This window comes from Salmo salar, chromosome 14 (genome assembly GCF_965601325.2).
Source record: "Salmo salar chromosome 14, fSalSal1, whole genome shotgun sequence".
Taxonomy (NCBI): Eukaryota; Metazoa; Chordata; class Actinopteri; order Salmoniformes; family Salmonidae; genus Salmo; species Salmo salar.
The window spans coordinates 80253958-80513027 of NC_138304.1; the positions used below are offsets into that span (position 1 = coordinate 80253958).

Below are 259070 nucleotides of genomic sequence, written 5' to 3' on the forward strand. Positions count from 1 at the left end.
GATAGAGTTCAGTGATAGAGCCATAGTTATTCTCTGGTAGAGTATCTCTGAAGACACAGTATGCAATAATATCCAAGATTCCACAAGACAGTAGAGTACACACACTGGTAGAGTTAACAGTAATAGTAGCTTTACAGTCCTGAGTGATGCCAATAAAGAGCGAGAGAGAGGCAACAGGTGCTTTGTGCTGCAGTGTCCTCTGGCCCCACTACTTATACTCGTCACTTACCTAACCACGCCTACTGCCCATGTTGTTACACAATGATCACCGTTCAGCAACTGCCTGCCTGCCTCTCACTCTTGACACATTCCAGGCAAGAGGAAGAGAGACGGAAAAGGAATTAACTGCTATTGGGTAGTTGTTTTAACCTTTATGGAGTATGGAGGTCATTGTCATTGACAGAGACAGAGACAGGAAATCACCAGAAAAGGCTTGGAATCTGGCAATGCTTTGGAGTTTTCCGAGACGTAAGGCAGGCAGGAGAAGGAAACCTGTAGGCGGAGGGAAGACCTGGTGTCATCAGTGAAAGGAAAGGCTGTAAAGATAGTGTCTGATGATGGGGACTGTTGTTTTGCATGCTGCCACTACAGGTCCTCAGGGCTGGTGATGTTCACAGCAGAGGGAGCAGCCCCCATGGAACAGAGAGGTCAGAGCCATCAATTTGACACACGTGTGACATGACCCCTGATACAGAGATAATGTAGAACACGCCACATGACCCCCAGGGGGCCCACACAAGCACACACACATTAACATCGACAAACACACACACACACACACACACACACACACACACACACACACACACACACACACACCCTTCTGCCCATTTGCATAGTCAATCACACAGTCCTTCCACTCTCACAAGAGAGCTGTAAATCTTAATCAGCCTGAGGGAAGGGACTGCCCTCCCACAGAGTGGGGTATCAATCTAGATAGACAAAATACTAGTAAAGTCATGCAAATCGTCCTGGGTATTCCTGTTCCGATCAGTCGTGAAGGAAGACTGTGATTCAGTGGTAAATTCCAGCAACACATGATCAGGCAGTGGAAGTGAAAGCACTATGTGTATCAGATAAAGGAGTACCAAGAGATAATGCATGTAAATCCATAGTTTAAGGGATTACTGCTATGAATACTGTTGATTAGAGTGGAATATAGGTACGTTCATTCATCCACAAAGTAAAACATTATGTTGTGAGGTTCAGAGGGGTAGGCTATGTGATGCCATACTCCAATACTATAGTCTTAAGCTAAGCATCTACAAAATAAAGATTTTACAGTGTGTTGTTGAGTACAGCAAATAGCATCAGCTGCAACCAGTTCACCTGTGGTCAGTGACATTTGGATACTGACACCTCCTATATTTTCCATAAGTAGCATTTGGATATTGAAACCTCCTATCTCTGTTACCCACGCAGCCAAATGTTGAAACTATTCCCTGCAGAATGTCAACAGCAGTTCAGGCACAGTAATCAGTGTTTTATATGCTAGTGTTTTTTACTGTAAATTCCCCATATGTTCAATGTGGAAAAGCCTGCAATGCAGTAGGCTGCTGTTTGGCCAGACATGATATAGCTATACCATCAAAGGCAAGCTAAAGGTGCACTCCTCAACCTCAACTCGGAAAACAACATTCTTCAATAAGGGAAAAAACACTTTGTAGGAACATGCAGTCTTAGTAAGGGGGAGGGGGACCATGGAGGAAAGGCAAAAGTGATGTCACAATTGACAAAACAATGGCATTTCAGAAACAATTTGTTCCATTAGGAAAAAAATGTTGTCCAAAGCAAATATTTGTTCAACATTGCATGGGCTGGCAAGGTAGAACCGGTCTGGAGAAAGACCCCCCACCCTCCCATCTCCACAAACCCCGCTCTCCCTTGTTCTTTCTAGACAACACGAGGAGGGGACGCAGTCACCGTGTAAAAATGTGGCCTTATCCATTTCCACTTCCACCTGTGAGACAGAGAGAGAGAGAGAGAGAGACAGAGAGAGACAGAGAGAGACAGAGAGAGACAGAGAGAGAGACAGAGAGAGAGAGAGAGAGAGAGAGAGCGAGAGAGAGAGCGAGAGAGAGAGAGAGAGAGAGAGGAATGCAGGGCGGTGAGATGACAAACAGAGCGGATTCCTTGGAAAACCTTAGAGCAGAAAGAATGTGTTAATCAGCTGACCTTTGAAATCATAATGATGGCACAATCATCATCACCTCCCTTCATTAAAACAGGTCACAGACATAGAGAAAGAGAGAGTCGGTGACAAAACTAAGTGACTAAACAAAGTGGAATAATCCACCAGACATGGGTAGACATCGGTGGCCAGTCACTATCTTTGACACTTATTTTACTCATAAAACGAGACATCTGCATTTGAGTGCAACATATCAGTCAATACCATACAGTATCTGAGTATCTGCACCATTACTAATCTGTCTGCACCCAATAAAACCCCCCTAATATTATTTGCATGAAGGAAACCACAGACAGGGTAGCATAGACAAGCATACTGAAAGATAACAGCACGTAGACTCGAGTTAAATAATGTCTAAAATAAAAGATAGGAAATATTCCATTATAATATTAACTGAGCAATGTCATGGTCAGTTTGGGAATGTGTTTAGAATGTGGGAGGTCTGTGGCTTACTAGATGATATCACCGGCCAGATACTAGCATTGTGTCGTACTTTTCTGAGAGAGATAATGATTGCTATAAAACAAGAACAAAAGTCAACATCAGTTTCTATATTCTAAGGGTCAGAGAGGTTTAGGGGGGAAGGGGGAACAATTAAAACACACACCTGCCTTTTCCTGTCAATTCCATTGGTATGAGTGTGTCGAGATGACACAGGGTAAAGAATGTAAACATGTCTTTTAATGTGGGCCCAACACCACTTTATGAGTGGGGGTTGGGAGTGTAACCATGAGGGCTGAATCTTGAAACCATAGCAACGCCTGAATCAAGCCTGTATCAACATTATAAACCAACTCTGACCATAATAACCAACACGTCTGCTGGAACATCACATCACATACCTCTCTGTGAATTACTACACCTTCAAAGAAATAAAACAATAACAGCTTCTGACTCAAAGTTTCGGATCAACACCCACCTCCAAAAATAATTGATGGTGTTTCTATGGTGATATGTGATTCAGGGGCACTTGCTAGGAATCATATCTGCCTAGGAGCAATCCAGTGATGGCATCCTTATCACTCCAAAGGCATAAATACACTGAACAAAATTATAAATGCAACATGCAACAATTTCAAAGATTTTACTGAGTTACAGTTCAAATAAGTAAATCAGTCAATTTAAATAAATTGATTAGGCCCTGATCTATAGAGTTCACATGAATGGGAATACAGATATGCATCTGTTGGTCACAGATACCTTAAAAAAAAGGTAGGGATGTGGATCAGAAAAACAGTCAATATTTGGTGTGACCACCATTTGCCTCATGCAGCATGACACATCCTCACATAGAGTTGATCAGGTTGTTGATTGTGGCCTGTGGAATGTTGTCCCACCCCTCTTAAATGGCTGTGTGAAGTTTCTGGATATTAGCGGGAACTGGAACACGCTGTCATACAAGTTGATCCAGAGCATCCCAAACATGCTCAACGGTTGACATGTCTGGTGAGTATGCAGGCCACGAAAGAACTGGGACATTTTCAGCTTCCAGGACTTGTGTACACATCCTTGCGACATGGGGCCAAATGTCCCAGTTCTTCCGTACATTATCATGCTGAAATATGAGGTGATGGCGGCAGACGAATGGACGACAATGGGCCTCAGAATCTCAGAACGGTATCTCTGTGCATTCAAATTGCAATTGATAAAATGCAATTGTGTTTGTTGTCTGTAGCTAATGCCTGCTCATACCATAACCCCACCGCCACCATGGGACACTCTGTTCACACCCCTCACCCACACGACCCCATGTACGCGTCTGCCATTTGCCCTGTACAGTTGAAACTGGGATTAATCCGTGAATAGCACACTTCTCCAGCATGCCTGTGGCTATCGAAGGTTAACATTTGACTACTGATGTCGGTTACGACACCGAACTGCAGTCAGGTCAAGACCCTGGTAAGGACGACGAGCATGCAGATGAGCTTTCCTGAGAAGGTTTCGGACAGTTTGTGCAGAAATTCTTTGGTTGTGCAAATCCACAGTTTCATCAGCTGTCCAGGTGGCTGGTCTCAGATGATCCCACAGGTGAAGAAGCTGGGTGTGGAGGTCCTGGGTGTTATTGTCCCCAGTGTAACCGGTGTGAAATGGCTAGCTAGTTAGCTGTGTGCGAGCTAATAGCATTTCAATCGGTGACGTCACTCGCTCTGAGACCTTGAAGTAGTTGTTCCCCTTGCTCTGCAAGGGCCGTGGCCTTTGTGGAGCGATGGGTAACGATGCTTTGTGGGAGGCAGTTGTTGATGTGTGCAGAGGGTCCCTGGTTTGAGCCCAGGTAGGGGCGAGGAGAGGAATGGAAGCTATACTGTTACACCAACACAAGGTGCACCTGTGTCATGATCATGCTGTCTTGATATGCCACACATGTCAGGTGGATGGATTATCTTGACAAAGGAGAAATGCTCACTAACAGGGATGAAAACACATTTGTGCAAGAAATCTGAGAGAAATACGTTTTTTGTGCGTATGGACATTTTCTTGAATCTTGTATTTCAGCTCATAAAACTTGGAACTAACACTTTACATTTTGCGTTTATATTTTTGATCAGTGTATATGGGAATGTGTAACTAACTTCTATCTCTAGCCAGCCAGATGACTGTATTGGTACAACCGGGTTCACTGCTATTCACGAAACTTCATCAAAGATTCAATTCCAATGTCCATAAGCAAACTTAAATAGAATGTGTGCCCAATATATTACTTTACAGGTGGAATGCTAGTATGGATGTTGGAGCAGGGCCAATGCCTCACTCAACATACTCATTGACCTAATGGATATCATGGCCAATAACTAACACTTGAATCTTCCATGTTATATCTGGTAGCCGAGATATTCCATTATTTCATTTCAACATGTTCTCATCAGAATGAGACACTACTGCAATTACCAATAATACATTACATTGGGAAAATATAGATTGAAATGCAACCATGGCTGAAAAATAATTGGAAATGTATAATTATGCTTTACGTCAATTTCTGGGTGAAAATACAGTAGGGACGGATGGCCAATTTCTTAACTAGATGATGTCATTGTTTTCAGCAAACCGCAGTCCCGAGCATCGGTCTCCAGTGGCTTGATGCTAGGGACATCTAGTGGCTGACAAAGACGTTGTCCTCATAGTGAGACAAAGAAACAGCCTGAACTGCCGCAGCTACTCCAGAGCATACTGTAGATGCACCATACCAAATCACCCCATATAACCCCTATACACTAGTGTAGATCTGAGAGAAGTAGATGGGTCAGTGTAAGCAATATGGCAACAATTCCACCTGGCTGGTGGTGCTATTACTATGTTATATCTATATAATCCTCTCAGATCTCCACAAGAGGGTAGGGGATAATTATAGTTGAGCCACTATCCCAAGTCCACACCATAGCCCCTGAGAGAAATGGATAGGGCCAAGGAAAATGGCGAACGTTACACTTTGCCTGTCAAAGAAGGTGGCACTATTACCATATTGGTTACATCTCACGTCCTATAGCTAACAAAGAGGTAAAGGCTACAGGGGTCCGTTTGGGATAGAGCGATAGAATACTCAGTGGGTGACAACATTTGGAGGGTTGCAGATATGAATTACAATTCTAAAGGGTTTGAATTGCTCCATACACTCCATGGCATTGTACATGACTAGTATGTGACTAGTTCTGACTAAGATATGTGTGTTTCACCTAGCTATGTTAAGATGAATGCACTAACTGTAAGTCGTTCTGGATAAGAGCATCTGCTGAATAGCTCAAAAGTAAAAACGTACGAGACTAGTGAGGGACTAACACTAGCAGCCACAAGGTGGCGATATACAATACAAGATATACTGTAGCACTGTTGAATGATGCTGCATTGAATTGAACAGAACCAAATGTTTAGATCGAAAGAAAATATACACAGGGACACCATTTCATTATAAATCTGTAAAAACGCATTTTAATGGTAAAAGACACATGAAAATGACAAATATGGAAACCGCTTCCTTTATAAAAACGACCTGTTATTACTGTGTTTATGGCAATAAATATAGACTGCATCATGTACAGCAGATGATCACAACAAGATATATTTATATGAATATCCAGTGAGTGGAGTTAGCTTTTCTAGCCCGAATTACTTACAATCATCCAATGTTGAACAAGCTGAGGCTGGGCCTAAGTAATGCAATAAACTCTTCTTTTGGTTGGTGATGTGAAAGGTGATATGTATCATGTTAAGATGGGAACTTCATCTTAGAATGGCAAGTATTTACATAAATGGAGGACACCAAGATGAAGAATTTATGCTTTTCAAATTTGACAACTGCATTGAAGCAAATTTTATCAAAAATGTCAAAAGGGCAACTGGAAAAAAATATATTGGGCAAAGGGTTCTATAAAGACAAGACCCCGGAAGTGGGCTTTGCAGGATAACTTTTTCAAGAGAGGAGTGCAAACTGGGATATCCAAATGAAAGAGCACCTACAAAACATTGGCCAATAATAAATTGGCCAATCTATTCCAAGATTTACTCTCAATGAGATAGTAGAAAATAAGATATTATTCTAACCCTGATTCTTCAAAACAGCCAGGCAACATATAAAAAATGAACAATCTTTAAATATGGAATCCGCAGTAGGGAAAACAGTGCCACTGTCTGCCCCATGGCCGTTGTTTTTGTTTTGTTGACCAAGCGGAGGTGAGGAGCATCGGCCCAACGTTGTAAAAAAAAGCATTACATATTCTGCTGTTCTATCGCGCGTGCAATGATGTTCGAGTGAAAAACAACAGTGTTCATTGTTTGCAGTAACTTCTTTGTTGTTGTAATATCGCACACGGTCGTGGTGGTTTCACCATCAAGGATTCCAGCTTTAAAATAAACAAAAAAAATCACAGTCATTAAGAATAACATTCCAAGCCACAATCTTGACAGAAATTGCACTTCAAAATACTGGTCAGGGTGAGATGTCTAGTACCTTTCTATATTTGGTTGTACAGGAGTAGGATCTTCATTTGACCACTCTTTTGTTGCCGAGACTTTCCCTGCACCGCAGGAAATGCAGATTAGCTTTGTGATTTACATAAATTCACTGAAACCCCACACTAACACACGGTTATATTAACAGTATTGCACTCTTCATGTGGCTTACTTCTGACCAGCTAACAGCCTACCCACCGATCAAGCAACATTATAGTCTAAACGTTCAAATCCTGTTGCTGCAGGATTATTTTGCTGTGACAATATATGTCAAATGAAGACCTTACACCTGTACATCATACAGTATAAAAACAGCAAGAGTAGTATAATGTATTATAGAGTTATCAAAGGGGTCGACGGGGGAATAGATTAACTAAATAAAATCTTTATCTACATTTCATTCCAGATCTCACAGAGGATAGTACAGAATTGCATAAGAGCACATCAATAATAAATTAACAGCAATGCCATTAACCAAAGGAAGAGAGTAAAAAAAGATTACAAAACATATACTGCATATTCAACATATCTATATATTATTCATATAATTACATAATCACATTATAGTCAGAAGCCGTACGCTCCTGAGTGCTCTTCTTGGATTCCTTTTGTCTTCTTCAGTCTCAAAGACAGAATTGTTTCTAGCTCTGCGATCATGGCTGTCTCTGAAATGGCACCATAGCCCCTATGTAGGAAATACGTTGCCATATGAGATGTACCCAAGACACGTCTGTTGCACTGTTCCCTAAAGGTGCTCCTTCCTATCAGAGTTTAGTCTGGAAAGAAGGCGGCATCTTTTGGCCTTGGGTAGTCACTGGAAAAACACTTCCTTCTCTAAAGTGTGCATCTGTATCTCTTTCTGTGTGTGTGGTTCCCTTGGACAAAGTGCTCGTCCGGGTGCCTGTAGTGTGTGAACTGCCTTCTACCTCTGTCCCAGTGAACAGCAGTTTAGTCTCTTCCCTTTGACTCAAACTCCCATGATTCTCTGGTCTCATGGTGCACACGTGTACATGGGCCATATCTGCCTTGTCTGGGAGAGGTGTTGACTGTCTGCACTCGGCCCCGGCCTCTCCCTCTCCTACCCTGTTGTCCTGGTAACTGGTGTGCATGCTAGTGCTAGGCCTAGCAGCCTCTTTCAGACTGTTCTGATGGTCCTTCAATGATGAAGGCCAACTAAGTGGCACTTCGTCCAGTCCAGCTCTCCTGATCCTGGACCGGTCCATCTCTGAAGGGGTAGGGGTGTTCTGGGCTGTCATGGGCCGGTCCATCCTTGCCGGAGTAGGAGTGTCCTTTGCTGCCACAGGGCTAGTCACCAAGCTGTAGAGTGGACTGGTCCTGGGCTGTACCATGTGGATCCCCCCAATGGGGATCATCAGGTTGGTGATCCTGGCTAGCTGCTGGGAGTGGAGAGGCAGGTGGCTGAGGACACCCCCGTGGCCCCCTCGGGATGGTCTAGTCCTGGGGGACAGGAGAGGGGGACGCAGCTCGTCGTCCTCCTGAACAGAGTAGCTCTTCATCTGGGTGGGGGTGAGGGGAAGGAAGGGTGTAAAGGTTTGAACCACAACACAACCAAACCACAACATCAACACGACTTGTGAAGAAACATACCATGGTTAAATCAGGTGAGCTGACTGAGACATTGACACATATTTAGAGGCTGATGACACAGTCCCTGTGGTTACAGTCTAAGACATCTAATGATAGGCGTGTGTCTCATTTTATCACCAACTGCCCAGAACAAATCGTTTGTGTCTATTTGGGATCTCTCACATTATTTTTAGGTTTTGTGTTGTTGGTTTGGTTTGAATCATATAAAACTACCCTTCCTTCCTTTTCCTAGAAAGGTGTGACTTTAAAATAACCCTGAATGTACCCGCCTGCATATCTGTATTTGTTTTGAATGTTTATTTTACTTGAATTTGGCTGTTTAGCCCTCACAGGAACTGCTTTGTGTGCAGAAAGGGGCTTATTTTAATCTCTGAACCGAACCAAATAAACAAACATTGCAGGTGAGTGAGCAGCACTGTGGTTATCAAACCAGTCCGTCTAAGGTCGGACACAAAGTGTGTCTGTGTTGTGTTCTAGGGTTGACAGAGAGAGACTGTGAAATACTCACCGGCCGTGCCTTGGAGCTTGTAGCTGTAGCAGGTCTGTCCCTGTGGGGATTTGAAGATGGGTCTCTGGGCAGATGGGTTCTGTGTTGAGCAGGGCTGGTTGCCTGAGGGGCAGGGGATCCACCACTGGGGGACTTGGACCTGACAGGTGAGAGGCCTCTTAGGGGGGACGGATGTCTCTCTAGGGAGGGGGAGACATGACAACCTAGCAGAGACAGAGAGGAGGGTGGGGAGGGGTGACAGGGGGCAGGGGACAATTTATGACTAGGGGGCAGAGATGAGAGTGGTGGATGAGAGGGGTGGCAGGAGACAGGAGAGAGGTTATGCCTAGGGGAAGGGCAGCGAAGAGGAGACAGGTCCACTCTAGCGGATAGGGAGTGAGCAGGAGACAGGTGATGAGATGAAGATAGGGCTGGAGATGAGAACAGGCGATGAGATGGAGATGAGGACAGGCGATGAGATGGAGATGGAGATAGGGCTGGAGATGGAGATAGGGCTGGGGCTGGAGATGAGGGCAGGCAATGAGATGGAGATGAGGACAGGCGATGAGATGGAGATGAGGACAGGCGATGAGATGGAGATGGGGCTGGAGATGAGGACAGGCGATGAGATGGAGATAGGGCTGGAGATGAGGACAGGCGATGAGATGGAGATAGGGCTAGGGCTGGAGATGAGGACAGGCGATGAGAAGGAGATGGAGATAGGGTTGGTGATGGACAGTGGCGTGGGGAGCGGTGACCAGCGCAGTCCAGGTGCCTCCTCCGGGAGAACAGAGCTCTCTTCTTGCTGGGGGAACCAGCAGGGTAACAGAGGCTTGTCTCCTGGGGATTCAGCCTCTGAGGCTGGCTGGGCTGGCTTGGTCCAGATGGTCTGGTCCTGTCCCGGTCTGGTGTGGTTCTGTTCTGGTTTGGGGGTTTGGGTGGCTTCAGGTGGCTTGTGGAGGAAGGGTCTTCATGGGACCAGGACTCCTCTTCACCATCATCATCTTCATCATCATACTCGTTGTCATCGTCGTCTTCTTCAGTTTCGCTGACGTCAGAGTATTGGTGCTCGTCCTGTCCTGTCTCTGGCCAGACTGAGCAGTCTTCACTGCCTCCTGAGAGGAAGGGGGGGAGTATGAGGCAACTGCAGTGGCCTGAAGATTGAAATGGGACATGACACTTTCTAGCGGCCCAAACTAATGCACAGTACACTGTGGCCTGAGCCAGTTATCACTTTGTTTTCTATTCTCTATCAGCAAATTATTATTGGATACAGTAAGAGGTAGACACAGCAACATGACATCATCCTACCTTCCTCAGCCTCTTCCAGAGAAGAGCCAGTCATTGGCCCGTCATGGCATTTTTTCCCATGGGCCTTGGACTTCATGTGTTTAGTGAGGTTCCCTGCAATAACAGAGAACCATCACATTACCATCCCGAGACATTACTAACAACACACTGGATGAACAGAGATGTCAACTCCAAGCAGGTTGCAGTACCCTTTCCTTAAAAATATATTTTATAAGAGAGACCTGATTCCAATAAGGCAGCAATTCCAGTACCTATCCACCTATCCATAACCACTAGAAAGTTGCAGTCCTGTGACTATCTGTAACCACAACAAAAGCAGCAGTCCTGTGTCTATCTGTAACCACAACAAGGCAGCAGTCCTGTGTCTATCTGTAACCACAACAAGGCAGCAGTCCTGTGACTATCTGTAACCACAACAAGGCAGCAGTCCTGTGACTATCTGTAACCACAACAAGGCAGCAGTCCTGTGACTATCTGTAACCACAACAAGGCAGCAGTCCTGTGACGATCTGTAACCACAACAAAGCAGCAGTCCTGTGACTATCTGTAACCACAACAAGGCAGAAGTCCTGTGTCTATCTGTAACCACAACAAGGCAGCAGTCCTGTGACTATCTGTAACCACAACAAGGCAGCAGTCCTGTGACTATCTGTAACCACAAGGCACCAGTCCTGTGACTATCTGTAACCACAACAAGGCAGCAGTCCTGTGACTATCTGTAACCACAACAAGGCAGCACCCCTGTGACTATCTGTAACCACAACAAAGCAGCAGTCCTGTGACTATCTGTAACCACAACAAGGCAGAAGTCCTGTGTCTATCTGTAACCACAAGGCAGCAGTCCTGTGACTATCTGTAACCACAACAAGGCAGCAGTCCTGTGACTATCTGTAACCACAACAAGGCAGAAGTCCTGTGACTATCTGTAACCACAACAAGGCAGCAGTCCTGTGACTATCTGTAACCACAACAAAGCAGCAGTCCTGTGACTATCTGTAACCACAACAAGGCAGAAGTCCTGTGTCTATCTGTAACCACAACAAGGCAGAAGTCCTGTGTCTATCTGTAACCACAACAAGGCAGCAGTCCTGTGACTATCTGTAACCACAACAAGGCAGCAGTCCTGTGACTATCTGTAACCACAACAAAGCAGCAGTCCTGTGTCTATCTGTAACCACAACAAGGCAGCAGTCCTGTGTCTATCTGTAACCACAACAAGGCAGCAGTCCTGTGACTATCTGTAACCACAACAAGGCAGCAGTCCTGTGACTATCTGTAACCACAACAAGGCAGTAGTCCTGTGACTATCTGTAACCACAACAAGGCAGCAGTCCTGTGACTATCTGTAGCCACAACAAGGCAGCAGTCCTGTGACTATCTGTAACCACAACAAGGCAGCAGTCCTGTGACTATCTGTAACCACAACAAGGCAGCAGTCCTGTGTCTATCTGTAACCACAACAAGGCAGCAGTCCTGTGACTATCTGTAACCACAACAAGGCAGCAGTCCTGTGACTATCTGTAACCACAACATGGCAGCAGTCCTGTCTATCCATAGCTCACCTTTGGTTTTGAAGGCAAAGTTGCAATGCTTGCAGACGTAGGGTCGTGAGTCTGTGTGCAGGCGGATGTGTTTACGCAGCATACTAGGCTTCTTACAGCGGATCCCACACTCCTCACATACATATCTGCCTCTGCCTCGACCCCGCACGTACACATACTCCTCACTAGACCTGTAGCTAAAGGGACAAGAGAGAGAGAGGTCATTTGTATTTATTCAGTGTAGTGTGGTTTTATTATGTATAGGTAATGCTACCACCATAAACCTTGTGATTTGATGCTAGTGTTCTTTCAATAACATCTAGGAATGGAGAGGAACCTGAGTGAACAGAGTTACGAAAGTTCTGATCTTTTGATCTGAATCCCGGGTCCACTTTTTAGTGGTGAGTTCATTTCCACCCCTGATGAAACCACATTTCATATGTCTGTAATAAGCATTGGTTCTTTATACAGCACCTGCAACCTGCTATAATGTTTATATTTATCACTGTATCATTTTGGCACACACCCTTCTTACATAGTGAACACACTGGTAGCTGGTTAGGGGGTCCACCCGTGTGTGTGTGTGTGTGTGTGTGTGTGTGTGTGTGTGTGTGTGTGTGTGTGTGTGTGTGTGTGTGTGTGTGTGTGTGTGTGTGTGTGTGTGTGTGTGTGTGTGTGTGTGTGTGTGTCGTGTGTGTGTGTGTGCGTGTGTGTGCGTGTGTGTGTGTGTGTGTGTGTGTGAGTGCTTCTGGGCTGGAAGGTGTTCTGGTTTGGGATATAAAAGCCACTCTGTGTGAAGCTGAAGTGGGGGCCCTGCAGTGGCACTCTAACACCCTTCACCACCCTCTCACACCACGATCACCCAACCCCAGTCCAAACACAGAGAGCCTGCGACATCAGCCGGGGTTTGGAATAGCCAGCCAATAAAAACACAGGGTTTGGAACAGCCAGCCAATAAAAACAGACCAGAGAGGGAGGGAAACCCTGGGCTCAGACCAGCTGCTCCAAATAAACAGAAAATAAAACACCGTTCTATTAATAGGAACGGTAATTACAATGATAGCTAACATGCTTAATGTTGTGTGTGTGTGTGTGTGTGTGTGTGTGTGTGTGTGTGTGTGTGTGTGTGTGTGTGTGTGTGTGTGTGTGTGTGTGTGTGTGTCGATAGTTACATGGCGCACGCCTTTTCTGAAAAGCTCCTTAAATACCAGCCCCTCATATCACGCTTGGACAGCCTGGGTGGCATTGATATTTGGCAGTCTGGGCCGTGTACATAGGCTTACGGTTTGTGGCTTTCAGATTGCAGGCCTGCCTAAGAGTAGAGCAAAACCACTGTCTAGGTACTGCTCTGTTTTAGACATTATGGGCAGCCTAGCTGTGTGGCGGAGAATGAGCTTTTTGTTTCCTTATTAAGTGTCCTTGTATCAACAACCTTTGACATGTTTGAATCGTTTATGATGTAATGTGATTCGTGGATTCAAATAAAGTATTTCAAATGTGAGTGTGTGTGTGTTTGTGTGTTGATGCATGAGTGTGCATGTGCCCACTGACAAAAAATCCCACATGTCGAACTGATATACAGCATGTAGGCACATTGAGGGCCACCAACCCACTCGCAATTCATAGTTTACTCTGACACCCATTCATAGATCCTGCCCCTAGCTTTATCTTCAGCGAGACAGCCTACACTAAATCCTCCCTCACTCAGCCCTCACTCCCCCATAATGTAGCCATACGGAAAGTTCATTGTTTGACTTCCTCTGTCTTTCACTGCTTTGTTTTATCATCCCTCACACACACCGGCCCGAACAGATGGAGTTGGTGGGCTCAGAGCTCCACACAGCGCAGCCGGGAAGAGAAATGAGTCATTCCCAGCTAGCACATTGGGTTTCTTGGAAGTTGTGGGAACGTATGTTTTTGGTTTCACATTGGTTGTGGGAACGAAGCCATACGTCTCCTGACCGGTAAAACTGAACGATTTTAAAACGTTCTGAGAACAGAAGTGAAAATTTCACCTGTTCTGAGAACATTTTACTCTGGTTCCTTGAAGTATTCCTTGGAGGTTTCATGAACACTGATAACGGAAGTTATAGGTTATTTGGAGGTTTTTGAATAACATCTTTCACTGAATGTTACAATAAGATTTAATAACACACACTGCTAGTTAACTTTTTTAAACTCCAAGCACAGATAGGACACATGGAAATTAATTTCTTCAGGCATTAATCATGCAAACACATACATTTTTTATTGTGACACAGCATCAGTGAGATTGGAACCCATAATCATGTTTTTTCCAACCATGGAAAGAGTCCACTGCGCCACCAGGATGGAGCGAGCATGCCATGTATTTTTTACGGAAACATATCTGTTCATTTTATTCTATTCAAACAGACCCCATTACAAAGGAAACAAGCACTCATTAAGATCAGGTTTGGCAAATTAGTGGGCGTGGCCAACACACCTGACACTTAACAAGATAGAGGATAGAGATAGTTTTGATGATGCTGAGAACGGAATGGATGAATTTCTAAATAACATGCTAAGAACATTCTCTGAACGTTACTTAAGTTTTCTAGTGATTTTTAAGGAACGTTTTCTCAACATTCTGAGCAGGGACGTCAAGCACCCATTATTTCAGAGGGGGCACGAAGTACATTAGGATGAAATGGGAGAGGTGTTCATTATGCCGTATTATCATTATGCCTAATTCTATGTCGCAAATGTCTATTTTTCCGCATAGGTTATCTAAGCATACCTCTTGACCTTTTCAATTGTAATTTTAATGAATGATGCACATTTATTAATTTAAGAAGGTTTATGCCTTATGAGTTTAGTACAACTGCCACACTGATATATAGTATCATACCAATTTTGTATTATATTGTGGAGTAACTACAATGTTGTTGATCCATCCTCAGTTTTCTCCTATCACAGCTATTAAACTAACTGTTTTAAATTCACCATTGGCCTCAACGTGAAATCCCTGAGTGGTTTCCTTCCTCTCCGGCAACTGAGTTAGGAAGGACGCCTGTATCTTTGATGTGACTGGGTGTACTGATACACCATCCAACGTGTAATTAATAACTTTACCATGCTCAGAGGGATATTTAATGTCTGTTTTTTTACACATCTACCAATAGGTGCCCTTCTTTGCGATGCATTGGAAAACCTCCCTGCTCTTTGTGGTTGAATCTGTGTTTAAATGCAATGTTCAACAGAGGGACCTTACAGTTAATTGTATGTGTGGTGTACAGAGATGAGGTAGTCATTAAAAAATCATGATAAACACTATTATTGCATACAGAGCCCATGCAACTTATTATGTGAGCACATTCTTACTCCTGAACTTATTTAGGCTTGCCATAACAAAGGGGTTGAATACTTATTGGCTCAAGACATTTCAGCTTTTCATTTTCTGTTCATTTGTAAACATTTCGAAAAACAATTCAATTTTGACATTATGGGGTTTCGAATCAATTTAACACAACAAACAAAATGTTGGAAAAGTCAAGGGGTGTGAATACTTTCTGAAAGTTCTGTTCTTATGCATAATCAATGAATATGGGACAGTAGGTGGAAATAGAATAAAGACACTCTTCCCCTCTGTTCCTCTCAGCTCTCAAAACAACTCACTCTGTGTAGGAGGTAGAACGTCCAAATTAACACGACGCTGATGGCAAAGCAATGCTTATAGTGGAGCTGAGGTGTAAAATAGACAAGCTACTCTAACTTGATTGATTGCCTGTAATGGCTTGGTAGCTATTTATGAGGTTGGGAGATAGGTTCCCAATCTATCTAGCTAGCTAAAGCCAACTTCATAAAGTTGCTTTATTATGGAGAAAAAATACCACTGATATAATTATTTGATAAAACGTGGGCTTAAAAATGAAGTTTAGTCACTAAATACCTGTAGGTCTAAGCACTTAGATCACAATATCTACTAAGCTAACATATGGAATTGTTTTAGGATGGTCATAAAATGTATCATTTAGCTATTTGATTTGGAATTTTAGGACCGCTGTAGGTATATTAGTTAGCTCAAATGGTTCGATCTGGACAATCGGTTTTGTGGTAAAACCTCTTAGAAATTAGGACGTCTGTGATAAAGAGTCCAGACGGCTGCCGTAAAGCTTGTGGATGCCGTAGAGCAAAACAGATGACTGTGTCATGTTCGTGTCGTCTCATCTTTCATCGTATTAGTTTGTAGCTCAAACGAGTTGAGGTTCTACAGGCGATTGTGACGATTTTCTAGTCCGGATCCTCTCAAGTGTAGAAAAACACAGCTTTTACAAGCCCCCTATTATGGAATAGACACAAACTTTATATCAACGGAAAGAGGGGATTAAGCTGTAGCCTCTGCAATACATTTTATAATCAAAATGCTATCACGGTGTGAGGCACAGGTGCATCAATAGACTCTAGGGGTTTTAATTAATCTGAAAGAAAAACTAAAAAGGACAGTGCTGGCGGGTCACATGCCCTTGTGCCCCCTATGGGAATCTGGTTCTGAGACGGAATGTATGTTTTTAAATAACATTCTTAGGACATTCTATGAACGTTACTAAACCCTTAACAATGAAGATCTGTGAAGTTATTTACGAATTATCTTTGAAAGACAGGGTCCTGAAAAAGGGGCGTTTCTTTTTTGCTGAGTTAAATTCAGAGAATGTAAAGGAACAATGTTCTTCTGTGGGAATTTCAGTACTTCAGCGTAACGTCTCTTACAGGTTTCCTCATGGTTATATTTTAAAGTCATGTTCTCAAATTGTTCCGAGAACGTTAAGGTTTTAAACACTGTTTCCCATGCTTGTTCAATGAACCATAAACAATTAATGAACATGCACCTGTGGAACGGTCGTTAAGACACTAACAGCTTACAGACAGTAGGCAATTAAGGTCACAGTTATGAAAACTTAGGACATTAAAAAGGCCTTTCTACTGACTCTGAAACACACCAAAAGAAAGATGACCAGGGTCCCTGCTCATCTGCATGAAAGTACCTTAGGCATGCTGCAAGGAGGCATGAGGACTGCAGATGTGGCCAGGGCAATAAATTGCAATGCCCGTACAGTGAGATGCCTAAGACAGCGCTACAGGGAGACAAGATGGACAGCTGATTGTCCTCGCAGTGGCAGACCACGTATAACAACACCTGCACAGGATCGGTACATCCGAACATCACACCTGCGGGACAGGTACAGGATGCAACAACAACTGCCCGAGTTACACCAGGAACGCACAATCCCTCCATCAGTGCTCAGACTGTCCGCAATAGGCTAAGAGAGGTTGGACTGAGGGCTTGTAGGCCTGTTGTAAGGCAGGTCCTCACCAGACATCACCGGCAACAACATCGCCTATGGGCACAAACCCACCGTCACTGGATCAGACAGGACTGGTAACAAGTAATATTCACTGACAAGTCGCGGTTTTGTCTCACCAGGGGTGATGGTCGGATTTGCGTTTATCATCGAAGGAATGAGCATTACACCGAGGCCTGTACTCTGGAGTGGGATCGATTTGGAGGTGGAGGGTCCGTCATGGTCTGGGCGGTGTGTCATAGCATCATCGGACTGAGCTTGTTGTCATTGCAGGCAATCTCAACACTGTGCGTTACAGGGAAGACATCCTTCTCTCTCATGTGGTACCCTTCCTGCAGGCTCATCCTGAAATGACCCTCCAGCATTACAATGCCACCAGCCATACTGCTCGTTCTGTGCGTGATTTCCTGCAAGACAGGAATGTCAGTGTTCTGCCATGGCCAGCGAAGAGCCCGGATCTCAATCCCATTGAGCACATCTGGGACCTGTTGGATCGGAGGGTGAGGGCTAGGGCCATTCCCCCCAGAAATGTCCGGGAACTTGCGGGTGCCTTGGTGGAAGAGTGGGGTAACATCTCACAACAAGAACTGGCAAATCTGGTGCAGTCCATGAGGAGGAGATGCACTCCAGTACTTAATGCAGCTGGTGGCCACACCAGATACTGACTGTTACTTTTGATTTTGACCCCCCCCCATTTGTTCAGGGACACATTATTCCATTTCTGTTAGTCACATGTCTGTGGAACTTGTTCAGTTTATGTCTCAGTTGTTGAATCTTGTTATGTTCATACAAATATTTACATATGTTAAGTTTGCTGAAAATAAACGCAGTTGACAGTGAGATGACGTTTCTTTTTTTGCTGAGTTTATTTGAGAACATTCCCAATGTCAAACCAGTAGGAGAATGTTCCTAGAACATTACTAAAATTGAAATGAAATGTAACCATGTTTAAACTTTTAGGAAACGTTCTGTTAAATTAATGAAATACCAAGAAAATATAGATTTTTGGGGGCTCAAATTCCTTAAATGTGCTGACAATGTTCCAAACCAGGCAACTGTCCTGCTCCATTCCCAGAAAGTTGTGGGATAATCACGGCCATAGGACAACCACGCTCTCACCAAGCTCTAAGAAACATATGGTTCTCAGAATGTTATGTGCTAGCTGGGTTGTGACTGATGAGAAGAATGCTGTGAACCTGAGTCATGAAAAAAACAACAGGTTCCCAGGGGTACTCGGAAAGATGCAGAGGAACGCACAGATGGCACCTCAGTGGCACAATCACAGATAAGATAGAGGAGACCAAGTGTTCTCAGAAGTTTCAGTTATGTCTGATTTATAACCCCAGTGTGATTCAATCTAGCTGTGTGGATTAACGTAAATGAATGTAGATGATTCACGGTGCTCTCAATCTCTCACAGCTCTTTCTCTTATCTGACACATCCTACATAAGTCCCATTACTAGAGAAAATTAGTATCAAACAACACTTTCTTCATCTAGGTATACACCTTCCTCTCTCTCCTCTGAAAATAGTATCCCTCTTATGTTCTCTGTCTACAAATACAGTTGAATTCGGAAGTGTACTGTGGCGTACAACAGGTCAGCCACCAGGGGGAGACTTGTCGAGGCCTGGTAACAGATGGAGAATCCATCACGAGGCGGTGGCTCCATCTGCTGGACGTGCCAGGTCTCGATGGGCTCTCCGGACAGGACTAATTGGGGCTGATTGGGAGCTGGTGAGTAATCAAGGGCGGATTTCTCACCAGCTGTGCGAGGCTCATAAAGCTGCCAGAAGGGCAGCACACAAGGAGGACTAGGGGAAGTGAGGTGACTTCCAGGTGGTTGGATACGGTTACCCGAGCTAAGACGAGGGCGTTGAGTTTGTGTGCCCGACAGGATACAGGAAGACCCGGAGCCCAGGAGAAGGTATTCCGGAGAGGGTCTCATGGGGGAGACCTGTTCTTTTCTTTTTGATTTATTATTTAATAAACACCCTTGAAACTGAGCTATGTAAACGTCTTGACCAAAAACCCTGGTCTGCCACAGTACATACACCTTAGCCAAATACATTTAATCCTAGTAAAAATTCCCTGTCTTAGGTCAGTTAGGATCACCACTTTATTTTAAGAATGTGGAATCTCAGAATAATAGTAGAGAGAATGATTTATTTCAGCTTTTTTTTCTTTCATCACATTCCCAATGGGTCAGAAGTTTACATGCACTCAATTAGTATTTGGTAGCATTGCCTTTAAATTGTTTAACTTGGGTCAAACATTTCGGGTAGACTTCCACAAGCTTCCACAATAATTTGGATGAATATTGGCCCATTCCTCCTGACAGAGCTGGTGTAACTGAGTCAGGTTTGTAGACCTCCTTGCTCGCACACGCTTTTTCAGTTCTGCCCAAAAAAATTCTATAGGATTGAGGTCAGGGCTTTGTGATGGCCCCTCCAATACCTTGACTTTGTTGTCCTTAAGCCATTTTGCCACAACTTTGGAAGTATGCTTGGGGTCATTGTCCATTTGGAAGACCCCTTTGCGACCAAGCTTTAACTTCATACATTTTTTACATTTTAGTCATTTAGCAGACGCTCTTATCCAGAGCGACTTACAGTAGTGAATGCATACATTTCATACATTTTTCCCCCCATACTGGTCCCCCGTGGGAAACGAACCCACAACCCTGGTGTTGCAAACACCATGCTCTACCAACTGAGCCACATGGACATACATGTCTTGATGTATGTCCATGTAATAATTTTCCTCCCTCGTGATTTTTGTTTCATCAGACGAGAGGACATTTCTCCAAAAAGTACGATCTTTGTCCCCATGTTCAGTTGCAAACCATAGTCTGGCGTTTTTTATGCCGGTTTTGGAGCGATGGTTTCTTCCTTGCTGAGCGGCCTTTCAGGTTATGTCGCTATAGGACTAATTTTACTGTGGATATAGATACTTTGTAACTGTTTCCTCCAGCATCTTTACAAGGTCCTTTGCTGCTGTTCTGGGATTGATTTGCACTTTTCGCACCAAAGTACGTTCATCTCTAGGAGACAGAATGCGTCTCCATCCTGAGCAGTATGACGGCTGCATGGTCCCATGGTGTTTATACTTGCATACTATTGTTTGTACAGATGAACGTGGTACCTTCAGGAGTTTGGAAATTGCTCCCAAGGATGAACCAGACAATTTTTTTTCTGAGGTCTTGGCTGATTTCTTTAGATTTTCCCATGACGTCAAGCAAAGAGGCACTGAGTTTGAAGGTAGGCCTTGAAATACATCCACAGGTACACCTCCAATTGACTCAAATTGTGTCAATTAGCCTATCAGAAGCTTCTAAAGCCATGACCTAATTTTCTGGAATTTTCCAAGCTGTCTAAAGGCACATTCAACTTAGTGTATGTAAACTTCTGACCCACTAGAATTGTGATACAGTGAATTCTAAGTGAAATAATCTTAGTAGATGTAGTAGATGTCCTAACCGACTTGCCAAAACTATATTTTGTTGACAAGAAATTTGTGGAGTGGTTGAAAAACAAGTTTTAATGACTCCAACCTAAGTGTATGTAAATTTCCAACTTCAACTGTAGACACATGATTTTTCTGTGCATCTCCGTTCATGTGTAAGTTGTCATTCATTCAATCAATCCCCATCTAAAATGGGAATGAAATCGGCCACTCCTCCCCTCTACAGCTGAATGGCCAGAACCATTGACTGTTGGGTGTAACTGAGCCTCTACAGGGTACAGTAGAGGAAGCTGTGTAGTTGTTGGTAATTTCCTTGCCAGGGCCACTCAACAGACGGGCTCTGTTGGTGTAGTCAGACAGCCAACCCTTAGCCCCTCATGTCCTGCAGAGGGGAACGACAACACTTCCCAGCACTACACAAACGACATGGAGACCAAATACCCTCACTGTCTGTGACTAGTAGCTTACAGTACACATGTACCATGGTTTGCACTGAACAGAGAGACACTTGTAAGGCTGAGGATAGTTTCTAATGTCTTTATGAATATAAAGCCAATAAAGCTTTGCATCTTTAAATTATGTAATATTGTGGAGTGTTATTTCAACTCTAAAATGTAATCAGTCATAGACTACTCACCCTCCCTCACAGATCCAGATTCGAGGTGGAGGTTCTCTACATTTGCTAGTTGACTGGGCCTCCCCTTCTTTTTCCTTCTCTTCGTTCTCTTCCTCCTCCTCTCGTTCTTTCTTTGGCACCTTGTCCTCTGCAGACTGCTCTTGCTCTGTTGTCTCAACACGGTGGCTGTCGCCGGGCAGAGTGGCATGTACCTACACTCGAGAGAGACATGTAGGGCAAATTCACCAACCCTGCTCCAGAAACATCAGGCCAAGGAGACAGGGATGGGGGGAATTCATCATAACTTATATGTTTCAGTACTTATCTACATTATACTGTGGCATTACAATTTACAATATTGACCTACACGCTTCAAATGAAAAGTAAGTCCAAAATGTAAGACTGTATTGGGTCATATACAAAATATAGTATGAAAGACTACAACACATAGTACAGTATGGGACAAGGTAAAATAACTACATACAGTACTTCCTATTTCACATTGGCCATTCTATGAGGAGGCCTCCAGTAAAGTCGACTTACCTCAGAAGGGCATGGCGTCTTCATGTCGGCAGGCTCTGGTGTGGTCTCTGCAGGGGTGGATGACATGGGAGACATGGTATAGATGGTGTAGCTGACCCTCTGCTTGCAGTCCAACAGGGACAGGGCTGTCTTGGTGGAGAGGCCTGGAGGGTTGGGGTCATACTCGCTGGTAGACCAGGAGGAGTACACTGAGGGCTGGTCAGTCAAGGTGGAGGGGTTTGGCTTGATGTAGTTCAGATAACACCAGCTGTGAGAGGTGGTGGACTGAAGGGTTGGATATGAAGGTCCTTCTGGACTTATGGGAGTACACACCCTAGGTAAACATGTTGGAATCTCAACCTTTTCTTCTTTTGTTGATGTTTCTGCGATTACGTTTCCTACACAACTCTCCTCTTCTTCCTCCTTCACTCGTTTCTGCTGCTGTTTGGACTCAGGGCTAAAATCAACACTGTTTGAAGGGGATAACATGCGCTTGTAGCTTCCTGAGCCTGAAGATCTACAGCCCTCCTCAGACCACAACTGGCTGCCTGGAGGCAGAGGCAAAGCCAAGTGGTTGCCTGGAGGTAGAGTCAACTGGCTGACTGGTAACAGAGTCTCAGACAACCTCTTGCTGCTTACAGGCAGAGTCATGACCAGGTGGCTGTTATGTTCAGACGTTGGGGTATCTCTATTCCCACTGTTTAATGCAGAACAAACAGGTTCCTGGGACCTAGATGTTGTGGTTTGGGACAGAGTGGTGTATATGGCACTGGCTAGGGTGTTGGTGTCTGCCTGTTGCCGGACTACTGCTACTGCTGGTGATATGGAGGGCCGGAGTAACTCTGGGCTGAGTGTGATGTTAGGGTGAGGGTGGAGGATCTGCGGAGGATGTGTTACAAACTCTGAATGTCCATCATGACTGTGAGTTGGGACTGGAATCTCCAGCTTCAGGCCTGTGGATATTGGAAGGTAGTGGGCCCTAGCAATCCCTAATGGGCACTGGGTGGGGAGGGGGTGGGGAGGGTAGACAGGGCGGGGTTGGGCAGGGTGGATGTAGGTGTGGACAGGACGGAGGGAGATAATTACAGGCTTCCCTGAACATAGAGGTGATGGGGCTACCCTCTGGAGGGGATCAGGAGATTCTACAGAGTTCTGAGAGGGTAGAACTTCAAAGCAATGTCCAGTCAACTGAATACTTTGGCCCAGTTTCCATTGTGAGGGAGGCTCTCCGCAAATAGTTTGCACAGGGTTACAGGATGTGGGTTCGCCTGACAGAGGGGAACCAGTGGCCGAACTAAGGTGTTGAGGACCTGGGCTTAGTCTAGAGGAGGAGCTGGGACTGACAGGGTCAGGACTGGGGATGCAGTGGGAAGGGTTGTTCACCTTTAGTGCTGTGTGTTTGGCAATAATGCAGGAACTGGGATTCAGCTTTAGTTCTACAGGTTTGGCAGGCTGCTCCTCCTCCTCTGGGTCCCTGACCGGAGTGTGTCTCATGAGGAGACATTTGCGTCTGTCTCTCCAGCCGGCCGCCGAGCGCTCAGGGGACAAACTGCTGTAGTCAAAGGACTTGCTTCGCATCTCCGACATCGCCATCAAAACAGATTGCTGCCGTGGGTCGTAAGGTGCTTGCTCTGAGGCCGACCGCCGCATCTCCCTTTTGTGATGATGCAGCCCTGGGACGGTCAACATGTTAGGGGCCCTGGATCTCCTCAATGGTATCCCAGCCAGGGTCTCCATGTCTCCGGGTCTGGTGGACTCCTCAAAGGATGCAGAGTGGCTAGATGCGTGGGATGCACAGCTGTCCTGGCTGGGGCTGCGAGGCAGGGAGATGGAGTCAAAGCTGGACATGGACTCCCCTGAAGACTGGGCGGCCTCTGCAAGGCGAATTCGTTTCTTCTTCGGGGGCAGCTTCTCGATGGGGACCCCAGACAGGGTGAGGCTCCTCTGTGGCCACTGGAACTCCTCTGTCCTCTTGGTCTGTTTAGGCATTAGGGAGGCCATTTCTGATTGTGTCTGAATAGGCTCAATAACATTGGTGTTGGAATCCTCAGTGATGAATATCTCAGGGACCTGAACATTGCGTTGGCGCACCAGTTTGCGAGGTGTTGGTTTGGACGAGTGTTCCTGCAGTTGTTTTTGAGACGCATCCTCAAGAGATGGGAATTTAATATGTGCCTCCTCTTTACCTTGACTCTCTGTAAACAAAGTGTCCTGTTTCTCAAATGAACTAGTATGTTGAATCACTGAGAAACCTTTTGATGTCCCTCCCCAATCCTGCTCTAATCGTGACCATGAGTTTCTATTGCATGCTACACTTCCTTCGTCTCTGCCTTGCACCAACGTGGACAAGGTGGGTATGGATAAAGAAACAGGAGAGGATGGATCATCAGATTCAAAACTCTCTTCTTTCCTTCTCTTGCGCATTGCCAAAACCCCTGGTCTGTTGATCGGATAGTGTATCAACTGTGAACGGTCCATCTGGCATATTGTTGTATCAAGACTCTCTTGGGGAAGTCGTGCTATACAAAGACTTCTCTTGTGTGCCTTATAACCTTCCCAGTTCTTACATCCAACGCCACAGGTCTCACACTCGTACGGCTCTGGTTGACATTGCTTATGGTCAGGAGGCACGACGGACATATTGTGATTGTAGAGCAGAGTGTTGGAGCTACTGTGTAAACTATGTTCCTCTTTATTTATTTCAGCACCTGGGGGTAGTTCGATAGCAGGCTGGCGTCGTAGCATCCCAATGCGGCGAGACTGTGTTTCAGACCGTTCATCGAAAGATTGGCTAAGGCGGAAGTTTCGTGGGCAGGCGCCAGAGGAGGCATCAGTTGAACTAGCAGCAGAGGGCATAGAGAGGCTTCTCAGAAGAGGAGCCATGGAAGTGGATGTCTGGCCTGCCGTTGAATCCACGTGTAGTGATTGGTGATGATGAAACTTCTCACACGGAACACCCATAGTGATGGAACCACTGCTCTTAAAGCCTGGGTCTCCAGGGTTGACGGTGCTGTGGTGGACTACAGGCGACTCTTTCAGAGATAAAGAAACCTTAGACTCTGTGCTACTTCTCCTAGAGAGAGAGAACCTCCTGGGCTTGACGCTGTCGATCTTACTTGTGTCCACGACAGCCTCATTGATAGTAATGAGGTTGGTGATGTGGTCAATGACCTGCTTCTTGGGCACTGTGAATGGGATGCTCTTCTCCTGCTGTCCCTGGCTTCCAGAAGGCTGCTGGTCCTGATGCCTGGACATCCTCTGGAGGTGGCCCAGACGGCCATATTTCCCTAGGATGATCTCTGCATAGCTTTTGGCACTTTTGGTTACGGTGGGTGGGCTGTCCTGTGACTGCTCAGTGCTCTCAGAACGAGAGAAATAGCCAGACTCTGTGCTGCCTCTACTCCCCATACCCATCGAGGAACTGATCGAGTCAGACGAGCCTAGAGGGCCACGTTTCCCTCGGCTCAAACGCATGGCCAGCCTCTTCTTGACGGCGTAGGAGTTGTCCATCCCACTGGACTGCTCTCTAGATCTCTCAGTGTCTTCATGGGTCTTCTCATTGGCTACGCTGCCTTGTCTCTCTGTGTTGGAAGAAGCAGCAGACAACGGCTGTCTAGTTTCGTCTTCTGACTCTGGCACCGGTTCTTCTAAAGCACTGGGCTCTCCAGAGGCGAGGCCGGCCTTCACCCTGTGGGTATGGGACTTCCGGTGCTTGTAGAGGTTGCTCTTGGTCTTGAAAGAAAATCCGCAGGGAGCACAGGGGTAGGGCCTCTCTCCGGTGTGGGAGCGGATGTGTTTCTGCAGGACGCTGGGCTTGGCACAGGCACGGCCACAGTAAGAGCACACATATTTCCCAGGTTTTCCAGGCTTACGCTCCCGTTTCTGCTTTAGGGTGCCCTCTTGGTTCTCCTCTGTGGCAGGAGCCTCTGTAGACTGGGTGGAGGTGGATGATGAGGAGGGAGTCGCCCTGGTCCCACCAGACGAGGTCCGAGCCACTCTGGTTGGTGTTGCCTCTGCCTTTGCATGCTTACCCTCCTCCGCCGGTGGGGTGTCGGAATCAACGCTTTGCCTCTGATGTCTGAGACGCTTGCGCTCCCGCTTATTAGGCAGTTTGTGATGTTGTCCATGTTGTTGTTGAGGGCCTCCTTGTTTGGAGCGAGTCTGTTGTGTCTGCGGTTCATGGTTCTGGGAGGAGAGAGATTTGGGAGGCGGAGAGTCTGGGAGAGGCAGAGCAGACTCTCCTGGGAGAGGCAGAGCAGACTCTCCTGGCTGAGGCTGGTCGTGAACTCCGGACTGCTCCCCAGTCGGCAAGCAGCTATGGCTGTGCAACGCCTCCATAAAACGGAACAACAACCTCAGGTAGACACCTGGGACCCCTCCACCTGAGCCTGAGACAGGCCACACAGGTCAAGCCTATTCATTTAACAGACTCTGGGATTGATGTATGATGAGTATTTTGTTCCTTAGTTATATCTGTCTTATACTGGCTTTCAGGCTGTCTGTACTCATACTTAGTACTTACTCAAGTCAAGCCATTCATTTAACGGATGCTGGGTAACAACTGTGATTTGTCATGCGATGATGGGGAACTTTTCCATCCTGAGCCAAAGAAGCAACCCATCCTGGAGCTCTGTTGGCTCCCAGAGTCAACAACTCTGTCCTCTGAGCTTCTGAGGCAGTCCTGTCAGATAGTCCTGTATTCAGATACTGGGTTTAACCCGTTCTTGTGTCAGGCCTTCAGGTTTTCAGATCCAGTTTTCAGGACTTTTGGTTGGATGTCTGTGTCCTCTGGTTCACTCCAGAGGATCTAAAAGAAGGAAAAAGAAAAGATCAGATTACTGACAGACCCACCTGAGGGGTAGTCTCTATCTTTCCTTCTTTCTCTCTTTCACACACACAGTGCGAACACATGGATGCACACACACACACACACACACACACACACACACACACACACACACACACACACACACACACACACACACACACACACACACACACACACACACACACAAAATTAAATTACATCATGAAGACAGATGGCAGTCTCTCTCCGCCCACTATGATCTAAAAACATTACTGTTGAAGGGAGGGAACCAAACAGCTAAAAAGCAAGGTTGTCATCACTGTTATTTCTTCAAGATGGATGATCAAGTTGGAAACAAAACTTGGGAGTTTGGTCATACAGTGGGGTGAAAAAAGTATTTGACCCCCTGCTGATTTTGTATGTTTGCCCACTGACAACGAAAGGATCCATCTATAATTTTAATGGTAGGTTTATTTAACAGTGAGAGACAGAATAACAAAAAAAATATCCAGAAAAACTCATGTCAAAAATGTTATAAATTGATTTGCATTTTAATGAGGGAAATAAGTATTTGACCCCCTCTCAATCGGAAAGATTTCTGGCTCCTAGGTATCTTTTATACAGGTAACGAGCTGAGATTAGGAGCACACTCTTAAAGGGAGTGCTCCTAACCACAGCTTGTTACCTGTAAAAAAGACACCTGTCTTCAGAAGCAATCAATCAGATTCCAAACTCTCCACCATGGCCAAGACCAAAGAGCTCTCCAAGGATGTCAGGGACAAGATTGTAGACCTACACAAGGCTGGAATGGGCTACAAGACCATCGCCAAGCAGCTTGGTGAGAAGGTGACAACATTTGGTGCGATTATTCGCAAATGGAAGAAACACAAAAGAACTGTCAATCTCCCTCGGCCTGGGGCTCCATGCAAGATCTCACCGCGTGGAGTTGCAATGATCATGAGAACGGTGTGGAATCCGCCCAGAACTACACGGGAGGATCTTGTCAGTGATCTCAAGGCAGCTGGGTCCATAGTCACCAAGAAAACAATTGGTAACACACTACGCCGTGAAGGACTGAAATCCTGCAGTGCCCGCAAGGACCCCCTGCTCAAGAACACATATACATGCCCGTCTGAAGTTTGCCAATGAACATCTGAATGATTCAGAGGACAACTGGTGAAAGGGTTGTGGTCAGATGAGACCAAAATCGAGCTCTTTGGCATCAACTCAACTCGCCGTGTTTGGAGGAGGAGGAATGCTGCCTATGACCCCAAGAACACCATCTCCACCGTCAAACATGGAGGTGGAAACATTATGCTTTGGGGGTGTTTTTCTGCTAAGGGGACAGGACAACTTCACCGCATCATTTGACGGGGCCATGTACTGTCAAATCTTGGGTGAGAACCTCCTTCCCTCAGCCAGGGCATTGAAAATGGGTCATGGATGGGTATTCCAGCATGACAATGACCTAAAACACACGGCCAAGGCAACAAAGGAGTGGCTCAAGAAGAAGCACATTAAGGTCCTGGAGTGGCCTAGCCAGTCTCCAGACCTTAATCCCATAGAAACTCTGTGGAGGGAGCTGAAAGTTTGAGTTGCCAAACGTCAGCCTCGAAACCTTAATGACTTGGAGAAGATCTGCAAAGAGGAGTGGGACAAAATCCCTCCTGAAATGTGTGCAATCCTGGTGGCCAACTACAAGAAACGTCTGACCTCTGTGATTGCCAACAAGGGTTTTGCCACCAAGTACTAAGTCATGTTTTGCAGAGGGGTCAAATACTTATTTCCCTCATTAAAATGCTAATCATTTTATAACATTTTTGACATGTGTTTTTCTGGATTTTTTTGTTGTTATTCTGTCTCTCACTGTTCAAATAAACCTACCATTAAAATTATAGACTGATCATTTCTTTGTAAGTGGGAAAACATACAAAATCAGCAGGGGATCAAATACTTTCCCCCCCCACTGTATTAAAGGGGCACATTTCTCATAGCGACCAGTTTCAGTTGCACTTTGTCAACAACAACAAAAAACATTGGCATGATATAAAAAGTCAAAAACGTACACCTAAAATGTAGGTGTTAGTTACCAACTGTGATTTGGAATCTGGTTACATAAACTAAGATCTCATTTACCTGACTATCATGAAGAAAAACACTCCAAGTCAAAGCATCCATTTTCAGATTTTGCAACTAATAACCCCTTGAATAGTTCCCAATCAGCCGTGTGCATTGCACATTGCTCAATCATAAGCTACTATGTGTTTCTCAGCGATCACACTCCCAAGACAAGGGAGACTGATTTTTTTCCTCTTGATTGCCCAACTCATGAACCCAGAAGAGCCAATAGTTTCATTCATCCAGACTCCCCCAAAGTCTCCCAAATCCCTGCTGCTTACGCTAGCTAAAAAGAATTAGGCCAAATGCAAATGTTGTAGTCTGCAGCTAGACACCGCCATAAGATAACACCAACACCTCTCCCATTGGGGAGTGGATTACGTCATTCCGCTGTGAAAAAAATATACTCCGGCATCTAGTCAAATAACCATCTACAATAACACATTTGAGTTCTTATTTCTCCTTATTCTAACTTTGCACTGTCAAACAAGCAGACTTCTCTAATGACAGCAATTCACTGAAAGCCCATTAAGTAATATACATTTCACCAAATAATGTTCTTTAATACATTTTTATTTTCAGGCATTAAATGGCTCCAACACTCTAACTGATGTAGTTAAAGATGTCTAAACCCAGGCAGCCAAATACAAACAATCTTTGTCATCTTAGCTTTGCATCATCTCTGTTTCTCATGAGGATAACATACAAGGTGACACAGTGCAGAATCAGATACGGGAGGAAATAAACTCACTACTTTCTCTGCCCCAACATACTGCACTGTAGCAACAACCCAGTCATCCCATACACTAGGTGTGTTCTAATATCCACACAACCATACCACCTAGAATGCATGCCCAATACGTTGCTTCAATCTAGGAAGTATGCTAGGATGGTATTTGAACAGAGTCACTGACCAGTTGGTTGCAGCCTGCACCAAAGTTCCTCTGGAAGAGGGCAAAATCACAGGAGGGGCTAGCTGCTGGTCAATATAAAACAACTGATAACATGTTGAGCAGTGATAAACTGAGTAAATAACTACACCGTTTTTTGGCCAGTCATTTTACTTCTGTTTCCAAATGCCCTTAAGAGAGGACAGTACATCTGTATGGACATTCAGTGTGTTAGGTGTTCCTCTGACGTGCAAATCAGTGTCCAACCTCTAAAGTGCATTTCAAGAGTGGATGATGGAATGTAGGTCAGACAGATACTGTACTGCAGGTGGACTAAGAGACTACAAAACGGTCACGTGAGGAGACACAACCATTATAGAAGCCAACACTGTATATTTACTGTAGAAGAGTAGAGCTTTCTACAGTATGATATTAATTTACACTTTGAGAAAGAGGTGACATTCTTCTGTTAAATCTGGAACAAGTGTTAACAGTGCAAATTGTCAAACAAGTGGAGTGGGTTCATTGTGTGTATACATTTTGCGTGCCGTAAAACTGTGTGTCGTCAGGTGTTGGCATCTCACAGTTATTGCCTTGGCTCAGACAAGCAGGTCATTGTCAATACGATGCTTGTTGTAGGCAGCAGCAAACATCCTGATCTACCTGATATTCAATCTACACTGAACAAAAATATAAACGCAACATGTAAAGTGTTGGTCCCATGTTTCATGACCTGAAATAAAACATCCCAGAAAGGTTCTATACGCACAAAAAGCATACATTTGTTTACATCCCTGTTAGTGAGCATTTCTCCTTTGCCAAGATAATCCATCCACCTGACAGGTGTGGCATATCAAGACAGAATTATCATGACACAGGTGCACCTTGTGCAGGGGACAACAAAAGGCCACTCTAAAATGTGTAGTTTTGTCACACAACACAATGCCACAGATGTCTCAGTTTTGAGGGAGCTGCAATTGGCATGCTGACTGCAGGAATGTCCACCAGAGCTGTTGCCAGAGAATGTAATGTTCATTTCTCTACCATAAGCCGCCTCCAACATATTTGTAGAGAATTTGGCAGTACGTCCAACCGGCCTCACAACCGCAAACCATGTGTATGGCGTTGTGTGGGAGAGCGGTGTGCTGATGTCAATGTTGTGAATAGAGTGCCCCACGGTGGCGGTGGGGTTATGGTATGAGTAGGCATAAGCAACGAAACAACAAACACAATTGCATTTTATCGATGGCAATTTGAATGCACAGAGATACCGTGACCAGATCCTGAGGCCCATTGTCGTGCCATTCATCCGCCGCCATCACCTCATGTTTCAGCATGATAATGCACAGCCCCATGCCCAAAGATCTGTACACAATTTCTGGAAGCTGAAAATGTTCCAGTTCTTCCATGGCCTGCATACTCACCAGACATGTCACCGATTGAGCATGTTTGGGATGCTCTGGATCGAAGTGTTCGACAACGTGTTTCAGCTCCCGCCAATATCCAGCAACTTCACACAGCCATTGAAGAGGAGTGGGACAACATGCCACAACTATGTGAAGGAGATGTGTCGCACTGCATGATGCAAATGGTGGTCACACCAGATACTGGCTGGGTTTCTGATCCACGCCCCTACCTTTTTTTTAAAGGAATCTGTGACTAACAGATGCATCTCTGTATTCCCAGTCATGTGAAATCCATTGATTAGGGCCAAATGGATTTATTTATTTCCTTATATGAAGTGTAACTCAGTAAAATCTTTGAAATTGTTGCATGTTAAGTTTATATTTTTGTTCAGTATAATATCTCACACAATCCTTAAACTCCATAACACACAGCCATATCTGCACGAGGGAACCAGATTTTCTGATATCTCATTCAAACACTAGAAATGGCATCTCATTCTCAAGGAGAGTAGACTTGGTTAGTACCACTACCTAGTCTCCTACATATTCAAATCATATTTCCCCCCAAAAAATGATAAAACTGAATTTGTTTTAGTTTAAAACACTTTTTTTTTTAAACACAGTAAACGTCCCTCCTCTCGTACCTATATGCACCCAGCGGTGGTTGCTATGGTGACGCCCCTAAACCACGCAGAGCGACAGCAGATGGAGGGAAGGAGAGCTAAATATATCTCCCAGCATCCTTGTTGAGAAAGGGAGAGAGATGGAAAGAGGGAGAGAAAGACAGATGGAAAGGGAGAGAGAGGGAAAATGATGGAGAGATAGATGGAGAGAGGGCGAGAGAGGGAGCTGGAAAGAGGGAGAGAGAGAGAGAGAGAGAAAGCCATTTGAGATGCTTTTCTCCCACAAAGCGTATCTTTTTGGACAAATAAATGTACAAATCCAAAAATCAATACCTGGCTTTAAATCGCCGCTCTACAGACATGTATCCCACCAGAAGAGAAACTGAGAATATGATCCAGTTCTTGAGATGACAACTAAGAACTAAGAAACAATAGTAAATACAAAATGTAATATTTAAATTTGAAAATACATTTTGACATCAAGAATTTACAACAGAATTTAACAGCATTAACAACACTGTGCACAGATACTCTGCGAAACAACCTTGTCAAAAAACATTTTGTTAATTGTGTCACCAAACTCTTTGTAACGGCTTATGTAACAATATTTTTTTCCCAATAACAACATGAAACATCTCTTTCTGTCTCTCTTTCTCTCTCCCTCCATCGCTCTCTCACATGGGGCTGGGCGGTATACTGTATTTGACTATATACCGGTATTGATGCACGGACCGGTTTGAGTTTTTACTTTACCTTCTATAAATGGTATTTGAATGTTTGGTTTGTTAAATGTGATATGCTGTGTGTACCGTCCCTTTTTATGCTACTTGAGTAATTCCTCTCTGCTCTCTCTCCATTCCGCTTTCTACACAGACCTAGCCCCGCCCCCTGTCACTCAAGGATTTGGTTTGTTGTTGCGTGACCAGGAGACACTTGTGTTCAATCTGCATGGTCAATGCAGCACATGCAACAATGTTGATGACAAAGATGTTGTTTCTACTTGCTTCTTAATATAAATATTTCTGAAGTTTTAGCTAAATCGTGTTAGCCACTAATGTTAATCGCTAGCTAGCTAATAAATATGCTGAGTCAGAGCAAACATAGCTAACTAATACAGCCTGATACCAGTGCTGGTGTGGCCTAAATCAACATGGTGTTTGTGCAACAGTATCTTCTAAATCAAAGAGGAATAGGCGAAGCATGAATATGTTGGCTACATGAAGAAACATTTAATGTAGCCAAAGATTATAGGGTCCCCTAGGAAACACTGACCATCACTTTGGTTCCTACCCTGCCACAATCAAATCAAATGCTATTAGTCACCTACGCCGAATACAACAGTGAAATGCTTCCAACCCTTAACCAACAATGCAGTTAAAGAAAAAATAAGTGTTAAGGAAGTATTTACTAAAAATAATTCCTCCATGGCATTTTAATTTATTGTCATGTCAAACACTGAATTCAAAGTGCCCACTATTATTTGTATTCTTACTATAGAATTAGAATAAGCATTGCATTTCCATGATTCCAACAGCTCACCCAAGTGTCTTAATCTAAATCGCAAGTCAAATCACAATTGCAACATTTGGTTAAAAATAAGGCCAAGTTTTTCTGCCCATGTCATGCAGCCCGACGTGGCAGTGTGGAAATTATTTCAAATGAGTGCAGGAAATGCAGGAATTTATGGAAATGCAGGAAATTATTTTAGGTTGAAGTTGAATTGAACAGTATAAAACAATCAGAATGGAGAAAGACCCATTGAAATAATTTAGAATATGTGTTGCCACCCTAGGGTCACGGACTACTCATAAAGCAAATGTAAAACTTTTATTATGCAAAAACATTAAATACCGTCAAATAATGTCATACCGTCAAAAATCTGAAAAATACTGTGATATGATATTTTGGCCACATCGCCCGGCCCTACTATCACAGACAATGTATTATTTCAAGATGAAATGTCTATTTTTTCAATCTGCCAGTTCTCTTTTTTTCTCTTTCTCGCTCTCTTTCCCCATCTTTCTTTCTCGCTCTCCCTCTCTCTTTCTCTCTCCCTCTTACATTATCTCAGGAACAGTATTAGCAGGACATTGAGTCAGAAACCGACCACAGCTTCATCAGCAGTCTGTCAGAAAGACAGAAGTAGAGCCCTGGGGCCATCACACACACACGCAATGCTGACATTCCTAGGTCTGTGTGTGTGTGTGTGTGTGTGTGTGTGTGTGTGTGTGTGTGTGTGTGTGTGTGTGTGTGTGTGTGTGTGTGTGTGTGTGTGTGTGTGTGTGTGTGTGTGTGTGTGTGTGTGTGTGTGTGTGCTTGCGCACGCAGGGTGTGTGTGTGTGTGTGTGTGTGTGTGTGTGTGTGTGTGTGTGTGTGTGTGTGTGTGTGCTTGCGCACGCAGGTGTGTGTGTGTGTGTGTGTCAATGGGCGCACACTGGTGTGTGTTTGAGGCCCAGGGGTCTCTGACAGAGTGCTGGAGTATGGACGGACAAACAACACACATGGAAATCATTCACAGAATCACCACACACACACCAATAACCAGGCAATAATCTAGTAAATGAACAATGTGGAATAAAACACAGTTATCAACAGTAAAAGGTTAGAGAATATCAATGTCCTTTACCTGGAGGCAGGTGGTTTTCCCTCCACATCTGACAGAAAGAGGGTGAGTAAAAGATGCGGCGAGAGAGAGAGAGCAAGTGTGGGAGAGAGCGAGAGAGAGAGTGAGAGCGAGAGAGAGTGAGAGAGCGAGACAGAGGAACAGAGCAAAAGTGAATGTGAATGAATGAGAGCCCGCTCTGTGACTGTGAGAAGGGTAATTGAAACACCACTCTACTCTACGTGCACTGAGACACCACTCTACTCTACGTGCACTGAGAGACACCACTCTACTGTACGTGCACTGAAAGACACCACTCTACTCTACGTGCACTGAGACACCACTCTACTCTGTGCACTGAGACACCACTCTACTGTACGTGCACTGAGACACCACTCTACTCTACGTGCACTGAGAGACACCACTCTACTCTACGTGCACTGAGACACCAGTCTACTGTACGTGCACTGAGACACCACTCTACTCTACGTGCACTGAGAGACACCACTCTACTCTACGTGCACTGAGAGACACCACTCTACTCTACGTGCACTGAGACACCACTCTACTCTACGTGCACTGAGAGACACCACTCTACTCTACGTGCACTGAGAGACACCACTCTACTGTACGTGCACTGAGAGACACCACTCTACTGTACGTGCACTGAGACACCACTCTACTCTACGTGCACTGAGAGACACCACTCTACTCTACGTGCACTGAGACACCACTCTACTCTACGTGCACTGAGACACCACTCTACTGTACGTGCACTGAGACACCACTCTACCCTACGTGCACTGAGAGACACCACTCTACTCTGTGCACTAAGGTGACAAATAGTTTATTACGCACGTCTTTCGGTCTGTGTATGAATGGGCAGGAGGGGTCTCTCTCTCCAATTTAAGGGTCTTTATTGGCAAAGCAAGTGAAAATGAAATAAATAATAAAAATGAACAGTAAACATTACACTCACAAAAGTTCCAAAGGAATAGAGATATTTCAAATGTCCTATTATGGCTATATACAGTGTTGTAACGATATGCAAATAATTCAAGTACAAAAGGGAAAATAAATAAACATAAATATGGGTTGTAATTACAATGGTATTTGTTCTTCACTGGTTGCCCTTTTTTTGTGGCAACAGGTCACAAATCTTGCTGCAGTAATTGCACACTGTAGTATTTCACCCAATAGATATGGGAGTTTATCAAAATTGGATTTGTTTTTGAATTCTTTATGGGTCTGTGTAATCTGAGGGAAGTACAGTACGCCAGTATAGAGTTTGGACACACTATTTTCTACATTGTAAAATAATAGTGAAGACATCAAAACTATGAAATAACATGGAATCATGTAACCAAAAAAAGTGTTAATCAATTCAAAATATATTTATATTTTAGATTCTTCAAAGTAGCTACCCTTTGCCTTGATGACAGCTTTGCACACTCTTGGCATTCTTTCAACCAGCTTCACCTGGAATGCTTTTCCAACAGTCTTGAAGAAGTTCCCACATATGCTGAGCAGTTGTTGGCTGCTTTTCCTTCACTCTGCGGTCCAACTCATCCCAAACCATCTCAATTGGGTTGAGGTCAGGTGATTGTGGAGGCCAGGTCATCTGATGCAGCACTCAATCACTCTCTGTCTTGGTCAAATAGCCCTTACACAGCCTAGAGGTGTGTTGGGTCATTGTCCTGTTGAAAAACAAATGATAGTCCCACTAAGCGCAAACCAGATGGGATGGCGTATCCCTGCAGAATGCTGTGGTAGCCATGCTGGTTAAGTGTGCCTTGAATTCTAAATAAATCATAGATGGTGTGGGAGTGCTTTGCTGGTGACACTATCACACCTCCTCCTCCATGCTTCACGGTGGGAACCACACATGCAGATATCATACGTTCACCTACTCTGTGTCTCACAAAGACACGGCAGTTGGAACCAAACATTTCTACAATGTAGAAAATAGTAAAAATAAAGAAAAGCCCTGGAATGAGTAGGTGTTTCCAAACTTTTGACTGGTACTGTATGTGTCTCTAATATGGTCATACATTTGGCAGGAGGTTAGGAAGTGCAGCTCAGTTTCCACCTAATTTTGTGGGCAGTGTGCACATAGACTGTCTTCTCTAAAGAGCCAGGTCTGCCTACGGCAGCCTTTCTCAATAGGAAGGCTATGCTCACTGAGTATGTACATAGTCAAAGCTTTCCTTAATTGTGGGTCAGTCACAGTGGTCATGTATCCAAATAGCATTCTAGTTTGCTCAGTTTTTTTGTTAATTCTTTGCAATGTGTCAAGTAATTATATTTTTGTTTTCTCATGATTTGGTTGGGTCTAATTGTGTTTCTGTCCTGAGGCTCTGTGGGGTCTGTTTGTGTTTGTGAACAAAGCACCAGGAACAACTTGCTTAGGGGACTCTTCTCCAGGTTAATCTCTCTGTAGGTGATGGCTTTGTTATGGATGGTTTGGGAATCACATCCTTTTAGGTGGTTGTAGAATTTAACTGCTCTTTTCTGGTTTTTGATCATTAACGGGTATCGACCTAAATCTGCTCAGCATGCATTATTTGGTGTTACGTTGTACACGGAGGATATTTTTGCAGAATTCTGCATGCACAGTCTCAATTTGGTGTTTGTCCCATTTTGTGAATTCTTGGTTGGTGAGCGGACCCAACTCTCTCTCTCGCTCATTGTAAAAGTGAAGTGGGATCTCCTTATTTGGAGGGTGACGTCAGGCCATATTAATCTTGGCAGGGATCTCAGGCTGCCCAGCTGGCAGAGGAGGAGAACAGAGAGTGGGGGTGTGTGGTGGTGAGTTTCCCCATTCAGTTCTCACTTTCAATAGGCGGGGGAAGCGAGGGTACAGTTACCTATTGCTGCTGCTGCTGCTGCATTCTGACAAAAAACTTGGTTTAGTGGACAAGCTGAAAACACAGGGACCCAGGTGTAAATAACAGGCTCACAGGGTTCCTAGGTTTTCAGAGTGGTTGTGGAGAATGTCCACACACACACACACACACACACACACACACACACACACACACACACACACACACACACACACACACACACACACACACACACACACACACACACACACACACACACACACACACACACACACACACACCGTTCCCCTCTGCATACTCATGACAGATCCAGCTGAACACAGTCCAGGCAATTCAGTGACTCTGACATCACTATTCCTCTCTTTATACCATGGGAGGGAGAAAGAGAGGGAGATTCTTTTTCCTTTTTTTCCAGTTTCACTTTTCAAAAGGCTAAAAGCGTGCTGACATGTGGAGTGTTGAAGGAATGCCATCAAGGCAGTGGGTAGCTAAAGAACGGCCACACACACACACACACACACACACACACACACACACACACACACACACACACCACACACACACACACACCACACACACACACACACACAGGCTGGCTTTCAAAGGAAAGGCAGAGGCAGTAGGAGAGTGGAGAGAGTAACAGGAGGCAGCCCTAACCAAGGTCTTCATCCCTCCACAGCAGTAGCAGGCAGTACAGAGAGAGTCCTTGTCAACATCACAGCCATAACGCCAGTGACAAAGCTGCCAGTGTGCATGTGTTGTGTTCCCTCGCCCTCCACGGGCAGTTGGGCCTTGAATGGGACGGCTATTTGCCACAACGCGATGCCAGCCTCAATCTGCCCACCAACTTGTTCCTTTAGTTGCCATATTGATTGGGGGGGGGGACTGAATAACATCACAGAGATACACCCAGCTTGTCTCAGTCTCCCTAGTCCCCACCCTGTCTCTCCTTAACCTCACTGACTCAGACACTCACTGCATTCATTGTACTGTACTGTTCCCACCTCAAAGCAAGACAGTAAATTTACTAGCAGTTAGCTAACTGGGAGAGAAGATGATGAAGGGGTGAAATAATAAACTCACACACACTCACAAGGAGAATCAATCCTGTGCAATCACATGTTGTGGCCAGTGGAGGCTGCTGAGGGGAGGACAGCTCATAATAATGGATCGAATGGAGTCAATGGAATGGTACCAAACACGTGGTTTCTATGTGGTTGATACCACTCCATTGACTCCATTCCAACCATTATTTTGAGCCATCCTCCCCTCAGCAGCCTCCACTGGTTGTGGCTATTTTTACTTTGAGAGTGTTTGAGTTTATATTTAGCTATCCTTAGGTAAAAGCAGTGTTTATATAAGCTCTTACATAAAATACAAGGCTTTAATGTCCTGTCTCTCCCGGTTGCTGCTGTCTATACCCATGCTCGAATTTCCACTCTCCATCTTCCCATTGTCCATCATATCAATCAATTAACTAGAGGCCTAATGGTCATCCACTCAATAGGCAGCAGCAGCCGTAGCAGGAGTCAACCAGGATAAAAGACAGATAACCTTCTGCCTGGCAGAACACACCCCAAGTAGCAGCTCAAAGGCTTATACTGTCTCTGTCCCCAATATCCACACTAACCCACTACTTAGAATGGATCAATGTACTGTGCATGTGTATTAAGTGGTATGTTGGTATGGACATGGCATGAAGAAAGTGTATGACCGTCTAATGTCAGCTAGCCAGGTGGTATGTATTCCGACGTACAGACACCCACACCCACACCCACACCCAAACCCACACCCAAACCCACACCCACACCCAAACCCAAACCCACACCCACACCCAAACCCACACCCAAACCCACACCCAAACCCAAACCCACACCCACACCCACACCCAAACCCACACCCAAACCCACACCCACACCCAAACCCACACCCAAACCCACACCCACACCCACACCCAAACCCACACCCACACCCACACCCACACCCAAACCCAAGCACACACAAACACAGAGCCAGACACACACACACACAGAGACCCAGGCACACACAAACACAGACCCAGACACACACACACACACACAGAGACCCAGGTACACACAAACACAGACCCAGACACACACACACAGAGACTCTCCCTCACAGCCACATGAAATGGCGACATGACCGTCATGTGGTTGCCCATCTTAAAGACCCTGTTCAGAGGAAGGCCCATATGAAGTTCTGAATAGTACCTGACCAGACAGGATCTTGTATGTTCCCCTGTGATCTAACCAATCTGACACGCCACCATATTGACATGTATAATACTGTAGGGCTATGTGTGGTGGGTGACCCATTTCTGTAGAGCCCTGTTATTAACTGTTCCAATAACAGGTTCATTACATGGATGTGGTGCATGTATTTACTCAGTCTGTACAAAGGACACTTCAGAGATTCATTTGGAAATAGAAACCCGATGGGTATACTTTGCTCACCTCATTTAGTCTAATTGATTCTGATGCTCTCTCTCTCTCTCTCTCTTCTGCGGCTATTTCTTCTAAGTATTGAGAGTGAAACAGTACAATGTTACAGTGAATTCACGTTTGAATGACCTCACTAACTACAGAACAGAAGAAATCAGAACCCTTATGCAGACCCAGAACCACACCATGTGATTCTAGTCATCTAGAACGTTCCTTTCACGTGATGAAATAATGCACCATTATGAACCACTTAGTAGAGCTACTATGACGAAGTTCCACAAGTCTAACAATAACAATCAAAGTTTATCACGTTCAATCTTGGCCAGCAGTTGGGCAAGTCTGGGCAAAAAATACACTGAACAAAAATATAAACGGAACATTTAAAGTGTTGGTCCCATGATTCATAAGCTGAAATTAAAAAGATTTTCCATACACACAAAAGGCTTATTTATCTCAAATTTTATGCACAAATATGTTTACGTCCCTGTTAGTGGTAATTTCTCTTTTGCCAAGATAATCCATCCACAGGACAGGTGTGGCATAAAAAGAAGCTGATTAAACAGCATGATAATTACACAGGGGCACCTTGTGCTGGGGACAATAAAAGACCACTCTAAAATGTGCAGTTTTGTCACACAACACAATGCCACAGATCTCTCAAGTTTTGAGGGAGCATGCAATTGGCATGCTGACTGCAGAAATGTCCACCAGAGTTGTTACCAGATAATTAAATGTACATTTCTCTTGCATAAGCCGCCTCCAAAGTCGTTTTAGAGAATTTGGCAGTACATCCAAACGGCCTCACAAACGCAGACCACGTGTAACGCCAGCCCAGGACCTCCACATCTGGCTTCTTCACCAGTGGGATCATCTGAAACCAGCCAACCGGACAGATGATGAAACTGTGGGTTTGTACAACCAAAGAATTTCACCGTCTTGGGGAAGCTCATCTGCGTGCTTGTCGTCCTCGTCAGTATCTTGACTTGACTGCAGTTTGGCGTCGTAACCGACTTTAGTAGGCAAATGCTCACCTTTGATGGCCACAGGCACGCTGGAGAAGTGTGCTCTTCATGGCTGAATTACGGTTTCAACTGTACCGGGCAGATGGCAGACTAGCGTTGTGTGGGCAAGAGGTATGCTAATGTCAAAGTTGTGAACAGAGTCCCCCATGGTTGCGGTGGGGTTATGGTATGAGTAGGCAGGCATAAGCTACGGACAACATACACAATTGCATTTTAATCAATGGAAAGTTTAATGCACAAAGATACCGTGACGAGATCCTAAGGCCCATTGTTGTGCCATTCATCCACCGCCATCACCTCATGTTTCAGCATGATAATGCATGGCCCCATGTCACAAGGATATGTACACACTTTCTGGAAGCTGAAAATGTCCCAGTTCTTCCATGGGCTGCATACTCACCAGACATGTCACCCACTGAGCATGTTTGGGACGCTCTGGATTGACACGACAGCGTGTTCCAATTCCCGTTAAAATCCAGCATCTTCGTACAGCCATTGAAGAGGCCACAATCAACAGCCTGATCAACTCTATGCAAAGGAGATGTGTCGCGCTGCATGAAGCAAATGGTGGTCACACGAGATACCGACTGGTTTTCTGATCCACACCCCTACCTTTTTTTAAGGTATCTGTGACCAAGAGATGCATATCTGTATTTGTAAGGGACAGACCAAGGCGCAGCGGGTATAGTGCTCATCTTCTTGTTTTGGGGGTGCCTCTCGCACTTGCCTCTTAGCTTATACAGCGCCTCATAGTAGCGCCGCTCTGCCTTCGATGCCTCCAGTTCCTCCTTCAGTCGATGATACTCCCCAGCCTGCCTCCAGGTTCCTTTCCCGTCTAAATTCTCCTCCCACGTCCACGACTCCATAATACCTCTCCTACTCCTTACCCCGCTGCTTGGTCTTCTTTCGGTGGGTGGTTCTGTCATAGGCGTCGTAAGGGACAGACCAAGGCGCAGCGGGAATAGTGCTCATCTTCTTACTTTATTTCGAGAGAACACTGAAACAAAATAAACAAACGACCAAACAGTTCCGTAAGGCACACGAGCTATACAGAAAACAGCCACCCACAAACCCAAAGGAAAAAAGGGCTGCCTAAGTATGGCTTCCAATCAGAGACAACGAAAGACACCTGCCTCTGATTGGAAACCATACTCGGCCACACATAGAAAACGAACATAGAAAATGAAAACTAGAACAAATCCCCTCTAAATAAACCAACCCCAAAACACACAAAAACAACACCCCCTGCCACGCCTGACCATACTACATGACAAATGACCCCTTTACTGGTCAGGACGTGACAGTCTTTCCAATCATGTGAATTCCATAGATTAGGGCCAAATGAATTTATTTCAATTGACTGGTTTCCTTATATGAAATGTAACTTTAAAATTGCTGCATGTTGCGTTTATATTTTTGTGCAGTGTACGAGTCTTACCACAGGGCAATCATTACGCAAATACAGTACGACGTCATTGATATAAACAGAACACATGGGGTTTTTGTGCAATCATAAAAATACACACACACACATAAAGAATCTGTTATGGGAAAGTGTTATAAATACAGTCAGACAGACTGAGAAGTGGACAAAAAAAGGACCATGAAGGAAATCAGAGGACACGAATGGGAGGCTTTGTGTGGTTAGAGGAAATACTGTAGAAAGAGGAACTGCTACATTTAGAAAGTGTCACTGCCCGCACTAGTTCTTTCTTTGAACCCACATGCTTCACTTAAGGTTTACTGTAGTGCATGGGTGTGAGTCTGGGAAGGAGGGGGGTTTAACACCAACTAATGTCAAGGAAACTGTGACATTATTTATACACACTCAACAGTCACCAGGAAGAAGGTGTTATGAGGATGTCAACATTATATTGTGTCTGTCTGTACCTGCACCTGTTATTACTGTCATTGACGAAAAGAAGTAGAGACAAAGAAGAGGTCATGTGATCCAGAATATAACACGCACACGCACACAAACACCAACCACTAGGAACAGAGCCAGGAAGCTGATTGCACAGAGTTGATAACAACCGTCATGCAGAAAGGCTTAACAGGCAGTCTACTCTGGATTTCGTCAATGTGAAGCAGCGTTATATGATGTAACTCTACATTACTAAAACACACTCACACAAAACACACTGGGCAGCAGTGAGAGCTATGATGTAACTACCATCAGAGGGATCGATCCAAACACAGTAGAGTGAGTAGATGTGATGCATTTAGCTGGCTGAGGGGTTCAGCAGGATGTCCAGCAGTAAACTGTTGGGAAGACAAAGCCTGCCACACAACACACTAACTCACCAGGTTGGCTCCCTCTCTTTCTCTGTATCAAGTTCACTTTGACACACATCGTTTTGACTCGGCGTGAGTTAGGAGTTCGACCGACCAGGGTTTTCGAACCCGGTTCTCCGGGAAGCGCCACAAGACTCTGTTTTTAACCCGCTGAGCTAAAGTGTAGGCATTAGTTCAACGAGAAACACGTCTTTAAGTATCTGGCAAGGTTACTCACCACAAGAGTGCGGTTCACCGAACCACCTCTGTTGCATGAGCACATTTTGGTTGAACTGAGCTCCAATAACACACTTTCAGATCCAGTGCTTTCTCCTGGTCCCTTTGCTCTCACAGAGCAGTAATGCCAAACCAATCAGCTCCCATATCAAGATGATGTAATGCAGAAAAAAAGAGAGAGGACGAGAGAGAAATAGAGACAGAGAGGAAGGGGGTGGGGATAGAAGGAGAGGGACTAACCATATGTTCTCTTGTTTCACCAACAGAGAACCAACACACTGGGGCATTCTGCCAACAAGCCCCTGTCCAGGAATCTATAGCAATTACAGGGGGGGGGGGGGGGGGTAAGAGGAGGTAAAGGATAGAAAGAAAGAAGAGAAGGGGTAAGAGGAGAGAGAGAGAGAAAACGAGAGAGAAGGGGGCTAGAAGGAGGTAGAGAGAACTGGATAAGAGGAGAGATAGAGGGTAAGATAGAGTAGGGCAGTGATACTGTGGACAGGGAAGCACTAAGGAAAATATTTTTGACGTCTATCAATGAAACCTGCCACAGATATTGATAAAAGCGGCCCTTATTGGCGGCCACAGCTACGCTTGACACGTTAACATTTTAAGACTTGATAAGACAAATTAATCCATTTTAAAAAACGATTCTCCACAAAGCTGCAACCAATCCCCCCTGTAAGAGGACACAAACAAATAAATAGGTTTGCTATAGCTACTGGCATTGGTAGCTTGACTGTAGGCCCTGTTTTAACACACTGGCAGATAGTCCTCTATCCCGACCCAGAGAACACATGACCTTCATCAACTATGAAAGCAGTATAGTGTGTGTGTGTTGTTGGTGTCTTGTGAATGAGCCCTACAGCTGATGACCGGCTGCTCTCTCCACAGGGCAAAGGGAGAGCAGAGAGAGCCTGGTCCTGCACCTCACTGCAGGCAAGCTGGACACTGAACGAGAGAGAAAGCAGAGAGAGAAAAATACCCTCCAGGGTCACATAGAACCAGCCAACCTCTCCACCTAGCTGGGAAGGCAGGCTGGGCAGAGAGAGAGAGAGAGAGAGAGAGAAAGAGAGAGAGAGGATCCCTTTGCCAAACTTCTCTCCAAGGGAGAAAGGGAGAACTGAGAAAGAGAGCTTCTCCACCTAACTGAGAAGCCAGGTTGGGTTCATACTCGGACCATACATTCTCCTCCAGGGTTGTAGAACCATCCAACCTTTGACAAGACAGGCTCTGGGCCAAACACAGCACTCCACGGGAGAGCGAGAGCAGAGAGATCTCCATCCACCCCTCCACCTAACTGAGAAACCATTTTGGGTTCATACTGGGTCCATACACTCCCCACCAAGCTCACAGTGTGATAACAGAACCATCCAAGCCCTTCACCTTGGTGAGAAGGCAGGCTGGGCAGAGAAAGTGCCCCTCCACCTCACTGTGAAAGCAGGCTGGGTCCATATGCTCCCCACCAGGGTCGCACAGTACTATCCAACCCTTGACAGGACTGGGCTACAGGCTACGTACAGGTCAGGCTCCAGGCCAAACACAGCACCCAGTCAACATGTGAGCTCATTCCCATACATAGTGTTAACATATGAACACACACACTCGCTAGCCTAGAAATGTTTATGTACATAAATGTGTGGGAGAGCACACACACACACACACATTTGTGTGCCATTTCATTAATGTGGATGATATAGAGAAAGAAAGAGAGAGGGGTGTAATTTCCACTTGTGACGCCTGTAAGCCGGTGCCAACAGGGAGGAAGTATGTTCACTTAGAGCTGTTTGAACATTTCCGCTGTCGCCGTGATGACCCAGGGAATCCCTCCTGATTAATGGCCAAGACAAGTCCCTTCTCAGATCAGGTCCTCCTCAACCTCACTGTGGCTTCTGTCTATATATTTGTAATAATGACAATTACAACAATACTGAATGAACACTTTTATTTTAACTTCATATAATACATCAATAAAATCTATTTAGTCTCAAATAAATAATGAAACATGTTCAATTTAGTTTAAATAATGCAAAAACAAAGTGTTGGAGAAGAAAGTAAAAGTGCAATATGTGCCATGTAAAAAAATCTAACGTTTAAGTTCCTTGCTCAGAACATGAGAACATATGAAAGCTGGTGGTTCCTTTTAACATGAGTCTTCAATATTCCCAGGTAAGACGTTTTAGGTTGTAGTTATTATAGGACTATTTCTCTCTATACCATTTGTATCTCAAATAACTTTGACTTTTGGATGTTCTAATAGGTACTTTAGTATTGCCAGCCTAATCTCGGGAGTTGATAGGCTTCAAGTCATAAACAGCGCAATGCTTGAAGCATTGCAAAGAGATGCTGGCAAACGCAGTAAAGTGCTCTTTGAATGAAAGCTTACGAGCCTGCTGCTGCCTACCACCGCTCAGTCAGACTGCTCTATCAAATCATAGACTTAATTATAATATAATAACACACAGAAATATGAGCCTTAGGTCATTAATATGGTCAAATCCAGAAACTATCATTTCGAAAACAAAACATTTATTCTTTCAGTGAAATATGGAACCGTTCCGTATTTTATCTAACAGGTGGCATCCATAAGTCTAAATATTGCTGTTACATTGCACAACCTTCAATGTTATGTCATAATTATGTAAAATTCTGGCAAATTAGTTCGCAACGAGCCAGGCGGCCCAAGCTGTTGCATATACCCTGACTCTGCGTGCAATGAACGCAAGAGAAGTGACACAATTTCCCTAGTTAATATTGCCTGCTAACATGCATTTCATTTAACTAAATATGCAGGTTTAAAAATATATACTTCTGTGTATTGATTTTAAGAAAGGCATTGATGTTAAGGATTAGGAACATTCGTGCAACGATTGAGCTTTTTTCGAAAATGCGTTTTCGTTAAATTATCCCCCGTTTGGCGAAGTTGGCTGTCTTTGTTAGGAAGAAATGGTCTTCACACAGTTCGCAACGAGCCAGGCGGCCCAAACTGCTGCATATAATGTTACCCTGACTCTGTTGCACAGAACGCAAGAGATGTGACAACAATTTCCCTAGTTAAAAGAAATTCATGTTAGCAGGCAATATTAACTAAATATGCAGGTTTAAAAATATATACTTGTGTATTGATTTTAAGAAAGGCGTCGATGTTTATGGTTAGGTACACATTGGTGCAACGACAGTGCTTTTTTGCGAATGGGCTTGTTAAATCACCCGTTTGGCGAAGTAGGCTGTGATTCAATGATAAATTAACAGGCACCACATCGATTATATGCAACGCAGGACAAGCTAGATAAACTAGTAATATCATCAACCATGTGTAGTTAACATAATTACTAGTTAAGATTGATTGTTTTTATGAGATAAGTTTAATGCTAGCTAGCACCTTACCATGGCTCCTTGCTGCACTCGCATAACAGGTAGTCAGCCTGCCATGCAGTCTCCTCATGGAGTGCAATGTAATCGGCCATAATCAGTGTCCAAAAATGCCGATTACCAATTGTCGGAACTAGAAGCACAAGCATTTCACTACACTCGCATTAACATATGCTAACCATGTGTATGTGACAAATAAAAAATGTATTTGATTTGTTAGTTTGTTTGAGTTTATTTTATTTTTACAGGGACAGTGCACATTAATCAACGTTTCAGTAAAAGTGCCGGTTTTAGCCAGCCGGCTAATTTTCAACCGCAGTCCCTGGGCAGGTTATTAAAAACAATTACAATATAGACAGTCATTGAACAGTGAGCACACGCAGAGTAACATAGGACAAGCAAGACATAGCATACAGACAGAGCAACATAGGACAAGCAAGATGTAGCATACAGACAGAGCAACATAGAACAAAAAGCAACAAGACACAATCCATAAAAACAACAAAGTGTTTCCACACCTCACAAGCTACAGACAACAGACAACATGGAAAGTGGCAATACACAGCTAGGGATTATGTTCACAAGTCTGATTGACCTTTAGCCATGTCTTCATGCATTTTGTGAAAGTGTGATAGGTGGTGCAGTTATGTGTGTCTGATGGCAGTGTATTCCAGACATGGGAAGCTCTCACAGAGAAAGCAGATTTACTAAAGGTGCTTTTCCTTAAGGGAACTATACAGTCACCTCTCATGGCAGACCTTGTGGATCTGCTGCCATATGTTTGGGTTTTCTGTTTTACAAAAATACTGAGTGGAGGGGGAGCTAGGCCATTTAGGATCTTGAATACAAGACATGCATCGGTGTATTGCACAAGATTTTCCCAACTCAGGAGCTCATGCTTTCTGAGGATGTAACAGTGATGATGGCTATTGGGCTTTCTATCGAGCACTTTGAGAGCCTGTTTGTAGACAGACTGAATAGGTTTTAATGTTGTATAGCAAGCTTGGGTCCAACTAGTCAAGCAGTATGTTAAGTGGGGGAGTATCATCGATTTGAAATACAGTTTTGCTACCTCTGTGGTCAAACAATTTCGTATAAATCGGAAATTAGCTAGGTTGAATTTGGTTATTTGAATTACCTTTTTCACATGCTTTTTAAAAGAGAGGTTGGAATCAAGTATGATTCCAAGGTACTTAAAATCAGATACCACCTGGAGCTTCTCCCCTGACACATAGACATCTGGCTCAGTAGCATCTGTTGCCCTCTTTGTGAAGAACATGCAAACTGTTTTTTTCACATTGAGATGCAAACACGAGTCACTGAGCCACTTTGTAACCTGGACCATTACAGTAATGAGTTCTTGTGCAGCTTGTTGTTTGCTCTTTGCATGCACATATATCACTGTATCATCTGCATACATTTGAACTTCAGACCCAGTGCAGACGGAAGGCAGATCATTAATGTACAGGCTGAACAGGAGGGGCCCCAGTATTGACCCTTGGGGCACGCCCACATCATAGCTAAGAGTGGGCGACAGCTCATTGCTCACTCTGACACACTGAGTTCTGCCTTCAAGGTATGATTTCATCCATCTTCATCCATCTATGATTTCATCCATCTTATGAAAACTTGAAATCGGCCCTAATTAATCGGCCATCTACCGGTGACTATTCATTTTGCTTCGTTTTGCTTTTAATAGTAGTGAAATGTGTGAGTTGGTTAGGACAGTGGGCAGGAATTTCAAGATACTGTATATAATGGAAACAAACAGTTGTTCTAATCAGATGGCTAGTAGAGTAATGAGTGCTGGACATAATGTAGCCTACTGGACCATATAGATCAATGGTGGACTGAACTGACTGCCATTTCCTGTAGATTATTATCAGCATTAAGCCATATGCATGGCTATAATCAGTCATCTGGTTCACTGGGCTCTCTAGAAAGATGTCTGTTCATGTACTCTTATGTCTAGGACCAAGGATTAGGAGTTTGCAGAGAATGTTTCCTCTTACTCACCTGCTCCCAAGGTCAGCGTGATGACTGACACCGCATACACCCCCACTAGTGACTGACACCTGAGGGATGAGGAAACTGACAGGGCATCCAGAAGCAAGTGTAGGATGAATATCAATGTTGTCCTCACCAGGCTGAACTAATCTTGGCTGAACAGAGCCACCTTTGACACACACACACACATGCAAAACACACACATACACACACACACGTTCAGGACCGCACTTTGGAGACTCTTCGTTCCTTCTTAAATGTTTACCATACCACCACTGTATGTGTTTTGGCTCGAGCTGGAATGACTCGTGAGACTGTGTTGTTTCTCAAAGTGTGCTCATGTTCAGTATCAAGAACAAACTGCACTCCATTCTGGTCCTAATGGCAAACATGGTAAGTGCCATTTGGGCTCTGGGCCAATCAGTGTCACAGTCACAGCATTATGCTCTTGCTTTGGCTAAATACTATAGTTCACAGTGGAAAGTGAAACTGTGGTTATTATCCACGGGGGAAATTCCCTCTATGAAGTCACACACACAGTCAGAAGAATGCCAAACATCCCACCTTGCCCTCCCTCTCCTCCCTCTGCATGCCAAACTGACACCCAATAACCCTGCACAGCATTAGGTGCCATGGGATGTCAGGACTGATCAGTTTGGGGGCACCAGATTCCTGGCCCTAAATCATCAACTTTAAATACTGTAGCAGTTAAATACCAGCAACAGCTAAACCAACTAAATCAAATCAAGCTTTATTTATACAGCACAGTTTAGACATGGAATGCAACACAATGTACTTTAAATGAAAACATTTACTACACAACATAAGAGGATAAAAAAACTGTAAAAACTAGTCAAAAAGCTTCAATGCTCTGCTACATGTTGAAAATTCCAAAACAAAAAAAAGCTTTGATGAAGAAAATAAGGTTTTGGTGTTGAGTTTGAATCCTTGGGAACCATTTATTGTCCAAGGCCTATTATTTTGGAAATGATATTTGCATTAAAAAAAATACACTCTGATATGGCCCACATATGTATTGTTCTCTCTATGAATTCAAAGCAGCAAACACCATTTCTGAAGTGTCTAAAATCGACATTTCAACAATTTGGCCTGAAATGCCCTCTGTCTTTACGACAGTCCATCGTCTTGATTACACGCAAGATGATAGTTAATACTATAGGGGCGCGTGATATTGGAAATCGAAGCACTCTTGAGCTGTTGCTGGACTCCAACTGTCACATGGGTAATACTTCTTATAATGCACTATTAACAACATCGCGGGACAATATGTATCCGTATTTCACCAAGAAAGAGGTGCTTGCAACAAACAGAAGGCTATGTGCGTGCTAGAGAATGGAGAAAGCGTCACCGGGGTTTATGGATGGACGCAGCTGTGTCGTCCACAACAGTGCCACTGACTGCGGTGCGGCAGCGTTACGCCATCGTTCATTCCAAGAAACCAACGCGGCTGGAGTCTAATATAGGCGATCTAATTCTTACCATTGTCATTTTCTGACAATTGACTTGGCGAATAGAGTAACATTTTATGAATAGGGTCCGGATCTGTGCAGACAGACAGGCACAGTGGATAGATATTGACTACTGGCATTGCATGCTTCAGTATATCCGCAGTGACATAATATTAAACCCAAACGAGCCGCAATCTGAGCCGAGCAATTGTGATTATGTATGCTAATATTTAATGATAACGATATGATTTCGTGCGCGGCTGACATTCCCGTGGACTGTACGGGATGCTCTCTCTGCCGTCGTCAGTCACATTGAATTCTAGCAGGTTAGAATTCTATGCACAGAATATGTCAATTCATAAGGCATGCTCTGCAGAATGACCACTACATTTCCGTCTATTCTAAAATGGTTATGAAATAGGCCTATGTTATTTGACCTCCATTTTATGTTCTAAATTAATTTCCCTATTCTCGCTTTCGGAGATTAGAAGAGAAAATGAAGCATGGCATCCCTGTCGTGTGGATGTTGATGTGGGATTGTGGGCTCTTGCATTCCTGAGAGAGCGACTCACATTAGTGAGATGCACGTTGGCAACATCATGACCTAATCGAATGACAAATTATTCGAAAAATCAAATGGCATAATATTTGACCAATATGTCTTTGTAAGACAAACACAACTACAGGATTTGATTATTCATACATAATTATTTCCGTTCATTTATTGATGAGTCAATAGCCTAGGCTAATGTAAAATAATGGCTGATAAAAAGATAAAAACACATGGCCGTCCGATCGCGTGTTGTTCCGTTTCCTATCTGCATAATGTAGCCTGGCGACTGTGTGGTTGGCAAGCTGAAACACTGGTTTCGCTCTTCCTTTTCTCATATCTACCTATTACACTTGAACAATGACAAACCAAGCCTTGGAATGGACCCAATACGGTGCAAAACGGAGGCAGTAGGTATAAACTACTAGCTACACATGCACACAACACGCAATCCACGAGCATCACAAGGCATTCTGCTTCATACACAAAAACATAACACATTTCTCATAGTTCGCTGTTTTGTTGGATAGAAGGTTTTATGCACGCGACCTGCAACGCACAATAGCCTATCATCATCTCCTGTGAAAAACAGTTACTGTAGCTAGCGAGCTCTTGAAGCTTTCAAACAATGATACAATGTATCCAGCATTACTGTACCTGCAGAGCCGCTGGTGGTGAACTTCACTTCGTTGCAGTGCAGTTGCCGTGTCTCCTCCACAGATCACCTCCTTGCTTATCAGACAGGGGCATACCGGTATGCAAAAGTATGGTAATAAAGCTAGATGCTAAAATGTAAATATGCTACCTGTCAACATAGCTGCACTGTTTGAGCCATGTAGGCTATTCGGAAACAGAGCAGACTTTCTCAGAATCTAGCCTGCCCTGTAAACGGACTGCCCTAGGTTGAGAAGTGTTATTTTTCTTGACGCTGGCGGGATAGGGATGGATGGTCCCCTCTTCTCTCCTCATTGTCCCTTTTCAAACTGATGCTGCGATTTCACACAGCAGCGTGCGCCAATGTCCCACACACACAGCTGGTCCTCGCGAAAAACATGCTGCTTCGATCCACGCAGTTCCAGCGCACCGCACTAGCACTCACGAGACCAGAGAAATACTCCGCCCACTTTAACAACTTGCAGTGCTGGCAGTGGCATACTGTAGTCACTACAGTGGAGAAACAGGCCTATGCCTTTTGTTTCTCATTAATGGCTCTGGTATGGTATTAGCCTTCAATGTAGTTTTAAGTAGGCCTATGATATTATATATTTCATATAATCTCAGTTTGAACAAATCCTGGTGAGTGACTGAGACAATGGATAATAGCAGGCCTACACTGTACAGGGGTTTCCATGAATTTGACAGTAATTTACAGGCAGCTTAGTGGCAAGTACAATTCTGTATTTCATATTACATTATTGCTACTGTAATATACATACAGTCTCAAAGCAAGTACTGTGTAATGGCAGTACAATATTGTAAAATGGACTATTATACTATTAAAATATATACATTTTCCCACAATGCACCATCATTTACAGTATTATGTAGTTAAACGTTTGAGTTTACTGTTGAAAGCCAAAATTACTGTATAAATTAGTTATGTTACAGTGTAACACAATAGACAATGTAAATAAATGTTGAACTACTTTTCTGTACCCTAATTCAATAATTACTATGTAATATTAATAATGACTGCCAACAAATACAAAAGGGTTTCTCGCAGCTTGAACCCTTAATTACGTGATGATCATACATCAGAATGTGAAGAGGTTCCCTATATTATTATTGTATTGTCTGAATCAAATATATAAGCCTGGACCTAAAGTATTATCACAGTGCCTTCAGAAAGTTTTCACACCACTTGACTTTGTCCACATTGTGTGTTACAGCCTGAATTTTTTTATTTTTTTGTCACTGGCCTACACACAATACCCCATGTCAGTGTTATGTTTTTCGAAATGTTTACAAATTATTTTTTTATTTTAAGCAAAAAGCTGAAATGTCAAGCCTAAATAAGTTCAGGAGTAAAAATGTGCTTAGCAAGTCACATAATAAGTTGCACGGACTCTCGGTGTGCAATAAGTGTTTGACATACTTTTTTTATGACTACCTAATCTCTTTACCCCACACAGAGATAATTGTAAGGTCCCTCAGTCAAGCAGTGAATTTCAAATCACAAATTCAAACACAGACCATGGAGGTTTTCCAATGCCTCGCAAAGAAGGGCACCTACTGGTAGATGGGTAAAGAAAACTGAAATGTAATATCCCTCTGAGCATGATGAAGTAATTAAACTTTAGATGGTGTATAAATACACCCAGTCACCACAAAAATACAGGCGTCCTTCCTAACTCAGTTGCCGGAGAGGAAGGAAACCACTCAGGGATTTCACCATGAGGCCAATGGTGACTTTAAAACAGTTAGTTTAATGGCTGTGATAGGAGAAAACCGAGGATGGATCAACAACATTGTAGTTACTCCACAATACTATTCTAAATCACACAGTGAAAAGAAGGAAGCCTGTACAGAACAAAAATATTCCAAAACATGCATCCTGTTTGCATCAAGGCACTAAAGTAATACTGCAAAAAATGTGGCAAAGCAATTAACTTTTTGTCCTGAATAAAATGTTGTTTTGGGCAAATCCAATGCAACACATTACTGGAGTACAGTTGACAGGTTAAATACTGAAGTTGCCAGGTATACTGAAAGTTGCCAGGTTATATTCTTTACCAGAGAGTTGCCAGGTTAAACTATACCAGAGAGTTGCCAGGTTTGATTCTCTACCAGGGAGTTACAAGGTTATGTTCCCTACCAGAGAGTTGCCATTTGTTCTTTTGTATGTCCTTTGTATGCCATTTTTATATTTCAGAGTTAACCAATGATATTAGGCCATGATTACAGACACCTGTGTGTCTTCTGACACTATATAAACGAGTCATCTCGCAGTGTTTGTGATGATACCCTGATGAAGACAGCTTGGCTGTCGAAACGTTGGATGGATATTACATTTTTGCATCTGAGCTCCTAGAGTGTGCGGCTCTCCCTTATTTTCAGGTTGTATACTATACCAGAGAGTTGCCAGGTTATATTCTGAAAGTTGCCAGGTTTATTCTATACCAGAGAGTTGCCATGTTGTATTCTATACCAGAGTTTCCAGGTTATATCCTATACCAAAGAGGTGCCAGGTTAGATTTAATACCAGAGAGTTGCCAGGTTATATTCTACCCCAGAGAGTTGCCAGGTTATATTCTATACCAGTGAATTAACAGGTGTCATGACGTGGCCTTTTCTGGATATAGATCGTGGCTTCCCCCGCTCTCTCACTCTCTCCTACACCCAGGTTCTGTTATCTCAGGTCGTAAATTCCTGGCGGAGACTTTCTCCTCCTGGCCATGCATTATAGAAAGTGAGAGTTTCACAGTAGAACAAAGGAACTTCTACTACATCACAGAATTTGAGAACTGAACAATATCCATGTTTCAGAGAATGTGTAAACAGTCGATGGAGAAGCCAGCTACAACCCGGTCCGGTTTGTTACATGTTTATGGCCTCATGAAAGACAGTACAGCCACATTACCGTAACTCTGTTTATATAGGTGCCTCCGTTATGAGGTTTACATCTAATTATTGTATAAAATGAATGAGTAAAGATGAAACTATTTGTGAAATGATGTAATGTGATGTTAAACCTTTAACTTCTTGTGGATTAGTGGGACGCTGCCGTCCCATTTCGACAATTTCCAATAAAAATGCAGAGCGCCAAATTCAAATTAAATTACTATAAATATTAAACTTTCATGAAATCACAAGTGCAATAGATCAAAATAAAGCTCAACTTGTTGTTAATCCAGCCGCCGTGTCAGATTTCAAAAAGGCTTTACGGCGAAAGCAAACCATGCGATTATCTGAGGACAGCGCCCAGCACACAAATGCATAACAAATCATTTTCAACCAGGGAGTTGCGACACGAAAGTCAGAAATAGCGATATAATATATGCCTTACCTTCTTCTGTTGGCTCTCCAAAAGGTCCCAGTTACATTACAAATGGTCCTTTTGTTCGATAATGTCCTTCTTTATATCCATAAATACTTCAGTCAATAATCCACTCGGTTTCCCTCCTTCAAAATGCATACAAAATGAATCCCAAACGTTACCAATAAACTTATCCAAACAAGTCAATCAACGTTTATAATCAAACAATAGGTACCCTAATACGTAAATAAACGATAAAATTTAAGATGGAGAATCGTTATTGTCTTTACCGGAGAAAAATACCAAAGAACTCGCTCTCATTCGCTCTTATCCCTACAGAATAAGAGCAAATCTAAGATACTAATTTCTAGTCTGCAGCTAGAAATGATGTAAACCTGGGATGCAAAGACTGACAACCGCCGAAACAACTATTCTATGGTAACATTTCTGAATGGTATCCATTCTAACCACAAAATACTTTGATCTTCAGGGAAGCAGAGAGAGAGAGAGAGAGAGAGAGACGTGGACGAACTGACTCTCCAACAGACGGACCAGATTGCAACAGAAAAGATCACGAAACATGGGCGTAAATATATATATTGATTGCAATTATTCCCGAATGAGTGAGTGTTCATGTGCAAAGGATTAGCATTTCAATTAATATAATTATAGTAGTACTGTGTGTCGTGATCCCTCTGGTCTTTCCCTCTCTCGCTCAGTCCACACACACTTCCCTTTGTCAACCAAGCCACCATATCGGCTTAGCCCACTAGGGAATCCCTATCATTTGTTAGTAACATACAGTTGAAGTTAGAAGTTTACATAAACTTAAGCTGGTGTCATTAAAACTCATTTTTCAACCACTCCACAAATTTCTTGTTAACAAAATATAGTTTTGACAAGTGAGTTAGGACATCTACTTTGTGCATGACACAAGTAATTTTTTCCAACAATTGTTAACAGACAGATTATTTCACTTATAATTCACTGTATCACAATTCCAGTGGGCTAGAGGTTTACATACACTAAGTTGACTGTGCCTTTAAACAGCTTGTAAAAATTGCAGAAAATGATGTCATGGCTTTAGATGCTTCTGATAGGCTAATTGACATCGTTTGAGTCAATTGGAGATGTAGTGTGGATGCATTTCAAGGCTTACCTTCAAATTCAGAGCCTCTGTGCTTGACATCATGGGAAAATCTAAAGAAATCAGCCATGAAATCTGAAAATAAATTGTAGACCTCCACAAGTTTGACTCATCCTTGGGAGCATTTTCCAAGCACCTGAAGGTACCATGTTCATCTGTACAAACAATAGTATGCAAGTATAAACACCATGGGACCACGCAGCCATCATACCACTCAGGAAGGATACGCGTTCTGTCTCCTAGAAATGAACGTACTTTGGTGCGAAAAGTGCAAATCAGTCCCAGAACAACAGCAAAGGCCCGTGTGAAGATGCTAGAGGAAACAGATACAAACGTATCTATTTCCACAGTAAACCCCCTTTTCATGGTGAAGGGGACCTTATTTTGTGCTTGGAATTGAGATTTCTGAACAGATAGGATTAGCTTAGGCAGAGGTGCTAAACTAACAAAGGTTAAACATCATTTTCTTTTTCCTGTGTCACGTTGAATTCCTCCGCCTTGCAGACGGAAGTCCCGCCCTTAGTACTTCCGTTTGAGTTCAGATTTCTGTGCTCAGTGATCCCTGGTTGTGAAGAATCGCCAGTACATTTTCTTCAAAAGGAATTAGGTAACACCCTGTTATAGTGTGGACACCATATAAATAATTACATGGTTATTATTGGCATTGACTGTGACCTTTCCCCTTTGATGATGTCATCACTAAGAGTGAGTTCTGTGCAATGTGATTCTACCACCGGTTGAGTGGGCTACATAGTTCTGCTATATTTGTACCGTTTGTACCTGGCTGTACACCTTTTAGTTATTGGGTTGAAAGTAAAGGAAAGTAATATAGAAATGTGTGTGGGCATTCCTTGTCAAGTTACTACACACCCAAACATGGATCACGTTAAGATATCCAGCCAATCGCAATTGACTGGATCTCGATGTCTCATTCAATTGAACTAATAAGTAGAATCGCCAGATTTCCCTTTTCAGGTGGATCTTTTAAATAATATCCAAATTTATTGGTTTCCTACAATGTGACAATTTAAAGTTTTGATTTATCATTTAAATTGATCAATCAGTAAAATCTCCTTTTTCAAAGCACATTTAGTAAACCCCAGTACTGACGGAAGTCCCGCATCCAGCAGGAATCCCATGTGGCTTCGGCCTTAGGGAGAGGTGAACCGAGTGGTGAATGTAACCTAACATTTAAACTACTGTTTATTTTATGATAATCCAGACAATCCTAATTGATTGGATATCATCGTCTCATTCAATTTCATAAGTTAAATTGTCGAACATACCTTTTAGGTTCTTCCAATTAAATGAAACATTTTAAACTTTGCAATTGTAACCTAGATGAAACAACTTCCCAGGTTAAGTAAAGTTTAATTCCCAGATAGCATATCCAGGTATGATTAATTATTATCATTGATTAATTACTTCAATTTACTTTTGCAAATTCATTCACGTCCAACTCCCATATTACTGGTACAGTACTGATGGTTCATTAACCTCTATAAATAGATTAAAATCGTCTTTGCAGCTTCCAACATGTTCCAAACCAAACTTTGGAAAATTAGGAAATGTGCAAGCTATCAGAGGGGGTAGTCCCCACTCACCCGCTAATTAGTGAACCTCCACCCATAAAATGATTGATCTCTGACCTCAGCAGCGATGCCAACCCTAATTATCCCATTAGTGGAAAAACATCAGACATGGTGAACAACGCTCTCCAAAATCAACAATCGGGCGCAGGCCTTGTAAAGTTCTCTCCGGTCTAGCCCGGATGTCTTGCCATCCGAGATTGGCATCAGTCCATTTCCACACTGCACAGCTGAAGCACGAGTAGGTAACGGTAGACATAAAGGGACAGGTGGAGAGAACCGGGAAACCAATGACAAATGCAGAAAAGGAAAAAATTCTGCTAGCTATGGAACTGCGTTTGAAAACGTAACAATTAAATGTAATTGCAAAAACTTATGATCATGAACAAGCACAAACTCTTCAACAAAATTGTCCTCTACAGGAACAAAATCGTATGCTTCAGGAACAACTCAATTTGGCCAAAACTAAATACGATGTCCACGCCAAACTAGATAAATCTGAAGAGTTATCTACAAACAGGAGCGCTCAACTTGATAACATGCATGCAGTTTTGTTAAACGTTACTCAAAGTAACACGGTTCTCCTCAAAAGGCTGCAGACCAAAGACGATCAGTTAATGAACACAGGTTGGTGCAGAATCCGATCCAAGGCGATATTACAATATCTCGACACAATCCATCAGCAAACCTGATTTAACATTCTTTTCATGATTTCGAGCCAGCGGTCTCTGTGAATGAGCAACTTCCCTCCTCCTTGCAGTCGTGCAATACGGTAGTTTAGATCAACTTCTCTTGCCCTTCGGACACTTCCACAAGCACTGTGGCCGTCTCAGCAATAAAAACATTGATGCACAGAGTGTACTCTGCTTCCGATGATATACCTCCCGCTTTGTGGGGGACTGCCACCCCTTACAATGACACTAATGGCGTCAGTCCAGCAACTGACCCGATGCCTCCCACTGTTGAAACACTTTGCGATATCACAGACCGATATTCTCATCTCAGTTCGCAGGTACTGAAGAGGTTGCCACACGTGGACGCTGTGGTGACTGACAGGCCTCGACAGCCACTGAGCGTTTTGAAGCATAAACCCCAGGAGATTTGGTTGAAAGGTTACAGCCATTCTTATAACAACACGGCCACTGACAACTCGTACATAGGGTCTGACCTTTTTGTTTGTGCCTCGGGTACCAACACCACCCACTGGTGGGGTGGTCCCGAGACACAAAGGAGGGGAATAGTAGGCTAGACCTATGATGAGCCTGTTTGGGGGGGACTACGTGCAACACCGTACAAGACCGCCAGAGCATAAAACAAATTTAGTTGTAAACTCCCCTATGAGAACAGTGAGGAGCAGACAGGCCCCTAGACGGGGATAATCTTAGAACACATCTAAGATATTACTGAGGTGTACCACACTGGTCGTAGAAGAAGTCCAGTGGACTTCCACCTCAAACAAATGCCAAAAATAGTCATGCCTGGCCATGTGTAGGTTCAACTACATTACAACTAGTAAAATGCTCTAATCATGTGTTCCGGTAGGATAATATTTCCCCTTGAGTACCAGTACCAATGCCAGCAACAGTCAGACCAGCTACAATCAGTAAGAAGGTTAGATACCTAACCAATCAAATTACCCTTGACAACAGCGACAGAGTAGTTAGGAGTCACTCAGTGTGCAACACGGGGAAGGGGACCTCCAGTGCACTCTTCCAATGGTTAACACACATGCCACTAATAAATAGAACCCTCCATTCAGGAGGAAAGTTATTAGAAGTCATGAACCATGATCACACCACGTACGACTGGTCCAATACTTAAAGAGTACTTCCGTCGTGAGGTTAGCTCCTCCGTGGATAACATAGCTATGAAATAGACTTCTTCATACCTATCGCCACTACAATAGTGGAAGACAGAGTGACTCGTAGTAAATTCACTAGACTCCCTCGACACCAATTCTGACTGACCTCAAGGCATTGACCTGAAAATTACCTGATTACATCAGACTCATTCTGAACAAATTGTAGTCTGCCAGGATACTTGGTTTTCTTCCCTTGACATTCGCGCTTGTGTAAGCATAAACGCACATGTACAACTGAACATCCAATTAGGATTTATGCTAGGATCCGAACAAAATACCAGCCAAAGTAAAGTTGAACATTTATTTTGAGGAATTTTACTCTGCAGCTACAGTACTCACCAGTTTTTCCCAGCGAGTTGGCACGTTATATTCTATACCAGAGAGTTGCCCGGTTGTACACTGAAAGTTGCCAGGTTATGTTCTATAACAGAGAGTTGCCATGTTATATAATATGTCAGAGAGTTGCCTGGTTATATACCATACCAGAAAGTTGCCAGGTTAAAAACTATAGCAGAGGGTTTCCAAGTTATATGCTGAGAGATGCCACGTTGAATACAGAGTTGCCAGGTTATATACTATAGCAGAGAGTTGCCAGGGGGCCTTTCTATACAAGAGTTGCCAGGTTAAATTATATTCCAGTAAATTGAAGACTATATACTAGAGAGTTGCCAGGTTATATTCTATACCAGAGAGTTGCCAGGTTATATTCTATACCAGAGAGGTGTCAGGTTATATTCTATACCAGAGAGGTGTCAGGTTATATACTAAACCAGACAGTTGCCAGGTTTATACTCTACCAGAGAGTTGCCAGGTTATATACAGAGAGTTGCCAGGTTATATTCCATACCAGTGAATTAACAGGTTATATTCTATACCAGAGAGTTGAACGTTTGTATGCTATACCAGAGTTGCCAGGTTATATACTGAAAGTTGCCAGGTTATATTCTATACCAGTGAATGAACAGGTTATTATTCTATACCAGAGAGTTGCCAGGTTGTATTCATTACCAGAGAGTTGAAAGTTTGTATGCTATACCAAAGAGTTGCAAGGTTATATGCTATAACAGAGTTGCCAGGCTATATACTGACAGTTGCCAGATATAGTCTATACCAGAGAGTGGCCAGGTTATATTCTATACCAGAGAGTTGCCAGGTTATATCGTATACCAGAGAGTTGGCAGGTTATATACTGAGATCTGCCAGGATATATTCTCTACCAAATAGTTGCCAGTTTATATTCTATATCAGAGAGTTTCCAGGTTACAAACTGAAAGTTTGCAGGTTATATTCTATACCGGAGAGGTGCCAGGTTATATACTGAAATTTGGCAGGTTATACACTATACCAGAGAGTTGCCAGGTTATATACTATACCATAGTAGGCAGGTTGTATACTATACCAGAGAGTTGCCAGGTTATATACTATACCATAGTAGGCAGGTTGTATACTATACCAGAGGGTTGCCAGGTTGTATACACTGACAGTTGGCAGGTTATATTCTATACCGGAGAGTTGCCATGTGATATAATATACCAGAATGTTGCCTGGTTATATACTATAGCAGAGGGTTTCCAAGATATATATAGATTTGCCAGGTTATATACTATACCAGAGAGTTGTCAGGTTGTATACTATACCAGATAGTTATATACACTACACTGGAGTTGCCAGGTTATATACTATACCAGAGAGTTGCCAGTTTATATTATCTTCCAGAGAGTTGCCAGGTTACGTATTGAAACTTGCCAAGTTACATTCTATACCAGACAGTTGCCTGGTTATATTCTATACCAGAGAGTTGCCAGGTTATATTCTATACCACAGAGAAGACATCTTATTTTCTATACCAGAGAGGTGCAAGGTTATAGACTGAAAGTTGGCAGATTATATTCTATACCTGAGAGGTGCCAGGTTATATACTGAGAGTTGCCATGATATATTCACTACCAGAGAGTTGCCAGGTTATATTCTATACCAGAGAGTTGGCAGGTTGTATACTATACCAGAGAGTTGGCACATTATATTCTAAACCAGAGAGTTGCCAGGTTATATACTGAAAGTTGGCAGGTTATATTCTATACCAGAGAGTTGCCAGGTTAATTCTATAACAGAGAGTTGCCATGTTATATAATATACCAGAAAGTTGCCTGGTTATATACACCGTACTAGAATGTTCGAAGGTTATATACTACAGCAGAGGGTTTCCAAGTTATTTACAGATTTGCCAGTTTATATACTACACTGGAGTTGCCAGGTTCTATTCTATACCAGAGAGTTGGCAGGTTGTATACTATACCAGGAAGTTGGCACGTTATATTCTATACCAGAGATTTGCCAGGTTATATACACTAAACCAGAGAGTTGCCAGGTTATATAAAATGTACCAGAGATTTGCCAGGTTATATACACTAAACCATAGAGTTGCCAGGTTATATAAAATGTACCAGAGAGTTGCCAGGTTATATGCTATACCAGGAGAGTTGCCAGGTTATATACTATACCAGGAGAGTTGCCAGGTTATTTACTGAGAGTTGCCAGGTTAAATACTAAAAGTTTTCAGTTTTTTCTATACGAAAGAGTTACCTGGTTATATTCTATTAATGAGAGTTGCCAGGTTGTATACTACACCAGACAGTTGCCACGTTATATTCAATTCCTGAGAGTTGCCAGGTTATATACTGAAAGTTGCCAGGTTATATACACTATACCAGAGAATTGCCATGTTATATACTATATCAGAGAGGAGCCAGGTTATTTTCTATACCAGAGATGTGCAAGGTTATTTACTGAAAGTTGCCAGGTTATATTCTATACCAGAGAGTTTCCAGGTTATATACTGAGAGTTGCCAGGATATATTCACTACCAGAGAGTTGCCAGGGTATATACACTAAACCAGAGAGTTGCCAGGTTGAATTCTATATCCCAGAGTTGCCAGATCATATTCTATACCAGATTATATACTGAGAATTGTCAGGTTATATACTATATCAGAGAGGAGCCAGGTTATTTTCTATACCAGAGAGGAGCCAGGTTATTTTCTATACCAGAGAGGAGCCAGGTTATTTTCTATACCAGAGATGTGCAAGGTTATTTACTGAAAGTTGCCAGGTTATATTCTATACCAGAGAGTTGCCAGATTTTATACTGAGAGTTAGCACGTTATATTCACTACCAGAAAGTTGACTAGTTAATTCTATACCAGAGAGGTACGAGGTTATATTCTGAGAGTTGCCAGGTGAGTTTATATTCCAGAGAATTGAAGGTTATATACCAGAGAGCTGCCAGGTTATATACTATACCGGAGTTATCAAGTTAATAATCTATACCAGAGTTACCAAATTATATTCTACACCAGAGAGGTGTATGGTTATATACTGAAAGTTGTCAGGTTATATTCTATACCAGAGTTGCCAGGTTATATATATATATATATATATATATATATATATATATATATATATATATATATATATATATATATATATATATATATTTATACTTATATATATATATATATATATATATATATATATATATATATACAGTGGGGGGAAAAAGTATTTAGTCAGCCACCAATTGTGCAAGTTCTCCCACTTCATCATAGGTACACGTCAACTATGACAGACAAAATGAGAAAAGAAAATCCAGAAAATCACATTGTAGGATTTTTTATGAATTTATTTGCAAATTATGGTGGAAAATAAGTATTTGGTCACCTACAAGCAAGCAAGATTTCTGGCTCTCACAGACCTGTAACTTCTTCTTTAAGAGGCTCCTCTGTCCTCCACTCGTTACCTGTATTAATGGCACCTGTTTGAAGTTGTTATCAGTATAAAAGTCACCTGTCCACAACCTCAAACAGTCACACTCCAAACTCCACTATGGCCAAGACCAAAGAGCTGTCAAAGGACACCAGAAACAAAATTGTAGACCTGCATCAGGCTGGTAAGACTGAATCTGCAATAGGTAAGCAGCTTGGTTTGAAGAAATCAACTGTGGGAGCAATTATTAGGAAATGGAAGACATACAAGACCACTGATAATCTCCCTCGATCTGGGGCTCCACGCCAGATCTCACCCCGTGGGGTCAAAATGATCACAAGAACGGTGAGCAAAAATCCCAGAAGCACACGGGGGGACCTAGTGAATGACCTGCAGAGAGTTGGGACCAAAGTAACAAAGCCTACCATCAGTAACACACTACGCCGCCAGGGACTCAAATCCTGCAGTGCCAGACGTGTCCCCCTGCTTAAGCCAGTACATGTCCAGGCCCGTCTGAAATTTGCTAGAGAGCATTTGGATGATCCAGAAGAGGATTGGGAGAATGTCATATGGTCAGATGAAACCAAAATATAACCTTTTGGTAAAAACTCAACTCGTCGTGTTTGGAGGACAAAGAATGCTGAGTTGCATCCAAAGAACACCATACCTACTGTGAAGCATGGGGGTGGAAACATCATGCTTTGGGGCTGTTTTTCTGCAAAGGGACCAGGACGACTGATCCGTGTAAAGGAAAGAATGAATGGGGCCATGTATCGTGAGATTTTGAGTGAAAACCTCCTTCCATCAGCAAGGGCATTGAAGATGAAACGTGGCTGGGTCTTTCAGCATGACAATGATCCCAAACACACCGCCCGGGCAACGAAGGAGTGGCTTCGTAAGAAGCATTTCTGGAGTGGCCTAGCCAGTCTCCAGATCTCAACCCCATAGAAAATCTTTGGAGGGAGTTGAAAGTCCGTGTTGCCCAGCGACAGCCCCAAAACATCACTGCTCTAGAGGAGATCTGCATGGAGGAATGGGCCAAAATACCAGCAACAGTGTGTGAAAACCTTGTGAAGACTTACAGAAAACGTTTGACCTGTGTCATTGCCAACAAAGGGTATATAACAAAGTATTGAGATAAACTTTTGTTATTGACCAAATACTTATTTTCCACCATCATTTGCAAATAAATTCATAAAAAATCCTACAATGTGATTTTCTGGATTTTTTTTCTCATTTTGTCTATCATAGTTGAAGTGTACCTATGATGAAAATTACAGGCCTCGCTCATCTTTTTAAGTGGGAGAACTTGCACAATTGGTGGCTGACTAAATACTTTTTTCCCCCACTGTATATATACACACACAGTTGAAGTCGGAAGTTTACATACACTTAGGTTGGAGTCATTAAAACTCATTTTTCAACCACTCCACAAGTTACTTGTTAACTATAGTTTTTGCAAGTCAGTTAGGACATCGACTTTGTGCATGACACAAGTAATTTTTCCAACAATTGTTAACAGATTATTTCACTGTATCACAATTCCAGTGGGTCAGAAGTTTACATACACTAAGTTGAATGTGCCTTTAAACAGCTTGGACAATTCCTGAAAATGTCATGCTTTAGAAGCTTCTGATAGGCTAATTGACATAATTTGAGTCAATTGGAGGTGTACCTGTGAATGTATTTCAAAGCCTACCTTGAAATTCACAGCCTCTTTGCTTGATATCATGTGAAAATCTAAAGACATCATTGTAGGCCTCCACAAGTCTGGTTCATCCTTGGGAGCAATTTCCAACACCTGAAGGTACCACGTTCATTTGTACAAATAATAGTATGCAAGTATAAAAACCATGGGACCACGCAGCCGTCATACCGCTCAGGAAGGAGACGTATTCTGTCTCCTAGAGATGAACATACTTTGGTGCGAAAAGTGCAAATCAATCCCAGAACAACAGCAAAGGACCTTGTGAAGATACTGGAGGTAACTGGAACAAAAGTATCTATATCCACAGTAAAACAAGTCCTATATCGACATAACCTGAAAGGTTGCTTAGCAAGGAAGAAGCCACTGCTCCAAAACCGCCATAAAAAAAGCCAGATTGCAATTCGAAAATTGATTAAATTGTTTTTTCCCCCCTCATCAAATCTACACCCAATACCCAATCAAGACAAAACAAAAACAGGTTTTTAGTAAGTTTTGCTAATGTATTTAAAATAAAAAAACAGAAATTTCACATTAGTATTCACACCCTTTACTCAGTACTTTGTTGAAGCACCTTTGGCAGCGATTACAGCCTTGAGTCTTCTTGGGTATGACCATACAAGCTTGGCACACCTGTATTTGGGGAGTTTCTCCCATTCTTCTCTGCAAATCCTCTCAAGCTCTGTCAGGTTGGATGGGGAGCATCGCTGCACAGCTATTTTCAGGTCTCTCCAATCGGGTTCAAGTCCGGGTTCTGGCTGGGTCAGTCAAGGACATTCAGAGACTTGTCCCGAAGCTACTCCTGCATTGTCTTGACTGTGTGCTTAGGGTCATTGTCCTGTTGGAAAGTGAACCTTCGTGCCAGTCTGAGATCGAGCGCTCTGGAGCAGGTTTCATCAAGGATCTCTCTGTACTTTGCTGTTAATCTTTCCCTCGATCCTGACTAGTCTCCCAGTGCCAGCCACTGAAAAACATCCTCAAAGCATGATGCTGCCACCACCATGCTTCACCGTATTGATGGTGCCAGGTTTCCTCCAGACTTGACATTTGGCATTCAGGACAAATAAAATCTTGGTTTCATCAGACCAGAGAATCTTGTTTCTCAGGGTCTGAGAGTCCTTTATTTGCCTTTTGGCAAACTCCAAGCAGGCTGTGATGTGGCTTTTACTGAGGAGTGGCTTCTGTCTGGCCACTACCTTAAAAGGCCCGATTGGTAGAGTGCTGCAGAGATGGTTTTCCTTCTGGAAGGTTTTCCCATCTCCACAGAGGAACTCTGGAGCTCTGTCAGAGTAGCCATCGGGTTCATGGTCACCTCCCTGACCAAGTCTCATAGCGAAGGGTCTGAATACTTATGTAAATAAGGTATTTCTGATTTTATTTAGAATAATGCTGTAACAAAATGTGGAAAAAGTCAAGGGGTCTGAATAATTTCCGAAAGCACTGTGTACCAGAGAGTTGCAAGGTTACATACTTAAAGCTGCCAGGTTAACCTGCCAAGCCACTGGTATAGATTATAACCTGACAGTAGCTCTCTATACTGAGAGTTGCCGGGTTATATTCTATACCAGAGTTGCCAGGTTATATTCTATCCCAGATAGTTGCCAATTAATCCTCCTCCTGGGATGCTAGTTGCTATCCTCCCTCCTGCATGAATCTGGTCTGACCCTACTACACACGTGATTCTAAAGCTATAGTAATAGATCGATGACCTTGAGTAACTGAATCTGGAGTGTCAGAGGTTCTGGTGAAAACCTACAAAACAGTAGCTCTCCAGGAACTGGATTGTACAGCCCTGCTCTAGAATATACATTTTCCCTCTACCTGTGTTCACCTGAACCTACAGGATGTATCCAGACGCATGGGAGTGCTCATCCCCAGTGAGAGCATGATCCTAACTGATTTATGCAACAGACCTTTCCCGGATTCTCTCCTCTACCGCACCACAGTGGGGGCCCCAGACAGTCATGGCGTGTTCCCCCAGCCAGGCAGTTATATAACAGCATTATGTAGGCTAGGTCTGCATGCCTGCTGTGAGGGGAACTCCACTGCTATCGAAGTTTGTCACAGAGACCCAGGATCACCACACTAAATAGGTCACCCACTCATCAAGATCATATAAATATAATTACTAGTCCACAGGACTGAAAAACACTCAGATATTTCCTATAAAAAGAGCGAAAGGAAGGATCTCAGTGATTAAATGAAAGCATGTGCACATAAGCCCAAACTAACAGACCACCATAAAGCAGTCAGCTGAAATGAATATGGCATGGCACTATTTTCCACTGTCTGTACTTCAGTGTGTGTCAGTGTTTATTCTGCTATGCGTAAACTAACACTCAAAATCGGTCTGACGGCAGTGATTTGATTCAAGGACTGGCTACAGACCCATCTCGCTGTGCTCCTCCTCCCCAGCCAAACCCATTTGGTCCTCAATAAATACACCGTTGGGCTTGTGTAAAACCCCCTCATGCCGATCTTGTGATGGGAACTCTCCCTCCTTCGAGAGAGAAATCCTGCGTCACAAGGAAATAAGAATAATCCTGTTCGAGCGTGATTGTGGTCAGGTGATCAGGGTGATGGAATGAAGCCAGAGGCTATGGGAGGTTCTGGAATCCCTGTTGGCTTAGACTGATGACATCATGTGATGACGTCTTTGGTCTGTTTCCTTTACTTCTGTTTTGGAATGTCCCACTGACGGAATGAAGTAGGAGTAGTGTTGAACAGAGTAAAGCACTTGATTGCTGCAGCCATTACATGGGAAATGGCAGAGACACAATTCTTAAATATGTCTCAAAAGAAGCACTAAGGGCACTTTCTACTTATATGAAAAGAGGTACATTGAACTAATCATCTCAAAGAGAATCTCGCAGAAATATAGAGTAATTTGAGGGCCAACAGTCCAACCTACAGGACACCATGAACACTTAAAATAGAACACGAAGACATTTCAGAGATCAGATTTATTACATTTCATTATAATAAGGAGAGGCATTATAGATACAAATCTGTTAAGGTATGACAAAACATATACACATTTGAATATAAAAGCTAGTTAGTGTAGGAAATCTATAGGTTTAAAAGGCACTTTTACATTTTAGTAGATTCGCTGACCAGATATGTTAAGAAATATTATTAAAGCATCAAACCAACCTCATTATTTTTATATGTATATAAAAAACAGAATGATAAAACCAACCTCAAGTATGACTAACAACAACCTGGACTCATAGGTAGACTTAAAATAGTAAACGGAAAACAAATTAGTATGATGTTTGGTATGGTAGGTATTCATTTGTGTATGTCAATCATCTATTTCGTATGATGTTATGAATTTCAATTTGTATATATATATATATATTTCAATTTGTGTATATGTTACCAATTGTAATGTGTACAATATGTTACGAATATGCAAGGTTACAAATTCCAATTTGTGACTAATGTTAGCCACCTAGTTAACGGTTACCCCCTACAGTAGACATCTTCACCCCCGCGGAAATCTAGTTAGCATAATAATTTCAACAAAAAACCCCACCAAAGCTGTCTGTTAAAGAAAGCTGTTTTATTTTTGCGTAGGCTAAGTCTCAATCCACCACACACCAATGGCAGCCTTCTGCATTTGTGGTGGAAGGTTGCCAAGCTAGAGGTGTTTGCCAGACCATGACACATCCATGGGAAAAAAATAAGTCTGTAGCGTCCGAACGGGTCGGCCTAGAAACTAATATGACCACCACAGAAAGATGACTCATTAACACAATCCCCACGGGACTCGTCTGAAGTCGGTACTGACGATCTGCCAACTTCAGTCTGTAGCATCTGAACAGTTTGGGCTACACACTAATATGACCCCTCGATGAAGAAGTGACTCTCCCGAACACGTCGGTTGTTTTGCTCTAGGATGCCCACAAGCCTTGTCTGAAGGTAGCTCGGTACCAGTAAAAACATTTATGGAAGTATGCAATGTGTAACTTTTTGGGCTACCCGGCCAAATTCACATAGAAAAGTGACAGATCTATACCACACTTCTGTGTGTGCCATTTCTATGTTTCCCATTCTGAAGTTTAATTTGTGTGTGTTACTTTCGGTTTTATACACCATCTTCAAAACAGCTGAAAATACAATATATTTTGTTATGGAAAAAAAAGTATATTTCACAGCGGTTTAGATGTTACATTGATTCTCTACACCAGGGTTTCCCCAAACTCGGTCCTCGGGATCCCAAGGGGTGCACGTTTTGGTTTTTGCCCAAGCACTACACACCTGATTCAAATAATTAAAGCTTGATATCATTATTTTATGTATACCGAAAGGGGTCCTAAAATTCTAAATCAAGTTGCTAAATGATCCTTGGTATGGCTATCTAGACGCTTAAGGAATAAGGTTAAAGGTAGCTAGCATGCTAAGTACTTGCAAAGTAGCTAAAAAGTATTAAGTAGTCGCAAAGTTGCCAATTAGCGAAAATTGTCTGTGATGATTCACCCACCCAGCCAACCACCCTCCTTTCGTTTTTGCCTTAAATACCGGTTTTATGTGATCATACCAAATGTTGCATATACTCATTTGAGTGTCCCAGATTCTCGTTTAATATGTTACGTCTAGTCAATGAGACAAGCCTGGACATTAAAAAAAAAAAAAAAGACAGTGGTCCCCTTCTTCAAGCAGCACAATGAAAATGTTTTTACCCAGTAGTGTGACTCAAAACATGCCAAACAGTAAAGCAAATCTGAAAAGACACCCACCCTATTCCTACTTAGGAATTAAGGTACCATTTGGGACAGCCCTGGATGGAATGTGTAGGCCTTTAGTTGAAGTCTCGGTTAGAGAGGATGAGAGGAGCTACCAAGGTCCAGAGGTAGAGAGCCAAGCCTATCCAGCTAGAGCTAATCTTCACCCACACTGCTGGCATACTGCTCTGCATGGCCTGGTAGTCTGCGTCAGGTCTGGGGAGGAATCAGGATCAATCACATTTTATTTACCATCTCAAAAACACATAGACGATGTGTTGTGTTTATATTTTTATTTTAAATCGGGTTGTCTGAGTACCACAAGACTGTTAGCCTGCTGACCTAAAGCCCTGGCATTAAATTGGGGAGCTGACGCATGTATTCAGGTCTTAAACAACGTGAATCACCTCAGTTATACCTGTACACATTCCTATTCCTCTATCCCATCACATATAACCAAAGAAAAACAGAGCTACTTACTGGTACCAGTTGGTGAGTGTCATCATGATGTATAGGGAGGCCAGGCACAGGCTGAAATGGAAGAAGGAGTAAGAGTAGGTGACCGCATCTTCCTCATTGTCCACAGCCCGTCTGACCCCGTCCTCCCCTGTGGCCGCCTCATGGTCGTCTGCAGCCAGACCCTGGTCCTCCTCTGTCTGCATCAGCCTGTTTACCTGGGTGTTGTTGGATGAACGGATACTGCAGGCGAGGAGAGGGAAAGAGCAGGAAACCCGTCAGGAAAAAAAGGTAAGTGATGTGGACAGGTTTGAAGGGTCTGGATTTTATTTGAAAGAGCTCTGAACCAGTGTTTCTCAAATCCAGTCCTGAGGATCCACAGGCTTAATCAAGCACAGTACTTCGATCAGGTGTCTCTGGTCTGGGCTGCTACAAAGAGTACCTGGTCCAGTCCTGTAAAGTAACAAAGTATTTCTACTTTGTTACTGTACTTAAGTAGTTTAGGGTATCTGTACTTTACAATTTATACACTGCTCAAAAAAATGAAGGGAACACTTAAACACCACAATGTAACTCCAAGTCAAATCACACTTCTGTGAAATCAAACTGTCCACTTAGGAAGCAACACTGATTGACAATACATTTCACATGCTGTTGTGCAAATGGAATAGACAACAGGTGGAAATTATAGGCAATTAGCAAGACACCCCCAATAAAGGAGTGGTTCTGCAGGTGGGGACCAAAGACCACTTCTCAGTTCCTATGCTTCCTGGCTGATGTTTTGGTCCCTTTTGAATGCTGGCGGTGCTTTTACTCTAGTGGTAGCATGAGACGGAGTCTACAACCCACACAAGTGGCTCAGGTAGTGCAGCTCATCCAGGATGGCACATCAATGTGAGCTGTGGCAAGAAGGTTTGCTGTGTCTGTCAGCGTAGTGTCCAGAGCATGGAGGCGCTACCAGGAGACAGGCCAGTACATCAGGAGACGTGGAGGAGGCCGTAGGAGGGCAACAACCCAGCAGCAGGACCGCTACCTCTGCCTTTGTGCAAGGAGGAGTAGGAGAAGCACTGCCAGAGCCCTGCAAAATGACCTCCAGCAGGCCACAAATGTGCATGTGTCTGCTCAAACGGTCAGAAACAGACTCCATGAGGGTGGTATGAGGGCCCGACGTCCACAGATGGGGGTTGTGCTTACAGCCCAACACCGTGCAGGACGTTTGGCATTTGCCAGAGAACACCAAGATTGGCAAATTCGCCACTGGCGCCCTGTGCTCTTCACAGATGAAAGCAGGTTCACACTGAGCACGTGACAGAGTCTGGAGACGCCGTGGAGAACGTTCTGCTGCCTGCAACATCCTCCAGCATGACCGGTTTGGCGGTGGGTCAGTCATGGTGTGGCATTTCGTTGGGAGGGGCCGCACAGCCCTCCATGTGCTCGCCAGAGGTAGCCTGACTGCCATTAGGTACCGAGATGAGATCCTCAGACCCCTTGTGAGACCATATGCTGGTGCGGTTGGCCCTGGGTTCCTCCTAATGCAAGACAATGCTAGACCTCATGTGGCTGGAGTGTGTCAGCAGTTCCTGCAAGAGGAAGGCATTGATGCTATGGACTGGCCCGCCCGTTCCCCAGACCTGAATCCAATTGAGCACATCTGGGACATCATGTCTCACTCCATCCACCAACGCCACGTTTCACCACAGACTGTCCAGGAGTTGGCGGATGCTTTAGTCCAGGTCTGGGAGGAGATCCCTCAGGAGACCATCCGCCACCTCATCAGGAGCATGCCCAGGCGTTGTAGGGAGATCATACAGGCACAGAGGCCACACACACACACTACTGAGCCTCATTTTGACTTGTTTTAAGGACATTACATCAAAGTTGGATCAGCTTGTAGTGTGGTTTTCCACTTAAAATTTTGAGTGCGACTCCAAATCCAGACCTCCATGGGTTGATAAATTGGATTTCCATTGATTATTTTTGTGTGATTTTGTTGTCAGCACATTCAACTATGTAAAGAAAAAAGTATTTAACCTGTTTAGGATAGGGGGCAGTATTTTCACGGCCGGATAAAAAAACGTACCCGATTTAATCTGGTTATTACTCCTGCCCAGAAACTAGAATATGCATATAATTGTTTGATTTGGATAGAAAACACCCTAAAGTTTCTAAAACCGTTTGAATGGTGTCTGAGTATAACAGAACTCATATGGCAGGCCAAAACCTGAGAAGATTGCATACAGGAAGTGCCCTCTGACCATTTCTTGGCCTTCTATAGCCTCTTTATGGAAAATAGAGGATCTCTGCTGTAACGTGACATTTTCTAAGGCTCCCATAGGCTCTCAGAAGGCGCCAGAACGGGGAATGATGACTCTGCAGTCCCTGGCTGAAAAACAGTAGCGCAGTTGGATAGTGGTTGATCTGAGAACAATGAAACGGGTGTGCGCGTGCACGTGAAGAGTCCATTTTACATTTTCAGTCTGAACGAAAACAACGTCGCCCGGTCGGAATATTATCGCTATTTTACGAGGAATCGCATAAAAATTGATTTTAAACAGCGTTTGACATGCTTCGAAGTACGGTAATGGAATATTTGTAATTTTTTTGTCACGATACGTGCCGGCGCGTCACCCTTCGGATAGCGTCTTGAACGCAAGAACAAAACGCCGTTATTTGGATATAACTATGGATTATTTGGAACCAAAACAACATTGGGTGTAAACTAGAAGTCCTGGGAGTGCATTCTGACGAAGAACAGCAAAGGTAATCCAATTTTTCTTATAGTAAATCTGAGTTTGGTGACTGCCAAACTTGGTGGGTGTCAAAATAGCTAGCCATGATGGCCGGGCTATCTACTCAGAATATTGCAAAATGTGCTTTCACCGAAAAGCTATTTTAAAATCTGACACCGCGATTGCATAAAGGAGTTCTGTATCTATAATTCTTAAAATAATTATGTTTTTTGTGAACGTTTATCGTGAGTAATGTAGTAAATTCACCGGAAGTTAGCGGTGGGTATGCTAGTTCTGAACGTCACATGCTAATGTAAAAAGCTGGTTTTTGATATAAATATGAACTTGATTGAAGAAAACATGCATGTATTGTATAACATAATGTCCTAGGAGTGTCATCTGATGAAGATCATCAAAGGTTAGTGCTGCATTTAGCTGTGGTTTTAGTGACATATGTTAGCTTGAAAAATGGGTGTGATTACTTCTGGCTGGGTACTCTCCTGACATAATCTAATGTTTTGCTTTCGTTGTAAAGCCTTTTTGAAATCGGACAATGTGGTTAGATAAAGGAGAGTCTTGTCTTTAAAATGGTGTAAAATAGTCATATGTTTGAAAAATTTAAGTTTTTGGATTTCTAACGTGTTTGTAATTCGCGCCACGCCCCATCATTGGATATTGGAGCGGTGTTCCGCTAGCGGAACATCTAGATGTAAGAGGTTAATGAGATTATTTCATTCATTCAGATCTAGGATGTGTTATTTTAGTGTTCCCTTTATTTTTTTGAGCAGTGTATATTTATGCACGCGCGCAGCCGGTTTCGGTTCCGTGAGGACGAACACCCTTGGCTGTATCTAAAATGTTTTATTTTCTCAGGACGAATCCTTTATTCCATTGGAGGAAATGTCTGTTATGTTTACCAAAAGTTCAGGAAATACTAGCGTCAAAGAACTCGCCACCATTAGCTAAACTAACTAACTAGCCCATATTTGCTAATGCAACAAGCAGTGTTAGTTGATGCTAGCTAATCCTATACCTAAATAGTTTAACTACCTACTTTAGCTGGCTAAAAATGTGCCCAGATTTGGGGAGCTTTGTTAACGCAATCGAACTGACATAGCCAATTCACCCCCCCCCCCCCCGCCCAACGTCAGACAGCCCACAACTTTGGACACACTAGCGATTGGAGGACTAAGTAAACTTGAGCGCAACGTTTAAATGGACTGGAAAATAACATTACGTTTTATGACTAAAGACACCCTTCTAGATTTTATTGCAATTTATGTAAGTTGAGTTTTCAAAAAAGTAATATGTATACACATTTTGTTGGACACGCTGTATATCGCAAAATTCAACTGCGCGACATACCACACATTTAATATAGAACGTTTTACCTCTGACATACAGCTAACGGATTTGCTAATGTTGGTATCAAAAAGCTGATGGTTGTATTTCCACTGAAATGTCAAACATGCTAATTGCTAACCCCTTAGCTAACATTTTTACAACACCAATAATCACAAAACATTGATGGCTTGATCACAAGATAACTGTTGGTAATGTTTCTTAAACAATGTTAAAAATACGGGGTGCTACGCTAGTCCGAATCGGGTCACATTTCCGTCAGCTAACATGGAACCCAAACCGGCTGCGCGCGTGCGCCATCATACATTAATTTGGTCCCCCCACACCAAAGGTGATCACGACACGCAGGTTTAAATATCAAAACAAACTCTGAACCAATTATATTAATTTGGGGACAGTTCGAAAAGCATTAAACATTTATGGCAATCTAGCTAGTTAGCTTGCACTTGCTAGTTAATTTGTCCTATTTAGCTAGCTTGCTGTTGCTAGCTAATTTGTTATTTTACCTGAAATGCACAAGGTCCTCTACTCTGCCAATTAATCCACATAAAACCGGCAACCGAATCGTTTCTAGTCATCCGTCTTCCTTCCAGGCCCTTAATTCTCGACTTTATATTGCGATTGGCAACTTTCATAAATTAGGTGCATTACCGCCACCGACCTCATTCGTCTTTCAGTCACCCACGTGGGTATAACCAATGAGAAGATGGCACGTGGGTACCTTTTTCTATAAACCAATGCGGAGATGGGAGAGGCAGGACTTGCAGCGCGATGTGCGTCAGAAATAGAACTGATTTCTATTTTAGCCCTTGGCAACGCAGACGCTCATTGGCGCGCGCGAGCAGTGTGGGTGCAATAATTGAATAACATAGATTTGTACATTTATTTTGCAACGCTCGAGCACGCGGCGCGAGCGGTGTGGTCAGCCTGTGACGTTAGTCAAGCCAAATACCCGTTTCTCTAAAACACTCCTGGTCAAGCTAGCTAACGTTAGGTTTCCAAATGTTTGCCAACACCCACTAGTTTAGCTAGAAATGTTATTCCTTGTGTTAGTTTATACAGTTGTTCTTCTCACCTAGCTAATTACTGTAGACTTACATTAGCTAGATCAATGAACATTGTAATATTCATATGTCAAACTCAGTTAACTAAATGTTGTTTATAGCGTTAAAATTAGGATCCTATACCTTAAGTATTTGGTGATGGTAGTTACCTAGTTAACTGTCTTTTCCTATTATTATTATTATTATTATTATTATTACAGAGAAAGCATGTACACCATCTTAGGAACTGACAGCAAACACACTGAAGAGAACATGCCTCTGACACTCCCTCCACCATCAAGCAGAGCACATTACTGAAGGCAGCATCTCAAATCCATCAACAAAGCTGTGGTGAAGTATATGGTCCAAGGGCTCCAACCATTCGCTGTAGTAGAACAAGAACCATTCCGTTTGCAGGATCTGCAGCCTAACTCAACGATAAGGTCAAGGCCCACACTGCGCTCCAGCATTAATGAAGCATCCAAGGAAATGAAGGTGACTGAGGCCATGAGGAGTTGACCACGTCGCCGCCACCACCGACTGCTGATAGACCCTGAGTCTCAGATGCTCTGCAGCCCCGGCCTGTAAACAGTTGAGAGGATCGCACACCTTTGATGTGTTGGCAGGCACCCTAAATGACATCCATTCTGAGTTCGAAATCCGGAGTAAGATTGTCTGTTCTCACAATGACTACCTTATTCAAAGCTTTCCAAGTTTTTGGAGAAGGTGAAAACAACGAGGCAGTCGAAGCAGTGGGTGGTGGTGAGGCAGCTAGCCAGGACAATGGTGAAGAGGAACAAGAGGAGATTGAAGTGAAGTTTGATGTGGCAACGATCCTGAATGAAGATGGTTGAAAGCACCAGCTGCTGAAGCACCAGTGTTGTGCTTGCCACCTACTCAACTAAGGCTCTACAGGCAATGCCCTGAAAGCAACATCCAGTGAGGCTTAAAAAATAAAGTCTTCTGTTCAACATTTGGCAAGTGCCACACACTTTAGAACAAATGCAGGAGATCTACACTTGCAGCCGAAACCACTGAAGATAATTGCGACCTCCAGCTGCTACGCCCGAATGCTACAAGGTGGAACTCCTGGTTCATGGTTGTAGAAAGACTCCCGAGGATCAAAGGAGAGGCGGCCGTCAGTTCTCTGCACAGACTTCAAGGTTCCAATGTAAGTAAGGATTGTATTTTATAAATGTAAGGTCTTGAATATCATAAATATGTTGCAGTGTTTCCTGACCCTTTGCTTGGGGACTAATAACCGTTTCACATATTGTAGCCATACACTATCATTTAGTCAACTACTCATCCAGCCATTGATTACGGTTGTTAAATCAGGCAAAATGGTTAGTGGTCCCCTTTGTAGGTTAGGAAACATTAGTAGCATTTTATTGTTTTTCTTCCGCAGGTTCAATCCAGCTGAACTCGCCTTTCTCACAGAGTATGCTGCCCCTGGGCTCATGGTGGCAAAGGCCATCAACATCCTGCAGGCTGAAACCAATGTCCAGGTGGGGTGGCTACTTCCAGCTATCAACTTGCTGATCACAAAACTTGACCGAATCAAGGTTGTCCCTGAAGTACTATAAGCCTCTAGTGGATGCGCTAAAGCTGGGACTGAAGAAGTACGTCAGCCACGTTTCAAGACCCTGAGCTGATCGCAGCTGCAATCCTTTTCCCCAAATTCACAACAACTTGGAAGAAGGATGACGCCACCATCAGAATGGATAAGACAAAAATGTGGTTAATTAACAATATTTTATTCATAAACAACTTTTGTAGTGTACATTTTGACACTTCATAGATTTGAGAAGCAGCCATTTAAACTACAATCCTGACTTTGTAGTTCAGTCCAATGGGTAGCCTACTTAGCCTTGTTGCTTGATTTATATAGATGGGGGATGGATTAATGTAGGCTCACAAAAAACATAACTGCATGATTTCTATTGTCATCTTCCTTGTATTTCAGGAATGTACTACATCAAGGACCACATGGAAGAACCATGCAGCTAGGTGATGGCACCAGTTCAACAGAAGGACTTCTCTGCCATGAAGGCATCTCAAGCACAATAAAGCTCCAAACAGCTGGACAGATACCTGGCCTGTTCAGCTAATCATTGGGAGTTGCTCAAGTCCTTCCCAGCAGTCTGTAAGCTGTCTGATGTTGAACACACCCTTACCTGCCTCAGCTGCCTGTGAAAGGCTGTTCAGCATTGCAGGACTTGTTTTCAGCCCCAGGAGAACAGGGCTGGTTTCCAGAAACTTTGAAAACCATCTTTTACTGAAGATGAACAGCAAATTCTTCAACTTCAAGTAATAACACCTTAATGCTAGCAAGCCCAAGGAAAGGGATGCCTTATGCGTTTCGTTAAGTCACATTTAAAATTCACAAGTTATAGGTGTCCATGTTAAAGGTATGACCTGACACACTGATTTCTAATACAGTTCCATCAGTGGTGGTGTCCTCATATTCCTACAGTGAGGCTGTGTGCAGATCTGTACATGTACTTTTGATGAGTTACCTTAACACAATGTATAGGGTTCTATACTTTTTTTTCCTCAAGCAAAGCGACTGATTGTAACTGCTTATGTTTAGTGGCTATATTTTGTCTGTAAGATGTATTTTTAAGTGTTATCTGAGCACTTTTTGCACCCGTAAGACTTACCTTTCAGAAAAGCTCAAACCAAATAAAAGATCTGTCTGTTCTGCTTTTCGGATTTACGGCTCTTACGTTTCATACTTAAAGTAGCCGATATTAAAATGTACTTCAAGACTTTTACTCAAGTAATAGTCTAATGAGTGACTTTTCTTCTAATGAGTCATTTTCCAGTATGGTATCTTTACTTTTACTCAAGTATGGCTTTTGGTTACCTTTTCCACCACTGCCTGTGGGAGAGAACTGGAGATCCTTACTCTAGGTTGTGATGTCATACCTGGCATACAGAGTGCAGAAGAAGAAGATGACCAGTCCTATGATGCCCTGTGCATCCCACCACTGGACCGCTTGTCCTGGGGCAGGTGTAGGGCTGGGGGTGTTGTTGACCAGACTCAGCAGGCTGGGGTTACACTTACGGTCTGTAGGAAGAAAGATAATACTGCCATACCGATGAAGGCCAAAATGTTATGCTTTTAACCGAGAGAGTCACATCTATTTTTCTATTTCTCGTGATTTTTGGCTGCAACTCATTTCATGTTGGATGAAGTGATCGCTGACCCAAACTGATCTTTCAGGTAAAATATGCTTCTTCACGTAGTCTTTGTTGCAGACTTCCCATTAAGTGAAGTCCATGAGTCAGTATGCAGCCATGTGAGTCAGGGTTACGAGCATTGTGAACCATGATTCTGAACAGGGTCATCAGTGGGGTCGTGATGAAACTTACTGGGGTTGTTGGTCATGGCAGACCATGTGACATACATTGTGTAGAGGGAGATGAGGGAGGCCTGGAGCAGGCCTGAGCTAGGCTGGGCCTCCTGGGGGAAAATAAATACATAAATAAGTAAATAAACAAGACAGACACACCACACATTAGTCTAACGCTGTTCAACAACATTCACATGAACAAATTGTTCACAGGTGCAATATGCAGAAATTGCGCCGCCATTTCCTGGTTGCTAAAATTCAAACAGTTCGCCTAATTTCTGTGTGACAATACAAGCAGTCATTGTGTAGAGAATCCTTGTATCACTACAGCTGTGAAATATAATTTCCATGACCAAAAATATTGTATTTTCAGCTGTTTGAAACTGGTGTACAAAATCGAAAGTAAAAGACAAAAACGAAACTTAAGCATAGAAATAGTGCAGATAGAACAGATCTACCACTTAAACGTGCTTTCAATGAGAAAAACAGATCTATAACTCAGATATTGTAGTTAACATTTTGATGATCTTTGCTAATTGCAAACATTGCTAATATTTACACTCCAGAATGAACTTCAGTATGTGTATGCATTTCAAAGAGTGCAGGCTGTTTCAGTCTTGTTCCTCAAAGAAACATTGTACTCGATAAAACTGTGGGAACTTTCAGTGTGCATGTTTCGATCTTTCGAGACTGAAACCTCACCTGAACTTTGGGCAGGACTGCAACAATGGAGATGATGATGCAAAAGATTAAATTAAGGCTGATGAAGATCTTGTGTTCAGTGCAGTCATCTCCCGTGGTGTAGTAGACATAGAACAACACCACAGCAGAGAAGGCCAGGGCATAGTGTAGCACCGTGAATGACAGGAGAGCTGTGGGAGGGGAAACATAAGAATAGATCACATTATAATGTTATGAAATTATTTTTCATTTGCACTAGAAAACCAGGGTCAGGGTCAATTTCACTTCAATTCAGGAATTAAACTGAAATAGCCATTTTTGTCAGGAACTTTCTCAGGGAAATGTCAGTTTACTTACTGAACTGACTGAATAAAAAAATAGAACTGACCCCAAACCTGGAGAAAACATTGACAAAATGTGAATTTAAAATGGAGGTAGACAACACCAATTTAAAATTAGCAGACTGTATTAACGATCAGTACCTGCAAACCAGCACTTGCTGTTTCCCTCCTCAGCATTCTCCAGCCAGGACTGGTTCCAGGTGTGAGAAAAATCCACCAGCAGGATCAGTTGGATGATGATGAAGATGAAGGAACCCACTACGCCAAAGTAGAACCACACTGGAACACACACGGTGAGTTGTTAAAAGACAAAATATGCAATGGGTGATTAATTGACTACACGTTATTGGCAGTGGCGTTGCGTCACTTGGGCCGGGCCCACCAATATCCAGGAGATTTGCATGCAATTCTGTTATTTCATGTCACAATAATATCATATCAGTTAGCAAACTAAATTGTTTGCTAACTGATATGATATTATTGTGACATGAAATAACAGAATTGCATGCAAATCTCCTGGATATTGGTGGGCCCGGCCCAAGTGACGCAACGCCACTGCCAATAACATTTTGTGCTATTTTAATTGTATTTAAAAAAAATTGCTTGATCTAATAAAGTATATGTGGTCGCTTTCCCATTGTATTGGTACATTTTCATTGAGTCAGGCAGCCCCAAACTGCAACTGTTCCAGCCTCGTTCAGTGCTTTCTACATTTTCCCCACCAATATTTTTGTTAAAATTGACGCTGGTTAGTGTTTAGAGGAAGCTATTTAACATTGAAGTAATATAATAGAGTATACCTGTGTTGAATGTCCCATCTGGAATGAAGAAGGCTCCTACAGTTATCCCCACCAGTATAAGGAACTTGAAGAACCAGAATCTGAGAGGACAAAGCCACAGGCATTCATTCAATACATCACTTCATACAAAAAACAAGTCCTGTGTCTGTGAGCCATTAATAACAACAAAAAACTAAAAAAAGTCATATTTTATAGGGCAATATCACAATGTTTTTTCCATGGCTAAAAAATGAATTTAGCAGACCAACCTATTTGCTCCTGTTGCATGTAAAACATTTTGTGCTATAGCTTGGAAAATAAACAAATGTGACTCTGGATGACACCACAATTTTGTTTCCAACATTTGTGTTTTTTTCCTAAAGTTAAATCCACTTTGTGTTTTGTTTCCTTGCCATGATACAAACGAGAATGCAATATTTTATACTGGTATGTAAACAAATAAGGGTGTGGGGGGGATGCTTCGCTTCACTGCCCTGGTCTGGCCAGCAGAGGGCAATGTAATCCCAAAGATCGTTATCCATTACTATAAAAGTCCGCTACATACCCGTTCTGTATTGAGGCTCGGGGGTCCTTGCTGCTGCGAACACGGATCATGATGATGGAGAACAGGAAGAAGAAGCAGGCCATGGCAAAACACATGCGGTACACAGACTTGTAGCCCACGATGACATCACAGTTCACCTTGTTTTCAATGCCTGGTATGGTTATGGAGGTTCCACCAACACAGAACCCTGGTATCTGATAGATCAGTGAAGAAACATAGTAAGAATTGAACCAACAAGCTACGTAACTAACACAGGTCAAAACGTTGTCAACCACAGGGCCTTCTACACCAGCTTGGGTTCGAACCAGAGTCTCCTGCAAGCCACAAGTCTGTGTTAGCCCACTGAGCTAAAACCTTGGCACTAGTTCAGGGAGCTAACACATGTGTAGGTTTCAGGCAAGGCTCCTCATCAAGCAACCAAGACCAGGGTTGTGTTATGTGGTGTTACCTTCTTGAGCTGAGCCTCCATGCCAGGTAGGATCATGATGACAGAGACCAGGGACCCCAGCAGCAGCAGGAAGGAGAAGGCCAGCCGGGACACAGTGGAGTTGTAGGTGGAGGGACAGCATCCTGACAGCAGACAGGGAGCGGAGCCACACAGACATGATGCCTAGATAGATTGCACGCACAAGTCACATTTTTGGTGTGCCAGAGAGAGATGGCATAATCTGGCAAATACATGCATGGTTTGTGTGTTTGCAACAAATCTACTGTGCGCCACTGCCTGTTATTCCCTTTATACAGCTCCATTCTTATTTATTTTCTTCCTCGTGTAGGTTACTATTTTATATTAAACTCTGCATCGTTGGGAAAGGCTCTTAAGCAAGAGTTTCACTGTAAAGTGACATAAAATTTGATGAACTTTTTTTTGTTGTCATGGCAACCATTGCATTTCCCATCCAAATGAGCCCGGACAACTGTTAATTGTATTGAAGGTAATCCTGCCAGTGACAATGACAGAGGCTGCCACTCATACAATTACAGTACAGCAATGAACACTAACACAGCCCCTGTCTGATGCGTGCTCTTTCTCAAGAAATATCTTTCCACGAATCCTTGTCTTCCCTCATAACATATTGGTGGAGATCCAAGGTCCTTTTCCAATGTGTTTTAAGAAGAAGCGTGGAGAGGATGGGAGCAATCAGGACAGATGAATTGAGGAAGACCCCAGTGGTGTGTATGTGTTGTATGAGGTCACAGAAGGATAATGCTCCTTGGGAGGCTTCTCTCTGCTCTGTGATGATTCATGAAGACTGTCAAGTCAAGAGATGCTGTGTGAACTATTGAGGCATAGGCTGGATCAGCCCAGAGATGGGTGAAGCATTGTTTAGTTGAGCACAGCCTATGATGTGGTAGCTGGGAAGGGTCAGCCAGCCGTCATTAAATGATTGCAAGTTACAGTGCATTCAGAAAATGTGATTATTTCCCCCATGTCATCAAGGAAGAATCTTGGTGGTTCCAAACGTCTTACATTTAAGAATGATGGAGGCCACTGTGTTCTTGGGGACCTTCATTGCTGCAGAAATGTTTTGTTACCTTTCCCCAGATCTGTGCCTCGACACAATCTTGTCTCAGAGCTGTCAACTTTGGGACCTTAGACTGGTGTATGCCTTTCCAAAACATGTCCAATCAATTGAATTGATCATAGGTGGACTCCAATCAAGTTGTAGAAACATCTCAAGGATGATCAATGGGAATAGGATGCACCTGAGCTCAAGTCTCATAGCAAAGGGTCTGAATAATTATGTAAATATGGTATGTTTTTTATTTTGAATACATTTGCAAAAATGTCTAAAAACCCGTTTTCACTTTGTCATTATGGGGTATTGTGTGTAGATTTTAGAATAAGGCTGTCACGTAACAAAATGTGGACCATGTCAAGTGTCTGAATTCTTTCCAAATGCAGGCTGTATGCACCAGGATAGGACATGAAGTGGCGCAGTAGTTACAAGCTTTTTCTCAGAGGGTGTAACCATTGTAGGTAAATCAGATACAGGGCTTTATGGTGAAGTGAGAATGTGGTATAATCTCTTCAATAGAAAGGGTCAATAGGCCTATCACCCTGTGCATGGTAATTTTAGTGGTGTGGGGGTCCCCAAAATTGGATGAAATTCAAGTTCTATTACTCAAGTAGGCTTAGAAAACGTTCAGTGACTATCAAATATACTAAACATGATTATTGAACTCGCCCGCAACACGGCATGAAACATGAAAATCAATCATTTTAGTCACACAGATGATTTGGGGTGGGAGAGGACAGCGTGACGCACTGAAACTGTATAGAAACCGGAAGTTAGCCTAACATGAAACTGCTGACTTTTTCAGCAAATAAAACCATGTTAATTGACCGACAAAACAAGTGTCTGTTTACCAAACGAAAGTATTTAAAACCACTTCTGATCAACATAACATATTAGAATATACTGGGAAAACAGTGTGTGTTTACATAAGGCCCCAAAAACAAACGTCGTTGCACACTCTCACAAAGTGAGCAAAATGACAAATAGGAAGTTAAATAATGTTTATACTTACACAGCTGGCGATTGAACACAATGCCATACACGCTCCCATTTCAGTTTAGAACGAATACCCCAGTCCTAATTAAACGTAGAAAACCCCAAAACATCAACAAGTTAGACTTGAAAACGTTGTGAACTAAAATGTGTAGTTTCCTTCAACGCTAGCCAAGCAGCAACAAGGCGTGTCTGGAGAATTAGGTACACCCTTTTGTTCGTCGGTAACTCAACACCGTCTACGGTGATAGGACCATGGGTGTCTTCAATACAACTTCTGGACTAATCAGTTGCTAATGCGTTTAATAATTTAATCATATAAATAGCTCACATTCTAACTGAGTCTTAAAGTTCAGAATTACATTTTTATATTAAAAACAACCGTATACTGTAATAAGTGGAAGACATACACATATAAATCATCTTCATGCTTGTTGATAAATCCTGGACAGTCAATGTGTAAATCACCTCTTTCCCTGATTATTCAACATCAGAAGGGAGAAGCATCAGCATTAAAACGGTCCATTTACCCCAGTTTGCACTTGACACTTGATGTTATGTTGTTAGAGTAGTTAAGAAGTCATCTGTAGCAGCTACTTACAGATTCCTTACTCAACTGAAAAATCTATCTATAGTAATTGGGCTGGCAAATGAATAGGCAGGGGCAATTTCTCAGATTGTTCTGGCAATTCTCAAAAATAGGAACATCATGAGAGTTAGGATGTTTGATATGCTTTTTACATGTATTGTAACAAAGACAATAAAATAGAAAAACATGATAAAAGTGGCCATTTTAGGCCTATACGTTCCCCCTGTAAGACCAATGATCTGTGAACTTACAGTTGAAGTCAGAAGTTTACATACACTTAGGTTGGAGTCATTGAAACTCGTTTTTCAACCACTCCACACATTTCTTGTTAACAAATTATAGTTTTGTCAAGTTGGTTAGGACATCTACTGTGTGCATGACACAAGTAATCTTTCCAACAATTGTTTACAGACAGATTAATTCACTTATAACTCACTGTATCACAATGACAGTGGGTCAGTATTTACATACAGTAAGTTGACTGTGCCTTTAAACAGCTTGGTAAATTCCAGAAAATGTCATGCTTTAGAAGCTTCTGATAGGCTAATTGACATAATTTGAGTCAATTGGAGGTGTATATGTGGATGTATTTCAAGGCCTACCTTCAAATTCAGAGCTTCTTTGCTTGAGATCATGTGAGAATCTAAAGAAATCAGCCAAGACCTCAGAAAAACAATTGTAGGCCTCCACAAGTTTGCTTCATCCTTGGGAGCAATTTCCAAACGCCTGAAGGTACCACCTTCATCTGTACAAACAATAGTACACAAATATAAACATCATGGGACCACACAGCCGTTATACCGCACAGGAAGGAGACGCATTCTGTCTCCTAGAGGTGAACATACTTTGGTGTGAAAAGTGCAAATCAATCCCAGAACAACAGCAAAGGACCTTGTGAAGATGCTGGAAGAAACGGGTACAAAAGTATCTATATCCACAATAAAACAAGTCCTATATCAACATAACCTGAAAGGCCACTCAGCAAGGAAGAAGCCCCTGCTCCAAAACCACCATAAAAAAGCCAGACTACGGTTTGCAACTACACATGGGGACAAAGATCATACTTTTCGGAGAAATCTCTGGTATGACGAAACAAAAATAGAACTGTTTGGCCATAATGACCATTATGTTTGGAGGAAAAATATGGAAGCTTGCAAGCTGAAGAACACCATCCCAACTGCGAAGTACAGGGGTGGCAGCATCATGTTGTGGGGGTGCTTTGCTGCAGGAGGGACTGGTGAACTTCACAAAATAGATGGCATCATGAGGGAGGAAAATTATGTGGATATATTGAAGCAAAATCTCAAGACATCAGTCTGGAAGTTAAAGCTTGGTCGCAAATGGGTCTTCCAAATGGACAGTGACCCCAAGCATACTTCCAAAGTTGTGGCAAAAAGGACAACAATGTCAAGATATTGGAGTGGCCATCACAAAGCCCTAACCTCAATCCTATAGAAAATTTGTGGCCAGAACTGAAAAAGCATGTGTGAGCAAGGAGGCCTACAAACCTGACTCAGTTACACCAGCTCTGTCATGAGGAATGGGCCAAAATTCACCCAACTTATTGTGGGAAGCTTGTGGAAGGCTACCTGAAATGTTTGACCCAAGTTAATCAATTTAAAGACAATGCTACCAAATACACACAATTAGTATGTCAACTTCTGACCCACTGGGAATGTGATGAAAGAAATAAAAGCTGAAATAAATCATTCTCTCTACTATTATTCTGAGATTTCACATTCTTAAAATAAAGTGGTGATCCTAACTGACCTAAGACAGGGAATTTTTACTAGGATTAAATGTCAGGAATTGTGAAAAACTGAGTTTACATACACCTTAGCAAAATACATTTCAACTCCGGACTTCAACTGTAAATGATACAGACAACACCTTGGTGTCATTATACTCCTAATTGTGTGCTCTAAATATGGAGTATGACTACATTCTGAAATACAATTTTACACATGAATTTATTCAACACGAATCCCCCTGGTGATGACATTATTATCTGGAACTTGTGAGAACACCAACTTGTTTGAGTAGACCATAGAATCTGAGGGTTCCATAAAGAGAATTGAGATCATGAGGGGTTTTGAATTCTGAGAGCCATTTTGTTCTGTGACCTAAAAATGGGTGTATTCATTAGTCGGATTCCATTGCAAAACATTGTCTGTTACTCCAAACGGAAAACGTTCCATTTGTGCTGTTTGGTTCCTAGAGTAAATGGTAAACGGTTTTCCGTTGCAAAAAGTTTTGCGACAGACAAAATGTTTAGCAACGGAATCCGACTACTGAATACAGCCCAGTTCATCCAGAGACACATGGCGGCCATTGCTGTTGAGGTACGAGTTTATCGATATGATCATAGTCATCCTCAGTATATTCTACACAGACGGTGTAAGCCCCAATTGACGGCACTCCTTGACCTTCTTCAAAATGCTTCAGTTGGGTTACTTTATTTTCTCTGTCCATGCATCTATCATCGGCCCATCTTTGCAACAAACGAATGCAGCTTTCTACACTAAATGCCAATGTTAAAATGAACACCTCAATGATGACAAGTTCATACATCCTCATACTGTTCTTCACCAGCAACATAAGCAAAAGAAAACAATAGAAAGTGATTAAGAATTAGACAGTGGTTTCTTCAAGGGAACAACACTCCTAATCTAAAGTATAAACTCTCCAGTCAATACAAAGAACAATGAGTGTCCAATTGTATTTGATGAGGGAGAAAATATTCTGATACCCTGCCACACATGAATGTTTGACGAAACCAATGCCGGTGTGGGTGAAGGCTTTTTGTTCCAGCAAGCACTAACACAACTGATACCAATCAAGTCGTGAATGATGACTATGGTTGACAGAATCCGGGGTGTTGCTGATTGGCACTCAACTGCTTACACTGTCCCTAGAGTTCAGGGCCTGTATTCACATAGCTTCTCAGATTGAAGTGACTCAAATCCTATTCTTTTGTATATCCGATTCGAATCGGTTCATTTTCCTGCAGTCTGAACAGCCAAAAAGCACATGGAATCAGATATTTCAAGCCACATTTCGAACCACCTTCGTCTATCCTTTTGTGGGCCTTAAGCGAGATTTGGTGGTGGGGCAATCTTTTTTGTGCCCACCTGTTGACAGCAGAGAGAAACATTTGTCTTTTAAAGTTTTTCCTGTAATTCTACATATTTTGCCATGGGGCGTAGAGAAAACGTTGCAGTTTTAAAGGAAGTCTTCTGCAGTTCTACACATTTTGCCATGACTTATGCCAGTTGTAAATGAGAACTTGTTCTCAACTAGCTTACCTGGTTAAATAAAGGTGAAAAAAAAAAAATAAAAAAAAATCAATATGATATCTGAGTGAGAGTGACTAACAAAATCAATGGAGCCCCATGGAAGTCAGGGCCCTGTGCACATGCCCTGCGTGCCCAGTTGGTATTAGGCCATGATTACAAGTTTAGATAACTGGGGAGACTAATTTACCAATCAATTTTAATTTGCTGATATGGCTAATTGAGTGACTGTCAGTGACTGACAAAACAAGATAAAAACTGCTGATGCACAAACAAATGTCAAACTTGCACTTTGTGTATTCTACTATTCTAACTCGCAACAGTAAATTGAGAGTCTGACTAAGTTCCCCAAAAAAGATATACAGTATCAGTCAAAAGTTTGAACACACCTACTCATTGAAGGATTTTTCTTTATTTTTACTATTTTCTGTATTGTAGAATAATATTGAAGACATCAAAACTATGAAATATGGAATCATGTAGTAACCAAAAAAGTGTTAAACAAATCAAAATCTATTTTATATTTGAGATTCTTCAAAGTAGCCACCCTTTGCCTTGATAACAGCATTGCACACTCTTGACATTCTCTCAACCAGCTTCACCTGGAATGCTTTTCCAGCAGTCTTGAAGGAGTTCCCACATATGCTGACCACTTGTTGGCTGCTTTTCCTTCACTCTGCGGTTCAACTCATCCAAAACCATCTAAATTGTGTTGAGGTCGGGTGATTGTGGAGGCCAGATCATCTGATGCAGCAATCGATCACTCGCCTTGGTCAAATAGCCCTTGCACAGCCTGGAGGTGTGTTTGGTTATTGTCCTGTTGAAAAACAAATCAAATCAAATGTTATTGGTCACATGCACGTGTTTATCAGATGTTATTGCGGGTGTAGCGAAATGCCTGTGTTTCTAGCTCCGGCAGTGCAATAATATCTAACAAGTAATATTTAACAATTTCACAACATATACCCAATACACAGAAATCTAAGTAAAGGAATGTAATTAAGAATATATAAATATATGGACGAGCAATGTCAGAGCGGCATAGACTAAGATACAGTAGAATAGAATAGAATACAGTATATACACTACCGTTCAAAAGTTTGGGGTCAGTTAGAAATGTCCTTGTTTTTGAAAGAAAAGCAAATAACATCAAATTGATCAAAAATACAGTGTAGACATTGTTAATGTTGTAAATGACTATTGTAGCTGGAAATGGCTGATTATCTATGGAATACCTACATAGGTGTACAGAGGCCCATTATCAGCAACCATCACTCCTGTGTTCCAATGGCGTGTTGTGTTAGCTAAGAAGCTAATTGATCATTAGAAAACCCTTTTGCAATTATGTTAGCACTGCTGAAAACTGTTGTGCTGATGCAATAAAACTGGCCTTTAGACTAGTTGAGTATCTGGAGCAGCAGCATTTGTGGGTTTGATTAAAGGCTCAAAATGGCCAGAAACAAAGAACTTTCTTCTGAAACTTGTCAGTCTATTCTTGTTCTGAGAAATGAAGGCTATTCCATGCGAGAAATTGCCCTAGAAACTGAAGATCTCGTTCAACGCTGTGTACTACTCCCTTCACAGAACAGAGCAAACTGGCTCTAACCAGAATAGAAAGAGGAGTGGGAGGCCCTGGTGCACAACTGAGCAAGAGGACAAGTACATTAGAGTGTCTAGTTTGAGAAACAGATGCCTCACAAGTCCTCAACTGACTGCTTCATTAAATAGTACATGCAAAACACCAGTCTCAACGTCAACAGTGAAGTGGCGACTCTGGGATGCTGGCCTTCTAGGCAGAGTTGCAAAGAAAAAGCCATATCTCAGACTGGCCAATAAAAATAAAATATTAAGATGGGCAAAAGAACACAGACACTGGACAGAGGAAGATTGGAAAAAAGTGTTATGGACAGACAAATCTAAGTTTGAGGTGTTCTAGGTCGGGTGAACAAAAGGACTTTAATTCCTGTATGTTATCACAATCACATCATGAGTCGTTAATCATGAAGCACACACCCCCGCCCTTCTTCTTCCTGGTGATATATTTATTCCTGTCTGCGCGATGAACTTAGATCACAGCTGGCTGGACAGACACAGACAGTATATCCCAAGAGAGCCATGTGTCTGTGAAACAGAGTATGTTACAATCCCTGATGTCTCTCTGGAAAGAAATTCTCGCCCTGAGCTCGGCATCTTTATTGATCAGAGACTGAACATTAGTGAATAGTATACTCGGAAACGGTGGGTGGTGTGCGCGCGTCCTAAGTCGGACTAGAAACCACTCCGAGTAACTCGTGGAATCAGTTCAATTGCCCTGGGGGGTGCGAACAAAGGATCTGATTTGGGAAAGTCGTATTCCTGGTCGTAATGGTGAGTTACCGCCTCTCTGATATCCAAAAGTTCTTCTTGGCTTTATGTAACAACAGAAAACGTTTTCTGGGCTAATAATGTAAGAAATAATACATAAAAAAATGAAATACTGCAAAGTTTCCCAAGAGCTAGAAGCATGGCAGCTCTCTGTCGGCGCCATTTTCAGGACACAAAGTGTAAACCAGATGGGAAGGCGTATCGCTGCAGAATGCTGTGGTGGCCATGCTGGTTAAGTGTGCCTTGAATTCTAAATAAATCACAGTGTAACCAGCAAAGCACCCCCACACCATCACACCTCCATGCTTCACAGTGGGAACCACACATGTGGAGATCATCCGTTCACCTACTCTGCGTCTCACAAAGACATGGCTGTTGGAACCAAAAATCTAACATTTGGATTCATCAGACCAAAGGACATATTTCCACTGGTCTAATGTCCATTGCTCGTGTTTCTTGGCAGAAGCAAGTCTCTTCTTATTATTGGTGTCCTTTAGTAGTAGTTTCTTTGCAGCAATTTGAGCATGAACGCCTGATTCACACAGCCTCCTTTGAACAGCTGATGTTGAGGTGTGTCTGTTATTTGAACTCTGAAAAATTTGTTTGGGCTGCAATCTGAGGTGCGGTTACCTCAAATGAACTTATCCTCTGCAGCAGAGGTAACTATGGGTCTTCGTTTCCTGTGGCGGTCCTCATGAGAGCCAGTTTCATCATAGCGCTTTATGGTTTTTGCAACTGCACTTGAAGAAATGTTCAACTAGCCTACCTGGTTGAAAAGGTGAAATACATTTATTTTTTAAGACATGTGAGCACTAGGCCTTGCAGTGTGGCCTAAAAGGCAAAACCGATCCATTGATAAGCTGTTCTATCCTCCGATGCGCTTTGGGAATATGGGCCTAGAACCCTAAGGCCATTGGCTGCATTTAAACAGGCAGCCCAATTCTGATCCTTTTTTCACTAATTGGCCTTTTGACATATCCGATCTGAAAAAACATTTTGCGATTGGTCTTGACCAATTAGTAGAAAAAGATCAGAATTGTGCTGCCTGTCTAAATGCAGCCATATAAATTGTGTGAATTGGCACCCGATAATTTCTCATCTCTTGTTGAAATCAGAATAGGTGCTGTGGCAATCTCGTGTGCATTTCTGACCGTAGCGCCTGCCCAACTAGATGCTTAAGCGTTGCATCCAGTGGTTGTGCCGCGTCCAACAGTGCATCAGATTGCTGTATGTGGTTACCCGAGTTAAATACATTACCAGGCATTTTAAGATCTGGCATACATCTGCAATGTAGTCAGGGAGGAACTTGACCAAAGCCTTTCCATTGACTTTGAGGCTAGGCGTACACCAGACTAAACCCAAAAACTTGGGTTTTAGCACCAAATTATCCTTGTGGTTAATAATGGAAGTCTCACAACAACCAAAAATAAAAAAATAGGGGGCGGGGTTTAAGGAAAAGGACCAGTTAGAAATGCCAGTGCCGATTTCTGGTTCCAGGCCGCCAGTGGAGGTTGAGGGAAGAACGGCGCGAATGGCAAACACGGGTTTGATACCATTCCACTGCAGTTACCACAAGCCCGGTCTCCCCAATTAAGGGGCCACCAACCTCCTGTGCAGTCCACCCCTTCCTCAGACCCTTTATAGCCGGAGTTCACATTGCAAGCCCAATTTCTCAGAATGCCCTGTAACTTACATGCTCAATCAGGAACCTTGGGACAGAGTCCCATTAATCCAGGATGTGCTGTCTGGCTATGCAAACACCAATACAGACCAAAGACTACGCTAGGAAATGTCAGTTGGCAGCAACATGCAACAGTGAAGGGGCTCCATACCAAGTGCAACATTCTTGTTGGTTGAGCCTACTACTGAATATGCCCCCTGATCATGTGTTGCCCTTCTACATTGCTGGGCACTCACTTTAACAAATGAAGGCAATATTTCAGATTACTCTAGCATGTAGTGCATAATGGTGAAGACAGAAAGTCAGTCGAAGTAGCATTAAATCATTTATTTTTCAAAGAGATTAACAGGCATCATCTCAGTGTTGTGGTAGTCTCTTCACTGGTTGAGTTCGCCAGGAGCAGATGTGGTGGTGCTTATGTCACTTTGTTGTAGGGGCATCCTCCTTGTGTGCTGGGACATCAGGACTGGCACCAACCTCAGTGAGTTGGAGTGTGCTGCTGCTTGGAGCAAGTCTATTATGGGCCACCACGACAACAGCGCCTTCCAGTTCTAGAAATAGATATGGACTGGGAACATATTCCTTCTTTATGAAACCACATCAAAAGCTCTGAAGTCAGATATTTAAAAGTGATACTGGCAAGTGCCATGTGCAGGTTGACATTTATTGAGACGGTATTGTCCTGGAGGCAGAACTTAGCGATTACCACTAGATGGAAAGTCAAAGTTGGCTACATTGTAACAATGTATGCTTTTTTGGTTTTAATTTAATGTTAAGCATTAGGGTTGGCAGTGAGGTTAATGTTTAAAAATCATATTTTATTACTTTGTGGCTGTGCCAGCTAGTGAACATTCTGCGGAGCCATCCCAATAAGTGCTAACCTGCTTGCCATGTGCAGGTTATTTCCCTCTAAAATAGCAGTACCATCATCCCATACAGGACAGCGTGCCTCTGCTATGCTACAATTGATGAAACAGAGGTAGCTTTTAACAACCAACCAGGCTGCACACCTGGGCTGGATTACGCCCTAATTGGGCCTTGCATCTGATTAGTCAAGATCTTTAATTGGCACGCATGTTCAAATCAAATCACATTTTATTTGTCACGTACACATGGTTAGCAGATGTTAATGCGAGTGTAGCGAAATGCTTGTGCTTCTGGTTCCGACAGTGCAGGAATATCTAACAAGTAATCTAACAGTTCCCCAACAACTACAACTAATACACACAAATCTAAAAGGGGTGAATGAGAATATGTACATATAAATATATGGATGAACGATGGCCAAGGTGCAATAGATGGTATAAAATACAGTACATAAATATGATATGAGTAATGTCATATTACACCATGAGTCGTTAATCATGAAGCATACACCTCCGTCCTTCCTCTTCCCAGAGAGGTGTTTATCTCTGTCGGCGCGATGCATGGAGAAATCCGATGGCTGAACCGATTCCGACAACATATCCCGAGAGAGCCATGTTTCCGTGAAACAGAGAATGTTACAATCTCTGATCTCTTTCTGAAAGGCAACCCTTTCTCGAATTTTGTCTACCTTGTTGTCAAGACACTGGACATTGGCAGGTAGTATACTCGGGAGCGGTGGGCGATGTGCACTTTTACGGAGCCTGACCAGGAGGCCGCTCCGTCTGCCCTTTCTGCGGCGCCGTTGTCTTGGGTCAGCTTCTGGGATCAGATCAATTGTCCTGGGTGGTGGTCCAAACAGAGGATCCGCTTCGGGAAAGTCATATTCCTGGTCGTAATGTTGGTAAATTGGCGTCACTCTTACATCCAGTAGTTCTTCCCGGCTGTATGTAATAAGACTTAAGACTTCCTGGGGTAAGAAATAATACATTAAAAAAACCAAATACTGCATAGTTTCCTAAGGACTCGAAGCGAGCCGACCATCTCTGTCGGCACCATCAGAGGAACGCGTTCTTGTTTGCCACGTTCCTCTGCCCAGGCGTGGCACGTGATACGTGGCAGATCTTAAAACGCCTGGATACGTATTTTACATATCAGCTAACACATCATATGTTATAGCAATCTGTAGTGACGGGAAACCAAATCTTTCTGTAGGCTTCAGCGCTTTCACCAAATTGGGCCCAAAAACGGTTAATTACTCGGAGGTCATTGTCTGTTCACAATGCACATTAGTGACATCTGCTGGTCAGCAATAAATATTTTAGATTTTAGATTCTTCAAAGTAGCCACCCTTTGCCTTGATGACACCTTTGCACACTCTTGGCATTCTCTCAACCAGCTTCACCTGGATGTTTTTTCTTGAAGAAGTCTTGAAGGAGTTCCCACATATGCTGAGCACTTGTTGGCTGCTTTTCCTTCACTCTGCGGTCCAACTCATCCCAAACCATCTCAATTGGGTTGAGGTCGGGTGATTGTTGAGGCCAGGTCATCTGATGCAGCACTCCATCACTCTCCTTCTTGTTCAAATAGCCCTTACACAGCCTGGAGGTGTGTTGGGTCATTGCCCTGTTGAAAAACAAATGATAGTCCCACTGAGCGCAAACCAGATGGGATGGCTTATTGCTGCAGAATGCTGAGTTAGCCATGCTGGTTAAGTGTGCCTTGAATTCTAAATAAATCACAGACAGTGTCACCAGCAAAGCACCATCACACCTCCTCCTCCATGCTTCACGGTGGGAACCACACGTGGAGATTTCCGTTCACCTACTCTGTGTCTGACAAAATCGCGGCGGTTGGAACCAAAAATCTCATATTTGACCCATTGCTCGTGTTTCTTGGCCCAAACAAGTCTCTTCTTCTTATTGGTGTCCTTTTGTAGTGGTTTCTTTGCAGCAATTCGACCATGAAGGCCTGATTAACGCAGTCTCCTCTGAACAGTTGATGTTGAGATGTGTCTGTTACTTGAACTCTGTGAAGCATTTATTTGGGCTGCAATTTCTAAGGCTGGTAAGTCTAATAAACTTATCCTCTGCAGCAAAGGTAACTCTGGGTCTTCCTTTCCTGTGGCGGTCCTCACGAGAGCCAGTTTCATCATAGCGCTTTATGGTTCTTGCGACTGCACTTGAAGAAATGTTCAAAGTTCTTGAAATGTTCCAGATTGACTGACCTTCATGTCTTAAAGTAATGACGTCCTTTCTCTTTGTTTATTTGAGCTGTTCTTGCCATAATATGGACTTGGTCTTTCACCAAATTGGGCTATCTTCTGTATACCACCCCTACCTTGTCACAACACAACTGATTGGCTCAAACGCATTAAGGAAAGAAATTCCACAAATGAACTTTTAACAAGGTGGCAGGTAGCCTAGTGGTTAGACCGTTGGACTTGTAACCGAAAGGTTGCAAGATCGAATCCCCGAGCTGACAAGGTAAAAATCTGTCGTTCTGCCGCTGAACAAGGCAGTTAACCCAGTGTTCCTAGGCCATCATTGAAAATAAGAATGTGTTCTTATCTGGCTTGCCTAGTTAAATAAAGGTAGAAAAAAAGGTACACCTGTTGATTGAAATGCATTCCAGGTGACTACCTCATGAAGCTAGGTGAGAGAATGCCAACAGTGTGCAATGCTATCATCAAGGTGGCTACTTTGAAGAATATAAAATATATTTGGATTTGTTTAACACCTTTTTGGTTATTCCATGTGTTATTTCATAGTTTTGCTGTCTTCAGTATGATTCTACAATGTAGAAAATAGTAAAAAATTAAGAAAAACCCTTGAATGAGTAGGTGTGTCCAAACTTTTGACTGGTACTGTATATATGTATAAACCTTTTTTGGTCGGGGGCCCCTAAGCGACCGCTTATGTCTGGAGCTGGCCCTGACCTTCCAAGGTGGTTTGAAATCAGATACAAATTTGATTCCCGGCCATGCGACTTGTGTCTAGCGATCAAATCTGATCTATTTGCCCTCGTGGTTTATAGACTGCTATTTTACATATCTTGTTGCTTGCTAGTTACTCGGTTGACAGTTTGACAAGAACATGTATTGCTTACAGACAAATTAGTGAATGTGCTAGAAAGCTACCTAGCTAGCTAGTTGACTGCTGTGGCGAGCCATAAAGGACTCGTATTGAAAATAGTTTCACTTTCCTTTGAGGCTTTAAGTGTTCTAACACTATGACTTTGAACATTCAAAGTAACTGGGAACATCCATGGTAGGCTTTGTTGTCACCTTAGCTTGGAGAGTCAGCATTCCAAAACAACACAGCAGCACCCACCCGTAGCACGTGCTCCAGCAGGTATATTTCACTGGTCACCCCCAAAGCCAATTCCTCATTTGGTCGCCTTTCGTTCCAGTTCTCTGCTGCCAATGACTGGAACGAATTGCAAAAGTCACTGAAGCTGGAGACTCATATCTCCCTCACTAACTTTAAGCACCAGCTGTCAGTGCAGCTCACAGATCACTGCACCTGTACATAGCTCATCTGTAAATAGCCCATCCAACTACCTCATCCCCATACTGTTATATTTTGTTGGTCCTTCGCACCCCAGTATCTCTACTTGCACATCTCACTCGTGTTTAATTGCTAAATTGTAATTATTTTGCCACTATGGCCTATTTATTGCCTTACCTCCCTTGCACAAATTGTATATTGACTTTTTTTCCTATTGTGTTATTGACTGCATGTTTGATTATTCCATGTGTAACTCTGTGTTGTCTCACTGCTTTGCTTTATCTTGGCCAGGTTGCAGTTGTAAATGAGAACTTGTTCTCAACTAGCCTACCTGGTTCAAAAGGTGAAATACATTTATTTTTTAAGACAGATGTGAGCACTAGGCCTTGCAGTGTGGCCTAAAAGGCAAAACCGATCCATTGATAAGCTGTTCTATCCTCCGATGCGCTTTGGGAATATGGGCCTAGAACCCTAAGGCCATTGGCTGCATTTAAACAGGCAGCCCAATTCTGATCCTTTTTTCACTAATTGGCCTTTTGACATATCCGATCTGAAAAAACATTTTGCGATTGGTCTTGACCAATTAGTAGAAAAAGATCAGAATTGTGCTGCCTGTCTAAATGCAGCCATATAAATTGTGTGAATTGGCACCCGATAATTTCTCATCTCTTGTTGAAATCAGAATAGGTGCTGTGGCAATCTCGTGTGCATTTCTGACCGTAGCGCCTGCCCAACTAGATGCTTAAGCGTTGCATCCAGTGGTTGTGCCGCGTCCAACAGTGCATCAGATTGCTGTATGTGGTTACCCGAGTTAAATACATTACCAGGCATTTTAAGATCTGGCATACATCTGCAATGTAGTCAGGGAGGAACTTGACCAAAGCCTTTCCATTGACTTTGAGGCTAGGCGTACACCAGACTAAACCCAAAAACTTGGGTTTTAGCACCAAATTATCCTTGTGGTTAATAATGGAAGTCTCACAACAACCAAAAATAAAAAAATAGGGGGCGGGGTTTAAGGAAAAGGACCAGTTAGAAATGCCAGTGCCGATTTCTGGTTCCAGGCCGCCAGTGGAGGTTGAGGGAAGAACGGCGCGAATGGCAAACACGGGTTTGATACCATTCCACTGCAGTTACCACAAGCCCGGTCTCCCCAATTAAGGGGCCACCAACCTCCTGTGCAGTCCACCCCTTCCTCAGACCCTTTATAGCCGGAGTTCACATTGCAAGCCCAATTTCTCAGAATGCCCTGTAACTTACATGCTCAATCAGGAACCTTGGGACAGAGTCCCATTAATCCAGGATGTGCTGTCTGGCTATGCAAACACCAATACAGACCAAAGACTACGCTAGGAAATGTCAGTTGGCAGCAACATGCAACAGTGAAGGGGCTCCATACCAAGTGCAACATTCTTGTTGGTTGAGCCTACTACTGAATATGCCCCCTGATCATGTGTTGCCCTTCTACATTGCTGGGCACTCACTTTAACAAATGAAGGCAATATTTCAGATTACTCTAGCATGTAGTGCATAATGGTGAAGACAGAAAGTCAGTCGAAGTAGCATTAAATCATTTATTTTTCAAAGAGATTAACAGGCATCATCTCAGTGTTGTGGTAGTCTCTTCACTGGTTGAGTTCGCCAGGAGCAGATGTGGTGGTGCTTATGTCACTTTGTTGTAGGGGCATCCTCCTTGTGTGCTGGGACATCAGGACTGGCACCAACCTCAGTGAGTTGGAGTGTGCTGCTGCTTGGAGCAAGTCTATTATGGGCCACCACGACAACAGCGCCTTCCAGTTCTAGAAATAGATATGGACTGGGAACATATTCCTTCTTTATGAAACCACATCAAAAGCTCTGAAGTCAGATATTTAAAAGTGATACTGGCAAGTGCCATGTGCAGGTTGACATTTATTGAGACGGTATTGTCCTGGAGGCAGAACTTAGCGATTACCACTAGATGGAAAGTCAAAGTTGGCTACATTGTAACAATGTATGCTTTTTTGGTTTTAATTTAATGTTAAGCATTAGGGTTGGCAGTGAGGTTAATGTTTAAAAATCATATTTTATTACTTTGTGGCTGTGCCAGCTAGTGAACATTCTGCGGAGCCATCCCAATAAGTGCTAACCTGCTTGCCATGTGCAGGTTATTTCCCTCTAAAATAGCAGTACCATCATCCCATACAGGACAGCGTGCCTCTGCTATGCTACAATTGATGAAACAGAGGTAGCTTTTAACAACCAACCAGGCTGCACACCTGGGCTGGATTACGCCCTAATTGGGCCTTGCATCTGATTAGTCAAGATCTTTAATTGGCACGCATGTTCAAATCAAATCACATTTTATTTGTCACGTACACATGGTTAGCAGATGTTAATGCGAGTGTAGCGAAATGCTTGTGCTTCTGGTTCCGACAGTGCAGGAATATCTAACAAGTAATCTAACAGTTCCCCAACAACTACAACTAATACACACAAATCTAAAAGGGGTGAATGAGAATATGTACATATAAATATATGGATGAACGATGGCCAAGGTGCAATAGATGGTATAAAATACAGTACATAAATATGATATGAGTAATGTCATATTACACCATGAGTCGTTAATCATGAAGCATACACCTCCGTCCTTCCTCTTCCCAGAGAGGTGTTTATCTCTGTCGGCGCGATGCATGGAGAAATCCGATGGCTGAACCGATTCCGACAACATATCCCGAGAGAGCCATGTTTCCGTGAAACAGAGAATGTTACAATCTCTGATCTCTTTCTGAAAGGCAACCCTTTCTCGAATTTTGTCTACCTTGTTGTCAAGACACTGGACATTGGCAGGTAGTATACTCGGGAGCGGTGGGCGATGTGCACTTTTACGGAGCCTGACCAGGAGGCCGCTCCGTCTGCCCTTTCTGCGGCGCCGTTGTCTTGGGTCAGCTTCTGGGATCAGATCAATTGTCCTGGGTGGTGGTCCAAACAGAGGATCCGCTTCGGGAAAGTCATATTCCTGGTCGTAATGTTGGTAAATTGGCGTCACTCTTACATCCAGTAGTTCTTCCCGGCTGTATGTAATAAGACTTAAGACTTCCTGGGGTAAGAAATAATACATTAAAAAAACCAAATACTGCATAGTTTCCTAAGGACTCGAAGCGAGCCGACCATCTCTGTCGGCACCATCAGAGGAACGCGTTCTTGTTTGCCACGTTCCTCTGCCCAGGCGTGGCACGTGATACGTGGCAGATCTTAAAACGCCTGGATACGTATTTTACATATCAGCTAACACATCATATGTTATAGCAATCTGTAGTGACGGGAAACCAAATCTTTCTGTAGGCTTCAGCGCTTTCACCAAATTGGGCCCAAAAACGGTTAATTACTCGGAGGTCATTGTCTGTTCACAATGCACATTAGTGACATCTGCTGGTCAGCAATAAATATTTTAGATTTTAGATTCTTCAAAGTAGCCACCCTTTGCCTTGATGACACCTTTGCACACTCTTGGCATTCTCTCAACCAGCTTCACCTGGATGTTTTTTCTTGAAGAAGTCTTGAAGGAGTTCCCACATATGCTGAGCACTTGTTGGCTGCTTTTCCTTCACTCTGCGGTCCAACTCATCCCAAACCATCTCAATTGGGTTGAGGTCGGGTGATTGTTGAGGCCAGGTCATCTGATGCAGCACTCCATCACTCTCCTTCTTGTTCAAATAGCCCTTACACAGCCTGGAGGTGTGTTGGGTCATTGCCCTGTTGAAAAACAAATGATAGTCCCACTGAGCGCAAACCAGATGGGATGGCTTATTGCTGCAGAATGCTGAGTTAGCCATGCTGGTTAAGTGTGCCTTGAATTCTAAATAAATCACAGACAGTGTCACCAGCAAAGCACCATCACACCTCCTCCTCCATGCTTCACGGTGGGAACCACACGTGGAGATTTCCGTTCACCTACTCTGTGTCTGACAAAATCGCGGCGGTTGGAACCAAAAATCTCATATTTGACCCATTGCTCGTGTTTCTTGGCCCAAACAAGTCTCTTCTTCTTATTGGTGTCCTTTTGTAGTGGTTTCTTTGCAGCAATTCGACCATGAAGGCCTGATTAACGCAGTCTCCTCTGAACAGTTGATGTTGAGATGTGTCTGTTACTTGAACTCTGTGAAGCATTTATTTGGGCTGCAATTTCTAAGGCTGGTAAGTCTAATAAACTTATCCTCTGCAGCAAAGGTAACTCTGGGTCTTCCTTTCCTGTGGCGGTCCTCACGAGAGCCAGTTTCATCATAGCGCTTTATGGTTCTTGCGACTGCACTTGAAGAAATGTTCAAAGTTCTTGAAATGTTCCAGATTGACTGACCTTCATGTCTTAAAGTAATGACGTCCTTTCTCTTTGCTTATTTGAGCTGTTCTTGCCATAATATGGACTTGGTCTTTCACCAAATTGGGCTATCTTCTGTATACCACCCCTACCTTGTCACAACACAACTGATTGGCTCAAACGCATTAAGGAAAGAAATTCCACAAATGAACTTTTAACAAGGTGGCAGGTAGCCTAGTGGTTAGAGCGTTGGACTTGTAACCGAAAGGTTGCAAGATCGAATCCCCGAGCTGACAAGGTAAAAATCTGTCGTTCTGCCGCTGAACAAGGCAGTTAACCCAGTGTTCCTAGGCCATCATTGAAAATAAGAATGTGTTCTTATCTGGCTTGCCTAGTTAAATAAAGGTAGAAAAAAAGGTACACCTGTTGATTGAAATGCATTCCAGGTGACTACCTCATGAAGCTAGGTGAGAGAATGCCAACAGTGTGCAATGCTATCATCAAGGTGGCTACTTTGAAGAATATAAAATATATTTGGATTTGTTTAACACCTTTTTGGTTATTCCATGTGTTATTTCATAGTTTTGCTGTCTTCAGTATGATTCTACAATGTAGAAAATAGTAAAAAATTAAGAAAAACCCTTGAATGAGTAGGTGTGTCCAAACTTTTGACTGGTACTGTATATATGTATAAACCTTTTTTGGTCGGGGGCCCCTAAGCGACCGCTTATGTCTGGAGCTGGCCCTGACCTTCCAAGGTGGTTTGAAATCAGATACAAATTTGATTCCCGGCCATGCGACTTGTGTCTAGCGATCAAATCTGATCTATTTGCCCTCGTGGTTTATAGACTGCTATTTTACATATCTTGTTGCTTGCTAGTTACTCGGTTGACAGTTTGACAAGAACATGTATTGCTTACAGACAAATTAGTGAATGTGCTAGAAAGCTACCTAGCTAGCTAGTTGACTGCTGTGGCGAGCCATAAAGGACTCGTATTGAAAATAGTTTCACTTTCCTTTGAGGCTTTAAGTGTTCTAACACTATGACTTTGAACATTCAAAGTAACTGGGAACATCCATGGTAGGCTTTGTTGTCACCTTAGCTTGGAGAGTCAGCATTCCAAAACAACACAGCAGCACCCACCCGTAGCACGTGCTCCAGCAGGTATATTTCACTGGTCACCCCCAAAGCCAATTCCTCATTTGGTCGCCTTTCGTTCCAGTTCTCTGCTGCCAATGACTGGAACGAATTGCAAAAGTCACTGAAGCTGGAGACTCATATCTCCCTCACTAACTTTAAGCACCAGCTGTCAGTGCAGCTCACAGATCACTGCACCTGTACATAGCTCATCTGTAAATAGCCCATCCAACTACCTCATCCCCATACTGTTATATTTTGTTGGTCCTTCGCACCCCAGTATCTCTACTTGCACATCTCACTCGTGTTTAATTGCTAAATTGTAATTATTTTGCCACTATGGCCTATTTATTGCCTTACCTCCCTTGCACAAATTGTATATTGACTTTTTTTCCTATTGTGTTATTGACTGCATGTTTGATTATTCCATGTGTAACTCTGTGTTGTCTCACTGCTTTGCTTTATCTTGGCCAGGTTGCAGTTGTAAATGAGAACTTGTTCTCAACTAGCCTACCTGGTTCAAAAGGTGAAATACATTTATTTTTTAAGACAGATGTGAGCACTAGGCCTTGCAGTGTGGCCTAAAAGGCAAAACCGATCCATTGATAAGCTGTTCTATCCTCCGATGCGCTTTGGGAATATGGGCCTAGAACCCTAAGGCCATTGGCTGCATTTAAACAGGCAGCCCAATTCTGATCCTTTTTTCACTAATTGGCCTTTTGACATATCCGATCTGAAAAAACATTTTGCGATTGGTCTTGACCAATTAGTAGAAAAAGATCAGAATTGTGCTGCCTGTCTAAATGCAGCCATATAAATTGTGTGAATTGGCACCCGATAATTTCTCATCTCTTGTTGAAATCAGAATAGGTGCTGTGGCAATCTCGTGTGCATTTCTGACCGTAGCGCCTGCCCAACTAGATGCTTAAGCGTTGCATCCAGTGGTTGTGCCGCGTCCAACAGTGCATCAGATTGCTGTATGTGGTTACCCGAGTTAAATACATTACCAGGCATTTTAAGATCTGGCATACATCTGCAATGTAGTCAGGGAGGAACTTGACCAAAGCCTTTCCATTGACTTTGAGGCTAGGCGTACACCAGACTAAACCCAAAAACTTGGGTTTTAGCACCAAATTATCCTTGTGGTTAATAATGGAAGTCTCACAACAACCAAAAATAAAAAAATAGGGGGCGGGGTTTAAGGAAAAGGACCAGTTAGAAATGCCAGTGCCGATTTCTGGTTCCAGGCCGCCAGTGGAGGTTGAGGGAAGAACGGCGCGAATGGCAAACACGGGTTTGATACCATTCCACTGCAGTTACCACAAGCCCGGTCTCCCCAATTAAGGGGCCACCAACCTCCTGTGCAGTCCACCCCTTCCTCAGACCCTTTATAGCCGGAGTTCACATTGCAAGCCCAATTTCTCAGAATGCCCTGTAACTTACATGCTCAATCAGGAACCTTGGGACAGAGTCCCATTAATCCAGGATGTGCTGTCTGGCTATGCAAACACCAATACAGACCAAAGACTACGCTAGGAAATGTCAGTTGGCAGCAACATGCAACAGTGAAGGGGCTCCATACCAAGTGCAACATTCTTGTTGGTTGAGCCTACTACTGAATATGCCCCCTGATCATGTGTTGCCCTTCTACATTGCTGGGCACTCACTTTAACAAATGAAGGCAATATTTCAGATTACTCTAGCATGTAGTGCATAATGGTGAAGACAGAAAGTCAGTCGAAGTAGCATTAAATCATTTATTTTTCAAAGAGATTAACAGGCATCATCTCAGTGTTGTGGTAGTCTCTTCACTGGTTGAGTTCGCCAGGAGCAGATGTGGTGGTGCTTATGTCACTTTGTTGTAGGGGCATCCTCCTTGTGTGCTGGGACATCAGGACTGGCACCAACCTCAGTGAGTTGGAGTGTGCTGCTGCTTGGAGCAAGTCTATTATGGGCCACCACGACAACAGCGCCTTCCAGTTCTAGAAATAGATATGGACTGGGAACATATTCCTTCTTTATGAAACCACATCAAAAGCTCTGAAGTCAGATATTTAAAAGTGATACTGGCAAGTGCCATGTGCAGGTTGACATTTATTGAGACGGTATTGTCCTGGAGGCAGAACTTAGCGATTACCACTAGATGGAAAGTCAAAGTTGGCTACATTGTAACAATGTATGCTTTTTTGGTTTTAATTTAATGTTAAGCATTAGGGTTGGCAGTGAGGTTAATGTTTAAAAATCATATTTTATTACTTTGTGGCTGTGCCAGCTAGTGAACATTCTGCGGAGCCATCCCAATAAGTGCTAACCTGCTTGCCATGTGCAGGTTATTTCCCTCTAAAATAGCAGTACCATCATCCCATACAGGACAGCGTGCCTCTGCTATGCTACAATTGATGAAACAGAGGTAGCTTTTAACAACCAACCAGGCTGCACACCTGGGCTGGATTACGCCCTAATTGGGCCTTGCATCTGATTAGTCAAGATCTTTAATTGGCACGCATGTTCAAATCAAATCACATTTTATTTGTCACGTACACATGGTTAGCAGATGTTAATGCGAGTGTAGCGAAATGCTTGTGCTTCTGGTTCCGACAGTGCAGGAATATCTAACAAGTAATCTAACAGTTCCCCAACAACTACAACTAATACACACAAATCTAAAAGGGGTGAATGAGAATATGTACATATAAATATATGGATGAACGATGGCCAAGGTGCAATAGATGGTATAAAATACAGTACATAAATATGATATGAGTAATGTCATATTACACCATGAGTCGTTAATCATGAAGCATACACCTCCGTCCTTCCTCTTCCCAGAGAGGTGTTTATCTCTGTCGGCGCGATGCATGGAGAAATCCGATGGCTGAACCGATTCCGACAACATATCCCGAGAGAGCCATGTTTCCGTGAAACAGAGAATGTTACAATCTCTGATCTCTTTCTGAAAGGCAACCCTTTCTCGAATTTTGTCTACCTTGTTGTCAAGACACTGGACATTGGCAGGTAGTATACTCGGGAGCGGTGGGCGATGTGCACTTTTACGGAGCCTGACCAGGAGGCCGCTCCGTCTGCCCTTTCTGCGGCGCCGTTGTCTTGGGTCAGCTTCTGGGATCAGATCAATTGTCCTGGGTGGTGGTCCAAACAGAGGATCCGCTTCGGGAAAGTCATATTCCTGGTCGTAATGTTGGTAAATTGGCGTCACTCTTACATCCAGTAGTTCTTCCCGGCTGTATGTAATAAGACTTAAGACTTCCTGGGGTAAGAAATAATACATTAAAAAAACCAAATACTGCATAGTTTCCTAAGGACTCGAAGCGAGCCGACCATCTCTGTCGGCACCATCAGAGGAACGCGTTCTTGTTTGCCACGTTCCTCTGCCCAGGCGTGGCACGTGATACGTGGCAGATCTTAAAACGCCTGGATACGTATTTTACATATCAGCTAACACATCATATGTTATAGCAATCTGTAGTGACGGGAAACCAAATCTTTCTGTAGGCTTCAGCGCTTTCACCAAATTGGGCCCAAAAACGGTTAATTACTCGGAGGTCATTGTCTGTTCACAATGCACATTAGTGACATCTGCTGGTCAGCAATAAATATTTTAGATTTTAGATTCTTCAAAGTAGCCACCCTTTGCCTTGATGACACCTTTGCACACTCTTGGCATTCTCTCAACCAGCTTCACCTGGATGTTTTTTCTTGAAGAAGTCTTGAAGGAGTTCCCACATATGCTGAGCACTTGTTGGCTGCTTTTCCTTCACTCTGCGGTCCAACTCATCCCAAACCATCTCAATTGGGTTGAGGTCGGGTGATTGTTGAGGCCAGGTCATCTGATGCAGCACTCCATCACTCTCCTTCTTGTTCAAATAGCCCTTACACAGCCTGGAGGTGTGTTGGGTCATTGCCCTGTTGAAAAACAAATGATAGTCCCACTGAGCGCAAACCAGATGGGATGGCTTATTGCTGCAGAATGCTGAGTTAGCCATGCTGGTTAAGTGTGCCTTGAATTCTAAATAAATCACAGACAGTGTCACCAGCACAGCACCATCACACCTCCTCCTCCATGCTTCACGGTGGGAACCACACGTGGAGATTTCCGTTCACCTACTCTGTGTCTGACAAAATCGCGGCGGTTGGAACCAAAAATCTCATATTTGACCCATTGCTCGTGTTTCTTGGCCCAAACAAGTCTCTTCTTCTTATTGGTGTCCTTTTGTAGTGGTTTCTTTGCAGCAATTCGACCATGAAGGCCTGATTAACGCAGTCTCCTCTGAACAGTTGATGTTGAGATGTGTCTGTTACTTGAACTCTGTGAAGCATTTATTTGGGCTGCAATTTCTAAGGCTGGTAAGTCTAATAAACTTATCCTCTGCAGCAAAGGTAACTCTGGGTCTTCCTTTCCTGTGGCGGTCCTCACGAGAGCCAGTTTCATCATAGCGCTTTATGGTTCTTGCGACTGCACTTGAAGAAATGTTCAAAGTTCTTGAAATGTTCCAGATTGACTGACCTTCATGTCTTAAAGTAATGACGTCCTTTCTCTTTGCTTATTTGAGCTGTTCTTGCCATAATATGGACTTGGTCTTTCACCAAATTGGGCTATCTTCTGTATACCACCCCTACCTTGTCACAACACAACTGATTGGCTCAAACGCATTAAGGAAAGAAATTCCACAAATGAACTTTTAACAAGGTGGCAGGTAGCCTAGTGGTTAGAGCGTTGGACTTGTAACCGAAAGGTTGCAAGATCGAATCCCCGAGCTGACAAGGTAAAAATCTGTCGTTCTGCCGCTGAACAAGGCAGTTAACCCAGTGTTCCTAGGCCATCATTGAAAATAAGAATGTGTTCTTATCTGGCTTGCCTAGTTAAATAAAGGTAGAAAAAAAGGTACACCTGTTGATTGAAATGCATTCCAGGTGACTGCCTCAGGAAGCTAGGTGAGAGAATGCCAACAGTGTGCAATGCTATCATCAAGGTGGCTACTTTGAAGAATATAAAATATATTTGGATTTGTTTAACACCTTTTTGGTTATTCCATGTGTTATTTCATAGTTTTGCTGTCTTCAGTATGATTCTACAATGTAGAAAATAGTAAAAAATTAAGAAAAACCCTTGAATGAGTAGGTGTGTCCAAACTTTTGACTGGTACTGTATATATGTATAAACCTTTTTTGGTCGGGGGCCCCTAAGCGACCGCTTATGTCTGGAGCTGGCCCTGACCTTCCAAGGTGGTTTGAAATCAGATACAAATTTGATTCCCGGCCATGCGACTTGTGTCTAGCGATCAAATCTGATCTATTTGCCCTCGTGGTTTATAGACTGCTATTTTACATATCTTGTTGCTTGCTAGTTACTCGGTTGACAGTTTGACAAGAACATGTATTGCTTACAGACAAATTAGTGAATGTGCTAGAAAGCTACCTAGCTAGCTAGTTGACTGCTGTGGCGAGCCATAAAGGACTCGTATTGAAAATAGTTTCACTTTCCTTTGAGGCTTTAAGTGTTCTAACACTATGACTTTGAACATTCAAAGTAACTGGGAACATCCATGGTAGGCTTTGTTGTCACCTTAGCTTGGAGAGTCAGCATTCCAAAACAACACAGCAGCACCCACCCGTAGCACGTGCTCCAGCAGGTATATTTCACTGGTCACCCCCAAAGCCAATTCCTCATTTGGTCGCCTTTCGTTCCAGTTCTCTGCTGCCAATGACTGGAACGAATTGCAAAAGTCACTGAAGCTGGAGACTCATATCTCCCTCACTAACTTTAAGCACCAGCTGTCAGTGCAGCTCACAGATCACTGCACCTGTACATAGCTCATCTGTAAATAGCCCATCCAACTACCTCATCCCCATACTGTTATATTTTGTTGGTCCTTCGCACCCCAGTATCTCTACTTGCACATCTCACTCGTGTTTAATTGCTAAATTGTAATTATTTTGCCACTATGGCCTATTTATTGCCTTACCTCCCTTGCACAAATTGTATATTGACTTTTTTTCCTATTGTGTTATTGACTGCATGTTTGATTATTCCATGTGTAACTCTGTGTTGTCTCACTGCTTTGCTTTATCTTGGCCAGGTTGCAGTTGTAAATGAGAACTTGTTCTCAACTAGCCTACCTGGTTCAAAAGGTGAAATACATTTATTTTTTAAGACAGATGTGAGCACTAGGCCTTGCAGTGTGGCCTAAAAGGCAAAACCGATCCATTGATAAGCTGTTCTATCCTCCGATGCGCTTTGGGAATATGGGCCTAGAACCCTAAGGCCATTGGCTGCATTTAAACAGGCAGCCCAATTCTGATCCTTTTTTCACTAATTGGCCTTTTGACATATCCGATCTGAAAAAACATTTTGCGATTGGTCTTGACCAATTAGTAGAAAAAGATCAGAATTGTGCTGCCTGTCTAAATGCAGCCATATAAATTGTGTGAATTGGCACCCGATAATTTCTCATCTCTTGTTGAAATCAGAATAGGTGCTGTGGCAATCTCGTGTGCATTTCTGACCGTAGCGCCTGCCCAACTAGATGCTTAAGCGTTGCATCCAGTGGTTGTGCCGCGTCCAACAGTGCATCAGATTGCTGTATGTGGTTACCCGAGTTAAATACATTACCAGGCATTTTAAGATCTGGCATACATCTGCAATGTAGTCAGGGAGGAACTTGACCAAAGCCTTTCCATTGACTTTGAGGCTAGGCGTACACCAGACTAAACCCAAAAACTTGGGTTTTAGCACCAAATTATCCTTGTGGTTAATAATGGAAGTCTCACAACAACCAAAAATAAAAAAATAGGGGGCGGGGTTTAAGGAAAAGGACCAGTTAGAAATGCCAGTGCCGATTTCTGGTTCCAGGCCGCCAGTGGAGGTTGAGGGAAGAACGGCGCGAATGGCAAACACGGGTTTGATACCATTCCACTGCAGTTACCACAAGCCCGGTCTCCCCAATTAAGGGGCCACCAACCTCCTGTGCAGTCCACCCCTTCCTCAGACCCTTTATAGCCGGAGTTCACATTGCAAGCCCAATTTCTCAGAATGCCCTGTAACTTACATGCTCAATCAGGAACCTTGGGACAGAGTCCCATTAATCCAGGATGTGCTGTCTGGCTATGCAAACACCAATACAGACCAAAGACTACGCTAGGAAATGTCAGTTGGCAGCAACATGCAACAGTGAAGGGGCTCCATACCAAGTGCAACATTCTTGTTGGTTGAGCCTACTACTGAATATGCCCCCTGATCATGTGTTGCCCTTCTACATTGCTGGGCACTCACTTTAACAAATGAAGGCAATATTTCAGATTACTCTAGCATGTAGTGCATAATGGTGAAGACAGAAAGTCAGTCGAAGTAGCATTAAATCATTTATTTTTCAAAGAGATTAACAGGCATCATCTCAGTGTTGTGGTAGTCTCTTCACTGGTTGAGTTCGCCAGGAGCAGATGTGGTGGTGCTTATGTCACTTTGTTGTAGGGGCATCCTCCTTGTGTGCTGGGACATCAGGACTGGCACCAACCTCAGTGAGTTGGAGTGTGCTGCTGCTTGGAGCAAGTCTATTATGGGCCACCACGACAACAGCGCCTTCCAGTTCTAGAAATAGATATGGACTGGGAACATATTCCTTCTTTATGAAACCACATCAAAAGCTCTGAAGTCAGATATTTAAAAGTGATACTGGCAAGTGCCATGTGCAGGTTGACATTTATTGAGACGGTATTGTCCTGGAGGCAGAACTTAGCGATTACCACTAGATGGAAAGTCAAAGTTGGCTACATTGTAACAATGTATGCTTTTTTGGTTTTAATTTAATGTTAAGCATTAGGGTTGGCAGTGAGGTTAATGTTTAAAAATCATATTTTATTACTTTGTGGCTGTGCCAGCTAGTGAACATTCTGCGGAGCCATCCCAATAAGTGCTAACCTGCTTGCCATGTGCAGGTTATTTCCCTCTAAAATAGCAGTACCATCATCCCATACATACCCTTTCAATAGGTTCCAATCTCATTCTGATCCTTCTCTTCACCCAGACCCTCTTTCTCTGTGGTAACCTCAAGGTCTCCAATGGGCTCAGGTGTAGGAATCAACTCAGGGTCTGGGGTGGCCTCCAGCTCTGAGAACAGACTATTTAGCACAGAGCCTACATGCAATTATCATACATGCAAAACAGTAAAGTACAGTCATTACCTCTTTGGGCAATTAGTTCTTTCTGCTTGATGAAGCCATCATATGTTGCAGAGCTAACGAGACCGTGCTTGTTGTTGGGTCCGACCCTCGGGCCCAAGGGACTAGCCGCATTTTGGGATTGGGCGAAATAAGGTCCTGGAATTAAATGTAACAGATTAACACAGCCAGTGTTGGCAGAATTGCTAGCCTATAGGGATAGGAAAAGACAGGTGTCCGAAGTGGCACCCGATGACCTATAGAGTGCACTACTTTTGGCCAGTGCATCATGGTCTGGGCAATAGTCGAGACATCCTGGTTGCCTCCCACACATTTTAAAAAAACTGGCTTCACACTTCTGTACCTACTGGAATGCGAGTTTGGCATAAGTCTGCCTATGTCACTACCTGATCCGCTTGAATACATACAAAATAGTAGCTGCAAGATGGAGATCAGTTCTTTTTAATGAGTGCATTATGCAAGTGGCTAGTTTGCCTCAACTACCTTCACTAAAACCACTGCAAAGGTATTCCCTGCAAAATTTGGTTTCAAATCATGACGTTCTGCTATGTCTGCCTCGTGATTTGTTGGGAGAAGTTGCCAAACGAGTCAGTCATTGAAGCCAGACCCTAGTCACTGCTGTTGCCTAGGGTTGGGTTATCAAGACTACCTGTTCAAAGGTAGTGCACTACATAAGGAATAAGATTATGCCATGTCAGAGTCAAATTACCTCTCTTGAAGTCCATGCCACTCCAACGACTGCCAGGTGATACGGGCTTCCTGTCCCCTGTTGAGGCAGGGAAGCCAGGTATATCGATACCTCCACTCATCCGTGGAGATGTACGCTTCTGTTTACTTGGGAGGACCATTATGGGGCCCAAAGTAGTATCCTGGCCCCATACTAAAAGGACAACACATTCATTAAACACACCTTTGCAGTCAAGACACTTTCAATTAGTCTTCCCTCAATTTCCATCTCAACCATATTGGAGAAGGTCCCAGCCCTGCAATGTGTTTTGAGAAGGTAGTGACAGAATAGAGGGATTAAGATGTCAAATACACCTTTCTTGGCCTTCATCCCAATACTCCAATTGTCACCAGAGACTGGGGGTTTGTTGCGGTAGATACGAGGTTCAAGTTGGCTACCACCTAGTCTTGGACTGAGGGGACGTTGTGCTGGAGCTTGATCAACCCCCTTCTGTCTACTCAGGCTTAGACAATGCCCACATAGCAAATCATTCTCATCAGCAGACCTCCATCTGAAATGTATGAAAGATCTACTCATGGACCAAGAACACACCATTTTTTTTTAAAATGCTATGGTTATTCCAGTGAATAGGTCACAGCCCAGTAACAGTAGCTAAGGAAATGTGACTTATCCCACCTGCCATCAATGAAGGAGCATGCCTTGTTGCTAGGCTCTGCATGGTCCATGACAGGGACTGCCATAAGGTGGCAGGTGATGTACAGCTGTAAAAAAAACAGGATGAGCAAAACAAAGATGCAGAATCACAGTAGCCTACATAATGTCTGTAAATTATGTAACTGTAGAATAATTTTACTACAGTAGCCGTAATGGCCTCTACAATATCTGTTCTTTTTTTAAATACCGCCCTCACCTCTGCCCCGTCCTCCTGGTAGAACCTAAAGGCATCAATGTGGAACCCGAGCTCGTTGTCCTGGGTTCTACGCATGAAACCAGAGCGGGAACCAGGCAGCTGGGAATCCGTCAAGCACCTGGAGGGAGATACATATTGGGGCATCTTCCTTAGTAACCAATTAAGAAGTCTCAAAGAAACCGCCAAGCACCAGTTGACTACTTTAAAAATGGTGGAAGCCCTCAAATGGCATATTCTATCGTTCTCTACGGGCCAGCCGGAGAATAGTCGTTCTAAGCCATTTTCCCCCCTGCTTACCCATCACTCTCAATGAAGACATATCTAGGGACAGAGTTGCTATCAGGGTCCAGTGTGGCCACGCAGCTGCTAACAAACACCCTGAGCCTGGTGTGGTGAGCAACCCTGACAGACGCCTCAATGTTGATGGGATCACCCAGGAAGTAGACTCCAGAACCCCGCTCATAGAGCCAGTCACCTGGAAAGGAAATGGCAGTAAAGACAGGTTATCCAATAATGAACTAAAGGAGCCTAACATTACTCCTTATAGTCCAAGGACCATCTGTTTAGATGTGAATTGGCCCTGGCAGCTAAAGCCTCTATTGCAGTATAGTTCAAGAAACAAAGCCCTCTTGCATATCGCATCAAAATCACTTCACACGCGCAACACTTAGTTACTCTACACCATTTAGTTGTAGCCGACAGTATTTCAGTGACAACACGTTTGTGGCGTCAATCTTCCGTTTATACACAGGTGTTTGAAGACGCAGATAACTAATTAGCACAGGTACGCCTCTGTCTTCTGTATGTCAACCATTAACAAGCACTGTCACATGGAAATATGTCCGTGTGGGAGGGAACCCTATAAAAACGTGTAGTAATTGAACTTTCTTTGAAAATGTGTCGCTGATGTGAAAGACAAGCGATGCGTTTTAAAGTTACGAACGCGAGTCGCTATTAAAACTACCCCGGCCAGAACTTATTGTCAATAGGCGCTAAACTAGTGAGCATCTAATATTGGATTCAAATGAGGGGTTTGTTAACAGGGCCATGTTTAGTATGCAAACTGTATAACGTTGCAGATAGAAGTGTCCCCCATAAGTTGTCTGATGTGATTCCGTATTTTGCATGTCAGAAGAGCATTTGTGCTACATAGTACATTTATATTTGAACATTCAATTCACGGGTTTTACCAAGCTTCTGGGAGAGCGCCATTGTACCCTTTAGATTATCTGAATGTTCAACAAAATAGTACCCTGCGAAGTGCAGCCCAGGATTCATATACCCACTTGTCATAAGCTTCAATGAGAACTGCAGGGTGTCTTCAGCAGACACTGTGGCGGTGAAAGGGATCCAGGTCGGCTGGAGAGAATAACTGTCCAAACTGTACTTCCTGAAACAGAAAGTACAGGCCGGTAAATAAACCAATAGGTCAACGCAGGATTCATATGATCATCATACAACAGTATAGCCTAAACTCACCTTTCATAATGACACTCAATTGGGATTACAGCACCAACCATTCGAATAACCCCATCTGGTGTGGTTCTGGGTGTATATCTGAGGAGGTTTGTGTAGATCAATGAGTCTTCGGTTATCTGTGGATTCACAAAGCAGCATTTAAGAGAAGGTTGTTTCAAGAAGTCAACTACTAGAGAAAAAAAAAAAATATATATATATATATATATATATATATATATATATATATATATATATATAGGTATATTACCAGGTTCTTGGTTCCACAGTCCGAAAGTGCTGCAAATATTCTGTACTCATCTCCGGCTGCTGACGCTGTTGCCCTACAGGGCTCTTGGTCTTGGTACTGTTCAACTCCAAGTCGCAGGTCATCCACGTCGATTAGATTACCGAGTTGAAACAGATCAGCCTTCACGACTATCTCCATGTAGTCTGAATGGCACGTCACAGCGACAGTTTCTACTCGAATTGGCCTTGAAACTGTTTGTTGGAGTGGAGGCTGTTTAAAGCGGGGACGATTGTCAAATTGCGGTGTTCGCCTTGGAAGTTGTTGCCATGTGTCAGTGCTATAAGTATATGACAAAGCAGGAGAGATTAAGAAGTTTTCCACAAGTAAAAACCAAACCAGTTGCTTGAACAATAACCTGAGCGCGTTTGCCATCATGAGTCCCACGCCAACAACTACTGTGACTCTGTAGGTTAGAGGACAGCGTGCCTCTGCTATGCTACAATTGATGAAACAGAGGTAGCTTTTAACAACCAACCAGGCTGCACACCTGGGCTGGATTACGCCCTAATTGGGCCTTGCATCTGATTAGTCAAGATCTTTAATTGGCACGCATGTTCAAATCAAATCACATTTTATTTGTCACGTACACATGGTTAGCAGATGTTAATGCGAGTGTAGCGAAATGCTTGTGCTTCTGGTTCCGACAGTGCAGGAATATCTAACAAGTAATCTAACAGTTCCCCAACAACTACAACTAATACACACAAATCTAAAAGGGGTGAATGAGAATATGTACATATAAATATATGGATGAACGATGGCCAAGGTGCAATAGATGGTATAAAATACAGTACATAAATATGATATGAGTAATGTCATATTACACCATGAGTCGTTAATCATGAAGCATACACCTCCGTCCTTCCTCTTCCCAGAGAGGTGTTTATCTCTGTCGGCGCGATGCATGGAGAAATCCGATGGCTGAACCGATTCCGACAACATATCCCGAGAGAGCCATGTTTCCGTGAAACAGAGAATGTTACAATCTCTGATCTCTTTCTGAAAGGCAACCCTTTCTCGAATTTTGTCTACCTTGTTGTCAAGACACTGGACATTGGCAGGTAGTATACTCGGGAGCGGTGGGCGATGTGCACTTTTACGGAGCCTGACCAGGAGGCCGCTCCGTCTGCCCTTTCTTGGGTCAGCTTCTGGGATCAGATCAATTGTCCTGGGTGGTGGTCCAAACAGAGGATCCGCTTCGGGAAAGTCATATTCCTGGTCGTAATGTTGGTAAATTGGCGTCACTCTTACATCCAGTAGTTCTTCCCGGCTGTATGTAATAAGACTTAAGACTTCCTGGGGTAAGAAATAATACATTAAAAAAAACAAATACTGCATAGTTTCCTAAGGACTCGAAGCGAGCCGACCATCTCTGTCGGCACCATCAGAGGAACGCGTTCTTGTTTGCCACGTTCCTCTGCCCAGGCGTGGCACGTGATACGTGGCAGATCTTAAAACGCCTGGATACGTATTTTACATATCAGCTAACACATCATATGTTATAGCAATCTGTAGTGACGGGAAACCAAATCTTTCTGTAGGCTTCAGCGCTTTCACCAAATTGGGCCCAAAAACGGTTAATTACTCGGAGGTCATTGTCTGTTCACAATGCACATTAGTGACATCTGCTGGTCAGCAATAAATATTTTAGATTTTAGATTCTTCAAAGTAGCCACCCTTTGCCTTGATGACACCTTTGCACACTCTTGGCATTCTCTCAACCAGCTTCACCTGGATGTTTTTTCTTGAAGAAGTCTTGAAGGAGTTCCCACATATGCTGAGCACTTGTTGGCTGCTTTTCCTTCACTCTGCGGTCCAACTCATCCCAAACCATCTCAATTGGGTTGAGGTCGGGTGATTGTTGAGGCCAGGTCATCTGATGCAGCACTCCATCACTCTCCTTCTTGTTCAAATAGCCCTTACACAGCCTGGAGGTGTGTTGGGTCATTGCCCTGTTGAAAAACAAATGATAGTCCCACTGAGCGCAAACCAGATGGGATGGCTTATTGCTGCAGAATGCTGAGTTAGCCATGCTGGTTAAGTGTGCCTTGAATTCTAAATAAATCACAGACAGTGTCACCAGCAAAGCACCATCACACCTCCTCCTCCATGCTTCACGGTGGGAACCACACGTGGAGATTTCCGTTCACCTACTCTGTGTCTGACAAAATCGCGGCGGTTGGAACCAAAAATCTCATATTTGACCCATTGCTCGTGTTTCTTGGCCCAAACAAGTCTCTTCTTCTTATTGGTGTCCTTTTGTAGTGGTTTCTTTGCAGCAATTCGACCATGAAGGCCTGATTAACGCAGTCTCCTCTGAACAGTTGATGTTGAGATGTGTCTGTTACTTGAACTCTGTGAAGCATTTATTTGGGCTGCAATTTCTAAGGCTGGTAAGTCTAATAAACTTATCCTCTGCAGCAAAGGTAACTCTGGGTCTTCCTTTCCTGTGGCGGTCCTCACGAGAGCCAGTTTCATCATAGCGCTTTATGGTTCTTGCGACTGCACTTGAAGAAATGTTCAAAGTTCTTGAAATGTTCCAGATTGACTGACCTTCATGTCTTAAAGTAATGACGTCCTTTCTCTTTGCTTATTTGAGCTGTTCTTGCCATAATATGGACTTGGTCTTTCACCAAATTGGGCTATCTTCTGTATACCACCCCTACCTTGTCACAACACAACTGATTGGCTCAAACGCATTAAGGAAAGAAATTCCACAAATGAACTTTTAACAAGGTGGCAGGTAGCCTAGTGGTTAGAGCGTTGGACTTGTAACCGAAAGGTTGCAAGATCGAATCCCCGAGCTGACAAGGTAAAAATCTGTCGTTCTGCCGCTGAACAAGGCAGTTAACCCAGTGTTCCTAGGCCATCATTGAAAATAAGAATGTGTTCTTATCTGGCTTGCCTAGTTAAATAAAGGTAGAAAAAAAGGTACACCTGTTGATTGAAATGCATTCCAGGTGACTACCTCATGAAGCTAGGTGAGAGAATGCCAACAGTGTGCAATGCTATCATCAAGGTGGCTACTTTGAAGAATATAAAATATATTTGGATTTGTTTAACACCTTTTTGGTTATTCCATGTGTTATTTCATAGTTTTGCTGTCTTCAGTATGATTCTACAATGTAGAAAATAGTAAAAAATTAAGAAAAACCCTTGAATGAGTAGGTGTGTCCAAACTTTTGACTGGTACTGTATATATGTATAAACCTTTTTTGGTCGGGGGCCCCTAAGCGACCGCTTATGTCTGGAGCTGGCCCTGACCTTCCAAGGTGGTTTGAAATCAGATACAAATTTGATTCCCGGCCATGCGACTTGTGTCTAGCGATCAAATCTGATCTATTTGCCCTCGTGGTTTATAGACTGCTATTTTACATATCTTGTTGCTTGCTAGTTACTCGGTTGACAGTTTGACAAGAACATGTATTGCTTACAGACAAATTAGTGAATGTGCTAGAAAGCTACCTAGCTAGCTAGTTGACTGCTGTGGCGAGCCATAAAGGACTCGTATTGAAAATAGTTTCACTTTCCTTTGAGGCTTTAAGTGTTCTAACACTATGACTTTGAACATTCAAAGTAACTGGGAACATCCATGGTAGGCTTTGTTGTCACCTTAGCTTGGAGAGTCAGCATTCCAAAACAACACAGCAGCACCCACCCGTAGCACGTGCTCCAGCAGGTATATTTCACTGGTCACCCCCAAAGCCAATTCCTCATTTGGTCGCCTTTCGTTCCAGTTCTCTGCTGCCAATGACTGGAACGAATTGCAAAAGTCACTGAAGCTGGAGACTCATATCTCCCTCACTAACTTTAAGCACCAGCTGTCAGTGCAGCTCACAGATCACTGCACCTGTACATAGCTCATCTGTAAATAGCCCATCCAACTACCTCATCCCCATACTGTTATATTTTGTTGGTCCTTCGCACCCCAGTATCTCTACTTGCACATCTCACTCGTGTTTAATTGCTAAATTGTAATTATTTTGCCACTATGGCCTATTTATTGCCTTACCTCCCTTGCACAAATTGTATATTGACTTTTTTTCCTATTGTGTTATTGACTGCATGTTTGATTATTCCATGTGTAACTCTGTGTTGTCTCACTGCTTTGCTTTATCTTGGCCAGGTTGCAGTTGTAAATGAGAACTTGTTCTCAACTAGCCTACCTGGTTCAAAAGGTGAAATACATTTATTTTTTAAGACAGATGTGAGCACTAGGCCTTGCAGTGTGGCCTAAAAGGCAAAACCGATCCATTGATAAGCTGTTCTATCCTCCGATGCGCTTTGGGAATATGGGCCTAGAACCCTAAGGCCATTGGCTGCATTTAAACAGGCAGCCCAATTCTGATCCTTTTTTCACTAATTGGCCTTTTGACATATCCGATCTGAAAAAACATTTTGCGATTGGTCTTGACCAATTAGTAGAAAAAGATCAGAATTGTGCTGCCTGTCTAAATGCAGCCATATAAATTGTGTGAATTGGCACCCGATAATTTCTCATCTCTTGTTGAAATCAGAATAGGTGCTGTGGCAATCTCGTGTGCATTTCTGACCGTAGCGCCTGCCCAACTAGATGCTTAAGCGTTGCATCCAGTGGTTGTGCCGCGTCCAACAGTGCATCAGATTGCTGTATGTGGTTACCCGAGTTAAATACATTACCAGGCATTTTAAGATCTGGCATACATCTGCAATGTAGTCAGGGAGGAACTTGACCAAAGCCTTTCCATTGACTTTGAGGCTAGGCGTACACCAGACTAAACCCAAAAACTTGGGTTTTAGCACCAAATTATCCTTGTGGTTAATAATGGAAGTCTCACAACAACCAAAAATAAAAAAAATAGGGGGCGGGGTTTAAGGAAAAGGACCAGTTAGAAATGCCAGTGCCGATTTCTGGTTCCAGGCCGCCAGTGGAGGTTGAGGGAAGAACGGCGCGAATGGCAAACACGGGTTTGATACCATTCCACTGCAGTTACCACAAGCCCGGTCTCCCCAATTAAGGGGCCACCAACCTCCTGTGCAGTCCACCCCTTCCTCAGACCCTTTATAGCCGGAGTTCACATTGCAAGCCCAATTTCTCAGAATGCCCTGTAACTTACATGCTCAATCAGGAACCTTGGGACAGAGTCCCATTAATCCAGGATGTGCTGTCTGGCTATGCAAACACCAATACAGACCAAAGACTACGCTAGGAAATGTCAGTTGGCAGCAACATGCAACAGTGAAGGGGCTCCATACCAAGTGCAACATTCTTGTTGGTTGAGCCTACTACTGAATATGCCCCCTGATCATGTGTTGCCCTTCTACATTGCTGGGCACTCACTTTAACAAATGAAGGCAATATTTCAGATTACTCTAGCATGTAGTGCATAATGGTGAAGACAGAAAGTCAGTCGAAGTAGCATTAAATCATTTATTTTTCAAAGAGATTAACAGGCATCATCTCAGTGTTGTGGTAGTCTCTTCACTGGTTGAGTTCGCCAGGAGCAGATGTGGTGGTGCTTATGTCACTTTGTTGTAGGGGCATCCTCCTTGTGTGCTGGGACATCAGGACTGGCACCAACCTCAGTGAGTTGGAGTGTGCTGCTGCTTGGAGCAAGTCTATTATGGGCCACCACGACAACAGCGCCTTCCAGTTCTAGAAATAGATATGGACTGGGAACATATTCCTTCTTTATGAAACCACATCAAAAGCTCTGAAGTCAGATATTTAAAAGTGATACTGGCAAGTGCCATGTGCAGGTTGACATTTATTGAGACGGTATTGTCCTGGAGGCAGAACTTAGCGATTACCACTAGATGGAAAGTCAAAGTTGGCTACATTGTAACAATGTATGCTTTTTTGGTTTTAATTTAATGTTAAGCATTAGGGTTGGCAGTGAGGTTAATGTTTAAAAATCATATTTTATTACTTTGTGGCTGTGCCAGCTAGTGAACATTCTGCGGAGCCATCCCAATAAGTGCTAACCTGCTTGCCATGTGCAGGTTATTTCCCTCTAAAATAGCAGTACCATCATCCCATACATACCCTTTCAATAGGTTCCAATCTCATTCTGATCCTTCTCTTCACCCAGACCCTCTTTCTCTGTGGTAACCTCAAGGTCTCCAATGGGCTCAGGTGTAGGAATCAACTCAGGGTCTGGGGTGGCCTCCAGCTCTGAGAACAGACTATTTAGCACAGAGCCTACATGCAATTATCATACATGCAAAACAGTAAAGTACAGTCATTACCTCTTTGGGCAATTAGTTCTTTCTGCTTGATGAAGCCATCATATGTTGCAGAGCTAACGAGACCGTGCTTGTTGTTGGGTCCGACCCTCGGGCCCAAGGGACTAGCCGCATTTTGGGATTGGGCGAAATAAGGTCCTGGAATTAAATGTAACAGATTAACACAGCCAGTGTTGGCAGAATTGCTAGCCTATAGGGATAGGAAAAGACAGGTGTCCGAAGTGGCACCCGATGACCTATAGAGTGCACTACTTTTGGCCAGTGCATCATGGTCTGGGCAATAGTCGAGACATCCTGGTTGCCTCCCACACATTTTAAAAAAACTGGCTTCACACTTCTGTACCTACTGGAATGCGAGTTTGGCATAAGTCTGCCTATGTCACTACCTGATCCGCTTGAATACATACAAAATAGTAGCTGCAAGATGGAGATCAGTTCTTTTTAATGAGTGCATTATGCAAGTGGCTAGTTTGCCTCAACTACCTTCACTAAAACCACTGCAAAGGTATTCCCTGCAAAATTTGGTTTCAAATCATGACGTTCTGCTATGTCTGCCTCGTGATTTGTTGGGAGAAGTTGCCAAACGAGTCAGTCATTGAAGCCAGACCCTAGTCACTGCTGTTGCCTAGGGTTGGGTTATCAAGACTACCTGTTCAAAGGTAGTGCACTACATAAGGAATAAGATTATGCCATGTCAGAGTCAAATTACCTCTCTTGAAGTCCATGCCACTCCAACGACTGCCAGGTGATACGGGCTTCCTGTCCCCTGTTGAGGCAGGGAAGCCAGGTATATCGATACCTCCACTCATCCGTGGAGATGTACGCTTCTGTTTACTTGGGAGGACCATTATGGGGCCCAAAGTAGTATCCTGGCCCCATACTAAAAGGACAACACATTCATTAAACACACCTTTGCAGTCAAGACACTTTCAATTAGTCTTCCCTCAATTTCCATCTCAACCATATTGGAGAAGGTCCCAGCCCTGCAATGTGTTTTGAGAAGGTAGTGACAGAATAGAGGGATTAAGATGTCAAATACACCTTTCTTGGCCTTCATCCCAATACTCCAATTGTCACCAGAGACTGGGGGTTTGTTGCGGTAGATACGAGGTTCAAGTTGGCTACCACCTAGTCTTGGACTGAGGGGACGTTGTGCTGGAGCTTGATCAACCCCCTTCTGTCTACTCAGGCTTAGACAATGCCCACATAGCAAATCATTCTCATCAGCAGACCTCCATCTGAAATGTATGAAAGATCTACTCATGGACCAAGAACACACCATTTTTTTTTAAATGCTATGGTTATTCCAGTGAATAGGTCACAGCCCAGTAACAGTAGCTAAGGAAATGTGACTTATCCCACCTGCCATCAATGAAGGAGCATGCCTTGTTGCTAGGCTCTGCATGGTCCATGACAGGGACTGCCATAAGGTGGCAGGTGATGTACAGCTGTAAAAAAAACAGGATGAGCAAAACAAAGATGCAGAATCACAGTAGCCTACATAATGTCTGTAAATTATGTAACTGTAGAATAATTTTACTACAGTAGCCGTAATGGCCTCTACAATATCTGTTCTTTTTTTAAATACCGCCCTCACCTCTGCCCCGTCCTCCTGGTAGAACCTAAAGGCATCAATGTGGAACCCGAGCTCGTTGTCCTGGGTTCTACGCATGAAACCAGAGCGGGAACCAGGCAGCTGGGAATCCGTCAAGCACCTGGAGGGAGATACATATTGGGGCATCTTCCTTAGTAACCAATTAAGAAGTCTCAAAGAAACCGCCAAGCACCAGTTGACTACTTTAAAAATGGTGGAAGCCCTCAAATGGCATATTCTATCGTTCTCTACGGGCCAGCCGGAGAATAGTCGTTCTAAGCCATTTTCCCCCCTGCTTACCCATCACTCTCAATGAAGACATATCTAGGGACAGAGTTGCTATCAGGGTCCAGTGTGGCCACGCAGCTGCTAACAAACACCCTGAGCCTGGTGTGGTGAGCAACCCTGACAGACGCCTCAATGTTGATGGGATCACCCAGGAAGTAGACTCCAGAACCCCGCTCATAGAGCCAGTCACCTGGAAAGGAAATGGCAGTAAAGACAGGTTATCCAATAATGAACTAAAGGAGCCTAACATTACTCCTTATAGTCCAAGGACCATCTGTTTAGATGTGAATTGGCCCTGGCAGCTAAAGCCTCTATTGCAGTATAGTTCAAGAAACAAAGCCCTCTTGCATATCGCATCAAAATCACTTCACACGCGCAACACTTAGTTACTCTACACCATTTAGTTGTAGCCGACAGTATTTCAGTGACAACACGTTTGTGGCGTCAATCTTCCGTTTATACACAGGTGTTTGAAGACGCAGATAACTAATTAGCACAGGTACGCCTCTGTCTTCTGTATGTCAACCATTAACAAGCACTGTCACATGGAAATATGTCCGTGTGGGAGGGAACCCTATAAAAACGTGTAGTAATTGAACTTTCTTTGAAAATGTGTCGCTGATGTGAAAGACAAGCGATGCGTTTTAAAGTTACGAACGCGAGTCGCTATTAAAACTACCCCGGCCAGAACTTATTGTCAATAGGCGCTAAACTAGTGAGCATCTAATATTGGATTCAAATGAGGGGTTTGTTAACAGGGCCATGTTTAGTATGCAAACTGTATAACGTTGCAGATAGAAGTGTCCCCCATAAGTTGTCTGATGTGATTCCGTATTTTGCATGTCAGAAGAGCATTTGTGCTACATAGTACATTTATATTTGAACATTCAATTCACGGGTTTTACCAAGCTTCTGGGAGAGCGCCATTGTACCCTTTAGATTATCTGAATGTTCAACAAAATAGTACCCTGCGAAGTGCAGCCCAGGATTCATATACCCACTTGTCATAAGCTTCAATGAGAACTGCAGGGTGTCTTCAGCAGACACTGTGGCGGTGAAAGGGATCCAGGTCGGCTGGAGAGAATAACTGTCCAAACTGTACTTCCTGAAACAGAAAGTACAGGCCGGTAAATAAACCAATAGGTCAACGCAGGATTCATATGATCATCATACAACAGTATAGCCTAAACTCACCTTTCATAATGACACTCAATTGGGATTACAGCACCAACCATTCGAATAACCCCATCTGGTGTGGTTCTGGGTGTATATCTGAGGAGGTTTGTGTAGATCAATGAGTCTTCGGTTATCTGTGGATTCACAAAGCAGCATTTAAGAGAAGGTTGTTTCAAGAAGTCAACTACTAGAGAAAAAAAAAAATATATATATATATATATATATATATATAGGTATATTACCAGGTTCTTGGTTCCACAGTCCGAAAGTGCTGCAAATATTCTGTACTCATCTCCGGCTGCTGACGCTGTTGCCCTACAGGGCTCTTGGTCTTGGTACTGTTCAACTCCAAGTCGCAGGTCATCCACGTCGATTAGATTACCGAGTTGAAACAGATCAGCCTTCACGACTATCTCCATGTAGTCTGAATGGCACGTCACAGCGACAGTTTCTACTCGAATTGGCCTTGAAACTGTTTGTTGGAGTGGAGGCTGTTTAAAGCGGGGACGATTGTCAAATTGCGGTGTTCGCCTTGGAAGTTGTTGCCATGTGTCAGTGCTATAAGTATATGACAAAGCAGGAGAGATTAAGAAGTTTTCCACAAGTAAAAACCAAACCAGTTGCTTGAACAATAACCTGAGCGCGTTTGCCATCATGAGTCCCACGCCAACAACTACTGTGACTCTGTAGGTTAGAGGACAGCGTGCCTCTGCTATGCTACAATTGATGAAACAGAGGTAGCTTTTAACAACCAACCAGGCTGCACACCTGGGCTGGATTACGCCCTAATTGGGCCTTGCATCTGATTAGTCAAGATCTTTAATTGGCACGCATGTTCAAATCAAATCACATTTTATTTGTCACGTACACATGGTTAGCAGATGTTAATGCGAGTGTAGCGAAATGCTTGTGCTTCTGGTTCCGACAGTGCAGGAATATCTAACAAGTAATCTAACAGTTCCCCAACAACTACAACTAATACACACAAATCTAAAAGGGGTGAATGAGAATATGTACATATAAATATATGGATGAACGATGGCCAAGGTGCAATAGATGGTATAAAATACAGTACATAAATATGATATGAGTAATGTCATATTACACCATGAGTCGTTAATCATGAAGCATACACCTCCGTCCTTCCTCTTCCCAGAGAGGTGTTTATCTCTGTCGGCGCGATGCATGGAGAAATCCGATGGCTGAACCGATTCCGACAACATATCCCGAGAGAGCCATGTTTCCGTGAAACAGAGAATGTTACAATCTCTGATCTCTTTCTGAAAGGCAACCCTTTCTCGAATTTTGTCTACCTTGTTGTCAAGACACTGGACATTGGCAGGTAGTATACTCGGGAGCGGTGGGCGATGTGCACTTTTACGGAGCCTGACCAGGAGGCCGCTCCGTCTGCCCTTTCTGCGGCGCCGTTGTCTTGGGTCAGCTTCTGGGATCAGATCAATTGTCCTGGGTGGTGGTCCAAACAGAGGATCCGCTTCGGGAAAGTCATATTCCTGGTCGTAATGTTGGTAAATTGGCGTCACTCTTACATCCAGTAGTTCTTCCCGGCTGTATGTAATAAGACTTAAGACTTCCTGGGGTAAGAAATAATACATTAAAAAAACCAAATACTGCATAGTTTCCTAAGGACTCGAAGCGAGCCGACCATCTCTGTCGGCACCATCAGAGGAACGCGTTCTTGTTTGCCACGTTCCTCTGCCCAGGCGTGGCACGTGATACGTGGCAGATCTTAAAACGCCTGGATACGTATTTTACATATCAGCTAACACATCATATGTTATAGCAATCTGTAGTGACGGGAAACCAAATCTTTCTGTAGGCTTCAGCGCTTTCACCAAATTGGGCCCAAAAACGGTTAATTACTCGGAGGTCATTGTCTGTTCACAATGCACATTAGTGACATCTGCTGGTCAGCAATAAATATTTTAGATTTTAGATTCTTCAAAGTAGCCACCCTTTGCCTTGATGACACCTTTGCACACTCTTGGCATTCTCTCAACCAGCTTCACCTGGATGTTTTTTCTTGAAGAAGTCTTGAAGGAGTTCCCACATATGCTGAGCACTTGTTGGCTGCTTTTCCTTCACTCTGCGGTCCAACTCATCCCAAACCATCTCAATTGGGTTGAGGTCGGGTGATTGTTGAGGCCAGGTCATCTGATGCAGCACTCCATCACTCTCCTTCTTGTTCAAATAGCCCTTACACAGCCTGGAGGTGTGTTGGGTCATTGCCCTGTTGAAAAACAAATGATAGTCCCACTGAGCGCAAACCAGATGGGATGGCTTATTGCTGCAGAATGCTGAGTTAGCCATGCTGGTTAAGTGTGCCTTGAATTCTAAATAAATCACAGACAGTGTCACCAGCAAAGCACCATCACACCTCCTCCTCCATGCTTCACGGTGGGAACCACACGTGGAGATTTCCGTTCACCTACTCTGTGTCTGACAAAATCGCGGCGGTTGGAACCAAAAATCTCATATTTGACCCATTGCTCGTGTTTCTTGGCCCAAACAAGTCTCTTCTTCTTATTGGTGTCCTTTTGTAGTGGTTTCTTTGCAGCAATTCGACCATGAAGGCCTGATTAACGCAGTCTCCTCTGAACAGTTGATGTTGAGATGTGTCTGTTACTTGAACTCTGTGAAGCATTTATTTGGGCTGCAATTTCTAAGGCTGGTAAGTCTAATAAACTTATCCTCTGCAGCAAAGGTAACTCTGGGTCTTCCTTTCCTGTGGCGGTCCTCACGAGAGCCAGTTTCATCATAGCGCTTTATGGTTCTTGCGACTGCACTTGAAGAAATGTTCAAAGTTCTTGAAATGTTCCAGATTGACTGACCTTCATGTCTTAAAGTAATGACGTCCTTTCTCTTTGCTTATTTGAGCTGTTCTTGCCATAATATGGACTTGGTCTTTCACCAAATTGGGCTATCTTCTGTGTACCACCCCTACCTTGTCACAACACAACTGATTGGCTCAAACGCATTAAGGAAAGAAATTCCACAAATGAACTTTTAACAAGGTGGCAGGTAGCCTAGTGGTTAGAGCGTTGGACTTGTAACCGAAAGGTTGCAAGATCGAATCCCCGAGCTGACAAGGTAAAAATCTGTCGTTCTGCCGCTGAACAAGGCAGTTAACCCAGTGTTCCTAGGCCATCATTGAAAATAAGAATGTGTTCTTATCTGGCTTGCCTAGTTAAATAAAGGTAGAAAAAAAGGTACACCTGTTGATTGAAATGCATTCCAGGTGACTACCTCATGAAGCTAGGTGAGAGAATGCCAACAGTGTGCAATGCTATCATCAAGGTGGCTACTTTGAAGAATATAAAATATATTTGGATTTGTTTAACACCTTTTTGGTTATTCCATGTGTTATTTCATAGTTTTGCTGTCTTCAGTATGATTCTACAATGTAGAAAATAGTAAAAAATTAAGAAAAACCCTTGAATGAGTAGGTGTGTCCAAACTTTTGACTGGTACTGTATATATGTATAAACCTTTTTTGGTCGGGGGCCCCTAAGCGACCGCTTATGTCTGGAGCTGGCCCTGACCTTCCAAGGTGGTTTGAAATCAGATACAAATTTGATTCCCGGCCATGCGACTTGTGTCTAGCGATCAAATCTGATCTATTTGCCCTCGTGGTTTATAGACTGCTATTTTACATATCTTGTTGCTTGCTAGTTACTCGGTTGACAGTTTGACAAGAACATGTATTGCTTACAGACAAATTAGTGAATGTGCTAGAAAGCTACCTAGCTAGCTAGTTGACTGCTGTGGCGAGCCATAAAGGACTCGTATTGAAAATAGTTTCACTTTCCTTTGAGGCTTTAAGTGTTCTAACACTATGACTTTGAACATTCAAAGTAACTGGGAACATCCATGGTAGGCTTTGTTGTCACCTTAGCTTGGAGAGTCAGCATTCCAAAACAACACAGCAGCACCCACCCGTAGCACGTGCTCCAGCAGGTATATTTCACTGGTCACCCCCAAAGCCAATTCCTCATTTGGTCGCCTTTCGTTCCAGTTCTCTGCTGCCAATGACTGGAACGAATTGCAAAAGTCACTGAAGCTGGAGACTCATATCTCCCTCACTAACTTTAAGCACCAGCTGTCAGTGCAGCTCACAGATCACTGCACCTGTACATAGCTCATCTGTAAATAGCCCATCCAACTACCTCATCCCCATACTGTTATATTTTGTTGGTCCTTCGCACCCCAGTATCTCTACTTGCACATCTCACTCGTGTTTAATTGCTAAATTGTAATTATTTTGCCACTATGGCCTATTTATTGCCTTACCTCCCTTGCACAAATTGTATATTGACTTTTTTTCCTATTGTGTTATTGACTGCATGTTTGATTATTCCATGTGTAACTCTGTGTTGTCTCACTGCTTTGCTTTATCTTGGCCAGGTTGCAGTTGTAAATGAGAACTTGTTCTCAACTAGCCTACCTGGTTCAAAAGGTGAAATACATTTATTTTTTAAGACAGATGTGAGCACTAGGCCTTGCAGTGTGGCCTAAAAGGCAAAACCGATCCATTGATAAGCTGTTCTATCCTCCGATGCGCTTTGGGAATATGGGCCTAGAACCCTAAGGCCATTGGCTGCATTTAAACAGGCAGCCCAATTCTGATCCTTTTTTCACTAATTGGCCTTTTGACATATCCGATCTGAAAAAACATTTTGCGATTGGTCTTGACCAATTAGTAGAAAAAGATCAGAATTGTGCTGCCTGTCTAAATGCAGCCATATAAATTGTGTGAATTGGCACCCGATAATTTCTCATCTCTTGTTGAAATCAGAATAGGTGCTGTGGCAATCTCGTGTGCATTTCTGACCGTAGCGCCTGCCCAACTAGATGCTTAAGCGTTGCATCCAGTGGTTGTGCCGCGTCCAACAGTGCATCAGATTGCTGTATGTGGTTACCCGAGTTAAATACATTACCAGGCATTTTAAGATCTGGCATACATCTGCAATGTAGTCAGGGAGGAACTTGACCAAAGCCTTTCCATTGACTTTGAGGCTAGGCGTACACCAGACTAAACCCAAAAACTTGGGTTTTAGCACCAAATTATCCTTGTGGTTAATAATGGAAGTCTCACAACAACCAAAAATAAAAAAAATAGGGGGCGGGGTTTAAGGAAAAGGACCAGTTAGAAATGCCAGTGCCGATTTCTGGTTCCAGGCCGCCAGTGGAGGTTGAGGGAAGAACGGCGCGAATGGCAAACACGGGTTTGATACCATTCCACTGCAGTTACCACAAGCCCGGTCTCCCCAATTAAGGGGCCACCAACCTCCTGTGCAGTCCACCCCTTCCTCAGACCCTTTATAGCCGGAGTTCACATTGCAAGCCCAATTTCTCAGAATGCCCTGTAACTTACATGCTCAATCAGGAACCTTGGGACAGAGTCCCATTAATCCAGGATGTGCTGTCTGGCTATGCAAACACCAATACAGACCAAAGACTACGCTAGGAAATGTCAGTTGGCAGCAACATGCAACAGTGAAGGGGCTCCATACCAAGTGCAACATTCTTGTTGGTTGAGCCTACTACTGAATATGCCCCCTGATCATGTGTTGCCCTTCTACATTGCTGGGCACTCACTTTAACAAATGAAGGCAATATTTCAGATTACTCTAGCATGTAGTGCATAATGGTGAAGACAGAAAGTCAGTCGAAGTAGCATTAAATCATTTATTTTTCAAAGAGATTAACAGGCATCATCTCAGTGTTGTGGTAGTCTCTTCACTGGTTGAGTTCGCCAGGAGCAGATGTGGTGGTGCTTATGTCACTTTGTTGTAGGGGCATCCTCCTTGTGTGCTGGGACATCAGGACTGGCACCAACCTCAGTGAGTTGGAGTGTGCTGCTGCTTGGAGCAAGTCTATTATGGGCCACCACGACAACAGCGCCTTCCAGTTCTAGAAATAGATATGGACTGGGAACATATTCCTTCTTTATGAAACCACATCAAAAGCTCTGAAGTCAGATATTTAAAAGTGATACTGGCAAGTGCCATGTGCAGGTTGACATTTATTGAGACGGTATTGTCCTGGAGGCAGAACTTAGCGATTACCACTAGATGGAAAGTCAAAGTTGGCTACATTGTAACAATGTATGCTTTTTTGGTTTTAATTTAATGTTAAGCATTAGGGTTGGCAGTGAGGTTAATGTTTAAAAATCATATTTTATTACTTTGTGGCTGTGCCAGCTAGTGAACATTCTGCGGAGCCATCCCAATAAGTGCTAACCTGCTTGCCATGTGCAGGTTATTTCCCTCTAAAATAGCAGTACCATCATCCCATACAGGACAGCGTGCCTCTGCTATGCTACAATTGATGAAACAGAGGTAGCTTTTAACAACCAACCAGGCTGCACACCTGGGCTGGATTACGCCCTAATTGGGCCTTGCATCTGATTAGTCAAGATCTTTAATTGGCACGCATGTTCAAATCAAATCACATTTTATTTGTCACGTACACATGGTTAGCAGATGTTAATGCGAGTGTAGCGAAATGCTTGTGCTTCTGGTTCCGACAGTGCAGGAATATCTAACAAGTAATCTAACAGTTCCCCAACAACTACAACTAATACACACAAATCTAAAAGGGGTGAATGAGAATATGTACATATAAATATATGGATGAACGATGGCCAAGGTGCAATAGATGGTATAAAATACAGTACATAAATATGATATGAGTAATGTCATATTACACCATGAGTCGTTAATCATGAAGCATACACCTCCGTCCTTCCTCTTCCCAGAGAGGTGTTTATCTCTGTCGGCGCGATGCATGGAGAAATCCGATGGCTGAACCGATTCCGACAACATATCCCGAGAGAGCCATGTTTCCGTGAAACAGAGAATGTTACAATCTCTGATCTCTTTCTGAAAGGCAACCCTTTCTCGAATTTTGTCTACCTTGTTGTCAAGACACTGGACATTGGCAGGTAGTATACTCGGGAGCGGTGGGCGATGTGCACTTTTACGGAGCCTGACCAGGAGGCCGCTCCGTCTGCCCTTTCTGCGGCGCCGTTGTCTTGGGTCAGCTTCTGGGATCAGATCAATTGTCCTGGGTGGTGGTCCAAACAGAGGATCCGCTTCGGGAAAGTCATATTCCTGGTCGTAATGTTGGTAAATTGGCGTCACTCTTACATCCAGTAGTTCTTCCCGGCTGTATGTAATAAGACTTAAGACTTCCTGGGGTAAGAAATAATACATAAAAAAAACCAAATACTGCATAGTTTCCTAAGGACTCGAAGCGAGCCGACCATCTCTGTCGGCACCATCAGAGGAACGCGTTCTTGTTTGCCACGTTCCTCTGCCCAGGCGTGGCACGTGATACGTGGCAGATCTTAAAACGCCTGGATACGTATTTTACATATCAGCTAACACATCATATGTTATAGCAATCTGTAGTGACGGGAAACCAAATCTTTCTGTAGGCTTCAGCGCTTTCACCAAATTGGGCCCAAAAACGGTTAATTACTCGGAGGTCATTGTCTGTTCACAATGCACATTAGTGACATCTGCTGGTCAGCAATAAATATTTTAGATTTTAGATTCTTCAAAGTAGCCACCCTTTGCCTTGATGACACCTTTGCACACTCTTGGCATTCTCTCAACCAGCTTCACCTGGATGTTTTTTCTTGAAGAAGTCTTGAAGGAGTTCCCACATATGCTGAGCACTTGTTGGCTGCTTTTCCTTCACTCTGCGGTCCAACTCATCCCAAACCATCTCAATTGGGTTGAGGTCGGGTGATTGTTGAGGCCAGGTCATCTGATGCAGCACTCCATCACTCTCCTTCTTGTTCAAATAGCCCTTACACAGCCTGGAGGTGTGTTGGGTCATTGCCCTGTTGAAAAACAAATGATAGTCCCACTGAGCGCAAACCAGATGGGATGGCTTATTGCTGCAGAATGCTGAGTTAGCCATGCTGGTTAAGTGTGCCTTGAATTCTAAATAAATCACAGACAGTGTCACCAGCAAAGCACCATCACACCTCCTCCTCCATGCTTCACGGTGGGAACCACACGTGGAGATTTCCGTTCACCTACTCTGTGTCTGACAAAATCGCGGCGGTTGGAACCAAAAATCTCATATTTGACCCATTGCTCGTGTTTCTTGGCCCAAACAAGTCTCTTCTTCTTATTGGTGTCCTTTTGTAGTGGTTTCTTTGCAGCAATTCGACCATGAAGGCCTGATTAACGCAGTCTCCTCTGAACAGTTGATGTTGAGATGTGTCTGTTACTTGAACTCTGTGAAGCATTTATTTGGGCTGCAATTTCTAAGGCTGGTAAGTCTAATAAACTTATCCTCTGCAGCAAAGGTAACTCTGGGTCTTCCTTTCCTGTGGCGGTCCTCACGAGAGCCAGTTTCATCATAGCGCTTTATGGTTCTTGCGACTGCACTTGAAGAAATGTTCAAAGTTCTTGAAATGTTCCAGATTGACTGACCTTCATGTCTTAAAGTAATGACGTCCTTTCTCTTTGCTTATTTGAGCTGTTCTTGCCATAATATGGACTTGGTCTTTCACCAAATTGGGCTATCTTCTGTGTACCACCCCTACCTTGTCACAACACAACTGATTGGCTCAAACGCATTAAGGAAAGAAATTCCACAAATGAACTTTTAACAAGGTGGCAGGTAGCCTAGTGGTTAGAGCGTTGGACTTGTAACCGAAAGGTTGCAAGATCGAATCCCCGAGCTGACAAGGTAAAAATCTGTCGTTCTGCCGCTGAACAAGGCAGTTAACCCAGTGTTCCTAGGCCATCATTGAAAATAAGAATGTGTTCTTATCTGGCTTGCCTAGTTAAATAAAGGTAGAAAAAAAGGTACACCTGTTGATTGAAATGCATTCCAGGTGACTACCTCATGAAGCTAGGTGAGAGAATGCCAACAGTGTGCAATGCTATCATCAAGGTGGCTACTTTGAAGAATATAAAATATATTTGGATTTGTTTAACACCTTTTTGGTTATTCCATGTGTTATTTCATAGTTTTGCTGTCTTCAGTATGATTCTACAATGTAGAAAATAGTAAAAAATTAAGAAAAACCCTTGAATGAGTAGGTGTGTCCAAACTTTTGACTGGTACTGTATATATGTATAAACCTTTTTTGGTCGGGGGCCCCTAAGCGACCGCTTATGTCTGGAGCTGGCCCTGACCTTCCAAGGTGGTTTGAAATCAGATACAAATTTGATTCCCGGCCATGCGACTTGTGTCTAGCGATCAAATCTGATCTATTTGCCCTCGTGGTTTATAGACTGCTATTTTACATATCTTGTTGCTTGCTAGTTACTCGGTTGACAGTTTGACAAGAACATGTATTGCTTACAGACAAATTAGTGAATGTGCTAGAAAGCTACCTAGCTAGCTAGTTGACTGCTGTGGCGAGCCATAAAGGACTCGTATTGAAAATAGTTTCACTTTCCTTTGAGGCTTTAAGTGTTCTAACACTATGACTTTGAACATTCAAAGTAACTGGGAACATCCATGGTAGGCTTTGTTGTCACCTTAGCTTGGAGAGTCAGCATTCCAAAACAACACAGCAGCACCCACCCGTAGCACGTGCTCCAGCAGGTATATTTCACTGGTCACCCCCAAAGCCAATTCCTCATTTGGTCGCCTTTCGTTCCAGTTCTCTGCTGCCAATGACTGGAACGAATTGCAAAAGTCACTGAAGCTGGAGACTCATATCTCCCTCACTAACTTTAAGCACCAGCTGTCAGTGCAGCTCACAGATCACTGCACCTGTACATAGCTCATCTGTAAATAGCCCATCCAACTACCTCATCCCCATACTGTTATATTTTGTTGGTCCTTCGCACCCCAGTATCTCTACTTGCACATCTCACTCGTGTTTAATTGCTAAATTGTAATTATTTTGCCACTATGGCCTATTTATTGCCTTACCTCCCTTGCACAAATTGTATATTGACTTTTTTTCCTATTGTGTTATTGACTGCATGTTTGATTATTCCATGTGTAACTCTGTGTTGTCTCACTGCTTTGCTTTATCTTGGCCAGGTTGCAGTTGTAAATGAGAACTTGTTCTCAACTAGCCTACCTGGTTCAAAAGGTGAAATACATTTATTTTTTAAGACAGATGTGAGCACTAGGCCTTGCAGTGTGGCCTAAAAGGCAAAACCGATCCATTGATAAGCTGTTCTATCCTCCGATGCGCTTTGGGAATATGGGCCTAGAACCCTAAGGCCATTGGCTGCATTTAAACAGGCAGCCCAATTCTGATCCTTTTTTCACTAATTGGCCTTTTGACATATCCGATCTGAAAAAACATTTTGCGATTGGTCTTGACCAATTAGTAGAAAAAGATCAGAATTGTGCTGCCTGTCTAAATGCAGCCATATAAATTGTGTGAATTGGCACCCGATAATTTCTCATCTCTTGTTGAAATCAGAATAGGTGCTGTGGCAATCTCGTGTGCATTTCTGACCGTAGCGCCTGCCCAACTAGATGCTTAAGCGTTGCATCCAGTGGTTGTGCCGCGTCCAACAGTGCATCAGATTGCTGTATGTGGTTACCCGAGTTAAATACATTACCAGGCATTTTAAGATCTGGCATACATCTGCAATGTAGTCAGGGAGGAACTTGACCAAAGCCTTTCCATTGACTTTGAGGCTAGGCGTACACCAGACTAAACCCAAAAACTTGGGTTTTAGCACCAAATTATCCTTGTGGTTAATAATGGAAGTCTCACAACAACCAAAAATAAAAAAATAGGGGGCGGGGTTTAAGGAAAAGGACCAGTTAGAAATGCCAGTGCCGATTTCTGGTTCCAGGCCGCCAGTGGAGGTTGAGGGAAGAACGGCGCGAATGGCAAACACGGGTTTGATACCATTCCACTGCAGTTACCACAAGCCCGGTCTCCCCAATTAAGGGGCCACCAACCTCCTGTGCAGTCCACCCCTTCCTCAGACCCTTTATAGCCGGAGTTCACATTGCAAGCCCAATTTCTCAGAATGCCCTGTAACTTACATGCTCAATCAGGAACCTTGGGACAGAGTCCCATTAATCCAGGATGTGCTGTCTGGCTATGCAAACACCAATACAGACCAAAGACTACGCTAGGAAATGTCAGTTGGCAGCAACATGCAACAGTGAAGGGGCTCCATACCAAGTGCAACATTCTTGTTGGTTGAGCCTACTACTGAATATGCCCCCTGATCATGTGTTGCCCTTCTACATTGCTGGGCACTCACTTTAACAAATGAAGGCAATATTTCAGATTACTCTAGCATGTAGTGCATAATGGTGAAGACAGAAAGTCAGTCGAAGTAGCATTAAATCATTTATTTTTCAAAGAGATTAACAGGCATCATCTCAGTGTTGTGGTAGTCTCTTCACTGGTTGAGTTCGCCAGGAGCAGATGTGGTGGTGCTTATGTCACTTTGTTGTAGGGGCATCCTCCTTGTGTGCTGGGACATCAGGACTGGCACCAACCTCAGTGAGTTGGAGTGTGCTGCTGCTTGGAGCAAGTCTATTATGGGCCACCACGACAACAGCGCCTTCCAGTTCTAGAAATAGATATGGACTGGGAACATATTCCTTCTTTATGAAACCACATCAAAAGCTCTGAAGTCAGATATTTAAAAGTGATACTGGCAAGTGCCATGTGCAGGTTGACATTTATTGAGACGGTATTGTCCTGGAGGCAGAACTTAGCGATTACCACTAGATGGAAAGTCAAAGTTGGCTACATTGTAACAATGTATGCTTTTTTGGTTTTAATTTAATGTTAAGCATTAGGGTTGGCAGTGAGGTTAATGTTTAAAAATCATATTTTATTACTTTGTGGCTGTGCCAGCTAGTGAACATTCTGCGGAGCCATCCCAATAAGTGCTAACCTGCTTGCCATGTGCAGGTTATTTCCCTCTAAAATAGCAGTACCATCATCCCATACATACCCTTTCAATAGGTTCCAATCTCATTCTGATCCTTCTCTTCACCCAGACCCTCTTTCTCTGTGGTAACCTCAAGGTCTCCAATGGGCTCAGGTGTAGGAATCAACTCAGGGTCTGGGGTGGCCTCCAGCTCTGAGAACAGACTATTTAGCACAGAGCCTACATGCAATTATCATACATGCAAAACAGTAAAGTACAGTCATTACCTCTTTGGGCAATTAGTTCTTTCTGCTTGATGAAGCCATCATATGTTGCAGAGCTAACGAGACCGTGCTTGTTGTTGGGTCCGACCCTCGGGCCCAAGGGACTAGCCGCATTTTGGGATTGGGCGAAATAAGGTCCTGGAATTAAATGTAACAGATTAACACAGCCAGTGTTGGCAGAATTGCTAGCCTATAGGGATAGGAAAAGACAGGTGTCCGAAGTGGCACCCGATGACCTATAGAGTGCACTACTTTTGGCCAGTGCATCATGGTCTGGGCAATAGTCGAGACATCCTGGTTGCCTCCCACACATTTTAAAAAAACTGGCTTCACACTTCTGTACCTACTGGAATGCGAGTTTGGCATAAGTCTGCCTATGTCACTACCTGATCCGCTTGAATACATACAAAATAGTAGCTGCAAGATGGAGATCAGTTCTTTTTAATGAGTGCATTATGCAAGTGGCTAGTTTGCCTCAACTACCTTCACTAAAACCACTGCAAAGGTATTCCCTGCAAAATTTGGTTTCAAATCATGACGTTCTGCTATGTCTGCCTCGTGATTTGTTGGGAGAAGTTGCCAAACGAGTCAGTCATTGAAGCCAGACCCTAGTCACTGCTGTTGCCTAGGGTTGGGTTATCAAGACTACCTGTTCAAAGGTAGTGCACTACATAAGGAATAAGATTATGCCATGTCAGAGTCAAATTACCTCTCTTGAAGTCCATGCCACTCCAACGACTGCCAGGTGATACGGGCTTCCTGTCCCCTGTTGAGGCAGGGAAGCCAGGTATATCGATACCTCCACTCATCCGTGGAGATAGAGATGTACGCTTCTGTTTACTTGGGAGGACCATTATGGGGCCCAAAGTAGTATCCTGGCCCCATACTAAAAGGACAACACATTCATTAAACACACCTTTGCAGTCAAGACACTTTCAATTAGTCTTCCCTCAATTTCCATCTCAACCATATTGGAGAAGGTCCCAGCCCTGCAATGTGTTTTGAGAAGGTAGTGACAGAATAGAGGGATTAAGATGTCAAATACACCTTTCTTGGCCTTCATCCCAATACTCCAATTGTCACCAGAGACTGGGGGTTTGTTGCGGTAGATACGAGGTTCAAGTTGGCTACCACCTAGTCTTGGACTGAGGGGACGTTGTGCTGGAGCTTGATCAACCCCCTTCTGTCTACTCAGGCTTAGACAATGCCCACATAGCAAATCATTCTCATCAGCAGACCTCCATCTGAAATGTATGAAAGATCTACTCATGGACCAAGAACACACCATTTTTTTAAAAATGCTATGGTTATTCCAGTGAATAGGTCACAGCCCAGTAACAGTAGCTAAGGAAATGTGACTTATCCCACCTGCCATCAATGAAGGAGCATGCCTTGTTGCTAGGCTCTGCATGGTCCATGACAGGGACTGCCATAAGGTGGCAGGTGATGTACAGCTGTAAAAAAAACAGGATGAGCAAAACAAAGATGCAGAATCACAGTAGCCTACATAATGTCTGTAAATTATGTAACTGTAGAATAATTTTACTACAGTAGCCGTAATGGCCTCTACAATATCTGTTCTTTTTTTAAATACCGCCCTCACCTCTGCCCCGTCCTCCTGGTAGAACCTAAAGGCATCAATGTGGAACCCGAGCTCGTTGTCCTGGGTTCTACGCATGAAACCAGAGCGGGAACCAGGCAGCTGGGAATCCGTCAAGCACCTGGAGGGAGATACATATTGGGGCATCTTCCTTAGTAACCAATTAAGAAGTCTCAAAGAAACCGCCAAGCACCAGTTGACTACTTTAAAAATGGTGGAAGCCCTCAAATGGCATATTCTATCGTTCTCTACGGGCCAGCCGGAGAATAGTCGTTCTAAGCCATTTTCCCCCCTGCTTACCCATCACTCTCAATGAAGACATATCTAGGGACAGAGTTGCTATCAGGGTCCAGTGTGGCCACGCAGCTGCTAACAAACACCCTGAGCCTGGTGTGGTGAGCAACCCTGACAGACGCCTCAATGTTGATGGGATCACCCAGGAAGTAGACTCCAGAACCCCGCTCATAGAGCCAGTCACCTGTAAAGGAAATGGCAGTAAAGACAGGTTATCCAATAATGAACTAAAGGAGCCTAACATTACTCCTTATAGTCCAAGGACCATCTGTTTAGATGTGAATTGGCCCTGGCAGCTAAAGCCTCTATTGCAGTATAGTTCAAGAAACAAAGCCCTCTTGCATATCGCATCAAAATCACTTCACACGCGCAACACTTAGTTACTCTACACCATTTAGTTGTAGCCGACAGTATTTCAGTGACAACACGTTTGTGGCGTCAATCTTCCGTTTATACACAGGTGTTTGAAGACGCAGATAACTAATTAGCACAGGTACGCCTCTGTCTTCTGTATGTCAACCATTAACAAGCACTGTCACATGGAAATATGTCCGTGTGGGAGGGAACCCTATAAAAACGTGTAGTAATTGAACTTTCTTTGAAAATGTGTCGCTGATGTGAAAGACAAGCGATGCGTTTTAAAGTTACGAACGCGAGTCGCTATTAAAACTACCCCGGCCAGAACTTATTGTCAATAGGCGCTAAACTAGTGAGCATCTAATATTGGATTCAAATGAGGGGTTTGTTAACAGGGCCATGTTTAGTATGCAAACTGTATAACGTTGCAGATAGAAGTGTCCCCCATAAGTTGTCTGATGTGATTCCGTATTTTGCATGTCAGAAGAGCATTTGTGCTACATAGTACATTTATATTTGAACATTCAATTCACGGGTTTTACCAAGCTTCTGGGAGAGCGCCATTGTACCCTTTAGATTATCTGAATGTTCAACAAAATAGTACCCTGCGAAGTGCAGCCCAGGATTCATATACCCACTTGTCATAAGCTTCAATGAGAACTGCAGGGTGTCTTCAGCAGACACTGTGGCGGTGAAAGGGATCCAGGTCGGCTGGAGAGAATAACTGTCCAAACTGTACTTCCTGAAACAGAAAGTACAGGCCGGTAAATAAACCAATAGGTCAACGCAGGATTCATATGATCATCATACAACAGTATAGCCTAAACTCACCTTTCATAATGACACTCAATTGGGATTACAGCACCAACCATTCGAATAACCCCATCTGGTGTGGTTCTGGGTGTATATCTGAGGAGGTTTGTGTAGATCAATGAGTCTTCGGTTATCTGTGGATTCACAAAGCAGCATTTAAGAGAAGGTTGTTTCAAGAAGTCAACTACTAGAGAAAAAAAAAATATATATATATAGGTATATTACCAGGTTCTTGGTTCCACAGTCCGAAAGTGCTGCAAATATTCTGTACTCATCTCCGGCTGCTGACGCTGTTGCCCTACAGGGCTCTTGGTCTTGGTACTGTTCAACTCCAAGTCGCAGGTCATCCACGTCGATTAGATTACCGAGTTGAAACAGATCAGCCTTCACGACTATCTCCATGTAGTCTGAATGGCACGTCACAGCGACAGTTTCTACTCGAATTGGCCTTGAAACTGTTTGTTGGAGTGGAGGCTGTTTAAAGCGGGGACGATTGTCAAATTGTGGTGTTCGCCTTGGAAGTTGTTGCCATGTGTCAGTGCTATAAGTATATGACAAAGCAGGAGAGATTAAGAAGTTTTCCACAAGTAAAAACCAAACCAGTTGCTTGAACAATAACCTGAGCGCGTTTGCCATCATGAGTCCCACGCCAACAACTACTGTGACTCTGTAGGTTAGAGGACAGCGTGCCTCTGCTATGCTACAATTGATGAAACAGAGGTAGCTTTTAACAACCAACCAGGCTGCACACCTGGGCTGGATTACGCCCTAATTGGGCCTTGCATCTGATTAGTCAAGATCTTTAATTGGCACGCATGTTCAAATCAAATCACATTTTATTTGTCACGTACACATGGTTAGCAGATGTTAATGCGAGTGTAGCGAAATGCTTGTGCTTCTGGTTCCGACAGTGCAGGAATATCTAACAAGTAATCTAACAGTTCCCCAACAACTACAACTAATACACACAAATCTAAAAGGGGTGAATGAGAATATGTACATATAAATATATGGATGAACGATGGCCAAGGTGCAATAGATGGTATAAAATACAGTACATAAATATGATATGAGTAATGTCATATTACACCATGAGTCGTTAATCATGAAGCATACACCTCCGTCCTTCCTCTTCCCAGAGAGGTGTTTATCTCTGTCGGCGCGATGCATGGAGAAATCCGATGGCTGAACCGATTCCGACAACATATCCCGAGAGAGCCATGTTTCCGTGAAACAGAGAATGTTACAATCTCTGATCTCTTTCTGAAAGGCAACCCTTTCTCGAATTTTGTCTACCTTGTTGTCAAGACACTGGACATTGGCAGGTAGTATACTCGGGAGCGGTGGGCGATGTGCACTTTTACGGAGCCTGACCAGGAGGCCGCTCCGTCTGCCCTTTCTGCGGCGCCGTTGTCTTGGGTCAGCTTCTGGGATCAGATCAATTGTCCTGGGTGGTGGTCCAAACAGAGGATCCGCTTCGGGAAAGTCATATTCCTGGTCGTAATGTTGGTAAATTGGCGTCACTCTTACATCCAGTAGTTCTTCCCGGCTGTATGTAATAAGACTTAAGACTTCCTGGGGTAAGAAATAATACATTAAAAAAACCAAATACTGCATAGTTTCCTAAGGACTCGAAGCGAGCCGACCATCTCTGTCGGCACCATCAGAGGAACGCGTTCTTGTTTGCCACGTTCCTCTGCCCAGGCGTGGCACGTGATACGTGGCAGATCTTAAAACGCCTGGATACGTATTTTACATATCAGCTAACACATCATATGTTATAGCAATCTGTAGTGACGGGAAACCAAATCTTTCTGTAGGCTTCAGCGCTTTCACCAAATTGGGCCCAAAAACGGTTAATTACTCGGAGGTCATTGTCTGTTCACAATGCACATTAGTGACATCTGCTGGTCAGCAATAAATATTTTAGATTTTAGATTCTTCAAAGTAGCCACCCTTTGCCTTGATGACACCTTTGCACACTCTTGGCATTCTCTCAACCAGCTTCACCTGGATGTTTTTTCTTGAAGAAGTCTTGAAGGAGTTCCCACATATGCTGAGCACTTGTTGGCTGCTTTTCCTTCACTCTGCGGTCCAACTCATCCCAAACCATCTCAATTGGGTTGAGGTCGGGTGATTGTTGAGGCCAGGTCATCTGATGCAGCACTCCATCACTCTCCTTCTTGTTCAAATAGCCCTTACACAGCCTGGAGGTGTGTTGGGTCATTGCCCTGTTGAAAAACAAATGATAGTCCCACTGAGCGCAAACCAGATGGGATGGCTTATTGCTGCAGAATGCTGAGTTAGCCATGCTGGTTAAGTGTGCCTTGAATTCTAAATAAATCACAGACAGTGTCACCAGCAAAGCACCATCACACCTCCTCCTCCATGCTTCACGGTGGGAACCACACGTGGAGATTTCCGTTCACCTACTCTGTGTCTGACAAAATCGCGGCGGTTGGAACCAAAAATCTCATATTTGACCCATTGCTCGTGTTTCTTGGCCCAAACAAGTCTCTTCTTCTTATTGGTGTCCTTTTGTAGTGGTTTCTTTGCAGCAATTCGACCATGAAGGCCTGATTAACGCAGTCTCCTCTGAACAGTTGATGTTGAGATGTGTCTGTTACTTGAACTCTGTGAAGCATTTATTTGGGCTGCAATTTCTAAGGCTGGTAAGTCTAATAAACTTATCCTCTGCAGCAAAGGTAACTCTGGGTCTTCCTTTCCTGTGGCGGTCCTCACGAGAGCCAGTTTCATCATAGCGCTTTATGGTTCTTGCGACTGCACTTGAAGAAATGTTCAAAGTTCTTGAAATGTTCCAGATTGACTGACCTTCATGTCTTAAAGTAATGACGTCCTTTCTCTTTGCTTATTTGAGCTGTTCTTGCCATAATATGGACTTGGTCTTTCACCAAATTGGGCTATCTTCTGTATACCACCCCTACCTTGTCACAACACAACTGATTGGCTCAAACGCATTAAGGAAAGAAATTCCACAAATGAACTTTTAACAAGGTGGCAGGTAGCCTAGTGGTTAGAGCGTTGGACTTGTAACCGAAAGGTTGCAAGATCGAATCCCCGAGCTGACAAGGTAAAAATCTGTCGTTCTGCCGCTGAACATGGCAGTTAACCCAGTGTTCCTAGGCCATCATTGAAAATAAGAATGTGTTCTTATCTGGCTTGCCTAGTTAAATAAAGGTAGAAAAAAAGGTACACCTGTTGATTGAAATGCATTCCAGGTGACTGCCTCATGAAGCTAGGTGAGAGAATGCCAACAGTGTGCAATGCTATCATCAAGGTGGCTACTTTGAAGAATATAAAATATATTTGGATTTGTTTAACACCTTTTTGGTTATTCCATGTGTTATTTCATAGTTTTGCTGTCTTCAGTATGATTCTACAATGTAGAAAATAGTAAAAAATTAAGAAAAACCCTTGAATGAGTAGGTGTGTCCAAACTTTTGACTGGTACTGTATATATGTATAAACCTTTTTTGGTCGGGGGCCCCTAAGCGACCGCTTATGTCTGGAGCTGGCCCTGACCTTCCAAGGTGGTTTGAAATCAGATACAAATTTGATTCCCGGCCATGCGACTTGTGTCTAGCGATCAAATCTGATCTATTTGCCCTCGTGGTTTATAGACTGCTATTTTACATATCTTGTTGCTTGCTAGTTACTCGGTTGACAGTTTGACAAGAACATGTATTGCTTACAGACAAATTAGTGAATGTGCTAGAAAGCTACCTAGCTAGCTAGTTGACTGCTGTGGCGAGCCATAAAGGACTCGTATTGAAAATAGTTTCACTTTCCTTTGAGGCTTTAAGTGTTCTAACACTATGACTTTGAACATTCAAAGTAACTGGGAACATCCATGGTAGGCTTTGTTGTCACCTTAGCTTGGAGAGTCAGCATTCCAAAACAACACAGCAGCACCCACCCGTAGCACGTGCTCCAGCAGGTATATTTCACTGGTCACCCCCAAAGCCAATTCCTCATTTGGTCGCCTTTCGTTCCAGTTCTCTGCTGCCAATGACTGGAACGAATTGCAAAAGTCACTGAAGCTGGAGACTCATATCTCCCTCACTAACTTTAAGCACCAGCTGTCAGTGCAGCTCACAGATCACTGCACCTGTACATAGCTCATCTGTAAATAGCCCATCCAACTACCTCATCCCCATACTGTTATATTTTGTTGGTCCTTCGCACCCCATCTCACTCGTGTTTAATTGCTAAATTGTAATTATTTTGCCACTATGGCCTATTTATTGCCTTACCTCCCTTGCACAAATTGTATATTGACTTTTTTTCCTATTGTGTTATTGACTGCATGTTTGATTATTCCATGTGTAACTCTGTGTTGTCTCACTGCTTTGCTTTATCTTGGCCAGGTTGCAGTTGTAAATGAGAACTTGTTCTCAACTAGCCTACCTGGTTCAAAAGGTGAAATACATTTATTTTTTAAGACAGATGTGAGCACTAGGCCTTGCAGTGTGGCCTAAAAGGCAAAACCGATCCATTGATAAGCTGTTCTATCCTCCGATGCGCTTTGGGAATATGGGCCTAGAAACCTAAGGCCATTGGCTGCATTTAAACAGGCAGCCCAATTCTGATCCTTTTTTCACTAATTGGCCTTTTGACATATCCGATCTGAAAAAACATTTTGCGATTGGTCTTGACCAATTAGTAGAAAAAGATCAGAATTGTGCTGCCTGTCTAAATGCAGCCATATAAATTGTGTGAATTGGCACCCGATAATTTCTCATCTCTTGTTGAAATCAGAATAGGTGCTGTGGCAATCTCGTGTGCATTTCTGACCGTAGCGCCTGCCCAACTAGATGCTTAAGCGTTGCATCCAGTGGTTGTGCCGCGTCCAACAGTGCATCAGATTGCTGTATGTGGTTACCCGAGTTAAATACATTACCAGGCATTTTAAGATCTGGCATACATCTGCAATGTAGTCAGGGAGGAACTTGACCAAAGCCTTTCCATTGACTTTGAGGCTAGGCGTACACCAGACTAAACCCAAAAACTTGGGTTTTAGCACCAAATTATCCTTGTGGTTAATAATGGAAGTCTCACAACAACCAAAAATAAAAAAAATAGGGGGCGGGGTTTAAGGAAAAGGACCAGTTAGAAATGCCAGTGCCGATTTCTGGTTCCAGGCCGCCAGTGGAGGTTGAGGGAAGAACGGCGCGAATGGCAAACACGGGTTTGATACCATTCCACTGCAGTTACCACAAGCCCGGTCTCCCCAATTAAGGGGCCACCAACCTCCTGTGCAGTCCACCCCTTCCTCAGACCCTTTATAGCCGGAGTTCACATTGCAAGCCCAATTTCTCAGAATGCCCTGTAACTTACATGCTCAATCAGGAACCTTGGGACAGAGTCCCATTAATCCAGGATGTGCTGTCTGGCTATGCAAACACCAATACAGACCAAAGACTACGCTAGGAAATGTCAGTTGGCAGCAACATGCAACAGTGAAGGGGCTCCATACCAAGTGCAACATTCTTGTTGGTTGAGCCTACTACTGAATATGCCCCCTGATCATGTGTTGCCCTTCTACATTGCTGGGCACTCACTTTAACAAATGAAGGCAATATTTCAGATTACTCTAGCATGTAGTGCATAATGGTGAAGACAGAAAGTCAGTCGAAGTAGCATTAAATCATTTATTTTTCAAAGAGATTAACAGGCATCATCTCAGTGTTGTGGTAGTCTCTTCACTGGTTGAGTTCGCCAGGAGCAGATGTGGTGGTGCTTATGTCACTTTGTTGTAGGGGCATCCTCCTTGTGTGCTGGGACATCAGGACTGGCACCAACCTCAGTGAGTTGGAGTGTGCTGCTGCTTGGAGCAAGTCTATTATGGGCCACCACGACAACAGCGCCTTCCAGTTCTAGAAATAGATATGGACTGGGAACATATTCCTTCTTTATGAAACCACATCAAAAGCTCTGAAGTCAGATATTTAAAAGTGATACTGGCAAGTGCCATGTGCAGGTTGACATTTATTGAGACGGTATTGTCCTGGAGGCAGAACTTAGCGATTACCACTAGATGGAAAGTCAAAGTTGGCTACATTGTAACAATGTATGCTTTTTTGGTTTTAATTTAATGTTAAGCATTAGGGTTGGCAGTGAGGTTAATGTTTAAAAATCATATTTTATTACTTTGTGGCTGTGCCAGCTAGTGAACATTCTGCGGAGCCATCCCAATAAGTGCTAACCTGCTTGCCATGTGCAGGTTATTTCCCTCTAAAATAGCAGTACCATCATCCCATACATACCCTTTCAATAGGTTCCAATCTCATTCTGATCCTTCTCTTCACCCAGACCCTCTTTCTCTGTGGTAACCTCAAGGTCTCCAATGGGCTCAGGTGTAGGAATCAACTCAGGGTCTGGGGTGGCCTCCAGCTCTGAGAACAGACTATTTAGCACAGAGCCTACATGCAATTATCATACATGCAAAACAGTAAAGTACAGTCATTACCTCTTTGGGCAATTAGTTCTTTCTGCTTGATGAAGCCATCATATGTTGCAGAGCTAACGAGACCGTGCTTGTTGTTGGGTCCGACCCTCGGGCCCAAGGGACTAGCCGCATTTTGGGATTGGGCGAAATAAGGTCCTGGAATTAAATGTAACAGATTAACACAGCCAGTGTTGGCAGAATTGCTAGCCTATAGGGATAGGAAAAGACAGGTGTCCGAAGTGGCACCCGATGACCTATAGAGTGCACTACTTTTGGCCAGTGCATCATGGTCTGGGCAATAGTCGAGACATCCTGGTTGCCTCCCACACATTTTAAAAAAACTGGCTTCACACTTCTGTACCTACTGGAATGCGAGTTTGGCATAAGTCTGCCTATGTCACTACCTGATCCGCTTGAATACATACAAAATAGTAGCTGCAAGATGGAGATCAGTTCTTTTTAATGAGTGCATTATGCAAGTGGCTAGTTTGCCTCAACTACCTTCACTAAAACCACTGCAAAGGTATTCCCTGCAAAATTTGGTTTCAAATCATGACGTTCTGCTATGTCTGCCTCGTGATTTGTTGGGAGAAGTTGCCAAACGAGTCAGTCATTGAAGCCAGACCCTAGTCACTGCTGTTGCCTAGGGTTGGGTTATCAAGACTACCTGTTCAAAGGTAGTGCACTACATAAGGAATAAGATTATGCCATGTCAGAGTCAAATTACCTCTCTTGAAGTCCATGCCACTCCAACGACTGCCAGGTGATACGGGCTTCCTGTCCCCTGTTGAGGCAGGGAAGCCAGGTATATCGATACCTCCACTCATCCGTGGAGATAGAGATGTACGCTTCTGTTTACTTGGGAGGACCATTATGGGGCCCAAAGTAGTATCCTGGCCCCATACTAAAAGGACAACACATTCATTAAACACACCTTTGCAGTCAAGACACTTTCAATTAGTCTTCCCTCAATTTCCATCTCAACCATATTGGAGAAGGTCCCAGCCCTGCAATGTGTTTTGAGAAGGTAGTGACAGAATAGAGGGATTAAGATGTCAAATACACCTTTCTTGGCCTTCATCCCAATACTCCAATTGTCACCAGAGACTGGGGGTTTGTTGCGGTAGATACGAGGTTCAAGTTGGCTACCACCTAGTCTTGGACTGAGGGGACGTTGTGCTGGAGCTTGATCAACCCCCTTCTGTCTACTCAGGCTTAGACAATGCCCACATAGCAAATCATTCTCATCAGCAGACCTCCATCTGAAATGTATGAAAGATCTACTCATGGACCAAGAACACACCATTTTTTAAAAAATGCTATGGTTATTCCAGTGAATAGGTCACAGCCCAGTAACAGTAGCTAAGGAAATGTGACTTATCCCACCTGCCATCAATGAAGGAGCATGCCTTGTTGCTAGGCTCTGCATGGTCCATGACAGGGACTGCCATAAGGTGGCAGGTGATGTACAGCTGTAAAAAAAACAGGATGAGCAAAACAAAGATGCAGAATCACAGTAGCCTACATAATGTCTGTAAATTATGTAACTGTAGAATAATTTTACTACAGTAGCCGTAATGGCCTCTACAATATCTGTTCTTTTTTTAAATACCGCCCTCACCTCTGCCCCGTCCTCCTGGTAGAACCTAAAGGCATCAATGTGGAACCCGAGCTCGTTGTCCTGGGTTCTACGCATGAAACCAGAGCGGGAACCAGGCAGCTGGGAATCCGTCAAGCACCTGGAGGGAGATACATATTGGGGCATCTTCCTTAGTAACCAATTAAGAAGTCTCAAAGAAACCGCCAAGCACCAGTTGACTACTTTAAAAATGGTGGAAGCCCTCAAATGGCATATTCTATCGTTCTCTACGGGCCAGCCGGAGAATAGTCGTTCTAAGCCATTTTCCCCCCTGCTTACCCATCACTCTCAATGAAGACATATCTAGGGACAGAGTTGCTATCAGGGTCCAGTGTGGCCACGCAGCTGCTAACAAACACCCTGAGCCTGGTGTGGTGAGCAACCCTGACAGACGCCTCAATGTTGATGGGATCACCCAGGAAGTAGACTCCAGAACCCCGCTCATAGAGCCAGTCACCTGGAAAGGAAATGGCAGTAAAGACAGGTTATCCAATAATGAACTAAAGGAGCCTAACATTACTCCTTATAGTCCAAGGACCATCTGTTTAGATGTGAATTGGCCCTGGCAGCTAAAGCCTCTATTGCAGTATAGTTCAAGAAACAAAGCCCTCTTGCATATCGCATCAAAATCACTTCACACGCGCAACACTTAGTTACTCTACACCATTTAGTTGTAGCCGATAGTATTTCAGTGACAACACGTTTGTGGCGTCAATCTTCCGTTTATACACAGGTGTTTGAAGACGCAGATAACTAATTAGCACAGGTACGCCTCTGTCTTCTGTATGTCAACCATTAACAAGCACTGTCACATGGAAATATGTCCGTGTGGGAGGGAACCCTATAAAAACGTGTAGTAATTGAACTTTCTTTGAAAATGTGTCGCTGATGTGAAAGACAAGCGATGCGTTTTAAAGTTACGAACGCGAGTCGCTATTAAAACTACCCCGGCCAGAACTTATTGTCAATAGGCGCTAAACTAGTGAGCATCTAATATTGGATTCAAATGAGGGGTTTGTTAACAGGGCCATGTTTAGTATGCAAACTGTATAACGTTGCAGATAGAAGTGTCCCCCATAAGTTGTCTGATGTGATTCCGTATTTTGCATGTCAGAAGAGCATTTGTGCTACATAGTACATTTATATCTGAACATTCAATTCACGGGTTTTACCAAGCTTCTGGGAGAGCGCCATTGTACCCTTTAGATTATCTGAATGTTCAACAAAATAGTACCCTGCGAAGTGCAGCCCAGGATTCATATACCCACTTGTCATAAGCTTCAATGAGAACTGCAGGGTGTCTTCAGCAGACACTGTGGCGGTGAAAGGGATCCAGGTCGGCTGGAGAGAATAACTGTCCAAACTGTACTTCCTGAAACAGAAAGTACAGGCCGGTAAATAAACCAATAGGTCAACGCAGGATTCATATGATCATCATACAACAGTATAGCCTAAACTCACCTTTCATAATGACACTCAATTGGGATTACAGCACCAACCATTCGAATAACCCCATCTGGTGTGGTTCTGGGTGTATATCTGAGGAGGTTTGTGTAGATCAATGAGTCTTCGGTTATCTGTGGATTCACAAAGCAGCATTTAAGAGAAGGTTGTTTCAAGAAGTCAACTACTAGAGAAAAAAAAAAAATATATATATATATATATATATATATATATATATATATATATATATATATATATATATAGGTATATTACCAGGTTCTTGGTTCCACAGTCCGAAAGTGCTGCAAATATTCTGTACTCATCTCCGGCTGCTGACGCTGTTGCCCTACAGGGCTCTTGGTCTTGGTACTGTTCAACTCCAAGTCGCAGGTCATCCACGTCGATTAGATTACCGAGTTGAAACAGATCAGCCTTCACGACTATCTCCATGTAGTCTGAATGGCACGTCACAGCGACAGTTTCTACTCGAATTGGCCTTGAAACTGTTTGTTGGAGTGGAGGCTGTTTAAAGCGGGGACGATTGTCAAATTGCGGTGTTCGCCTTGGAAGTTGTTGCCATGTGTCAGTGCTATAAGTATATGACAAAGCAGGAGAGATTAAGAAGTTTTCCACAAGTAAAAACCAAACCAGTTGCTTGAACAATAACCTGAGCGCGTTTGCCATCATGAGTCCCACGCCAACAACTACTGTGACTCTGTAGGTTAGAGGACAGCGTGCCTCTGCTATGCTACAATTGATGAAACAGAGGTAGCTTTTAACAACCAACCAGGCTGCACACCTGGGCTGGATTACGCCCTAATTGGGCCTTGCATCTGATTAGTCAAGATCTTTAATTGGCACGCATGTTCAAATCAAATCACATTTTATTTGTCACGTACACATGGTTAGCAGATGTTAATGCGAGTGTAGCGAAATGCTTGTGCTTCTGGTTCCGACAGTGCAGGAATATCTAACAAGTAATCTAACAGTTCCCCAACAACTACAACTAATACACACAAATCTAAAAGGGGTGAATGAGAATATGTACATATAAATATATGGATGAACGATGGCCAAGGTGCAATAGATGGTATAAAATACAGTACATAAATATGATATGAGTAATGTCATATTACACCATGAGTCGTTAATCATGAAGCATACACCTCCGTCCTTCCTCTTCCCAGAGAGGTGTTTATCTCTGTCGGCGCGATGCATGGAGAAATCCGATGGCTGAACCGATTCCGACAACATATCCCGAGAGAGCCATGTTTCCGTGAAACAGAGAATGTTACAATCTCTGATCTCTTTCTGAAAGGCAACCCTTTCTCGAATTTTGTCTACCTTGTTGTCAAGACACTGGACATTGGCAGGTAGTATACTCGGGAGCGGTGGGCGATGTGCACTTTTACGGAGCCTGACCAGGAGGCCGCTCCGTCTGCCCTTTCTTGGGTCAGCTTCTGGGATCAGATCAATTGTCCTGGGTGGTGGTCCAAACAGAGGATCCGCTTCGGGAAAGTCATATTCCTGGTCGTAATGTTGGTAAATTGGCGTCACTCTTACATCCAGTAGTTCTTCCCGGCTGTATGTAATAAGACTTAAGACTTCCTGGGGTAAGAAATAATACATTAAAAAAACCAAATACTGCATAGTTTCCTAAGGACTCGAAGCGAGCCGACCATCTCTGTCGGCACCATCAGAGGAACGCGTTCTTGTTTGCCACGTTCCTCTGCCCAGGCGTGGCACGTGATACGTGGCAGATCTTAAAACGCCTGGATACGTATTTTACATATCAGCTAACACATCATATGTTATAGCAATCTGTAGTGACGGGAAACCAAATCTTTCTGTAGGCTTCAGCGCTTTCACCAAATTGGGCCCAAAAACGGTTAATTACTCGGAGGTCATTGTCTGTTCACAATGCACATTAGTGACATCTGCTGGTCAGCAATAAATGATTTTAGATTCTTCAAAGTAGCCACCCTTTGCCTTGATGACACCTTTGCACACTCTTGGCATTCTCTCAACCAGCTTCACCTGGATGTTTTTTCTTGAAGAAGTCTTGAAGGAGTTCCCACATATGCTGAGCACTTGTTGGCTGCTTTTCCTTCACTCTGCGGTCCAACTCATCCCAAACCATCTCAATTGGGTTGAGGTCGGGTGATTGTTGAGGCCAGGTCATCTGATGCAGCACTCCATCACTCTCCTTCTTGTTCAAATAGCCCTTACACAGCCTGGAGGTGTGTTGGGTCATTGCCCTGTTGAAAAACAAATGATAGTCCCACTGAGCGCAAACCAGATGGGATGGCTTATTGCTGCAGAATGCTGAGTTAGCCATGCTGGTTAAGTGTGCCTTGAATTCTAAATAAATCACAGACAGTGTCACCAGCAAAGCACCATCACACCTCCTCCTCCATGCTTCACGGTGGGAACCACACGTGGAGATTTCCGTTCACCTACTCTGTGTCTGACAAAATCGCGGCGGTTGGAACCAAAAATCTCATATTTGACCCATTGCTCGTGTTTCTTGGCCCAAACAAGTCTCTTCTTCTTATTGGTGTCCTTTTGTAGTGGTTTCTTTGCAGCAATTCGACCATGAAGGCCTGATTAACGCAGTCTCCTCTGAACAGTTGATGTTGAGATGTGTCTGTTACTTGAACTCTGTGAAGCATTTATTTGGGCTGCAATTTCTAAGGCTGGTAAGTCTAATAAACTTATCCTCTGCAGCAAAGGTAACTCTGGGTCTTCCTTTCCTGTGGCGGTCCTCACGAGAGCCAGTTTCATCATAGCGCTTTATGGTTCTTGCGACTGCACTTGAAGAAATGTTCAAAGTTCTTGAAATGTTCCAGATTGACTGACCTTCATGTCTTAAAGTAATGACGTCCTTTCTCTTTGCTTATTTGAGCTGTTCTTGCCATAATATGGACTTGGTCTTTCACCAAATTGGGCTATCTTCTGTATACCACCCCTACCTTGTCACAACACAACTGATTGGCTCAAACGCATTAAGGAAAGAAATTCCACAAATGAACTTTTAACAAGGTGGCAGGTAGCCTAGTGGTTAGAGCGTTGGACTTGTAACCGAAAGGTTGCAAGATCGAATCCCCGAGCTGACAAGGTAAAAATCTGTCGTTCTGCCGCTGAACAAGGCAGTTAACCCAGTGTTCCTAGGCCATCATTGAAAATAAGAATGTGTTCTTATCTGGCTTGCCTAGTTAAATAAAGGTAGAAAAAAAGGTACACCTGTTGATTGAAATGCATTCCAGGTGACTGCCTCATGAAGCTAGGTGAGAGAATGCCAACAGTGTGCAATGCTATCATCAAGGTGGCTACTTTGAAGAATATAAAATATATTTGGATTTGTTTAACACCTTTTTGGTTATTCCATGTGTTATTTCATAGTTTTGCTGTCTTCAGTATGATTCTACAATGTAGAAAATAGTAAAAAATTAAGAAAAACCCTTGAATGAGTAGGTGTGTCCAAACTTTTGACTGGTACTGTATATATGTATAAACCTTTTTTGGTCGGGGGCCCCTAAGCGACCGCTTATGTCTGGAGCTGGCCCTGACCTTCCAAGGTGGTTTGAAATCAGATACAAATTTGATTCCCGGCCATGCGACTTGTGTCTAGCGATCAAATCTGATCTATTTGCCCTCGTGGTTTATAGACTGCTATTTTACATATCTTGTTGCTTGCTAGTTACTCGGTTGACAGTTTGACAAGAACATGTATTGCTTACAGACAAATTAGTGAATGTGCTAGAAAGCTACCTAGCTAGCTAGTTGACTGCTGTGGCGAGCCATAAAGGACTCGTATTGAAAATAGTTTCACTTTCCTTTGAGGCTTTAAGTGTTCTAACACTATGACTTTGAACATTCAAAGTAACTGGGAACATCCATGGTAGGCTTTGTTGTCACCTTAGCTTGGAGAGTCAGCATTCCAAAACAACACAGCAGCACCCACCCGTAGCACGTGCTCCAGCAGGTATATTTCACTGGTCACCCCCAAAGCCAATTCCTCATTTGGTCGCCTTTCGTTCCAGTTCTCTGCTGCCAATGACTGGAACGAATTGCAAAAGTCACTGAAGCTGGAGACTCATATCTCCCTCACTAACTTTAAGCACCAGCTGTCAGTGCAGCTCACAGATCACTGCACCTGTACATAGCTCATCTGTAAATAGCCCATCCAACTACCTCATCCCCATACTGTTATATTTTGTTGGTCCTTCGCACCCCAGTATCTCTACTTGCACATCTCACTCGTGTTTAATTGCTAAATTGTAATTATTTTGCCACTATGGCCTATTTATTGCCTTACCTCCCTTGCACAAATTGTATATTGACTTTTTTTCCTATTGTGTTATTGACTGCATGTTTGATTATTCCATGTGTAACTCTGTGTTGTCTCACTGCTTTGCTTTATCTTGGCCAGGTTGCAGTTGTAAATGAGAACTTGTTCTCAACTAGCCTACCTGGTTCAAAAGGTGAAATACATTTATTTTTTAAGACAGATGTGAGCACTAGGCCTTGCAGTGTGGCCTAAAAGGCAAAACCGATCCATTGATAAGCTGTTCTATCCTCCGATGCGCTTTGGGAATATGGGCCTAGAACCCTAAGGCCATTGGCTGCATTTAAACAGGCAGCCCAATTCTGATCCTTTTTTCACTAATTGGCCTTTTGACATATCCGATCTGAAAAAACATTTTGCGATTGGTCTTGACCAATTAGTAGAAAAAGATCAGAATTGTGCTGCCTGTCTAAATGCAGCCATATAAATTGTGTGAATTGGCACCCGATAATTTCTCATCTCTTGTTGAAATCAGAATAGGTGCTGTGGCAATCTCGTGTGCATTTCTGACCGTAGCGCCTGCCCAACTAGATGCTTAAGCGTTGCATCCAGTGGTTGTGCCGCGTCCAACAGTGCATCAGATTGCTGTATGTGGTTACCCGAGTTAAATACATTACCAGGCATTTTAAGATCTGGCATACATCTGCAATGTAGTCAGGGAGGAACTTGACCAAAGCCTTTCCATTGACTTTGAGGCTAGGCGTACACCAGACTAAACCCAAAAACTTGGGTTTTAGCACCAAATTATCCTTGTGGTTAATAATGGAAGTCTCACAACAACCAAAAATAAAAAAATAGGGGGCGGGGTTTAAGGAAAAGGACCAGTTAGAAATGCCAGTGCCGATTTCTGGTTCCAGGCCGCCAGTGGAGGTTGAGGGAAGAACGGCGCGAATGGCAAACACGGGTTTGATACCATTCCACTGCAGTTACCACAAGCCCGGTCTCCCCAATTAAGGGGCCACCAACCTCCTGTGCAGTCCACCCCTTCCTCAGACCCTTTATAGCCGGAGTTCACATTGCAAGCCCAATTTCTCAGAATGCCCTGTAACTTACATGCTCAATCAGGAACCTTGGGACAGAGTCCCATTAATCCAGGATGTGCTGTCTGGCTATGCAAACACCAATACAGACCAAAGACTACGCTAGGAAATGTCAGTTGGCAGCAACATGCAACAGTGAAGGGGCTCCATACCAAGTGCAACATTCTTGTTGGTTGAGCCTACTACTGAATATGCCCCCTGATCATGTGTTGCCCTTCTACATTGCTGGGCACTCACTTTAACAAATGAAGGCAATATTTCAGATTACTCTAGCATGTAGTGCATAATGGTGAAGACAGAAAGTCAGTCGAAGTAGCATTAAATCATTTATTTTTCAAAGAGATTAACAGGCATCATCTCAGTGTTGTGGTAGTCTCTTCACTGGTTGAGTTCGCCAGGAGCAGATGTGGTGGTGCTTATGTCACTTTGTTGTAGGGGCATCCTCCTTGTGTGCTGGGACATCAGGACTGGCACCAACCTCAGTGAGTTGGAGTGTGCTGCTGCTTGGAGCAAGTCTATTATGGGCCACCACGACAACAGCGCCTTCCAGTTCTAGAAATAGATATGGACTGGGAACATATTCCTTCTTTATGAAACCACATCAAAAGCTCTGAAGTCAGATATTTAAAAGTGATACTGGCAAGTGCCATGTGCAGGTTGACATTTATTGAGACGGTATTGTCCTGGAGGCAGAACTTAGCGATTACCACTAGATGGAAAGTCAAAGTTGGCTACATTGTAACAATGTATGCTTTTTTGGTTTTAATTTAATGTTAAGCATTAGGGTTGGCAGTGAGGTTAATGTTTAAAAATCATATTTTATTACTTTGTGGCTGTGCCAGCTAGTGAACATTCTGCGGAGCCATCCCAATAAGTGCTAACCTGCTTGCCATGTGCAGGTTATTTCCCTCTAAAATAGCAGTACCATCATCCCATACATACCCTTTCAATAGGTTCCAATCTCATTCTGATCCTTCTCTTCACCCAGACCCTCTTTCTCTGTGGTAACCTCAAGGTCTCCAATGGGCTCAGGTGTAGGAATCAACTCAGGGTCTGGGGTGGCCTCCAGCTCTGAGAACAGACTATTTAGCACAGAGCCTACATGCAATTATCATACATGCAAAACAGTAAAGTACAGTCATTACCTCTTTGGGCAATTAGTTCTTTCTGCTTGATGAAGCCATCATATGTTGCAGAGCTAACGAGACCGTGCTTGTTGTTGGGTCCGACCCTCGGGCCCAAGGGACTAGCCGCATTTTGGGATTGGGCGAAATAAGGTCCTGGAATTAAATGTAACAGATTAACACAGCCAGTGTTGGCAGAATTGCTAGCCTATAGGGATAGGAAAAGACAGGTGTCCGAAGTGGCACCCGATGACCTATAGAGTGCACTACTTTTGGCCAGTGCATCATGGTCTGGGCAATAGTCGAGACATCCTGGTTGCCTCCCACACATTTTAAAAAAACTGGCTTCACACTTCTGTACCTACTGGAATGCGAGTTTGGCATAAGTCTGCCTATGTCACTACCTGATCCGCTTGAATACATACAAAATAGTAGCTGCAAGATGGAGATCAGTTCTTTTTAATGAGTGCATTATGCAAGTGGCTAGTTTGCCTCAACTACCTTCACTAAAACCACTGCAAAGGTATTCCCTGCAAAATTTGGTTTCAAATCATGACGTTCTGCTATGTCTGCCTCGTGATTTGTTGGGAGAAGTTGCCAAACGAGTCAGTCATTGAAGCCAGACCCTAGTCACTGCTGTTGCCTAGGGTTGGGTTATCAAGACTACCTGTTCAAAGGTAGTGCACTACATAAGGAATAAGATTATGCCATGTCAGAGTCAAATTACCTCTCTTGAAGTCCATGCCACTCCAACGACTGCCAGGTGATACGGGCTTCCTGTCCCCTGTTGAGGCAGGGAAGCCAGGTATATCGATACCTCCACTCATCCGTGGAGATGTACGCTTCTGTTTACTTGGGAGGACCATTATGGGGCCCAAAGTAGTATCCTGGCCCCATACTAAAAGGACAACACATTCATTAAACACACCTTTGCAGTCAAGACACTTTCAATTAGTCTTCCCTCAATTTCCATCTCAACCATATTGGAGAAGGTCCCAGCCCTGCAATGTGTTTTGAGAAGGTAGTGACAGAATAGAGGGATTAAGATGTCAAATACACCTTTCTTGGCCTTCATCCCAATACTCCAATTGTCACCAGAGACTGGGGGTTTGTTGCGGTAGATACGAGGTTCAAGTTGGCTACCACCTAGTCTTGGACTGAGGGGACGTTGTGCTGGAGCTTGATCAACCCCCTTCTGTCTACTCAGGCTTAGACAATGCCCACATAGCAAATCATTCTCATCAGCAGACCTCCATCTGAAATGTATGAAAGATCTACTCATGGACCAAGAACACACCATTTTTTTTAAAATGCTATGGTTATTCCAGTGAATAGGTCACAGCCCAGTAACAGTAGCTAAGGAAATGTGACTTATCCCACCTGCCATCAATGAAGGAGCATGCCTTGTTGCTAGGCTCTGCATGGTCCATGACAGGGACTGCCATAAGGTGGCAGGTGATGTACAGCTGTAAAAAAAACAGGATGAGCAAAACAAAGATGCAGAATCACAGTAGCCTACATAATGTCTGTAAATTATGTAACTGTAGAATAATTTTACTACAGTAGCCGTAATGGCCTCTACAATATCTGTTCTTTTTTTAAATACCGCCCTCACCTCTGCCCCGTCCTCCTGGTAGAACCTAAAGGCATCAATGTGGAACCCGAGCTCGTTGTCCTGGGTTCTACGCATGAAACCAGAGCGGGAACCAGGCAGCTGGGAATCCGTCAAGCACCTGGAGGGAGATACATATTGGGGCATCTTCCTTAGTAACCAATTAAGAAGTCTCAAAGAAACCGCCAAGCACCAGTTGACTACTTTAAAAATGGTGGAAGCCCTCAAATGGCATATTCTATCGTTCTCTACGGGCCAGCCGGAGAATAGTCGTTCTAAGCCATTTTCCCCCCTGCTTACCCATCACTCTCAATGAAGACATATCTAGGGACAGAGTTGCTATCAGGGTCCAGTGTGGCCACGCAGCTGCTAACAAACACCCTGAGCCTGGTGTGGTGAGCAACCCTGACAGACGCCTCAATGTTGATGGGATCACCCAGGAAGTAGACTCCAGAACCCCGCTCATAGAGCCAGTCACCTGGAAAGGAAATGGCAGTAAAGACAGGTTATCCAATAATGAACTAAAGGAGCCTAACATTACTCCTTATAGTCCAAGGACCATCTGTTTAGATGTGAATTGGCCCTGGCAGCTAAAGCCTCTATTGCAGTATAGTTCAAGAAACAAAGCCCTCTTGCATATCGCATCAAAATCACTTCACACGCGCAACACTTAGTTACTCTACACCATTTAGTTGTAGCCGACAGTATTTCAGTGACAACACGTTTGTGGCGTCAATCTTCCGTTTATACACAGGTGTTTGAAGACGCAGATAACTAATTAGCACAGGTACGCCTCTGTCTTCTGTATGTCAACCATTAACAAGCACTGTCACATGGAAATATGTCCGTGTGGGAGGGAACCCTATAAAAACGTGTAGTAATTGAACTTTCTTTGAAAATGTGTCGCTGATGTGAAAGACAAGCGATGCGTTTTAAAGTTACGAACGCGAGTCGCTATTAAAACTACCCCGGCCAGAACTTATTGTCAATAGGCGCTAAACTAGTGAGCATCTAATATTGGATTCAAATGAGGGGTTTGTTAACAGGGCCATGTTTAGTATGCAAACTGTATAACGTTGCAGATAGAAGTGTCCCCCATAAGTTGTCTGATGTGATTCCGTATTTTGCATGTCAGAAGAGCATTTGTGCTACATAGTACATTTATATCTGAACATTCAATTCACGGGTTTTACCAAGCTTCTGGGAGAGCGCCATTGTACCCTTTAGATTATCTGAATGTTCAACAAAATAGTACCCTGCGAAGTGCAGCCCAGGATTCATATACCCACTTGTCATAAGCTTCAATGAGAACTGCAGGGTGTCTTCAGCAGACACTGTGGCGGTGAAAGGGATCCAGGTCGGCTGGAGAGAATAACTGTCCAAACTGTACTTCCTGAAACAGAAAGTACAGGCCGGTAAATAAACCAATAGGTCAACGCAGGATTCATATGATCATCATACAACAGTATAGCCTAAACTCACCTTTCATAATGACACTCAATTGGGATTACAGCACCAACCATTCGAATAACCCCATCTGGTGTGGTTCTGGGTGTATATCTGAGGAGGTTTGTGTAGATCAATGAGTCTTCGGTTATCTGTGGATTCACAAAGCAGCATTTAAGAGAAGGTTGTTTCAAGAAGTCAACTACTAGAGAAAAAAAAAAAAATATATATATATATATATAGGTATATTACCAGGTTCTTGGTTCCACAGTCCGAAAGTGCTGCAAATATTCTGTACTCATCTCCGGCTGCTGACGCTGTTGCCCTACAGGGCTCTTGGTCTTGGTACTGTTCAACTCCAAGTCGCAGGTCATCCACGTCGATTAGATTACCGAGTTGAAACAGATCAGCCTTCACGACTATCTCCATGTAGTCTGAATGGCACGTCACAGCGACAGTTTCTACTCGAATTGGCCTTGAAACTGTTTGTTGGAGTGGAGGCTGTTTAAAGCGGGGACGATTGTCAAATTGCGGTGTTCGCCTTGGAAGTTGTTGCCATGTGTCAGTGCTATAAGTATATGACAAAGCAGGAGAGATTAAGAAGTTTTCCACAAGTAAAAACCAAACCAGTTGCTTGAACAATAACCTGAGCGCGTTTGCCATCATGAGTCCCACGCCAACAACTACTGTGACTCTGTAGGTTAGAGGACAGCGTGCCTCTGCTATGCTACAATTGATGAAACAGAGGTAGCTTTTAACAACCAACCAGGCTGCACACCTGGGCTGGATTACGCCCTAATTGGGCCTTGCATCTGATTAGTCAAGATCTTTAATTGGCACGCATGTTCAAATCAAATCACATTTTATTTGTCACGTACACATGGTTAGCAGATGTTAATGCGAGTGTAGCGAAATGCTTGTGCTTCTGGTTCCGACAGTGCAGGAATATCTAACAAGTAATCTAACAGTTCCCCAACAACTACAACTAATACACACAAATCTAAAAGGGGTGAATGAGAATATGTACATATAAATATATGGATGAACGATGGCCAAGGTGCAATAGATGGTATAAAATACAGTACATAAATATGATATGAGTAATGTCATATTACACCATGAGTCGTTAATCATGAAGCATACACCTCCGTCCTTCCTCTTCCCAGAGAGGTGTTTATCTCTGTCGGCGCGATGCATGGAGAAATCCGATGGCTGAACCGATTCCGACAACATATCCCGAGAGAGCCATGTTTCCGTGAAACAGAGAATGTTACAATCTCTGATCTCTTTCTGAAAGGCAACCCTTTCTCGAATTTTGTCTACCTTGTTGTCAAGACACTGGACATTGGCAGGTAGTATACTCGGGAGCGGTGGGCGATGTGCACTTTTACGGAGCCTGACCAGGAGGCCGCTCCGTCTGCCCTTTCTTGGGTCAGCTTCTGGGATCAGATCAATTGTCCTGGGTGGTGGTCCAAACAGAGGATCCGCTTCGGGAAAGTCATATTCCTGGTCGTAATGTTGGTAAATTGGCGTCACTCTTACATCCAGTAGTTCTTCCCGGCTGTATGTAATAAGACTTAAGACTTCCTGGGGTAAGAAATAATACATTAAAAAAACCAAATACTGCATAGTTTCCTAAGGACTCGAAGCGAGCCGACCATCTCTGTCGGCACCATCAGAGGAACGCGTTCTTGTTTGCCACGTTCCTCTGCCCAGGCGTGGCACGTGATACGTGGCAGATCTTAAAACGCCTGGATACGTATTTTACATATCAGCTAACACATCATATGTTATAGCAATCTGTAGTGACGGGAAACCAAATCTTTCTGTAGGCTTCAGCGCTTTCACCAAATTGGGCCCAAAAACGGTTAATTACTCGGAGGTCATTGTCTGTTCACAATGCACATTAGTGACATCTGCTGGTCAGCAATAAATATTTTAGATTCTTCAAAGTAGCCACCCTTTGCCTTGATGACACCTTTGCACACTCTTGGCATTCTCTCAACCAGCTTCACCTGGATGTTTTTTCTTGAAGAAGTCTTGAAGGAGTTCCCACATATGCTGAGCACTTGTTGGCTGCTTTTCCTTCACTCTGCGGTCCAACTCATCCCAAACCATCTCAATTGGGTTGAGGTCGGGTGATTGTTGAGGCCAGGTCATCTGATGCAGCACTCCATCACTCTCCTTGTTCAAATAGCCCTTACACAGCCTGGAGGTGTGTTGGGTCATTGCCCTGTTGAAAAACAAATGATAGTCCCACTGAGCGCAAACCAGATGGGATGGCTTATTGCTGCAGAATGCTGAGTTAGCCATGCTGGTTAAGTGTGCCTTGAATTCTAAATAAATCACAGACAGTGTCACCAGCAAAGCACCATCACACCTCCTCCTCCATGCTTCACGGTGGGAACCACACGTGGAGATTTCCGTTCACCTACTCTGTGTCTGACAAAATCGCGGCGGTTGGAACCAAAAATCTCATATTTGACCCATTGCTCGTGTTTCTTGGCCCAAACAAGTCTCTTCTTCTTATTGGTGTCCTTTTGTAGTGGTTTCTTTGCAGCAATTCGACCATGAAGGCCTGATTAACGCAGTCTCCTCTGAACAGTTGATGTTGAGATGTGTCTGTTACTTGAACTCTGTGAAGCATTTATTTGGGCTGCAATTTCTAAGGCTGGTAAGTCTAATAAACTTATCCTCTGCAGCAAAGGTAACTCTGGGTCTTCCTTTCCTGTGGCGGTCCTCACGAGAGCCAGTTTCATCATAGCGCTTTATGGTTCTTGCGACTGCACTTGAAGAAATGTTCAAAGTTCTTGAAATGTTCCAGATTGACTGACCTTCATGTCTTAAAGTAATGACGTCCTTTCTCTTTGTTTATTTGAGCTGTTCTTGCCATAATATGGACTTGGTCTTTCACCAAATTGGGCTATCTTCTGTATACCACCCCTACCTTGTCACAACACAACTGATTGGCTCAAACGCATTAAGGAAAGAAATTCCACAAATGAACTTTTAACAAGGTGGCAGGTAGCCTAGTGGTTAGAGCGTTGGACTTGTAACCGAAAGGTTGCAAGATCGAATCCCCGAGCTGACAAGGTAAAAATCTGTCGTTCTGCCGCTGAACAAGGCAGTTAACCCAGTGTTCCTAGGCCATCATTGAAAATAAGAATGTGTTCTTATCTGGCTTGCCTAGTTAAATAAAGGTAGAAAAAAAGGTACACCTGTTGATTGAAATGCATTCCAGGTGACTACCTCATGAAGCTAGGTGAGAGAATGCCAACAGTGTGCAATGCTATCATCAAGGTGGCTACTTTGAAGAATATAAAATATATTTGGATTTGTTTAACACCTTTTTGGTTATTCCATGTGTTATTTCATAGTTTTGCTGTCTTCAGTATGATTCTACAATGTAGAAAATAGTAAAAAATTAAGAAAAACCCTTGAATGAGTAGGTGTGTCCAAACTTTTGACTGGTACTGTATATATGTATAAACCTTTTTTGGTCGGGGGCCCCTAAGCGACCGCTTATGTCTGGAGCTGGCCCTGACCTTCCAAGGTGGTTTGAAATCAGATACAAATTTGATTCCCGGCCATGCGACTTGTGTCTAGCGATCAAATCTGATCTATTTGCCCTCGTGGTTTATAGACTGCTATTTTACATATCTTGTTGCTTGCTAGTTACTCGGTTGACAGTTTGACAAGAACATGTATTGCTTACAGACAAATTAGTGAATGTGCTAGAAAGCTACCTAGCTAGCTAGTTGACTGCTGTGGCGAGCCATAAAGGACTCGTATTGAAAATAGTTTCACTTTCCTTTGAGGCTTTAAGTGTTCTAACACTATGACTTTGAACATTCAAAGTAACTGGGAACATCCATGGTAGGCTTTGTTGTCACCTTAGCTTGGAGAGTCAGCATTCCAAAACAACACAGCAGCACCCACCCGTAGCACGTGCTCCAGCAGGTATATTTCACTGGTCACCCCCAAAGCCAATTCCTCATTTGGTCGCCTTTCGTTCCAGTTCTCTGCTGCCAATGACTGGAACGAATTGCAAAAGTCACTGAAGCTGGAGACTCATATCTCCCTCACTAACTTTAAGCACCAGCTGTCAGTGCAGCTCACAGATCACTGCACCTGTACATAGCTCATCTGTAAATAGCCCATCCAACTACCTCATCCCCATACTGTTATATTTTGTTGGTCCTTCGCACCCCAGTATCTCTACTTGCACATCTCACTCGTGTTTAATTGCTAAATTGTAATTATTTTGCCACTATGGCCTATTTATTGCCTTACCTCCCTTGCACAAATTGTATATTGACTTTTTTTCCTATTGTGTTATTGACTGCATGTTTGATTATTCCATGTGTAACTCTGTGTTGTCTCACTGCTTTGCTTTATCTTGGCCAGGTTGCAGTTGTAAATGAGAACTTGTTCTCAACTAGCCTACCTGGTTCAAAAGGTGAAATACATTTATTTTTTAAGACAGATGTGAGCACTAGGCCTTGCAGTGTGGCCTAAAAGGCAAAACCGATCCATTGATAAGCTGTTCTATCCTCCGATGCGCTTTGGGAATATGGGCCTAGAACCCTAAGGCCATTGGCTGCATTTAAACAGGCAGCCCAATTCTGATCCTTTTTTCACTAATTGGCCTTTTGACATATCCGATCTGAAAAAACATTTTGCGATTGGTCTTGACCAATTAGTAGAAAAAGATCAGAATTGTGCTGCCTGTCTAAATGCAGCCATATAAATTGTGTGAATTGGCACCCGATAATTTCTCATCTCTTGTTGAAATCAGAATAGGTGCTGTGGCAATCTCGTGTGCATTTCTGACCGTAGCGCCTGCCCAACTAGATGCTTAAGCGTTGCATCCAGTGGTTGTGCCGCGTCCAACAGTGCATCAGATTGCTGTATGTGGTTACCCGAGTTAAATACATTACCAGGCATTTTAAGATCTGGCATACATCTGCAATGTAGTCAGGGAGGAACTTGACCAAAGCCTTTCCATTGACTTTGAGGCTAGGCGTACACCAGACTAAACCCAAAAACTTGGGTTTTAGCACCAAATTATCCTTGTGGTTAATAATGGAAGTCTCACAACAACCAAAAATAAAAAAATAGGGGGCGGGGTTTAAGGAAAAGGACCAGTTAGAAATGCCAGTGCCGATTTCTGGTTCCAGGCCGCCAGTGGAGGTTGAGGGAAGAACGGCGCGAATGGCAAACACGGGTTTGATACCATTCCACTGCAGTTACCACAAGCCCGGTCTCCCCAATTAAGGGGCCACCAACCTCCTGTGCAGTCCACCCCTTCCTCAGACCCTTTATAGCCGGAGTTCACATTGCAAGCCCAATTTCTCAGAATGCCCTGTAACTTACATGCTCAATCAGGAACCTTGGGACAGAGTCCCATTAATCCAGGATGTGCTGTCTGGCTATGCAAACACCAATACAGACCAAAGACTACGCTAGGAAATGTCAGTTGGCAGCAACATGCAACAGTGAAGGGGCTCCATACCAAGTGCAACATTCTTGTTGGTTGAGCCTACTACTGAATATGCCCCCTGATCATGTGTTGCCCTTCTACATTGCTGGGCACTCACTTTAACAAATGAAGGCAATATTTCAGATTACTCTAGCATGTAGTGCATAATGGTGAAGACAGAAAGTCAGTCGAAGTAGCATTAAATCATTTATTTTTCAAAGAGATTAACAGGCATCATCTCAGTGTTGTGGTAGTCTCTTCACTGGTTGAGTTCGCCAGGAGCAGATGTGGTGGTGCTTATGTCACTTTGTTGTAGGGGCATCCTCCTTGTGTGCTGGGACATCAGGACTGGCACCAACCTCAGTGAGTTGGAGTGTGCTGCTGCTTGGAGCAAGTCTATTATGGGCCACCACGACAACAGCGCCTTCCAGTTCTAGAAATAGATATGGACTGGGAACATATTCCTTCTTTATGAAACCACATCAAAAGCTCTGAAGTCAGATATTTAAAAGTGATACTGGCAAGTGCCATGTGCAGGTTGACATTTATTGAGACGGTATTGTCCTGGAGGCAGAACTTAGCGATTACCACTAGATGGAAAGTCAAAGTTGGCTACATTGTAACAATGTATGCTTTTTTGGTTTTAATTTAATGTTAAGCATTAGGGTTGGCAGTGAGGTTAATGTTTAAAAATCATATTTTATTACTTTGTGGCTGTGCCAGCTAGTGAACATTCTGCGGAGCCATCCCAATAAGTGCTAACCTGCTTGCCATGTGCAGGTTATTTCCCTCTAAAATAGCAGTACCATCATCCCATACATACCCTTTCAATAGGTTCCAATCTCATTCTGATCCTTCTCTTCACCCAGACCCTCTTTCTCTGTGGTAACCTCAAGGTCTCCAATGGGCTCAGGTGTAGGAATCAACTCAGGGTCTGGGGTGGCCTCCAGCTCTGAGAACAGACTATTTAGCACAGAGCCTACATGCAATTATCATACATGCAAAACAGTAAAGTACAGTCATTACCTCTTTGGGCAATTAGTTCTTTCTGCTTGATGAAGCCATCATATGTTGCAGAGCTAACGAGACCGTGCTTGTTGTTGGGTCCGACCCTCGGGCCCAAGGGACTAGCCGCATTTTGGGATTGGGCGAAATAAGGTCCTGGAATTAAATGTAACAGATTAACACAGCCAGTGTTGGCAGAATTGCTAGCCTATAGGGATAGGAAAAGACAGGTGTCCGAAGTGGCACCCGATGACCTATAGAGTGCACTACTTTTGGCCAGTGCATCATGGTCTGGGCAATAGTCGAGACATCCTGGTTGCCTCCCACACATTTTAAAAAAACTGGCTTCACACTTCTGTACCTACTGGAATGCGAGTTTGGCATAAGTCTGCCTATGTCACTACCTGATCCGCTTGAATACATACAAAATAGTAGCTGCAAGATGGAGATCAGTTCTTTTTAATGAGTGCATTATGCAAGTGGCTAGTTTGCCTCAACTACCTTCACTAAAACCACTGCAAAGGTATTCCCTGCAAAATTTGGTTTCAAATCATGACGTTCTGCTATGTCTGCCTCGTGATTTGTTGGGAGAAGTTGCCAAACGAGTCAGTCATTGAAGCCAGACCCTAGTCACTGCTGTTGCCTAGGGTTGGGTTATCAAGACTACCTGTTCAAAGGTAGTGCACTACATAAGGAATAAGATTATGCCATGTCAGAGTCAAATTACCTCTCTTGAAGTCCATGCCACTCCAACGACTGCCAGGTGATACGGGCTTCCTGTCCCCTGTTGAGGCAGGGAAGCCAGGTATATCGATACCTCCACTCATCCGTGGAGATGTACGCTTCTGTTTACTTGGGAGGACCATTATGGGGCCCAAAGTAGTATCCTGGCCCCATACTAAAAGGACAACACATTCATTAAACACACCTTTGCAGTCAAGACACTTTCAATTAGTCTTCCCTCAATTTCCATCTCAACCATATTGGAGAAGGTCCCAGCCCTGCAATGTGTTTTGAGAAGGTAGTGACAGAATAGAGGGATTAAGATGTCAAATACACCTTTCTTGGCCTTCATCCCAATACTCCAATTGTCACCAGAGACTGGGGGTTTGTTGCGGTAGATACGAGGTTCAAGTTGGCTACCACCTAGTCTTGGACTGAGGGGACGTTGTGCTGGAGCTTGATCAACCCCCTTCTGTCTACTCAGGCTTAGACAATGCCCACATAGCAAATCATTCTCATCAGCAGACCTCCATCTGAAATGTATGAAAGATCTACTCATGGACCAAGAACACACCATTTTTTTTAAAATGCTATGGTTATTCCAGTGAATAGGTCACAGCCCAGTAACAGTAGCTAAGGAAATGTGACTTATCCCACCTGCCATCAATGAAGGAGCATGCCTTGTTGCTAGGCTCTGCATGGTCCATGACAGGGACTGCCATAAGGTGGCAGGTGATGTACAGCTGTAAAAAAAACAGGATGAGCAAAACAAAGATGCAGAATCACAGTAGCCTACATAATGTCTGTAAATTATGTAACTGTAGAATAATTTTACTACAGTAGCCGTAATGGCCTCTACAATATCTGTTCTTTTTTTAAATACCGCCCTCACCTCTGCCCCGTCCTCCTGGTAGAACCTAAAGGCATCAATGTGGAACCCGAGCTCGTTGTCCTGGGTTCTACGCATGAAACCAGAGCGGGAACCAGGCAGCTGGGAATCCGTCAAGCACCTGGAGGGAGATACATATTGGGGCATCTTCCTTAGTAACCAATTAAGAAGTCTCAAAGAAACCGCCAAGCACCAGTTGACTACTTTAAAAATGGTGGAAGCCCTCAAATGGCATATTCTATCGTTCTCTACGGGCCAGCCGGAGAATAGTCGTTCTAAGCCATTTTCCCCCCTGCTTACCCATCACTCTCAATGAAGACATATCTAGGGACAGAGTTGCTATCAGGGTCCAGTGTGGCCACGCAGCTGCTAACAAACACCCTGAGCCTGGTGTGGTGAGCAACCCTGACAGACGCCTCAATGTTGATGGGATCACCCAGGAAGTAGACTCCAGAACCCCGCTCATAGAGCCAGTCACCTGGAAAGGAAATGGCAGTAAAGACAGGTTATCCAATAATGAACTAAAGGAGCCTAACATTACTCCTTATAGTCCAAGGACCATCTGTTTAGATGTGAATTGGCCCTGGCAGCTAAAGCCTCTATTGCAGTATAGTTCAAGAAACAAAGCCCTCTTGCATATCGCATCAAAATCACTTCACACGCGCAACACTTAGTTACTCTACACCATTTAGTTGTAGCCGACAGTATTTCAGTGACAACACGTTTGTGGCGTCAATCTTCCGTTTATACACAGGTGTTTGAAGACGCAGATAACTAATTAGCACAGGTACGCCTCTGTCTTCTGTATGTCAACCATTAACAAGCACTGTCACATGGAAATATGTCCGTGTGGGAGGGAACCCTATAAAAACGTGTAGTAATTGAACTTTCTTTGAAAATGTGTCGCTGATGTGAAAGACCGTACTGCAAGCGATGCGTTTTAAAGTTACGAACGCGAGTCGCTATTAAAACTACCCCGGCCAGAACTTATTGTCAATAGGCGCTAAACTAGTGAGCATCTAATATTGGATTCAAATGAGGGGTTTGTTAACAGGGCCATGTTTAGTATGCAAACTGTATAACGTTGCAGATAGAAGTGTCCCCCATAAGTTGTCTGATGTGATTCCGTATTTTGCATGTCAGAAGAGCATTTGTGCTACATAGTACATTTATATCTGAACATTCAATTCACGGGTTTTACCAAGCTTCTGGGAGAGCGCCATTGTACCCTTTAGATTATCTGAATGTTCAACAAAATAGTACCCTGCGAAGTGCAGCCCAGGATTCATATACCCACTTGTCATAAGCTTCAATGAGAACTGCAGGGTGTCTTCAGCAGACACTGTGGCGGTGAAAGGGATCCAGGTCGGCTGGAGAGAATAACTGTCCAAACTGTACTTCCTGAAACAGAAAGTACAGGCCGGTAAATAAACCAATAGGTCAACGCAGGATTCATATGATCATCATACAACAGTATAGCCTAAACTCACCTTTCATAATGACACTCAATTGGGATTACAGCACCAACCATTCGAATAACCCCATCTGGTGTGGTTCTGGGTGTATATCTGAGGAGGTTTGTGTAGATCAATGAGTCTTCGGTTATCTGTGGATTCACAAAGCAGCATTTAAGAGAAGGTTGTTTCAAGAAGTCAACTACTAGAGAAAAAAAAAAAAAATATATATATATATATATATAGGTATATTACCAGGTTCTTGGTTCCACAGTCCGAAAGTGCTGCAAATATTCTGTACTCATCTCCGGCTGCTGACGCTGTTGCCCTACAGGGCTCTTGGTCTTGGTACTGTTCAACTCCAAGTCGCAGGTCATCCACGTCGATTAGATTACCGAGTTGAAACAGATCAGCCTTCACGACTATCTCCATGTAGTCTGAATGGCACGTCACAGCGACAGTTTCTACTCGAATTGGCCTTGAAACTGTTTGTTGGAGTGGAGGCTGTTTAAAGCGGGGACGATTGTCAAATTGCGGTGTTCGCCTTGGAAGTTGTTGCCATGTGTCAGTGCTATAAGTATATGACAAAGCAGGAGAGATTAAGAAGTTTTCCACAAGTAAAAACCAAACCAGTTGCTTGAACAATAACCTGAGCGCGTTTGCCATCATGAGTCCCACGCCAACAACTACTGTGACTCTGTAGGTTAGAGGACAGCGTGCCTCTGCTATGCTACAATTGATGAAACAGAGGTAGCTTTTAACAACCAACCAGGCTGCACACCTGGGCTGGATTACGCCCTAATTGGGCCTTGCATCTGATTAGTCAAGATCTTTAATTGGCACGCATGTTCAAATCAAATCACATTTTATTTGTCACGTACACATGGTTAGCAGATGTTAATGCGAGTGTAGCGAAATGCTTGTGCTTCTGGTTCCGACAGTGCAGGAATATCTAACAAGTAATCTAACAGTTCCCCAACAACTACAACTAATACACACAAATCTAAAAGGGGTGAATGAGAATATGTACATATAAATATATGGATGAACGATGGCCAAGGTGCAATAGATGGTATAAAATACAGTACATAAATATGATATGAGTAATGTCATATTACACCATGAGTCGTTAATCATGAAGCATACACCTCCGTCCTTCCTCTTCCCAGAGAGGTGTTTATCTCTGTCGGCGCGATGCATGGAGAAATCCGATGGCTGAACCGATTCCGACAACATATCCCGAGAGAGCCATGTTTCCGTGAAACAGAGAATGTTACAATCTCTGATCTCTTTCTGAAAGGCAACCCTTTCTCGAATTTTGTCTACCTTGTTGTCAAGACACTGGACATTGGCAGGTAGTATACTCGGGAGCGGTGGGCGATGTGCACTTTTACGGAGCCTGACCAGGAGGCCGCTCCGTCTGCCCTTTCTTGGGTCAGCTTCTGGGATCAGATCAATTGTCCTGGGTGGTGGTCCAAACAGAGGATCCGCTTCGGGAAAGTCATATTCCTGGTCGTAATGTTGGTAAATTGGCGTCACTCTTACATCCAGTAGTTCTTCCCGGCTGTATGTAATAAGACTTAAGACTTCCTGGGGTAAGAAATAATACATTAAAAAAACCAAATACTGCATAGTTTCCTAAGGACTCGAAGCGAGCCGACCATCTCTGTCGGCACCATCAGAGGAACGCGTTCTTGTTTGCCACGTTCCTCTGCCCAGGCGTGGCACGTGATACGTGGCAGATCTTAAAACGCCTGGATACGTATTTTACATATCAGCTAACACATCATATGTTATAGCAATCTGTAGTGACGGGAAACCAAATCTTTCTGTAGGCTTCAGCGCTTTCACCAAATTGGGCCCAAAAACGGTTAATTACTCGGAGGTCATTGTCTGTTCACAATGCACATTAGTGACATCTGCTGGTCAGCAATAAATATTTTAGATTCTTCAAAGTAGCCACCCTTTGCCTTGATGACACCTTTGCACACTCTTGGCATTCTCTCAACCAGCTTCACCTGGATGTTTTTTCTTGAAGAAGTCTTGAAGGAGTTCCCACATATGCTGAGCACTTGTTGGCTGCTTTTCCTTCACTCTGCGGTCCAACTCATCCCAAACCATCTCAATTGGGTTGAGGTCGGGTGATTGTTGAGGCCAGGTCATCTGATGCAGCACTCCATCACTCTCCTTGTTCAAATAGCCCTTACACAGCCTGGAGGTGTGTTGGGTCATTGCCCTGTTGAAAAACAAATGATAGTCCCACTGAGCGCAAACCAGATGGGATGGCTTATTGCTGCAGAATGCTGAGTTAGCCATGCTGGTTAAGTGTGCCTTGAATTCTAAATAAATCACAGACAGTGTCACCAGCAAAGCACCATCACACCTCCTCCTCCATGCTTCACGGTGGGAACCACACGTGGAGATTTCCGTTCACCTACTCTGTGTCTGACAAAATCGCGGCGGTTGGAACCAAAAATCTCATATTTGACCCATTGCTCGTGTTTCTTGGCCCAAACAAGTCTCTTCTTCTTATTGGTGTCCTTTTGTAGTGGTTTCTTTGCAGCAATTCGACCATGAAGGCCTGATTAACGCAGTCTCCTCTGAACAGTTGATGTTGAGATGTGTCTGTTACTTGAACTCTGTGAAGCATTTATTTGGGCTGCAATTTCTAAGGCTGGTAAGTCTAATAAACTTATCCTCTGCAGCAAAGGTAACTCTGGGTCTTCCTTTCCTGTGGCGGTCCTCACGAGAGCCAGTTTCATCATAGCGCTTTATGGTTCTTGCGACTGCACTTGAAGAAATGTTCAAAGTTCTTGAAATGTTCCAGATTGACTGACCTTCATGTCTTAAAGTAATGACGTCCTTTCTCTTTGTTTATTTGAGCTGTTCTTGCCATAATATGGACTTGGTCTTTCACCAAATTGGGCTATCTTCTGTATACCACCCCTACCTTGTCACAACACAACTGATTGGCTCAAACGCATTAAGGAAAGAAATTCCACAAATGAACTTTTAACAAGGTGGCAGGTAGCCTAGTGGTTAGAGCGTTGGACTTGTAACCGAAAGGTTGCAAGATCGAATCCCCGAGCTGACAAGGTAAAAATCTGTCGTTCTGCCGCTGAACAAGGCAGTTAACCCAGTGTTCCTAGGCCATCATTGAAAATAAGAATGTGTTCTTATCTGGCTTGCCTAGTTAAATAAAGGTAGAAAAAAAGGTACACCTGTTGATTGAAATGCATTCCAGGTGACTACCTCATGAAGCTAGGTGAGAGAATGCCAACAGTGTGCAATGCTATCATCAAGGTGGCTACTTTGAAGAATATAAAATATATTTGGATTTGTTTAACACCTTTTTGGTTATTCCATGTGTTATTTCATAGTTTTGCTGTCTTCAGTATGATTCTACAATGTAGAAAATAGTAAAAAATTAAGAAAAACCCTTGAATGAGTAGGTGTGTCCAAACTTTTGACTGGTACTGTATATATGTATAAACCTTTTTTGGTCGGGGGCCCCTAAGCGACCGCTTATGTCTGGAGCTGGCCCTGACCTTCCAAGGTGGTTTGAAATCAGATACAAATTTGATTCCCGGCCATGCGACTTGTGTCTAGCGATCAAATCTGATCTATTTGCCCTCGTGGTTTATAGACTGCTATTTTACATATCTTGTTGCTTGCTAGTTACTCGGTTGACAGTTTGACAAGAACATGTATTGCTTACAGACAAATTAGTGAATGTGCTAGAAAGCTACCTAGCTAGCTAGTTGACTGCTGTGGCGAGCCATAAAGGACTCGTATTGAAAATAGTTTCACTTTCCTTTGAGGCTTTAAGTGTTCTAACACTATGACTTTGAACATTCAAAGTAACTGGGAACATCCATGGTAGGCTTTGTTGTCACCTTAGCTTGGAGAGTCAGCATTCCAAAACAACACAGCAGCACCCACCCGTAGCACGTGCTCCAGCAGGTATATTTCACTGGTCACCCCCAAAGCCAATTCCTCATTTGGTCGCCTTTCGTTCCAGTTCTCTGCTGCCAATGACTGGAACGAATTGCAAAAGTCACTGAAGCTGGAGACTCATATCTCCCTCACTAACTTTAAGCACCAGCTGTCAGTGCAGCTCACAGATCACTGCACCTGTACATAGCTCATCTGTAAATAGCCCATCCAACTACCTCATCCCCATACTGTTATATTTTGTTGGTCCTTCGCACCCCAGTATCTCTACTTGCACATCTCACTCGTGTTTAATTGCTAAATTGTAATTATTTTGCCACTATGGCCTATTTATTGCCTTACCTCCCTTGCACAAATTGTATATTGACTTTTTTTCCTATTGTGTTATTGACTGCATGTTTGATTATTCCATGTGTAACTCTGTGTTGTCTCACTGCTTTGCTTTATCTTGGCCAGGTTGCAGTTGTAAATGAGAACTTGTTCTCAACTAGCCTACCTGGTTCAAAAGGTGAAATACATTTATTTTTTAAGACAGATGTGAGCACTAGGCCTTGCAGTGTGGCCTAAAAGGCAAAACCGATCCATTGATAAGCTGTTCTATCCTCCGATGCGCTTTGGGAATATGGGCCTAGAACCCTAAGGCCATTGGCTGCATTTAAACAGGCAGCCCAATTCTGATCCTTTTTTCACTAATTGGCCTTTTGACATATCCGATCTGAAAAAACATTTTGCGATTGGTCTTGACCAATTAGTAGAAAAAGATCAGAATTGTGCTGCCTGTCTAAATGCAGCCATATAAATTGTGTGAATTGGCACCCGATAATTTCTCATCTCTTGTTGAAATCAGAATAGGTGCTGTGGCAATCTCGTGTGCATTTCTGACCGTAGCGCCTGCCCAACTAGATGCTTAAGCGTTGCATCCAGTGGTTGTGCCGCGTCCAACAGTGCATCAGATTGCTGTATGTGGTTACCCGAGTTAAATACATTACCAGGCATTTTAAGATCTGGCATACATCTGCAATGTAGTCAGGGAGGAACTTGACCAAAGCCTTTCCATTGACTTTGAGGCTAGGCGTACACCAGACTAAACCCAAAAACTTGGGTTTTAGCACCAAATTATCCTTGTGGTTAATAATGGAAGTCTCACAACAACCAAAAATAAAAAAATAGGGGGCGGGGTTTAAGGAAAAGGACCAGTTAGAAATGCCAGTGCCGATTTCTGGTTCCAGGCCGCCAGTGGAGGTTGAGGGAAGAACGGCGCGAATGGCAAACACGGGTTTGATACCATTCCACTGCAGTTACCACAAGCCCGGTCTCCCCAATTAAGGGGCCACCAACCTCCTGTGCAGTCCACCCCTTCCTCAGACCCTTTATAGCCGGAGTTCACATTGCAAGCCCAATTTCTCAGAATGCCCTGTAACTTACATGCTCAATCAGGAACCTTGGGACAGAGTCCCATTAATCCAGGATGTGCTGTCTGGCTATGCAAACACCAATACAGACCAAAGACTACGCTAGGAAATGTCAGTTGGCAGCAACATGCAACAGTGAAGGGGCTCCATACCAAGTGCAACATTCTTGTTGGTTGAGCCTACTACTGAATATGCCCCCTGATCATGTGTTGCCCTTCTACATTGCTGGGCACTCACTTTAACAAATGAAGGCAATATTTCAGATTACTCTAGCATGTAGTGCATAATGGTGAAGACAGAAAGTCAGTCGAAGTAGCATTAAATCATTTATTTTTCAAAGAGATTAACAGGCATCATCTCAGTGTTGTGGTAGTCTCTTCACTGGTTGAGTTCGCCAGGAGCAGATGTGGTGGTGCTTATGTCACTTTGTTGTAGGGGCATCCTCCTTGTGTGCTGGGACATCAGGACTGGCACCAACCTCAGTGAGTTGGAGTGTGCTGCTGCTTGGAGCAAGTCTATTATGGGCCACCACGACAACAGCGCCTTCCAGTTCTAGAAATAGATATGGACTGGGAACATATTCCTTCTTTATGAAACCACATCAAAAGCTCTGAAGTCAGATATTTAAAAGTGATACTGGCAAGTGCCATGTGCAGGTTGACATTTATTGAGACGGTATTGTCCTGGAGGCAGAACTTAGCGATTACCACTAGATGGAAAGTCAAAGTTGGCTACATTGTAACAATGTATGCTTTTTTGGTTTTAATTTAATGTTAAGCATTAGGGTTGGCAGTGAGGTTAATGTTTAAAAATCATATTTTATTACTTTGTGGCTGTGCCAGCTAGTGAACATTCTGCGGAGCCATCCCAATAAGTGCTAACCTGCTTGCCATGTGCAGGTTATTTCCCTCTAAAATAGCAGTACCATCATCCCATACATACCCTTTCAATAGGTTCCAATCTCATTCTGATCCTTCTCTTCACCCAGACCCTCTTTCTCTGTGGTAACCTCAAGGTCTCCAATGGGCTCAGGTGTAGGAATCAACTCAGGGTCTGGGGTGGCCTCCAGCTCTGAGAACAGACTATTTAGCACAGAGCCTACATGCAATTATCATACATGCAAAACAGTAAAGTACAGTCATTACCTCTTTGGGCAATTAGTTCTTTCTGCTTGATGAAGCCATCATATGTTGCAGAGCTAACGAGACCGTGCTTGTTGTTGGGTCCGACCCTCGGGCCCAAGGGACTAGCCGCATTTTGGGATTGGGCGAAATAAGGTCCTGGAATTAAATGTAACAGATTAACACAGCCAGTGTTGGCAGAATTGCTAGCCTATAGGGATAGGAAAAGACAGGTGTCCGAAGTGGCACCCGATGACCTATAGAGTGCACTACTTTTGGCCAGTGCATCATGGTCTGGGCAATAGTCGAGACATCCTGGTTGCCTCCCACACATTTTAAAAAAAACTGGCTTCACACTTCTGTACCTACTGGAATGCGAGTTTGGCATAAGTCTGCCTATGTCACTACCTGATCCGCTTGAATACATACAAAATAGTAGCTGCAAGATGGAGATCAGTTCTTTTTAATGAGTGCATTATGCAAGTGGCTAGTTTGCCTCAACTACCTTCACTAAAACCACTGCAAAGGTATTCCCTGCAAAATTTGGTTTCAAATCATGACGTTCTGCTATGTCTGCCTCGTGATTTGTTGGGAGAAGTTGCCAAACGAGTCAGTCATTGAAGCCAGACCCTAGTCACTGCTGTTGCCTAGGGTTGGGTTATCAAGACTACCTGTTCAAAGGTAGTGCACTACATAAGGAATAAGATTATGCCATGTCAGAGTCAAATTACCTCTCTTGAAGTCCATGCCACTCCAACGACTGCCAGGTGATACGGGCTTCCTGTCCCCTGTTGAGGCAGGGAAGCCAGGTATATCGATACCTCCACTCATCCGTGGAGATAGAGATGTACGCTTCTGTTTACTTGGGAGGACCATTATGGGGCCCAAAGTAGTATCCTGGCCCCATACTAAAAGGACAACACATTCATTAAACACACCTTTGCAGTCAAGACACTTTCAATTAGTCTTCCCTCAATTTCCATCTCAACCATATTGGAGAAGGTCCCAGCCCTGCAATGTGTTTTGAGAAGGTAGTGACAGAATAGAGGGATTAAGATGTCAAATACACCTTTCTTGGCCTTCATCCCAATACTCCAATTGTCACCAGAGACTGGGGGTTTGTTGCGGTAGATACGAGGTTCAAGTTGGCTACCACCTAGTCTTGGACTGAGGGGACGTTGTGCTGGAGCTTGATCAACCCCCTTCTGTCTACTCAGGCTTAGACAATGCCCACATAGCAAATCATTCTCATCAGCAGACCTCCATCTGAAATGTATGAAAGATCTACTCATGGACCAAGAACACACCATTTTTTTTAAAATGCTATGGTTATTCCAGTGAATAGGTCACAGCCCAGTAACAGTAGCTAAGGAAATGTGACTTATCCCACCTGCCATCAATGAAGGAGCATGCCTTGTTGCTAGGCTCTGCATGGTCCATGACAGGGACTGCCATAAGGTGGCAGGTGATGTACAGCTGTAAAAAAAACAGGATGAGCAAAACAAAGATGCAGAATCACAGTAGCCTACATAATGTCTGTAAATTATGTAACTGTAGAATAATTTTACTACAGTAGCCGTAATGGCCTCTACAATATCTGTTCTTTTTTTAAATACCGCCCTCACCTCTGCCCCGTCCTCCTGGTAGAACCTAAAGGCATCAATGTGGAACCCGAGCTCGTTGTCCTGGGTTCTACGCATGAAACCAGAGCGGGAACCAGGCAGCTGGGAATCCGTCAAGCACCTGGAGGGAGATACATATTGGGGCATCTTCCTTAGTAACCAATTAAGAAGTCTCAAAGAAACCGCCAAGCACCAGTTGACTACTTTAAAAATGGTGGAAGCCCTCAAATGGCATATTCTATCGTTCTCTACGGGCCAGCCGGAGAATAGTCGTTCTAAGCCATTTTCCCCCCTGCTTACCCATCACTCTCAATGAAGACATATCTAGGGACAGAGTTGCTATCAGGGTCCAGTGTGGCCACGCAGCTGCTAACAAACACCCTGAGCCTGGTGTGGTGAGCAACCCTGACAGACGCCTCAATGTTGATGGGATCACCCAGGAAGTAGACTCCAGAACCCCGCTCATAGAGCCAGTCACCTGGAAAGGAAATGGCAGTAAAGACAGGTTATCCAATAATGAACTAAAGGAGCCTAACATTACTCCTTATAGTCCAAGGACCATCTGTTTAGATGTGAATTGGCCCTGGCAGCTAAAGCCTCTATTGCAGTATAGTTCAAGAAACAAAGCCCTCTTGCATATCGCATCAAAATCACTTCACACGCGCAACACTTAGTTACTCTACACCATTTAGTTGTAGCCGACAGTATTTCAGTGACAACACGTTTGTGGCGTCAATCTTCCGTTTATACACAGGTGTTTGAAGACGCAGATAACTAATTAGCACAGGTACGCCTCTGTCTTCTGTATGTCAACCATTAACAAGCACTGTCACATGGAAATATGTCCGTGTGGGAGGGAACCCTATAAAAACGTGTAGTAATTGAACTTTCTTTGAAAATGTGTCGCTGATGTGAAAGACCGTACTGCAAGCGATGCGTTTTAAAGTTACGAACGCGAGTCGCTATTAAAACTACCCCGGCCAGAACTTATTGTCAATAGGCGCTAAACTAGTGAGCATCTAATATTGGATTCAAATGAGGGGTTTGTTAACAGGGCCATGTTTAGTATGCAAACTGTATAACGTTGCAGATAGAAGTGTCCCCCATAAGTTGTCTGATGTGATTCCGTATTTTGCATGTCAGAAGAGCATTTGTGCTACATAGTACATTTATATCTGAACATTCAATTCACGGGTTTTACCAAGCTTCTGGGAGAGCGCCATTGTACCCTTTAGATTATCTGAATGTTCAACAAAATAGTACCCTGCGAAGTGCAGCCCAGGATTCATATACCCACTTGTCATAAGCTTCAATGAGAACTGCAGGGTGTCTTCAGCAGACACTGTGGCGGTGAAAGGGATCCAGGTCGGCTGGAGAGAATAACTGTCCAAACTGTACTTCCTGAAACAGAAAGTACAGGCCGGTAAATAAACCAATAGGTCAACGCAGGATTCATATGATCATCATACAACAGTATAGCCTAAACTCACCTTTCATAATGACACTCAATTGGGATTACAGCACCAACCATTCGAATAACCCCATCTGGTGTGGTTCTGGGTGTATATCTGAGGAGGTTTGTGTAGATCAATGAGTCTTCGGTTATCTGTGGATTCACAAAGCAGCATTTAAGAGAAGGTTGTTTCAAGAAGTCAACTACTAGAGAAAAAAAAAATATATATATAGGTATATTACCAGGTTCTTGGTTCCACAGTCCGAAAGTGCTGCAAATATTCTGTACTCATCTCCGGCTGCTGACGCTGTTGCCCTACAGGGCTCTTGGTCTTGGTACTGTTCAACTCCAAGTCGCAGGTCATCCACGTCGATTAGATTACCGAGTTGAAACAGATCAGCCTTCACGACTATCTCCATGTAGTCTGAATGGCACGTCACAGCGACAGTTTCTACTCGAATTGGCCTTGAAACTGTTTGTTGGAGTGGAGGCTGTTTAAAGCGGGGACGATTGTCAAATTGCGGTGTTCGCCTTGGAAGTTGTTGCCATGTGTCAGTGCTATAAGTATATGACAAAGCAGGAGAGATTAAGAAGTTTTCCACAAGTAAAAACCAAACCAGTTGCTTGAACAATAACCTGAGCGCGTTTGCCATCATGAGTCCCACGCCAACAACTACTGTGACTCTGTAGGTTAGAGGACAGCGTGCCTCTGCTATGCTACAATTGATGAAACAGAGGTAGCTTTTAACAACCAACCAGGCTGCACACCTGGGCTGGATTACGCCCTAATTGGGCCTTGCATCTGATTAGTCAAGATCTTTAATTGGCACGCATGTTCAAATCAAATCACATTTTATTTGTCACGTACACATGGTTAGCAGATGTTAATGCGAGTGTAGCGAAATGCTTGTGCTTCTGGTTCCGACAGTGCAGGAATATCTAACAAGTAATCTAACAGTTCCCCAACAACTACAACTAATACACACAAATCTAAAAGGGGTGAATGAGAATATGTACATATAAATATATGGATGAACGATGGCCAAGGTGCAATAGATGGTATAAAATACAGTACATAAATATGATATGAGTAATGTCATATTACACCATGAGTCGTTAATCATGAAGCATACACCTCCGTCCTTCCTCTTCCCAGAGAGGTGTTTATCTCTGTCGGCGCGATGCATGGAGAAATCCGATGGCTGAACCGATTCCGACAACATATCCCGAGAGAGCCATGTTTCCGTGAAACAGAGAATGTTACAATCTCTGATCTCTTTCTGAAAGGCAACCCTTTCTCGAATTTTGTCTACCTTGTTGTCAAGACACTGGACATTGGCAGGTAGTATACTCGGGAGCGGTGGGCGATGTGCACTTTTACGGAGCCTGACCAGGAGGCCGCTCCGTCTGCCCTTTCTGCGGCGCCGTTGTCTTGGGTCAGCTTCTGGGATCAGATCAATTGTCCTGGGTGGTGGTCCAAACAGAGGATCCGCTTCGGGAAAGTCATATTCCTGGTCGTAATGTTGGTAAATTGGCGTCACTCTTACATCCAGTAGTTCTTCCCGGCTGTATGTAATAAGACTTAAGACTTCCTGGGGTAAGAAATAATACATTAAAAAAACCAAATACTGCATAGTTTCCTAAGGACTCGAAGCGAGCCGACCATCTCTGTCGGCACCATCAGAGGAACGCGTTCTTGTTTGCCACGTTCCTCTGCCCAGGCGTGGCACGTGATACGTGGCAGATCTTAAAACGCCTGGATACGTATTTTACATATCAGCTAACACATCATATGTTATAGCAATCTGTAGTGACGGGAAACCAAATCTTTCTGTAGGCTTCAGCGCTTTCACCAAATTGGGCCCAAAAACGGTTAATTACTCGGAGGTCATTGTCTGTTCACAATGCACATTAGTGACATCTGCTGGTCAGCAATAAATATTTTAGATTCTTCAAAGTAGCCACCCTTTGCCTTGATGACACCTTTGCACACTCTTGGCATTCTCTCAACCAGCTTCACCTGGATGTTTTTTCTTGAAGAAGTCTTGAAGGAGTTCCCACATATGCTGAGCACTTGTTGGCTGCTTTTCCTTCACTCTGCGGTCCAACTCATCCCAAACCATCTCAATTGGGTTGAGGTCGGGTGATTGTTGAGGCCAGGTCATCTGATGCAGCACTCCATCACTCTCCTTCTTGTTCAAATAGCCCTTACACAGCCTGGAGGTGTGTTGGGTCATTGCCCTGTTGAAAAACAAATGATAGTCCCACTGAGCGCAAACCAGATGGGATGGCTTATTGCTGCAGAATGCTGAGTTAGCCATGCTGGTTAAGTGTGCCTTGAATTCTAAATAAATCACAGACAGTGTCACCAGCAAAGCACCATCACACCTCCTCCTCCATGCTTCACGGTGGGAACCACACGTGGAGATTTCCGTTCACCTACTCTGTGTCTGACAAAATCGCGGCGGTTGGAACCAAAAATCTCATATTTGACCCATTGCTCGTGTTTCTTGGCCCAAACAAGTCTCTTCTTCTTATTGGTGTCCTTTTGTAGTGGTTTCTTTGCAGCAATTCGACCATGAAGGCCTGATTAACGCAGTCTCCTCTGAACAGTTGATGTTGAGATGTGTCTGTTACTTGAACTCTGTGAAGCATTTATTTGGGCTGCAATTTCTAAGGCTGGTAAGTCTAATAAACTTATCCTCTGCAGCAAAGGTAACTCTGGGTCTTCCTTTCCTGTGGCGGTCCTCACGAGAGCCAGTTTCATCATAGCGCTTTATGGTTCTTGCGACTGCACTTGAAGAAATGTTCAAAGTTCTTGAAATGTTCCAGATTGACTGACCTTCATGTCTTAAAGTAATGACGTCCTTTCTCTTTGCTTATTTGAGCTGTTCTTGCCATAATATGGACTTGGTCTTTCACCAAATTGGGCTATCTTCTGTATACCACCCCTACCTTGTCACAACACAACTGATTGGCTCAAACGCATTAAGGAAAGAAATTCCACAAATGAACTTTTAACAAGGTGGCAGGTAGCCTAGTGGTTAGAGCGTTGGACTTGTAACCGAAAGGTTGCAAGATCGAATCCCCGAGCTGACAAGGTAAAAATCTGTCGTTCTGCCGCTGAACAAGGCAGTTAACCCAGTGTTCCTAGGCCATCATTGAAAATAAGAATGTGTTCTTATCTGGCTTGCCTAGTTAAATAAAGGTAGAAAAAAAGGTACACCTGTTGATTGAAATGCATTCCAGGTGACTGCCTCATGAAGCTAGGTGAGAGAATGCCAACAGTGTGCAATGCTATCATCAAGGTGGCTACTTTGAAGAATATAAAATATATTTGGATTTGTTTAACACCTTTTTGGTTATTCCATGTGTTATTTCATAGTTTTGCTGTCTTCAGTATGATTCTACAATGTAGAAAATAGTAAAAAATTAAGAAAAACCCTTGAATGAGTAGGTGTGTCCAAACTTTTGACTGGTACTGTATATATGTATAAACCTTTTTTGGTCGGGGGCCCCTAAGCGACCGCTTATGTCTGGAGCTGGCCCTGACCTTCCAAGGTGGTTTGAAATCAGATACAAATTTGATTCCCGGCCATGCGACTTGTGTCTAGCGATCAAATCTGATCTATTTGCCCTCGTGGTTTATAGACTGCTATTTTACATATCTTGTTGCTTGCTAGTTACTCGGTTGACAGTTTGACAAGAACATGTATTGCTTACAGACAAATTAGTGAATGTGCTAGAAAGCTACCTAGCTAGCTAGTTGACTGCTGTGGCGAGCCATAAAGGACTCGTATTGAAAATAGTTTCACTTTCCTTTGAGGCTTTAAGTGTTCTAACACTATGACTTTGAACATTCAAAGTAACTGGGAACATCCATGGTAGGCTTTGTTGTCACCTTAGCTTGGAGAGTCAGCATTCCAAAACAACACAGCAGCACCCACCCGTAGCACGTGCTCCAGCAGGTATATTTCACTGGTCACCCCCAAAGCCAATTCCTCATTTGGTCGCCTTTCGTTCCAGTTCTCTGCTGCCAATGACTGGAACGAATTGCAAAAGTCACTGAAGCTGGAGACTCATATCTCCCTCACTAACTTTAAGCACCAGCTGTCAGTGCAGCTCACAGATCACTGCACCTGTACATAGCTCATCTGTAAATAGCCCATCCAACTACCTCATCCCCATACTGTTATATTTTGTTGGTCCTTCGCACCCCAGTATCTCTACTTGCACATCTCACTCGTGTTTAATTGCTAAATTGTAATTATTTTGCCACTATGGCCTATTTATTGCCTTACCTCCCTTGCACAAATTGTATATTGACTTTTTTTCCTATTGTGTTATTGACTGCATGTTTGATTATTCCATGTGTAACTCTGTGTTGTCTCACTGCTTTGCTTTATCTTGGCCAGGTTGCAGTTGTAAATGAGAACTTGTTCTCAACTAGCCTACCTGGTTCAAAAGGTGAAATACATTTATTTTTTAAGACAGATGTGAGCACTAGGCCTTGCAGTGTGGCCTAAAAGGCAAAACCGATCCATTGATAAGCTGTTCTATCCTCCGATGCGCTTTGGGAATATGGGCCTAGAACCCTAAGGCCATTGGCTGCATTTAAACAGGCAGCCCAATTCTGATCCTTTTTTCACTAATTGGCCTTTTGACATATCCGATCTGAAAAAACATTTTGCGATTGGTCTTGACCAATTAGTAGAAAAAGATCAGAATTGTGCTGCCTGTCTAAATGCAGCCATATAAATTGTGTGAATTGGCACCCGATAATTTCTCATCTCTTGTTGAAATCAGAATAGGTGCTGTGGCAATCTCGTGTGCATTTCTGACCGTAGCGCCTGCCCAACTAGATGCTTAAGCGTTGCATCCAGTGGTTGTGCCGCGTCCAACAGTGCATCAGATTGCTGTATGTGGTTACCCGAGTTAAATACATTACCAGGCATTTTAAGATCTGGCATACATCTGCAATGTAGTCAGGGAGGAACTTGACCAAAGCCTTTCCATTGACTTTGAGGCTAGGCGTACACCAGACTAAACCCAAAAACTTGGGTTTTAGCACCAAATTATCCTTGTGGTTAATAATGGAAGTCTCACAACAACCAAAAATAAAAAAATAGGGGGCGGGGTTTAAGGAAAAGGACCAGTTAGAAATGCCAGTGCCGATTTCTGGTTCCAGGCCGCCAGTGGAGGTTGAGGGAAGAACGGCGCGAATGGCAAACACGGGTTTGATACCATTCCACTGCAGTTACCACAAGCCCGGTCTCCCCAATTAAGGGGCCACCAACCTCCTGTGCAGTCCACCCCTTCCTCAGACCCTTTATAGCCGGAGTTCACATTGCAAGCCCAATTTCTCAGAATGCCCTGTAACTTACATGCTCAATCAGGAACCTTGGGACAGAGTCCCATTAATCCAGGATGTGCTGTCTGGCTATGCAAACACCAATACAGACCAAAGACTACGCTAGGAAATGTCAGTTGGCAGCAACATGCAACAGTGAAGGGGCTCCATACCAAGTGCAACATTCTTGTTGGTTGAGCCTACTACTGAATATGCCCCCTGATCATGTGTTGCCCTTCTACATTGCTGGGCACTCACTTTAACAAATGAAGGCAATATTTCAGATTACTCTAGCATGTAGTGCATAATGGTGAAGACAGAAAGTCAGTCGAAGTAGCATTAAATCATTTATTTTTCAAAGAGATTAACAGGCATCATCTCAGTGTTGTGGTAGTCTCTTCACTGGTTGAGTTCGCCAGGAGCAGATGTGGTGGTGCTTATGTCACTTTGTTGTAGGGGCATCCTCCTTGTGTGCTGGGACATCAGGACTGGCACCAACCTCAGTGAGTTGGAGTGTGCTGCTGCTTGGAGCAAGTCTATTATGGGCCACCACGACAACAGCGCCTTCCAGTTCTAGAAATAGATATGGACTGGGAACATATTCCTTCTTTATGAAACCACATCAAAAGCTCTGAAGTCAGATATTTAAAAGTGATACTGGCAAGTGCCATGTGCAGGTTGACATTTATTGAGACGGTATTGTCCTGGAGGCAGAACTTAGCGATTACCACTAGATGGAAAGTCAAAGTTGGCTACATTGTAACAATGTATGCTTTTTTGGTTTTAATTTAATGTTAAGCATTAGGGTTGGCAGTGAGGTTAATGTTTAAAAATCATATTTTATTACTTTGTGGCTGTGCCAGCTAGTGAACATTCTGCGGAGCCATCCCAATAAGTGCTAACCTGCTTGCCATGTGCAGGTTATTTCCCTCTAAAATAGCAGTACCATCATCCCATACATACCCTTTCAATAGGTTCCAATCTCATTCTGATCCTTCTCTTCACCCAGACCCTCTTTCTCTGTGGTAACCTCAAGGTCTCCAATGGGCTCAGGTGTAGGAATCAACTCAGGGTCTGGGGTGGCCTCCAGCTCTGAGAACAGACTATTTAGCACAGAGCCTACATGCAATTATCATACATGCAAAACAGTAAAGTACAGTCATTACCTCTTTGGGCAATTAGTTCTTTCTGCTTGATGAAGCCATCATATGTTGCAGAGCTAACGAGACCGTGCTTGTTGTTGGGTCCGACCCTCGGGCCCAAGGGACTAGCCGCATTTTGGGATTGGGCGAAATAAGGTCCTGGAATTAAATGTAACAGATTAACACAGCCAGTGTTGGCAGAATTGCTAGCCTATAGGGATAGGAAAAGACAGGTGTCCGAAGTGGCACCCGATGACCTATAGAGTGCACTACTTTTGGCCAGTGCATCATGGTCTGGGCAATAGTCGAGACATCCTGGTTGCCTCCCACACATTTTAAAAAAACTGGCTTCACACTTCTGTACCTACTGGAATGCGAGTTTGGCATAAGTCTGCCTATGTCACTACCTGATCCGCTTGAATACATACAAAATAGTAGCTGCAAGATGGAGATCAGTTCTTTTTAATGAGTGCATTATGCAAGTGGCTAGTTTGCCTCAACTACCTTCACTAAAACCACTGCAAAGGTATTCCCTGCAAAATTTGGTTTCAAATCATGACGTTCTGCTATGTCTGCCTCGTGATTTGTTGGGAGAAGTTGCCAAACGAGTCAGTCATTGAAGCCAGACCCTAGTCACTGCTGTTGCCTAGGGTTGGGTTATCAAGACTACCTGTTCAAAGGTAGTGCACTACATAAGGAATAAGATTATGCCATGTCAGAGTCAAATTACCTCTCTTGAAGTCCATGCCACTCCAACGACTGCCAGGTGATACGGGCTTCCTGTCCCCTGTTGAGGCAGGGAAGCCAGGTATATCGATACCTCCACTCATCCGTGGAGATAGAGATGTACGCTTCTGTTTACTTGGGAGGACCATTATGGGGCCCAAAGTAGTATCCTGGCCCCATACTAAAAGGACAACACATTCATTAAACACACCTTTGCAGTCAAGACACTTTCAATTAGTCTTCCCTCAATTTCCATCTCAACCATATTGGAGAAGGTCCCAGCCCTGCAATGTGTTTTGAGAAGGTAGTGACAGAATAGAGGGATTAAGATGTCAAATACACCTTTCTTGGCCTTCATCCCAATACTCCAATTGTCACCAGAGACTGGGGGTTTGTTGCGGTAGATACGAGGTTCAAGTTGGCTACCACCTAGTCTTGGACTGAGGGGACGTTGTGCTGGAGCTTGATCAACCCCCTTCTGTCTACTCAGGCTTAGACAATGCCCACATAGCAAATCATTCTCATCAGCAGACCTCCATCTGAAATGTATGAAAGATCTACTCATGGACCAAGAACACACCATTTTTTTAAAAATGCTATGGTTATTCCAGTGAATAGGTCACAGCCCAGTAACAGTAGCTAAGGAAATGTGACTTATCCCACCTGCCATCAATGAAGGAGCATGCCTTGTTGCTAGGCTCTGCATGGTCCATGACAGGGACTGCCATAAGGTGGCAGGTGATGTACAGCTGTAAAAAAAACAGGATGAGCAAAACAAAGATGCAGAATCACAGTAGCCTACATAATGTCTGTAAATTATGTAACTGTAGAATAATTTTACTACAGTAGCCGTAATGGCCTCTACAATATCTGTTCTTTTTTTTTAAATACCGCCCTCACCTCTGCCCCGTCCTCCTGGTAGAACCTAAAGGCATCAATGTGGAACCCGAGCTCGTTGTCCTGGGTTCTACGCATGAAACCAGAGCGGGAACCAGGCAGCTGGGAATCCGTCAAGCACCTGGAGGGAGATACATATTGGGGCATCTTCCTTAGTAACCAATTAAGAAGTCTCAAAGAAACCGCCAAGCACCAGTTGACTACTTTAAAAATGGTGGAAGCCCTCAAATGGCATATTCTATCGTTCTCTACGGGCCAGCCGGAGAATAGTCGTTCTAAGCCATTTTCCCCCCTGCTTACCCATCACTCTCAATGAAGACATATCTAGGGACAGAGTTGCTATCAGGGTCCAGTGTGGCCACGCAGCTGCTAACAAACACCCTGAGCCTGGTGTGGTGAGCAACCCTGACAGACGCCTCAATGTTGATGGGATCACCCAGGAAGTAGACTCCAGAACCCCGCTCATAGAGCCAGTCACCTGGAAAGGAAATGGCAGTAAAGACAGGTTATCCAATAATGAACTAAAGGAGCCTAACATTACTCCTTATAGTCCAAGGACCATCTGTTTAGATGTGAATTGGCCCTGGCAGCTAAAGCCTCTATTGCAGTATAGTTCAAGAAACAAAGCCCTCTTGCATATCGCATCAAAATCACTTCACACGCGCAACACTTAGTTACTCTACACCATTTAGTTGTAGCCGACAGTATTTCAGTGACAACACGTTTGTGGCGTCAATCTTCCGTTTATACACAGGTGTTTGAAGACGCAGATAACTAATTAGCACAGGTACGCCTCTGTCTTCTGTATGTCAACCATTAACAAGCACTGTCACATGGAAATATGTCCGTGTGGGAGGGAACCCTATAAAAACGTGTAGTAATTGAACTTTCTTTGAAAATGTGTCGCTGATGTGAAAGACCGTACTGCAAGCGATGCGTTTTAAAGTTACGAACGCGAGTCGCTATTAAAACTACCCCGGCCAGAACTTATTGTCAATAGGCGCTAAACTAGTGAGCATCTAATATTGGATTCAAATGAGGGGTTTGTTAACAGGGCCATGTTTAGTATGCAAACTGTATAACGTTGCAGATAGAAGTGTCCCCCATAAGTTGTCTGATGTGATTCCGTATTTTGCATGTCAGAAGAGCATTTGTGCTACATAGTACATTTATATCTGAACATTCAATTCACGGGTTTTACCAAGCTTCTGGGAGAGCGCCATTGTACCCTTTAGATTATCTGAATGTTCAACAAAATAGTACCCTGCGAAGTGCAGCCCAGGATTCATATACCCACTTGTCATAAGCTTCAATGAGAACTGCAGGGTGTCTTCAGCAGACACTGTGGCGGTGAAAGGGATCCAGGTCGGCTGGAGAGAATAACTGTCCAAACTGTACTTCCTGAAACAGAAAGTACAGGCCGGTAAATAAACCAATAGGTCAACGCAGGATTCATATGATCATCATACAACAGTATAGCCTAAACTCACCTTTCATAATGACACTCAATTGGGATTACAGCACCAACCATTCGAATAACCCCATCTGGTGTGGTTCTGGGTGTATATCTGAGGAGGTTTGTGTAGATCAATGAGTCTTCGGTTATCTGTGGATTCACAAAGCAGCATTTAAGAGAAGGTTGTTTCAAGAAGTCAACTACTAGAGAAAAAAAAAATATATATATAGGTATATTACCAGGTTCTTGGTTCCACAGTCCGAAAGTGCTGCAAATATTCTGTACTCATCTCCGGCTGCTGACGCTGTTGCCCTACAGGGCTCTTGGTCTTGGTACTGTTCAACTCCAAGTCGCAGGTCATCCACGTCGATTAGATTACCGAGTTGAAACAGATCAGCCTTCACGACTATCTCCATGTAGTCTGAATGGCACGTCACAGCGACAGTTTCTACTCGAATTGGCCTTGAAACTGTTTGTTGGAGTGGAGGCTGTTTAAAGCGGGGACGATTGTCAAATTGCGGTGTTCGCCTTGGAAGTTGTTGCCATGTGTCAGTGCTATAAGTATATGACAAAGCAGGAGAGATTAAGAAGTTTTCCACAAGTAAAAACCAAACCAGTTGCTTGAACAATAACCTGAGCGCGTTTGCCATCATGAGTCCCACGCCAACAACTACTGTGACTCTGTAGGTTAGAGGACAGCGTGCCTCTGCTATGCTACAATTGATGAAACAGAGGTAGCTTTTAACAACCAACCAGGCTGCACACCTGGGCTGGATTACGCCCTAATTGGGCCTTGCATCTGATTAGTCAAGATCTTTAATTGGCACGCATGTTCAAATCAAATCACATTTTATTTGTCACGTACACATGGTTAGCAGATGTTAATGCGAGTGTAGCGAAATGCTTGTGCTTCTGGTTCCGACAGTGCAGGAATATCTAACAAGTAATCTAACAGTTCCCCAACAACTACAACTAATACACACAAATCTAAAAGGGGTGAATGAGAATATGTACATATAAATATATGGATGAACGATGGCCAAGGTGCAATAGATGGTATAAAATACAGTACATAAATATGATATGAGTAATGTCATATTACACCATGAGTCGTTAATCATGAAGCATACACCTCCGTCCTTCCTCTTCCCAGAGAGGTGTTTATCTCTGTCGGCGCGATGCATGGAGAAATCCGATGGCTGAACCGATTCCGACAACATATCCCGAGAGAGCCATGTTTCCGTGAAACAGAGAATGTTACAATCTCTGATCTCTTTCTGAAAGGCAACCCTTTCTCGAATTTTGTCTACCTTGTTGTCAAGACACTGGACATTGGCAGGTAGTATACTCGGGAGCGGTGGGCGATGTGCACTTTTACGGAGCCTGACCAGGAGGCCGCTCCGTCTGCCCTTTCTGCGGCGCCGTTGTCTTGGGTCAGCTTCTGGGATCAGATCAATTGTCCTGGGTGGTGGTCCAAACAGAGGATCCGCTTCGGGAAAGTCATATTCCTGGTCGTAATGTTGGTAAATTGGCGTCACTCTTACATCCAGTAGTTCTTCCCGGCTGTATGTAATAAGACTTAAGACTTCCTGGGGTAAGAAATAATACATTAAAAAAACCAAATACTGCATAGTTTCCTAAGGACTCGAAGCGAGCCGACCATCTCTGTCGGCACCATCAGAGGAACGCGTTCTTGTTTGCCACGTTCCTCTGCCCAGGCGTGGCACGTGATACGTGGCAGATCTTAAAACGCCTGGATACGTATTTTACATATCAGCTAACACATCATATGTTATAGCAATCTGTAGTGACGGGAAACCAAATCTTTCTGTAGGCTTCAGCGCTTTCACCAAATTGGGCCCAAAAACGGTTAATTACTCGGAGGTCATTGTCTGTTCACAATGCACATTAGTGACATCTGCTGGTCAGCAATAAATATTTTAGATTTTAGATTCTTCAAAGTAGCCACCCTTTGCCTTGATGACACCTTTGCACACTCTTGGCATTCTCTCAACCAGCTTCACCTGGATGTTTTTTCTTGAAGAAGTCTTGAAGGAGTTCCCACATATGCTGAGCACTTGTTGGCTGCTTTTCCTTCACTCTGCGGTCCAACTCATCCCAAACCATCTCAATTGGGTTGAGGTCGGGTGATTGTTGAGGCCAGGTCATCTGATGCAGCACTCCATCACTCTCCTTCTTGTTCAAATAGCCCTTACACAGCCTGGAGGTGTGTTGGGTCATTGCCCTGTTGAAAAACAAATGATAGTCCCACTGAGCGCAAACCAGATGGGATGGCTTATTGCTGCAGAATGCTGAGTTAGCCATGCTGGTTAAGTGTGCCTTGAATTCTAAATAAATCACAGACAGTGTCACCAGCAAAGCACCATCACACCTCCTCCTCCATGCTTCACGGTGGGAACCACACGTGGAGATTTCCGTTCACCTACTCTGTGTCTGACAAAATCGCGGCGGTTGGAACCAAAAATCTCATATTTGACCCATTGCTCGTGTTTCTTGGCCCAAACAAGTCTCTTCTTCTTATTGGTGTCCTTTTGTAGTGGTTTCTTTGCAGCAATTCGACCATGAAGGCCTGATTAACGCAGTCTCCTCTGAACAGTTGATGTTGAGATGTGTCTGTTACTTGAACTCTGTGAAGCATTTATTTGGGCTGCAATTTCTAAGGCTGGTAAGTCTAATAAACTTATCCTCTGCAGCAAAGGTAACTCTGGGTCTTCCTTTCCTGTGGCGGTCCTCACGAGAGCCAGTTTCATCATAGCGCTTTATGGTTCTTGCGACTGCACTTGAAGAAATGTTCAAAGTTCTTGAAATGTTCCAGATTGACTGACCTTCATGTCTTAAAGTAATGACGTCCTTTCTCTTTGCTTATTTGAGCTGTTCTTGCCATAATATGGACTTGGTCTTTCACCAAATTGGGCTATCTTCTGTATACCACCCCTACCTTGTCACAACACAACTGATTGGCTCAAACGCATTAAGGAAAGAAATTCCACAAATGAACTTTTAACAAGGTGGCAGGTAGCCTAGTGGTTAGAGCGTTGGACTTGTAACCGAAAGGTTGCAAGATCGAATCCCCGAGCTGACAAGGTAAAAATCTGTCGTTCTGCCGCTGAACAAGGCAGTTAACCCAGTGTTCCTAGGCCATCATTGAAAATAAGAATGTGTTCTTATCTGGCTTGCCTAGTTAAATAAAGGTAGAAAAAAAGGTACACCTGTTGATTGAAATGCATTCCAGGTGACTACCTCATGAAGCTAGGTGAGAGAATGCCAACAGTGTGCAATGCTATCATCAAGGTGGCTACTTTGAAGAATATAAAATATATTTGGATTTGTTTAACACCTTTTTGGTTATTCCATGTGTTATTTCATAGTTTTGCTGTCTTCAGTATGATTCTACAATGTAGAAAATAGTAAAAAATTAAGAAAAACCCTTGAATGAGTAGGTGTGTCCAAACTTTTGACTGGTACTGTATATATGTATAAACCTTTTTTGGTCGGGGGCCCCTAAGCGACCGCTTATGTCTGGAGCTGGCCCTGACCTTCCAAGGTGGTTTGAAATCAGATACAAATTTGATTCCCGGCCATGCGACTTGTGTCTAGCGATCAAATCTGATCTATTTGCCCTCGTGGTTTATAGACTGCTATTTTACATATCTTGTTGCTTGCTAGTTACTCGGTTGACAGTTTGACAAGAACATGTATTGCTTACAGACAAATTAGTGAATGTGCTAGAAAGCTACCTAGCTAGCTAGTTGACTGCTGTGGCGAGCCATAAAGGACTCGTATTGAAAATAGTTTCACTTTCCTTTGAGGCTTTAAGTGTTCTAACACTATGACTTTGAACATTCAAAGTAACTGGGAACATCCATGGTAGGCTTTGTTGTCACCTTAGCTTGGAGAGTCAGCATTCCAAAACAACACAGCAGCACCCACCCGTAGCACGTGCTCCAGCAGGTATATTTCACTGGTCACCCCCAAAGCCAATTCCTCATTTGGTCGCCTTTCGTTCCAGTTCTCTGCTGCCAATGACTGGAACGAATTGCAAAAGTCACTGAAGCTGGAGACTCATATCTCCCTCACTAACTTTAAGCACCAGCTGTCAGTGCAGCTCACAGATCACTGCACCTGTACATAGCTCATCTGTAAATAGCCCATCCAACTACCTCATCCCCATACTGTTATATTTTGTTGGTCCTTCGCACCCCAGTATCTCTACTTGCACATCTCACTCGTGTTTAATTGCTAAATTGTAATTATTTTGCCACTATGGCCTATTTATTGCCTTACCTCCCTTGCACAAATTGTATATTGACTTTTTTTCCTATTGTGTTATTGACTGCATGTTTGATTATTCCATGTGTAACTCTGTGTTGTCTCACTGCTTTGCTTTATCTTGGCCAGGTTGCAGTTGTAAATGAGAACTTGTTCTCAACTAGCCTACCTGGTTCAAAAGGTGAAATACATTTATTTTTTAAGACAGATGTGAGCACTAGGCCTTGCAGTGTGGCCTAAAAGGCAAAACCGATCCATTGATAAGCTGTTCTATCCTCCGATGCGCTTTGGGAATATGGGCCTAGAACCCTAAGGCCATTGGCTGCATTTAAACAGGCAGCCCAATTCTGATCCTTTTTTCACTAATTGGCCTTTTGACATCCGATCTGAAAAAACATTTTGCGATTGGTCTTGACCAATTAGTAGAAAAAGATCAGAATTGTGCTGCCTGTCTAAATGCAGCCATATAAATTGTGTGAATTGGCACCCGATAATTTCTCATCTCTTGTTGAAATCAGAATAGGTGCTGTGGCAATCTCGTGTGCATTTCTGACCGTAGCGCCTGCCCAACTAGATGCTTAAGCGTTGCATCCAGTGGTTGTGCCGCGTCCAACAGTGCATCAGATTGCTGTATGTGGTTACCCGAGTTAAATACATTACCAGGCATTTTAAGATCTGGCATACATCTGCAATGTAGTCAGGGAGGAACTTGACCAAAGCCTTTCCATTGACTTTGAGGCTAGGCGTACACCAGACTAAACCCAAAAACTTGGGTTTTAGCACCAAATTATCCTTGTGGTTAATAATGGAAGTCTCACAACAACCAAAAATAAAAAAATAGGGGGCGGGGTTTAAGGAAAAGGACCAGTTAGAAATGCCAGTGCCGATTTCTGGTTCCAGGCCGCCAGTGGAGGTTGAGGGAAGAACGGCGCGAATGGCAAACACGGGTTTGATACCATTCCACTGCAGTTACCACAAGCCCGGTCTCCCCAATTAAGGGGCCACCAACCTCCTGTGCAGTCCACCCCTTCCTCAGACCCTTTATAGCCGGAGTTCACATTGCAAGCCCAATTTCTCAGAATGCCCTGTAACTTACATGCTCAATCAGGAACCTTGGGACAGAGTCCCATTAATCCAGGATGTGCTGTCTGGCTATGCAAACACCAATACAGACCAAAGACTACGCTAGGAAATGTCAGTTGGCAGCAACATGCAACAGTGAAGGGGCTCCATACCAAGTGCAACATTCTTGTTGGTTGAGCCTACTACTGAATATGCCCCCTGATCATGTGTTGCCCTTCTACATTGCTGGGCACTCACTTTAACAAATGAAGGCAATATTTCAGATTACTCTAGCATGTAGTGCATAATGGTGAAGACAGAAAGTCAGTCGAAGTAGCATTAAATCATTTATTTTTCAAAGAGATTAACAGGCATCATCTCAGTGTTGTGGTAGTCTCTTCACTGGTTGAGTTCGCCAGGAGCAGATGTGGTGGTGCTTATGTCACTTTGTTGTAGGGGCATCCTCCTTGTGTGCTGGGACATCAGGACTGGCACCAACCTCAGTGAGTTGGAGTGTGCTGCTGCTTGGAGCAAGTCTATTATGGGCCACCACGACAACAGCGCCTTCCAGTTCTAGAAATAGATATGGACTGGGAACATATTCCTTCTTTATGAAACCACATCAAAAGCTCTGAAGTCAGATATTTAAAAGTGATACTGGCAAGTGCCATGTGCAGGTTGACATTTATTGAGACGGTATTGTCCTGGAGGCAGAACTTAGCGATTACCACTAGATGGAAAGTCAAAGTTGGCTACATTGTAACAATGTATGCTTTTTTGGTTTTAATTTAATGTTAAGCATTAGGGTTGGCAGTGAGGTTAATGTTTAAAAATCATATTTTATTACTTTGTGGCTGTGCCAGCTAGTGAACATTCTGCGGAGCCATCCCAATAAGTGCTAACCTGCTTGCCATGTGCAGGTTATTTCCCTCTAAAATAGCAGTACCATCATCCCATACATACCCTTTCAATAGGTTCCAATCTCATTCTGATCCTTCTCTTCACCCAGACCCTCTTTCTCTGTGGTAACCTCAAGGTCTCCAATGGGCTCAGGTGTAGGAATCAACTCAGGGTCTGGGGTGGCCTCCAGCTCTGAGAACAGACTATTTAGCACAGAGCCTACATGCAATTATCATACATGCAAAACAGTAAAGTACAGTCATTACCTCTTTGGGCAATTAGTTCTTTCTGCTTGATGAAGCCATCATATGTTGCAGAGCTAACGAGACCGTGCTTGTTGTTGGGTCCGACCCTCGGGCCCAAGGGACTAGCCGCATTTTGGGATTGGGCGAAATAAGGTCCTGGAATTAAATGTAACAGATTAACACAGCCAGTGTTGGCAGAATTGCTAGCCTATAGGGATAGGAAAAGACAGGTGTCCGAAGTGGCACCCGATGACCTATAGAGTGCACTACTTTTGGCCAGTGCATCATGGTCTGGGCAATAGTCGAGACATCCTGGTTGCCTCCCACACATTTTAAAAAAACTGGCTTCACACTTCTGTACCTACTGGAATGCGAGTTTGGCATAAGTCTGCCTATGTCACTACCTGATCCGCTTGAATACATACAAAATAGTAGCTGCAAGATGGAGATCAGTTCTTTTTAATGAGTGCATTATGCAAGTGGCTAGTTTGCCTCAACTACCTTCACTAAAACCACTGCAAAGGTATTCCCTGCAAAATTTGGTTTCAAATCATGACGTTCTGCTATGTCTGCCTCGTGATTTGTTGGGAGAAGTTGCCAAACGAGTCAGTCATTGAAGCCAGACCCTAGTCACTGCTGTTGCCTAGGGTTGGGTTATCAAGACTACCTGTTCAAAGGTAGTGCACTACATAAGGAATAAGATTATGCCATGTCAGAGTCAAATTACCTCTCTTGAAGTCCATGCCACTCCAACGACTGCCAGGTGATACGGGCTTCCTGTCCCCTGTTGAGGCAGGGAAGCCAGGTATATCGATACCTCCACTCATCCGTGGAGATGTACGCTTCTGTTTACTTGGGAGGACCATTATGGGGCCCAAAGTAGTATCCTGGCCCCATACTAAAAGGACAACACATTCATTAAACACACCTTTGCAGTCAAGACACTTTCAATTAGTCTTCCCTCAATTTCCATCTCAACCATATTGGAGAAGGTCCCAGCCCTGCAATGTGTTTTGAGAAGGTAGTGACAGAATAGAGGGATTAAGATGTCAAATACACCTTTCTTGGCCTTCATCCCAATACTCCAATTGTCACCAGAGACTGGGGGTTTGTTGCGGTAGATACGAGGTTCAAGTTGGCTACCACCTAGTCTTGGACTGAGGGGACGTTGTGCTGGAGCTTGATCAACCCCCTTCTGTCTACTCAGGCTTAGACAATGCCCACATAGCAAATCATTCTCATCAGCAGACCTCCATCTGAAATGTATGAAAGATCTACTCATGGACCAAGAACACACCATTTTTTTAAAAATGCTATGGTTATTCCAGTGAATAGGTCACAGCCCAGTAACAGTAGCTAAGGAAATGTGACTTATCCCACCTGCCATCAATGAAGGAGCATGCCTTGTTGCTAGGCTCTGCATGGTCCATGACAGGGACTGCCATAAGGTGGCAGGTGATGTACAGCTGTAAAAAAAACAGGATGAGCAAAACAAAGATGCAGAATCACAGTAGCCTACATAATGTCTGTAAATTATGTAACTGTAGAATAATTTTACTACAGTAGCCGTAATGGCCTCTACAATATCTGTTCTTTTTTTAAATACCGCCCTCACCTCTGCCCCGTCCTCCTGGTAGAACCTAAAGGCATCAATGTGGAACCCGAGCTCGTTGTCCTGGGTTCTACGCATGAAACCAGAGCGGGAACCAGGCAGCTGGGAATCCGTCAAGCACCTGGAGGGAGATACATATTGGGGCATCTTCCTTAGTAACCAATTAAGAAGTCTCAAAGAAACCGCCAAGCACCAGTTGACTACTTTAAAAATGGTGGAAGCCCTCAAATGGCATATTCTATCGTTCTCTACGGGCCAGCCGGAGAATAGTCGTTCTAAGCCATTTTCCCCCCTGCTTACCCATCACTCTCAATGAAGACATATCTAGGGACAGAGTTGCTATCAGGGTCCAGTGTGGCCACGCAGCTGCTAACAAACACCCTGAGCCTGGTGTGGTGAGCAACCCTGACAGACGCCTCAATGTTGATGGGATCACCCAGGAAGTAGACTCCAGAACCCCGCTCATAGAGCCAGTCACCTGGAAAGGAAATGGCAGTAAAGACAGGTTATCCAATAATGAACTAAAGGAGCCTAACATTACTCCTTATAGTCCAAGGACCATCTGTTTAGATGTGAATTGGCCCTGGCAGCTAAAGCCTCTATTGCAGTATAGTTCAAGAAACAAAGCCCTCTTGCATATCGCATCAAAATCACTTCACACGCGCAACACTTAGTTACTCTACACCATTTAGTTGTAGCCGACAGTATTTCAGTGACAACACGTTTGTGGCGTCAATCTTCCGTTTATACACAGGTGTTTGAAGACGCAGATAACTAATTAGCACAGGTACGCCTCTGTCTTCTGTATGTCAACCATTAACAAGCACTGTCACATGGAAATATGTCCGTGTGGGAGGGAACCCTATAAAAACGTGTAGTAATTGAACTTTCTTTGAAAATGTGTCGCTGATGTGAAAGACAAGCGATGCGTTTTAAAGTTACGAACGCGAGTCGCTATTAAAACTACCCCGGCCAGAACTTATTGTCAATAGGCGCTAAACTAGTGAGCATCTAATATTGGATTCAAATGAGGGGTTTGTTAACAGGGCCATGTTTAGTATGCAAACTGTATAACGTTGCAGATAGAAGTGTCCCCCATAAGTTGTCTGATGTGATTCCGTATTTTGCATGTCAGAAGAGCATTTGTGCTACATAGTACATTTATATCTGAACATTCAATTCACGGGTTTTACCAAGCTTCTGGGAGAGCGCCATTGTACCCTTTAGATTATCTGAATGTTCAACAAAATAGTACCCTGCGAAGTGCAGCCCAGGATTCATATACCCACTTGTCATAAGCTTCAATGAGAACTGCAGGGTGTCTTCAGCAGACACTGTGGCGGTGAAAGGGATCCAGGTCGGCTGGAGAGAATAACTGTCCAAACTGTACTTCCTGAAACAGAAAGTACAGGCCGGTAAATAAACCAATAGGTCAACGCAGGATTCATATGATCATCATACAACAGTATAGCCTAAACTCACCTTTCATAATGACACTCAATTGGGATTACAGCACCAACCATTCGAATAACCCCATCTGGTGTGGTTCTGGGTGTATATCTGAGGAGGTTTGTGTAGATCAATGAGTCTTCGGTTATCTGTGGATTCACAAAGCAGCATTTAAGAGAAGGTTGTTTCAAGAAGTCAACTACTAGAGAAAAAAAAAATATATATATATATATATATATATATAGGTATATTACCAGGTTCTTGGTTCCACAGTCCGAAAGTGCTGCAAATATTCTGTACTCATCTCCGGCTGCTGACGCTGTTGCCCTACAGGGCTCTTGGTCTTGGTACTGTTCAACTCCAAGTCGCAGGTCATCCACGTCGATTAGATTACCGAGTTGAAACAGATCAGCCTTCACGACTATCTCCATGTAGTCTGAATGGCACGTCACAGCGACAGTTTCTACTCGAATTGGCCTTGAAACTGTTTGTTGGAGTGGAGGCTGTTTAAAGCGGGGACGATTGTCAAATTGCGGTGTTCGCCTTGGAAGTTGTTGCCATGTGTCAGTGCTATAAGTATATGACAAAGCAGGAGAGATTAAGAAGTTTTCCACAAGTAAAAACCAAACCAGTTGCTTGAACAATAACCTGAGCGCGTTTGCCATCATGAGTCCCACGCCAACAACTACTGTGACTCTGTAGGTTAGAGGACAGCGTGCCTCTGCTATGCTACAATTGATGAAACAGAGGTAGCTTTTAACAACCAACCAGGCTGCACACCTGGGCTGGATTACGCCCTAATTGGGCCTTGCATCTGATTAGTCAAGATCTTTAATTGGCACGCATGTTCAAATCAAATCACATTTTATTTGTCACGTACACATGGTTAGCAGATGTTAATGCGAGTGTAGCGAAATGCTTGTGCTTCTGGTTCCGACAGTGCAGGAATATCTAACAAGTAATCTAACAGTTCCCCAACAACTACAACTAATACACACAAATCTAAAAGGGGTGAATGAGAATATGTACATATAAATATATGGATGAACGATGGCCAAGGTGCAATAGATGGTATAAAATACAGTACATAAATATGATATGAGTAATGTCATATTACACCATGAGTCGTTAATCATGAAGCATACACCTCCGTCCTTCCTCTTCCCAGAGAGGTGTTTATCTCTGTCGGCGCGATGCATGGAGAAATCCGATGGCTGAACCGATTCCGACAACATATCCCGAGAGAGCCATGTTTCCGTGAAACAGAGAATGTTACAATCTCTGATCTCTTTCTGAAAGGCAACCCTTTCTCGAATTTTGTCTACCTTGTTGTCAAGACACTGGACATTGGCAGGTAGTATACTCGGGAGCGGTGGGCGATGTGCACTTTTACGGAGCCTGACCAGGAGGCCGCTCCGTCTGCCCTTTCTGCGGCGCCGTTGTCTTGGGTCAGCTTCTGGGATCAGATCAATTGTCCTGGGTGGTGGTCCAAACAGAGGATCCGCTTCGGGAAAGTCATATTCCTGGTCGTAATGTTGGTAAATTGGCGTCACTCTTACATCCAGTAGTTCTTCCCGGCTGTATGTAATAAGACTTAAGACTTCCTGGGGTAAGAAATAATACATTAAAAAAACCAAATACTGCATAGTTTCCTAAGGACTCGAAGCGAGCCGACCATCTCTGTCGGCACCATCAGAGGAACGCGTTCTTGTTTGCCACGTTCCTCTGCCCAGGCGTGGCACGTGATACGTGGCAGATCTTAAAACGCCTGGATACGTATTTTACATATCAGCTAACACATCATATGTTATAGCAATCTGTAGTGACGGGAAACCAAATCTTTCTGTAGGCTTCAGCGCTTTCACCAAATTGGGCCCAAAAACGGTTAATTACTCGGAGGTCATTGTCTGTTCACAATGCACATTAGTGACATCTGCTGGTCAGCAATAAATATTTTAGATTCTTCAAAGTAGCCACCCTTTGCCTTGATGACACCTTTGCACACTCTTGGCATTCTCTCAACCAGCTTCACCTGGATGTTTTTTCTTGAAGAAGTCTTGAAGGAGTTCCCACATATGCTGAGCACTTGTTGGCTGCTTTTCCTTCACTCTGCGGTCCAACTCATCCCAAACCATCTCAATTGGGTTGAGGTCGGGTGATTGTTGAGGCCAGGTCATCTGATGCAGCACTCCATCACTCTCCTTCTTGTTCAAATAGCCCTTACACAGCCTGGAGGTGTGTTGGGTCATTGCCCTGTTGAAAAACAAATGATAGTCCCACTGAGCGCAAACCAGATGGGATGGCTTATTGCTGCAGAATGCTGAGTTAGCCATGCTGGTTAAGTGTGCCTTGAATTCTAAATAAATCACAGACAGTGTCACCAGCAAAGCACCATCACACCTCCTCCTCCATGCTTCACGGTGGGAACCACACGTGGAGATTTCCGTTCACCTACTCTGTGTCTGACAAAATCGCGGCGGTTGGAACCAAAAATCTCATATTTGACCCATTGCTCGTGTTTCTTGGCCCAAACAAGTCTCTTCTTCTTATTGGTGTCCTTTTGTAGTGGTTTCTTTGCAGCAATTCGACCATGAAGGCCTGATTAACGCAGTCTCCTCTGAACAGTTGATGTTGAGATGTGTCTGTTACTTGAACTCTGTGAAGCATTTATTTGGGCTGCAATTTCTAAGGCTGGTAAGTCTAATAAACTTATCCTCTGCAGCAAAGGTAACTCTGGGTCTTCCTTTCCTGTGGCGGTCCTCACGAGAGCCAGTTTCATCATAGCGCTTTATGGTTCTTGCGACTGCACTTGAAGAAATGTTCAAAGTTCTTGAAATGTTCCAGATTGACTGACCTTCATGTCTTAAAGTAATGACGTCCTTTCTCTTTGCTTATTTGAGCTGTTCTTGCCATAATATGGACTTGGTCTTTCACCAAATTGGGCTATCTTCTGTATACCACCCCTACCTTGTCACAACACAACTGATTGGCTCAAACGCATTAAGGAAAGAAATTCCACAAATGAACTTTTAACAAGGTGGCAGGTAGCCTAGTGGTTAGAGCGTTGGACTTGTAACCGAAAGGTTGCAAGATCGAATCCCCGAGCTGACAAGGTAAAAATCTGTCGTTCTGCCGCTGAACAAGGCAGTTAACCCAGTGTTCCTAGGCCATCATTGAAAATAAGAATGTGTTCTTATCTGGCTTGCCTAGTTAAATAAAGGTAGAAAAAAAGGTACACCTGTTGATTGAAATGCATTCCAGGTGACTACCTCATGAAGCTAGGTGAGAGAATGCCAACAGTGTGCAATGCTATCATCAAGGTGGCTACTTTGAAGAATATAAAATATATTTGGATTTGTTTAACACCTTTTTGGTTATTCCATGTGTTATTTCATAGTTTTGCTGTCTTCAGTATGATTCTACAATGTAGAAAATAGTAAAAAATTAAGAAAAACCCTTGAATGAGTAGGTGTGTCCAAACTTTTGACTGGTACTGTATATATGTATAAACCTTTTTTGGTCGGGGGCCCCTAAGCGACCGCTTATGTCTGGAGCTGGCCCTGACCTTCCAAGGTGGTTTGAAATCAGATACAAATTTGATTCCCGGCCATGCGACTTGTGTCTAGCGATCAAATCTGATCTATTTGCCCTCGTGGTTTATAGACTGCTATTTTACATATCTTGTTGCTTGCTAGTTACTCGGTTGACAGTTTGACAAGAACATGTATTGCTTACAGACAAATTAGTGAATGTGCTAGAAAGCTACCTAGCTAGCTAGTTGACTGCTGTGGCGAGCCATAAAGGACTCGTATTGAAAATAGTTTCACTTTCCTTTGAGGCTTTAAGTGTTCTAACACTATGACTTTGAACATTCAAAGTAACTGGGAACATCCATGGTAGGCTTTGTTGTCACCTTAGCTTGGAGAGTCAGCATTCCAAAACAACACAGCAGCACCCACCCGTAGCACGTGCTCCAGCAGGTATATTTCACTGGTCACCCCCAAAGCCAATTCCTCATTTGGTCGCCTTTCGTTCCAGTTCTCTGCTGCCAATGACTGGAACGAATTGCAAAAGTCACTGAAGCTGGAGACTCATATCTCCCTCACTAACTTTAAGCACCAGCTGTCAGTGCAGCTCACAGATCACTGCACCTGTACATAGCTCATCTGTAAATAGCCCATCCAACTACCTCATCCCCATACTGTTATATTTTGTTGGTCCTTCGCACCCCAGTATCTCTACTTGCACATCTCACTCGTGTTTAATTGCTAAATTGTAATTATTTTGCCACTATGGCCTATTTATTGCCTTACCTCCCTTGCACAAATTGTATATTGACTTTTTTTCCTATTGTGTTATTGACTGCATGTTTGATTATTCCATGTGTAACTCTGTGTTGTCTCACTGCTTTGCTTTATCTTGGCCAGGTTGCAGTTGTAAATGAGAACTTGTTCTCAACTAGCCTACCTGGTTCAAAAGGTGAAATACATTTATTTTTTAAGACAGATGTGAGCACTAGGCCTTGCAGTGTGGCCTAAAAGGCAAAACCGATCCATTGATAAGCTGTTCTATCCTCCGATGCGCTTTGGGAATATGGGCCTAGAACCCTAAGGCCATTGGCTGCATTTAAACAGGCAGCCCAATTCTGATCCTTTTTTCACTAATTGGCCTTTTGACATCCGATCTGAAAAAACATTTTGCGATTGGTCTTGACCAATTAGTAGAAAAAGATCAGAATTGTGCTGCCTGTCTAAATGCAGCCATATAAATTGTGTGAATTGGCACCCGATAATTTCTCATCTCTTGTTGAAATCAGAATAGGTGCTGTGGCAATCTCGTGTGCATTTCTGACCGTAGCGCCTGCCCAACTAGATGCTTAAGCGTTGCATCCAGTGGTTGTGCCGCGTCCAACAGTGCATCAGATTGCTGTATGTGGTTACCCGAGTTAAATACATTACCAGGCATTTTAAGATCTGGCATACATCTGCAATGTAGTCAGGGAGGAACTTGACCAAAGCCTTTCCATTGACTTTGAGGCTAGGCGTACACCAGACTAAACCCAAAAACTTGGGTTTTAGCACCAAATTATCCTTGTGGTTAATAATGGAAGTCTCACAACAACCAAAAATAAAAAAATAGGGGGCGGGGTTTAAGGAAAAGGACCAGTTAGAAATGCCAGTGCCGATTTCTGGTTCCAGGCCGCCAGTGGAGGTTGAGGGAAGAACGGCGCGAATGGCAAACACGGGTTTGATACCATTCCACTGCAGTTACCACAAGCCCGGTCTCCCCAATTAAGGGGCCACCAACCTCCTGTGCAGTCCACCCCTTCCTCAGACCCTTTATAGCCGGAGTTCACATTGCAAGCCCAATTTCTCAGAATGCCCTGTAACTTACATGCTCAATCAGGAACCTTGGGACAGAGTCCCATTAATCCAGGATGTGCTGTCTGGCTATGCAAACACCAATACAGACCAAAGACTACGCTAGGAAATGTCAGTTGGCAGCAACATGCAACAGTGAAGGGGCTCCATACCAAGTGCAACATTCTTGTTGGTTGAGCCTACTACTGAATATGCCCCCTGATCATGTGTTGCCCTTCTACATTGCTGGGCACTCACTTTAACAAATGAAGGCAATATTTCAGATTACTCTAGCATGTAGTGCATAATGGTGAAGACAGAAAGTCAGTCGAAGTAGCATTAAATCATTTATTTTTCAAAGAGATTAACAGGCATCATCTCAGTGTTGTGGTAGTCTCTTCACTGGTTGAGTTCGCCAGGAGCAGATGTGGTGGTGCTTATGTCACTTTGTTGTAGGGGCATCCTCCTTGTGTGCTGGGACATCAGGACTGGCACCAACCTCAGTGAGTTGGAGTGTGCTGCTGCTTGGAGCAAGTCTATTATGGGCCACCACGACAACAGCGCCTTCCAGTTCTAGAAATAGATATGGACTGGGAACATATTCCTTCTTTATGAAACCACATCAAAAGCTCTGAAGTCAGATATTTAAAAGTGATACTGGCAAGTGCCATGTGCAGGTTGACATTTATTGAGACGGTATTGTCCTGGAGGCAGAACTTAGCGATTACCACTAGATGGAAAGTCAAAGTTGGCTACATTGTAACAATGTATGCTTTTTTGGTTTTAATTTAATGTTAAGCATTAGGGTTGGCAGTGAGGTTAATGTTTAAAAATCATATTTTATTACTTTGTGGCTGTGCCAGCTAGTGAACATTCTGCGGAGCCATCCCAATAAGTGCTAACCTGCTTGCCATGTGCAGGTTATTTCCCTCTAAAATAGCAGTACCATCATCCCATACATACCCTTTCAATAGGTTCCAATCTCATTCTGATCCTTCTCTTCACCCAGACCCTCTTTCTCTGTGGTAACCTCAAGGTCTCCAATGGGCTCAGGTGTAGGAATCAACTCAGGGTCTGGGGTGGCCTCCAGCTCTGAGAACAGACTATTTAGCACAGAGCCTACATGCAATTATCATACATGCAAAACAGTAAAGTACAGTCATTACCTCTTTGGGCAATTAGTTCTTTCTGCTTGATGAAGCCATCATATGTTGCAGAGCTAACGAGACCGTGCTTGTTGTTGGGTCCGACCCTCGGGCCCAAGGGACTAGCCGCATTTTGGGATTGGGCGAAATAAGGTCCTGGAATTAAATGTAACAGATTAACACAGCCAGTGTTGGCAGAATTGCTAGCCTATAGGGATAGGAAAAGACAGGTGTCCGAAGTGGCACCCGATGACCTATAGAGTGCACTACTTTTGGCCAGTGCATCATGGTCTGGGCAATAGTCGAGACATCCTGGTTGCCTCCCACACATTTTAAAAAAACTGGCTTCACACTTCTGTACCTACTGGAATGCGAGTTTGGCATAAGTCTGCCTATGTCACTACCTGATCCGCTTGAATACATACAAAATAGTAGCTGCAAGATGGAGATCAGTTCTTTTTAATGAGTGCATTATGCAAGTGGCTAGTTTGCCTCAACTACCTTCACTAAAACCACTGCAAAGGTATTCCCTGCAAAATTTGGTTTCAAATCATGACGTTCTGCTATGTCTGCCTCGTGATTTGTTGGGAGAAGTTGCCAAACGAGTCAGTCATTGAAGCCAGACCCTAGTCACTGCTGTTGCCTAGGGTTGGGTTATCAAGACTACCTGTTCAAAGGTAGTGCACTACATAAGGAATAAGATTATGCCATGTCAGAGTCAAATTACCTCTCTTGAAGTCCATGCCACTCCAACGACTGCCAGGTGATACGGGCTTCCTGTCCCCTGTTGAGGCAGGGAAGCCAGGTATATCGATACCTCCACTCATCCGTGGAGATGTACGCTTCTGTTTACTTGGGAGGACCATTATGGGGCCCAAAGTAGTATCCTGGCCCCATACTAAAAGGACAACACATTCATTAAACACACCTTTGCAGTCAAGACACTTTCAATTAGTCTTCCCTCAATTTCCATCTCAACCATATTGGAGAAGGTCCCAGCCCTGCAATGTGTTTTGAGAAGGTAGTGACAGAATAGAGGGATTAAGATGTCAAATACACCTTTCTTGGCCTTCATCCCAATACTCCAATTGTCACCAGAGACTGGGGGTTTGTTGCGGTAGATACGAGGTTCAAGTTGGCTACCACCTAGTCTTGGACTGAGGGGACGTTGTGCTGGAGCTTGATCAACCCCCTTCTGTCTACTCAGGCTTAGACAATGCCCACATAGCAAATCATTCTCATCAGCAGACCTCCATCTGAAATGTATGAAAGATCTACTCATGGACCAAGAACACACCATTTTTTTAAAAATGCTATGGTTATTCCAGTGAATAGGTCACAGCCCAGTAACAGTAGCTAAGGAAATGTGACTTATCCCACCTGCCATCAATGAAGGAGCATGCCTTGTTGCTAGGCTCTGCATGGTCCATGACAGGGACTGCCATAAGGTGGCAGGTGATGTACAGCTGTAAAAAAAACAGGATGAGCAAAACAAAGATGCAGAATCACAGTAGCCTACATAATGTCTGTAAATTATGTAACTGTAGAATAATTTTACTACAGTAGCCGTAATGGCCTCTACAATATCTGTTCTTTTTTTAAATACCGCCCTCACCTCTGCCCCGTCCTCCTGGTAGAACCTAAAGGCATCAATGTGGAACCCGAGCTCGTTGTCCTGGGTTCTACGCATGAAACCAGAGCGGGAACCAGGCAGCTGGGAATCCGTCAAGCACCTGGAGGGAGATACATATTGGGGCATCTTCCTTAGTAACCAATTAAGAAGTCTCAAAGAAACCGCCAAGCACCAGTTGACTACTTTAAAAATGGTGGAAGCCCTCAAATGGCATATTCTATCGTTCTCTACGGGCCAGCCGGAGAATAGTCGTTCTAAGCCATTTTCCCCCCTGCTTACCCATCACTCTCAATGAAGACATATCTAGGGACAGAGTTGCTATCAGGGTCCAGTGTGGCCACGCAGCTGCTAACAAACACCCTGAGCCTGGTGTGGTGAGCAACCCTGACAGACGCCTCAATGTTGATGGGATCACCCAGGAAGTAGACTCCAGAACCCCGCTCATAGAGCCAGTCACCTGGAAAGGAAATGGCAGTAAAGACAGGTTATCCAATAATGAACTAAAGGAGCCTAACATTACTCCTTATAGTCCAAGGACCATCTGTTTAGATGTGAATTGGCCCTGGCAGCTAAAGCCTCTATTGCAGTATAGTTCAAGAAACAAAGCCCTCTTGCATATCGCATCAAAATCACTTCACACGCGCAACACTTAGTTACTCTACACCATTTAGTTGTAGCCGACAGTATTTCAGTGACAACACGTTTGTGGCGTCAATCTTCCGTTTATACACAGGTGTTTGAAGACGCAGATAACTAATTAGCACAGGTACGCCTCTGTCTTCTGTATGTCAACCATTAACAAGCACTGTCACATGGAAATATGTCCGTGTGGGAGGGAACCCTATAAAAACGTGTAGTAATTGAACTTTCTTTGAAAATGTGTCGCTGATGTGAAAGACCGTACTGCAAGCGATGCGTTTTAAAGTTACGAACGCGAGTCGCTATTAAAACTACCCCGGCCAGAACTTATTGTCAATAGGCGCTAAACTAGTGAGCATCTAATATTGGATTCAAATGAGGGGTTTGTTAACAGGGCCATGTTTAGTATGCAAACTGTATAACGTTGCAGATAGAAGTGTCCCCCATAAGTTGTCTGATGTGATTCCGTATTTTGCATGTCAGAAGAGCATTTGTGCTACATAGTACATTTATATTTGAACATTCAATTCACGGGTTTTACCAAGCTTCTGGGAGAGCGCCATTGTACCCTTTAGATTATCTGAATGTTCAACAAAATAGTACCCTGCGAAGTGCAGCCCAGGATTCATATACCCACTTGTCATAAGCTTCAATGAGAACTGCAGGGTGTCTTCAGCAGACACTGTGGCGGTGAAAGGGATCCAGGTCGGCTGGAGAGAATAACTGTCCAAACTGTACTTCCTGAAACAGAAAGTACAGGCCGGTAAATAAACCAATAGGTCAACGCAGGATTCATATGATCATCATACAACAGTATAGCCTAAACTCACCTTTCATAATGACACTCAATTGGGATTACAGCACCAACCATTCGAATAACCCCATCTGGTGTGGTTCTGGGTGTATATCTGAGGAGGTTTGTGTAGATCAATGAGTCTTCGGTTATCTGTGGATTCACAAAGCAGCATTTAAGAGAAGGTTGTTTCAAGAAGTCAACTACTAGAGAAAAAAAAAAATATATATATATATATATAGGTATATTACCAGGTTCTTGGTTCCACAGTCCGAAAGTGCTGCAAATATTCTGTACTCATCTCCGGCTGCTGACGCTGTTGCCCTACAGGGCTCTTGGTCTTGGTACTGTTCAACTCCAAGTCGCAGGTCATCCACGTCGATTAGATTACCGAGTTGAAACAGATCAGCCTTCACGACTATCTCCATGTAGTCTGAATGGCACGTCACAGCGACAGTTTCTACTCGAATTGGCCTTGAAACTGTTTGTTGGAGTGGAGGCTGTTTAAAGCGGGGACGATTGTCAAATTGCGGTGTTCGCCTTGGAAGTTGTTGCCATGTGTCAGTGCTATAAGTATATGACAAAGCAGGAGAGATTAAGAAGTTTTCCACAAGTAAAAACCAAACCAGTTGCTTGAACAATAACCTGAGCGCGTTTGCCATCATGAGTCCCACGCCAACAACTACTGTGACTCTGTAGGTTAGAGGACAGCGTGCCTCTGCTATGCTACAATTGATGAAACAGAGGTAGCTTTTAACAACCAACCAGGCTGCACACCTGGGCTGGATTACGCCCTAATTGGGCCTTGCATCTGATTAGTCAAGATCTTTAATTGGCACGCATGTTCAAATCAAATCACATTTTATTTGTCACGTACACATGGTTAGCAGATGTTAATGCGAGTGTAGCGAAATGCTTGTGCTTCTGGTTCCGACAGTGCAGGAATATCTAACAAGTAATCTAACAGTTCCCCAACAACTACAACTAATACACACAAATCTAAAAGGGGTGAATGAGAATATGTACATATAAATATATGGATGAACGATGGCCAAGGTGCAATAGATGGTATGAAATACAGTACATAAATATGATATGAGTAATGTAAGATATGTAAACATTATTAAGTGGCATGGTTTAAAGTGACTAGTGATTGGGTCTCCATGTAGGCAGCAGCCTCTCTGAGTTAGTGACTGCTGTTTAGCAGTCTGATGGCCTTGAGATAGAAACTGTTCTTCAGTCCCTCGGACCCATCTTCAATGCACATGTACTGACCTCACCTTCTGGATGGTAGCGGTGTGAACAGGCAGTGGCTCGGGTGGCTGTTGTCTTTGATTATCAGTTTTTTTGCCTTCCTGAGGTTGAAGAGGCGCTGTTGCGCCTTCTTCACCACACTGTCAGTGTGGGTGGACCATTTCAGTTTGTCGTTGATGTGTACGCCGAGGAACTTAAAACGTTCCACTTTCTTCACTGTTGTCCCTTCGATGTAGGTGGTGGGGGTGCTCCCTCTGCTGTTTCCTGAAGTCCACGATCTTCTCCTTTTTTTTGTTGACGTTGAGTGAGAAGGTGTTTTCCTGACACCACACTCCGAGTGCCCTCACCTCCTCCCTGTAGGCTGCCTCGTCGTTTTTGGTAATCAAGCCCACTACTGTTGTGTCGTCTGCAAACTTGATGGTTCTGTTGGAAGCGTGCATGGCCACGCCGTCGTGGGTGAACAGGGAGTACAGGAGGGGGCTGAGCACGCACCCGTGTGGGGCCCCAGTGTTCAGGGTCAGCGAGGTAGAGATGTTGTTTCTTACATTCACCACCTGGGGGTGGCCCGTCAGAAAGTCCAGGACCCAATTGCACAGGCGGGGTTGAGGCCCAGGGCCTCCAGCTTGACGATGAGCTTGGATGGTACTATGGTGTTGAATGCTGAGCTGTAGTCAATGAACATCATTCTTACATAGGTATTCCTCTTGTCCAGATGGGATAGGGAAGTGTGCAGTGTGATGGCGATTGCATCGTCTGTGGACCTGTTTGGGCGGTATGCAAACTGAAGTGGGTCTAGGATGGCCGGAAGGTGGAGATGATATGATCCTTGACTAGTCTCTTAAAGCACTACAGGATGACAGAAGTGAGTGCTACGGGGCGGTAGTCATTTAGTTCAGTTATCTTTGCCTTCTGGGGAATAGGAACAATGGTGGCCATCTTGAAGCATGTGGGGACAGCAGACTGGGATAGGGAGCGATTGAATATGTCTGTAAACACACCAGCCAGCTGGTTTGCGCATGCTCTGAGGACGCGGCTAGGTATTCCGTCTGGGCCAGCAGCCCTGCGAGGGTTAACACGTTTAAATGTTTTACTCACGTCGGCCACGGAGAAGGAGAGACGCGGCACAGTTCTTGTTAGCGGCCCGTGGCGGTGGCACTGTATTATCCTCAAAGCGGGCAAAGAAGGTGTTTAGTTTGTCTGGAAGCGTGACGTCGGTGTCCGTGACGTGGCTGGTTTTCTTTTTGTAGTTCGTGATTTCCTGCAGACCCTGCCACATATGCCTCGTGTCTGAGCCGTTGAATTGGGCCTCCACTTTGTCCCTGTACCGGCATTTCGCTTGTTTGATTGCCTTGCGGAGGGAATAACTACACTGTTTATATTCAGCCATATTCCCAGACCTCTTTCCATGGTTAAATGCGATGGTTCGTGCTTTCAGTTTTGCGTGAATGCCGCCATCCATCCACGGTTTCTGGTTAGGGTAGGTTTTAATGGTCACAGTGGGTCCAACATCTCCAATGCACTTCCTTATAAATTCACTCACCGAGTCAACGTATAGGTCGATGTTATTCTCTGAGGCTGACCGGAACATATCCCAGTCCGCATGATCAAAACAATCTTGAAGCGTGGATTTCGATTGGTCAGACCAGCGTTGAATAGTTCTAGTCACTGGTACATCCTGTTTGAGTTTCTGCCTATAACACAGTAGGAGCAAGATGGCATCGTGGTCAGATTTGCCGAAGGGAGGGCTTTATATGCATCGCGGAAGTTAGAGTAGCAGTGCTCGAGTGTATTACCCCGGTGCAGAGTGCAATCAATATGCTGATAGAATTTAGGTAGCCTTGTTCTCAAATTTGCTTTGTTAAAATCCCCAGCTACAATAAATGCAGCCTCAGGATATATGGTTTCCAGTTTACATAGAGTCTAGTGAAGTTCCTTTAGGGCCATCTTGGTGTCAGCTTGAGAGGGAATGTACACAGCTGTGAAGATAACTGACGAGAATTCTCTTGGAAGATAATATTGCCGGCATTTGATTGTGAGGAATTCTAGTTTGGGTGAGCAGAAGGACTTGAGTTGCTGTATGTTGTAATGATTACACCATGAGTCGTTACTCATGAAGCATACACCCCCGCCCTTCCTCTTCCCAGAGAGGTGTTTATCTCTGTCGGCGTGGATGCATGTAGAGGCCCGGTGGCTGAACCGATTCCGACAACATATCCCGAGAGAGCCATGTTTCCGTGAAACAGAGAATGTTACAATCTCTGATCTCTCTCTGGAAGGCAACCCTTGCTCGAATTTCGTCTGCCTTGTTGTCAAGACAGTGGACATTGGCGAGTAGTATACTTGGGAGCGGTGGGCGACGTGCACGTTTACGGAGCCTGACCAGGAGGCCGCTCCATCTTCCCTTCTGTGGCGCCGTTGTCTTGGGTCAGCTTCTGGGATCAGATCCGTTGTCCTGGGTGGTGGTCCAAACAGAGGGTCCGCTTCAGGAAAGTCGTATTCCTGGTCATAATGTTGGTAAGTTGGTGTCACTCTTATATCCAATAGTTCTTCCCAGCTGTATGTAATAAGCCTTAAGACTTCCTGGGGTAAGAAATAATACATTTAAAAAAACAAAAGACTGCATAGTTTCCTAAGGACTCGAAGCGAGGCGACCATCTCTGTCGGCACCATCAGAGGAACGCGGTCATCTTTTTGGCCGCGTTCCTCTGCCCAGGCATCGCTGATACGTGGCAGATCTTAAAACGTCTGGATCGTTTTTTTACATATCAGCTAACACATCATGTGTTATAGCAATCTGTAGTGATGGAACACCAAATCTTTCTGTAGGCTTCGGCGCATTCACCAAATTGGGCCCCAAAACGGTTAATTATTAGGAGCTTCATTGTCTGTTCATTATGCACATTAATGACATCAAATCAAGTCAAATGTATTTATATATTCCTTCTTACATCAGCTGATATCTCAAAGTGCTGTACATAAACCCAGCCTAAAACCCCAAACAACAAGCAATGCAGGTGTAGAAGCACGGTGGCTAGGAAAAACTCCCTAGAAAGGCCAAAACCTGGGAAGAAACCTAGAGAGGAACCAGGCTATGAGGGGTGGCCAGTCCTCTTCTGGCTGTGCCAGGTGGAGATTATAACAGAACATGGCCAAGATCTGCTGGTCAGCAATACATTTTTTTGATTTTAGGTTCTTCAAAGTAGCAACCCTTTTCCATGATGACACCTTTGCACACTCTTGGCATTCTATCAACCAGCTTCACCTTCCGCCTTTTCTTTAAGAAGTTCCCACATATGCTGAGCACTTGTTGGCTGCTTTTCCTTCACTCTGCGGTCCAATTTATCCCAAACCAAATCAATTGGGTTGAGGTCGGGTGATTGTTGAGGCCAGGTCATCTGATGCAGCACTCCATCACTCTCGTTCTTGCCATAATATGGACTTGGTCTTTAACCAAATAGGGCTATCTTCTGTTTACTACCTCTATCTTGTCACAACACAACTGATTTGTTCAAACACATTAACAAGGAAAGGAATTCCACAAAGGAATGTTAATTGAAATGCATTCCAGGTGACTACCTCATGAAGCTGGGAAATGGCACTCCACACTACCCTTTCCCACCTGGACAAATGGAACACCTATGTGAGAATGCTGTTCATTGACTACAGCTCAGCATTCAACACCATTGTTCCCACAAAGCTTATCACAAAGTCAAGGACCCTGGGACTTAACACCTCACTCTGCAATGTATCCTGGACTTCCTCACGGGCCGCCCCCAGGTGGTAAGGGTAGGCAACATCACGTCTGCTATGCTGATCCTCAACACTGGGGCCCCTCAGGGATGTGTGCTTAGTCCCCTCCTATACTTCCTGTGACCAAACACGACTCCAACACCATCATAAAGTTTGCTGACGACACAACAGTGGTATGCCTGATCACGGACAATGATGAAACGGTCAAAAGGGAGAAGGTCAGAGACCTGGCAGTGTGGTGCCAGGACAACAACCTCTCCCTCAATGTGAGCAAGGCAAAGGAGCTGATTGTGGACTACATGAAAAGGCGTGCCGAACAGGCCCCCTGGAGCATTGGGCCAGTAACCGAAAGGTTGTTTGATCGAATCCATGAGCTGACAAAGGTAAAAATGTGTCGTTCTGCCCCTGAACAAGGCAGTTAACCCACTGTTCCTAGGCCATCATTGTAAATAAGAATTTGTTGTTAACTGACTTGCCTAGTTAAATAAAGGTTAAATTAAATTTTTAAGCAAAAAAAACATTGATGGGGCTGTAGTGGAGGGGGTCGAGATTTTCAAGTTCCTTGGTGTCCACATCACCAACAAACCATCATGGTCCAAACACACCAAAACAGTCGTGAAGCGGGCACGACAAAACCTATTCCCCCTGCAGGAGACTGAAAAGTTTTGGCATGGGTCCCTAGATCCTCAAAAAGTTCTACAGCTGCACCATCAAGAGCATCCTGACCAGTTGAATCATCCCCTGGTATGGTAACAGCTCAGCATCTGACCATAAGGTGCTACAGAGAGTAGTGCGTACGGCCCAGTACATCACTGGGGCCAAGTTTCCTGCCATCCAGGACCTATATACTAGGCGTGTGTCAGAGGAAAGCCCAAAAAATTGTCAAAGACTCCAGCCACCCTAGTCATAAACTGATCTCTCTGCTACCGCACGGCAAGCGGTATCGGAGCACCAAGTCTAGGTCTAAGAGGCTTCTACACAGCTTCCACCCCCAAGCCATAAGACTCCTGGACATCTAATTAAAATGGCTACCCAGACTATTTGCATTGCCCCCCCCTTCTACGCTGCTGCTACTCTCCATTATTATCTATTCATATCTCAATATCAAATCATTTCTGGGTAACAATTACTGTAAGTACCTTACTGTGATTGTTTTCAATAAAAATGGTCAAAAGGAAACAAATACATTCTCAGCAAAGAGCATTTTCTCAATAATTTTGCTAGGACTATCTGGTAGTGGTCTGAGTAGTGAGGGGAAAACTGAAACCTAGCTGTTATTGGCAGAGGTTTATTAACTCATTTACCACAGGCTATTACTCCATCCCACCAAAAACAGGCATTTCAGGCAGTCTTTTCAAACATCTCTTATAGTAAAAGGCCATTATCATTATTTTCACAATTTCACCGATTTATTCCAACCTCATAGTCTGAAAATATATATAAAACACATTGAAATATTTTTTTGACTGCACTGGACCTCCAAAGAAGGTGCTAATTAGGCCTAATTCATCCTTTATTAGTGATTATGATTATTAGCCCATTCATTACCCCCGTACATCTTGCAGGCCACAAATGCATTTTATCAACAAATCTTGAAGACCTGTGTAAACAGCCCACAGCGATTAGGACGCCGGATAAATCCCGAAACACAATCCACATTCTCTCAGTTCCGCTATTGGACAAAACTGCGCCTGTACCATTTTGGGGGGCTGGTTGTTATTTGCTCATCATTATGGCTTTTATTGGCCATGACTTCATATAACCAAAATAAAACATTATTTTCAACTGAATATATTTTATGTAAGGCAAAAAAGGTTAAAGATATCACATTTGTTAACGTTTAGAAAACCCTGTAGCCATTGTGCGCCCCTTTAAAAAATATTGGTACGGTCTTTTCAATTGCGCTGCGAGCGTACATTGAGGCACAAGAAGAACGGAAAACCTGATGCGTATAACATGAAGTGGACCAATGTCGGTGGTAATTGATCGGTTTATTCTACTTTAAGAAAAGGAAACACCACACTACGGCATAATTTCATTTTTTCCCCGCGAAGAGGAGGATGGTGGCCGGGTAGTCACAACTTCGGACTCGCTGCTGTTCCTTGGCACGCGCACTGATCCAGTTGGTGAGGTGAGTGCTACTAGTAGCCCAGTGGAGATGGAGAATGATAGGCTACATTGTTGTTATATTGTTGCACATCATAACCACCTGAATGGGATGTGAGAGGAATAGTTGTAGTCTGCAATGTCACACGTTTTTTGTAAATCTAAATCCAATATAGGCTATGGAATAGTGCGTCAACAGCAAGCGTTATGCTTTTTACCTAGAAATCAGAAGTAGGCCATTTCAGAGCTACAATATCTTCAAAATGTATTATTTTCTTAATTGTCAAATATATGCGCAATAATATATGACCGTTGGACCAGCTGTGGTATCTAACGTGGGCCTTCTATGGCAATACAAGCATTTAGAATGGAATGACTGAGAACGTGAAGGTAGGGTTAGGCCTTTCTTTAATGTTTCTTTATTACTTGACGACAGTGGCCTACTGATCTGTCACTTATAGATGAGCACGCGTAGTGCTGCCTTTAGGGCTGATGAAGCAAAGCTTTCAGCTTTGTTCCAATGTGTAATTGCCCCAACGTGGCCGGCCAAAGGGTACTACGGTACTGTGCCTAACTGCAGGGGCGGTTCTGGCGGGGGGGGGGGGCAGCCCCTGTGACAACAATTTTGCACCCCCTTGTGGCCCCCCTAAATGTGGAGTATGAAATCATTTTTACATACCTAATTTTTGCAATCGTTCTTTTTTTACATCCGTTATTAGACAGTGGTAACGCGGAACACTAATGATTATGAACATGGTCTTTTGCCTGCTAATGCCTGCAATGCAGTGAAGAAAATGATATGACAACAATAACGTCTAATATAACTGGCCCCTCTAACAGTAAAGCTGGCCCCAGCTTGGCCCCCCCAGTTGAAATGGTCTAGAAGCGCCACTGCCTAACTGACCATCATAATGCTGTATAATAACGGCAATTGTTGATATTCTCCAACAGAATTATACATATTTAGACCAAGTTGGTAGTTTTCATATATGCTTGCTCCCTCAGCCCTCTAAACTGGTTTTCATCTGCTTCTCCACGGTTCTCTGACAGGATTTTAGAGTGAAAAAACAGAATGTAAAACATTTTGTGACATCTGTCTCCATGGGGGCCATGAGCAGTGATTTGTGCGCTGGGGACCCATAATTATTACAGTCTAGCCTGCCTCAGACTGTCTTGTTTGTTTATCATGTCAACCTTGGAGACACAAATGTCAAGATAGAAAACACAGGAAAAGTTAGCCTGGGGCACCATGATGGCTTATTTGAGCAGCTCAGCTGAATCTGACAAGGCAAGCTGGATCAAAACTGTAATCTTATGAGGCCTGTATACAAGCCTGCTCTTTCTGAAGCCATTGGCTTGAAATGAGATCAGATAGCAGTTTATTGAACTCTTCCTCTGCTGTGTGTGTCACAGGTGGCTGCTGAGGGGAGGATGACAATAATGACTGGAATGTAATGATCAATACTATTCCCTTTATTCCCTTCCAGCCTTTACAAAGAGCCCGTCCTCTCCAATTAAGGTACCACCAGCCATGTGTGTGCTTCTCTGAGTCTGTTTACATATCTGGAGTGCTTTCATCATCTCTTTTGTGATGGATAGAAGAAAGAACAGATCTTAGAACTAGAAGGGACAATGACCCAGGAGACCAATATCACAGTGTCTGTGTAGTCTGCTGTCAGTTTGGTGTGTGGGTTAGTCAGACAATGACAGAGCTCCCATCTCCCCATGGTGCCACTGCTTTTCAGACACAACTTCTCTCCTGTAGTGCAGGAAGTGAAATAACTAACAGTGACACTCCTTTTAGTTTTTTAGGCGTAGTCCTTTCAACAACCACTATTTCACACCTGGCAAACAGTTTGACCACGTCCAGCTGGTCACCTGGAATAATATACATAGAATGAAAGATATGGACAGTAGGCTACATATGTTGTGAAATGACAGACTGGCTCTGGCTGGTTCTTTATCAGTGAAGTGGCTGACTGTGATACTTCATTAGTGACCTCTGACCAGTTACAGCACCACTCACTCACTCCTCTCAGGACTCACTCCAGGCTCAAGTGACATTTCAGATGCAAGATAAAGCATATTCTGTGTATCCCAGGGAATGGAACAGAGGCTGTTATTGTAATCAGCGAAACCACTTAAACTCATCCTTCCTCTCTTTCTCTCTCCCCCTCTTCTTCCTCCTCCTCCGTATCATCAGCCTTCTGCCCATCTGGCCCTCTTAAGACGTTTGGAGGTCTTCTTCCATTAAAGGACCAATGCAGCCATTTTTTATATCAAGTCATTTCTGGGTAACAATTTAGTACTTTACTTTACTGTAATAGATTTCCATTTAAAATGGGCAAAAATAGCTTTTTGGCAACTTTCTCAAGCAATACTAATTTTAATAGGACGGTCTGGGAGTGGTCTGAGTGGGGAGGGGAAAACTGAAATTGGTCAATTAACCAGTTTACCGCATGGTGATGTCACCATGGAAAGCCAAAACTCCCGCTAATGCAAACCTCCTGATTAGAAGGTCCTGTGTAGATAGTTGCTGTTGGAAAATACAATCACAAAATAACATTGATCAAATGTTTTGACACTTTAACAGTGTTAGTTTCATCAGCTGTTGTACAATATGACACAAAACAAAGGGGAAAAAACAGAGAGTGGTGAGTGTCCCTTATAAAAGAGACTGACTATGGGTTACTGCTGCTCCCTCTCACTCTGCCTAGGCCCTGGGTGGGTGGTCCTGTAGCGAGAGATAGAGAGAACCTTAGCTAACACTACCGTTCTATACTCCATATTCTAACTGATCTCATTGCGGTGGTGGTCAGCTGGTTTTATAAAAACAAGCTGATGTTTCCATCACTACGTGAGCTCCTGTGTAATGTGATGGAGGCCACACACACAACCACTCACCACCCCCCACCATTAAGTGAGCTGCTGTGTGATGTGATGGTGGCCACACACACAACCACTCACCCCCCCACCACTAAGTGAGCTGCTGTGTGATGTGATGGTGGCCAGCCGGGAAGATGCTTCATTGCCTTTTACTCGTGTGTGTGTGTGTGTGTGTGTGTGTGTGTGTGTGTGTGTGTGTGTGTGTGTGTGTGTGTGTGGTGTGTGTGTGTGTGTGTGTGTGTGTGTGTGTGTGTGTGTGTGTGTGTAATCCCACTACCTCATACTCCTCCTGTTGTCTGACATGAGGTGGTTATGAAGACCAATAGTTTTTTATTTCACCTTTATTTAACCAGGTATGCCAGTTGACAACAAGGTCTCATTTACAACTGTGACCTGGCCAAGATAAAGCAAAGCAGTGCGACATAAACAACAACACAGAGTTACACATATACAAACCTACAGTCAATAACACAAAATAAAATAAATATAACAATCTATGTACGGTGTGTGCAAATGTAGGGAGGTAGGCAATAAATATGCCCTAGTGGTGAAAATAATTACAATTTAGCATTAATACTGGAGTGATAGATGATGATGTGCAAGTAGAGATACTGGGGTGCAAAAGGGCAAGAGGGTAAGTAATAATATGGAGATGAGGTAGTTGGGTGTGCTATTTACAGATTGGCTGTGTACAGGTACAGTGATCGGTAAGCTGCTCTGGCAGCTGATGCTTAAAGTTAGAGAGGGAGATATAAGACTCCAGCTTCAGAGATTTTTGCAATTCTTTCCAGTCATTGGCAGCAGAGTGAATTTACTGCACTGTGGTGAACAGTTGCTGTAAGGAAGATGATCTGTAGGCCTATGAAGGGATGGAGGGGATAGACAGGCTTTGGGGTGTCCTTGTAACAAGATGACATGTTGTTTGTCAGATGTCACTATGTAGTTCAACACAGTGCAGTGAATTCACTTCACATTGATGTGAGGCTTCAGCCTTCTCAGTTTGGTTACTAGACCACTGTGTGTGTGTGTGTGTGTCTGTGTGTGAGCAGCGAAATAAATGCTAGTATTTTATTACTATTGTATTGTATTGACCAGGCCAGTGACCTAAGAATGGCAACCCAGTCAGTGATTGACTGAAGCGGAAGGTTGTTGACCTTTGCTGTGACCTATGGCAGGGTGGCGTTTCAGAAGGGATGTTTTCATTTTACCCGTTGGTACATGTCAGTCAAGGTTCTCCAGGGGATCTGTGATTTCACTGAGAGTAAAACACATATATTACACACACACACACACACACACCAGCACAAGCACAGCAGACAAATATTTATCCTCTATTTGATAGGTACACTGTAGAGGGCAGAGTGATTATAGTAAGGGAGGAGTCCTCTGCCTCTCCGGAGAGGAGGATGAGTTGGCTGCTTTGCTCTTTGGGTTAGGCTGAACTTCACCCGTCAGTCCGTCCGTCCACTCCCCAGCACAAGTATGAGTATGTGTGTGTTTTCGTGCGTGTGTGTGGCACTCGCCAACAGCCTCTGATGGGCACAGACAGCAGCTGCACAGACAGCTGTAACTCAATAGGCTTCCACTTACAGCAGGCAGCGCAAACGCACACACATTACTCCCTACGTGGAATTCCAAATGAAGGGCCTCCAGTCTGACCTGTCTCTCTGAGATTGCTCAATGTCAATCCCCCTGCTGCAGCCGTCCCGTGTGTGTGCGTTTACAGTGTATTTATCAAATCAAACTTTATTTGCCACATGCGCCTGAAGGGTAGACTTTACTGTGAAATGCTTACTTACAAGCCCTTAACCAACAGTGCAGTTCAAGAAGAAGAAAATATTTACCAAGTAGGCTAAAATAAAAAGTAATAACAAAAGGTAACACAATAACGAGGCTATATACAGGGGGCACTGGTACCGAGTCAGTGTGCAGCGGTACAGGCTAGTTGAGGTAATCTGTACATGTAGGTGGGGGCGAAGTGACTATGCATAGGTAACAAACCACGAGTAGCAGCAGTGTACAAGATGGGGGGGTCAATGTAAATTGTCCGGTGGCGAGTTTTATGAATTGTTCAGCAGTCTAATGGCTTGGTGGTAGAAGCTGTTGAGGAGCCTTTTGGTCCTAGACTTGGTGCTCCGGTACCGCTTGCCGTGTGGTAGCAGAGAAAACAGTCTATAACTTGGGTGACAGGAGTCTCTGACAATTTTATGGGCTTTCCTTTGACACCGCCTATTGTATAGGTCCTGGATGGCAGGAAGCTTGGCCCCAGTGATGTACTGGGCCGTTCGCACTACCCTCTGTAGCGCCTTACGGTCAGATGCCGAGCAGTTGCCATACCAGGCAGTGATGCAACCAGTCAGGATCTGGGGGCACATGCCAAATCTTTTTAGTCTCCTGAGGGGAAAAAGGTGTTGTCGTGCCCTCTTCACGACTGTCTTGGTATGTTTGGACCATGATAGTTTGTTGGTGATGTGGACACCAAGGAACTTGAAGCTCTCGACCCGCTCCACTACAGCCCCGTCGATGTTAATAGGGGCCTGTTCCGCCCGCCTTTTCCTGTAGTCCACGATCATCTCCTTTGTCTTGCTCACATTGAGGGAGAGGTTGTTGTCCTTGCACCACACTGCCAGTTCTCTGACCTCCTCCCTATAGGCCGTCTCATCGTTGTTGGTGATCAGGCCTACCACTGTTGTGTCGTCAGCAAACTTGGTGTTGGTGTTGGAGTCGTGTTTGGCCACATGTTTGGCCACAGCTGAGCTGTAGTCGATGAACAGCATTCTCACAAAGGTGTCCCTCTTGTCCAGGTTTAGAAAGGGCGGTGTGGAGTGCAATTGAGATTGCGTCATCTGTGGATCTGTTTGGGTGGTATGTGAATTGGAGTGGGTCTAGGTTGTCCGGGAGGATGCTGTTGATGTGAGCCATGACCAGCCTTTCAATGCACTTCATGGCTACCGATGTGAGTGCCATGGGGCGGTAATCATTTAGGCAGGTTACCTTCGCTTCCTTTGGCACAGAGACTATGGTGGTCTGCTTGAAACATGTAGGTATTACAGACTCAGTCAGGGAGAGGTTGAAAATGTCAGTGATGACACTTGACAGTTGGTCCGCGCATGCTTTGAGTAGACGTCCTCGTAATCCATCTGGACCAGCGGCTTTGTGAATGTTGACCTGTTTTGTTCACATCGGCTACCGAGAGCATTATCACACAGTCATCCAGAACAGCTGGTGCTCTCGTGCATTCTTTTATTTCGATTTTTTTATCTCTCCTTTATTTAACCTTCCTGGGCAAGGTGGGACGTTTGCGTCCCACCTAGTCAACAGCCAGTAGAATCGCGTGGCGCAAAATACAAATACCTCAAATGCTATAACTTCAATTTCTCAAACATATGACTATTTTACACCATTTTAAAGACAAGACTCTCGTTAATCTAACCACACTGTCCGATTTCAAAAAGGCTTTACAGCGAAAGCAAAACATTAGATTATGTCAGGAGAGTACCCTGCCAAAAAATAATCACACAGCCATTTTCAAAGCAAGCATATATGTCACAAAACCAAAACCACAGCTAAATGCAGCACTAACCTTTGATGATCTTCATCAGATGACACTCCTAGGACATTATGTTATACAATACATGCATGTTTTGTTCAATCAAGTTCATATTTATATCAAAAACCAGATTTTACATTAGCATGTGATGTTCAGAACTAGCATACCCACCGCAAACTTCCGGTGAATTTACTAAATTACTCACGATTAACGTTCACAAAATACATAACAGTTACTTTAAGAATTATAGATACAGAACTCCTTTATGCAATCGCGGTGTCAGATTTTAAAATAGCTTTTCGGCGAAAGCACATTTTGCAATATTCTGAGTACATAGCCCGGCCATCACGGCTAGCTAATTTGACACCCACCAAGTTTGGCCCTCACCAAACTCAGATTTACTATAAGAAAAATTGAATTACCTTTGCTGTTCTTCGTCAGAATGCACTCCCAGGACTTCTACTTCAACAACAAATGTTGTTTTGGTTCCAAATAATCCATAGTTATATTCAAATAGCGGCGTTTTGTTCGTGCGTTCAAGACACTATCCGAAGGGTAACGAAGGGTGATGCGCCCGCGCGTATCGTGACAAAACATTTCAAAATATTCCATTACCGTACTTCGAAGCATGTCAAACGCTGTTTAAAATCAATTTTTATTCGATTTTTCTCGTAAAATAGCGATAATATTCCGACCGGGAGTTGTTGTTTTAGTTCAAAGACTGAAAATGTAAAATGGACTCTTCACGTGCACGCTGCCACCCGTCTCATTGTTCTCAGATCGACCACTATCCAAATGCGCTACTGTTTTTCAGCCATGGACTGCAAAGTCATCATTCAACGTTCTGGCGCCTTCTGAGAGCCTATGGGAGCCATAGAAAGTGTCACGTTACAGCAGAGATCCTCTGTTTTCAATAAAGAGGCTAAAGAAGGCCAAGAAATGGTCAGAGAGGGCACTTCCTTTTTGGAATCTTCTCAGGTTTTGGCCTGCCATATGAGTTCTGTTATACTCACAGACACCATTCAAACAGTTTTAGAAACTTAACCTCTATGGGCTAGGTGGGACGCTTGCGTCCCACCTACTCAACAGCCAGTTGAATCCTGTGGCGCGTTATTCAAATCCTTAGATATGCTATTACTTCAATTTTTCAAAAATATGACTATTTTACACCATTTTAAAGATAAGACTCTCGTTAATCTAACCACACTGTCCGATTTCAAAAAGGCTTTACAACGAAAGCAAAACCTTAGATTATGTCAGCAGACTACCCAGCCAGAAATAATCAGACACCCATTTTTCAAGCTAGCATATAATGTCACATAAACCCAAACCACAGCTAAATGTAGCACTAACCTTTGATGATCTTCATCAGATGACAACCCTAGGACATTATGTTATACAATACATGCATGTTTTGTTCAATCAAGTTCATATTTATATCAAAAACCAGCTTTTTACATTAGCATGTGACTAGCATGTGACTAGCATTCCCACCGAACACTGCCGGGGAATTTACTAAATTACTCATGATAAACGTTCACAAAAAGCACAACAATTATTTTAAGAATTATAGATACAGAACTCCTCTATGCACTCGATATGTCCGATTTTTAAAATAGCTTTTCGGTGAAAGCACATTTTGCAATATTCTCAGTAGATAGCCCGGCATCACAGGGCTAGCTATTTAGACACCCAGCAGGTTTAGCACTCATCAAAGTCAGATTTACTATAAGAAAAATGTTCTTACCTTTGTTGTCTTCGTCAGAATGCACTCCCAGGACTTCTACTTCAATAACAAATGTTGGTTTGGTCCAAAATAATCCATCGTTATATCCAAACAGCGGCGTTTTGTTCGTGCGTTCTAGACACTATCCTATTTAAAATCAATTTTTATGCCATTTTTCTCATAAAAAAGCGATAATATTCCGACCGGGAATCTGCGTTTAGATAAACAGACAAAGGAAAAGAAACCATTCGGTCGAAGCGGGCACGCGCCTAAGCCCATAGTACTCTGAGTGGCCACTTGCCAAAAGCGATAAAGTGTTTCAGCCAGAGCCTGCCTCGATATCGTTCAACGTTTTCCCGGGCTCTGAGACCCTATGGAAGACGTAGGAAGTTTCACGTTATTGCACAGATCCTGAGTCTTCAATAAAAAGAGCCAAGATGAAACACTACTTCTCAGACAGGCCACTTCCTGCTTGAAATCTTCTCAGGTTTTGGCCTGCCATAGGAGTTCTGTTATACTCACAGACACCATTCAAACAGTTTTAGAAACTTTAGGGTGTTTTCTATCCAAAGCCAATAATTATATGCATATTCTAGTTACTGGGCAGGTGTAGTAACCAGATTAAATCGGGTACGTTTTTTTATCCAGCCGTGCAAATACTGCCCCCTATCCCCAACAGGTTATGGGTGTTTTCTATCCAAATCAAACAATTATATGCATATTCTAGTTTCTGGGCAGGAGTAATAAACAGATTAACCCCTGGTTGGGCTCGACATCCAGCGAAAAATCCTAACCCAATTAGCATAACAAAATGTAATATTTTTTTTTTCAAATATAGGACTATGTTATATCGTTTTATAGATACACCTCTCCTGAATCGAACCACGTTGTCCGATTTCAGCAAAAGCAAAACATTAGATTATGTTAGAGGAGTATATCGTAAAAGTAGCCACATAGCCATTTTCCGACCAACCACATGCATCACAAATAACCAAAAAACAGCTAAATGCAGCACTAACTTTGGCAAACTTCATCGGATGACACTCCTAGGACATCATGTTACACAATACATGCATTCTTTTGTTCGATAAAGTTCATATTTATATATAAAAACAGCATTTTACATCGGCGCGTAACGTTGACTAACTATTTTCCCTCAAATGCATCCGGTGAAACCGCTACAATTTACTAAATTACTATTCGAAAACATTTTTAAAATGTAATATTGTCATTCTAAGATTTATAGATGAATATCTCTTGAAACCACCTGTAATGCCAGATTTAAAAATAACTTTACTGGGTAATCACACTTTGCGATAAAAGGGGATGCGATACTCAGAAAAATAGGCTAGCGTTACAGGTCAGCGCCATCTTGGAACAATTGCATATCAAATCTAGTCTTGTATGCTATTGTCAATAATCCCTCACCTTTGATTATCTTCATCAGAAAGCACTTCTAGGAATCCCAGGTCCACAACAAATGTATTTTCGTTCGAAAAAATTCATCCTTTATGTTCCAATTGCTTGTTCTTGTTAGCGCGTTCTGAAGGCTGCACCAAAAGTTCCGACGTGCGCGGGACACCTCTTTTTTTCATTTAGGTTCGTTCAAACATGTCAAACGTTGTATAACATAAATCTTTAGGGCCTTTTTCAACCAGAGCTCCAATAAGATTCAAGGGGGAAGATTGCATTGTCTTTCAAAACGTTTCGAAAGGGGAGGGTAGCCAGGGGCGCCGGCTTCATAATGGTGATGGCCCTCTCCATGTGACCACGTTCCACAGCGTGTCATTCAGTCAGTTTTCACAGTAGGAGACTCAAACCACTTTGTAAAGACTGGGGACATCTAGTGGAAGCAATAGGAAGTGCTCAATGAACCATTGCTCACTGTGTGATTTATAAGCAACGAGATGAAGTTGAGTCCGCAATTCAGAATTCCACTTCCTGTTACGATCGGTCTCGGGGTTTTGACTGCCATATGAGTTCTGTTATACTCACAGACACCATTCAAACAGTTTTAGAAACTTTAGGGTGTTTTCCATCCACAAGTATTAATTATATGCATATCCTAGCTTCTGAGTTTGAGTAGGAGGCCATTTAAAATGGGGACGAATTATTTTCAAAAATCGCTGTAGCGCCCCCTATCCTAGGCGAACGACAAGAGGTTAAATCGGGTACGTTTTTTATCCGGCCGTGAAAATACTGCCCCCTATCCATAACAGGTTAATGTCCCGATGGTAGGATAATGTTAATAGTTGGTCATTTATTTTATTTTGTAATGATTGCATGTTAGCAAGGAGAATGGAAGGCATTGGGAGTTTACTCGCTCGCCTCCGGATTCTCAGAAGGATGCCCGATCTGCATCCCCTTTCCGGCGTCTTTTCTTCACGCAAAAGGCGTGGATCTGGGCCTGTTCCAGTGAAAGCAGGATATCCTTCTCGTCAAACTCGTTAAAGGTGAAAGTTTCTTCCAGTCCACGGTGAGTAATCGCTTTTCTGATGTCCAGAAGTTATTTTCGGTCATGAGACGATAGCAGCAACATTTTGTGTTCCACAATAAGTAAAACAATTAGTTACACAAAACGCAAAAAAAAAAAATGTGCACAATTGGTTGGGAGAATGTAAAACATCAGCCATGTTCTTCAGCGCCATCTTGATTTCCGTCAGGATGAGAGGCTTTTTTTTAGTTATTCAGTAAGTACTAAGCCATCATCCAAAGATCAATAGGACTAGTCCTTTTATAATTCTGAATGTTCAGACAAGACCATGCATATCAAATGGCACGCTATTCCTAATGTAGTCCACTACTTTTGTCTAGGGCCCATATGGCTCTGATCAAAGGTAGTGCACTATATAGGAAGTACTGTGCCGTTTGGGACCTAGGATAATGTATAATGATGGAGAATCCAGTGTTGATCTCATTAGATCATTTGTAACCTGTTCTCTAACTCTCCTGAACAGTTCGTCTGACAGACATTGTTTATGTTTACTAGGCAGCAATAATATATTCTAAAGAGCTCATTTCATAGATTGCCTAAGGTAGGGTCTGTTAAGTGAGTCTCAGGCACAATGATGGGTTCAATTGGATTTCAATTGGTACTATTAATTAGGCTTTTATTAATAAGGGCTTGCATTGAGTGACCTGAAGATCCCTCTTGAATCTCTGACAAAAACAGAACAACAATATAGTCGATGTAAGAGGGTGAGTGGGGTGATATTGGTGTGTGTGTGTGTCTACAGTGTAGTTATACCATCAGGATGAGAGAAGAGGGTGTGTGTGTGTTCTGATCTTTTGTCTCTGTGCCACTGTCCCTCTGTCAGCCCAGCGCTGTTGTCAGACACTGCCTGCGGGCCATGTCTCTCTCTCGTGTGTGTGTGTGTGTGTGTGTGTGAGTGGCCCTGTCCAGCAGGAGAGAGAAGCACGTGCAGGCCAGACAGAGAGAAGAGATGTGACCCACGGCACAGCACAGCGCTGTTTACATGTCTGTTTAGACAAGGGACGGAGGAATGTGGCGAGAGGGGACAGCCTTGTCTTGTACACACTCTTGCAAGAGGCTGTGGGCTAAAATATTGATGTGTGATGGTTGGTTGTTGCTACTGGCACAGGCTGCCCACCTACTGTTGTCACATCCTGGGGACTCCGACTCTCCAAGTCTCCTCTTCTCTCTGTCATCTCTTCTCCAAGTCTCAGATTCAGCTCACTCTCGCCATTGTGGTTGTTGACCCCCTTTTTACTCCATAAAGTTCTCAGGGTGGCATTTTCCTCTCGCAATCGCACACGCTATGAGTAAATGCACCATAACATTTTAAATAAACGAGAGAGCTGATACTGCAGCTTGCAATTGCATTGAGTGTAATATGAGTTTTGTCTGTCATCTCCACTAACCGTTAGCGCAATAGTTTAACTATCTCATTACGCTTGTGCCATGTCAACCTTTGCCACATCGTTGATCAAATCGCTCAATGAAACGCAGCTAAAGTATTTGAAAGAAAACAAATAGTTATGTTATGGAGCGGCGCCAGACTGGCTCTAAAGCCCTCTGGAAATATGCTAATGAGTTAGAATGACCATGGATGCAGCGTTGTGATTGACCCTCTGGAAAGGAGCACAATGGATCTCTTGTTTGGTGATCACGAGGGCACTCTGCATCCACACACACTCTTTCTGCTTCATTTGTCATGTTTTTGACAGTTTGTTTTTATGGGTTAGAACACACTTTGAACCCCAGAGTTAATCATTGTTAACTTCTGACGTCTCTAAGAAGAAAGACTTTATGGTTTGATGATAAGGGCCTCTTGAACCTGATCACCAGTGTTCACAAGGAAGGAAATATAATGCTACATGGGATGATTGACAGATAACAACCAAGATATGGCATCTGGTCTGTCCCAGGCGAAAAATACGTCTTTATCTAGTTGTTATCTGATGTCTTTTCTACCAGGACCAGGTTACAACCTGACAATTAACTAGTTATGAAGTTTTATTACTAATGTTGCCTTCTGGATATTGTGGGATAAAGAACAGGAGTAGCAGATTGATTATCTCGCTCCAAACAACTTGTTCTTATAGTGGACACTTCAGTGTACCACCTTTTCTGAGGGCACACTTGTTAAACTTGTAGCTAGAGGTGGCTCATCTAGGTGGGTGGTAGCCTGAGGCACAACCAGGTAGCTAGAAGAACAGTCACATTCAGCCTTTAAGATCTCCTGTGAGAGAGAGCCACCAAATGCAAGTCTCCTCTGATTTGTCTTCGTCTGAAAACTTGTGAAACATGAGAGAAGCGAGATGCTGTGTAAACGTTCTGGGGATCAGTGGCGAGCGAGAGGTCTACTGGGACGTGTGAGTCTGGGGGGGTGTGATCGAGCTGTCTCACTGGATCGGTCTTCCTCTCTTTCGCCATCTTCTCTTCCTCTACTCTCCTCCTCATGGCTTTCTCTCTTCCTTTCCTCTCTTTCTCTCTGTGAATGCACTGAAAGATGCAATATTGATTGGGCTTCACCCAACAGACTGTAAAAATAATGACCCATGAATCCCCTGAAACAAAGGACAACCAGTCAGTGTAAACAGAGAATGTAAAGAATATCTCTGTCCCTGTCTCTCTCATTATCACTCTCATTGTCTCTCCCCCCTTTTGCGCTCCTTCACTTGCTCGCTCTCAACCCCCCTGTTTCTGCAGGGCTTCACCTTCCATCCTATGGAGAGGCTGATTGCAATGCTGCTGTTACCATGGCAGCCAGTGGAACACATTAAGCTTTATAATAACACAGAGCGGAGAAAGGGAAGAAAATAATCAAGAGCATGAGGAGGAAACTATAAATAGAGAGAGCAGTAATCCCTAGCATCATTTATTAAACCGTAACTTCAGATGGCTGTGTTGGCTTTGTAACACATAATTTCCCTTGCAGCTAGTACAGTATACACACTGTCCCTTCCCAGAGTCCCCTATCAAGTCAGTCAGTTTTGACAACGAGGGCTGATTCCAGTAATGTAGCATAGCTACTATGGTGTTTGTGACCTCATTCATCTATCCTGAGCTCCACTCTCATATTTAAGGATAAATAATGACACACACGCCCAGTCATCTAGGGACAGTCAGACTGAGATGTGGCACGCGGGTGATTTTGTATTTTTTATTGTTTATTATTGGATCAGAAATGTATTAAATCCAAAGCTCTGACAAAGCCCTTCATTTCAGATTCTATTTTATGACTCAATTTTGTTCTATTCTATATTGTTCTATTCTATTTTGTTACATGAGGTCTGCAGTTGTGAGGTCAGTTGGATGTACTGCCAAATTCTCTAAAATGTATTTTTAACCTCTTACATCTAGACGTTCCGCTAGCGGAACACCTGCTCCAATATCCAATGATAGGCGTGGCGCGAATGACAAATTCCTCAAAAATACAAAAACGTCCATTTTTCAAACATATGACTATTTCACAGCATTTTAAAGACAAGACTCTCCTTTATCTAACCACACTGTCCGATTTCAAAAAGGCTTTACAGCGAAAGCAAAACATTAGATTATGTCAGCGGAGTACCCAGCCAGAAATAATCATTCACCCATTATTCAAGCTAGCATATAATGTCACAAAAAAACAACACCACAGCTAAATGCAGCACTAACCTTTGATGATCTTCATCAGATGACACACCTAGGACATTATGTTATACAATACATGCATGTTTTGTTCAATCAAGTTCATATTTATATCAAAAACCAGCTTTTTACATTAGCATGTGACGTTCAGAACTAGCATACCCCCCGCAAACTTCCGGGGAATTTACTAAATTACTCACGATAAACGTTCACAAAAAACATAACAATTATTTGAAGAATTATAGATACAGAACTCCTTTGTGCAATCGAGGTGTCCGATTTTAAAATAGCTTTTCGGTGAAAGCACATTTTGCAATATTCTCAGTAGATAGCCCGGCCATCACAGGCTAGCTATTTAGACACCCACCAAGTTTAGCCCTGACCAAAGTCAGATTTACTATTACAAAAGTTTGATTACCTTTGGTGTTCTTCGTCAGAATGCACTCCCAGGACTGCTACTTCAATAACAAATGTTGGTTTGGTTCAAAATAATCCATTGTTATATCCAAATAGCGGCGTTTTGTTTGTGCGTTCAAGACACTATCCGAAGTGTAAATAAGGGTCACGAGCATGGCGCATTTCGTGACAAAAGATTTCTAAATATTCCATTACCGTACTTCGAAGCATGTCAACCGCTGTTTAAAATAAATTTTTATGCCATTTTTCTCGTAAAAAAGCGATAATATTCCGACCGGGAATCTGCGTTTAGGTAAACAGACAAAAGAAAACAAAGCATGGGGTCGACGCGGGCACGCGCCTGAGTCTCACAGTACTGTGACCAGCCACTATCCAAACGCGCTACTTTTTTTCAGCCAGAGCCTGCAAAGCCACGATTCAGCTTTTTGCCACCTTCTGAGAGCCAATGGGAGCTGTAGGAAGTGTCACGTAACAGCAGAGATCCCCTGTAATGGATAGAGATAATCAAGAAGGCCAAGAAATTGTCAGACAGGGTACTTCCTGTAAGGAATCTTCTCAGGTTTTGGCCTGCCAAATGAGTTCTGTTATACTCAGACACCATTCAAACAGTTTTAGAAACTTTGGAGTGTTTTCCATCCAAAGCTAATAATTATATGCATATTCTAGTTTCTGGGCAGGAGTAATAATCAGATTAAATCGGGTACGTTTTTTATCCGGCCGTGAAAATACTGCCCCCTAGCCATAACAGGTTAAAGGCACAGTCAACTTAGTGTATGTAAACTTCTGACCCACTGGAATTGTGATAGAGTGAAATAATCTGTCTGTAAACAATTGTTGGAAAAATGACTTGTGTCATGTACAGAGTAGATGTCCTAATCGACTTGCCAAAACTATAGTTTGTTAACAAGAAATTTGTGGAGTGGTTTAAAAACGAGTTTTAATGACTCCAACCTAAGTGTATGTAAACTTCTGACTTCAACTGTACTTACTACCTCAACTAACCGGTGCCCCTGCACATTGACTCCTTATTGGTACCCCCTGTATATAGTCTTTCTATTGTTATTTTACTGCTGATATTTTTAATTACTTTTACCTCTTATTCTTATCCTTTTTTTTAACTACATTGTTGATTAGGGGCTCGTAGGTAAGCATTTCACTGTAAGGTCTACCTGTTGTATTTGGCACATGTGACTAATAACATTTGATTTGACATGCAGTTAGTTAAAGGCCCTGTGAGTAATTGCCACCATTTATTATCACTTACTTTTAAATGTAGTGTATCCAGGTTTTTGGATCTACATTAAGGGAAGTGAGCCCCACTAACTCCATGTCAGAAGCCTATTTAGCTCTCTATGCTTAGCAGTGTTGTAACAACCCTTGCCCTCTGACGATTTGAATGAAGAGGTCTTTTATCAAATTTTATTGGTCACATACACATTTAGCAGATGCTATTGTGGGTTTAGCAAAATGCTTGTATATTGCCTGGCTGTAGTATTGTCTTCTACACAGTACACACCACAGATATTGTCTGACGAAACAATCCTATTTATTATATAGGTCACCATTTCTATACAAAATGGTCCCTCCCAACCAAGACCTAGTGGGGTCGTTATTCTAAGCCTCCACTGCAGATGCTGTGCATTATTCAGATTTGGTTCAGAAGTGTTCCATTGCTAGACTAGAAATGTGTTTATTATTTTACTTTTTTTATACAGCAACGTATAGAGCAAAACATACTATATTCCTTTTCAACTGTCATTGATTGCTGTGGATTGTAGTATTACACACATCTGAAGCAGCCAGCCCTGGATAACACAAACATCTCTGGATAACAGTAGACTTGTTTCCTGTCTCTGTCAGCCAGCCAACCCTGGATAACACACACATATCTTGAGCGCAGTAGACCTGTTTCCTGTCTGTCAGCCAGCCCTGGATAACACATACTGTACTTCTCTGGAGACCATCAGACTTGTTTGGAGTGCGTCTGTTTGTCAGCCTTCCCTATTGCATGATGGTCCTGCTTGGCCCTGATTAGTCCTGTTGTCTCCTGCCTGCTTGTAATGTGTCTTATGATTTCAGCAGGCAGACCGAGACAGGCCTCTCCTGTAATGCATGTAGCCATGAAGGCAGCTGTAGACCTGCCCATGCTAATTGCAGCTTGTCTTCTCTGCTTCTGGAGGCTGGTAGGGCCACACAAAGAGAAGCTCTGACATGTGAAGGCCTGAGAGGGGAAGAGGAAGAAACTGTCCTCCTGCCTCCCTGGACGCCTACACACACACTTAACGGGCTGGAGACAGAGGGCAGAGCTTAGCACACACACAGCCACACATTCATATCCACTCCCTACTGTCTCTGTAGGGGGTGCCAATTGAAAAGCCTGGGAATGTGATGTGTTATAGTACCCTACTGAAGGACCTGGGGTGAGATGTCTAGTATCCTATTGAATGTAAAGCAATTTCAGTTGGAGAAAAACTCACATTTTAAATGTATTATCGTTATTTTCACTATGAAATAGGCCAGGGTCAAAACAGAGAAATGGAGGCTGGAGGGAGAGTTTCTATATGAGATTGTGGAGAGAGACGAGGACAGGATGAGTGGGAGGGATTTGCAAGTGGGAGAGCGAGAGAGAGGTGTGAAGTGTGAGAGAGAGAGAGCAGTGTGAGAGAAGTGTGAGTGAGAGAGCAGTGTGAAGTGTGAGAGAGAGCGAGAGGTGTGAAGTGTGAGTGAGAGAGCAGAGTGAAGTAGAGAGAGAGCAGAGTGAAGTAGAGAGAGAGAGGTGTGAAGTAGAGAGAGAGGGGTGTGAAGTGTGTGAGAGAGAGGGGTGTGAAGTAGAGAGAGAGGGGGGTGTGACGTGAAGGATAGAGGGAGAGAGAGGGGTGTGAAGTAGAGAGCGGGGGTGTGAAGTGTGATAGAGAGAAAGAGGGAGAGAGGTGTGAAGTAGAGGGGTGTGGAGAGAGAGAGAGAGAGAGGAGAGAGAGAGAGAGAGAGAGAGAGAGAGAGAGAGAGAGAGAGAGAGAGAGAGAGAGAGAGAGAGAGAGAGAGAGAGAGAGAGAGAGAGAGAGAGAGAGGAGAGAGAGAGAGAGAGAGAGAGAGAGAGAGAGAGAGAGAGAGAGAGAGGAGAGAGAGAGAGAGAGAGAGAGAGAGAGAGAGAGAGAGAGAGATGAGAGAGAGAGAGAGAGATGTGTGACGTGACATCCAAACAGAGAGAGAGAGATGTGTGACGTGACATCCAAACAGAGAGAGAGAGAGAGAGAGATGTGTGTGACGTGACATCCAAACAGAGAGAGAGAGAGAGAGAGATGTGTGTGACGTGACATCCAAACAGAGAGAGAGAGAGAGAGAGAGAGAGTGTGTGACGTGACATCCAAACACAGAGAGAGAGAGAGATGTGTGACGTGACATCCAAACAGAGAGAGAGGTGTGTGAAGTGACATCCAAACAGAGAAAGCTAAGAAAAGTTTCAAAGGTTTGTTGATGGGACAGAACCATAAATGCCTGTTTGCAGATCTTGACAGTTGAAAAACAAGAGCAAATGTAATGTTTAATACTAAACGATGGCACATATGGAAAAGGGTTATTTGCAACCATTTCCCTTTCTCAAAAAAGAGAGGCATCAGCCAAGGATGTCAGATCAGCATTTTTGAAGAAGCTGACCAGAGCAACACGTATCAAACAGTAAAATTATTTAATAATGGAACTGCATTGATACAAGGCAATGATTCAAGCCTCCAGGCTTTTGAGAATAGATTTGCTACCCTAAAAGCAGAAGCTGAAATCATCTCAGAAACTGAGGAAAAAGTCAAGGAGGGAGATGGAGAAAAGCAGGCCCCAGCAAGAAGCCCTCAGTGTCCCTCTTCCTACCTCACCTGCAGCAGACAGAGCCAAGGACATGCCTACAACACCAAGAACACCTGCTATGCAACGTTTCCACAACACCCTCTCTGTAGTCGAAGCAGAGGTCATAGAACTCAGAGAGAACAAGCTTCAAGAGGAGGACACTGTCCAAAAACTAAAAGAAGAGATGAAACAGTTCAGGGAGGAGAGCAGAGCATATATTGCTAAATTCGAAAGCAGAATGGACAAACTGAGTCAGACAAATGATGACCTCAGAGACCATCTGAGCACAACAGGAAAGGAGCTAGAACAAAGAGAGGGGTACATTGACACCCTCAACCAGCAGTGAGTCATTATGTCCTCTGCCTCTAGAGAACATGTCGACCAGCTTGGCATAACACAAGCAGAACCTGAGACCAGCATGGCCTCCACCACACAGCCTGATGACACTGCACCAGCCTACCAGTCTGCTCCAGCCCAGATCAGCTGGAGGGGGACAGCTGGATCAGGACAGTATCAGAACCTTTGCCAAGGACCTAAAAGATGCAACATTTGGCAGGGACCCACACACCCATCACCCCAGCAACAGAAGTCCCCCGCCTCACCTTCTGAAACAACAGTACCTCCACCATCCCCAGGAGAAAAGAGCCAGACACGGCTTATTACAGCACAGCTCTACTAGACCAGGTCCATCACAACACAGCTCTACTAGACTAGGCCCATCACAACACAGCTCTACTAGACTAGGCCCATCACAACACAGCTCTACTAGACCCGGCCCATCACAACACAGCTCTACTAGACTAGGCCCATCACAACACAGCTCTACTAGACCAGGCCCATCACAACACAGCTCTACTAGACCAGGCCCATCACAACACAGCTCTACTAGACCAGGCCCATCACAACACAGCTCTACTAGACCAGACCCATCACAACACAGCTCTACTAGACCAGGCCCATCACAGCTCTACTAGACCAGGCCCATCACAACACAGATTTACCAGACCAGACCCGCCTCAGGACAGCACGACTAGACCCATCCCATCACAACACAGCTCTACTAGACCCGTCCCATCACACCACAGCTCTACTAGACCAGGCCCATCACACCACAGCTCTACTAGACCCATCCCATCACAACACAGCTCTACTAGACCCATCCCATCACACCACAGCTCTACTAGACCAGGCCCATCACAACACAGCTCTACTAGACCAGGCCCATCACAACACAGCTCTACTAGACCTGGCCCATCACAACACAGCTCTACTAGACCAGGCCCATCACACCACAGCTCTACTAGACCAGGCCCATCACACCACAGCTCTACTAGACCCGTCCCATCACAACACAGCTCTACTAGACCCGTCCCATCACACCACAGCTCTACTAGACCAGACCCATCACAACACAGCTCTACTAGACCCGGCCCATCACAACACAGCTCTACTAGACCAGGCCCATCACAACACAGCTCTACTGGACCAGGCCCATCACAACACAGCTCTACTAGACCAGGCCCATCACAACACAGCTCTACTGGACCAGGCCCATCACAACACAGCTCTACTGGACCAGGCCCATCACAACACAGCTCTACTGGACCAGGCCCATCACAACACAGCTCTACTGGACCAGGCCCATCACAACACAGCTCTACTGGACCAGGCCCATCACAACACAGCTCTACTGGACCAGGCCCATCACAACACAGCTCTACTGGACCAGGCCCATCACAACACAGCTCTACTGGACCAGGCCCATCACAACACAGCTCTACTGGACCAGGCCCATCACAACACAGCTCTACTGGACCAGGCCCATCACAACACAGCTCTACTGGACCAGGCCCATCACAACACAGCTCTACTGGACCAGGCCCATCACAACACAGCTCTACTGGACCAGGCCCATCACAACACAGCTCTACTGGACCAGGCCCATCACAACACAGCTCTACTGGACCAGGCCCATCACAACACAGCTCTACTGGACCTGGCCCATCACATCACAGCTCTACTAGACCAGGCCCATCACAACACAGCTCTGACCACTACTCCAGGTTGGGACAGAACACTGTCCTTCAGAGAAGTACACCACATGATGCAGTCCACACCATGTATCATTCAGATCATCAGCCTACATATGCTGAGGTAACCTCTGGCAAAAGACACCTAGAACAATCAGAGATAGGAGAGGTGCGCCAACTACTGCAACTAATATGCAGACCACTGAGCTAAGACAGACCCTTTAATTCACACACGCACACACACACAAAGGGTTGCAGATTGCATTGTACTTATTTTTTGTGCAATCTTATTCCATTCTTATTAATTTGTTTACACCTATTAATTTTATTGGCACCGGTATTATAATAATAATTATATGTCATTGTGTGTGTGTATGTATGTATGTATGTATGCAGCCTTCCCTGTAGCTCAGTTGGTAGAGCATGGTGATTGCAACGCCAGGGTTGTGGGTTCGATTCCCACGGGGGGCCAGCACAGAAAAAAAAAAAAAAAAAAAAAAATGTAGGAAATTGTATGAAATGTATGCATTCACTACTGTAAGTCGCTCTGGATAAGAGCGTCTGCTAAATGACTAAAATGTAAAAAAAAAAATGTTAATGTATGTATGTGTATATATAATGTCCCTCAGGCTATAGAGAAAGTTTACTACCATCAATCAAACATAAAAATGTTAAACGGGGCCGAGACTCAGGTGGAATCATCATTTGGCATAAGCAGGACTTAGCACTGAATGAAATGTAAAAAGGTACCAGTCATATTGGGCTAAAACTTAACAAAGGTACAATCTATTGTGACAATGATGTATACATATGTGCAGCTTATGCTCCTCCTTCAGATTCATCATATTATGATGATCAGTTTTTTGACAATCTCCATACAGAAATCATTACATTTCAGGCAGAGGGTAAAGTGCTTCTTTGTGGAGATTTCAATGCAAGAACAGGTTCTGAGCCTGACTACACTGATGCGGGAGGTAACCAGAACACTGGTACCAACTGAGCCACAGCTTCCCTGTGGCTCAGTTGGTAGAGCATGGTGTTTGCAATGCCAGCATGGTGTGTGCAACGCCAGGGTTGTGGGTTCGATTCCCACGGGGGGCCAGCACAAAAAAAATGTATGAGATGTATGCATTCACTACTGTAAGTCGCTCTGGATAAGAGTGTCTGCTAAATGACTAAAATGTAAATGTCAAATATTTGGACACCCCTCCTTGTACAGTAGCCCTATTATAAATAATAGAAACAGTCCTGACCAAATGCTGAACAAAAATGGGAAGGAGTTAGTGCATCTCTGTCGAGCCTTAGGCCTGTACATGCTTAATGGAAGAATCAGAGGGGACTCTTTAGGTCAGTTTACTTACTGCTCACTGACATTGACCCCTCCTCCATTAGTGCATTCACTGTCAGACCACAGACACCATTGTCAGATCAACGTGTTTCTGAATAAATTAACCGGCAATACTCATTCAAAAAAACAGCCCAATAAACTCTACAACATAAACCAATCGTACAGATGGGCTCCAAACAGTGCAGAGAGAAACATTGAACTCAAATGAAATGATGAACTCTATAGAGTTTTTCAATAACTCACAATACCAAAAAAATAAAGATGGTGTTAATTCGGCTACTCAAAACATCAGTTGCATATTCCAAAAAGCAGCATCGAAAGCAAATTTGAGAAAGCCAAAGAAATGCAACATCAGAAACAAAAAACTAAATGTTTCTGACAAATGGTTTGATAATGAATGTAAAACAATTAGAAAACACCTAAGACAAATGTCAAATGAAAAACATAAGCTGCAAAACAACCCAGAGCTACGATATGAATACTTTGAAACTCTGAAACAATATAAACAAACACTGAAACGCAAGAAATTGAATTATACCAACAAGACACTTGATGAAATTGAAAACGCAATTGACCAAAATCAGTTCTGGGACATGTGGAACAATTTAAGCACAACAAAGCCACAAGAATTAGCCATACAAAATGTTGGAATTTGGAAAACTTATTTTGATAATCTATACAAAAACATCCCACAAAAAGACTTACAACAGAATCAATTAGAAATTAAAGAAAAATTGAACATCCTTGAATCAGTCAATAAAAACAACCAAAATCCATTAGATTACCCAATAACCCAACAAGAACTAAATGAAAAGCTCAAATATATTAAATCAAAGAAGGCTTGTGGTCTAGACAACATCAGAAAGTAAATGCTGAAAAACAACACACCTGAGTTGCAAAATGCTGTGCTTATATTGTTCAACATGGTTTTAACTTCTGGCTACTTCCCTGATGTCTGGAACCAGGGGCTCATCCATATCCACAAAAGTGGAGACAAATCAGACCCCAATAATTACAGGGGAATTTGCGTAAACAGTAACTTGGGAAAGGTTTTCTGTAGCATTTTGAATTCAAGAATTCAAACCTTTCTTCAAGAAAAAAAAATGTAATAAGTAAATGTCAAATTGGCTTTCTCCCTAACCATCGCACTACTGACCATATATACACCTTACACACACTAATTAATAAACACGTCCGCCAACAAAAAGATGGCAAAATCTTTGCTTGCTTTATTGACTTTAAAAAAGCATTTGATTCTATTTGGCACGAAGGGCTATTCTACAAAATTCTCCAAAGTGGGCTTGGTGGTAAGGTGTATGACTTAATAAAATGTATGTACACAGAAAACAAGTGTGCAATAAAAACCAAAGAACAGAATTCTTTTCACAACGTCGAGGTGTGAGACAAGGCTGCAGTTTAAGTCTAAATCTTTTCAACATTTATATCAATGAATTAGCAGACATGTTGGACCATTCTCCAGCCCCAGGACTCACAAAATTTGACACAGAGGTGAAATTCCTGCTATATGCTGATGACTTGGTACTTCTATCACCAACCAAAGAAGATCTTCAACAGAACATTAATATTCTAGAGCAATATTGCCATAATTGGGCCCTGGCAGTAAATTTCCAAACAACGAAAATCATGATTTTCCCCCCAAAAAATATGTCAGAAACACAAATATAAATTCACCCTGAACAACACCATAATTGAACACACAAAAAATTACACCTACCTTGGTCTGACCATATCTGCATCGGGAAACTTTAATATGGCAGTGAATGCACTCAAAGAAAAAGCCCGCAGAGCATTGTATGCAATAAAAATGAAATTATTCAAAATCAACATCCCAATTAGAATTTGGACCAAAATATTTGACAGTGTAATCCTACCAATAGCTCTTTACGGAAGTGAGGTTTGGGGGCCACTCAATAAACTGGAATTTAAAAGTCCAGAGAAATACACCAACTAATGCATGTAGGGCAGAATTGGGAAAAGATCATTAAAATTTTGGTCCAAAGTCCAAATTGAAGTCTGCAATTTAAAGCACTTCAAACCCAAGAGCTGAGCCCAGAAACGAGCCCTCTCAGTCAGCTGGTGTTGGACCTCACCAACCAAGCTGACACCAGCACTGCTTCAAAAGAAAGAATTCAAATAAACAAAATCATGAACCAGTCAATAGAAACTGGCAGACATAAAAAGACATGGCTACCCAAAGAGGAGCGTGTATGTGGTCACTGCACAACAGGGGAGGTAGAGACAGAGATGCACTTTCTCCTTTACTGTGATAAATATTCCTCACAAAGAGATTCATTATTCACAGAAATGACTACATTTATTCACAATTTGAACTTATTAAACCCAGAGGAAAAAGTAAAAATACTCATGGGCGAAGGAGCAATGGCTCCTCTTGCAGCCAAATATGTATTTGCCTGCCATAGCCTGAGGGACACTGAATAATAACATCTGCATAGTAAGCAGTAACTTACTTATTATTACTATTATTATTGTTGTTTATCATTCCAAATAGTAGTGGTATGGGTGATAATGGTAATGATAGCAGTTTAGTGATGGTGGTAGTAGTAGTGGTAATGATGATAGTAGTTGTAGTACTGATGTAATGGTGAAGATGACCGTTATTTAGTTATAAGTTAGTTGTAGTTTAATTTTCCATATTTATATTTTTATATTTATTACATTACATTCTACTATTGACTGTTACCATTTTATTGTTATTATTTTTGTATTATTATTTACTGCCATTTTATATTATTATTTGTTATTGTTTATAATTGTATTACAATGTATATTGTATACATTGTTGCTTTGGCAATATTGACAATCTTTTTCATGCCAATAAAGCAGCTTGAATTTGAGAGAGGTGTGAAATGAAGTAGCGAGAGAGAGGTGTGAAATGAAGTAGCGAGAGAGAGGTGTGACGTGAAGTAGCGAGAGAGGGGTGTGAAGTGAAGTAGTGAGAGGTGTGAAGTGAATTAGCGAGAGAGAGGTGTGAAGTGAAGTAGCGAGAGAGAGGTGTGAAGTGAGGTAGCGAGAGAGGGGTGTGAAGTGAAGTAGTGAGAGAGGTGTGAAGTGAATTAGCGAGAGAGAGGTGTGAGTGAAGTAGCGAGAGAGAGGTGTGAAGTCGAGAGATGTGTGAAGTGAAGTAGAGAGGGGGAGAGAGAGAGAGAACAACTGTTTACAAAGGGCCGTCTTGTGCATGCACACATCTCCTTACCCATGTCAGAACATTCAACTGCTGTGTCATTATGTTGACATGGTATGAGGACTTACTGATCCTCCCACCTTATGACAGTGTTTACCTGACACCAGTCAACATTTGACCGGCGAGGAGGTGTGTTTGGGTGTGTGATTGCATGAAAGGGTTGTGTGATACCAGGACACAGTGATTATGATGACGTCATATTGAAACTAGGCCACGACAAACCAGTGATGGATAGGAGGAGGAACCATTAGGCTTACACAAGTGCTCAGGGCTAACAGATGGCCAACCTGTGGCCCCTGTCCTTTAATGTGTGTGTGTGGCCCCTCAATATGGTTGTGGAGACAGGGATTGTACTGAAGAAGACTGGGTTATTTTAAGAGAACTGAATACTGACAGAGAAAGAGAAGAGGGAATGGTTCATTTGCTTGCCAGAGGTGGTTTTTCACCCGTTGCCATAGAAACAGCAGCTCAGTGGTGTGTGTGTGTGTGTTTGTGTAGAAATGCATGTGCACATTGTGCAATTTTTTTTCTTCCTATCGCTGTGTGTGTCAGGATTGGGCTCAATTCAGAATTGAATTCTTGACTTTTTTCAAATTTAATTTTGAAGTAGTTAACAGGATACTGAATTGCAATTTAAAGGAAATTCAATTGAATTCAGTGAAATTAAATTAAAATGCCTCTGATTTCTTTATTAGGTGTTGTCTAAACAAACAGTTTATTAGGTACACCCATCTAGTACCAGGTCTGACCCCCCCCTTGCCTCCAGAACAGCTTGAATTCTACGGAGCATGGAAAGGTTGCTCAATTGTTATCAAGGGACCTAACGTGTGTCAGGAAAACATTCCCCACACCATTACACCACCGCCACCAGCCTGTACCGTTGACACCAGGTAGGATGGGGCCATGGACTCATGCTGCTTACGCCAGATCCTGACTCTGCCATCAGCATGACGCAACAGGAACCGGGATTCATCGGACCAGGATGTTTTTCCACTCCCCAATTGTCCAGTGTTGGTGATGGCGTGCCCACTGGAGCCGCTTCTTCTTGTTTTTAGCTGAATGGAACCCGGTGTGGTCGTCTGCTGCAATAGCCTATCCGTGTCAAGGACCGATGAGTTGCGTGTTCCGAGAGGCCGTTCTGCACACCACTGTTGTACTGCGTCGTTGTTTACCTGTTAGCTTGCATGATTTTTGCCATTCTCCTTCGACCTCCCATCAACGAGCTGTTTTCGCCCACAGGACTGAGGCTGACGGGGGTCGCCCCCGTAACCCCTAGTCATGCATAAAAAGCCCAGGAGGCCAGATGTTTCTGGCATACTGGAACCGGTGCGCCTGCCACAGATGATCATACCATGCTCAAATTCGCTTGGGTCACTTGTATTCCCATTCTAACGTTCAATTGAACAGCAACTGAATGCCTGCTTTATATAGCAAGCCAAGGCCACGTGACTCACGTGCCTTTAGGAGCTAACCATTTTTGTGAATGGGTTGTGTACCTAATAAACTGGCTAATAAAAAGTTTACATCTTGAACATAAATTAAAAAAATAGAACAAACTCTTATTTTCAATCACAGTCTAGGAACAGTGGGTTAACTGCCTTGTTCAGGGGCAGAATGACAGATTTTTTTACTTGCAGCTCAGGGATTCGATCTTGCAACCTTTCGGTTACTAGTCCAACGCTCTAACCACTAGGCTACCCGTGTATACAGTGAGGGGAAAAAAGTATTTGATCCCCTGCTGATTTTGTACGTTTTCCCACTGACAAAGAAATTATCAGTCTATAATTTTAATGGTAGGTTTATTTGAACAGTGAGAGACAGAATAACAACAAAAAAATCCAGAAAAACGCATGTCAAAAATGTTATAAATCGATTTGCATTTTAATGAGGGAAATAAGTACACTGCTCAAAAAAATAAAGGGAACACTTAAACAACACAATGTAACTCCAAGTCAATCACACTTCTGTGAAATTAAACTGTCCACTAAGGAAGCAACACTGATTGACAATACATTTCACATGCTGTTGTGCAAATGGAATAGACAACAGGTGGAAATTATAGGCAATTAGACACCCCCAATAAAGGAGTGGTTCTGCAGGTGGGGACCACAGACCACTTCTCAGTTCCTATGCTTCCTGGCTGATGTTTTGGTCACTTTTGAATGCTGGCGGTGCTTTCACTCTAGTGGTAGCATGAGACGGAGTCTACAACCCACACAAGTGGCTCAGGTAGTGCAGCTCATCCAGGATGGCACATCAATGCGAGCTGTGGCAAGAAGGTTTGCTGTGTCCGTCAGCATAGTGTCCAGAGCATGGAGGCGCTACCAGGAGACAAGCCAGTACATCAGGAGACGTGGAGGAGGCCGTAGGAGGGCAACAACCCAGCAGCAGGACCACTACCTCCGCCTTTGTGCAAGGAGGAGCAAGAGGAGCACTGCCAGAGCCCTGCAAAATGACCTCCAGCAGGCCACAAATGTGCATGTGTCTGCTCAAACGGCCAGAAACAGACTCCATGAGGGTGGTATGAGGGCCTGACGTCCACAGGTGGGGGTTGTGCTTACAGCCCAACACCATGCAGGACGTTTGGCATTTGCCAGAGAACACCAAGATTGGCAAATTCGCCACTGGCGCCCTGTGCTCTTCACAGATGAAAGCAGGTTCACACTGAGCACGGAGTCTGGAGACGCCGTGGAGAACGTTCTGCTGCCTGCAACATCCTCCAGCATGACCGGTTTGGCGGTGGGTCAGTCATGGTGTGGGGTGGCATTTCGTTGGGGGGCCGCACAGCCCTCCATGTGCTCGCCAGAGGTAGCCTGACTGCCATTAGGTACCGAGATGAGATCCTCAGACCCCTTGTGAGACCATATGCTGGTGCGGTTGGCCCTGGGTTCCTCGTAATGCAAGACAATGCTAGACCTCATGTGGCTGGAGTGTGTCAGCAGTTCCTGCAAGAGGAAGGCATTGATGCTATGGACTGGCCCGCCCGTTCCCCAGACCCGAATCCAATTGAGCACATCTGGGACATCATGTCTCGCTCCATCCACCAACGCCACGTTGCACCACAGACTGTCCAGGAGTTGGCGGATGCTTTAGTCCAGGTCTGGGAGGAGATCCCTCAGGAGACCATCCGCCACCTCATCAGGAGCATGCCCAGCCATTGTAGGGAGGTCATACGGGCACGTGGAGGCCACACACACTACTGAGCCTCATTTTGACTTGTTTTAAGGACATTACATCAAAGTTGGATCAGCCTGAAGTGTGGTTTTCCACTTTAATTTTGAGTGTGACTCCAAATCCAGACCTCCATGGGTTGATAAATTGGATTTCCATTGATTATTTTTGCGTGATTTTGTTGTCAGCACATTCAACTATGTAAAGAAAAAAGTATTTAATAAGATTATTTATTTCATTCAGATCTAGGATGTGTTGTTTAAGTGTTCCCTTTATTTTTTTGAGCAGTATATTTGACCCCCTCTCAATCAGAAAGATTTCTGGCTCCCAGGTGTCTTTTATACAGGTAACGAGCTGAGATGCTCCTAATCTCAGTTTGTTACCTGTATAAAAGACACCCGTCCACAGAAGCAATCAATCAATCAGATTCCAAACTCTCCACCATGGCCAAGACCAAAGAGCTCTCCAAGGATGTCAGGGACAAGATTGGAGACCTACACAAGGCTGGAATGGGCTACAAGACCATCGCCAAGCAGCTTGGTGAGAAGGTGACAACAGTTGGTGTGATTATTCGCAAATGGAAGAAACACAAAAGAACTGTCAATCTCCCTCGGCCTGGGGCTCCATGCAAGATCTCACCTCGTGGAGTTGCAATGATCATGAGAACGGTGAGGAATCAGCCCAGAACTACACAGGGGATCTTGTCAATGATCTCAAGGCAGCTGGGACCATAGTCACCAAGAAAACAATTGGTAACATACTACGCCGTGAAGGACTGAAATCCTGCAGCGCCCGCAAGGTCCCCCTGCTCAAGAAAGCACATATACATGCCCGTCTGAAGTTTGCCAATGAACATCTGAATGATTCAGAGGACAACTGGGTGAAAGTGTTGTGGTCAGATGAGACCAAGATGGAGCTCTTTGGCATCAACTCAACTCGCCGTGTTTGGAGGAGGAATGCTGCCTATGACCCCAAGAACATCATCCCCACCGTCAAACATGGAGGTGGAAACATTATGCTTTGGGGGTGTTTTTCTGCTAAGGGGACAGGACAACTTCACCGCATCAAAGGGACGATGGACGGAGCCATGTACCGTCAAATCTTGGGTGAAAACCTCCTTCCCTCAGCCAGGGTATTGAAAATGGGTCGTGGATGGGTATTCCAGCATGACAATGACCCAAAACACATGACCAAGGCAACAAAGGAGTTGCTCAAGAAGAAGCACATTAAAGTCCTGGAGTGTCCTAGGCAGTCTCCAGACCTTAATCCCATAGAAAATCTGTGGAGGGAGCTGAAGGTTCGAGTTGCCAAACGTCAGCCTCGAAACCTTAATGACTTGGAGAAGATCTGCAAAGAGGAGTGGGACAAAATCCCTCCTGAGATGTCTGCAAACCTGGTGGCCAACTACAAGAAACATCTGACCTATGTGATTGCCAACAAGGGTTTTGCCACCAAGTACTAAGTCATGTTTTGCAGAGGTGTCAAATATTTATTTCCCTCATTAAAATGCAAATCAATTTATAACATTTTTGACATGCGTTTTTCGGGATTATTTTGTTGTTATTCTGTCTCTCTCACTGTTCAAATAAACCTACCATTAAAATTATAGACTGATCATTTCTTTGTCAGTGGGCAAACGTACAAAATCAGCAGGGGATCAAATACTTTTTTCCCTCACTGTATATTGTATATACATGCATAAACAATAGATTTTCAGGACAAACTCTTAAAATGAATGATCAAGGAAAACAAAACCTGTATGTGAATATTCAAAGTTATTATATTTCATTAATTACTTAGATTTTGTTCAATGGGGGAATACTACATTTCCCAGAATGCAGTAGTTTTTCTCAAGTTGACCCTGAGGCCTTCAGAAATAAGTTAAACAAAAGAAATGGTTGAAAATATAATGGTATATTCTAAGCACTAAAGTTAAGAGTATATTAACGTTATTTCCAGAGAAAGGGGATATATTCTTTGGTATCTGGAAGTGTGACCTGTCAGATTCAATGAAACTTATGTTCTATGACTGAGTGTAACTTTATTTGAATTGCACTGAATTAAATTCTTCCTGATACTTGAATTCAAATTCTACGTCCTATGGTGTGGCCAATTAGAATTTCGACTCATGGGTTGAGTGGAAGTCAATTCTGAATTGAGTCCAACCCTGGTGTTTAGCTGTGTGCACCCCCGCAATAGCGTGAGACCGAGGATGTAATTCTGCCTGTCGCTTATGTAGCTTAGAGAATGCAAAACAGACTCCCCAACTACAGCGGTCACCATGAGAGCAGGCAAGCAGGCAGGCAGCCAGCCAGCCAGTATGTACAAAGAGGAGAAAGCTATTGTTTCCAGCCATGTCCCAGATGAAACTGACAAACGGATGATGTCCATCTGAGCTGCATGATGTCTGATGAAAACAGCCCTGTGCTAGCTGAGGTGGAACATTAGAAGATAAATGTCCTATGAGATGTGTTACCTGTTTTTTTGGGAGGGACAAAAATTGAAATGCTTGAGCGGTGCAAAAAAACAAGTGAGTAATCTGAGGTCTTCACAATATTACAAGGACTCCCTCCAGTGGACAAAAACGGCACTAGAAAATAGTTCATCCTGAAGAGTAGATATTTTTGGTGTGACTATATTATTTCTTTACCCTCTTTCTCTCTCTCTCTCCCTCTCCCTTCCTTCCCCCCCATTCCCCCTCTCCCAGGCAGCAGTAGCAGGGTTCTGATCCTGAGGAGATGACGGAGGTGGTAGAGCCCAAGCTGGACTTTGCATCCTCGGGTCGCTCGGGGAGAAGGAATGCCCTACCTGACATCCTGGGTTCACCGGCTGGGGTCAACCCCACTGACCTGCAACTCAAATTGTCCGAGCTCCACCTCACAGGTGGGTTAGCTTAACCTGTTTTTTGTGTTCTGTGTCTCTCTCGGTCTCGGTGTCTAATTTAGTAGATGTAGGCCTAAAACAAAATGATTTGCCCAGGGTTCCAGGTTTTGTTCACAAAATAGGATTTTAAACCCATGGGTCTTTCCTGGTGAAATTAGGTGAAAAATGCTAACTAACTGCAGTCCTGTGGGTTTGTCTCTCTGTCTAGATGGTCTGGGAGAAGCCCAGTCTCCCACGGCAGAGGAGGCCCCACCCCCTACAGAGAGCTCTGAGAGGAATGAGGGATCATAAGGCTGTTTACCTCCTGTGAAGCCGATGAGAACTGGAGAAGAGGGATGGATGGGTGGACCGATGAAGGAGAGTGATGGGCCTGTTTTGAACAGCAGCTGAGCTGCAGAGAGAAGGATGTTGATAGGATGGACAGGGAATGGTCTCTATCACCCAATCTGAAAAGACTCTTAAGAAAAGTGTTGGTGTGTGTGGGTGGAAAGATCACCTCTACTCCAACACACTGCCATGAGAAACAAAGGATGTATGCTGATTATATACTGTTGTACGCTACACATTTTTATGATTCAATCAAGACTCAAAACATTCAGCAACGGAGAAGTCGCAAGTGAAAAAATAAAAAATGTACAATATCCTACTGGTGTCTATTAGTTGGCCACTGATTCAACACAGCCAATCATGTGGGACGATGGGCGGATCCTAGTGGCCAATAGTGGTTCAGAGCTTTCTGATTGGTCTGGAAGGGAAAGTAATAATGTATTATAATGTACTGGATGTGTATGAAGAACGAGGTGAGTGAGTTAACTGTATAACAAGAGGCAGCTGGCTTCCTCTTTCGGTGTCTCACACAGACATTGATGTAATCATGAATTCACATCTGACACTTTAATACAGAGGGCAGTGTGGTATGTACCGCATATATGGGTTTTTAAATGTTGTTCGAATGGTTTTAATGACAACCAATGGGGCTGTAAAGCTAATGGATCGAGATGATTACTGTGATTGCGACCAGAAGTGTTGATGTGTTTATTTGCAAAGGTTAGCTAGATGCTAAAGCTAACATTATGAGTAGCCTGACAATCCAATCCCTATCTTTTAAAACATTCCTGAAATGAACCTAAAATGGTTTCTCACTGCCAACCATGTACTGTTAAAGCACTCCGACACTGTTGGCGCATTTCCATACAGGATTTACCTCAGTGTAGGCTCAGACTTTTCTGTTTCCATCTACGCGGGAACCCGTGTCTCACTGGGCCTTGGTTCTGGCGGACCAGGTCTCACTTGTGGCCAAAGCCAGGCCACTGGAACTTCAGCTGGAAATTACATAACAAACTGTGAACTTTAACACCTTCTCACAAAGTAACTGTTTTGATTATGCAGAGGCTGTTGATTCTGCTCTTCACTGTCAGCCCTAGCTATGGAAACAATTTCCCCTACTATAACATAAGGGTGTGTACACTAGTGTAACGCTGGTGTAACAGTTGAAAAGCAGCATGTGAAAACTGCTGTTGTGTTCCTCTATCAGCTCAAGGCTGTCTTTCATTAAAATGATTTATATTTTTCCAGACTTCTCAGAAAATGTGCCTGGTAGCAGTTTACACAAGAAACCTGCTTTGTTGTGTTCTATGGGTGCGTTCGTAAATTCGCTCTGGTTATCTACTCCGATTTCAGAGCACTTTCGTCTGAGGGTGCCAGAGCGCAGAATAAGTGATTAATTTACGAATGCTCAACACCCGTTGAATATGGCCGGTGTCAGTAGACGTCGGCAAAAAAGCGTAGTTAAATTGTTGCCAGCAGCATAGTTACAGTCACCAACACTCTGGATGACATGAAAACAGCCTAACCAGCTCTGACCATTTTACTCACCCTAGCAGAGTGAGGTGTTCTCTCATTTTAGTCTGGAAGTAGTCAACGTTAGCCAGTTAGCTTGGGTGCTTGACTGCCGTTGTAAGGTCAGAATGCTCGGATCAACCCTCCTCCTCTGAATTTAGGAACGGACAATCTGACAACACTCTGAATTTAGGAACGCCCGAGCACACTCTAGATTGAATTTACCAACACCCCCTATATCGCTGAAGTACTTTTAAACAGTATTTGGGCTATTAACACGTAGAAGACATGTCTACCAGGTCTTTGATGATAAACTGTATAGAGAAATGTCACATTTATCACAACAGTACATATGTTACTGATGTACCGGCTCGAAGAGGAACACCACCCACACTCACAGCAAGGCCTTGGAGATGGAACGCTTGTGCACTTGCAGTGTGGTCAGCATATGCCTGTTGTCTGGGCATGGGAGCAAGCACCAAGCAACACCACCAACAAAGTGTTGCATCATGTATGGAGATGGCAGCATGCCTTCTGCCTCCTGCTGCTCCACTCAGACACAGACGGACAGCCCGGGCATTCACACAGGCCCATTTCTTTACCCCCCTCCCCCTCCCCCACTTTTTTTCTTGAAGCCCCTAGTATTATCTAAGTAATGGTAATTCTGCACAAAAACAACAATTTAGACAGGCCCATCTGGCATTTGCCTGAACTGCCCTATGGCCAGTCCGTGCCTGCACCTAGCAGCCTGTCTGAGAGTACTTGTATCTGTTCTATTTCACTCATCAACACATTAATAGAGCTGTGAGAAGGGAGATATGCATGATCACGATAGACTAATGATATGAACACTCAGGACCAGATGCACGGTGAACAGAAGGACAGCCATATACAGTACTTAGTAATTAATGCCAATATATACTGTTTAACATTACAGGATGCCAATTATTACACTGTTGTATATATTGTGATATTACATGAGGAAGAGTATGTTCACTATATATACATGTGTTCATATAGTGAATATACATTCACGATACAATACAAGAGAATGAACATTGTATTATCAATTGTCTTTTTATGAAATGTTTGGGCTGTGTGTATCTTTGTATGGTTTTGTCTGAAATGCAAGCAACTGATGCTCATATTTGTGATGTACTTATTACTGGAGTCATTCATGTAATAACTCAAGGTAAATGCTCATTCTATGGGGAGGAAAAATCAGAGGTGTGTCTCGTAGTGTACTCTGTTCTCAGTTGTGGTATGTGCAGTATATTTTATTTAGCATAATTCCACATGTCGATTCTTTCAGGTGGGTAGGCAACATGATATAATAAATCCACAAAGCTTCACATAGATAATTGGTGTTTGCTGTTTTTCTTCTAAGACAGAGGTGGTTCTACAACTTCCGTATTGGAATACCTCAGTCCTGCTGCGAACACAGGAGTGACATTATGTTTTGCATATTGTAAAGTACACTACATGACCAAAAGTATGTGGACACCTGCTCTTTGAAAAACTCATTTCAAAATCATGGGCATTAATATGGAGTTGGTCCCCTAGTATGATGTAGGGTTAAGATTTCCCTTCACTGGAACTAAGGGGCCTAGCCCAAACCATGAAAAACAGCACCAGACCATTATTCCTCCTCCACCAAACCCAGATTCGTCCGTCGGACTGCCAGATGGTGAAGCGTGATTCATAACTCCAGAGAACGCGTTTCCACTGTTCGCTTCAGTACACGGCGGCTGAGCCGTTGTTGCTCCTAGATTATTCCACTTCACAATAACAGCACTTACAGTTGACCGGGGAAGCTCTAGCAGGACAGAAATTTGATGAACTAACTTTTTGGAAAGGTGGCATCCTATGATGGTGCCACGTTGAAGTCACTGAGCTCTTCAGTAAGACCATTCTACTGCCAATGTTTGTCTATGGAAATTGCATGGCGGTGTGCTCGATTTTATTCAACTGTCAGCAACTGGTGTGGCTGAAATAGCCGAATCCACTCATTTGAAGGGGTGTCCACATACTTGTGTGTATATAGTCTATATTGGATCACTTAGATACCAAGTTGGAGATTGTAATTATTTTTGTAAAACACCCAGTGGACAAAACTGGTTCCAATGACATTACAAGCAGCTTTTCCCACTGCATGGGCATGGACAAGGGCTAAGGCTAACAGGGGAGTAAAGTACTTAAGTAGTAGTAGTTGTTTGGGGTATGTTTACTATTTTATATTTTTGACTACTTTTACTTCACTACATTCCTAAAGGAAATAATGTACTTCTGACTCCAGTTCACACACTTCTCAAGAGAACATCCCTGGTCATCCCTACTGTCTCTGATGTCTGAGTGTTGGAGTATGCCCCGCCTTAAAAAAAAGAACATGATTCCGTCTGGTTTGTTTAATGTGAGGAATGGGAAATGATTTATACATTTACTTTTGACACTTAAGTATATTTGGGCTCCGAGTGGCTCAGCTGTCTAAGGCATTGCATTTCAGTGCTAGAGGTGTCACTACAGACACCCTGGTTCGAATCCATAGGGTGGTGCACAATTGGCCCAGCGCTGTCCGGGTTTGGCCGGTGTAGTCAGTCATTGTAAATAATAATTTGTTCTTAACTGACTTGCCTAGTTAACTAAAAATAAATAAATATTTAAAACCAATTTGACTTTTACTGTAGTATTTTACTGGGTGACTTACTTTTACGCAAGTATTTCAATTGGGTACTTTTTCCACCACTGATGGCTAGAGATTAGGGATGGACTTGTCAGTGATGTTGTGTGTTAGTGTGTAATGTGGTAATGTGGCTCCCAGGGGGAGCCATTTCCATACTAACCACCCAGACTTCAGCATGTCGGCTTGTTGTGACAGTCTCTTTGTTATGTCTGGGGCACAAAGAGACACTGTCTGGAATAAGAGCTGTAACCAGATCGAATAGATAAATGTATCGGTCTTAACTAATTGAATGCCAAAGACCTAGAGAATGTTAGACTACTGCACATTCATTGTTCGCCCCCAATCCAACAAATAGAATGTTCATCACAACCAATGAAAATCATCAGGTGCTGAGTGTTGAGTTGCTGACACACCCTGTGTTGTCCTGATGCTCGCTCTAGTCTAGAAAGTGAATATGTTCTGCTAGGATCTACACCACTATTTTCTGCTTGCCTTTCAGAGTGTCTGCCTGCCTGTAATCGTTCCTTCCTGTCTGTCTGCTTGACTGTTTGTGTCTATCTGCCTGCCTGCCTGTCTGTCCGTCTCGATTGCATCAGCCAACACAGACACAGCAATGAACACACATAGACAACCATACAAAATATAGACAACAATAAAAACATCACCCATCTGTCTTCTATAATAACAGCTAGTGCCAAGCTAGGTCCTACTCCTTCCCTCTCTGCCACACTATCGACTGCCCCAGTGTCTTGTATTGAACTGTAATCCTCCCAAGCCAAAGGGACACATTCATATTTGAGGAGCTGCCTGTGTCTTTCTACAGTAATGAGTGGAGCAGAGCTTTGTCACATTTTTAACTCGGGGGATGTCAATGTTCTGTGTGCTGGCAAGATAAGCAGCCTGAGATGGAGACTGTATCAGTACCAAGTGAGGGAGGGAAGGAGGGAAGGAGGGGGCACGATAGACACATTGTGTAGAGAAGAGATGTAATGATAATGGAAGTGTACTACTGACACTCCTCCAAATAAGAGTTGATCAGATTTGTCGTCCAAGATTCTATGACTGCACTAGGGTTAACAGGAAATGCAATCAATACATGTAGTTAAAACCATAAACCAATACAGACAGATTGAGGAAATGTACTATAATAGATTGGCTGAAATGTACTGTGGTTCTATTATGATCAGATTAATGTCATGTAACTAACAGATTTTAGTCAAACTTTCCAATACTTTTCGACATCAACTCAATGGCTTACCCCTCCCTCCGTCCCATCCCTAATGCTACAGAACTAGGATTGCTGCATCACCCTGCATGACCAGGGCATGTCTGATAAGACTGTATCAGAGGATGATCTAATAACTACACAGACCGAGAGACAGACCGAGAGAGAGAGACAGAAAGACAGACCGACGAACAGAGAGAGAGACCGACTGATAGAGAGAGACAGAGAGAGTTGGGGTTCGGGAGATGGAAACAGCATGAGACAGAGAGAGTTGGGGTTCGAGAGATGGAGACATTGAGGGAGAAACAAAGAAACCGAGCGATCTAGAGCTGTTGCTCAGGCTGGCACTGGTGCCATGGAGATGAGGGTCAGAGAGAGAGTGTGTGTATGCCAGCCTTCTCAGAGCAGAGCAGAGTGGAGCAGCCTTCTTATCACGTGTAGCTCAACGTGCCATCCATACCCAGCACAGCCTCGGCAGGAACAGGGAGGAAAGAGAGAGACGAGACATAGGGAGGATAGAGAATGTGTAAAAGGGAAAGCAGTGGGAGACAAAGAGCAAGAACGACAGAAAGACAGAGAGAGTGAGAGAAAGAGGTTTCTTTGTGGTAACATTTTGTACATTTGATTTCTACTTTTATATCCAGTAAGACTATTCACAGTGGATACTAGAGATGCAGTCCATTGATCATTTCAGGCACCAGAGCAGTAGTGGATGGGATGTCCATATAACCTCCCATAGAGTCCACCTTTTAACTGACAGCCATATCTATTGGCCAGTCTTGTGTTCAGTGCCCTTTTCAAAAACAAATTAGACTGTTGCACACTCCTCAGTGTTTGGGTAAGTGTGACCAAAACATCATTATGAATGATGGCTGATACCTAGGCCCTAATCCTCTCATACAAGTGTCTGGACGATTCCAACTGGGAAGATAACGGGGGTACAAGATAAGTCCAAAACATTTCTCTACCACTAAAAACAAGGTTGTTGTTAGGGATGTGTTTTCTTTTATCCTGTGAAGCAGACTCAGCAGGTGAAGGTATTCTTTTCAAAAAGGCATTTATGAAATATCTGCAGGTTTGATGATTTTGGCTCCCCTCCTCATCTTCCTCCTTCTCCCTGTTCTCCTCCCTTTCCGCCACCACCCCTTCTCCTCCTCTCCACCAGAGCCATGCTTGGCAGTGACTTCATCCTTTGTCCATATACAAAACACAAAGCTGTGAACACGGCCCACATCCACATAGACACACACAACTGAGGCGGCAGACAAATCAAATCAAAGTTTATTTGTTACGTGCGCCGAATACCACAGATGTAGACCTTACAGTGAAATGCTTACTTACAGGCCCTAACCAACAGTGCAATTTAAGTAAATGACATCATCCCTCCTCGCATGGGGCGGAGGCTGGCAGCGTCAGCTTGGCATCGCACTGGGGTGGCATCTCTGTCGGTGTGTGTGTGTGTGTGTGTGTGTGTGTGTGTGTGTGTGTGTGTGTGTGTGTGTGTGTGTGTGTGTGTGTGTGTCGCTCTCATCACATAAGCTGTGTCAGACAGCCTCAGTTTAGCATCGCTCTCATACAGCAATGCAAAATACAGATTATCTTGCCCTATTCACATCCGACATCTCGGATATCCCCAACCTTGGAGAAACGGAAGCCTAAGAAGCATTCAAAGATTGTGGAAGAAAGCCCTCTGGCTCAAGAGACTATTTTCATATGGTATCAAATCATTATCGCTAAAATAACATGCCTTATGCGTAAAATGCCAAAGATCAATGTCTTGCACAAATCTTAGAAAACATTGGAAATTGTCTCCGACATTATTGAGATTAAGGGTCTGTCAATAACAACATTTTGATCCAAGTTACATCAATAAATTAAACTATTATCTTAGATTACAGAGTCCTGATAGCAACTGTCAATACCACTTAGCCTGCTCTAGAGGGGACAACACCTGCTGTCATGGTGATTATTCCCATCCATTGTGACTGTCCTGCTGGTCTACATGGTGACCGATTGTAGCGCTAGAATATTGATTGACTCCATTTACGCTGTGTTCAACAGCAACAGCTGTCCCCCATTGGGAATTGGAATGAATCAAGGTACAATCCCTATGCAAACACAGTTCCTCTCTGCTGCCACCAGACCTTCATTCACTCATGTGAATGAGAAGGGGAGGGGGAGAAGGGGAGTTCCTGACTGTTTTTCAGGTTGAGGAGAGACTAAGGGGCTGCTAGGCCCAATAAAAACCATGAGTAACCATATGGGACAGGTTGGGTACAAAATGTGTGCCCAAAGCTGTGCAATCACTTTGTTTGTCTCTCCCTTTGGGTTGTAACAGTTCAGAGACATTCCTTTGGGAGAATGTACCTCTTATTAAATACACCTGCTATTCCGGGCCGCTAAAGAGATCTGTCATGTTGTGATGGAGCTGAATTTAGTGCCACCCAAAAGCCCTGGTGATGTGGTCAGATTATACTTTGAAATGGTAGACTAGAGTACCCCATGCCAGGAGTTAACATGACATCTGGACCTCACCACACCAGAAGTTCTAAATGGCAGCTGTATCTCTTACTGTAATATTAAAGTCTGTTGGTATAATAATGTCAGAATCAGAGTAATACATCCAGATTGGATTACAATTTGAACCACTCAGTGTAGGTAGCAAAACAAAAGGATATTTCTTTGTATTTTTAATCTCTACAACCCTGTGTAAAACTGATTAAACTGATACCACCAAACTCTGGCTGCATTGATTCTGGCTCAAAAGGGCTTAGAGTAATATCCAAAGATAAGTGATATCATAGGATAAGAGTGATATCACTCCTAAATTGCTCTCTGCCATATGTCTCCATTCACCCCTAAAGACTTTAGTGGTTGTTAAGTTGTAGCATTACAGCCATCTGTACTTTATATCACCCCTGTACTCTCTTCTGTCAATACCCTTGTGGTTACCACCTCCTCATTTGCTCCTCCCTTTTCATCTTCCTTCTCCTCTCTTCCCTGTCTACCTCCTCCTTCCTCCTAATATCTTTACCTCCCTTTGCTTTCCTCTTCCCTCCACGTCCCCCCATTCTGCCCTGACATCATTGTCCCAGAGGAATGCTGTGATGGTAACGAGCCCTGATTCAGCAACGTGACTCCAACCCCACCCCTCCTGCACTATCATTTAGTCAGCCTCTCTCTCCCTCAAGGTCTCTGTCTTTATCTCCCTCTCTTTATCTCCCCCTCTCTCTGTACCCCAGCCTACCCATCCATTGAGCCAGCCAGCCTCTCTCTCTCGCTCTCTCTCCATAGGCCCTCACCCCCCCTCCCTCTACCTCTCTTTCACTCTCTCTCTCTCCCTCCCCCCTCCCCTCCATCTCTCCGTGCTGTGAGCTCCCCTGCCTCCAGCAGGCTCCAGGGCTCAGACAACTCCTAACATGAAGCAATAACCATTTCCCAAGTGGGTCAGGCTCTCACTTCACTGCTGTATGTTTGGTACCAATACTGCAGGGTTCTTCCCTGTTTCTGGGGCATAGAGGAAGCCAGCCAGGGAAGCACTAAAATGAATATGTATCCACGTTATGTGTATCAGTATCACTTTAGGTCAAGGATGTAATTTGAGCACTTTCTACAGAGTTGGTGTTTTTTTATGGTTTTGACTATATAAGGTAAACAGACATTTCTCAAGTTGCATTTTCTACGTTATTGCAAAAGGCCAAACATCATCAAAGAGCAAGACGCACAACATAGCTGAATATCCTGATACGTCTACAATAACAGAGATGTAGGTCAGACTGTAATATGGTTATACTGTGTTTTTAAAACAAGTAGGCCTTATGCATAACTAGAAATGCTGATGGAGAACAATTTCAGTGTTAAGGTCCAATGCAATTATCATTAATGCTTTGCTTAGTGAATTATTCATGAACTCATTTAAGCTATCAACCTCTGATCAATAGATGTGTTTGCTTGTTTACTTCTTCTTCAAGGTCTAATCTCCTAGAAGGAGGACGTGGACATCATGCAGCAACACAGTGTGGTCTAGAAATAGCCCTGTCAATGGAAAAACACTGCAGTGTGTTATCACCATCCCACTCCACACAGAGACAATCAGCTATGCCATGCCTTGAGAGAGGGAGAGAGAGACTGGGAGAGAGAGGGGGGGAGAGAGACAGAGAGAGACTGGGAGAGAGAGACAGAGAGAGAGACTGGGAGAGAGACTGTGAGAGAGAGAGAGTCCGTCCCATCTGTTGCTCCTCATTAGGCAACAGGCCCAAGACGTGACCATTATCTGTGAGCTGCAGCGACGGGGGCTCGAGGACATGGCGTATATGTGTTGTGTGTATGTGTCAGATCAGGGAGAGTAATATAGAGCAGATCAGCTAATGGGACAGAGACACCAGGATGATGCCCCTGTCTGACGCCTGCCCTGAGTCATCAAGAGGTCATATCACTAATCTGGGGCTGTGATAGGGCAGCTTTGGCCTCATCCTCAACAACCTGAGGGCATAGGGGGACCTCAGTCACTCCTCCAAATAATGCCACTGTCACGTCCTGACCAGTATAAGGGGTTATTGGCTATTGTAGTTTGGTCAGGACGTGGCAGGGGGTATTTGTTTTATGTGGTTCGGGGTTTATGGGATATGTATTTATGTAAGAGGGGTGTTTGATTTATGTGTTCTGGGGTTTTTGGGTAATGTTCTTGTTTTGTATTTCTATGGTTTTCTATGTTGTGTATTTCTTTGTGTTGGCCTGGTATGGCTCTCAATCAGGAACAGCTGTACATCGTTGTTGCTGATTGAGAGTCATATTTAGGTAGCCCTGTTTCACCTGTCCCTTTGTGGGAAGTTGTTTTTGCATTGCTGTGCGTAGCATGCATTACTGTGCGTTTTCTTGTTGTGTGTTTTCAGTGTTCTAATTAAAAAAGTAAAAATGAGCACTCAACCCGCTGCGCCTTGGTCCAGTTTATACGACGACCGTTACAGCCACTATATTTAGTGTTCAAGTATTGACATTGAGGTGTTTGAGCATGACATGAGGTCATAGTATTTACTACAAGGGTAAAGGGTATACAAAAAAGGCCTGAAATGATTGAGCACATTCATTTTTTGTCAACAGGTATTCTAGGTATAAGTCTTTAAACATGCAACCTACATTCTACCATAAAATGCATTAGCTTATCCAGATTTCCTTAGTGTTTTATCCAAATACTTTTAGTAAAGGTGTGATGACCTAATTATTATGGCCTTCCTTGTGGCTCAGTTGGTAGAGCATGGTGTGTGCAACGCCTGGGTTGTGGGTTCGATTCCCACAGGGGGCAAGAAATGTATGCATTCTACACTACTGTAAGTCGCTCTGGATAAGAGCATCTGCTAAATGACAAAAAAATGTAAAAAAATATTCTAAATTGTATCAAAAATCAAAATAAATCTCACCCAGATTTCATTGTAAACCATTTTGGGCTGTTCAGTGGAATATTAGAATCACATAAATAAAAAAGCAAAATTGTAGCCATTGCTATTACATTTGCATATTCAGTCTAATTTAAGACCAAGCAGTTTGTCCTCCTCTACTTTGGTCCATATGGACAGCACGGGATGTATTTCTGTGTGTTTACATGTGCCGTGCAGTGCAGTGCAGTGCATTGTGGACACACTGACATAAACACTGAAATACACTCACACATGGGTGCCTGGAGAGTGAATGGTATAGCTAGGGAGGTGGGGGCTGGGAAGCAGCTCACAGGCTCCCAAGTAGAGAAAGGAGAAGCTGAGAAGGATATTATGTAACACTCGTTATATAAGTTATAGTTGTATCTAAACACCATATAGATGTTTCCGTGCCTCTTATATACAATATTTGCAAAAATGATATTGTTATGCTGGGTAAATCCATACAGCATAGCTGCAGTCGCAGAAATCCAAGATGCTGTAACTGAGTTCATAGATGCTTCAAGCTACCTGCACATGTAATAGCCACCTCTCTTTCTCTGAGGACTTAGCCAAACATCACATCAGCCTTGTCCTTAAACAGACCATTACAACATGAGGCCATGTTTGACCAGACTGGGAACTGGGACTACTTCATCCCCACTTCTTAGAAGCAGTGGGTCATCTCCAGCCACAGCACATAGAGCCAGGCCTGAGTGCTCCTGAAATTTGATTTTTTTTCCCCCTTGTCTCGCAGGGTTATGCTTCCTGATCAGCTGCTGCTGCTGCTGTGTGTGTGTGTGTGTGTGCGTGTGTGTGCGTGTGTGTGTGTGTGTGTGTGTGTGTGTGTGTGTGTGTGTGTGTGTGTGTGTGTGTGTGTGTGTGTGTGTGTGTGTGTGTGTGTGTTATTGTCTGTGTAGTGATACTAGAAAATACTGCTTCACAGTGGTAGCCTTCCAGGAGAACCACAGACCACTAACCACCCACTGTGTTCTCCCTCATGCTACCAGTTGGCTTTTGTTTATCATTGTACACTTAGAAAAAAGGGTTCCAAAATGGTTATTTGGTCATCCCCAGAGGAGAACGCTTTTTGGTTCCAGGTAGAACCATTTTGGGTTCCATGTACGGTCGTGGCCAAAAGTTTTGAGAATGACACAAATATCAATTTCCACAAAGTTTGCTGCTTCAGTGTCTTTAGATTTTTTTGTCAGATGTTACTATGGAATACTGAAGTATAATTACAAGCATTTCATAAGTGTCAAAGGCTTTTATTGACAATTACATGAAGTTGATGCAAAGAGTCAATATTTGCGGTGTTGACCCTTCTTTTTCAAGACCTCTGCAATCCCCCCTGGCATGCTGTCAATTACCTTCTGGGCCACATCCTGACTGATCGCAACCCATTCTTGCATAATCAATGCTTGGAGTTTGTCAGAATATGTGGGTTTTTGTTTTTCCACCTGCCTCTTGAGGATTGACCACAAGTTCTCAATGGAATTAAGGTCTGGGGAGTTTCCTCGCCATGGACCCAAAATATTGATGTTTTGTTCCCCGAGCCACTTAGTTATCACTTTTGCCTTATGGCAAGGTGCTCCATCATGCTGGAAAAGGCATTGTTCGTCACCAAACTGTTCCTGGATGGTTTGGAGAAGATGCTCTCGGAGGATATGTTGGTACCATTCTTTATTCATGGCTGTGTTCTCAGGCAAAATTGTGAGTGAGCCCACTCCCTTGGCTGAGAAGCAAACCCACACATGAATGGTCTCAGGATGCTTTACTGTTGGCATGACACAGGACTGATGGTAGCGCTCACCTTGTCTTCTCTGGACAAGCTTTTTTCCAGGATGCCCCAAACAATCGGAAAGGGGATTCATCAGAGAAAATGACTTTACCCCAGTCCTCAGCAGTCCAATCCCTGTACCTATTGTAGAATATCAGTCTGTCCCTGATGTTTTTCCTGGAGAGAAGTGGCTTCTTTGCTGCCCTTCTTGACACCAGGCCATCCTCCAAAAGTCTTCGCCTCACTGTGCGTGCAGATGCACGCACCACCTCACACCTGCAGATGCACGCACCGCCTCACACCTGCCTGCTGCCATTCCTGAGCAAGCTCTGTACTGGTGGTGCCCTGATCCCACAGCTGAATCAACTTTATGAGATGGTCCTGGTGCTTGCTGGACTTTCTTGGGCGCTCTGAAGCATTCTTCACAACAATTGAACTGCTCTCCTTGAAGTTCTTGATGATCCGATAAATGGTTGATTTAGGTGCAATCTTACTGGCAGCAATATCCTTGCATGTGAATACCTTGTTTTGCAAAGCAATGATGACGGCACGTGTTTCCTTGCAGGTAACCATGGTTGACAGAGGAAGAACAATGATTCCAAACACCACTCTCCTTTTGAAGCTTCCAGTCTGTTATTCGAACTCAATCATCATGACAGAGTGATCTCCAGCCTTGTCCTCGTCAACACTCACACCTGTGTTAATGAGAGAATCACTGACATGATGTCAGCTGGTCCTTTTGTGGCAGGGCTGAAATGCAGTGGAAATGTTTTTGGGGGATTCAGTTCATTTGCATGTCAAAGTGGGAATTTGCAATTAATTGCAATTCATCTGATCACTCTTCATAACATTCTGGAGTATATGCAAATTGCCATCATACAAACTGAGGCAGCAGGCTTTGTGAAAATTGATATTTGTGTCATTTTCAAAACTTTTGGCCATGACTGTAGAACCCTTTGTGCAAAGGGTTATATCTGGAACCAAAATAGTTATACCTGGAACTAAAAAGCTTTCCAGGGAACAGCTGAATAACTCTTTTAGGCTCTAGATAGCACCTTTGTTTCTAAGAGTGTAGGCTAGAGAGCCACCATGCATTTAACCCCTAGTGTGTGTTTGTGTGCATGTGTGCGTGTGGTCTAACTTTACTAAAAAAAAAAGTCCCCATAAGGATAAAACAATGAACATTTGACAAGTGGGGACATTTCGCCGGTCCCCAAAAGGAAAGATGATATTTTAGGCTTAGGGGTTAGGTTTATGATTAAAATTAGGGTTAGGAGTTAGGTTTAGTTTTAGGGTCTGGGGTTAAGGGTTAGATTTAGAGTTAGGGGTTAAAGAAAATAGAATTTTGAATGGGAATACATGTTTTGGTTCCCACTTGGATAGTAAAACAAATGTGTGTGTGTGTACCAGTTAGCCTCTGTTTCATCTCTAGGCTACAGATCCACCATGCAGTTTTCCCTTCGCACCTCACAACCTGAAGTCAGATAACCTCCATTTAATTGTGTAAATGGGATTTAAATTACCAGAACTCACACCGTACAAGAGACTAGAGGAATCCTTATGCTGCCGAACAGCAACAAAGACCTGTTGTACAGAATTTGTTTTGTGAATGAACGACTACATAGTGGACCTAACCTAGTTAAAGAATTCCCATGGTTCGCATACTTTTTTAATGGGATGTGTAAAAGGAAATGAAACATGGATTAATCTGATAGTTTTGGAAGACCCACAAGGATATTTTTGGTGGACCCAAATGTACATTTTTGTTGTTTTAGTTTGTAGATGAGCAACAACTATAAACTGCTTTAATCTGGTGTAAACACTTGAACCCTCAAATAAACACAAGGCTTTATAAAGAGAGAGACAGACAGCCTCATCTAGTCCCCAAATCCCCTGCCACACACATGTCACATCTGCACATATTGGTCACTGATGTCACTGTCTGTCTTTTTCCTGTGGTGGAATAGAGGACCAGACCAATCAGTGGGGGAGACCAGAGATGGCAGGTTGGGAGGGAGACACTGACAGGCTGGCAGGCACCATCTGCTCATTCTGCTCTCCAGGGCACAGATGAGGCACCCCTCCTAAACCATTTGTACAGGAGCAGACAATGCAGCAGATCCTTTTTTTTAAGTATCCTTAATTAAACCAGGGAACTCGGACACATTGTGATTGAAATCTCTCCTTGATTGAGGTGCAAAATAAACAAATATTTTCTCATACTATGCTTGTTTATTTTACAAGTACACATGGCATGTGATTTGTTTTGATGGATGGCAATGCCAGATCAATCAACAGAATGTGCCTGATCATGTAGGTTCTGGCTTTGTCACAGACAGGGGATGGATGTATCCATGGATAGATATACAGTTCAAATGATGAGGCCATACCAGAAAGGTCAAGTTAACTCAGCGATTATAGCAAGACAATTTAAATGGGTAGCATGCTGAACTACAGCAGTTCAATCAATGAACACTGACTTCACTGGCCTGGAAAGAGAGAGCAGGATCCTCTCTGTACAGTCACGCAAACTCTGGAAAGATCTCACACAATGCCATGACAATACAAAAGCTTTGTATTGAAAATGCTTTATGTATGTATATTTTAGTTATTTTTAGTTGATATATGTTTAGTTAGTTTTATCGAGACCGAATTACAATCAGTGCATTCAACTAAGGTATGTACAACTGATATAGAATGCAATTGGTTAAATAGTGAGCTAGAAATGAAGTGACACAAACAGCAAAATTGCAATCTAAATATAAACTCAGGGAAGTGTAAAATATTCAGAGAGCTCGACATCACAGCCTGAACAAAATCAATGCCTCTTCTAAATCTGGGTTATTGTTTTCCTTTGCCATCAGGATAGAGAATCGAGCTAAAAATATAATGAAATGAAATAGTTTGTCGTTTCACATTGATTGAAGTTTAATTCTGCTTCTATCCCAACACTAACATTTACATAACCACCTTTCTTTTTGTGTGTCTAATACAGAGGCCTTGAATGTATTCAATCACAAAACATAAGTTTCATCTTGCCCATGAATCTTATAGCTACTGGTGCATGTAGGAAGAAGATACTGTCCGAAGAAGTATGTGGCTTAGTTGGTAAGAGCATGCATGGTGCTGGCAATGGCAGGTCATGGATTCAATTTAGGCAGGGATCATACTAAAAAGACTACTGACATTATGGGAGACAGAATACATTGTTCTACCACTGACCACCATCATTCATAATTAGTCACCATCATTCAATCCTAATTATGCATTAGCTGGATGATGGTAGATGGGTGTAGACAATGAGAAAGGGGGATGTAACGCCTGTTAACCATCTTGCCTGAAGGGGACCACCATATGGTGACTTGAAAGGATGGCAAACAAGGTGCCAAACAGATATTAGTCTGATATCTTAAAGAAATGTGATTCTTGCTTCTCTTTGAAGCATCATTGTCCAACAGAAGCATTGTGTTAACTAATACGTCAATAGCCTAAGTATTATGCCTTAACCTTATGTATGCTCTCACCCCCTTACCCCAATTTTCTAAGATTTGTCATGGAGTGATAGGGATAATCCCATAAACACAACATGTAAAAAACATGTCTCTCACTGAACCTAATTCCTTTTTTTCAGATAGATTAAGTGGGGGGTAAAGTTCCTTGCTGTTTATCCCTTTAATTATGTGATCAGTGTTAATACTACAGCTGGTTTTAAGCCTTACACAGTGCACACACGCACGCACAGCCACACACTCTCTCTTTCTCTCTCAACACAGCACAGCAGGACTGGGAATGCTGATGGAATACAAAACCATAGTGGGTTACAGCAGTATAAGCCACATCAGCAGAGAACACTGAAAG

The 259070-nt window shown here is 43.5% G+C and overlaps 14 protein-coding genes across 17 annotated transcripts in view; 1 reads left to right on the plus strand and 13 right to left on the minus strand.

Annotated features, from left to right (window-relative positions):
• The window catches only part of LOC106570254 (uncharacterized), a 3973-nt gene extending 3801 nt beyond the window's left edge, over positions 1–172 (minus strand). The window contains exon 1 of the mRNA XM_014142365.3: positions 1–172. This exon is cut by the window's left edge and continues 43 nt beyond it. Within this exon, the coding sequence (XP_013997840.1) occupies positions 1–24 (24 nt within the window). The 5' untranslated portion in view covers positions 25–172.
• A 5915-nt stretch (positions 173–6087) lies between these two features.
• On the minus strand, positions 6088–51764 carry LOC106570255 (transcription factor HIVEP3). Of its 2 annotated transcripts, XR_014380429.1 has the most exons (8): positions 51344–51764; positions 22026–26811; positions 21504–21694; positions 12104–12279; positions 10542–10634; positions 9252–10345; positions 7134–8652; positions 6088–7026 (listed from the first exon to the last, which is right to left on the minus strand). XR_014380429.1 is itself a non-coding variant. In XM_045694768.2 (7 exons), exons 2-7 carry the CDS (start codon positions 26340–26342, stop codon positions 7900–7902), a joined length of 6624 nt encoding a protein of 2207 aa, XP_045550724.1. In that variant the 5' UTR covers positions 26343–26811; positions 51344–51764; the 3' UTR covers positions 6088–7899. The 2 variants fall into 2 exon arrangements, 1 of the variants encoding a protein (XP_045550724.1); XM_045694768.2 differs by having other exon boundaries at positions 6088–8652.
• Positions 51765–67674: 15910 nt separating this feature from the next.
• LOC106570256 (serine incorporator 1) lies at positions 67675–83506 on the minus strand. 2 transcript variants are annotated; one of them, XM_014142371.3, is made up of 10 exons: positions 83301–83506; positions 81217–81378; positions 80769–80962; positions 80225–80304; positions 79566–79703; positions 79105–79274; positions 78422–78512; positions 77975–78116; positions 69934–70152; positions 67675–69669 (listed from the first exon to the last, which is right to left on the minus strand). In XM_014142371.3, the coding sequence occupies exons 1-10, from the start codon at positions 83337–83339 to the stop codon at positions 69531–69533; spliced, it is 1374 nt and encodes a 457-aa protein (XP_013997846.1). In that variant the 5' UTR covers positions 83340–83506; the 3' UTR covers positions 67675–69530. The 2 variants fall into 2 exon arrangements, with proteins under 2 accessions (XP_013997846.1, XP_013997847.1); XM_014142372.3 differs by having other exon boundaries at positions 81217–81338; positions 83301–83476.
• A 24877-nt stretch (positions 83507–108383) lies between these two features.
• Positions 108384–113031, minus strand: LOC123726772 (zona pellucida sperm-binding protein 3). Its single transcript, XM_045694770.2, has 11 exons — positions 112537–113031; positions 112290–112405; positions 112097–112200; positions 111108–111285; positions 110811–110928; positions 110576–110661; positions 110254–110450; positions 109922–110092; positions 109216–109350; positions 109013–109141; positions 108384–108639 (listed from the first exon to the last, which is right to left on the minus strand). The coding sequence occupies exons 1-10, from the start codon at positions 112948–112950 to the stop codon at positions 109017–109019; spliced, it is 1644 nt and encodes a 547-aa protein (XP_045550726.1). The 5' UTR covers positions 112951–113031; the 3' UTR covers positions 108384–108639; positions 109013–109016.
• A 4940-nt stretch (positions 113032–117971) lies between these two features.
• On the minus strand, positions 117972–122595 carry LOC123739196 (zona pellucida sperm-binding protein 3-like). The gene is made up of 11 exons (XM_082961202.1): positions 122101–122595; positions 121877–121992; positions 121684–121787; positions 120695–120872; positions 120398–120515; positions 120163–120248; positions 119842–120038; positions 119510–119680; positions 118804–118938; positions 118601–118729; positions 117972–118227 (listed from the first exon to the last, which is right to left on the minus strand). The coding sequence occupies exons 1-10, from the start codon at positions 122512–122514 to the stop codon at positions 118605–118607; spliced, it is 1644 nt and encodes a 547-aa protein (XP_082817328.1). The 5' UTR covers positions 122515–122595; the 3' UTR covers positions 117972–118227; positions 118601–118604.
• Positions 122596–133171: 10576 nt separating this feature from the next.
• On the minus strand, positions 133172–137775 carry LOC106570269 (zona pellucida sperm-binding protein 3). The gene is made up of 11 exons (XM_045694771.2): positions 137290–137775; positions 137083–137198; positions 136890–136993; positions 135901–136078; positions 135604–135721; positions 135369–135454; positions 135048–135244; positions 134710–134886; positions 134004–134138; positions 133801–133929; positions 133172–133427 (listed from the first exon to the last, which is right to left on the minus strand). Exons 1-10 carry the CDS (start codon positions 137701–137703, stop codon positions 133805–133807), a joined length of 1650 nt encoding a protein of 549 aa, XP_045550727.1. The 5' UTR covers positions 137704–137775; the 3' UTR covers positions 133172–133427; positions 133801–133804.
• A 4947-nt stretch (positions 137776–142722) lies between these two features.
• Positions 142723–147383, minus strand: LOC123723898 (zona pellucida sperm-binding protein 3-like). Its single transcript, XM_045694772.2, has 11 exons — positions 146889–147383; positions 146634–146749; positions 146441–146544; positions 145452–145629; positions 145155–145272; positions 144920–145005; positions 144599–144795; positions 144261–144437; positions 143555–143689; positions 143352–143480; positions 142723–142978 (listed from the first exon to the last, which is right to left on the minus strand). The coding sequence occupies exons 1-10, from the start codon at positions 147300–147302 to the stop codon at positions 143356–143358; spliced, it is 1650 nt and encodes a 549-aa protein (XP_045550728.1). The 5' UTR covers positions 147303–147383; the 3' UTR covers positions 142723–142978; positions 143352–143355.
• Positions 147384–152316: 4933 nt separating this feature from the next.
• Positions 152317–156932, minus strand: LOC123726773 (zona pellucida sperm-binding protein 3-like). Its single transcript, XM_045694773.2, has 11 exons — positions 156438–156932; positions 156222–156337; positions 156029–156132; positions 155040–155217; positions 154743–154860; positions 154508–154593; positions 154187–154383; positions 153855–154025; positions 153149–153283; positions 152946–153074; positions 152317–152572 (listed from the first exon to the last, which is right to left on the minus strand). The coding sequence occupies exons 1-10, from the start codon at positions 156849–156851 to the stop codon at positions 152950–152952; spliced, it is 1644 nt and encodes a 547-aa protein (XP_045550729.2). The 5' UTR covers positions 156852–156932; the 3' UTR covers positions 152317–152572; positions 152946–152949.
• A 4929-nt stretch (positions 156933–161861) lies between these two features.
• LOC123726775 (zona pellucida sperm-binding protein 3-like) lies at positions 161862–166488 on the minus strand. Its single transcript, XM_045694774.2, has 11 exons — positions 165994–166488; positions 165775–165890; positions 165582–165685; positions 164585–164762; positions 164288–164405; positions 164053–164138; positions 163732–163928; positions 163400–163570; positions 162694–162828; positions 162491–162619; positions 161862–162117 (listed from the first exon to the last, which is right to left on the minus strand). The coding sequence occupies exons 1-10, from the start codon at positions 166405–166407 to the stop codon at positions 162495–162497; spliced, it is 1644 nt and encodes a 547-aa protein (XP_045550730.2). The 5' UTR covers positions 166408–166488; the 3' UTR covers positions 161862–162117; positions 162491–162494.
• A 4929-nt stretch (positions 166489–171417) lies between these two features.
• Positions 171418–176037, minus strand: LOC106597234 (zona pellucida sperm-binding protein 3-like). The gene is made up of 11 exons (XM_045694775.2): positions 175543–176037; positions 175338–175453; positions 175145–175248; positions 174148–174325; positions 173851–173968; positions 173616–173701; positions 173295–173491; positions 172957–173133; positions 172250–172384; positions 172047–172175; positions 171418–171673 (listed from the first exon to the last, which is right to left on the minus strand). Exons 1-10 carry the CDS (start codon positions 175954–175956, stop codon positions 172051–172053), a joined length of 1650 nt encoding a protein of 549 aa, XP_045550731.1. The 5' UTR covers positions 175957–176037; the 3' UTR covers positions 171418–171673; positions 172047–172050.
• Positions 176038–180984: 4947 nt separating this feature from the next.
• LOC106595335 (zona pellucida sperm-binding protein 3) lies at positions 180985–185605 on the minus strand. The gene is made up of 11 exons (XM_045694776.2): positions 185111–185605; positions 184906–185021; positions 184713–184816; positions 183716–183893; positions 183419–183536; positions 183182–183267; positions 182861–183057; positions 182523–182699; positions 181817–181951; positions 181614–181742; positions 180985–181240 (listed from the first exon to the last, which is right to left on the minus strand). Exons 1-10 carry the CDS (start codon positions 185522–185524, stop codon positions 181618–181620), a joined length of 1650 nt encoding a protein of 549 aa, XP_045550732.1. The 5' UTR covers positions 185525–185605; the 3' UTR covers positions 180985–181240; positions 181614–181617.
• A 4952-nt stretch (positions 185606–190557) lies between these two features.
• LOC123726776 (zona pellucida sperm-binding protein 3-like) lies at positions 190558–195178 on the minus strand. Its single transcript, XM_045694777.2, has 11 exons — positions 194684–195178; positions 194463–194578; positions 194270–194373; positions 193281–193458; positions 192984–193101; positions 192749–192834; positions 192428–192624; positions 192096–192266; positions 191390–191524; positions 191187–191315; positions 190558–190813 (listed from the first exon to the last, which is right to left on the minus strand). Exons 1-10 carry the CDS (start codon positions 195095–195097, stop codon positions 191191–191193), a joined length of 1644 nt encoding a protein of 547 aa, XP_045550733.2. The 5' UTR covers positions 195098–195178; the 3' UTR covers positions 190558–190813; positions 191187–191190.
• A 4945-nt stretch (positions 195179–200123) lies between these two features.
• Positions 200124–204745, minus strand: LOC106570258 (zona pellucida sperm-binding protein 3-like). The gene is made up of 11 exons (XM_045693699.2): positions 204251–204745; positions 204037–204152; positions 203844–203947; positions 202847–203024; positions 202550–202667; positions 202315–202400; positions 201994–202190; positions 201662–201832; positions 200956–201090; positions 200753–200881; positions 200124–200379 (listed from the first exon to the last, which is right to left on the minus strand). Exons 1-10 carry the CDS (start codon positions 204662–204664, stop codon positions 200757–200759), a joined length of 1644 nt encoding a protein of 547 aa, XP_045549655.2. The 5' UTR covers positions 204665–204745; the 3' UTR covers positions 200124–200379; positions 200753–200756.
• A 6135-nt stretch (positions 204746–210880) lies between these two features.
• Positions 210881–242923, plus strand: LOC106570259 (cAMP-dependent protein kinase inhibitor alpha). Of its 2 annotated transcripts, XM_082961204.1 has the most exons (4): positions 210881–211134; positions 212523–212628; positions 242102–242277; positions 242486–242923. In XM_082961204.1, exons 3-4 carry the CDS (start codon positions 242133–242135, stop codon positions 242566–242568), a joined length of 228 nt encoding a protein of 75 aa, XP_082817330.1. In that variant the 5' UTR covers positions 210881–211134; positions 212523–212628; positions 242102–242132; the 3' UTR covers positions 242569–242923. The 2 variants fall into 2 exon arrangements, with proteins under 2 accessions (XP_082817330.1, XP_013997849.1); XM_014142374.3 differs by lacking the exon at positions 212523–212628 and having other exon boundaries at positions 210891–211134.
• Positions 242924–259070: the final 16147 nt, after the last annotated feature.

Excerpts from the sequence above, each read along its gene's own strand:
- LOC106570255 (XM_045694768.2), bottom strand. The coding sequence starts at position 26,342 with ATGGAGGCGTTGCACAGCCATAGCTGCTTGCCGACTGGGGAGCAGTCC. Across the intron at positions 21,695-22,025 it reads AGACGCCATGCCCTTCTGAG|GTACATGCCACTCTGCCCGG; the intron begins GTAAGTCGACTT and ends TCTCGAGTGTAG. Across the intron at positions 10,346-10,541 it reads TCTGGAAGAGGCTGAGGAAG|GAGGCAGTGAAGACTGCTCA; the intron begins GTAGGATGATGT and ends CCTTCCTCTCAG.
- LOC106570256 (XM_014142371.3), bottom strand. The coding sequence starts at position 83,339 with ATGGGAGCGTGTATGGCATTGTGTTCAATCGCCAGCTGT. Across the intron at positions 80,305-80,768 it reads CGAGCCTCAATACAGAACGG|ATTCTGGTTCTTCAAGTTCC; the intron begins GTATGTAGCGGA and ends TTGTCCTCTCAG. Across the intron at positions 70,153-77,974 it reads TTCTGCACTCTGTATGCCAG|TATCCGTTCATCCAACAACA; the intron begins GTATGACATCAC and ends CCTCGCCTGCAG.
- LOC123726772 (XM_045694770.2), bottom strand. The coding sequence starts at position 112,950 with ATGATGGCAAACGCGCTCAGGTTATTGTTCAAGCAACTGGTTTGGTTT. Across the intron at positions 109,351-109,921 it reads TGGCATGGACTTCAAGAGAG|GACCTTATTTCGCCCAATCC; the intron begins GTAATTTGACTC and ends ATTTAATTCCAG. Across the intron at positions 109,142-109,215 it reads AGAACTAATTGCCCAAAGAG|AGCTGGAGGCCACCCCAGAC; the intron begins GTAATGACTGTA and ends GTCTGTTCTCAG.
- LOC123739196 (XM_082961202.1), bottom strand. The coding sequence starts at position 122,514 with ATGATGGCAAACGCGCTCAGGTTATTGTTCAAGCAACTGGTTTGGTTT. Across the intron at positions 120,039-120,162 it reads TGCTCCTTCATTGATGGCAG|ATGGAGGTCTGCTGATGAGA; the intron begins GTGGGATAAGTC and ends CATACATTTCAG. Across the intron at positions 118,730-118,803 it reads AGAACTAATTGCCCAAAGAG|AGCTGGAGGCCACCCCAGAC; the intron begins GTAATGACTGTA and ends GTCTGTTCTCAG.
- LOC106570269 (XM_045694771.2), bottom strand. The coding sequence starts at position 137,703 with ATGATGGCAAACGCGCTCAGGTTATTGTTCAAGCAACTGGTTTGGTTT. Across the intron at positions 136,079-136,889 it reads CTCATTGAAGCTTATGACAA|GTGACTGGCTCTATGAGCGG; the intron begins GTGGGTATATGA and ends TTTCCTTTACAG. Across the intron at positions 135,455-135,603 it reads ACCAGGAGGACGGGGCAGAG|CTGTACATCACCTGCCACCT; the intron begins GTGAGGGCGGTA and ends TTTTTTTTACAG.
- LOC123723898 (XM_045694772.2), bottom strand. The coding sequence starts at position 147,302 with ATGATGGCAAACGCGCTCAGGTTATTGTTCAAGCAACTGGTTTGGTTT. Across the intron at positions 146,545-146,633 it reads ATTGAGTGTCATTATGAAAG|GAAGTACAGTTTGGACAGTT; the intron begins GTGAGTTTAGGC and ends TTTCTGTTTCAG. Across the intron at positions 144,438-144,598 it reads TGGGATGAAGGCCAAGAAAG|TATGGGGCCAGGATACTACT; the intron begins GTGTATTTGACA and ends TTGTCCTTTTAG.
- LOC123726773 (XM_045694773.2), bottom strand. The coding sequence starts at position 156,851 with ATGATGGCAAACGCGCTCAGGTTATTGTTCAAGCAACTGGTTTGGTTT. Across the intron at positions 156,338-156,437 it reads ACTGTGGAACCAAGAACCTG|ATAACCGAAGACTCATTGAT; the intron begins GTAATATACCTA and ends GTGAATCCACAG. Across the intron at positions 153,284-153,854 it reads TGGCATGGACTTCAAGAGAG|GACCTTATTTCGCCCAATCC; the intron begins GTAATTTGACTC and ends ATTTAATTCCAG.
- LOC123726775 (XM_045694774.2), bottom strand. The coding sequence starts at position 166,407 with ATGATGGCAAACGCGCTCAGGTTATTGTTCAAGCAACTGGTTTGGTTT. Across the intron at positions 165,891-165,993 it reads ACTGTGGAACCAAGAACCTG|ATAACCGAAGACTCATTGAT; the intron begins GTAATATACCTA and ends GTGAATCCACAG. Across the intron at positions 164,139-164,287 it reads ACCAGGAGGACGGGGCAGAG|CTGTACATCACCTGCCACCT; the intron begins GTGAGGGCGGTA and ends TTTTTTTTACAG.
- LOC106597234 (XM_045694775.2), bottom strand. The coding sequence starts at position 175,956 with ATGATGGCAAACGCGCTCAGGTTATTGTTCAAGCAACTGGTTTGGTTT. Across the intron at positions 175,454-175,542 it reads ACTGTGGAACCAAGAACCTG|ATAACCGAAGACTCATTGAT; the intron begins GTAATATACCTA and ends GTGAATCCACAG. Across the intron at positions 172,385-172,956 it reads TGGCATGGACTTCAAGAGAG|GACCTTATTTCGCCCAATCC; the intron begins GTAATTTGACTC and ends ATTTAATTCCAG.
- LOC106595335 (XM_045694776.2), bottom strand. The coding sequence starts at position 185,524 with ATGATGGCAAACGCGCTCAGGTTATTGTTCAAGCAACTGGTTTGGTTT. Across the intron at positions 183,894-184,712 it reads CTCATTGAAGCTTATGACAA|GTGACTGGCTCTATGAGCGG; the intron begins GTGGGTATATGA and ends TTTCCTTTCCAG. Across the intron at positions 183,058-183,181 it reads TGCTCCTTCATTGATGGCAG|ATGGAGGTCTGCTGATGAGA; the intron begins GTGGGATAAGTC and ends CATACATTTCAG.
- LOC123726776 (XM_045694777.2), bottom strand. The coding sequence starts at position 195,097 with ATGATGGCAAACGCGCTCAGGTTATTGTTCAAGCAACTGGTTTGGTTT. Across the intron at positions 193,459-194,269 it reads CTCATTGAAGCTTATGACAA|GTGACTGGCTCTATGAGCGG; the intron begins GTGGGTATATGA and ends TTTCCTTTCCAG. Across the intron at positions 192,625-192,748 it reads TGCTCCTTCATTGATGGCAG|ATGGAGGTCTGCTGATGAGA; the intron begins GTGGGATAAGTC and ends CATACATTTCAG.
- LOC106570258 (XM_045693699.2), bottom strand. The coding sequence starts at position 204,664 with ATGATGGCAAACGCGCTCAGGTTATTGTTCAAGCAACTGGTTTGGTTT. Across the intron at positions 204,153-204,250 it reads ACTGTGGAACCAAGAACCTG|ATAACCGAAGACTCATTGAT; the intron begins GTAATATACCTA and ends GTGAATCCACAG. Across the intron at positions 202,668-202,846 it reads GTCTTCATTGAGAGTGATGG|GTGCTTGACGGATTCCCAGC; the intron begins GTAAGCAGGGGG and ends ATCTCCCTCCAG.
- LOC106570259 (XM_082961204.1), top strand. The coding sequence starts at position 242,133 with ATGACGGAGGTGGTAGAGCCCAAGCTGGACTTTGCATCCTCGGGTCGC. Across the intron at positions 242,278-242,485 it reads GTCCGAGCTCCACCTCACAG|ATGGTCTGGGAGAAGCCCAG; the intron begins GTGGGTTAGCTT and ends CTCTCTGTCTAG.